This window comes from Erinaceus europaeus, chromosome 1 (genome assembly GCF_950295315.1).
Source record: "Erinaceus europaeus chromosome 1, mEriEur2.1, whole genome shotgun sequence".
Classification (NCBI taxonomy): Eukaryota; Metazoa; Chordata; class Mammalia; order Eulipotyphla; family Erinaceidae; genus Erinaceus; species Erinaceus europaeus.
The window spans coordinates 115,296,957-115,571,868 of NC_080162.1; the positions used below are offsets into that span (position 1 = coordinate 115,296,957).

At 44.0% G+C, this 274,912-nt stretch overlaps 3 protein-coding genes and 1 long non-coding RNA gene across 16 annotated transcripts; 3 read left to right on the forward strand and 1 right to left on the reverse strand.

Moving 5' to 3' along the window:
* Positions 1-14,588: 14,588 nt before the first annotated feature.
* Positions 14,589-36,446, forward strand: TMEM254 (transmembrane protein 254). 5 transcript variants are annotated; one of them, XM_060193895.1, is made up of 4 exons: positions 14,589-14,777; positions 16,221-16,324; positions 16,467-16,573; positions 35,785-35,899. In XM_060193895.1, exons 1-3 carry the CDS (start codon positions 14,688-14,690, stop codon positions 16,528-16,530), a joined length of 258 nt encoding a protein of 85 aa, XP_060049878.1. In that variant the 5' UTR covers positions 14,589-14,687; the 3' UTR covers positions 16,531-16,573; positions 35,785-35,899. The 5 variants fall into 5 exon arrangements, with proteins under 5 accessions (XP_060049878.1, XP_060049869.1, XP_007533857.1 ...); XM_007533795.3 differs by having other exon boundaries at positions 14,595-14,777; positions 16,467-16,526; positions 35,785-36,446; XM_016192819.2 differs by lacking the exon at positions 14,589-14,777 and adding an exon at positions 14,833-15,070 and having other exon boundaries at positions 16,467-16,526; positions 35,785-36,446.
* Positions 36,447-52,048: 15,602 nt separating this feature from the next.
* Positions 52,049-59,307, reverse strand: LOC132541986 (uncharacterized). The gene is made up of 3 exons (XR_009553105.1): positions 59,156-59,307; positions 53,357-53,456; positions 52,049-52,830 (listed from the first exon to the last, which is right to left on the reverse strand). It is a non-coding gene; the product is annotated as an uncharacterized LOC132541986 (long non-coding RNA).
* A 24,916-nt stretch (positions 59,308-84,223) lies between these two features.
* SPECC1L (sperm antigen with calponin homology and coiled-coil domains 1 like) lies at positions 84,224-213,469 on the forward strand. Of its 7 annotated transcripts, XM_060193939.1 has the most exons (18): positions 84,265-84,402; positions 113,272-113,495; positions 116,669-116,858; positions 132,429-132,582; positions 133,899-133,934; positions 134,016-135,532; positions 138,610-138,817; positions 153,568-153,641; positions 155,081-155,256; positions 156,305-156,468; positions 160,273-160,364; positions 161,930-162,020; positions 173,421-173,504; positions 177,785-177,944; positions 181,241-181,343; positions 208,307-208,423; positions 209,109-209,168; positions 210,824-213,469. In XM_060193939.1, exons 3-18 carry the CDS (start codon positions 116,706-116,708, stop codon positions 210,911-210,913), a joined length of 3,279 nt encoding a protein of 1,092 aa, XP_060049922.1. In that variant the 5' UTR covers positions 84,265-84,402; positions 113,272-113,495; positions 116,669-116,705; the 3' UTR covers positions 210,914-213,469. The 7 variants fall into 7 exon arrangements, with proteins under 7 accessions (XP_060049924.1, XP_060049929.1, XP_060049922.1 ...); XM_060193920.1 differs by having other exon boundaries at positions 133,899-135,532; XM_060193930.1 differs by having other exon boundaries at positions 133,899-135,532; positions 177,788-177,944.
* An 8,120-nt stretch (positions 213,470-221,589) lies between these two features.
* ADORA2A (adenosine A2a receptor) lies at positions 221,590-244,132 on the forward strand. 3 transcript variants are annotated; one of them, XM_060194027.1, is made up of 5 exons: positions 221,590-221,799; positions 228,697-228,730; positions 228,881-229,074; positions 231,227-231,808; positions 242,280-244,132. In XM_060194027.1, the coding sequence occupies exons 4-5, from the start codon at positions 231,486-231,488 to the stop codon at positions 243,196-243,198; spliced, it is 1,242 nt and encodes a 413-aa protein (XP_060050010.1). In that variant the 5' UTR covers positions 221,590-221,799; positions 228,697-228,730; positions 228,881-229,074; positions 231,227-231,485; the 3' UTR covers positions 243,199-244,132. The 3 variants fall into 3 exon arrangements, with proteins under 3 accessions (XP_060050010.1, XP_060050004.1, XP_060050016.1); XM_060194021.1 differs by lacking the exon at positions 228,697-228,730; XM_060194033.1 differs by lacking the exons at positions 228,697-228,730; positions 228,881-229,074.
* The last annotated feature ends 30,780 nt before the right edge of the window (positions 244,133-274,912 follow it).

Consider the following 274,912-nt stretch of genomic DNA (forward strand, 5'->3'; position numbering starts at 1 on the left):
AGCAGAAAGGTAACAGACCGGTTCTTTCTTGCTCACACAAGAGACAACACGAAGTAAAGACAACGGGGAGACCTGCAGCATGCTCAGATCTCAGATCTCGTTTATTAGTAGATGGACATGAGTTAAATAGAAAACCAAACAAAGGGAATTATTGAAATGTGTCAGAAATTACAGGTTTCTTAAAGGTCAGCTTGCCCTTATGGTAGGGGGCTGATATGACAGGAATTGATGAGATACAAGACAGTTATTCTCCATGACACAAGCAACTTAATTATCCAAAGGTATTTGAGAGAAGCATAGGGGTTAAACCAGTAGGGTGAGACAGAGAGAAGATGGATATCAAAAGGCCATATAATTTGGAATTTCTCTTGTCTGGGGTCTGAGGTGTATGGTGGAGTTTGTGATAAGGTGTGTTCTTCTGTGATCAGAAGGTAAGGTGACTTTGAGTAAATGAATCTTAAAGTAGGCGGCCATGTGGCCTGCAGTTAACGGGGAGAAGTATTGGGGTTTCTGTGGGCCTGAGAATCAAGAAGGAAAGAACTAAGTCTGAGCTTCTCCCCTTTTGCTCACCTCGGTTCAGAGAGACTAATCAAGAGGGTATCTTCTCAGACCTTCATCCAAGGATGGGGGTAGTTCTCCCTAAGCTCTATCAAGCTTACACATAGTCCCAACAATCACTTCCTTTTACTATAGCAACAAAAACAATAAAATATGTAGGAGTAAACCTAACCAAAGAAGTGAAAGACTTGTATACTGAAAATTATGAGTCACTCCTCAAGGAAACTGAAAAAGGCACAAAGAAGTGGGAAGATATTCCATGTTCATGGGTTGGAAGAATTAACATCATCAAAATGAATGTACTACCCAGAGCCATCTACAAATTTAATGCTACCCCCATCAAGATCCCAAGCACATTTTTTAGAAGAATAGAACAAATGCTACAAATTTTTATCTGGAACCAGAAAAGACCTAGAATTGTCAAAACAATCTTGATAAGAAAGAACAGAACTGGAGGCATCACACTCCCAGATCTCAAATTGTATTACAGGGCCATTGTCATCAAAACTGCTTAGTACTGGAACATGAATAGACACACTGACCAGTAGAATAGAATACTTACCTGGAAGTAAGCCCCCACACCTATGGACATCTAATCTTTGACAAAGGTGCCCAGAGTATTAAGTGGCAAAAGCAGAGTCTCTTCAACAAATGATGTTGGAAAAAATTGGTCAAAACATGAAGAATGAAACTGAAGCACTATATTTCACCAAACACAAAAGTAAATTCCCAGTTGATCAAAGACATGGATGTTATACCAGAAACTATCAGATACTTAGAGGAAAATATTGGAAGAACTCTTTTATACATAAATTTTAAAGACATCTTCAATGAAATGAATCCAATTACAAAGAAGAGTAAGGCAAGTATAAACTGATGGGACTACATCAAATTAAAATGCTTCTGCACAGCAAAAGAAACCACTACCCAAACCAAGAGACCCCTCACAGTATGGGAGAAGATCTTTACATGCCATACATCAGACAAGAGTTTAATAACTAAAATAGATAAAGAGCTTACTGAACTCAATCACAAGAAAACAAATGACCCCATCCAAAAATGGGGAGAAGACATGGACAGAATATTCACTACACAAGAAATCTAAAAGGCTAAGAAGCACACGAAAAAATGCTCCAAATCTTTGATTGTCAGAGAAATGCAAATAAAGACAACCATGAGATACCACTTCACTCCTGTGAGAATGTCATACATCAGAAAAGGTAACAGCAACAAATGCTGGAGAGGTTGCGGGGTCAAAGGAACCCTCCTGAACTGCTGGTGGGAATGTCAATTGGTCCAACTGCTGTGGAGAACAGTCTGGAGAACGCTCCGAAGGCTAGAAATGGACCTACCCTATGATCCTGCAACTCCTCTCCTGGGGATATATCCTAAGGAACAACCCAACACACCCATCCATCCAAAAACATCTGTGTACACATATGTTCTTGGAAGCACAATTTGTAATAGCCAAAACCTGGAAGCAACCCAGGTGTCCAACAACAGATGAGTGGCTGAGCAAGTTGTGGTATATATACACAATAGAATACTACTTAGCTGTAAAAAATGGTGACCTTACTGTTTTCAGCCGATCTTGGATGGACCTTGAAAAAATCATGTTGAGCGAAATAAGTCAGAAACAGAAGAATGAATATGGGATGATCTCACTCTCAGGCAGAAGTTGAAAAACAAGATCAGAAAAGAAAACACAAGTCGAACCTGAAATGGAATTGGCGTATTGCACCAAAGTAAAAGACTCTGGGGTGGGTGGGTGGGGAGAATACAGGTCCAGGAAGGATTCATAGGACCTAGTGGGGGTTGTATTGTTATATGGGAAACTGGGGAATGTTATGCATGTACAAACTATTGTACGTACTGTTGAATGTAAAACATTAATTCCCCAATTAAAAAAAAATAAAACAATTAAAATTTTTTTAAAGTAGCAGCAACAAATGCTGGAGAGCTTGTGGGCTCAAAGGAACCCTCCTGCACTGCTGGTTGGAATGTAAATTGGTCCAACCTCTGTGGAGAGCACTCTGGAGAACTCTCAGAAGACTAGAAATGGACCTGCCCTATGATCTTTCAATTCCTCTCCTGGGGGTATATCCTAAGGAACCCAACACACCCATCCAGAAAGATGCCTATGTATCTATGTATATCTAGATACCTATGTATACCTATGTTCCTAGTAGCACAATTTGTAATAGCCAAAACCTGGAAGCAACCCAGGTGTGCAACAACAGATGAGTGGCTGAGAAAGTTGTGTGACTTCACCGTTTTCAGCCGATCTTGGATGAAGCTTGAAAAAAATCATGTTAAGTGAAATAAGTCAGTAACAGAAGGATCAATTTGGGATGATCTCACTCTCAGGCAGAAGTTGAAAAACAAGATCAGAAGAGAAAACACAAGTAGAACCTGAACTGGAGTTGGCATATTGCACCAAAGTAAAAGACTCTTGGGTGGGGGTGGGGGGAAGAATACAGGTCCAAATAGGATGACAAAGAACCTAGTGGGTAGTTATACTGTTATATGGAGAATTGGGGAATGTTATGCATGCACAAACTATTGTATTTACTGTCGAATGTAAAACATTAATTCCCCAATAAAGAAATAAAAAAAACTAAACTAGTATAGCCATAGGCCCTTTGGAATATAACTAAAATATGCCTACTAGCTATTTTCAAAATGGAGACCCCCCCCAACTCTTCATCTGAACTACCACAGCCTTTAAGTTCATGATTAGTCAACAATTTGTTTTGGCTTTATATGTTAACTCTCTTTTCAGCTACCAGGTTCCAGATGCTAGCAAAAAAAAAAAAGGAAAGTAATCATAATACATCCAGAAAATAAGATGTGATTCAGGACAACAATGACATGAACTATCAAGCCAGGAGGAAAAATACATGGAGAAGACATAGATGCCATGAAGGAGTGAAAGAAGTCCATCAGAAGGTTATATAACATATAATTTCATCTATATGCTATTTCTGGGAAAGGCAAAACTATGGGCATAACAAAAAGATCAGTGGTTGCCAAAGGCTTAGGGGAGGAAAAGATCTACAGACAGAATGCAACAAAGTTTTAGAGTGGTTAAACTATTACATTGGATGTAAATGGTGACTGTATATCCTTATACATTTGTCCAAATGATTAACAAGGCCCTAAGAATGGAGGAAAGGGAAGGGAAACCAATAGTGTCATGGTGATGCGATCTACATCATGACATGTTGTGAGATGACACCAGCTATCTGTAGATGAGAATGAAAGAAAAAGGGAAAAGGGGGCAAAAAGTCATAGGAGACTAAAAATGATAGAGACATGATAGAGACAGGCTGGAGGTATGCATCCACCTGTCAAAGCCCATGTCCAGCAGAGAAGCAATTACAGACGCCAGAGCTTCCACCTTCTGCATCCCATAAAGATCTTTGGTCCATACTCCTAGAGAGATAAAGAAAAAGGAAGTTTCCAGCAGAGGAGATGGGACACAGAACTCTGGTGGTGGGAATTGTGTGGAATTATACCCCTGCTATCTTACAATCTTATTAATTATTATTAAATCACTAATAAAAAAATTTTTAAAGAATATAGGCAAAGGAAATTAGATATTTGTGAGACTAGGAGAAAAATCCAGAATGCCTGCGGCTAAGGATATAGAAATAAATTGACCTGAAGTGAATCAATTAATGATTACAGAAGAAGAAGGAGCAGAGGAGGAGCAGGAAGAGAAGGGACAAGAGGAGGAAAAGGAGTAGGAGAGGAATGGAATATATAAGAAGTAGAAGAAAAAAATGATATAGGATACTCCACAATTCAGTAAGCATGTATTCTGCAAAGGCTCTCTAGAGCATAATTCTAGGTTAATACACTTCTAGGTTAATACATTCCCACAGTACACACATAAGTTGCACATAATGACTACTTAAAGACAGGCAATCGTCCTGTTTGCTCTATAGATAAGATCCCTGGAAACAAAGTAACATTCTAGGAACCAGTTTCTCTGCTCTGGAGGGAAGGAACTGGTTAAAGCAATCATGCTCATCTGACCTAAGAAAGTATACTCAGAAAGTTAGTGTCATGGAGAAGAGCATGAATGTTAAACAAAGGATCCTGGGCTTTGTATACCATTTCTATCTCTAAATGAACTTGGATGTGGAATGAGTTGCTCCCCCACACCCCCACACCTTATCCTCAGCTTCTCTGCACATAAATGTGAGCACTAATGTCTGCCTGCTGTTATTGGAACAAGAATTAATAAGGTGATCTATATGAAAGGTTTACAAAACACTGTTCAAAAGTGAAATAATTAAAGCCTACTCAGCAGGAAGAGATTGTCGTACATGATTGTAGATTCTGGATAGAAAAGATTTCACCAGAAGGAGGGAGACAGGTTTTAGAGTCGTCAACAAAGTAAATTTAAATAACTGAATCAATTAGTAAAGTGTATGAAGCATTGCCAAAGGTCCACCTGTAAACATAAAATAATACTGCCAATAATAATTTTTTACCAACAGGTCAAAACAGTGCCGGAGGCGGAGCTACGAGCAGCAGATCGCTTTCTCTCCTCTCCTCTCCTCACCCGGATCAACTAGGAATACCAAAGGAGACCACCCGGACCGAAACAAGACAGGACTAGAATGACCACAGAAACCCAGTAAATCACCCGTGAGTACAAACACGTGTGGCTGGTGACAGAGAGGAGAGAGGAGCCTAAGGAGAGATTAAGTGACTGCTAACAGTTCGACAGTTTGTCAGTGGAGACACCACCTCCAGTCTGCTCCACCAACAAGGGGACAGCTGAAGGGAGGAAAGGACTCCCCAGAGACTCACCAAGTACAACTCTGAGTCTCCATTGCTACTACCCTCAGAATCTGGAGCAGCAACAGGGAAGGACACCAGGGCACAGAGATCTAACCGGGAAACTCGGGAGAAGACCTATACCTCGGTGGCATAGCTGAAGGGCTGTGAAAGTCTCTTTGCATAACCACTGGATTATCTCTGCCACACCCTGCTTTATCTCTTGGTCAGGAGTCATTGATTAAGCCAAGAAGCCTATTGATAGTTTAAAAGGCCTCAGGCTACCATAGCCTACAGGGGAAAAAAAAAAGGCTTTTACACCACTGAACTCCAACTCAGGGATTGAAAAAACTGTTAACTTATATAAAATGGTTAAAACAACAAGAAAAAATAATGGAGACTCGAACCAGGACAAGAGTCCAGCTAAAAGTCCTCCAGAGGGCGAAGCACAAAACAACGAGTTCAACATCCAAACATTAGCTAAGGAAATAATAACAGGAGTGAGTAAAGAATTTGAAAAAATTGTAATCAGAACTGCAGGAACAACAAATGAGAATATGGAAGAAAATTCTAATAATCGCATGGTTATTAGAGAGCTGAAAGCTGAAATTGCTGAGCTAAGAAGGCAACTAGCTGAACAAGCTAAAACAGTATCAGAGCAGGGCAACAAAATAGATGAACTCCAGAAAGCAGTAGAGGGCAGAGAGAATAGAATCAATGAGGCTGAAGACAGAATTAGCAAGACTGAGGATAAATTAGAGACAACTAAAAAAGAAGTAAGAGATCTCAAAAAGAGATTAAGAGATGCTGAAAACAACAACAGAGTCCTATGGGATGACTTCAAAAGAAACAATGTACGCATTATTGGCTTACCAGAGGAAGAAAGAGAAGGGGAGGAAGAAAGCGTTCTCCAGGCCATAATAGCTGAAAATTTCTCTAGTCTAGACAACACCAAAGACATAAAGATTCAAGAAGCCCAGAGGGTCCCAAACAGAATTAACCCAGACCTAAAGACACCAAGACATGTCATACTTAGATTGGAAAGGAATAAGGATAAAGAAAGGATCCTCAAGGCTGCAAGAGAAAAACAAAGAGTCACCTACAAAGGAAAACCCATAAGATTAGCAGCGGACTTCTCCATACAAACACTACAGGCCAGAAGAGAATGGCAAGATATCTATCGAGTGCTCAATGAGAAAGGCTTTCAGCCAAGAATACTATATCCTGCTAGATTGTCATTCAGACTAGATGGAAGCATCAAAACCTTCTCAGACAAGCAACAGTTGAAGGAAGCAACCATCACCAAGCCTGCCTTGAAAGAAGTTCTGAAAGGTTTCCTATAAACAACCAGACCACCACAAATAGAACATATATCAAAACACTCTAAAACTCTACAAGAATGGCGTTAAAATATCTTCAATCTTTGATATCAATAAATGTCAATGGCCTGAATTCACCTATTAAAAGACACAGAGTAGGAAGATGGATCAGAAAACACAACCCTGTTGTGTTTTCCTGTTGTCTACAGGAAACTCACCTAACGCAACAAGACAAACACAGACTTAAAGTGAAAGGATGGAAAACTATCATACAAGCCAATGGCCCACAAAAAAGGGCAGGAACAGCTATTCTCATATCTGACATGATAGACTTTAAAATAGATAAGATTAAAAAAGATAGGAATGGACACTACTTAATGCTCAGAGGATCAGTCAATCAAGAGGACTTAACAATTATTAATATCTATGCACCCAATGAGAAGCCATCTAAATACATCAAACTTCTACTGAAAGAGCTACAGCAATATATTAACAGTAACACAATCATAGTAGGGGACTTCAACACCCCACTATCTCAACTTGACAGATCATCCAGGCAGAAAATCAGTAAAGACATAAGGGAGCTAAATGAAGAGATAGATAAACTAGAACTATTGGACATTTTCAGAGTCATTCATCCCAAGAAACCGGAATACACATTTTACTCAAATCCACATGGATCATTCTCAAGGATAGACCATATGTTAGGCCACAAAGACAGCATCAGCCTATTCAAGAGCACTGAAATCATCCCAAGCATCTTCTCAGACCACAGTGGAATTAAACTAACACTTAACAATCAACAAAAGATTAGTAACAGTGCCAAAATGTGGAAGCTCAACAGTACACTTCTTAACAACTTCTGGGTCAAAGAGGAAATCAAGGAAGAAATCAAAATGTTTCGAGAGGTCAATGAAAATGAAGACACAAGCTATCAAAATATTTGGGACACAGCTAAAGCAGTCCTAAGAGGGAAGTTCATAGCTATATAAGCACACATTAGGAAACAAGAAAAGGCACAAATAAACAGCCTGATTGCACATCTTAAAGACCTAGAAGAAGAACAACAAAGGAACCCTAAAGCAACCAGAAGGACAGAAATTACTAAAGTTAGGGCAGAAATAAATAACATTGAGAATAGGAAAACCATACAAAAGATCAATGAAAGTAAATGTTGGTTCTTCGAAAGAGTAAACAAAATCGACAAACCTTTAGCCAGACTCACAAAACAAAAAAGGGAGAAGACCCAAATAAATCGGATAGTAAATGAAAGAGGAGATATCACAACAGACACTGCAGAAATTCAACATATCATGCGAGGCTTCTATGAACAACTATATGCCACCAAGTTAGAGAACCTGGAAGAAATGAATGATTTCCTAGATACCTACCAACTTCCAAAACTAAGTAAAGAGGAAGTGGATAACATGAACAGGCCCATCACAGCTAATGAAATTGAAACAGTTATCAAAAATCTTCCCAAAAATAAAAGTCCTGGACCAGATGGTTTTACAAATGAATTCTACAAAACTTTCAAAGAAGAACTAATACCTCTACTTTTAAAAGTCTTCCAGAAGATTGAAGACACTGGAATACTCCCTGCCAGCTTCTATGAAGCCAACATCACCCTGATACCAAAAGCAGACAGGGACACAACCAAAAAAGAAAACTACAGACCAATATCTCTGATGAACATAGATGCGAAAATATTGAACAAAATTCTAGCCAACCGGATACAGCAGTATATCAAAAAGATTGTTCATCATGACCAAGTGGGGTTTATCCCAGGCATGCAAGGTTGGTTTAATATACGTAAATCAATCAATGTGATCCACCACATCAACAAAAGCAAGACCAAAAACCACATGGTCATATCAATAGATGCAGAGAAAGCCTTTGACAAAATACAACATCCCTTTATGATCAAAACACTACAAAAAATAGGAATAGATGGAAAATTCCTGAAGATAGTGGAGTCTATATATAGCAAACCTACAGCCAACATCATACTCAATGGTGAAAAACTGGAAGCATTTCCCCTCAGATCAGGTACTAGACAGGGCTGCCCACTATCACCATTACTATTCAACATAGTGTTGGAAGTTCTTGCCATAGCAATCAGGCAGGAGCAAGGAATTAAAGGAATACAGATTGGAAGAGAAGAAGTCAAACTCTCCTTATTTGCAGATGACATGATAGTATACATGGAAAAACCTAAGGAATCTAGCAAGAAGCTTTTGGAAATCATCAGGCAATACAGTAATGTGTCAGGTTATAAAATTAACATTCAAAAGTCAGTGGCATTCCTCTATGCAAACACTAAGTTAGAAGAAATTGAAATCCAGAAATCAGTTCCTTTTTCTATAGCAACAAAAACAATAAAATATCTAGGAATAAACCTAACCAAAGAAGTGAAAGACTTGTATACTGAAAATTATGAGTCACTACTCAAAGAAATTGAAAAAGACACAAAGAAATGGAAAGATATTCCATGCTCATGGGTTGGAAGAATTAACATCATCAAAATGAATATATTACCCAGAGCCATCTACAAATTTAATGCTACCCCCATCAAGATCCCAAGCACATTTTTTAGGAGAATAGAACAAATGCTACAAATGTTTATCTGGAACCAGAAAAGACCTAGAATTGCCAAAACAATCTTGAGAAAAAAGAACAGAACCAGAGGCATCACACTGCCAGATCTCAAACTATATTATAGGGCCATTGTCATCAAAACTGCTTGGTACTGGAACATGAACAGACACACTGACCAGTGGAATAGAATTGAGAGCCCAGAAATGAGGCCCCACACCTATGGACATCTAATCTTTGACAAAGGGGCCCAGACTATTACATGGGGAAAGCAGAGTCTCTTCAACAAATGGTGTTGGAAACAATGGGTTGAAACATGCAGAAGAATGAAGCTGAATCACTGTATTTCACCAAATACAAAAGTAAATTCCAAGTGGATCAAGGACTTGGATGTTAGACCAGAAACTATCAGATACTTAGAGGAAAATATTGGAAGAACTTTTTTCCGCATAAATTTTAAAGACATTTTCAATGAAACGAATCCAATTACAAGGAAGACTAAGGCAAGTATAAACCTATGGGACTACATCAAATTAAAAAGCTTCTTCACAGCAAAAGAAACCACTACCCAAATGAAGAGACCCCTCACAGAATGGGAGAAGATCTTTACATGCCATACATCAGATAAGAGTTTAATAACCAACATATATAAAGAGCTTACCAGACTCAACAACAAGACAACAAATAATCCCATGCAAAAATGGGGGGAGGACTTGGACAGAATATTCACCACAGAAGAGATCCAAAAGGCCGAGAAACACATGAAAAAATGCTCCAAGTCTCTGATTGTCAGAGAAATGCAAATCAAGACAACAATGAGATATCACTTCACTCCTGTGAGAATGTCACACATCAGAAAAGGTAACAGCAGCAAATGCTGGAGAGGGTGTGGGGTCAAAGGAACCCTCCTGCACTGCTGGTGGGAATGTAAATTGGTCCAACCTCTGTGGAGAACAGTCTGGAGACCTGTCAGAAGGCTAGAAATGGACCTACCCTATGACCCTGCAATTCCCCTCCTGGGGATATATCCTAAGGAACCCAACACATCCATCCAAAAAGATCTGTGTACACATATGTTCTTGGCAGCACAATTTGTAATAGCCAAAACCTGGAAGCAACCCAGGTGTCCAACAACAGGTGAGTGGCTGAGCAAGTTGTGGTATATATACACAATGGAATACTACTCAGCTGTAAAAAATGGTGACTTCACCGTTTTCAGCCGATCTTGGATGGACCTTGAAAAAATCATGTTGAGTGAAATAAGTCAGAAACAGAAGGATGAATATGGGATGATCTCACTCTCAGGCCGAAGTTGAAAAACAAGATCAGAAAAGAAAACACAAGTCGCACCTGAAATGGAATGGAGTATTACACCAAAGTAAAAGACTCTGGGGTGGGTGGGTGGGTGGGGAGAATACAGGTCCATGAAAAATGATGAATGAAATAGTGGGGGTTGTATTGCTAAATGGGAATCTGGGGAATGTTATGCATGTAAAAAAAAAAAAAGAAGTAGAAACACAAAGCAGAAATTGACTGAGTTTGGAGTATGGCACCAAAGTAAGAAAGCAGAAGTATACTAGAGTTTGCAGTGAGTACCTCCCTAATACTTCCTCTCCACTTTTCCAAGCTTTGGGTCCATGATTGCTCAACAATTTGTTTGGCTTTGTATGTTAACTCTCTTTTTAGTCACCAGGTTCCAGGTGTCATCAGGATGCCGGCCAGACTTCCCTGGATTGAAGACACCACCAATGTGTCCTGGAGCTCAGCTTCCCCAGAGACACACCCTAATAGGGAAAGAGAGAGGCAGACTGGGAGTATGGACCGACCAGTCAACGCCCATGTTCAGCGAGGAAGCAATTACAGAAGCCAGACCTTCTACCTTCTGCAACCCTCAATGACCCTGGGTCCATGCTCCCAGAGGGATAGAGAATGGGAAAGCTATCGGGGGAGGGGGTGGGATATGGAGATTGGGTGGTGGGAATTGTGTGGAGTTGTACCCCTCCTACCCTATGGTTTTGTTAATTAATCCTTTCTTAAATAAATAAATAAATAAATAAATAAAAAATAAATAAATAAATAAATAAATAAATAAAAAAGAGGAGACACCTAGTGGCCAGAACAAGCAGTGAAGGTAGTCCCTTTCTATTTGCCTGTTCTTTCAGGAAGGTTAGGAGTTAGGAGCAGTCTGTTAATGCTAGGTGCAGCCTTAAATCTCCCCCACCTCCAGTGTTATTGCTGGGGCTCAGTGCTGGCATTATAAATCCACTGCTCATGGAGGCCATTTTCTTACTTATTTTATTTGATAGGACAGAGATAAATTGAGAGGGGTGGGAGAGGTAGAGAGGGAGAGAGAAAGGTAGATGCCTACAGACCTGCTTCACTGCTCATGAAACATCTGTCCTGCAAATGGGAAGTGGGGGCTCAAATCCAGGTTCTTGTACATAGTACTATGTGCAATTAACTGGGTGTGCCACCACCTGGCCCACAGCCTTAAAAAAAGGTGATTCTCACAGATTAACCCCAGCTAATGACTCTCCCAACAGAAGGCTGTGGTCACTCTTCCCAGTACAGCCAACAACCTGAATGGGCTTCTTTGGCATCCAGCACATCGACTTTATGCAACGGAAGGAGTTATGGGTGCTTTCAGTGTGTGTGTGTTCTGGGGGGGGGGGCTTGCAAAAACAGGAGGGAGATGTTAATTCAAAAAAGAAGGAAGCAAAGATAGCATCATCAGGCCACTCCACATAATTTAGGTGTTATTTTTATAAGTATTTCCTTGCATTTTTCAAAGACAGATAAAGTACTTCACAAAAGTAAAGCAAACACTAGACACACACACGCAAATTTCAAAAGTGTTTCACAGAGCAGAAGAGAGTGCATCTAGTTATAAGGAAATCATGAAGCAGGGTGGTTATTTCTCTCCCACACCAGGACACTTCACTGGTTTTGCTCTGTGACATTACCAACACTGTGGTGGGGCTTCCTAAGAAAAAAAAAAAAAAAAAACAGGTCAAAACATTCAAAGATCTTGTGCAAAGCACAAGGACCGGCATAAGGATCCCGGTTCAAACCCCGGCTCCCCATCTGCAGGGGAGTCGCTTCACAGGCGGGGAAGCAGGTCTGCAGGTGTCTTATCTTTCTCTCCTCCTCTCTGTCTTCCCCTCCTCTCTCCATTTCTCTCTGTCCTATCCAACAACGACAACAACAATAAAACAAGGGCAACAAAAGGGAATAAATAAAATAAATATTTTTAAAAAAAGCATTCAAAGATCAAGAGTTCTAGCATATTTCTGACAAACCCAAGAACATATACATTTATATGGCAAACTCTATATTCCCTAGAAGAACTTTAAAGAAAGTAAAGAAGATGGTTGGCCCATGTCTATAACCTTAGGGGAACTATGGTGGATTGTAGCAGAGTGAGTGAAGATTCAGAACTCTGGTTGTGTAAATGGTGTGGATTCAAACCCCTGCCGACATGTAATTCTGTAAATATAAATATTTTTAAAGAAATAAATAAATAAAAATGAATACTTTATGGCAGAATTTTGGTCCATATTCCCAGAGAAGGATAAAGAATAGGGAAGCTTCCAATGCAGGGGGTGGGACACCAATCTCTGGTGGTAGAAAATGTGTAGAATTGCACCCCTGTTATCTTACAATCTTGTTAATCATTATGAAATCACCAATAAGGTTTTTTTTTAAGTAATACTTTATGGCAATTCCACTCTTAACCATTCTACCCACTGTGCCACTTCCTGGACCACTGTGGTGTGTTTTAATACTAGGTCAATCTTATGTGAAAAAAAACAAAGTGTCTTATTTTTTGCTTTAGTTTGCTTATCTCACAATTCACTAAATTTAAAAATCTTTTTAGACTCTTGGCTATTCATATTTTGTCTTTTAGCAATACCCATATTTACTTCATATTCATTTGTCAGTTACATGTATTGAAGAATTCCTTCTTCTAGGGATTTTAGCTTTATCGTGCCTTTCATAAGAGTTTCAGTTTAAATGTAGATGTAATTAAGTACTCAATCTCCCCTCTAGTGCTTTTAATTGTGGTCTTTTGCTAAGGAGTTTCCTTTCCCTCTCTCAAAAGTTGTAGAACTTATTTCTCATGCATTCTTCATTGCTTTCAACATGTAGGTCATTAATCCCTCCTGAGGGGAAAGATCAAGTATACAGGACTGAGTGATTCCTCTGCCAACCTAGATGGCACCGCAATACAAGAGGCCTAGAGAATAAAGAATTTAGCCACCTTGTCACATGTGGAGAGGGTGATTTTAAAAAATTTTTATTATCTTTATTTATTGGATAGAGACAGCCAGAAATCAAGAGAGTAGGGGAGATAGAGGGGGAGAAAGAGACACCTGCAGACCTGCTTCACTGCTTGCTTTCCCCCTGCAGGTGGGGGACTGGGGGCTCAAACCTTGTTCCTTGAGCACTGTAACATGTGCGCTCAACCAGGCGCCCCACTACCCGACTGAGAGAGTGATTTAAAAGAGACAGATGGGGGGGGGGGGGAATGTTACAATGTGCATGGACCCGTGCTGAGAGCTCACGTTACCATGCACAAGTATCCAAGGAGCCAGGATCAGGTGGGCGGTAAGGCAGGTCTGTATCTCTTTATTTTAAAATATTATTGTATAAAGACAGGGAAATTGAGAGGGGAGGGGGAGACAGAGAGCAGGAAAGAGACAGAGAGACACCTGCAGCTCTACTCCACCACTCGTGAAGCTTTCCCCCTGCAGGTGGGGACCAGGGGCTTGAACTCGGTCCGTGCGCACTGTAATGTGTGCGCTTAACCAGGTGCGCATCTCTATCTCTCTCTCTCCTCTTTAATTTCTGTCTCCATACCTCAAAAAAATTAATATTAAAAAAAAACCAAAGGCATAAAACAGCATAAATTCCAGCTCTGCTCTAAAAAAAAAAAGAAAGAAAGAAAGAAAAAAGAAAAAATGGCGTTCAGAGAAGGGTCTTTCTCTTATTTTATTTATATTTATTCCCTTTTGTTGCTTTATAGTTGTAGTTAAAGAGAAATGGAGAGAGGAGGGGAAGACAGACGGGGAGAGAAAGATAGACACCTGCAGACCTGCTTCACCACCTGTGAAGGGATGCCCCTGCAGGTGGGGAGCCAGGGGCTCGAAACGGAATCCTTACTCCGGTCCTTGCAGTTGGTGCCACGTGCCCTTAGCCGGCTGCGCTACCGCCCAACTCCGTAGAAGGGTATTTCTTGAATGATGACCAGCCCACCAGACCCAGAACCCAACAAAGGCTTTCCAAACCCCCCCACTCCCGCCCCGCTCGAAGGAAGGCATGGGGAGGAGCTCGGGCCACAGCCCCGCCCCTGAACCTTTCCCCAGCCCCGCCTGGCCTCTCCTCCATCCTCTCTGACAAAGCTCACGGGCCAATGCTGCAGCAATGGGGACGGTGACAGGCTGCGAGACCTACTTCCAAAGAAGCAAACTCTTCTGGTGCACCGTCATCACCCTCTCCTTTGGCTATTACACGGTAAGAGTCAGCTGCGCCGTAGGTGCGGGGAGGGCGCATGCGCGCGACCGCCTCCTTGGCCCAGGCCGGTGTGTGCACGCGCGCTCTCCCGCCGGGCGGTGCCAGGCTCCAGATTCCCGAGGAAGCCGCGCTCCCTGTCTGGGGCTCCTCCGGCTTCCCAGCCCGCGACTCAGTCTCGCTTTTTCAAGATGGTGGCGGCCAAGCTGGACGTCGCTGGGGCTGCTCCCGCCTACTTCCGTAGGGCCAGACCTTTGCCTTCTCTGTTCACAGTCTTGGCACTGGGCTATTTGGCGGTGAGACACCAGGCGGGGCGGGGACCTGGGGGGGTCTGCAGCTGTTTGCGCATGCGCGGCGAGTGGTTGCCTGGATTACTGCGGCCAGCGGAGGTGGGCTCCCGGAGTGGTCCAAAGCTACCGATGCTTATCAGCATTTCTGTGATGCTCACGGAGCGGGAAGTCAAGTCAGACTGCTGGAGGGCTGCTGAGTCAGCACGGACTTCCCAAGCTGAATGTTTTAAGGCAGTTGGAATAGAAGTTATCATGACCCAGGATGTAACCCAGTGGATGGAGGGCTAGATTCAAAAGTATAAAGTCTTGAGTTTGATCTTCAGTATCAGATGTGCCAGAGTGATACTCGTGTTTTTTCTTCCTCCCCCTCCTTAATAAGTAAATAAAGGAACAGAAGTTATTCTGGGACTGCATAGTTTCCTAACCATATATCTAACTTTAGAAAAAGAAAGCCAAGGGAGCCAGGCGGTGGGTGACACACCTGGTTAATCTCATATAGTACTAAGTGCAAGGATCAGAGGGGACACTTCACAATTGGTGAAGTAGGTCTGCAGGTGTCTGTCTCTCTCCCTATCTCCCCTTCCCTCTCAGTTTCGCTCTGTCCTATCCAATAAAATGGAAAAAAAAATAGCCACCAAGAGCAGTGGATTCAGTACTAGCACTGAGCCCCAGTAATAACCCTGGAAGACAAAAAAAAAAAAAGGAAAAAAAGAAAAGGAAGGGAGTCCAGCGGTAGCACAGCGGGTTAAGAGCACGTGGTGCAAAGTGCAATGACTGGCATAAGGACCCCGGTTCAAGCCCCCGGCTCTCCACCTGCAGGGAAGTCACTTCACAGGTGGTGAAGCAGGTCTGTGGGTATCTACCTTTCTCTCTTCCTCTCTGTCTTCCCCTCCTCTCTCCATTTCTCTCTGTCCTATGCAACAACAATAATAACTACAATAACAACAACAAAAAAGGGGGGCAACAAAAGGAAATAAATAAATTTTAAAAGAAAGAAAGAAAGAAAGAAAATGAAATCCGGAAGTTTAACAAGATAACTTAGTTCAGAGTTTCTTCAGGCTGTAGCTGTTTCTTTAGTCTGTAGGATTATTTCATAACCTTACAAATGTTCACTGATGTAGTGACATGATAGGTGTTCTCTCTGTTTCTCTTGCAGTTGGCTGTCTTCTGGCCTCACAGCATCCCTTATCAGAGCCTGGGGCCACTGGGCTTCTTCACAAAATACTTGGTGGACCACCATCACACCCTTCTGCACAGAGGGTAAGGAGAGATAGAACACTGCAGTCCCCTTCTCACTATAGACCTGAAAGACACATAACTACCTCTGGTCTTTTTAAGGTTTCTGTGTCTGATTTCATCAGCAGCTAAACATCACCTTAAAACTGGCTGGTTCTTGTTTCAGGTATTGGCTTGCCTGGCTGATTCACGTGGGAGAGGCCCTGTATGCCATGGTGTTGTGCAAGTAAGTGTCTTTAATAGGTCTTCATTACTTTTCTCTTGTTACCCAATGTAAGTTGAGATTAAGCACATTTAAATAATTTAGACACTTGTAGTCTGAGAACACTCTTAGGGTAGAGTTGAATCCCCAGCCCTCATTCTGAACCTAGCCCAGGGGTAGTACTTAATAAATATTTAAAGAATGAATTCATTTCTCTGGTATTAATCAGTTCTTTAGTTACTGATAGGACTTTTCTTCATTTTTTTAATTGTCTGTATAGTCCCAATAAGAATAGATGACCAGGAGGCTGCCTTCTAGTTTAACAAGCTAAGCTATTGTCAATCCTAGTTTAACAACTGACTCAAAGAGCTTTGGGGGGGGGAGGGGAGGAGGAGGCAGTGGTGCAGTATAGTTAAGTACACATAATACAAAGAGCAAGGACCCATGAAAGGATCTGGTTTCAAGCCCCACCTATAAGGGGAGAAGCCTCGCAATCAAGGTGAAGCAGGTCTGCAGGTGTCTGTCTCTCCTTCTCTGTCTCTCCCACCCCTCTCAATTTCTCTCTGTCCTGTTAAATAAAATGGAAAAAAAATGGCTGCCAGGAGCAGTGGATTCATGGTGCCAGCATCGAGCCCCAGTGATCTCCCTGGAGGCAAAAAAAAAAAAAAAAGAGCTTGTTCAAATAGTCATCTCTGATATCTAGACCCAGAGATACCAGTCCAGTAATTCTCACTTCATACATGGGAATGTGTTGTGTTTTTAACTTCTTTTTTAAGAACTGATTTCTTTATTTCACACAAGAGTTTCCCACGAGGGAAAGAGAGAAACCAGAACATTAGTCACAAACCTGTGGTGCATGGGATCAAACTGGGAGCATCAGGCATGCTACAGCTGAGTTGTTTTTCTTTTCTTTTTTTTTTTTCTGAGTTATTTTTCTAACTGCAGGGGGATCAGTTGGTTTTTTTTTTCTTTCTTTTTTTTCAAACTACACAAATAATTTTGAGATGTAGTACAAGTTAGGAGATCCTCAACTAGACCCTAGTCAGCAGCTGCCAGTGTAGGTTCTACATGAAAGTACGAGAACAAATTTTATTTACAATTGTATTTTATTTTATTATGTATTTTATTAAAGATTTAACATTGATTTATAAAAGTGTAAGGTGGTAGGTAGGAGCATAATTCCACACAGTTCCCACCACCACAGTTCTGTGTCCCATCCCCTCCATTGCAGTTCTCCCAAGCTCACAGATATGGCTGACTCTATAAGTGTCTATCTGTATCTGTGTGTGTGTGTGTGTGTGTGTGTGTGTGTGTGTGTGTGTGTGTGTGTATTCCCCTGTTTTTTTAATGTATATTTTATTTATTTTCAATAGAGACAGTAAGAAATTGAAAAGTTAGGGGGATTAGAGAGTGAGAGAAAGATACCTGTAGCCCTGCTTCACTACTTATAAAGCTTCCTCCTTGCAGGTGGGGACTCAGGGCTTGAACCTGAGTACTTAGGCACTGTAATGTGTTCACTCAACCCAGCCCCCTTTCTTCCAGTTTTTTTATGTTTCCTGCCTTTACTTCCTTTGTAGTTCACCCCTACACCTATAACTACTTCCATGTGCCTTTTCTTTTTTTCTCTTCTCTCTCAGATAAGTAAAACTGCCTGACTTTCTCTGATGTTTTCCCAATTTGTTTCCCTTTTATTGGAGTTATAAAGATAAGATTTCTAGTGACCAACACTTCTGGTCCTGGTGGAATGGGAGTACAGAGCCCTCTGGTTTACTTCCCCTATTTTTTACCCCCTGGGAGTATGGACCAAAGATTTTTATGGGTTGCAGAAGGTGGGAGTCCTTGCTTCTAAAATTGCTTCTCCGCTGGATATGGATGTTGGCAGGTGGATCCATAACCCCAGCCTTGTTTCTTTCTTTCCCTAGTCGGGTAGGGCTCTGAGGAGAAGAGATTTGGGGACATATTGGTGAGATCGTCTGCTCAGGGAAGTCAGGATGGAATCATAGTAGCATCTGCAACTTGGTGACTGAAAGGCAGTAAGATGGAAAGCAGGACAAAATGTATAATAAACAGGAATGATAAAGTAAGCATAGAGCAGATGAGAGTAGGGTACTTAGGGTAGAAGGAAGCTTGGAAGTCTATTTTAGAAATGTTCTTAGGAGCCTATGTCTTAGTAATCTTTGCTTGAGCTTGGACTAGAAATATTATCTGGGAAGATGGTGTCAGAATTGAGAGCAGAAGTAAGAAGCAGGATTAGGGCAAAGAGTTGCTTACAAACATGAAGAAAATCTATAATGCAATTAACCTTTTACCACAAAAATCTGACCCAGGGCCCATATATATTCACATTTAGCACAGGAGCCTGTGTAACCTCTGAGTCCCTGTCATGCTGAGCTCACTCAGTCCATGGTCACAGCTGAGAACATTCCAGGACACACTCATTTCAGGACCTGTCTTTTTCAGGTAGCAGAGTAGGCTGACGCAGCTTCCCTTCAGAGAGTGGGGCAGTCTCTACCATTGCTATTTCTTTTTTTTTTTTAATTTATTCCTTTTTGTTGCCCTTGTTTTTTATTGTTGTAGTTATTGTTGTTGATGTCATCGTTGTTGGATAAGATGGAGAAAGGAGAGGAAGACAGAGAGGAGAGAGAATGATAGACACGTGCAGACCTGCTTCACCACTTGTAAAGCGACTCCCCTGCAGGTGGGGAGCTGGGGGCTCAAACCAGGATCCTTACTCCGGTCCTTGTGCTTTGCGCCACGTGCACTTAACCTGTGGAACTACCGCCAACTCCCCTATTGCTATTTCATAGCAAGAGTAAGCTCCTGAAGAAGCCCCCAGAAGAGCTTACGATGGTGTTCCCAATGAATGTGGCCAGTGATGGTAGAGAGAGGGACCTGTCAGAGGTCTAGGCCTGTTGTATACAAGCATTCCCTGTCTAGGACCCCAGGTGATGGGGTGGCCTAATATAATTGTATTTTAAATAAGCATAAACAGAAAGCATAGTATAATGAAAAGAATGGTTATATACTAATTTTCTTGCAGTTTTCTTTAATCAAGATTATCACTTCTATTACTGTTGAATTATATTTAAAAGTGGAAGATATTTATTGGTACTATGTTCTAATAATAATCCTTATTTAGGTGCACACAATGCTAGACACTAGTAAGGGCTTTACACATACCACTACCCCTGTCTTGTGGTTGACTAAGCAGACAAGGCTTTTTATTTTTTTTTAATTTATCTTTTAATTTCTTTATTGGGGAACTAATGTTTTACATTCAACAGTAAATATAATAGTTTGTACATGTATAACATTTCTCAGTTTTCCATATAACAATACAACTCCCTCTAGGTCCTCAGACAGGGCTTTTTAGAAAAGCAGAGAACAAGTTTATTCTTTCTTTTCTCTTCCTCACCCTCTTCTCCCTACTAGTTGCTATATGACATTAGACAGTCTAGGCTAGTCTACTTATTAAGACCATAAGTCTTGGGGTCCGGGTGGTGACACAATTAGTAAAATGCCCAATTTACTATGTGCCCCCCACCTGTGGCTGGGCTAGGGGGAAGCTTCACAAGTGATGGTGTAGCTTGTAGATATCTCTCTTTCTTTCCCACTCTCTCTATCCATGTGTTCCCCTGCTTCTCTCTGTCTCAATCATAATTCAAAATAATATATACATATAACAAAAAATTGCTAATTATTTATATCAAAAATTAAATAGTAAACTTTCATCCAATTTGTGGTTTCTCTTCTCATTCAGTTGGGATTTATCAGCCTGCCTAAATAGTCGTGGTTTTTCTCTCACTTTCTGTTTGCTTTCCCAACTCAACCCTGTGGGATGAGGCAAAACAGTTATGGGAAGGGGCACAGATGGCCTGCGATCAGGAAGCTGAGTGCTATAGATCTTGCATACTCACCCTTAGGTCTTTCTCTCTAGCGGGACTCTGGTGGATATGGGGCCGATGGTACCAGTTATCACTAAGTCTCTGTCTTCTGCAGTTCCCTTGGTGTCCAGCACACCACTATAGTCTAGCCTTGGGATCTAAGGATTGCCTTTAGTTTCTGTGTCTTCTACCATCCCATTGGGCTTATGAGGTGGGATCCCCTTCAAGCCCACTCATATCCAGGTCCTTTCACAAGATGTATCTATCTTTATTTTTTATTTTTTTTTTTTTTGCATGGGGGCGGGGAACGGCCTAGAGTCCCAAAGGCAGCTGGCTGCAATTTACTTACTATGAAACAAAACTTGCTATTAGCATAACTAATTTTTTTTAAATTTATTATCTTTATTTCTTTTTTTATATTTATTTATTCCCTTTTGTTGCCCTTGTTGTTTTCTTGTTGTAGTTGTTGTTATTGATGTCATTGTTGTTGGATAGGATGGAAAGAAATGGAGAGAGGAGAAGACAGAGAGAGGGAGAGATAGACACCTGCAGAACTGCTTCACCACTTGTGAAGCGACTCCCCTGCAGGTGGGGAGCCAGGGGCTCCAACCGGGATCCTTATTCCCTTCGGTCCTTGCGCTTTGCACCACATGGGCTTAACCCGCTGCGCTACCACCTCACTCCTGTATAGATCTTTCTTATTCCTCCAAGTGGAATCAATCTGCTGGTGATGCCATTCCAGGACAGCCATGCCTCTTTGCACTCCCCATGGGGCAGTGCTAGTCTCGAGACTTTGGAATCAGTCCTCCAAATCTCAGAGAACTCATATTAAGCTTTTCCAGTGATTCTTTGAAGTCATTCTTCAACCTTGACCAGTGGTAGAAAATGCCACAGCACTCTGATATCTCTTTCCAAGGGCCTTTTTATCTTTTCAGTAAAATCTCAGATCAGACATGTGTGGCCATCCCACAATTTGCAGTTTTTTAGAGTACTGGACATCTGTTTTTTGGTTGTCATTTAGAGGCTCTAGTGAAAATCAAGGATGCAAACTATTTATTCAGTTCTGTGATGGATGAGGAGGGACAGGTATAGGGCAGTTAAGTTACTATTATAACAAAATTATTTATTTGTAATCTAACATGTTCCTGTGCATTGTCGGTCACTATAAATCAAAATAAATATCCCCTTTTAATTATAAATGAATACATTTCAGTGAATTACCTGATACACGTAGTTCACTTGTAACCTTTCAAATCTCACAATCTAGCAGTAAAAAACTGGTGAATCTATTTAGCTAGAAATAAAGTAGGACTTTATATCCAACTCTGTGAAATTCAACTTTAAGAATTTTCCCAAATTGCTGTTCTTTTTTCTCATTCTGTAGGCAAGCTGGGGAGATAGTACAAAGGTTATACAAGACTGACATGCTTGAGACTCCAAGAGAGGTTCCAGATTTAAATATATATATATATATATATATATATATATATATATATATATATATATATATATATTATTGTATAGAGATAGAGAGAAATTGAGAGTAAAGGAGAAATAGAGAGGGAGAAAAAGGGGCCAGTCAGTGGTGCACATGTTACAGTGCACAAGGACCCAGGTTTGAGCCCCTGGTCCCCACCTATAGAGGGAAAAGCTTTGTGAGTGGTAAAGCAGTGTTGCAGGTGTCTGTCTTTCTCCCTGTACATCTCCTCTTTCCCTCTCAATCTCTGATTGTATCCAATGAGTAAATAAAGATAATAAAAATAAATAAATCTAGGGATTCAACTTCCAGAGGCGGAGCTACAAGCAGCAGATCACTTTCCTCTCCTCTCCTCTCCCGGGTCAACTAGGAATACCAAAGGAGACCACCCGGGACTGAAACAAGACAGGACTAGAATGACCACAGGAACCCAGTAAATCACCCGTGAGTACAAACACGTGTGGCTGGTGACAGAGAGGAGAGAGGAGCCTAAGGAGAGATTAAGTGACTGCTAACAGTTCAGCAGTTTATCAGTTGAGACACCACCTCCAGTCTGCTCCACAACAAGGGGACAGCTGAAGGGAGGAGAGAACTCCCCAGAGACTCACCAAGTGCAACTCTGAGTCTCCATTGCTACTACCCTCAGAATCTGGAGCAGCAACAGGGAGGGACACCAGGGCACAGAGGTCTAACCGGGAAACTCAGGAGAAGACCTATACCTCAGTGGCATAGCTGAGGGGCTGTGAAAGTCTCTTTGCATAACCACTGGATTATCTCTGCCACACCCTGCTTTATCTCTTGGTCAGGAGTCAGTGATTAAGCTAAGAAGCCTATTGATAGTTTAAAAGCCCTCAGGCTCCCATAGCCTACAGGGAAGAAAAAAAAAGAGGCTTTTACACCACTGAGCTCCAACTCAGGAATTGAAAAAAACTGTTAACTTCCACCACTGTAAACCCTTTAATTAAATTACTTAGACACAAGTCAATCCAGACAATAGTGATCAATAATTTGAAAAGTACTGATAAAGGGAACTCATAACATAATATATAAAATGGTTAAAACAACAAGAAAAAATATTGGAGACTCGAACCAGGACAAGAGTCCAGCTAAAAGTCCTCCAGAGGGTGAAGCACAAAACAACGAGTTCAACATCCAAACATTAGCTAAGGAAATAATAACAGGAGTGAGTAAAGAATTTGAAGAAATTGTAATCAGAAATGCAGGAACAACAAATGAGAATATGGAAGAAAATTCTAATAATCTCATGGTTATTAGAGAGCTGAAAGCTGAAATCGCTGAGCTAAGAAGGCAACTAGCTGAAAAAGCTAAAACAGTATCAGAGCAGGGCAACAAAATAGATGAACTCCAGAAAGCAGTAGAGGGCAGAGAGAATAGAATCTATGAGGCTGAAGACAGAATTAGCAAGATTGAGGATGAATTAGAGACAACTAAAAAAGAAGTAAGAGATCTCAAAAGGAGATTAAGAGATGCTGAAAACAACAACAGAGTCCTATGGGATGACTTCAAAAGAAACAATGTACGCATTATTGGCTTACCAGAGGAAGAAAGAGAAGGAGAGGAAGAAAGCATTCTCCAGGCCATAATAGCTGAAAATTTCTCTAGTCTAGACAACACCAAAGACAAAAAGATTCAAGAAGCCCAGAGGGTCCCAAACAGAATTAACCCAGACCTAAAGACACCAAGACATGTCATACTTAGAATGGAAAGGAATAAGGATAAAGAAAGGATCCTCAAGGCTGCAAGAGAAAAACAAAGAGTCACCTACAAAGGAAAACCCATAAGATTAGCAGCAGACTTCTCCATACAAACACTACAGGCCAGAAGAGAATGGCAAGATATCTATCAGGTGCTCAGTGAGAAAGGCTTTCAGCCAAGAATACTATATCCTGCTAGACTGTCATTCAGACTAGATGGAGGCATCAAAACCTTCTCAGACAAGCAAAAGTTGAAGGAAGCAACCATCACCAAGCCTGCCCTGAAAGAAGTTCTGAAAGGTCTCCTATAAACAACCAGACCACCACAAATAGGACATATATCAAAACACTCTAAAACTCTACAAGAATGGCGTTAAAATATCTTCAATCTTTGATATCAATAAATGTCAATGGCCTGAATTCACCTATTAAAAGACACAGAGTAGGAAGATGGATCAGAAAACACAACCCAACAATATGTTGTCTACAGGAAACTCACCTAACTCAACAAAACAAACACAGACTTAAAGTGAAAGGATGGAAAACTATCATACAAGCCAATGGCCCACAAAAAAGGGCAGGAACAGCTATTCTCATATCTGACATGATAGACTTTAAAATAGATAAGATTAAAAAAGATAGGAATGGACACTACTTAATGCTCAGAGGATCAATCAATCAAGAGGACTTAACAGTTATTAACATCTATGCACCCAATGAGAAGCCATCTAAATACATCAAACTTCTACTGAAAGAGCTACAGCAATATATTAGCAGCACAGTCATAATAGAGGACTTCAACACCCCACTATCTCAACTTGACAGATCATCCAGGCAGAAAATCAGTAAAGACATAAGGGAGCTAAATGAAGAGATAGATAAACTAGAACTATTGGACATTTTCAGAGTCATTCATCCCAAGAAACTGGAATACACATTTTACTCAAATCCACATGGGTCATTCTCAAGGATAGACCATATGTTAGGCCACAAAGACAGCATCAGCCAATTCAAGAGCACTGAAATCATCCCAAGCATCTTCTCAGACCACAGTGGAATTAAACTAACACTTAACAATCAACAAAAGATTAGTAATAGTCCCAAAATGTGGAAGCTCAACAGTACACTTCTTTTTTTTTTTTTAATTTTTTTTTATATTTATTTTATTTATTTATTCCCTTTTGTTCCCCTTGTTGAACAGTACACTTCTTAACAACTTCTGGGTCAAAGAGGAAATCAAGGAAGAAATCAAAATGTTTCGAGACTTCAATGAAAATGAAGACACAAGCTATCAAAATATTTGGGACACAGCTAAAGCAGTCCTAAGAGGGAAGTTCATAGCTATACAAGCACACATTAGGAAACAAGAAAAGGCACAAATAAACAGCCTGATTGCACATCTTAAAGACCTAGAAGAAGAACAACAAAGGAATCCTAAAGCAACCAGAAGGACAAAAATCACTAAAGTTAGGGCAGAAATAAATAACATTGAGAATAGGAAAACCATACAAAAGATCAATGAAAGTAAATGTTGGTTCTTCAAAAGAGTAAACAAAATCGACAAACCTTTAGCCAGACTCACAAAACAAAAAAGAGAGAAGACCCAAATAAATCGGATAGTAAATGAAAGAGGAGATATCACAACAGACACTGCAGAAATTCAACATATCATGAAGGTTTCTATGAACAACTATATGCCACCAAGCTAGAGACCTGGAAGAAATGGATGATTTCTTATATACCTACCAACTTCCAAAACTAAGTAGAGGAAGTGGATAACATGAACAGGCCCATCACAGCTAATGAAATTGAAACAGTTATCAAAAATCTTCCCAAAAATAAAAGTCCTGGACCAGATGGTTTTACAAATGAATTCTACAAAACCTTCAAAGAAGAACTAATACCTCTACTTTTAAAAGTCTTCCAGAAGATTGAAGACACTGGAATACTCCCTGCCAGCTTCTATGAAGCCAACATCACCCTGATACCAAAAGCAGACAGGGACACAACCAAAAAAGAAAACTACAGACCAATATCTCTGATGAACATAGATGCGAAAATATTGAACAAAATTCTAGCCAACCGGATACAGCAGTATATCAAAAAGATTGTTCATCATGACCAAGTGGGGTTTATCCCAGACATGCAAGGTTGGTTAAATATACGTAAATCAATCAATGTGATCCACCACATCAACAAAAGCAAGACCAAAAACCACATGGTCATATCAATAGATGCAGAGAAAGCCTTTGACAAAATACAACATCCCTTTATGATCAAAACACTACAAAAAATGGGAATAGATGGAAAATTCCTGAAGATAGTGGAGCCTATATATAGAAAACCTACAGCCAACATCATACTTAATGGTGAAAATCTGGAAGCATTTCCACTCAGATCAAGTACTAGACAGGGCTGCCCACTATCACCATTACTATTCAACATAGTGTTGGAAGTTCTTGCCATAGCAATCAGGCAGGAGCAAGGAATTAAAGGGATACAGATTGGAAGAGAAGAAGTCAAACTGTCCTTATTTGCAGATGACATGATAGTATACATGGAAAAACCTAAGGAATCCAGCAAGAAACTTTTGGAAATCATCAGGCAATACAGTAATGTGTCAGGCTATAAAATTAACATTCAAAAGTCAGTGGCATTCCTCTATGCAAACACTAAGTTAGAAGAAATTGAAATCCAGAAATCAGTTCCTTTTACTATAGCAACAAAAACAATAAAATATCTAGGAGTAAACCTAGCCAAAGAAGTGAAAGACTTGTATACTGAAAATTATGAGTCACTCCTCAAAGTAATTGAAAAAGACACAAAGAAGTGGAAAGATATTCCATGTTCATGGGTTGGAAGAATTAACATCATCAAAATTAGTATATTACCCAGAGCCATCTACAAATCTAATGCTATCCCCATCAAGATCCCAAGCACATTTTTTAGGAGAATAGAACAAATGCTACAAATGTTTATCTGGAACCAGAAAAGACCTAGAATTGCCAAAACAATCTTGAGAAAAAAGAACATAACCAGAGGCATCACACTCCCAGATCTTAAACTGTATTATAGGGCCATTGTCATCAAAACTGCTTGGTACTGGAACATGAACAGACACACTGACCAGTGGAATAGAATTGAAAGCCCAGAAATGAGGCCCCACACGTATGGACATCTAATCTTTGACAAAGGGGCCCAGACTATTACATGGGGAAAGCAGAGTCTCTTCAACAAATGGTGTTGGAAACAATGTGTTGAAACATGCAGAAGAATGAAACTGAACCACTGTATTTCACCAAATATAAAAGTAAATTCCAGGTGGATCAAGGACTTGGTGTTAGACCACAAACTATCAAATACTTAGAGGAAAATATTGGAAGAACTTTTTTCCGCATAAATTTTAAAGACATTTTCAATGAAACAAATCCAATTATAAGGAAGACTAAGGCAAGTATAAACCTATGGGACTACATCAAATTAAAAAGCTTCTGCACAGCAAAAGAAACCACTACCCAAACCAAGAGACCCCTCACAGTATGGGAGAAGATCTTTACATGCCATACATCAGATAAGAGTTTAATAACCAACATATATAAAGAGCTTGCCAGACTCAACAACAAGACAACAAATAACCCCATGCAAAAATGGGGGGAGGACTTGGACAGAATATTCACCACAGAAGAGATCCAAAAGGCCGAGAAACACATGAATAAATGCTCCAAGTCTCTGTCAGAAAAATGCAAATAAAGACAACCATGAGATACCACTTCACTCCTGTGAGAATGTCATACATCAGAAAAGGTAACAGCAGCAAATGCTGGAGAGGGTGTGGGGTCAAAGGAACCCTCCTGCACTGCTGGTGGGAAGGTCAATTGGTCCAACCTCTGTGGAGAACAGTCTGGAGAACTCTCAGAAGGCTAGAAATGGACCTACCCTATGACCCTGCAATTCCTCTCCTGGGGATATATCCTAAGGAACCCAACACATCCATCCAAAAAGATCTGTGTACACATATGTTCTTGGCAGCACAATTTGTAATAGCCAAAACCTGGAAGCAGCCCAGGTGTCTAACAACAGATGAGTGGCTGAGCAAGTTGTGGTATATATACACAATGGAATACTACTCAGCGGTAAAAAATGGTGACTTCACCGTTTTCAGCCAATCTTGGATGGACCTTGAAAAAATCATGTTGAGTGAAATAAGTCAGAAACTGAAGGATGAATATGGGATGATCTCACTCTCAGGCCGAAGTTGAAAAACAAGATTAGAAAAGAAAACACAAGTCGAACCTGAAATGGAATTGGAGTATTACACCAAAGTAAAAGACTCTGGGGTGGGTGGGTGGGGAGAATTCAGGTCCATGAAAGATGATGAATGACATAGTGGGGGTTGTATTGTTAAATGGGAATCTGGGGAATGTTATGCATGTACAAACTATTGTATTTACTGTTGAATGTAAAACATTAATTCCCCAATAAAGAAATAAATTATAAAAAATAATAATAAAATAAAAATAAATAAATAAATCTTAAAGAGAGGAGTTGAGAGAGACAGAGAGACACCTGCAGTACTGCATTACCACTCTTGAAGCTTTCCCTCAACAGGTGGGGACCGGGCACTTGATTCTTATGCAATGAAATGTTTCTCTTAATCAGATGTGCCACCACCTAGCCCTGAGGTCCAAGATTTAACACCGCTCCCATACACACACACACACACAATCAAAAGCCAGAGCTGAGCAATGATCTGGTTAAAATAAAAATAAACATATAGTAATAATATATCTTGGTAAATAATGTTTATGTTTAAATATACTACTCCTCTAATATTCTATAATTTATTCAGCTAACCCTCTAGCAATGAGTATTTAATTTTTTAACAGTTTTTTCACTATTATAAGCAGTGATATAATGAACTTGTTTTTTCTATAGAACTGAACTTCCTTTTTATATATTTATTTATTTTCCCTTTTGTTGACCTTGTTTTTTACTATTGTAGTTATTGTTGTTGTTGTTAATGTCATTGTTGGATAGGACAGAGAGAAATGGAGAGAGGAGGAGAAGACAGAGAGAGGGAGAGAAAGACAGACACCTGCAGACCTACTTCACTGCCGATAAAGGGACTCCCCTTGCAGATGGGGCGCTGGGGGCTCGAACTGCAATCCTTATGCCGGTCCTTGCACTTCACGCAACCTGCACTTAACCCGCTGCACTACCGCCGACTCCCAGAACTGAACTTCTTATTTTTTAGCTCAGACAAATTCTTGAATACAGAATTTTACGTAGGAGCTCCAGTGGCACAATCAGCGCACGGTACTTATACAGAATTTTGAGTAAGAGAGTAGTTTTCAAGCCCTTGTACTTATTGCAAAATTGATTTCTTTTTTAAGTGAGGTTTTTAGCATTTCACATTTTCATTAGAATTCTGTAAGACTTCCATTTTGGAAGAAAAAAAACTCTGCTGTTTCCATAGTTTTTTAAAAAGGGTCTGGTCATCTTGATTTGTACTGTCTTGATTATAAAGTGAGGCTGAACTATCTTTGAACTATCTTACAACAATTTTTGTTTTATGTTGATTTTGTAAGAACAAATGTTTTTCCTTAGGGATAAATGCAATAGTCACTCTTCAAAATTTTCTTTAAAATGTTTTGTATTATATTTACTTATTGGATAGAGACAGACAGAAATTGAGAGGGGAGGAAGAGATAGAGAGGGATGGAGAAAGAGAGACATCTGCAGCCCTGCTTCACCACTTGCATAGCTTTCCTCCTGTAGGTGGGGACTGGGACCAATAGTAACTCTTGAGGCCAACATTAATGTTTATTATTATGCTTTGATAATCTGGAGTTTTCCATTCAAAATATATGGCTTATTCTTTTAATTCAGAAATTAAGTTATTACCATGTATGCTTCCCAGTTTTCAAGGCAGCCTTTAAAAGAAATTTTTCAATTCTTACAAAACTTTATGGCAGAATAGACTGAGTAAAGATACAGAAATAGGGCAGGTGTTTTGGCAGGTGAAAGCACTAAGCTATAGGGCAACCTTGGGAAACTGGGACAGGTAGATTGTGGGATTTTTCAAGTATCAGGAAGGACATATTATTCTAGGGCTGGTGAAAATATACTCACAAGCCATGAGTGTGTTTTGGTGGGAGGACAGGGATCATCAAAGCTTCAGCATTCTGGGCTGAATCTTTTCAAATAGAGATAGTGACAGAAGAAGAGAAGGAAAAAAACCACAGCATCTAAGTTTCCTCCATTGTTGTGGGGGCCTGGCTCGAACCACACACTTACCCAACTTGGCTACTGATACAGCAAACAAGACTAGAAAGCCAGGTGCCTACATACACTGTCAAACTGAAATGCTGGCCTGTAACTCTTTCCCATTTGCTTAGTTTTTTGTTTTTTTTTTCCTGTTTTTTTGTTTTGTTTTGTTTTGTTTATTTTTAAATGCAAAGGGCAAGGGTGTTGTTTGAAAACTTATTAGTGATTTAATATTAAGTTACAGAATGACAGGGTAACAGGGGTTTAACTCCTCACTATTCCTACCATCAGAGTTCTGTATCCCCATTCTCTACACTAGAAGCTACAGCAGTTCTGGTTTTTTGTTTGTTTTAATCTATGTTTTAATGCTGTTTAGGAGGTGGAACAGTGAATAAAATATTGGAACCTCAAACATAATTCCCAGCATCTCATGTGCCAGAGTAATACTCTGGTTCTCTCTCTCTCTACCTTTCTCTTCCTTTCTCTCACTCATAAATAGACAAGTAAATAAAAATGATTTTTAAATATATAGCATTTTTTTAAAAAGTTCTGTTGACACGACATCTATCCCCCTCTCTGTATGGGGGCAAGGGGGTTGGGAATCAGCCCAGAAGCAATAAAATGGAACAAGTGGACCCCCCTCACCCCCCCCGGAAAAAAAAGACATTACTTAAATGCTCACTATGACTATTTAACAGAAGACAGGATGTTGCTAGGACTAGGGGAGTGGAACAAGATGGCAGACTTTGAGTAGAGTAATAAAATATCTGAGGAGGTCTCTGCAGTGCACTGAGTTATGGGTATCATGTGCAGAGATCTAGGCAAGTGCGAGTCCAGAGTAGCTCCCCAGATGACTGGCTCTACCACATGGCAGCACCATATTCTAGTCACTGTCTACATACTACTGAGTCATAAAATGACCACGTAGAAAGATGACAAAAGGAAAGGCCATTGCAAGACATCCTGCTTAGATTTTCAGTTAGAGGAAGCTAATATCCTATGTGGTCCAGGAGATGGCACAGTGGATAAAGGATTTGACTCTCAAGTAAGAGGTCCCAAGTTCAGTCCCTGGCAGCACATGTACTAGAGCAATGTTTGATTCCTCTCTCTCTCTCCTCCTATCTTTCTCATTAATAAATAAATATTTTTAAATAAGAAAAAAAGCTAATATTGCCAGTATACCTTCCCACATGTACTCGGAAGAGTTTGCTCTTAAATCCTGGCTATAAATCAGTCTCTTTCATATAATGATGGAATAATGAGACTCTGGTTGTCTTTCAACCTCTCTTGAGAAATCAACAAATCTTTAGCCAGGCTCACAAAACAAAAAAGGGAGACGACCCAAATAAATTGGATTGTAAATGAAAGAGGCGATATCACGACAGACACTACACAAACAACATATCACGTGAGGCTTCTTTTTTTTTTAATTTCTTTATACTTACTTTCCCTTTTGTTGCCCTTGTTTATTATTGTTGTTGCAGTTATTGTTATTATTGATGTCATCATTGTTAGATAGGACAGAGAGAAATGGAGAGAGGAAAGGAAGACATAGAGGGATCAAAAAAAGACACCTCAGACCTGCTTCACCACCTGTGAAGCAACTTCCCTGCAGGTGGGGAGCTGGGGGCTCGAACCAAGATCCTTACGCCAGTCCTTCGCTTTGCATCTGTGAGGCTTCTATGAACAACTATATGCCACCAAGTTAGAGAATTGGGAAGAAATCAACGATTTCCTAGATACCTAAGAACTTCCAAAATTAAATAAAGAGGAATCAGATAATATGAACAGACCCATCACAGCTAACAAAATTGAAAAAGTTACCAAAAACGTTCCCAAGAATAAAAGTCCTGGACCAGATGGTTTTATAAAATGAATTCTACAAAACCTTCAAGGAAGACTCAATACCTCTACTTTTAAAAGTCTTCCAGAAGATTGAAGACACAGGAATATTCCCTTCCAGCTTCTATGAAGCCAACATCACTTTGATACCAAAACCAGACAGGGACACAACCAAAAAAGAAAACTACAGACCAATATCTCTGATGAACATAGATGCTAAAATATTGAACAAAATTCTAGCCAACTGGACACAGCAGTATATTAAAAAGATTGTTCATCATGACCAAGTGGGGTTTATCCCAGGCATGAAGGTGGGTTTAATATACATAAATCAATGAACGTGATCCACCACATCAAAAAAAACAAGGCAAAAAACCACATGGTCATATCATTAGATGCAGAGAAAGACTTTGACAAAATACAGCATCGCTTTATGATCAGAATGCTACAAAATATGGGAATAGATGGAAAATTCCTGAAGATGGAGTCTATATATAGCAAACCTACAGCCAACATCATACTCAGTGGTGAAAAACTAGAAGCATTTCCACTCAGATCAGGTACTAGACAGGGCTGCCCACTATCACCATTATTATTCAACATAGTGTTGGAAGTTCTTGCCATAGCAATCAACAGGAGCAAAAAATTAAAAGGATACAGCCCAGACAATAACTTGTGTCCACCTGCATATCAGATTTCAGGCTTAGGGGAAAGAAAAAGAGAAAGGGGAAAAAAAAAAAAAAAAAAACTAGTGTAGCTACAGGCCCTTTGGAATATCACTAAAGTATGCCTACTAGCTATGTACAAAATGGAGGATCCCCAACTCTTCATCTACACTATACCAGCCTTTAGGTCCAAAATTGGCCAACAATTTATTTGGATTTGTATGTTAACTTTCTTTTCAACTACCATGATACTAGCATGATGCCAACCAGACTTCCCTGGACAGACAACCCCACCAATATGTTCTGGGCTCCGCTTCCCCAGAGCCCTTCCCCACTAGGGAAAGAGAGAGGCAGGCTGGGAGTATGGATTGACCTGTCAACGCCCATGTTCAGTGGGGAAGCAATTACAGAAGCCAGACCTTCACCCTTCTGCATCCCACAATGACCTTGGGTCCATAATCCCAGAGGGTTAAAGAATAGGAAAGCTATCAGGGGAGGGGATGGGATACAGAGTTCTGGTAGTGGGAATTGTGTGGAGTTGTACCCCTCTTATCCTATGGTTTAGTCAATGTTTCCTTTTTATAAATAAAAAATTTTTTAAAAAGGATACCAATTGGAAGAGAAGTAGTAGTCAAACGACATGATAGTATACATAGAAAAACCTAAAGAATCCAGTAAGAAGTTTTTAGAAATCAGCAGGCAATACCACAAGATGTCAGACTACAAAATTAACATTCAAAAGGCAGTGGCATTCCTCTATGCAAACACTAAGGTAGAAGAAGTTGAAATCCAGAAATCAATTACTTTTACTATAGCAACAAAAACAATAAAATATCTAGGAATAAACCTAACCAAAGAAGTGAAAGACTTGTATACTGAAAATTATGAGTCCCTACTAAAGGAAATTGAAAAAGACACAAAGAAGTGGAAAGATACTCCATGTTCATGGGTTGGAAGAATTAACATCATCAAAATGAATATACTACCCAGAGCCACATACAGATTTAATATTATCCCCATCAAGATCTCAACCACATTTTTTAGGAGAATAGAACAAATGCTGCAAATGTTTATCTGGAACCAGAAAAGACCTAGAATTGTCAAAACAATCTTGAGAAGAAAGAACAGAACTGGAGGCATCACACTCCCAGATCTCAAATTGTATTACAGGGCCGTTGTCATCAAAGCTGCTTGGTACTGGAACATGAATAGACACACTGACCAGTGGAATAGAATACTTACCTGGAAGTAAGCCCCCACACCTATAGACATCTAATCTTTGACAAAAGTGCCCAGAGTATTAAGTGGCAAAAATAAAGTCTCTTTAGCAAATGGTATTGGAACAAATGGGTTGAAACATGCAGAAAAATGAAACTGAACCACTGTATTTCACCAAACACAAAAGTAAATTCCAAGTGGATCAAGGACCTGGATGTTAGACCACAAACTGTCAGATACTTAGAGGAAAATATTGGCAGAACTCTTTTCTGTATAAAATTTAAAGACATCTTCAATGAAATGAATCCAATTACAAAGAAGACTAAGGCAAGTATAAACTTATGGGGCTACATCAAATTAAAAAGCTTCTGCACAGCAAAAGAAACACTACCCAAACCAAGAGACCCCTCACAGTATGGGAGAAGATCTTTACATACCATACATCAGACAAGAGTTTAATAACTAAAATAGATAAAGAGCTTACCGAACTCAACTACAAGAAAACAAATGACCCCATCCAAAAATGGGGAGAAGACATGGACAGAATATTCACCACAGAAGAGATCTAAAAGGCCGAGAAACACAGGAAAAAATGCTCCAAATGTTTGATTGTTAAAGAAATGCAAATAAAGACAACAATGAGATACCACTTCACTCCTGTGAGAATGTCATACATCAGAAAAGGTAACAGCAACAAATGCTAGAGAGGTTGTGGGGTCAATGGAACCCTCCTGCACTGCTGGTGGGAATGTAAATTGGTCCAACCTCTGTGGAGAACAGTCTGGAGAACACTCCGAAGGCTAGAAATGGACCTACCCTATGACCCTGCAATTCCCCTCCTGGGGATATATCCTAAGCAACCCAACACACCCATCCAGAAAGATATGTGTATACCTAAGTTCCTAGCAGCACAATTTGTAATAGCCAAAACCTGGAAGCAACCCAGATGTCCAACAACAAATGAGTGGCTGAGCAAGTTGTGGTATATACACAATGGAATACTACTCAGCTATTAAAAATGGTGATTTCACCGTTTTCAGCCGATCTTGGATGGAGCTTGAAGAAATCATGTTAAGTGAAATAAGTGAAAGAAGGATGAATATGGGATGATCTCACTCTCAGGCAGAAGTTGAAGAAAAAGATCAGAAGAGAAAACAAGTAGAACCTGAACTGGAGTTGGTGTATTGTACCAAAGGAAAAGACTCTGGGGTCAGTGGGGGGGTCCTGGAAAAGGATGACAGAGGACCTAGTGAGGGTGGCATTGTTATGTGAAAGACTGAGAAATGTTATGCATGTACAAATTATTGTATTTACTGTTGACTGTAAAACATTAATCCCCCCCAATAGAGAAATAATTTTTTTTAAAAAAGGGGGCAGAGGTAGATAACATAATGGTTATGCTAAGAGACTCTCGTCCCTGAGGCTCCAAAGTCCCAGGTTGAATCCTCCGCTCCATTATAAGCCAGCTCTGGTTAACTAATAATAATAATCTTTTAAAAAGGGGGGTGGATGGGTAGTGGCATACCTGGTTGAGCACACACAATTACTATTTGCAAAGACCCAGGTTCAAACCCCTAATCCCCACCTGCAGGGAGAAAGCAGGGCAGCAGTTCTCTCTCTGCCTTTCTCCCTCTCTTGTCTCCCTCTCCTCTCTCAATTTCTCTCTGTTTCTATCCAATAAGAAATTTTTTTTTTTAATGTGGGAGTTGGGTGGTAGTGCAGCGGGTTAAGCACAGGTGGCGCAAAGCACAAGGACCAGCACAAGGATCCCAGTTCGAGCCCCCGGCTCCCCACCTGCAGGGGAGTCGCTTCATAGGCAGTGAAACAGGTATGCAGGTGTCTGTCTTTCTCTCCCCCTTTCTGTCTTCCCTTCCTCTCTCCATTTCTCTCTGTCCTATCCAACAACAACGACATCAAGAACAACAATAAAACAACAAGGGCAACAAAGCAGGAATAAATAAATTTTTTTAAAAAAATATTCTAGCAGCCCAGGAAGTGGTGGACAGAATACTGAAATTGTGGGCATGAGGTCCTGAATTCAGTCCCCAGCTTTGCATGTGTCAGAATAATTTCTCTCTCTCGCTCTCTCTCTCTCTCTCTCGTGAATAAGTAAGGTAAGTCTTCAAAACAAGAAGTTGCAAGAAGAAGAGGAAGACTATAGTAACTCCCATAAAACTGTGATGCTGAAATTTGTTCTCTCACTTTTTATTTTAGGTATAAAGGCATCACGAATGTTCGGGCTCGACTGTTGTGGTTCCTGCAGACTTTTGTCTTTGGGATAGCATCTCTCTCAATCTTGATTGCTTACAGACCAAAACGCCACAAGCAGACTTGAAGCAGATACGTGACAGTTGCATCTGTCCTTGCCATTCAGCCTCACCTTTTTGGGTGCTGTTGTGTTCACTCGATCCTCTGCTTCCTAGAAATCGAAGACCCTCTTTTTAGTGATTCTTCTTTCTCATGATTTTTGTTGTTGTTCAGCCTGAATATGTAACAGGAAGAATAGAACCTTGTGTTGTTTCAGGCTTGCCTTACAGCAGAGGTTTGCTCATTACCTTCTCCAGGTCCTTGGCTATCCTGGTGTTTTCTGTCATCTGGTTTAAAACACAGACATCGTAATTGGGTGGTAGCGCAGTGGGTTAAGAGTAGGTGGCGCAAAGCACAAGGACTGGTGTAAGGATCCTGGTTTGAGCGCCTGGCTTCCCACCTGCAGGGGAGTCTCTTCACAGGCGGTGAAGCAGGTCTGCAGGTGTCTTTCTCTCCTCCTCTCTGTCTTCCCCTCCTCTCTCCATTTCTCTCTGTCCTATCCAACAACAACAACATCAATAACAACAACAATATTAACTACAACAATAAAACAACAAAAGGGAATAAATTTTTAAAAAGAAGGTTTTGCCTTTAACAAAAAAAAAAAAAAAAAAAAAAAACCGGCATCTGCTTGTGGGTCTACCTTTGGTTAAAAAAACTAACCTTTATCCACCACCATCTGAGTTCTCCTTTCCCTCACTTTTTTCCCCACCCTTTTTTCATTTTATTTCCATCATTTTTACTCAGTAAGACAGAGAAATTGAGAGAGGAGGGAGAGGGAGAAAGATAGACACCTGCAGACCTGCTTCACTGCTCATGAAGCATCCCTGTTGCAGGTGGTGAGCCGGGGCTCAAACCCTAGTCCCTGCACTATGAATCCGATGCTCCTGGAGGCCATTTTTTTTTTCTTTACTAGGGGATTAATGTTTTACATTCGACAGTAAATACAATAGTTTGTACATGCATAACATTTCTACGTTTTCCACGTAACAATACAAACCCCTCTCGGTCCTCTGTCATCCTTTTTTTTTTTTTTTTAAATTATTTTTATTTAAGAAAAGATTAATTAACAAAACCATAGGGTAGGAGGGGTACAACTCCACACAATTCCCACTGCCCAATCTCCATATCCCACCCCCTCCCCCGATAGCTTTCCCATTCTCTATCCCTCTGGGAGCATGGACCCAGGGTCATTGAGGGTTGCAGAAGGTAGAAGGTCTGGCTTCTGTAATTGCTTCCTCGCTGAACATGGGCGTTGACTGGTCGGTCCATACTCCCAGTCTGCCTCTCTCTTTCCCTAGTAGGATGGGTCTCTGGGGAAGCTGAGCTCCAGGACACATTGGTGGTGTCTTCAATCCAGGGAAGTCTGGCCGGCATCCTGATGACACCTGGAACCTGGTGACTAAAAAGAGAGTTAACATACAAAGCCAAACAAATTGTTGAGCAATCATGGACCCAAAGCTTGGAAAAGTGGAGAGGAAGTATTAGGGAGGTACTCACTGCAAACTCTAGTATACTTCTGCTTTCTTACTTTGGTGCCATACTCCAAACTCAGTCAATTTCTGCTTTGTGTTTCTACTTCTTTTTTTTTTTTTACATGCATAACATTCCCCAGATTCCCATTTAGCAATACAACCCCCACTATTTCATTCATCATTTTTCATGGACCTGTATTCTCCCCACCCACCCACCCACCCCAGAGTCTTTTACTTTGGTGTAATACTCCATTCCATTTCAGGTGCGACTTGTGTTTTCTTTTCTGATCTTGTTTTTCAACTTCGGCCTGAGAGTGAGATCATCCCATATTCATCCTTCTGTTTCTGACTTATTTCACTCAACATGATTTTTTCAAGGTCCATCCAAGATCGGCTGAAAACGGTGAAGTCACCATTTTTTACAGCTGAGTAGTATTCCATTGTGTATATATACCACAACTTGCTCAGCCACTCACCTGTTGTTGGACACCTGGGTTGCTTCCAGGTTTTGGCTATTACAAATTGTGCTGCCAAGAACATATGTGTACACAGATCTTTTTGGATGGATGTGTTGGGTTCCTTAGGATATATCCCCAGGAGGGGAATTGCAGGGTCATAGGGTAGGTCCATTTCTAGCCTTCTGAGAGTTCTCCAGACTGTTCTCCACAGAGGTTGGACCAATTGATCTGTCATCCTATTTGGACCTGTACTCTCCACCCCACCCACCCCAGTCTTTTACTTTGGTTCAATACACCAACTCCAGTTCAAGTTTTACTTGTGTTTTTTCTTCTGATCTTGTTTTTCAACTTCTGCCATATTCATCCTTCTGTTTCTGACTTATTTCACTTAACATGATATCTTCAAGCTCCATCCAAGATGGACTGAAAATGGCAAAGTCACCGTTTTTAATAGCTGAGTAGTATTCCATTGTGTATATATCACAACTTGCTTAGCCACTCATCTGTTGTTGGACACCTGGGTTGCTTCCTGGAGGCCATTTTTCCCATTTTGTTGCCCTTATTATCGTTGCCATTGTTGCTATTGTTGTTGAATAGGATAGAGAAATCAAGAGAGGAGAGGAAGACAGAGAGTGAGAGATAAAGACAGACACCTGCAGACCTGCTTCACCACTTGTGAGGCAACTCCCCAGCAGGTGGGGAGCCGGGGATTGGAACCAGGATCCTTACAATGGTCCTTGCACCACCTAGCCTGCTTCATGCACAGTTCTATGTGCACTTGACCAGGTGCACCACCACCAGCCCCCTTTTTTTTTTTACCTTTCCACAATTTTTCTGCCTAAGCAAGAACTTATCCTCTCAAAGTTCCCTTTCTTATGCTACACCAGGGGTGGGGAATGCCCAACCCATGGGCCCAAATCATTTAATCTGAGGTTGTCAGGGTAACTGAAGACAGGACTTGAAACATAGTAAATCTAGAAACTTTTTTTATTTTTCTTAATTTTTAATTAGTGATTAAATAATGGTTTACAAAATCAGAGGGGTATAGTTCTACACTGTACCTACTATCCCCCATCCTTTTTTTTTTTTTTTACCAGAGCACACTGCTCATCTCTGGCTTCTGGTGTTGCAGGGGATTAAACCTGGCACTACGGAGTCAGAGGGATGAGAGTCTCTTTGCACAAGCACTATGCTGCTCCCTCGCTAACAAAGTTCTGCAGCCCCATACCTCAGCAGTAACCGCCATAATTCTCACAAGGTTTTAGAGACAGTTTGGTATTTTATTTGTAAGTTCATGTGTTTCAGTTTCCTATTTTCCAGATATGAGTGAAGAAACTATCCAGTAGTTTTCTTTCCCCCTCCTTAGTTCACTAAGAATAATCACCTCGAGTTCCATCCATTTTATCCCAAAGGACCCAGTATCATCTTTTTTTTATTGCAGAGCAGTGTTTCATGAAGTCGATATCCCATAACTTCTTAAGCCAGTCATCTGTGGATGGGCATCTAGGCTACTTCCACTCTTTGGCTATTGTGGATAATGCAGCTGTGAACACAGGGGTACAGTATGCCCCACTGAATTAGTGTCTTTATGTCCTTTGGATATGTGCCCAAGAGTGATATTGTAGGATCATAAGGCATTTCCATTTTTAGTTGTTTGAGGACTTTCCATACTGTTTTCCAAAATGGTTGTGCTGGTTTGCATTAAGAACTTTTTTTCATAGCAACACTAAGTGCTTGTTTTGAAGTTGACAACTGTGTGTGTGTGGGGGGGGGGGGTGCTGCAGCTGATGTTATAAATATCCAAAAGGCCCTTGGTAGGAGAAAAGCTTCCCCACTCCTGCACTGTTCAGAGAGATAAGGGGGGTGGAGGTATAGCATAATGGTTATGCAAAGGCACTTTCATGCCTGAGGCTCTCGAGTCCCAGATTCAATCCCCCACACCGCCATAAACCAGAGCTGAGCAGTGCTCTGGTAAAAAAAAAAAAAAAGAGAGAGAGAAGATAAGCAAATGCCTGAAATAGACTTCAATCTTCCCCTCTGTCTCTCTTGTAAGGGATTGCTTTTTGGAAAGGAAAATGATCACTGATCATGGAGACAACCCAGATTGTTTAAAAAGCATGCCCCCCTGCACCTGGTTGAACATACATGTTACAGTGCACAAGGACCTGGGTTCAAGTCCCCAGTCCCCACCTGCAGAGGGAAATCTTCACAAGTTGTGAAGGAGGGCTGCAAGTGTCTCTTTGTCTCCTTGTCTATCTTCCCCTTCCTCTCAATTTCTCACTGTCCCTCCACACACACACCAATTAAATTAAGAGCCAAGTAGTGGTGCACCTGGATGAGCACACACAGTACAGTGCCCAAAGTTCAAGCCCCTGGCCCCCCACATGCAGAGTGGAAGCTTCATGATCAGTGAAGCAGGGCTATAGGTGTCTCTTATTTCCACCTTCTTTCTCAATTTCTCTTTGTCTAAAATAAATAAAAAGTTTTAGAAAGAAAAACAACAAATAATGGCAGTAATATTAAAGGTTCTGGGAACAGTGTGTCAGATTATTAAATGGATTAACTGGAATAAAATTCTGTGAATTATCCCTCCAATTAGATGCTTGGGTTTTCTGTTGTGTGTCTGTACTGATCAATTGTCAAACATTGGATTCTGCTTTTTCTCAGAGGGCTATTCCATAGTAGATCAGATATCAGCTTCGGTGTGTGAGGACCCGGGTTCAAGCTCCCAGTTCCCACCTGCAGGAGAAGCTTCATGAGTGGTGAAGCAGGCAACAGATGTCTCTGTTTCTCTCCTTCTCTCTTCCCCCTTTTTCTCTGTTTCTGCTATAATGAATTCTTTTTTAAATAAAGGGCCTGGTGGTGCCACATCTTGTTGAGTGCACACCTTCACAGTGTGCAAGGACTGGGGTTCAAGCCCCCGGTCCCCCACCTGTGGGAACTGGGGGGTGAAGCTTCATAAGTGATGAAGCTGTGTTACAGGTATCTCTCTCTCTCTCTCCACTTGTCTGTCTCTACTAAAGATTAATAAAATAAGTAAATTGAAAAATAAATAAAAATTTAAATACTCAAGTATCAGATTGGGACTTTTTTTCCACACTGATAAATGGGGAAGAGGACAGGATGGCAACTGGAATCACTGTATAAACTCACAGGGGGGCTTGCAGGGGGGCTTCACATCTGGGCAGAGAACAGAGAGGATACTGGCGATGACTCATCAGCTCCCGATCCCAGAACTCTACCTCACCCAGTGCTTATACTAATGGGGTCTCCTGTCTTTGATACTCGGGGGTACAGCCAGCCTCCCCCAAGGAGCTGACTGTGAAGCTCCCCAGCACTAGAGGCTGGTGCAGGGTCATCAAGATGGGTGGGGCTGTGCTCAGCTGCTAAGCCCTCAGCCCGAGGCTCTGGCCTGCCTGCCCCTTCCCTGAGCCCCTGATATGTTTGTAAAGACCCGGCCATGCAAACTCAAGTGGATCCTGCAGAGGCCACGGGAGTCACCTGATCACACTCGGGCCTGTAACTGCTGACCTGCCCTGAGCCTTGGTCACACAGAGGTTAGTGGGGAGGGGCTCAGGGTGAGGGGAATGAGGAGGGAAGTTTCTTTCCCTCTCTCTCTCTTTCTTTCCCTCTCTCTCTCTCTGCCTTCAGGGTTATCACTGGGGTTCAGTGCCTGCACTACTAATCCACTGCTCCTAGAGGCCATTTTTTTACATTTTGTTGCCCTTGTTATTGTTACTGTTGCCATTGCTGTTATTGTTGTTGAATAGGACAGAGAGAAATCGAGAGAGGGGGAAAAGACAGGGGGAGAAAAAGATAGACACCTGCAGACCTACTTCACCGATTGTGAAATGACCCCCCTGCAGGTGGCGAGCCAGGGGCTCCAACCAGGATCCTTAGACCAGCTGTGTTTTGCACCATGGGCATTTAACCAGCCCCCCTTTTTAAATCTTTTTATTTATTGGATAGAGACAGCCAAAGGGAGGGGGAAGATAGAGAGGGAGAGAGACAGAGAGACACCTACAGCTCTGCTACACCACTCACAAAGCTTTTCCCCTGCAGGTGGGGACCAGGGGCTCAAACCCAGGTCTTTGAGAATGTAACATGTGTGCTCAACCAGGTGCATCACTGCTGGGCCCTGGGGGGGGGGGGTATCTCTTTGAATAAAAGGCCTGAAAAGAGATGGCTTGGGACATGGTGACAGTTGTGAAGTACTTTTTGATAATAGAAATAACTAGGCCTTAATCTTATTTTCAAGTGACTCTTCTGTGGAATAGTAGCAGAAGCCATTACATCTATGAAAAATAAACCAAAGCCAACCTGAAATAAATAGCAGTGGGGGGAGAGTTGGGTGTTTGTGGAACTGTGGCTGCATTCACAGGCTCAGGTCTGGTGCTGAGGGAACAGCAGCAGTTAGATGGTGCTGGGTGGTCCCAGGGCAGGCACGAGGCAGGGCATCTGTGTCTCTAGATGGAGAACCAGAGCAGACTCACACTCCAAGCTTGGCTCAAGTACCTGGAGTTCAACCTGGAGTTTCATTTTATTGAATAAGACAGAGAGAAATTGAGAGGGGAGAAGGAAATGGAGAAAGACACCTTCAGACCTGCCTCACCACTCATGAAGTGCTCCCCCTGCAGGAGGGGAGCCCAGATCCTTTTGGGGGTTCTTGTGCTTAGTACTAGGTGTGCTTAGCCAGGTGTGCCACCACCCACCCCCCAGAAAAAAATTTTTTAAATAGATCAGCAAGATAGCTCACCTGGTTAGCTCTCCTGCTTGGTCATGTGCACCACCAAAGATGCAGCCTGGCCCCCAGCACATTGGAGGAAGCTTCCGTGCTGTGCTGTGGTGTCCTTCTCTCTCTCTCTCTCTCTCTCTCTCTCTCTCTCTCTTAATCTGACAAAGCTGATCCAGAGTGATGCCCCAGTTACAATAATGAAAAAGAAAAAAGGAGGAGGAAGAAAAAACACCTTAAGTTGTGACAGGGGAGATATCTCACTGTGTAGAATTCAGGTTTGATCCTAGGCATCACATTAGAGATACTATGGTACCAGAGAACACCAGTGTTGTGGTCTCTAAGATCTTATTTATGTATTTATTTATTTATTTATTTTGCCTCCAGGATTTTCCCTGAGGGTGGGTGCCTGCACTATGAATACACTGCTCCTGGAGGCCATTTTTTCTTTTTTATTAATTTCTTTATTGGGGAATTAATGGTTTACAGTCAACAGTAAAATAGTTTAGCGGCAAGAGAAAGGGATTTTAGACATATTTCACAAATTTTATGTTGTGCGCGGGCCACAGAGAAGAGAGAGGGGGTCCAGAGTGAAGAGGAAACACAAATCTTTATTTGCGCTGGCACCTCAGAGTTGGGTGCTAGAGAGGCAGGTTGGGCCACGTGGAGGTAGCGAAAATGGCTGCCTCACGCAGTAACCTTTCCTGCATCTGAACACCTGAGTGAAGCGCTGGCAAGAGAGCGAGGTGCGGAAGAAGGGCTTTTATAGGAGTAGCTTTCGCAAGAATGGGAAGGGGGAGGAGTAACCATAGCACTCCAGGATAGGATGATAACTCTCATGAGAATGGGAGGGGGGAGGAGTAACCAAAGCACTCCAAATATCGCAGGGATATAGACAATGCCCTGAGGGCACAACATGGCTGAACAGGCACTCTGAGAATGTCCCAACTCTCACAGGAACTAGCAGTAGCCTGAGGGGACAACATGGCAGGTGTGACTGCATCGGCACAATTTCCCAGCAATTTTAGGTGTAAGATTAAAATTAAGATTTTTAAAAAATAGTTTGTACATGCATAACATTTCCATATAACAATACAACCCCCACTAGGTCCTCCTCTGCACACCATGTTTCAGGACCCAAACCCTCCCTTCCCATCACAGAGTCCTTTACTTTAGTGCGATACACCAAGTCCAGTCCCAAGTTCTTCTTAGAGTTTTCCCTTCTGATCATGTTTTTCAACTTCCGCCTATGAGGGAGATCATCCCATATTCACCCTTTTGTTTCTGATTTATCTCACTTAACATGATATCTTCAACCCCCATCCAAGATGGGGTGAAGAAGGTGAATTCACCATGAACCTGAGACTTTGGAACCTCAGGAATAAGAGTCTCTTTGAAAAACCATTATGCCATCTACCCCTGTTTACATTTCTGTTTTCCACATAACAATTTAACCCTCCACTAGGTGCTCCTCTGTTGTCATGTTCCAGGACCTGAGCCCTCTCCCCTCCCCCAGCGTCCTATACTTTGGTGCAATAGACCAGACCCAGTCCAAGTTCTGCTTTGAGTTTTTTGTTCAACTTTTTATTTTTGTAACTGGATTTGTTTCATTGAAGATGCCTTTAAAATTTAGGTGGAAAAGAGTTCTGCCAATATTTCCCTCTAAGTATTTGATAATTTCTGGTCTAACATGCAAAGGGTGTTGAAATCCCCTACTATTACTGTGTTGCTGTTAATAGTTGTACCTCTTTCAGTAGATGTTTGATGTATTTAGATGGTCTTTCATTGGGTGCACAGATGTTAATAATCCTTAAGATCTCTTGATTGACTGATCCACTGAACATTAAATAATGTCCATTCCTATCTTTTCTTTAAAAAAAAATTTAAGCTCTATTGTGTCAGATTGAGAATAGCTGCCCCTGCCTTTTTTTGTGGGCCATTGGCTTGTATGGTAGTTTTCCATCTTTCACTTTACATCTGTGTTTGTCTTGTTGAGTTAGGTGGGATTTTTGCAGACAACATATGGTTGTGTTGCGTTTTCTGATCCATCTTCCTACTCTGTGCCTTTTAATAAGTAAATCCAGGCCATTAATATTTATTAATATTATAGAATGAAGATATTTTAATTCTGTTATTTACAATTTTACAGTGTTCTGATATATGACATGTTTATGATGATGTGATTGTTTATAAGAGATCTTTTAGAACTTCTTGCAGGGCAGGCTTGGTGATAGTTGATTCCTTCAACTGTTGCTTATCTGAGAAGGTTTTTATGCCTCCTTCTAGTCTGAATGACAGTCTAGCAGGATACAGTAGTCTTGGTTGAAAGCCTTTCTCAATGAGTACTCGATAGATATCTTGCCATTCTCTTCTGGCCTGTAGTGTTTGTGTAGAGAAGTCTGCTGCTAATCTTATGGGTTTTCCTCTGTAGGTGACTCTATGTTGGATAGTATGCCAGCTCCCCCTGGCTTCTGCTTAACCATATGCCTATATAGGGATAGATTTAATCCCATTCAAAGCTTTGGTCTATTTACATAAATCACTTTTACATTTACATAAAGCACCACACTCCCTCCAGGGCATTGGTGGTTTAGTGGTAGAATTCTCACCTGCTCCACCCCCTCTCCTTGTCACACCCTGATCCTCTCCTTGTCACACTCTGATTTTCACCGTCACTTTTCACTCCACCCTCTCTATATCACATCCTGTTTCCACCCTACTTGGAGAGTATAAAAACAGCTGCTCTTCTGATTAAAGACACTTGGAAATTGCTTTCCGGCTCCGAGAGTTCCAGAGTGTATCTCCTACGAAGTTAGTGCAGCACGAGTTCCTGATCCCTCTCCCACGCAGCAGCCTAGATCGGCTCCAGTTGAGTTCTCTCCAACCCAGAGAGCACTAGCTCGGGAAGAAGTACCCTCAGGCTATCCCAGCAACTCTAGGTTTTTCTCTTGCAGCCTTCAGTATCCTTTCTTTATCTTTATTCCTTTCCATTCTAAATATGATGTATCTTGGTATCTTTAAGTCTAGGTTAATTCTGTTTGGGCCCCTCTGGGATTCTTGAACCTTTATGCCTTTCATCTTGTCTAGAGTAGCGAACTTCTCAGCTATTATGTCCTGTAGAATTCTTTCTTACCCTCCTTCTCTTCCTTTCTCTGGTAAGGTAGTAATGTGTATATGACTTCTTTTGAAGTTATCCCATATGTCTCTTGTTTTCAGCATCTCTTAATCTTTTTTTGGGACCTCTTACTTCTTTCTTAGTTTTCTCTAATTTGTCCTCAGTCTTGCTAATTCTGTTTTCTGCCTCACTTATTCTAGTCTCTTTCCACTCTGTTGTTTTCTGTAGCTCATCTATTTCATTACCCTGTTCAGATACTGTATTAGCTTGTTCAGCTAGTTGTACTCTTAGCTCAGCTATTTCAGCTTTCAGCTCTCTAATCACTTTGAGATAGTTAGTGTTTTCTTTCAGAGTCTCATTTGCTGTTTCTCCATTTCTGATATTACTTTCAAACTCTTTCCTCATTCTTGTGACTAATACTTCTGTTAATATTTGGATCTTGTCCTCATTCTTATGTGCTTCTACCTTTGGGGGGGGTTTTCTTGGTTTTTGTCCTGGTTCATTTCTCCAATGTTTCTTCTTGTATATAGTGTACTATATGGGGTTCCTCTCTCAGTACTATTCAATCCAAAATCCACTAATCAAACTTGCCTGGATTGACTTGTGTCTAAGTAAGGTACTTAAGGGTTTACAGTTGTGGAAATTAACAATTGTTTCAATGCTGTCTCAATCCTTGAGGTGAAGCATGGTGACTGTTAAACCATCTTTTGTTCTTTATCTTCCCTGCAAACTACAGGAGACTTTGGGCTTTTTAACTATAAATAGATTTTTCAGCTTAATACTCACTCCTAGAGATAAAACAGGGTGGGGAAGAGATAGCACAGTGGTTATGCAAAGAGACTTCCATGCCCCAAGGGTCCAAAGCCCCAGGCCCAATTCACCTTCTCTGACAGCAGTCCAAACCAAGAAGGGAAGCAGTACTTGGCCCTATGAGTTTCTAAAGAAATCCTATTTGTACTCTATGGGTTCTGAGCAATTATCCAATGTGTCTCTGAATTTCTTAGGAGAACAAATGTGGAAAGTCTGCCCCATTTACAGACCACTGAGAGCATATGTCTTCTCCTGAGCTGCCCGATCAAGTCTCTGCCCCCAATATCAGCACAGAGCCTCCCTGCTGCTGCTCCAGCTTCCAGGGACAATAGCAATGGAGACTCACAGTTGCATTTGTTGAGCCTTAGGGGATCCTCTCTTCTCATCAGCAGTTTATTTGTTAATAAATCTCAGACCAAAGGTGGTGCTTCAACTGGCAAACTGCGGACTGTTACCAGTCGATCCTGAGTAGATACGGGCTTTTAGCCCCAGGAATCTCTCCATAGGCCCCTCTCTGTCCACGAGCCACATGTGCTTGCACTCACCTGTGACTTGGTGGGTTCCCAAAGTATTCTGAGTCTTGTCTTGTTGTGTTCTCAAGTGATCTTCTTTGTTATTCTTAGTTGACTAGGAGAGGAGAGAGATGCAGATGCTGCTCCATTTTTTTTTTAATTATCTAGGACAGAGAGAAATTCAGAGAGGAGGGGAAGACAGAGAGAGAGAAAAAAAGAGAGACACCCACAGACCTGCTTCACCACTTGTGAAGTGACCCCCATGCAGGTGGGGAACTGGGAGCTCAAACAGGGATCCTTGTCTGGGTCCTTGTGCTTTGCACTATGTGCACTTAATCTGGTGCACTACCGCCTAGCTCCCTTGATTTATTTATTTATGAGAAAGATAAGAGAAAGAACCAGACATCACTCTGGTGTATGTGCTACCAGGTATTGAACTCAGGAATTCATGCTTGAGAATCCACTACACCACCTTTGGACCACCTATCTCAATTTCTCTCTATCTCTCTCCCTCAGTATCTCCCTTTACCCTCTCAATTTATCTCTGTCTCTATCCAATAAAATAAGTTGGAAAAAAAAAGTGAGGGAATGAGAGACTAGGATACCACTTAGCTCTGGCTCCTTACAGTGCTAGGGATTGAACCTGGTACCTCAAGAATGCAAACCTTATGCTCTAGCAAACTGAGCTATCTCCTCAGCTCTCCTTTAAGAAGAGCATCACTGTGCACATGCGATGCTGAGGACTGAACTCAGGACCTCATGCTTGAGGGTCCAATGCTTCATCCACAGTACCACTTCCCGAACCACACACCCCTTTACACAAACCCTGTCTCTCCATCTGAACAAAAAAGCGGCTGGAGTGGTGAAGTTAAGCAGCATGAGATCCAGGCCCCAAGTTGGCAAGTAAATAAATATTGAATTTCCTAAGCTTCAAAGAAATTCTTATTTAAATGAATTTAAATTTTATAGTGATGTGTTTGATTTTGGTATTATTTATGTGTGCCAATGCTTCTATTTTAATAAATAAAATGTTTTAGTCAATTTGAACACATTAAAAATTTTAGAATAGGGGACCATGTGGGATGATATGAAAGCATGGTAGAGCATAGGAGAACTCTCCCATCCTTGAGATGGAGGTCTGGAAAGAAATCCCACCTGTCAGTCTCTCCCTTTCAGGGATAGAGCTTGGAGGGAAAAGCTTTCCTGACTTAGTTCCCCCTTGTCAGTCTCCCAGGCTTCACAGAGGCCTGCACCCTCTAACACTTAACTCATTCCCCTGCTACAAACCAAATGGTTGCCTGCTTGAAAGTTCACTTAAAGTTCACTATGAGTTCACCGTCTTTGATCACATACAAACTACACTCCATCACCCTGCCTTACCAATAACTCAACAGTGAGACCCCCACATGTTATTTCCCCATTCTTTGATCATCATGTCTTACATCAATACTCTGCCCTTCTCTGCTTTATCTCACTCTGCTGGATTAACCACCATGTTTTTTTAATACCTTTGGTTAATTAACATCTCTTGCCTCATGGAAACTGATCAACTAATTGATGAGATACCAAAAGGATGGGATACCAAAAGATCCCATCGTTCTTAGCCCTCCCCACTATAAGGGTACTGACCTTTTGGAAACCTATGATTACTGACATATATGAAAAATGTGCTTTGTTCCACTCTGCTATATAAGCCTTGTCTTTTTCTGAATAAATTGGATGTTCATACCTGAATTTCCCCTGGTGTTCCTTTCTGTTTTTGCGTGATCCTTTGAATCTGCAACAGGGAAGCCAGCGGCTACCTCGGTTGCAAGGCCACCCACGTGAGCACCAGCAGGGGCGGGCAGTAACGCACAGGGTTAAGCGCACATAACGCAAAGGACAAGGACCAGCATAAGGATCCCGGTTCAAGTCCCAGGCTCCCCACCTGCAGGAGAGTCACTTCACAGGCAGTGAAGTAGGTCTGCAGGTGTCTATCTTTCTCTCCCCCTTTCTGCCTCTCCCTCCTCTCTCAATTTCTCTATGTCCTACCCAACAATAACAACAACAGTGATAACAATAATAATAACTACAAGAACAATAAACAACAAGGGCAACAAAAGGGAAAAATAGCCTCCAGGAGCAGTGGATTTATATTGCAGGCACCAAGCCCCAGCAATAACCCTGAAGGAAGAAAATTAGAATAAGGGGGCCAGGTGATGGTGTACCCAGCTGAGCAGACCTTTACCATGAGCAAAGACCCAGATTTAAGTCCCTAGTCCCCATCTGCAAGGGGGAATTTTAGGGGTGGTGAAGCAAGGCTGCAGATGTCTCTCTTTCTCCCTATCTCTGCCTTCCCTTTCAATTTCTCTCTTCCTAGAAAACAAAATAGAAAAGAAGATAGGAAGAGGGAGAGAAAGAAAGAAAGAGAGGAAGAGAGAAAGAAAGAGGAAGAAGGGTAAAATTAGAGTTTTTTTCCTCAGCAACATGATGTTTCTATGTTGAATCAAGCAGTCTCAGGATAAGCTATGGTAGCAAAGGGATAATTCTCCTAGCAGAGTGCATAGTTTACCATACAGAAAACCTGAGTTCAAGCCCCCTGCCACCACATGGGAGCACCACTGCAAAATGAGAACTTTTATACATGGTGGAACACTACAGTAGTGTCTTTCCTTCACTGTCAGTCTGTTTATCTCTCACCATTTTTCTAGAAGAGTTTACTGGGAATTATGAGATCACATAGTCACAAAACCCCCAGATAATCCTTGATGAAAAAGAGGGGTAGGAGAGATATCACAGTGGCTATGCAAAAGGACTGTCATACCTGAGGCTCCCAAGTCAAGTTCAATCCCCTGCATTACCATAAACCAAAGCTGAGCAGTGTTCTGATTGTTGTATCTTTCTCTCTGTATATAACTTTCTCTCGCAAATAAAAAATATTTAGATGAAAATATTTCAAATGATTATTTTCCAGTTTTCTAATATATATATATATTTCCAGAGCCTGGCCTAGCTCTGCTTTAGTGTGGTGTAGGGATTTGAACCTGGGATTTTGGAGCCTCAGGTGTAAGTCTCTTTGCATACCATGAATACTATCTCTCTCCCACACAACTAAGTTGTTTAAATAGAAGAATTCCATAAATGGGAGTCGGGTGGTAGTGCAGCGGGTTAAGCGCGGGTGGCACAAAGTGCAAGGACCAGCGTAAGGATCCCGGTTCCCCACCTGCAGGAGAGTCGCTTCACAGGCGGTGAAGCAGGTCTGCAGGTGTCTATCTTTCTCTCCCCCTCTCTGTCTTCCCCTCCTCTCTCCATTTCTCTCTATCCTATCCAGCAATGACATCAATAGCAACAATAATAACTACAATTAAAAAAGGGTGACAAAAGGGAATAAATAAATATATAAAAAAGGAAGAATTCCATAAATATGCTTTAGTTTAAGCTCCTCTTTTACTTAACCAAATATAAATACCATTATTTCCTACACTTTTCTACCTGTCTCCCTACAGATTGGGGGTGGGGAAACAGTGCCATGTCTTTTTATTGTTATTAATTTATTTATAAAATAAAAATATCAGCAAGACCATAGGATAAGAGGGGTACTGTTTCACACAGTTTCAACCACCAGAGTTCCATAATCCTATCCCCTCCCTTGAAAGCTTTCCTATTCTTTATCCCTCTGGGAGCATGGACCCAGGATCATTATGGGGTGTAAAAGGTGGAAGGTCTGGCTTCTCTGGACATGGGAATTGGCAGGTGGCTCCATACCCCCAGCCTGTTTCTATATTTCCCTAGTGGGATAGAGCTCTGGAGAGATGGGTTCTAGGGTACATTGGTGAGGTTGTCTGCCCAGGGAAATCAGTTTGGCATCATGGTAGCATCTGCAACTTGGTGGCTGAAAAAGCATTAAGATATAAAGCAGAACAAATTGTTTAATAGTCAGGAACCTAAAGGCAAGAATATAGCAGATGAGATTTGGGGTCTCCATTTTGGAAAAAGCTAGTATGAGTATTTTAGGTATATTTCAAGGGGGTCCATGACCTTACTAATTTTTGCCTGAGCCTGACAACTAACATGCAGGTGGATCAAAGTTTTTGTCTGGGGAGATGGTGTCAGAATTGGAAACAGGATTAGAAAGCTGGATCAGGACAGAGAGTAGTTCCCAAATATGGGAAGAGTGTACAATTCTTAATGTTCTGCTATGGAACCCAGGGTCTGACTCAGCTACCCAATATACTGTGCTCTGAAATATAGCATTTGGGAGTAGGTCTTTTTCTTTCTTTCTTTCTTTCTTTCTTCCCTTCTTTCAGTTAACAATACCATAGCGGAGCTTTTATTAACCACTAAGAATTTGTTTAAGGACTAAGAATTAGCTTACAGAAGTTTCTCTAAAAGCACACATTAATTTCAATACAAAAGGATAAAAAAACTAAACAAAATAAATGGACTTTTGGAATTTTATGATCAAGAATTGGACAGCTTATTTTTATGTTAATTCATTTTCTTCCATGAACACACGGTGTATTTTTTTTGTTAAAATGCAAATTCAATATAAACCTACTTTATCTGGTCTTTTTTCACAGCATTGAGTTTAAGTTCTGCCACTGCATCAGCTAACTGTTCTTTTTCTCTCTTTAGTCAATGTGAAGTAGCAATACAATTACTTCCACTAGAGGGCACATCCAAAACATTTACTCTTTTTTTTTTTTTATTCCCTTTTGCTGCCCTTGTAGTTTTATTGTTGTAGTTATTATTGTTGTTGTCGTTGGATAGGACAGAGAGAAATGGAGAGAGGAGGGGAAGACAGAGAGGAGGAGAGAAAGATAGACACCTGCAGACCTGCTTCACCGCCTGTGAAGCGACTCCCCTGCAGGTGGGGAGCCGGGGTTCGAACCGGGATCCTTATGCCGGTCCTTGTGCTTTGCGGCACCTGCACTTAACCCGCTGCGCTACAGCCTGACTCCCCAAAACATTTACTCTTATAGAATTTTTTGTGAATTACTTGACATTTTGAGAATAAGTACAGTTTATTTACTTAGTTGGTTAGTTATTTTTACCAGAGGATTGATCGTCTCTGGATTACAGTGGAACAGAGGGTTAGAACCTGAGACTTCAGAGCCTCAGACATGAAAGTCTCTTTGCATAACCATTATCCTATCTACCGCCACCCAGTAAGTATAGTTTAAATACTTCGTGGGGACAGAACCATAGTATAGCGCTTGTGTTATTTCCCCACCTGACACCAGAGGGCAGTATTTGACTGCTTCAAAGACTTAATCCCCACCCTCTCTGTAGTTGTGAAGTATCTTGGGGATTCTGAGCTGCTCTAGGAATAGGCCTGAGGTATATTTCAGAATGATTTCAATCCAGGTAGAGACTTCTGAGAAAACTGTTTCTTTAAGACATTTGACTATTACTGTTTTTACTGTTACCAGAATGAGCTCCGGCCCAGAATCTGTTAGTGAAGAGCACACAAGTTCAGACACTTTAAATTTTGTGAAGACACAGATAGCAGAACCTCAGTCTCAGAGGTTTTCATTCATCAGCTCTAAAATGACACCTGAACAGGGGTGTTTCTAGCAAGTCTCCAGGTGGTGCTGCTGATCTAGGGGCCACACCTGGGAACACTAACCACTCCTAGACCACAGAAGTGACCAGAGTTTGAAAGTCAACACAGTTACACGTCCACAGTTTCAGTGCTTTCTTTGTGAGATATTCTTCGACTCAACTTAGAATGGACTTTCTCTGCATCCTGTTGCATTTCACATTCAGATAAAGTCCATTTCATGTTTATAATGTCCTGTTGCTCCTCACAGGGTTACATCTTTGAAACTGACCAGCAATAGTCATTGATTTCATTCAGTGTTTCTAGCACCTGAAGAAATGGAATACAATGACATTACAGCTTTGAAACAGTGAAAAGTGATGCTTTTCAAATTAAGATTATTTTAATTTAATTTCTTTTATCATCTTTACTTACTGGATAGAAACAGCCAGAAATCGAGAGGGAAGGGCATGATAGAGACAGAGAGACACCTGCAGCCCTGCTTCACCACTCGCAAAGCTTTCCCTCTGCAGGTGGGGACCGAGGGCTCAAACCCAGGTCCTTACGCACTGTAACATGTGCCCTCAACCAGGCACACCACCAGCCAGCCTCTTCAAATAAACTTTTAAATAATGGCTTCTTTTATATAAACTTCAGATGAATAATATTTCATGCTTACATTTGAAATATATTGCAAGTGAAAGCTTTAACTCTCCATCTGTCTGTCTCATAGATCTCTCCCATCTGTGTGCCTGTCTTAAGAAATGGCATAGACTGTGCCATTTCTGCAAAGTCTGTGCTTATCTCCTCTAGAAAATTAAAGCATAAGGATGGCAATGTTTGCTTTCATACTTACATGAAACACAAGAATTGACTCTGTTCAGTTGAAATAAAATGACGTATTGAGCTGATTCTGTAATGTCTGCAGATTTGTTGTGCAGTAAATTAAGAGTTGCCTTTAAAAGAAAAAAGACAATTACCCAATTGTTGTATTCATGTGCAGAATCTAAAGAACTAAAGCGCATGCACTTGAAGGGCCTCGTGCCTGAGGCTCTGAGTTTTCAGGTTCAATCCCCAGCACCATCATAAGCCAGAACTGAGGGGTGCTCTAGTCTCTCTCTCTCTCTCTCCTTCTGTCTTTCTCTACATCTTTAAATTACTTTATTAAAAAAAAAAAAAAAAAAGCAGGGAGCCGGACGGTAGCTCAGCAGATAAGCGCACTTGGCACAAAGCGCAAGGAGAAGAGTAAGGATCCCAGTTCGAGCCCCCGGCTCCCCATCTGCAGGGGAGTGGCTTCACAGGTGGTGAAGCAGGTCTGCAGGTGTCTGTCTTTCTCTCCCCCTCTCTGTCTTCCCCTCCTCTCTCCATTTCTCTCTATCCTATCTAACAACAACGACATCAATAACAACAACAATAAGAAACAAGGGCAACAAAAGGGGAAATAAAATTAATTAAATTAAATAAATCACATGTACTTGAAAAGAAAGAAGCCAAACTGTGTCTAAGATTGTGTGAGAACTGTGTGGTTTTGTTTTTGCTTGTGGTTTGTATTTGAGAGGACAAACTATTTTATTTAACAGTTTGCATTTAGGAGAAGTAGCAGCCCCTGCCTCAGAAGAAACTCTTGAATCAAAAGGCACTGGCACTCACACAGGACAAAGGTGCCTGAGGTCAGGTCTTGGTCCCAGAACCCACCCCAGCGCTAACCAAGGGGCACAGATATTGACTGCCCTTTGCAAGGCCAGCTTTTCCCAGAGAGATAAGAACAAACGTGTCCCATCATGATTGCCTATGAAACACTAGAAAATATTCTCAAAAAAAAAAAAAGATTCTCTGGGTCACTCCTAGATCAAGCAAACCAGGAAAATGCAAAGCACTTGTGCGGGTTTCCCATGTCCACAATTTCTACACTTAGATTTAAAATCCCAAGCAAACTCTGCTCCCCATCAGAACCTATAGAGATGTTCTCCTACTGATTTTTATAAACATTTAAATCTTTCTTATGCAGTCTCTTTACACTTAACAAGAATGAAGAGTTAAGAACAGTCGATAGGGCCAGGTGGTGTGGTACACCTGGTTGAGCGCACATGTTACAGTTCACAAGAACCCAGGTTTGAGCCCCCGGCCCCACTTGCAGGGGGAATGCTTCACAAGTGGTGAAGCAGGGCTGCAGGTGTCTCTCTGTCTCTCTCCCTATCTCCCCCTTTCTTTTCAATTTCTGGCTGTATCTATCCAATAAACAAATAAAGATAATAATTTTTTTTAAATAAAAAAAAAAACAGGTGGTCTGGGAGGTGGCGTAGTGGTAAAGCTTTGGACTCTCAAGCATGAGGTCCCAAGTTCGATCCCCAGCAGCACATGTGCCAGAGTGATGTGTGGTTCTTTCTGTCTCCTCCTATCTTTCTCATAAATAAATAAAATCTTAAAAAAAAAAAAAAAAAAGAAAAAGAAAGAATAGTTGATGAACGGTGGGGGAGACAGCATAATGGTGATGCAAAGAGAATCTCCTGCGTAAGGCTCCAAAGTCCCAGGTTCAATCCCTGCCCCCATCATCATAAACCAGAGCTGAGCAGTGGTGTATCCCATTGAGTGAACACATTACCAAGTGCAAGGAACCCAGGTTCAAACCCCAAGTCCCCACCTACAGAGGACACGCTTTATGAGGATTGAAGCAGGTCTGCAGGTGTTTTTCTTACTTTCTCCCGCTCTATCTTCCCATCTCCTCTCAATTTCTCTCTGTTGTATCAAATAAAAGAAAGAAAAAAAGTGGCTGCCAGGAGCAGTGGATTCAATGTGTAGGCACCAAGATCCACAAATAATCCTGGTGGCAAAAATAAATAAGTAAATAAATATAAAATTAAAGTTTAAAATGTACTCTTGTGAGCCAGCAAGATTAATCACCTAAGAGGCTGCCTATCTGGACCACACAATCCAGTTTTTAACCTGGCTCCCACCAAACTAAGGGAAGCTTCAGTGCTGTGAAATTTTGCCCTCTCTTCCCCCTCTCTCTTTTTCTTTTTTTATTTTCCAGATAGAGAATAAGAGATGGATACACCCCTTACTAGTGGTATACCTGGCTAAGTACACATGACAGTATGCAAGGACCCAGGCTCAAGTCCCTGGTCCCCACCTGCAGGGGAGAAGCTTTATGAGTGGTGAAGCAGGGCTACAGGTGTCTCTGTCTCTTTCCTCTTCCTCTCTCTCCCCCCTCTCTGTCTTTATTATTTATTAGAGACATCCAGAAATCTAGAGGAAGAGGGTAACAGAGAGAGAGAGAAACAGTGATTCAGGAGATTGCGCATTGGATAAGGCTTTGGACTCTCTAGCATGAGCTCAATCCCCAGCAGCTCATGTATCAGAGTGATGTCTGGTTCTTTCTCTCCCCTCCTATATTTCTCATTAATAAATTGAAATCTTAAAAAGAGAGAGAAAGAGAGAGAGAGGAACAGAGAGACGCCATCAGCACTGCTTCACCACTTGCAAAGCTTTCCCCCTGTAGGTGGGGACCAGGGCTCGAACCAGGGTCCTTGTACAGTGTAACATGTGTGCTCATCCAGGTGTGCCACCACCCAGCCCCTCTCTTTCCCTATCTCCTCTTCTATAAACTTCTCTCTATCTCTATCCAATAATAAATAAATAAATATTGACAACAATGAGATACCACTTCACTCCTGTGAGAATGTCATACATCAGAAAAGGTAGCAGCAGCAAATGCTGGAGAGGGTGTGGGGTCAAAGGAACCCTCCTACACTGCTGGTGGGAATGTCAGTTGGTCCAGAACAGTCTGGAGAACTCTCAGAAGGCTAGAAATGGACCTACCCTATGATCCTGCAATTCCTCTCCTGGATATATCCTAAGGAACCCAACATATCCATCCAAAAAGATCTGTGGACACATATGTTCTTAGCAGCACAATTTGTAATAGCCAAAACCTGGAAGCAACCCAGGTGTCCAACGACAGATGAGTGGCTGAGCAAGTTGTATATATTTACAATGGAATACTACTCAACTATTAAAAATGGTGACTTCACCATTTTCAGCCGATCTTGGGATGCATTGGATCGACCTTCTCGTGGTGCATCCCGTGAGTACCCATTCATTGGGGAAACTGACGATCCTTCCTAGCCGACTGAATCCACATGGATCCCAGTCACTTTCAAAGCCAGCAACAAGCAGCTCCTAACAGCTTTCAAGCTGTTGGTCCTGCTCTTCGAGTCCTCCAACTTAATGTTGAGGGGCTGTCCTTTGCCAAACGCATTCTTATTGGTCATTTCCCACGTCTACGCTCGACCGGACCTGCCAGTATACGCGGATATCTTCGCCCACCCTGTCCAACACTTGACGTCTCGTCATCCAATCTTGTCTCCTATGCCTACACTGAACTTCTCTGTTCCAGACTCTTGGAAACAGAGTTGGCAGTCAGCTGAGGTAAAGAACAAACACCTCATCACAGACCCCTGTAAACGTCAACCCGGCTTTGACCTAGCACGTTATGATTGGGCCCTCCTCAATCACTATCGAACAGGCCATGGCCGGTGCGCTGCTATGTTCCATCGCTGGGGAGCCAGAGACACCCGAACTGCCCCTGCAGCTACAGACAGACTATGACCCACATAGTCAGCGACTGCCACCTCTCCAGATTCAAAGGAGGTCTCGAAACTTTACATCAGGCTCAACCTGACGCTGTTGACTGGCTACGGAAGAAGGGCAAACGCTAGAAGAAGAAGCCGATCTTGGCTAGACCTTGAAAAATTCATGTTAAGTGAAATAAGTCAGAAATAGAAGGATGAATATGGGATGATCTCACTCTCAGGCAGAAGTTGAAAAACAAGAACAGAAAAGAAAACACAAGTAGAACCTGAACTGGAATTGGCATATTGCACCAAAGTAAAAGACTCTGGGGTGGGTGGATGGGGAGAATACAGATCCAAGAAGGGTGACAGAGGACCTAGTGGGAGTTGTATTGTTATATGGAAAACTGGGAAATGTTATGCATGTACAAACTATTGCATTTACTGTTGAATGTATAACATTAATTCCCAATAAAGAAACTAAAATAAATAAATAAATATTACTAGGCACACCCTGCCTCAACCACCTCCCCAGACTGGATCTTGTGTAGAAATCTCAGAGGAGACTTTATACCCCCCCACCCCCCCCCCACACACACACCCAAGAATGCCACAGGTGCCTTAAAAGGAAGGGTTTACATGGACTAATGACAGGCTGTCAAAAATAGTTCTGGAAAAATAAACAGAGATGGAGAGGGGGCAACAAACGCTGCACTTGAAGGGGCCCAGACAGGCAGGATGGGGGAGCTGAGGGTCAGTCCTGGGAGGAAGGAGGCACTGTCAGCCTCAGGGAGGGGAGCCTGGGGCACAGCCAACATCACTGTCACCCCAGCCCTCCCGCAGCTAGGAGGCCAGCTAGGGCTGGGACAAACAGGCATGCCTGGAAGTGGCTTCCTGGAAGCTGAGGTCCTCTTGGGAGAGTTCAGACTGGGAAAAGAAGCCAGCTGTTTGGATGGGGGGGGAGGGGTGTGTGTGTGTGGGGGGGGGAGCAGGTTACTCATTTGCAAGCTCCCAAACAGGGTCCCCAGGGTACACCAACCCAGGTGGCCCAGCCAGACACACACCCTCAGGGGCAACTATCACTCCAGAGTCCCCAGGGATTCCAGGGCCAGAGTGACCATGGGTGGGTGGTCCTCTCAGACCCACAGAACAGACCCTGCAGCTGGCATGGCCATGGAGACCCATCCAGAGTTCAGCAGGTTTACAACTGTTCTTTTATTTTTATTTACTTATTTGTTTATTTTTTTTGCCTCCAGGGTTATCACTCCTGATGGCCACTTTTTTTCCATTTTGTTGTTGTTGTCATTTTTATTGCTGTTGTTGTTGGATAGGACAGAGAAAGGGAGAGAAAGACACCTATAGACCTGCTTCACACTTGTAAAGCGACCCTCTGCAGGTGGGGAGCCGGAGCCAGGGGCTCAAACCGGGATCCTTGTGCAGATCCTTGTGCTTTATACTTAACCCGCTTAACCTGGTGAGCCGCCGCCCAGCTCCCACAACTGTTCTTTTAAATGCCACTGTGGCGGTGGGGTTAGGGGTAGCATAGCATAATGGTTATGCAAAAAGGTTTCCATGTCAAACGCACAGTTTTCTGTACCTGCAAGTCAGAAAGAGAGGGCTCAGGAAAAGCCAGCAAAAGGCATGGTGCACCTTGACCTTAGACTTCCGGACTCCAGAACTACAAGAGAATAAGCCTCTGCTGTACAATTCATCACATCTGTTTTATGGCAGCCAGCACTGACTGACTGACACAGCGGCCTTTGGCCTTTCTGATCCCTGGCCATGAAATGGAGCCTGGAATCCACGCCTTTCCCTGAGCTGCTCCTCTGTGTTTCTAGCCCTGTGAGAGGAGGCCCAGTTGTGGACTGTCCACACAGAGGGCAGGGGCTGTTGTCTGCTCATCCAGGCCAAGCTAATGAGACTCTCAGACAAATGTATGACCTCCTCCTCCACCTGCATCCCTGTAGCTTCTCCTGGACCTAGCCACAGTCACGGCCCCAACATTGTGAGCTCAGGGTCCCCACCACCCTCCAGTGATCACTAGAATAGCTGAATGACAAACAAAGGACTCACTGACAACTTACAAGTTGGGAGATCTGTAGGCAATAGAGGCAGTCAAGCAAGCTTCAGAATGAGGATGTGAAGGACAGGTGGTGGTGCTCTCAAGAGAGTGTGAGGGCCTCTGGTCCTGACTTGCAAGGGGGAAGCGTCATCTGTGGTGGAGCAATTCTGCAAGTGTCTCTCCTCTCTCCCTTTCACCCTCTATCAAAGAGAAGGGGGTAGAAGGAATGGGAACAGTGGATTTTACAGGCACTGAGCCCCAATGATAACCCTGGTGGCAAGAATCAAGGAGGGAGGATGAGGAGGAAAAAGAGACGATAATGGTGGTATAGTAGGAGGAGAAGGAAGAGAAGGAGGAGGAGGGAGAGGAGGAGGAGGAGGAAAAAGAGGAGGAGGAGGAAGCGGGGGTCTGGCTTTATAAAGAGTAGAGCTGGGGTGCCAGGCAGTAGCGCACCTGGTTGAGTGCACACATTACTGTGCACATGGATGCAGGTTTGAGCCCCTGGTCCCCACCTGCAGAGGGAAAACTTCACAAGTGGTGAAGCAGGTCTGCAGATGTCTCTCTGTCTCTCTCCCTCTCTATCCTCCCCTCCCTTCTCAATTTCTGTCTCTATCCAATAATAAATAATAAAATAAATCTAATTATTTTTAAAAGGAGAACTGACATGATAAAATAATTTGTTCAGGGACTGGGCAGTAGCGCACCTGGTTAAGCATACATAGTATAAAGCACAAGGACACATTCAAGGATTCCGGTCACTTCACAAGTGGTGAATCAGGTCTGCAGGTGTCTATCTTTCTCTCTCCTTCTCTATCTTCCCCTCTCTCTGTCCTACCAAATAAAATGAAGAGGAAAAAAAAAGGTTGCCAGGAGCAGTGGATTCATAGTGCAGGCAGAGCCCCAGCAATGGAGGTAAAAAAAAAAATAGTTTGTACAGTGACCTAGGTGGTGGCACAGTGAATACAACATTGGACTCTCAAATCCTGAAGTTGATCCCCATCATCTCATGTGCCTGAGTTCTCTCTCTTTTTTAAGATACAGTTATTGTTTTAATTATTATTTTTCTTATTAGATAGAGACAGAAACTGAAAGGGAAGGGGGAGATTAAGAGGGAGAGAGGCACCTAAAGTCCTGCTTCACCACTTGTGAAACTTCCCCCCTATAGGTGGGGACCAGGGCCTTGAACCCAGGTTCTTGCACACTGTACTGTGTGCACTTAACCAGGTGCGCCACTGCCTGGCCCCTTAGTTCATCCCCCCCTCCTTCACTCCCTCCCTCCCCCATCATTAATAAAATACTTCTAGTAGACTTTACATATTTTGGAGCTTTTTTTTAAAATCACGCATAATTAAGATGGGTATGCTCATAGAAGAACATGCAATGATCACACAGCTTGTGTACAGAAAACGGCCACACAAGCTCAGTGGGGCATGCACCTTAGATCAGGGAGGGCTCACACAGTGCTCCCTCCATTGACCACTTTCATTCAGCCCGGGCCTTTGGATTCTTATCAGTCAGGGTCTGTCTCACGCCAATCAAAGCCAAAAGGAAGTAACAGAATTACTTCACCCTAGAAGCAGTAAGCCTCAGTCCAGCCTGATTTTGCTTTTCTTTTTCTTTTTTAAATTTATTGGAGAGAGGTGATAGAGAACAGAGAGAGACAGAGAGACACCTGCAACACTGCTTCACCACTCGCAAAGCTTTCCCCCTGAAGGTGGGGACTGGGGGCTAAAACCTGGGTCCTTATGCATTGTAACATGTGCACTCAACCAGGTGCATCACCACCCGGCCCCTGGTTTTGCTTTTCTTAATACTGGAATCCCTCTAAGTTTTTAGTGAAGAGAAGGGTGCAAAGTTGCAAAACAGTTTTTGATGAACTGAGCACATCCTTCTCCTCTCAGTGTGCTTCCCCTATTTGGCTGAGAAGTTACCCAGGCAATGACATTCTTTGGGGGCCCAAGTCTCACAGCAGCCTCTCTGCGACCCCTCAACTACTTATGTCTCAAAACACTATCCTTCCCCTTTCCCCTAGTTCTGAAGTTTCAACTCAGGGCCCTTCTTGTGCTTCTCAGGCTGAGTGATGAGGAAATATAACAACTGAGAGGTTGAGCAAGGGTGACCCCCCAAATAGGGCTGGAGTGGGGGAGGTCACAGGGCACTGGAGATTTCCTAATCCACAAAGGAACAAGTTCTGAGAAAGCAGGCTGGCTGCTGGGCAGACCAAGTGTGCTGCCAGGAGGCACAGCTTTGGCCTTTGACCCTGCGATATGGGGCCTTTGTTTTCAAGAAGCCCAGAACTGAAGTCACATGCTTGCCCATGTGCCTTAGTTGGACCATATGACTTCTTAAAGTCTATTCATGGCCATCATAACTGTGACTCACCTTATAGGAGCAACTCCCTGTCCAGGCAATCTGAGCCCTTTGAAAGGAGACAGGGCAGGGGCCAGGCAGTGGTGCACCTGATTAAGCGCACACATTATAATGCGCAAGGACCCAGGCACCAGACCCCCGGCCCCCACCTGCAGGGGGATAGCTTCACAAGTGGTGAAATAGGCTGCAGGTGTTTCTCTGTTTCTCTCTCTCTCAATCTCCCTCTCTACTCTCTCTATCCAATAATAAATATATAAAAGGTTTTAAAAAGAAAGAAAAACAGAGAGAAGTGGCCAGTCCTCACCCTATGTCATGGGTGACTTATGCCTCCTTCCAAAGATCTACCCACCTAGATATGCTACCACGATCACTCAAAAGTAACCTTGCTGGAGGGCTGGAGAGACTGCATAATGGTTATGCAAGAGACTCTTTAGCCTGAGGCTCTGAGGTCCCAGGTTCAACCCCTAGCACCATTACAAGTCAGAGCTGAGCTATGCTTGTTCTCTCTCTCTCTCTCTCTCTCTCTCTCTCTCTCTCTCTCTCTAATAAGTAATAATGTTTCAATGTGCAAGTACTTGGGTTCAAGCCTCTAGCCTCCACCTATGAGGGGGGAGCTTTATGAAAGTTGAAGCAATGTTGCAGGTGTCTCTCTCCTTCTCTGTCTCCCCCTTCCCTCTTAATTTCTCTCTGTCTCAGAACTGTGAAGTTAGCATAATATTTATGCTAAATCATGCCTGAGGCTCTGAAGTTCCAGGTTCAATCTCCAATGCCACCATAAAACAGAGTTGAGCTGCACTCTGTTAAAAAAAAAAACTAATCAATTTCTCTCTGTCTCTATCCAAAATAAATAAATAAATAATATATATTGACCTTGCTTAGAAAACGGATCTTTGAAAATGGAATTGAAGGAAGGGTGTTAAAAAGAAATAAGGGCAAAAAAATAAAAAAGAAAAGAAAGAAGAAGAAGAAGGAGAAGGAGAAGGAGAAGGAGAAGAAGGAGAAGAAGGAGAAGAAGAAGGAGAAGAAGGAAGGGTGTTGAGCTGAGGTCTAAGGCTCTGTTGGGTAAAGGTCACTCCTAGAATCAATGACTCTGTTTTTAAACTTTTTTCATGAGATCAAGATAGGGAGAGAGAAGACAGTGAGATCAATGCAGCACTCTGGCATCTGTGGTGCTGAGGTTCAAAACTGGGACTTCATGCTTGGAAACCCAAAGCTCTGCCACTACACCACATCTCAGACCCCAAGCCAGGGTTTTTTCTAGCGTTAGAACAGGAGACAACACAGAAACACAAGGTAGGGTGCCAGGCAGAAATGAAGACAGAGAATGAGCTGAGAGTTCTAAAATCTATGCACCCCCAGAGGACAGGAGAGAGATACAGAGACAGCTTCTCCTGCTGAGTCTCCAAGCAGCCCAGCTGATGCCCAAGTTTTGGACTTCGGTCTGTGAGAGAATTCATTTCGATTGCCAATCAAGCTTTTGTGACAACAGCCTTGGGAACTAATACAGCCACCCAGCCAGGATGTCAAGACAGAATCTATTATTGCCTTTCCTAACAAAGCATCTGCTTTTAAAGTGTTCTTCTTCTTCTAGCGTTTGCCCTTCTTCCGTAGCCAGTCAACAGCGTCAGGTTGAGCCTGATGTAAAGTTTCGAGACCTCCTTTGAATCTGGAGAGGTGGCAGTCGTTGACTATGTGGGTCATAGTCTGTCTGTAGCCGCAGGGGCAGTTCGGGTCGTCTCTGGCTCCCCAGCGATGGAACATAGCGGCGCACCGGCCATGGCCTGTTCGATAGTGATTGAGGAGGGCCCAGTCATAACGTGCTAGGTCAAAGCCGGGTTGACGCTTGCAGGGGTCTGTGATGAGGTGTTTGTTCTTTACCTCAGCTGACTGCCAACTCTGTTTCCAAGAGTCTGGAACAGAGAAGTTCAGTGTAGGCGTAGGGGACCAGATTGGGTGACAAGACGTCAAGCGTTGGACAGGGTGGGCGAAGATATCCGCGTATATTGGCAGGTCCGGTCAAGCGTAGACGTAGGAAATGAACTTAGATGATGCCGCATCCCGACGAATATCTGGCGGGGCGATGTTGCTAAGAACTGGCAGCCATGGAACCGGGGTGGAACGGATGGTTCCAGAAATTATCCTCATGGAGGAATATAATTTGGAATCGACCAAGTGGACATGGGGGCTATGGAACCATACTGGGGCACAGTATTCTGCAGTGGAATAGCATAATGCCAGAGATGATGATCGTAGTGTGAAAGCGCTCGCACCCCATGAGGAGCTGGCCAGTCATGCAATGATGTTATTCCTTGTGCCCACCTTTGCTGCAGTTTTTATGAGATGTTCGTGAAATGACAGAGTGCGATCGAGAGTAACGCCAAGATAGACTGGCTGGGCTTCATGCCGGATTCTCGTATCACCAAGCTGCACATTAAGCTCACGCGAGGCCGAGGCATGGTGTAGATGGAAAACAGATGATACCGTTTTTGCAGTGCTAGGGATTAGTCGCCATTTTTTACAGTAATCAGATATCAGAGACATGTCTTTCGTGAGTGTTTCCTCGAGGATGTCGAACTTGGATGCCTGAGTTGCACAGCAGATGTCATCGGCGTAGATGAACTTCCTTGAAGAAGTTTCTGGGAGGTCATTGATGTAAATATTAAATAGCGTAGGAGCCAGAACAGAGCCCTGGGGGAGGCCACTTGAGACAAGTCTCCATCTGCTAGACTTGTCACCCAGATGCACCCGGAATCTTCTGTTTTGGAGAAGAAACGATATAGTGTTGGCCACCCATGGAGGCAGGCATCTTGAGATCTTGACTAGGAGACCAAGGTGCCAGACCATGTCATAGGCTGCTGTGAGATCAACAAAGACAGCACCCGTCTTTAAATTCTTCTGGAATCCATTTTCAATGTAAGTTGAGAGGGCCAGGGCTTGTTCACAGGTAGATCTTCCTGGGCGGAAACCAGCTTGGGCGGGTGATAGGAATTTCTCTGTAAGAGGAGGAATACGTGACAGAAGCAGCCTCTCAAGGAGTTTGTAACACACGGAGAGGAGAGAAATTGGTCTATAGCTGGCGGCCAGTGTTGGGTCTTTCTTTGGTTTCAAAACCGCTATTACCTTTGCTCGACGCCAAACTTTGGGCATAGACTCAGATTCCAAGATGTGGGACAGGAATGAAGTGAGCCACTTCTTTGCCGCGGGGCCCAGGTTAAGAATGAGTTCTGGGGTGATGTTATCATAGCCAGCAGCTGTTCCTGGTTTAACCCTCTTCAAAGCGTCTTCCAGTTCAGATAGTGTAAAGGGAGAGAGTTTTGGAGATGGACAAGATAAACGGAAGTGGGATGACCACTCATGGGAAATTTCTCTTTTCCAGACTGGGTCGATCTTAGCACGTCCAACTTGAGTTAGGTGACTGGCCACTGAGTTTGGAGATACGGGAGGGTGGAAGATGGGAGGGGGTTGGCTACCGGCACCCAGACTATGAAGAAGCTCCCAGGCCTTCCTACTTGAGTGGGTGAAGTTCAGACTTTCCGTGAGTTGTTGCCAGCGGGCTTGGCGTGCTGCATCCAGGGAGGCAATGAGATGGTCAGCCACATCTGGGTCGCCCGACTCATCATACTGCTTTAGTAGTTGCTCGCATTCAGCATCAAGACAAGGCGTATAGTTAGCACGTCTCCCACGAGGAATGGCTTGGGAAGCTGCTTTGAAGATGGCTTGGCGGAAGCGCCTGTAGGAATCTTCAGAGGGGATAGAGTTAATTGGAATTGCAGGAATAGATTTGTTGGTAAGATCACTGAACAGACGCCAGTTTGCTTTCCGAAAGTTCCATCTTAGTTTCTCTGAGCACAGAATCAGTGGGAGCTGGAGACCAATGTGGATGATAGTTGGGCGGTGATGACTGTGCGGGAAGATCTTGAGAACTTGTCTCGTAGTGGGAAAGGCTTGGCCGTTGACTGTGCTAATCCAGCACAGGTCGGGTGATGAGTCTTTATTCCATCTAGCACTGTGAAAAGAGCCTGGCTGTTTGGGACCGTATAATAGGGAGAGGTCATTCGCTGAAGCCCAGTCGGCTAAGATAGAGCCGTCAGCATGAGTGGAGGAATATCCCCAGTCTTGGTGATAACTATTAAAGTCTCCAACGTAAACGGCTGGGTGATTCGGGCTAGGCAGGACCTCATTATCCCATGAGGCACTGGGAGGCTTATATACGTTGACGAGCTGAATAGTTCCAATAGTAATGGAGTCATAGAAGGTCGAAGAGGCCGTATGGTAAACGTCCGCAAGACACGATTTGGCGTAGGTGGCTCGGCCGTGTTTAGGATAGAGATTATAGCATATTAAATCGAGTCCATTGATGGTGAATCGAGCAGCTTCATCGACTGCTATATGTGTTTCTTGTAGGCAGATAACATCTGCCTGATGCTGTATCGCCAATTGACCAATAAGAACGCGTTTGGCAAAGGACAGCCCCTCAACATTAAGTTGGAGGACTCAAAGAGCAGGACCAACAGCTTGAAAGCTGTCAGGAGCTGCTTGTTGCTGGCTTTGAAAGTGACTGGGATCCATGTGGATTCAGTCGGCTAGGAAGGATCGCCAGTTTCCCCAATGAATGGGTACTCACGGGATGCACCACGGGAAGGTCGATCCAATGCATCCCTGTAGCTATTACTAACATCAGACCTTGGAGAAGCAGTGGCCATGTCCCAAAATTCAGCTTAAACTATGTATCAGGAGTTGTGGTAGACACTGGGGATATAAAGATTAGTAAATTTAGAGGGGAGGAAGAGATAAGGAGAGAGACAGAGACACCTGCAGACCAGCTTCACCACTTGCAAAGCTTTCCCCCTGTAGCTGGTGACTGGGGACTCGAACCCAGATCCTTGAGTAGATAGAAATAAGAGAGTGAGAGAGAAAGATACAACTGCAACCCTCCTTCACCGCTTGGGTGACTTCCCCTCGCAGATGGGGCCTGCTTGGAATCTTAATGACCCCTGTCCCCCTAACCACTCTAAACTCACTTCCAGTTCCTGAAAGCCAGAGAGAAGGAAGGAGGAGGAAGACACAGGCCCCTCCACAGCCCTCTAAAATCCCCACCCATACACACATAAACTCACACCTCCTTCTATTTCCCCAGCACACTCCTGGGACTCTTCCCAGAAGCCTGCCCTACTCTCTTGCTCAGTCTCTGCCCACTCTCTGGATGCCGGCTCAGCCTGGCTCTAGCTGGAACCACAGGGCTCCACATGACTAGCTGTTGCAGCCAGGCCTGATCACTGCTGAGTCCTTGTCCCATTCCTGCCCTGGCTGTGGTGACAGTTGAGGCTTCCTGATCAGCTATAAGTTAATTCCCTAGAGCAGTTTCATTCCCCCCCATCATTTTTATTGGGGGGGGGTGATATGGTTTATAGTACAATTGTTGAAACATAGATATATTTTTTAAACATTTGCTTACTTTATTATTTTTTATATTTTTGTTTATTTATTATTGGATAGAGACAGAAATTGTGAAATTGTGGTCTGGGATGTGGCGAAGTGAATAAGTCATTGACCCCTCAAGCATGAGGTCCTGAGTTCAGTCCCTGGTTATGATTAATAAATAAATAAATAAAATATATTTTTTAAAAAAGAGAGATACAGAGAGAAATTGAGAGAGTAGCGGGAGATAGAGAGGGAGAGAGACAGAGAGACACTTGCAACCTCTCATGAAACTTTCTCTCTGCAGGTAGGAACCGGGGGCTTGAACCTGCATCTTTGCACACTATAATGTGTGCTTAACCAGGTATGCACTGCCTGACCCTGGGTATAATTTCTTATCTCCCCATGACAGGTGTCTGGAAAATACTCTCCTTTTCCACCCTCATCCACCAGGACACAATGCCTGCTCCACCCCTCTCTCTCTCCCCATCCTTCCCCAGAATCCTTAGCCTCTGGTTTATCTGAGGGCTTCCCTGAATGGCCTCTCATTCTCCTACAAAAGCAGCACCACTTACTGAAAGCTGTGCTCTATATTTAAAACAGGACAATAAGTGGACTGTTAGCCTCCTCTCTTCCCCTTTTGGCTAGGGGTTTTCGTTGCCATGAAATCTGCCTTTGGGTAGGAGAATTTTCAGAAAAGGTGCCAAAGCTGATTCCCAAAGAGGAGAAGCAAGAGCCTTGGGAAGGGGGCAGAATTCCTTTTTGTCAACATTGGCAACATAGACCACCTTTCCCTGGGCAGGCAGCATGGCCTCAGGTGACCTCCAGTCAAGTACTAAAGATGCCCTACCTGCCCTGCTGAGCTGGTCTCTTGGCACCAGTGAGATTGGCCAAACAACCCCTGTCAGGGCCTCCAGTCTCCCACCAATGACCAGACACTGTGCTTGGTCTCACTGTTCTATCCAAGCCACAGCTGGGAGGGAGGGCCAAACAGACAGGCTGAGAGCCAAGTTTTACTTAGAAAAGAAAATCACTGTTCTCAACAGTCAGCAAGCCATCAGCTCTGAGCGCCAGGGTGTTTGCTGCACTTAGGATTCTTGGCATGCAGGTTCTCAGAGCTGGGAGAAGCTCTGGGACCTTGTAAACACAGGCTTGGCAGCAGAGTGATGGAGTGTCTGTACACAGAGTTGGGCTGCTCATCTTTCAGTCATGCTGCTTATGTCAGAGGAGCCCACATAGTTGATGGCCAGTGCCTAAAACCTGGGGGGAGGGTGCTTCTCAGGATGCCCAGATGGCCTGCAGATGACCCAGGTGGGACACAGAAAGGGGACCATTTCTGGACAGGGTGTCTGCATTTCCCCATGGCCTGCAAAGATCATTGAATTGCCTTATGTCACCATTAGGGAAACCACCCATTATCCAAGCGTTGCTCAAGCCCTGGCTTGGACAGGCACAAGCTGTGGGACCTCAAGAATATTACCACATCTCTCTGTACCTACATCATTTTTTTTGGAAATAATAGCAATACTCCCACTGCAATTAGGTCAGTTGCTCTCTGGGGCTAAAGAATAGCCCCATATGCATTTATTAATGAGAGAAAGAGAACCATAGTGTCACTCTGGCATATGCAGTGCTAAGGATTGAACTGGGGTCTTGTGCCTATAAATCCAGTTCTCTACCCACTGCCCTACCTTCCAGGTCACCCCATCCTAATTTTTATAATTAATTAATTTTTTTTAGGAAGAGAATCAGGGGGAGTGAGGAAGTGGGGGTACATATCATAATGTTTAAGCAAACAGACTCTCATACCCGAGGCTCCAAACCTCCCGGTTCAATGCCCTGCACCATCATAAACCAGAGTTGAGTAGTGCTCTGGGAAAATAATAATAATAGTAAAATAAGGCTGGGGAGATGACATAACGGTTATGCAAAAAAACCACAAACAAACAAAAAACCTTTAGTGCCTGAGGTCCCACGTTCCATCTACAGCATCACCTTAAGCCTGAGCTGAACAGTATCCTGGTAAAAACAAATATCACTAATGTTCCCCCAAAACCTCATCTCCCCAGAGCCCTACCCACTAAAGAAAGATAGAATTTTGGTCCATCTTCCAGAGTGGGAGAAATGATAGGAGAAGATGACTAGAGAGCTCTGAACTCCAACTCTATCAGAACCTGGAGAAAGAAGAGGAAAAAAAGGAAGGACATTTGGAAGTAGTAATAGGTGTAAGTGTGACTTAGAAAAGAAAAGAAGGCAGGACTATAGAAAAATGAGCAAATGTATATAAATATAGACAGATACTTGACCCATATCTGTGACATTGGGAGAACGACTGCAGTTTCCAATAGAAGGAATGGGGACACAGAATCTGATGGTGATAATGGAGGGGAATTATACCCCTGTTATTTTATAATTTTGTATGTCAATATTAAATCACTAATAAAATTTTAAAAAAGAAAAAAGTCCTAAAATATAATAAAAATAACAATAAAGATAAAAATATTGTCAGGAAAAAACAAACAACATTACTAAATAAATGCTCCTTGCAGGCCAGACTTCTCTGAATTCTTTGCACATGGAATCCCCTTGACTAATAGACAGTGGTGACGTGCTTAGTTTGTTTATTGTCTTGTTTTTTTCCAGAGCAATGAGCAGCTCTGGTTTATGGTGGTACAGAGGATTGAACCTGAGACCTCAGAGCCTCAAGCACGGGAGTCTCTTTGCATAACCATTATGCTATCTAACCCTGCCCTAGTGATGTGTTTACTGTCTGAACCTAGAGGTTGTGGATGTCCAGAGGTCAGGGATGCTCCGGGGGTGAGGGCTCAGGCAATAGTTCCTTTGCTCTCTTCCTAGTGTCCAGGTCATAGACACAGAAGCTATTTGTCCAATTTTCTGACTGGACCCCACCCTGCACCATAAGTTCAGATCTTGCATGTGTAAGGAAGACCTAGGTTTATTTATTCATTTATATTATCTTTATTTATTGGATAGAGACAGCCAGAAATTGAATGAGGAAGGGGTGATTGAGAGAGAGACAGAAACACCGGCAGCCCTGCTTCATCACCCACAAAGCTTGCCCCCTGCAGGTGAAGACTGGGGACTCGAACCGGGGTCCTTGCTCATTGTAACATGTGCACTCAACCGGTGAGCCACTGCCTGGCTCCAAGGCCCAGATTTCTTTTCTTTTTTAAATTTTTTTATTTATAAGAAGGAAACATTGACAAAACCATAGTACAACTCCACACAATTTCTACCATCAGAACTCTGCACCTCATCCCCTCCCCTGATAGCTTTATCCCTCTGGGAGTATGGACCCAGTGTCATTATGGGGTACAGAAGGTGAAAGGGCTGTCTTCTATAATTGCTTCCCTGCTGAACATGGGCATTGACAGGTTGATCCATATTCCCACCCTGTCTCTCTCTTTCCCTAGTGAGGTGGGGTTCTGGGGAATTGGAGCTCCAGGACATATTGGTGGGCTTGTCTGTCCAGGGAAGTCTGGTTGGCATCATGGTAGCATCTGGAAGCTGGTGGCTGAAAAGAGAGTTAATATATAACGAATTATTGGTTAATCATGAACCTAAAGGCTAGAATAGTGCAGATGAAGAGTTGGGGGGTCTCCGTTTTGTAGATAGCTAGTAGGCCTATTTTGGTTCTATTCCAAAGGGCCTGTGGCTATACTAGTTTTTTGTTTGTTTTATTTTGTTTTGTTTTTTCCCTTGAGCCTGAAATCTGATATGCAGGTGGATCTAAGTTATTGTCTGGGGAGATGGTGTCATGGCTGGGAAAAGGATCAGAAAGCTGGATCAGGGAAGAGAGTAGCTCCCAAATATGGGAAAGGTATATAAATATTGTTGACTGTAAGGGCCCAGGTTTCTAACCCTGGCATCACACTTACTGGAGTGGTGCTCTGATTTCTCTCTTCTTTTTCTCATAAAAATTACAAAACCCAGAAAGGAGCAGGTGGGGTGAGGGGGGGGGGTGACCTGTTCAGCTAGTAGACTGCAGACTTGCTTGCCTGAGGCTACTGGTTTGCTTCCCAGTACTGTGTGGAGCAGAGTGAAGCTGACTTTTCTCTCTTTCATGTAAAACTATCTCTACCTCATAAGAAATAAAAAACATTAAAAAGAAAACTGGGAGCTGGGCAGTAGCACAGCGGGTTAAGTGCACATGGCACTGGCATTAAGTGCAAGCACTGACATTAAGTGCAAGGATTCCGGTTCGAGCCCCCAACTCCCCACCTGCAGGGATTTGCCTCACAAGCAGTGAAGCAGGTCTGCAGGTGTCTATCTTTCTTTCCTCCTCCTCTGTCTCCCCCTTCTCTGTTGATTTCTCTCAGTCCCATCCAACAACAACAGCTATGACAACAATAATAGCTACAACAAGCACAAGGGCAATAAAATGGAAAAAATAGCCTCCAGGAGCAGTGGATTCTTAGTGCAGGTGCTGAGCCCAGTGATAACCCTGGAGGCAAACAACAACAACAACAACATCAACAACAACAAGCTAAGGTAAGCACAGGAATAAGCTGAGATCCATGACTGATTGATTGATTTTACCAGAACATTTCTCAACTCTGGCTTTTGGTGGTGTGGGGTGTAGTAAAATATTCTGTAATATAGCTCAAAAGTAACCAAAGAATGAGACCTGAGGCCACATGGAGGGAAGGGAGTTACATTTATTTTTTTTTTTTACGTTAACCAGGTTACAGGCTGATTCCTACCAGACCAGCACATGCTTGTACTGCAGCACCCAGTTTTTTATCAGTTTCAAACTGGGCATGGCACAAGCTTTGTTAGAAACAAAGTCCATCCAGGTGCTGACAATAAAGGTGAGAGCAGGTTGGCTATGATCAGAGCCCGCCACTCAAAGCCCACCACTGTGATGCTGGAATGTAGAAGTAGGCATCCACCAAGAGCCTATAGATTTTCATTTCACCCCCTCCTCTTTTTGTACCCAGGAAATCTTTCCTGATGTATTGGATTACCTCATTTTACATTCTCTCTGTATCAACTGCAACTTAACTGTTTCTAGGCACTCAGTTATAAACTTTACCACCATGTTGACAGGCTCACATGAGCAGAGAGAGAAACCATACCTCTAACATCAGTTAATAAACTTCTTTTTTAAATTTTTAAATTTATTTTAAAAAGGAGACATTAACAAAACCATAGGATTAGAGGGGTACAACTCCACACAATTTCTACTACCAGATCTCCATATCCCATCCCCTCCCCTGATAGCTTTCCTATTATTTATCCCTCTGGGAGTATGGACCCAAGGTCATTGTATAAACTTCTAAGCCTTACCTCTGTTTCTTTTCAAAGCCACACCCACATCTGTTACTACCTCTTTTTTTTTTAATTGTTTATTTTCCCTTTTGTTGCCTTTGGTGGTTTTTGTTGTTGTCATTATTATTGTTGTTGTTGATGTCGTTGTTGTTGGATAGGACAGAGAGAAACAGAGAGAGGAGGGGAAGACAGAAAGGGGGAGAGAAAAACAGACACTTGCAGACCTGCTTTACCGCCTGTGAAGTGACTCCCCTGCAGGTGGGGAGCCAGGGCTTGAACCGGGATCCACACGCTGGTCCTTGCACTTCGTGCCACATGCACTTAACCTGCTGCACTATTACCCCGACTCCCTGTTACTACCTTTAAAAAAAATTTTTTTTAATATTTATTTATTTTCCCTTTTGTTGCCCTTGTTTTTTATTGTTGTTGTGGTTATTGTTGTTATTGATGTCATTGTTGCTGGGAAATTGTGCAGATGCAGTCACATCTGCCATGTTGTCCCCTCAGGCTATTGCTAGTTCCCCAGGAGAGTTGGGACATTCTCGGAGTGCCTGTTCAGCCATGTTGTGCCCTCAGGGCATTGTCTATTCCCCCCGCAATAGTTGCAGTGCTCTGGTTACTCCTCCCCCTTCCCATTCTCACGAGAGCTACTCCCATAAAAGCCCTTCTTCTTCTGCACCTCACTCTCTTGCCGGCTCTTCACTTTGGTGTTTAGACACAGGAAAGGTTACTGTGTGAGGCGGCCATTTTTGCTACCTCCACGTGGCCCAACCTGCTTCTCTAGCACCCAACTCTGAGGTGCCAGCGCAAATAAAGATTTGTGTTCCCTCTTTGCTCCGGATCTCCTCTCTCTCTTCTCTGCCGTGCAGCATGACACATTGTTGTTAGATAGGACAGAGAGAAATGGAGAGAGGAGGGGCAGACAAAGAGGGGGAGAGAAAGATAGGTACCTGCAGACCTGCTTCATCACCTGTGAAGTGACTCCCCTGCAGTTGAGGAGCCGAGGGCTCGAACCAGGATCCTTAACCAGTCCCTGCACTTCACGCCACATGTGCTTACCCTGCTGTGCTACCACCTAGCTCCCCTGTTACTACCTTGTATGTAAAGCTTTTTCTCTAATAATATGGGAAGCCCGTGTGTCTGGGGAAGAAGTACTCTAGCATGTCACAGTACTGTCCAAGTTCTCTAGGTTCTGCATGTTTATTCCCTAACTCCAACATTTCCTCTTCTAGGAGTATGGACTAGAATTCTTTTTTGAAGTGAAATAAGTCAGAAACAGAAGGATGAATACGGGATGATTTCACTCTCAGGCAGAAGTTGAAAAACAAGATCAGAAGAAAAAAAAAAAAAACACAAGTAGAACCTGAAATGGAATTGGCATATTGCACCAAAGTAAAAGACTCTGCGGTGGGGGTGGGTGGGTGGGGAGAATACAGGTCTAAGAAGGATGACAGAGGACCTAGTGGGGGTTGTATTGTTATATGGGAAACTGGGGAATGTTATGCATGTACAAACTATTGTATTTACTGTTAAATGTAAAACATTAATTCCCCAATAAAGAAATAAAAAAAGGGAAAAAAAAGAATTCTTTTTGGGATGTTGAAGAATGGAGTTTCACACTTCTGTAACTGCTTCCTGCTGACATGTGAGCAGTCGCCTGGTTGATCCATACTCCTAGACACACCTGTACTGTCCCTAGTATTTGCTAGTGGGGTGGGGCTTCAGAGAGATGAAGTTTCTGGACACTTCGCCATGTAGTCATCTGTCCAGGGTGGTCAGGATGGGGTCACGGCAGCATCTGGAATTTGATGTCTAGAAGGTGGCATGGCATACAAATGTTTAATAAGTGGAGGGACAAAGAATAGGATTAGGATCAGTGAGAATAAGAAACTCAGGATAAGAGGTAGCTATGATATCTCTTTAGATATGAACACTTTTAGGATACTAGGACTCTAATGATCTTTGAGCTATTGCCATAAAGATAGGATTGAGAAATATCTGGGAGGATGATATTAGAGTGTGGGACTTGAGAACTGGATTAATATAGAGAGTGGCTCCCAAAGTAAATATATATATATATATATATATATATATATATATATATATATATATATTTTAACTGTACCACATCAATCTAACCTGGGCCCAGTTTCTATTAATATTTACCAAGGAGCCTGTATGACCTTTGGGTCCCTGTCAGTTTGGGCTCACTCTGTGGTTACAGCTGGGGTCATGTCCATTGGTTGTACGACTGTTTTTTCCTCAAGTGATAGAGTGACCCAGACTCTCTCCAGGGAGTGGGGAAATCACAGTCAGCATTACTTACAGTGAGGACAGAGTTCTGAGAGGCCCACAATAGGGCAGAGAAAAAGACATCCCCAAGGAAAGTGACCAGTGATTTCAGACAAGGCGACTCCATGTAGGTCTGACCCATTACCTATGACTAAGACTAGGACTCCAGGTGAAATGGCCCATCACTGACCAAAACAGCCAAACTAAGGAAGCCTGTCTCTTGCCACAATCCAGTTTCTAGGTACACTCTTTATCTAATAATTTCTTCTCCCAGCTGTTGAGGCCTTGAAGGCCAGATATAAAGTAGCTGAATAACCATTACATAATCTGCTGGATTTAAGTCTAGTTGGCATATCTACAGTGACCAGCCTTGAGTTCAGAAATATTTAAGTTGTAGAGGAGCCTAAGTTAAGCTCCAGGGTATTTTCAGTGTTAGCTTAATAGTTACAATAAGGTGTCTTAGGTGTTAAAATACTGAACAAAATTCTCGGCAATGGATACAATAGCCTATCAAAAGATTGTTCATCATGTCCAAGTGGGGGTTATCTCAGGGATGTCAGGTTGGCTTAACATACGTAAATCAATCTATGTGACCCACCACATCAATAAAAGCAAGACCAAAACTACAAGATCACATGAATAGATGCAGAGAAACCCATTGACAAAACCAACATTTCTTCATGATCAAAAAGATATAAAAATGGGAACACAGTACATGGAAAACTCCTTAAGACAGTGAAGTCTACATATAGCAAACCCATATATAACCAATATCAGATTCACTGGTGAAAACCTGGAAGCATTCCCCTTAGATCAGGTGCCAGACAGGGCTGCCCACTATCACCATTACTGTTCAACATAGTGTTGGGAGTTCTTGCCGTAGCAATTAGGCAGGAGCAAGGAATTAAAGGAACATAGATTGGAAAAGAAGTCAAACTTTCACATTAAGTTAGAAGACATCCAGAAATCAGTCCTTTTACTATATAGCAACAAAAGCACCTAGGAATAAACCTAACAAAAGAAATGACTTATATGCTGAAAATTATGAGCCACTATTCAGTGGAAAAATAGCCCATGTTTATGGGTTGGACAAATTAACATCAAAATGAATACACCATCTGGAACCATATATAAATCTAATCTGATCTCAGTCAAGGCCCTATCTAATTTTAGGAGGATGAAAGAAGAGCTACAAATGCTAACCAGGTCAATCTGTATTATAAGACCATTATAATCAAAACTGTTTGACACTGGCGTATACAGACAGACACATTGACCAGTGGAATAGAATTAAGATTCTAGAAATAAACTCTCATACCTATGGGCTTCTAATCTTTTACGAATGTGTCCAGACCAATAAATGGGGAAGAGACTCAAAAAATGGTGTTGGAAAGTAAGATTGAAATGAGTGGAAGAATTAAACTGAACCACTATATCCTGCCAAACACAAAATGGGTCCAGAATTGAATGTGAGGTCAGAAACTAATCAAACTTTAGAGGAAAGTATTGGTCCCTTCTATATAAGCTTTAAGGGGCATCTTCGTGGCCCGGGAGGTGGCGCAGTGGATAAAGCATCAGACTCTCAAGCATGAGGTTCTGAGTTCAATCCCTGGCAGCACACATTGCAGAGTGATGTCTGGCTCTTTCTTTCTCCTCCTATGTTTCTCATTAATAAAATATATATATATATATATATATATATATATATATATATATATATAGCATCTTCAATGATTCAAATCTAGTTACAAAGACTAAAAATAAACCAATGGGACTACATCAAATCAAAACATTTTGAAATTTTAGAAATTACACATACAGAGAGACCTCTTACAGAATGGGAGATCTTTACATGTCATGTAAACAAGAAACTAATAACCAAAATAGAGTTCACTGAACTCAGCAAGAAAGCACAACAAACATATAAGGAATGTTCCATATTAAATATGCTGAAGTTAACAGGTGACAACCATATTAAGATTGTGCCAGAGATTAAATTTAAATAGTAAACTTTATTCATGTTTGGTATTTATTTAGTTAGTTAAGTAAATACAGAGCAGGATGAAAGGAGAATCTTATGAAGGACCACTAAGCACTCAGGTGGCTATAACTTATAAAAGGAAGGATAGTACTCGCCCATGAACAAAATATAAGCTCATTGCTATAAAGCATCTAAGCCAAAATTGGGGATCAGTGTCCCTTATATTAAGATCTCACCATGTGGAAGGTGGAAAATTGGCTCCTCAGGAGACTGTCTCAGCTGTAGTCATTCACTTGCGACCAGCAAGAAATTACACGTCTTGGAGAATATAAAAACTTGTACCAAGTTAGGAGTTTACTTGTATTATCTTTATTTGAACTAAGTTAGGCATTTGTTTGATAACAATGACTAGAATTGACTTAAACATATTTTGATTATAATATTTTTAATACAATTTTAGAATATATTAATAAGTAGGTATGTCTATATAGTACCTTCAGATCAATATTCAAGACTCTGACAAGATAAAATCATTACCATCTCAAATATTATAATTTAAAAAATGTTTAAACACAATATTAGAACTCATTCAGTATATTTAATATTTCTAAATATTTAGACCAAATAATTTATACTTGTTTCTATTTAGCTATATTCTCTCTCTTATCTACCTTTTACTCTTAGTCAGAAAACACTTATATATAATTTATTTTCCCTTTTGTTGCCCTTGTTTTTTTTATTGTTGTTGTAGTTATTGTTGTTATATTGTTGTCCTATTGTTACATAGAACAGAGAGAAATGAAGAGAGGAAGGAAAGACAGAGAGGAAGAGAGAAAGAGAGACACTTGCAGACCTGCTTCACCATCTGTGAAGCGACTCCCCTGCAGATGGGGAGCCGGGAGCTTGAACCGAGATCCTCACTCCAGTCCTTGCACTTTGTGTCATGTGCACTTAACCTGCTGTGCTACCGCCGACTCCCCATTTAATATTTTCTTCATAGTCACACCCATGCAGTGACTATGACTAAGTCAGGGAAGATCTCTTAGCAAACCCTATTAAAACATACATTAAAAAAACTCTGGTGGTCCTGGAGGTGGCACAGTGATAGAGCTTTGGACTCTCAAGCATGAGATCCTGAGTTCAATCCCCGGCAGCACATGTGCCAGAGTGATATCTGGTTCTCTTCCTTCCTATCTTTCTCATAAATAAATAAAATATTTTTTTAAAAAAATCAAAACTCTGATCTGGTAACTTAAAAAGCTAGAGTAAATCTCATAGCTAATATGTTGAAAACAACCCTTTAATTTTGTATCACTTTAAAATACCATTTTTAGAATAAATAATTAATTTTGTTCAATGCAAATGTGTGAAGCATTAAATCTTCTATCAGATCAGAAACACAAGTACCAACCTAACTTACAAAGAATAAATCTTTGACAGTGTCTTGAAACAAATCAGAATATATATATATATATATATATATATATATATATATATATATATATATATATTCAACCTGTAGACATGAACAGTAATGTTATAGCATAAGAATTTAGCTAAATTGATTTTTAAATGCAGAAAGATGTAAAGAGGGAAACCAGTGCACTGTTCAGACCATTGGGCATGAAATTTATTAGCATAGCCACTGTGCTATCTCTCCCCCACCCATCCAGGTCTGCTCCACCTGTTTAATTGAAAAAGTATTTGAAAACTTTACATATCAATATTCTTTCTGCCTTTTGTCACACTCAGTTTAGTAAGATTGAGACACACCCTACGTGGGAGCTACCTGTTTTAAATTTAAAAGGCTCTGCTTGATTTTTAAAAAATTTCCCCATATTTTAGTAGGCACATGCTAGATGGAAGGCTTCAGATTAAAGAAAAATAAATCTTTAAAGAATAGTTTATTTAATCTTGTGTAGCAACCCCTGTATGCCAGGGACCTCAAACCAAATTCAGTTAAAGTATACTGATTTTTAACTAATTTTATTTTAAAACTTTTAACAAACTCAAGTTACTTAGAGAGTTAACACACACATTAGTGACAATGCTTCTTAGAAGAGTGACAGTGACAAATTTTCTGTGGATTAATTTTCCACAAAGACAGTTCACAGGACATCTTGGGGGCCCTCCATAATGTTTTGGAACCTCTCTTATCTAAATACATACAAATAATTTTTATTTCAATTTGGAGATGAAGAATTGCCGTGTTAAACACTTTTAAGAAGTTAATCAATTTAAACATTTATGAAATAAAATGTTCCCCAGTTCTCTGGAGCACAGGCAGACAGGTCCACTGTTCCTGCATTTCAACAAACCTAGAAGACTAGAAATGTAACTAATCGAGTTGAATTCTTTTTGTTTCACAGAATGTAGATGTTTCATTTTGTATTCACTTGTATCTTGGTAGTCCTGATTAGGTGTGGAATGTGGCCAGTCCACCTTATCCTTTGTCTTACATGAACCTTGATAATTTATAATATGATCACTCATTTGCATATTACCCTTGTACCTGATTGGTGTACCTTGTAACCAATCAAAATGTATCTTTTCCAAAACCACCACCTTCTTCTTCTAGCATTTGCTCTTCTTCCGTAGCCAGTCAACAGAGTCAGGTTGAGCCTGATGTAAAGTTTCGAGACCTCCTTTGAATCTGGAGAGGTGGCAGTCGTTGACTATGTGGGTCATAGTCTGTCTGTAGCCGCAGGGGCAGTTCGGGTGTCTCTGGCTCCCCAGCGATGGAACATAGCGGCGCACTGGCCATGGCCTGTTCGATAGCGATTAAGGAGGGCCCAATCATAACGTGCTAGGTCAAAGCCGGGTTGACGCTTGCAGGGGTCTGTGATGAGGTGTTTGTTCTTTACCTCAGCTGACTGCCAACTCTGTTTCCAAGAGTCTGGAACAGAGAAGTTCAGTGTAGGCGTAGGGGACCAGATTGGGTGACAAGACGTCAAGCGTTGGACAGGGTGGGCGAAGATATCTGCGTATATTGGCAGGTCCGGTCGAGCATAGACGTGGGAAATGAACTTAGATGATGCCGCATCCCAACGAATATCTGGCGGGGCGATGTTGCTAAGAACTGGCAGCCATGGAACCGGGGTGGAACGGATGGTTCCAGAAATTATCCTCATGGAGGAATATAATTTGGAATCGACCAAGTGGACATGGGGGCTATGGAACCATACTGGGGCACAGTATTCTGCAGTGGAATAGCATAATGCCAGAGATGATGATCGTAGTGTGAAAGCGCTCGCACCCCATGAGGAGCTGGCCAGTCATGCAATGATGTTATTCCTTGTGCCCACCTTTGCTGCAGTTTTTATGAGATGTTCGTGAAATGACAGAGTGCGATCGAGAGTAACGCCAAGATAGACTGGCTGGGCTTCATGCCGGATTCTCGTATCACCAAGCTGCACATTAAGCTCACGCAAGGCCGAGGCATGGTGTAGATGGAAAACAGATGATACCGTTTTTGCAGTGCTAGGGATTAGTCGCCATTTTTTACAGTAATCAGATATCAGAGACATGTCTTTCGTGAGTGTTTCCTCGAGGATGTCGAACTTGGATGCCTGAGTTGCACAGCAGATGTCATCGGCGTAGATGAACTTCCTTGAAGAAGTTTCTGGGAGGTCATTGATGTAAATATTAAATAGCGTAGGAGCCAGAACAGAGCCCTGGGGGAGGCCACTTGAGACAAGTCTCCATCTGCTAGACTTGTCACCCAGATGCACCCGGAATCTTCTGTTTTGGAGAAGAAACGATATAGTGTTGGCCACCCATGGAGGCAGGCATCTTGAGATCTTGACTAGGAGACCAAGGTGCCAGACCATGTCATAGGCTGCTGTGAGATCAACAAAGACAGCACCCGTCTTTAAATTCTTCTGGAATCCATTTTCAATGTAAGTTGAGAGGGCCAGGGCTTGTTCACAGGTAGATCTTCCTGGGCGGAAACCAGCTTGGGCGGGTGATAGGAATTTCTCTGTAAGGTGAGAAATACGTGACAGAAGCAGCCTCTCAAGGAGTTTGTAACACACGGAGAGGAGAGAAATTGGTCTATAGCTGGCGGCCAGTGTTGGGTCTTTCTTTGGTTTCAAAACCGCTATTACCTTTGCTCGACGCCAAACTTTGGGCATAGACTCGGATTCCAAGATGTGGGACAGGAATGAAGCGAGCCACTTCTTTGCCTTCATCAAGAGACTAATTATCTTGACCTTTATGTATCTGCAGCCCCCTACTACAGGGGCAAGCTGACCTTTAAGAAACCTGTAATTTCTGACATATTTGAAAAATGTTCTTTGTTTAACTTTCTATATAAACCTAAGCCCACCCCTGAATAAATCGAGTTTTCATACCAGAATTCTCTCCGAGCCTCTTTCTTTATCACGCAGTCTCTTGAGCTGGTGATAGAGCCTCAGTAAGCTTACCTTCCTGGCTGGAGCCACCTCACATGAACCCCAGCAGGGAAGGTGGAAGCTTCCTTAGCAACTGTTGCGATGGTTTTATCTGGTGGGATTAATGTTATCCTGCAGGCAGGGCGGGTCTTGAGGTAGAAAGAAGATACATCAGGCAAAACAATGATTATGTAAATAAGCCATACTATCAGCAATTCTTTTTTCCTTTTTCTTTTTTTTCTTTTTTTTTTTTTTTTTTACCAGAGCACTGCTGTGGCTCTGGCTTTTGCTTATGGTGGTGTGGGGTATTGAACCTAGGACTTTAGACTTTGGAGCCTCAAGGTAAGAGAGTCTCTTTACATAACCATTATTCTATCTACTCTACCGCATAATCATTCTTTTTTTTTTTTTGTGCCTCCAGGGTTACTGCTGGGGTATGGTGCCAGTGCTCCAAGAGGCTATTTTTCACATTTTGTTGCCCTTTGTGTTGCCCTTGTTGTGGTTGTTATTGTTATAGCTATTGTTGTTGTTGTATGGGACAGAGAGAAAGTAAGAGAGGAGGGGAAGACAGAGGGGAAGAGAAAGATAGACACCTGCAGACCTGCTTCACTGCTTGCAAAGCGACCCCCCCTACAGGTGGGGAGCTGAGGGCTCGAACCCGGATCTTCGTGCTGGTCCTTGCGCTTTGCACCACGTGCGCTTGATCCGCTGCACTACCGCCCAGCACCATCATTCTTTAGAAAAGACTTCATCTTGCTAATTTCTAACTTTCAAGTAATTGAAAGAGGTCAGCTTCTAACAGACTTAATTCACTGCAAAAGGTGATAAAGCACTCTTAGAGCTGTGTTTGGGAAAATATAAAGACCAGGGGTTCCTTGATTCTTTCTCTGCAATTACTATATAGACTTGAAAACTTCCTTCTTGTAGCAACTCCTAAATATCACAGGACTGGGATGTGGACTGTTTAGATATTTCCTTTACTTTTTCTCTTTTTTTTAAATTTATTTTATTTATTTATTCCCTTTTGTTGCCCTTGTTGTTTTTTTTTATTGTTGTAGTTATTATTGTTGCTGTCGTTGTTGGATAGGACAGAGAGAAATGGAGAGAGGAGGGGAAGACAGAGAGGAGGAGAGAAAGATAGACACCTGCAGACCTGCTTCACCGCCTGTGAAGCGACTCCCCTGCAGGTGGGGAGCTGGGGTTCAAACCGGGAACCGCCTGTGAAGTGACTCCCCTGCAGGTGGGGAGCTGGGGTTCGAACCGGGATCCTTATGCTGGTCCTTGTGCTTTGCGCCATGTGCGCTTAACCCACTGCGCTACAGCCCGGCTCCCTACTTTTTCTTTTTTTAAAAGAATTTATTTATTCATGAGAAAGGGTAGAAAGAACCAGACATCACTCTGGTACATGTGCTGTGGGGGATTGAACTTAGGACCTCATGGTTGAGAATCCAATGCTTTATCCACTGTGCCACACATTTCCCTTACTTTTCTCCCCGGGGTTTATTATTTTTTATATCAATGATGTGTTTTTATTATCATTTGTTTATTTATTTTTTAAATTAAATTAAATTTATTTACTGGATAGTGACAGAGAAATTGAGAGCGGAGGGGGACACAGAAAGGGAGACAGAGAGAGAGACAGAGAGATACCTGCAGCCCTGCCTCACCACTGGTGAAGCTTTCCCCCTGCAGGTGGGGACCAAGGGCTTGAACCCAGGTCCTTGTGCACTGTAACGTGTGCGCCTTACCAGGTGTGCCACTGCCTGGCCCCTTATTTGTTTATTTTTACCAGAACACTGACCAGCTCTGGTTAATGGTGGTGCAGGAGATTGAACCTGGGACTTTGGAGCCTCAGGCTAGAGAGTCTCTTTGCCTATCTATTATGTATCTAACCTGCCTTTTTTTTTTTCTTCCTGCAAGATTTTTTTTTTCTGCTACAAGATAAAAGCCACAGTCTTGGTAACTTCAATAACCCTGAGGCTACCTGGTGGAGGTAGCTCTTTTATAATAAAGGAAAATGTGGGATCTTCTTTTTGGTCCATAAGATACAAGTCTCCTTTTCTTAGGAAATTTAAGATGATGTTACAGTCATGTAATAGTTCTCAGGGCAGTTGTACAGTGGTTGAGCACAGGACTTGAATTTGAGTCTCCAGATTCCATCCTCGGAACTTCATATACTGCAGTGATTAAAATCCTGGCTTCTCCCTTTTTTTTTTTTTTTAATTGCCTCCAGGGTTATTGCTGGGGCTGGGTGCCTGCACTACGAATCCACTGCTCCTGGAGGCTGTTTCCCCCCCTTTTGTTGCCCTTTTTGTTTATCACTGTTGTTATTATTATTATTGCTGTCGTTGTTTTGGATAGGACAGGAAAATCGAGGGAGGAGGGGAAGATGGGGAGAGAAAGATAGACACCTGCAGACCTGCTTCGCTGCTTGTGAGGTGACCCCTCCTGCAGGTGGAGGGGGGGTTGGGGAGGCTCGACCCGATCCCTACACTAGTGCTTGCGCTTGGCGCCATGTGCGCTTAATCAGTTGCGCTACCACCCTGCCCCCGGTTTCTCTTTCTTTCACAAAATTAAAAAAAAAAATTCTTTCAAGGTTTCACAACTGTTTCGTTCCACTACTCTTAGCAGACTTTTCTCCCCCTCAGAAAGTGGGTGAGTGCGAGGGAATCATGGCTAAGGGTGTGTTTTATTCACCTAACCCTCCAAATAAACACACCTTTAAACATTTATTAATACAGTTCAAACTATCAGAAATAAATCGCTTTATAGTTTGACCAAAAATAAGTTCCTTAATTTGTTAAAGAATATTTCGGTTTTTGCACCTAGTAAAAGACTGGGGGCGGGGTTAGGGTTCAGGTCCTGGAACATGATGGCAGAGGAAGACCCTAGTGGGGGTTGTATAGTTATATGGAAAGCTGGGAAATGTTATGCATGTACAAACGATTGCATTTTACTGTCTACTGCACACCAAGAATATTTAGCTTTCCTTTGGCGGGGGGTTGCATTTCTGTGCCCTGTTGCACTGGAAAGTCCTGGAGGTCACGGCTTCTGAGGTTCTCCCACAACCCTAGCTCCAGCTCAGCTGTATCCTTGGGTCTCTGACATAAGGTAATTGAGCTTCTTGAGCTGGACTTTAGGGCTGCGGAAGGTGCATACATAGCCGACTTACTCGGAATCAACCAATCAAATTAGTGCGCCAGGGACCCAGCGCAGGCGCACTGACTGAGCAAGCCCTTTGTGTGCCTTTTGACTGGCAGGCGCCTGCGCGACCCCGAGAGAAGTGGGCGTGGCATGTGGGCGGGACTCATCGTGCGCATGCGCAGGCAGGGCGGCCGTGCGGGGCCTGAGTGGGGCGGGACGAGGGCGAGGGCCGCAAGGGAGGCAGGGCGGGCCAGGCGAACAGCGCCGCGGGGTTGGCTGCTGCCCTGAGGCTGGACTCAACGGATTCGGTCTGCGCCACCGGGCGACTTCGCCGCCCGGCCCCAGTCCAGAGCGAGCAAGCGAGCGAGGCGGCGCAGCGCGGTAAGAACAAGAGACGGGCCCCCGCGACCGTGCGTCCCGGAGGGCTGGTCCGTCTTTTCGCCGTCCGCGCGGCTGGGCCCAGGCGGCCCTGCAGACCCCGTCGGGCCCGCGCCTGCGCGCTCCCGCTCCTGGGCCTTCGGCCCTCTTGCGCCTGCGCGCACTCGCGCCTGAGTCCTCGGCCCTCTTAACGCTTGCGTCCTCCGACTCTTGAGCCTCGGGCCCTCCTGCGCCTGCGCCCTGCGCCTCCAGAGCCCCTTGCCTTGGCGCCTGCGGTCAGCCACCGCGCTCCTGGGCCGAGCCAGAGGACCCCGGGCCTGCGGCCGGCTCCTGTCCGGGTGGGGACTCCCGCTGACTCCAGGGGCCTGAGTTATAGGAGAGGCCGCCACCCTTGCCGTTGCCTTGTCTATTGTCATCTGTCCCCTAGCGCCCTCTCCCTGCGGGGACAGCGCTGCGGGAGGGAGGCTCCTGGGTGTCAGGGGCTGTGCTGGGGGGTGGGGGGAAACCCTGGGTGCCAGGCGCTGTGGGGGCTTGTGTGGGAAGTGGGGCCACAGCAGGCTGAATGCCCCGTCCCAGACACGGCTGGTCGTCACTTTGGGTTCTGCGGATTTTTTGGTGGTTAGACTGAAAAGCTAATGACATAGTTGGTCCTGGGTGGCCCACTGGAGACTGAGTGTCTCCCTGTCGTCTCAGGAGGCACCGCCTGGGCGCCGGGGACCTTGGTGTGTCTAGTTCACAGCAGATCCAAGAGACATAGCCTGTCGCAGGACCCAGCTGTGCTGCCTGCCTGCCCTCTGTGTGTCACTTAGCAGGACGCGGGCTACGAAGACGCCAAGGAGTAAAGGCAGATTATTAAGTGATCAAACCAAGTAGGATGCTGATCTGGGTAGACTTCTGTCTATAAAGAGATAACTAACCTAGTATTTTTTTTTTAATCTCTAGTTCTTATTATTAGGTAGAGACAGAAATTGAGAGGGAGAGGAGGATAAGAGAGGCACCTGCAGCCCTGCTTCACCACTCGTGAAGCTTCCTCCTGCCTGTAGGGACTGGGGCTTGAACCTGGGTCCTTGTGCACTGCAATGTGTGCACGTAACCAGGTGCACCACCGCCTGGCCCCATTCCTGTCCCTCTTTTGAGTGCACATCAGAGTCTTTAAAGAAGTAGCAGCCCAGCTGCCTCTTGCCTCTGACTTACCTGTGCGCTCTAGGGAGAAGGGATTTTCTTCATATTAGTTTGCAGTACTTGAGTGAGGGCTGTGCCATGTGATTGTTCTGTTATTTGGTGCTTTGGTTACAGTACAGATCTGAATGTCAAGTCCAGTGTCCCAGAGCATGAGGAGGACTTACAGCCTTGGTGGTTAGGGTGAAACGTAAATCAGAATTTCTGTTTTAAACTGAAGCCTTTAAGGCGAGTATGTACACACTTTTTATTCATTTGTTGGATAGAGAGACACTAAGAGGGAAGGGGGAGAGAGATGGAGAAAGACAGCACTGTGTCACTTGTGAAGGTTCCCCCATTGCAGGTAAGGGCTGGGGCTTGAGCCTCCATGGTAACATGGGCCTAACCCCAACTCCGACCCAGACCCCATGAAGAAGAAAGGGATTTCTCCTAGAAGAGATTTTATTTTTTTAATCATTAATCTGACATACTGCATCTTACATCTATTTCAGATGACTCAGGTGAGAGTATTGCTTCAGTTCAAAACTGCTATGGGGGTGAGGTTTTTAGAGTATGCAGAGTATGCCTGTGTCCATAGACCAGTGACTAGTTGGTGGCTAGTGCTAGGTCCATAGTAGAGGAGTGGCAGCCTGCTTGCCTGTCTCTAGGCTGGATGCCGCCTCCTAGCTCTATATGGCTTCAGGCGAGTTGACTTTCCTTTCTGCCTTCGCTTCCTTCTGTTCTGTGCAGGGGTGGGGAGGAAGTAGAGAGGAGCTTCTGTTGCCCTTTTGTTTTTGTTCTTTATGGTCATGGCTGTGGCATCACTTCTCCTGGCTACCTTTTTCAGATGGGGATGGGGGAGATAGCACAGCACTAGTTGGGGCTGGGCTGGAATTTGCATCCTGGCCGTAATGAGCTGCCCTGGCTTGAAGTGGGCCTGTCAGTCAGCTTGGTCACATTGTCAAGTGAGGAGAATTGAATCAAGTCTTGGAAACTTGGGGTCAGGCCCCTGAAATGGAGTGTTGGTGAGTCTGAACAGATTGAGAAAAACAAGGAAAATGTAGGGACTTTTTTTTTTTCCCCATAAAGCTAAGTTTGTTTAAGACCTACCTCTTCAGTAAAAAATCATTTTCTTGTGAAAAAGCCAGCATCCTTATAAAATCACAGTGATAGTAAATGGTGGTAAGTAGCAAGTAGAAAGCTCTTTTGTTGTTTGTAGGTATGAAGAGAGCACAGAATCTTGTTTTGGTGGTGGTAGGGGGATAGGAAAAGGTTCCTGGGACTTTGCTGCTAAGAAGATCGAAAGATATATATATATGTATATATATATATATATATATATATATATATATATATATATATTTTTTTTTTTTTTTTTGAGTAAATGATTTTTTCTCCACTGTTTGTCATAATCTTCAGGCAGCAGAGAAAGCTCTTGAGTTTTTCTTGGTATTGAAGTTCCTATGGTCTGGGAGGTGACACAGTGATAGGGCTTTGGTCTCTCAAGCATGAGGTTCCCAGTTAGATTCTGAGTTCGATCCCCATCAGCACATGTGCCAGAGTGATGTCTGCTTCTTTCTTCTCCTTTCTCATAAATAAATAAAACCTTTTTCTTTTTTTTTTTAAAGAGAAGTTCCTATTCTGATAGTTGTTTCCTACTGGATATAAAATGTCAGGATTTTTGGTGTGTGCTGATGCCAACAGAGCCAGACTAGGCAGGGAAACTCCTGTGGTGGTTGGGATTGTTAGTACCAGATAGTGTGGCTGCTGGCGTCACAACCCACGGAGGCTTTCTGTTGGCTCAAGTCTCTTCTCACTGTGAATCCCGGCTTTAGTGTGAAGCAGTAAGGGCTATCAGACAGTTCACTGGGTAGGGTGCCTGTTGTGCCATGCAAGGGGCCCAGGTTCGAGCCCAGGCACCACCTGGGAGATGCCATCACAACAGAGGAAGCAACAGTGGTGTATCTCCCTTCCTGTTTCTGTCTTTTGGAATAAAGAAAATAAAATGTATGCACAAGGCTCCAGCTCCACATAAAACAAAGAAACAGCAATGACCCAGCGGGTCGTGCAGTAGGCTTTCAGGCCTGAACTTCCAGACTCAGTCCCTGACATTGCAAATGGTGCTGTGGTTCCCTGCTCCTGCCAGTTAATAAGCCTAAAAAATAGAAGAAAGGCTAGTTTTATTTATTGTATTTCAGATATGCTGGCTAAGCATGTGTGGTTTGTTGCAGAGTATATACAAGATTATCTTGATGTCTGAAATTTTTAAAAGTTATGGCGGTTGTGGCTGAGGAAATGGCTCAGTGGCTAGAATACAAGACTTGGATACCCCTGACAGTCCATATGCACATCAGTGCTTTGGCTTCTTTCTCTCTCTTGAAATCAGTAGATCTTTAAAAAGTTAGCAGGGCAGCTGAGAGGTAGAGCAGTGGATTCTTAAACATGAAGTCCTCAGTTCAGTCCCCTGACACTGCATGTGCCAGAGTGATGTGCTGGTGTTTGCTCTTTCTCTCTTATTAAGAACTAAAATAAAAAAAATTAAAAGCAACAAACATAGAAGCTGAAAGAATAGCTTGTCAAGTGTGCAGCACAGGTTAAAGTCCTGGTACCATGAGAGCCACAGCACTGGGAGCAGCTAGGTAGGGGTGTGTGTGTGTGTGTGTGTGTGTGTGTGTGTGTGTGTCTGTCCATCCTCTTGGTGGTCTGCTATTAATAGCAGTTAAGACTTTATTCATCTGCTGAATCACCATTGTGCCCCACACCCCATTAACATTTTTTCAGTTGCTCCCACCATCTTTGTGATAAACCCACCCCTTTGCATGGCATCCAGGATACTTCCATGACTAAATCCTGACTCTGCTCTCGTTCTGTGTGCTTAGTAACTCCTGGTCCCTTAAGCCCTTCAGTTTTCTCTTTGGATGCTTTCATTTTGTCCCATTATAGCCTTCAAAATTCAGTTTGGTTGTTGCCTTGCCTTTTCAGGTTTTTAAAAAATTATTTGTTAAGGGTCAGGCATACACCAGAAAGAATGCTGTTGTGTGTGGTGCTGGACATCAAGCCTGGTCCCTTCCTCAGGCAGTCCTGTGTTCTCCACGGGGAGCCAGCTTCAGCTTTTCAAAGGCTCCTCTGACTGGGTCTCTTGCATCCTGGCAGGTGGGGACTGGGCACCTTGTTTTTTTTCTCTACTAGTGGGTGATTGCAATGCATAGCAGAGTGTGCCTTGGGAGAGGTGTCAAGTCTGCAGGTGAAATGTGCCACTTGGTCCTTGCCCTTAAGAAACCTTTTGCTCCAGCTGCACTTGGCCTTGCCAGCCAGGGGTGCCCATTGCAGAGTCCATTTAACTGTGTCATAGTGTGCAATTCAGAGCTGATTTCACGAGGAAGGTGCCTCAGTGTCTATTTGAGCACCTAGTAGGGATGCAGCTGCTTTGCATAATGCTCCCCCTCCAGGATGCCTTTCACCGTGGGTTTATATAGTTAGGCTTTGGTGTCATAATAAAGGTTAAAGAGAGCAAGGTACATTTCAGGGAAGGGGAGATAGTTCAGTGCAAGCACACAGTAAAAGCACACTGAGGTCCCAGAGTTCACCTGCTGCCCACCCCGTGCCAGATCTGTGTGCTGCTCTAGTGTCCCTCTATAAAAATGAATTGGGGCTACAGCTAACCTCCAGGTAGGACATATGCCTTGTTGGGAACCTGGCTCAGATTTGAGTCCTGGCACCACATAGGACTCAAATTTATTAGCATAGCACCAGAGGAAGCTCTGGTGCTGTGGGCTGTGGTCTCTCTCTGAAAAAGTTGGTCCTGTAGCAGTGAAACTGACCATGTGCAAGGCCTTGACAGTGCCAAGAAAAAAAATTAAAAGATTAAATTTTAAGTTTAAGAAAGACCCATGCTAAGTTGGCAGCACTTTTCTTTCTTCCCTCCTTCCACTGATTTATTTAAAAATTTTTTAAATTATCTTTATTTATTGGATAGAGACAGCCAGAAATCAAGATGGAAGGAGGTGCTAGAGAGGGAGAGAGAAACAGATACCTGCAGCACTGCTTCACCACTCGCAAAGCTTTCCCCCTGCAGGTGGGCCACTGATTTATCTATTAATGTATTGAAAGGGAGAGAAAGGGCAGAACACTGCCCACCTGGCCTAAGGTGGGGCTGTGATTGAACTGGGGCCTCTGGGTCCTGGGGACAAAAGCTGCTGTTCTCACTGGCCCCACTGCCTGCCCCTCCTGGCAGCAGTGCTAACATTAGTCCAGAAATGCCTGTGAGAAATGAAGCTTGTTCCTTTCTCTATGTTCTCTCTTCATCGCCCCCTCTCCTTTCATTGTTTTTCCCCCTTTACTTGCTAACCGAGCCATTTTTCAAGTGACAACTCTTCTGTCCAGAATTTCTGAGACCACGCAACGGGGCTGTTGCTTCCCAAAGCAATGAAAGGCTGCTTTCTCCCAAGAGATGAAAGACGAGAGGAGACAGAGACGCCTCTGCCCTACTCAACAGTCACTAGTGTCCTGAATCTGTCCCCCTCTTTTTCTTGAAGCGCCTGTTTTTCATGGCCTGGTTCTTTCTTTTCTTTCCTTTTTTTAAAAAAAAAACAAAAAAACATTTATTTTCCTTTTTGTTGCCCTTGTTTTTATTTTGTAGTTGTTGTTGTTATTGATGTTATCATTGTTAGATAGGACAGACAGAAATGGAGAGAGGAGGGGAAAACAGAGAGGGGGAGAGAAAGATAGACACCTGCAGACCTGCTTTACCACTTGTGAAGCGACTCCCCTGCAGGTGGGGAGCCGGGGGCTCGAACCAGGATCCTTATGCTGGTCCTTGCACTTTGCACCACCTGCGCTTAACCCACTGCGCTACAGCTCGACTCTTTGTACCCTGACAGGCCTAAGGATTTTGAGCAGCAGCAGTTGCATTTCCTTCTTGCATATTCTTCTGTATTTCTGAACTGTGATGAGTTGGCCTGTCTTACACCTTCTTGTTCAGTGTTGTTCTTCTCTGTGGGGGACTGCTCAGCCCTCCTTCCCTTTTCTTGGTACTCCCTGCTTATGGAGCCTGGTCCACCCTCCCACTCAGTGCCTCCAGCCTTGACATTTTTTCCTTTTTATAGTTTTATTTTTGCTTAATGTTTATGTCAGCATTTTTTCCCATCACGGTTTTATCAAGCATTCAGTCCATTCTTTGCCATTCATATGTTGATTTACAAACATTTATGGTTTTGGAAAAGCAATCACTTTATTGAGGATATAATTAAAGTTCATGCTTTTTGAAAAGTACCTGATGGCTTTTAGTACATTTACAGAGCTGTTTATTCATTTCTGTGCTGTAATTCAAGAACATTAGTCACCCCAGTAAGAAACCCAGTTCTCATTAACTCTTTTCTCTGCTGCTCCCAGCTCCTGGCAATCAGTGACCTTTTTCTTTTCTAAGATTTATTTTAATGATCATATATAAGAGAATTTCACATGAGGCCAAAGTTACACAAGCAAGATCACCACTGTGGTTGGTACATGTTAGGGCAGGGGATTGAACAGGGAACCTCAGGCCTGCAGGCCCAATGCTTGACCATCAGAGCTGTGTCCTGATCTGTGATCTACTTTCCATCCCTGTGAATTTACCTTTTCTTTTTTTTTTTTTTAACCAGAGCACTGTTCAGCTCTGGCTTCTGGTGGTACGGGGGATTGAACCTGGGACTTTGGAGCCTCAGGCATGAGAGTCTGTTTGCATAACCATTATGCTATCTACTCTCCACCCAGAATTTACCTTTTCTTGACATGTCCTGAAAGAGTAATCACAGCCAGATTCTGCAAACAGCTCAGTGGTAAAGTATAGGACTCATGCACCTGAGGGCCGGGCTCTGGCACTGACCATTGTGTTTGCCAGAGCTGAGTGGTGCTCTGGCTTTTTTCTTTCCCCCTCCACTCCCCCCCTCCTTTTTTTTTTTTTTTTTTTTTGATAGAGGTAATGAGAGAGAGAGTGAAAAAGACAAAGCACCTTCCTTGGATTTGGTGAGGGCTGGCCTTGAACCTGGGCCGCACACACATCGCAAAGCATCCCACTACTGAAGGGAGCTATTTTGTCAGACCAGTATTTCACTTTATTAAAAATAACTTTTTAAAAGAAAGATTTGAGAGACCAGGAGCTTTCTCAGCTGGTAGCTGGCATGCTCACCTGGAAGGTGGAGCAGAGTATCAGCACTCCCTCTCCTCCCTCCCCTCCTGCTCCCCCCTCTCTGAGAATACAACATTTTACAGTTCTTCAGCTGTTTCAAACATGCTCAAGGTCTTTAGTTCTTTCCTCAGTGCCACATTGAGAAAAGACTTTACAAAGTGAAATTACAGTTTATGACCTTTGCCTGACTTTTATAATCAGCCTGGTGTTTTCAAGGTTTATCCCTGTTGTAGCATATGTTCACCTTTCACTCCTTTTGCGGCTAAATAATAACCTGGACTCTGTCTGTTCATCAGTTGGGTTTTTCCACTTCAGGCTCTTAAGAATAATGCTGCTGAGAGCGTTTGTGTTTGACTTTCTATGCGGACGTAGGTTTCTAGTTCTCTCAGGTGTATCCCTGGGAGTGGAATCCTTCATCTATAAGGTAGCTGTGTCGAACTTTCTAAAGATACGTGAAACTCCTGCAGAGCAGTGCTGGTTTATACCTCTCCTTAGTAGTGCCACTGTTTTATATCCCAGCACTGTTGCAGAGTCCCAAGGCCTCTGCTTCCTCACTCACATGTGAGTGTTTTAGTGTATACTTTTTATTTTAAGTGCACATAGTACGAAGCACAAGGACCTGTACAAGGATCCCGGTTCAAGCTTCTGGCTTGTCACCTGTTAAGTTTTGCTTCACAAGTGGTCACTCTCTCTATCCCTTTCTATCTCCCTCCCCTCTCAATTTCTCTCTGTCCTATCAAAAAAAAAGAAAGAAAGAAAGAAAGAAAGAAAGGAAGAAAGAAAGGAAAAAGAACAAATGGCCATAGGAGCAGTGGATTTGTAGTGCAGGCACCAAGCCCCAATAGTAACCCTGGAGGCAAAAATATCTTGGTGGGGGTGGGGTGGGGTGTGGGTGGGGCTAGGATGAGAACCACCTATCCCTGGCATATACTGTGCTGACATCAAGCATCAGAACCCTTTCTTTCTTTCCTTCTTTCTTTCTTTTTTAATGTTTCTTTATTGGGAGATTAATGGTTTACAGTGACAGTAAATACAGTAGTTTGTACATGCATAACATTTCTCAGCTTTCCACGTAACAGTTCAACCTCTACTAGGTCCTCCTCTGCCATCATGTTCCAGGACCTGAACCCTCCCCTCACCCCAGTGTCTTTTACTTTGATGAAATACACCAACTCCAGTCCAAGTTCAGCTTAGTGTTTTCTCTTCTGATCTTGTTTTTCAACTTCTGCCTATGAGTGAGATCATCCTATATTCGTCCTTCTCTTTCTGACTTGTCTCACTTTACATGATTCCTTCAAGCTTCATCCAAGATGGGGTAAAGAAGGTGAAATCACCATTTTTAATAGCTGAGTAGTATTCCATTGTGTATATAGAACACAACTTGCTCAGCTACTCATCTGTTGTTGGACACCTAGGTTGCTTCCAGGTTTTGGCTATTATAAATTGTGTTCCTATGAACATAGGTATACACAAATCTTTTTGGATGGGTGTATTTGGTTCCTTAGGCTATATGCCCAGGAGAGGAATTGTAGGGCCACAGGGTAGGTCCACTTCTAGCCTTCTGAGAGTTCGCCAGACTGCTCTCTACAGGGGTTGGACCCATTGGCATTCCCACCAGCAGTGCAGGAGGGGAACGCATGCTTTCATGTGAGTCCAGTGCTCTAGCTGCCAGGCTGACCCCCAAGCCCTTAATGAAAACAACTGCAGAGTCTTTCATGTGTGCAGTGCCCCCTCAACAACCTCCTTGACCCAGTTTTCAGTTTTTATTGCAAGATGGGGAGAAGGACAGAGCAGAGGGAAGTTGCCAGTTGCCAGCCTTCAAGCTGCTTCAGTGACATCCATGGTACTCTGTATGGTCCCTGCACCGAGCATCATGCAAGGCAAGACCTCTCTCTTCTGGGCGAACTATTTCCAGCCCCCACTCACCACTTCCATAATACTGCACTGAAACACACTGTGACTAGTGTTTCATAGCATCATTCCATAGTATGAGTACACTTAGTTGCTTAACCCAGTAGACGTTCTTTTCCTTTTTTAAAAAATTAATCTTTCTTTATTGCATAGACACAGCTAGAAATCAAGAGTGGAAGATGGGAGATAGAGGGAAGTGGGAGATAGAGAGGGAGCAAGGTAGAGAGACATTCACAGTACTGCTTCACCACTTTCAAAGCTTTCCCTCTAAAGGTGGAGACCGGGGGCTCGAACTAGGTCTGTGAGCATTATAACATGTGCTGTCAACCAGATGTGCCACCACCCAGCCCCAGCAGACATTTTTTAATGTCTATTAATGAGAGAAAGAGGCAGAACATTATTGTGACACATTGTGTGGACTCAAGACCTCATGTTTGACAGTTCAGCACTCTATTTTCCAGTACCCTGACCCCGGGCTACTGGCAAGTATTTATAAGTGATTGAAACCACAGAAGAACTCCCTGCTGTGTCTTTTGGTACCAGATTAAACACAAAGCTAATTTGTGTGTGGAGTCAGAGTAATAATTGTACTTTTCTGAAATGGATAAAAGCCTTTTTGAGAAATGTGTTCTGAAATTTTAATTACAGTCTTTGCTTTTTTTTTTTTTTAAAGATTTTATTTATTTATGAGAAAGGAGAAGAGAGAAAGAACCAGTCATCACTCTGGCACATGTGCTGCCAGGGATTGAACTCAGGACCTCATGCTTGAGAGTCCAAAGCTTTACCACTGTGCCACCTCCCGGACCACCAGTCTTTGCTTTTAAATTAAAAAAAAAAATGCAGGGGCCGGGTGATGGTGCTCCTGGTTGAGCGTACATGTTCCAATGCTCAAGGACCTGGGGTTGAGCCCCTGGGTCCCCACCTGCAGGGGGAAAGCTTTGCAAGTGGTGAAGCAGGACTGCAGCTGTCTTTCTGTCTCTTTCCCTGTCTCCCCCTTCCTCTCGACTTTCTGACTGTCTGTAAATAAATAAAGATAATAAAAAGAATTCAGCCTTTAACCGTGTTAAATTAGTATTCAGAAGGTCTGGGATAGAATACAAATACTAGCAGGGATGTTCTCTGGCTGTGCTGGGAGTCCTACTGTCCTTGTCTCCTGCCTTTGTTTCTAACTGCCTCTCTTACTACACAGACGTTTAAGGAGGTTGGGGTTCAAAATATATATACGTGTGTGTGTGTCTGTGTGTGTGTGTGTGTCTGTGTTCACTTCACTGCTCTGGGTGTTGGGGAGCTGACTTTTCAGAGAGAGAGAGAGACTGAAAGAGAAAGCAAGCTTCCTCCAGTGTGGTGGGGACCAGATGTAAATCTGGGTCACATGCATGACAAAACAGAAGCACTACTTAGGTGAGCTACCTTGCTGGCCCTAAAACTTTTATTTTTTTTACAGTTTTTTTTAAATACATTTTCCCCTTTTTGTTGCCTTTTTTTAAATTGTTATAGTTACTGTTGTTGTTATTGATGTTGTCATTGTTGGATAAGACAGAGAGAAATGGAGAGAGGAGGGGAAGACAGAGAGGGGGAGAGAAAGATAGACACCTGCAGACCTGCTTCACTGCCTGCCTGTGAAGTGACTTCCCTGCAGGTGGGGAGCCAGGGGCTGGAACCAGGATCCTTAAGCCGATCCTTGCGCTTTGCACCACCTGCGCTTAACCCGTTTGCACTACCTACTGCCCAACTCTCTAAAACTTTTATTTATAAATCTAATTGAATTCATAAAACTTAAACTTATGTTAATACTCTGGAGTCTTTGAAGCTCCTTTTCCTTTGCACCTTTTATTGAATGCAGGACTCTTGAAAGGTCCCTTGAGTTTTTGTCCTTAATTTTATAAATGAAGTTAAGAATACAGAGCTGATTACTAATACAATTTGGGGAAAATTAACACAAAGCTAATTAAATGTCCAAGTTTTTGTTTGAGTTCGCATCTCTGACTAAAAGTCCTATGTTTTTATTACTGAGATATGCTGCTTTCATCATATAATTGAAAGAACAACACTTCTTTGTAACCTGGAGAATAGGAAATCTCAGTAGAACTTTTTTTTTTTTTTTTTTTGGGTAATTGAACTATTTGGAAAACTTTCACAGAGAGAGATGGATTAATTTTGTGATTCCTTGGCAGGTTGTCTGGTAAGTAATAGTCACAGCTGTGCTGACATTTGGTTTCACATGGGAAAAACTGCCTGGGAATTGAAGGGGCTGCTTCCTAGTTACAAAGGCTCTTTGGTTGTGAGGATATATGTGTGTGTGTGTGTGTGTGTGTGTGTGTGTGTGTGTGTGTGTGTGTGTGTGTGTGTGTATTTGGGGGCCAAGGGGAGTAAAAGTCTAAACACTCTGTCTTGCCAAAGTGCATTCCCTTCTTTGGCTGTCCTCTGTCTATTCCTCTACTTTTTTTTGCCTTATATTTTCTTTTTTCATTTATTTTAATTTATTTATAAAAAGGAAACATTGACAAAACCATAGGATAAGAGGGGTACAACTCCACACAATTCCCACCACCAGAACTCTGTATCCCCTCCCCTCCCCTGATAGCTTTCCTATTCTTTATCCCTCTGGGAATATGGACCCAAGGTCATTGTGGGATGCAGAAGGTAGAAGGTCTGGCTTCTGTAATTGCTTCCCCACTGAACATGGGCGTTGATAGGTCGATTCATATTCCCAGCCTGTCTCTCTCCCTAGTTGGGTGGGGCTCTGCGGAATTGGAGCCCCAGGACATATTGGTAGGGTTGTCTGATAACATTAAAAATAATTTTGGGGGCAGAAGGTAGATAGCATAATGGTTATGCAAACAGACTCTTATGCCTGAGGTTCCGAAGTCCCAGGTTCGATCCCTCGCACTACCATAAGCCAAAGCTGGTAAGATAAATAAATAATAATGATGACAAATAATAACAACAAATTTTGTTTCCAGAGCACTGCTCAGCTCTGGTTTATGGTGGTGTGGGGGATTGAACCTGGGACTATGGAGCCTCAGGTAGAGTATATTGTATAACCATTATGCTATCTACCCCCACCCAGGTGGTATCTTGATAACATTAAAAATAATTTTTCCCCCCCAGAACACTGCTGAGTACTGGCTTCTGGTGGTGTGAAGATTAAACCTGGGACGTCAGAGCCTCTTACACAAAGGTGTTATGCTTTCTCCTCTTAGTAGATAAGATACTTCCATTGGATTGTTTCATTTTCTCCCTTCATATTTGAAATCTGTTCTCATTCCTTTCATAGCTGGGTGTGCTAGTGCCCAGCCCCCTTGCTCTTCTCTATCTTCCATTCCCCTCTCACTTTCTCTGTGTCCTATCAGATTAAAATAAATCAATATTAAAAACACAGATGTCTGATATTTAAAAAGCAACAATTCAGAAGGTAGGATAACTTGAAAGAGTGCAGAAAGGATCAGAGAGAGGTCTATGTCAGCCAGTTCAGGAAACCTGATGAAAGGCCAACCAAGCAATGTGCATCTGGTAGAGCACATACATTACTGTGTGCAGGGATATGGGTTCAAACCCTGGGGCCCCACCTGCAGGAGGCAGCTCTACAAGCAGTGAAGTAGTGCTATAGGTGCCTCCCCCTCCCCCCCCCAGCTCCCCTATGTATATCAAAAACAAAAAAGAAGCAAGGAAAGGGGAAAAATGGCCACCAGGGGAATAGATTCATTCTGCAGACACTTGAGCCCCATTGATAACTCTGGAAGACTGGTGGGTGACTGAAGCAGGTGTAGGGTACAGGTGTGCAGGCAAAGGGGATAGGGGCCAAAAGACAAAGAGCTTCATTGAGTTAGACCCTGTGGTGGAGGGTGGAGGACACTTGCAGTGAACGAACCAGCCAGAAGCTTCTGCTCAAGTCTGGGAGTAGAAGCTGGCTGAGTGATTATAACGGGAAGAAAAGTGTTACAGTTCTGCCAGTTCCTTGGGACTTAGAAACGAGGCTTTCAAGTTAAAAGGAGATTTGCCTATGTGGTGTCAGGAGAGTGAAGGAGCCCCATACTGTCCTTATTAGCTTACACACATGTGGCTCTTAGAGCAGCCCCATGTGGAGTTCTTAGTTTCCACTTATGGGTGGAAAAACACGAGTCTGGAGATGAGTGATATGCCTGTAGCCACCTAAGTAGTAATTGGTAAGTCTGACATTATATGACTATAGTCTGTTTTCTTTCCACCAGGTATGTAAATTCATGAGCACAAGCCAGAAACTGTACCGAGCTGCTGTCTTTTGTATCATGGGCTGTATGTTCAGTATTGTCATCACACAGATCAATCCTGTTCTCCTTTTACTCAGTTGACTTGTGCTTTGAAGTTCTTAGAAAAGGTCACTATTTTTAAAGCTATAGTATTTAAATTTACTTACATATGACATCAGATCAGACTATTTTTGAGGTGGGTATTACTTTCCTGATGAAACATTCTGGAACCTCTCCCCACAATTGTTCTGCAATTACTTGAGAGAGTCAGGAAAAGGGACATTTTGGGGGGGTTAATGATAACTGGAGAGAGCTGGGTCAAGGTTTCTGCATGCCAGCTGGAGTTCTCTGGATTAAATTTCCTGCCAGAGCAAGGGAAACATCTAAACTTTCTTATTAGTTTTTCTTCTCTATAGGGCAGATTAGATTATTCTTTTTTTCTTCTTTCTTTCTTTTTTTAAATTTTATTTTATCCAGAGCACTGCTCAGGTCTGGCTTTTAGTGGAATCTGGGGTTTTTGGAGCTTCAAGCATGAGAATCTCTTTGCATAATCATTATGCTGTCTACCCCTACCCTAGATTATTCTTTTATTTTTGTTTTGTTTTTTGTTACCAGAGCACTGCTCAGCTCTGGTTTATGGTGGTGCAGGGGATTGAACCTGGGACTTGGAACCTCAGACATGAGAGTTTCTTTGCATAACCATTATGCTATCTACCCCTACCCACCCTAGATTATTCTTAAAGGTATGTGTGTGTATAGGTAATGTTGTTTGTATGTATGTATGCATGTGTTTGGTAGTTGTGAACCTAGAAAATAATGTTGTTACTATTTTTAACTTTTTTTTTGTTATTTAGTACTGGCTTACAAAATTATGAAGTAAGAAGGGTATAACTCCATACTGTTCCCACCACCACCAGAGTTCTGTATCACCATTGGAAACTGCAGTAGTTCTCCCAAGGTTACAGATATGGGATGACTATTATTTCTGTAACTATGTGTCTCTCTATCTCTGTCTCTATTTTTTTTTTTCTTTGCCCATTTTTTTCTATGGTTTTGCCTTCCCTTTCTAAGTCACACCTATACCTGTTTACTACTTCTGAGTTTTTTTTTCCTTTTCTCTTCTTCTCTCTCTGGGTTCTGATGGAATTGGAGTTCCGAGCCCTCTGGTTATCTTCCCCTAATACTTCTCCCTCTATAGGGGTATGGGAAAAAAAAGAAAAAGAAAAAATTCTTTTGGGGTGCAGAAGGTTGGAGTTGTGGCTTCTATAATTGCTTCTCTTCTGGACATGGATGTTGGCAGGAAGATCCATACCCCTACCCTGTTTCTATCTTTCCCTAGTGGGGCAGGGCTCTGGAGAGGTGAGGTTCCAGGACACATTGGTAAAGTTGTCTGCCCAGGGAAGTCAGGATGGAATCATAGTAGCATCTGCAACTTGATGTCTGAAAGGCAGTAAGATATAAAGCAGGACAAATTGTTTAATAAACAGGAACCACAAAATAGGAACAGATCAGGTGAGAATAGGGATTTTAGGATAGAAAGAAGCTAACAAGTCTATTTTAGGTATGTTCCAGGACCTGAAAACCCCAGAGTCCTTTACTTCAGTGCAACACACACAGAAAATAGTTTTGAGACTGAACTTACTACTTGCTAAGTTGGGGATAGCTGTTGTGTGACATTTGTGTGAGAGTGTGTTCCTGTTCTCTGCTGTTAGTAGCCTTTTGCTGAAATTCAAAGTTTGCTGACATCATGTGATACTGTTCTAGAAATTTTACTTAAAATTATAATGAAACATTTAAAAGAAATACTTTTTAAAGGTTCTATGTTCTTTTTAAAAAAATATTTTATGGGGAGTCTGGCAGTAGTGCAGTGGGTTAAGTGCACGTGGCGCAAAGCGCAAGGGCCGGTATAAGATTCCCGGTTCAAGCCCCTGGCTCCCCACCTGCAGGGGAGTTGCTTAACAAGCAATGAAGCAGGTCTGCAGGTGTCTGTCTTTCTCTCCCCTCTCTGTCTTTCCTTCCTCTCTCCATTTCTCTCTGTCCTATCCAACAGTGACATCAATGACAACAATAACTACAACAATAAAACAACAAGGGCAACAAAAGGGAATAAATAAATATAAAAAATATTTTATTTATTTATTTATTAATGAGAGGGGTGGGAGGATAGAGAGAGAAGCAGACATCACTCTCTCTGGTACATGTGCTGCTGGGGATCAGACTCAGGGTTTCATGCTTGAGAGGCCAGTGCTTTATCCACTGTGCCACTTCCCAGACCAAGGTTCTATCTTCTTTTTTTTTTTTTTTTTCCAGAGCCTAGGGGACAGTGTACATGTACACATGTATCCATAAATTAGGGGCAACTATATACTTCAAAGTAAAAGTATTTACTAGTTCACTGTGAGTAGATTTAGACTTAATAAGCTCAGCAAGCAAGTAGACAGACTTAAATAAGAAAACTTAAGTGACTTTTTTTTTTTTTAGCTAGAACACTGCTCAGCTCTGGTTTATAGGGGTACTAAGGATTGAACACCTGGGGGCTGGGTGGTGCACACCTGGTTGAGTGCACATGTTACAATGTGGAAGGACCCAGGTTCAAGCTCCCAGCCCCCACCTGCAGGGGGAATCTTTGCGGGTGGTGAAGCAGAGCTGCATGGTGTCTCTCTGTCTCTCCCTCTCTCTCTTTTTTTTTTTTCCTCCAGGGTTATGGTGCCTATTCCTAGAGGCCATTTTTTCCATTTTGTTGCCCTTGATATTATTGCTGTCACTGTTGTTGGGTAGGACAGAGAGAAAGCAAGAGAGGAGGGAAAGACAGAGGGTGGAGGGAGAAAAAGATAGACATTTGCAGACCTGCTTCACTGCTTGTGAAGAGACCCTCCCTGCAGGTGAGGAGCCAGGGCTCGAACTAGCATCCTTATGCCCACCTTTATGTGAACCGCCATCCTTGCGCTTTTTATCATGTACATTTAACCCATTGTGCTACCACCCGGCCCCCTCTCTCTCCCTCTCTATTACCCCCTTCCTCTAGATTTCCGGCTGTCTCTAGCCAATAAATATATAAAAACAATAAAAATTAAAAAAATAAAAAAGGATTGAACCAGGGACTTCAATGCCTCGGGCATAAAAGCCTATTTGCATAACCATTTTGCTATCTTCCTTGCCAGGATAAAGTTTCTTTTAAAAATTTTTTTTAATACTTATTTATTTATCCCCTTTTGTTGCCCTTGTTGTTTTATTGTTGTAGTTATTATTATTGCTGTTGTTATTGCTATCGTTGTTGTTGGATAAGACAGAGAGAAATGGAGAGAGGAGGGGAAGATGGGGGGGGAGAAAGATAGACACCTGCAGACCTGCTTCACCGCTTGGGAAGCGACTCCCCTGCAGGTAGGAGCCTGGGGCTCAAACCGCAGGATAAGGTTTTTTTTTTTTTTAAATTCATATTTTTTTATATTTTTTTATTTAAGAAAGGATTAATTAACAAAACCATAGGGTAGGAGGGGTACAACTCCACACAATTCCCACCACCTAATCTCCATATCCCACCCCCTCCCCTGATAGCTTTCCCATTCTCTATCCCTCTGGGAGCATGAACCCAGGGTCACTGAGGGTTGCAGAAGGTAGAAGGTCTGGCTTCTGTAATTGCTTCCCCGCTGAACATGGGCGTTGACTGGTCGGTCCATACTCCCAGTCTGCCTCTCTCTTTCCCTAGTAGGGTGGGGCTCTGGGGAAGCAGAGCTGCAGGACATATTGGTGGGGTCTTCAGTCTAGGGAAGCCTGGCCAGCATCCTGATGGCATCTGGAACCTGGTGGCTGAAAAGAGAGTTAACATACAAAGCCAAACAAATTGTTGAGCAATCATGGACCCAAAGCTTGGAAAAGTGGAGAGGAAGTATTAGGGAGGTACTCACTGCAAACTCTAGTATACTTCTGCTTTCTTACTTTGGTGCCATACTCCAAACTCAGTCAATTTCTGCTTTGCGTTTCTACTTCTTCTTCCTTTTTTTTTTTTTTTTACATGCATAACATTCCCCAGATTCCCATTTAGCAATACAACCCCCACTATTTCATTCGTCATTTTTCATGGACCTGTATTCTCCCCACCCACCCACCCACCCCAGAGTCTTTTACTTTGGTATAATACTCCAATTCCATTTCAGGTTCGACTTGTGTTTTCTTTTCTAATCTTGTTTTTCAACTTCGGCCTTAGAGTGAGATCATCCCATATTCATCCTTCTGTTCCTGACTTATTTCACTCAACATGATTTTTTCAAGGTCTATCCAAGATCGGCTGAAAACGGTGAAGTCACCATTTTTTACAGCTGAGTAGTATTCCATTGTGTATATATACCACAACTTGCTCAGCCACTCATCTGTTGTTGGACACCTGGGTTGCTTCCAGGTTTTGGCTATTACAAATTGTGCTGCCAAGAACATATGTGTACACAGATCTTTTTGGATGGATGTGTTGGGTTCCTTAGGATATATCCCCAGGAGGGGAATTGCAGGGTCATAGGGTAGGTCCATTTCTAGCCTTCTGAGAGTTCTCCAGACTGTTCTCCACAGAGGTTGGACCAATTGACCTTCCCACCAGCAGTGCAGGAGGGTTCCTTTGACCCCACACCCTCTCCAGCATTTGCTGCTGTTACCTTTTCTGATGTGTGACATTCTCACAGGAGTGAAGTGATATCTCATTGTTGTCTTGATTTGCATTTCTCTGACAATCAGAGACTTGGAGCATTTTTTCATGTGTTTCTCGGCCTTTTGGATCTCTTCTGTGGTGAATATTCTGTCCAAGTCCTCCCCCCATTTTTGGATGGGGTTATTTGTTGTCTTGTTGTTGAGTCTGGCAAGCTCTTTATATATGTTGGTTATTAAACTCCTATCTGATGTATGGCATGTAAAGATCTTCTCCCATTCTGTGAGGGGTCTCTTGATTTGGGTAGTGGTTTCTTTTGCTGTGAAGAAGCTTTTTAATTTGATGTAGTCCCATAGGTTTATACTTGCCTTAGTCTTCCTTGTAATTGGATTCGTTTCATTGAAAATGTCTTTAAAATTTATGCGGAAAAAAGTTCTTCCAATATTTTCCTCTAAGTATCTGATAGTTTCTGGTCTAACATCCAAGTCCTTGATCCACTTGGAATTTACTTTTGTATTTGGTGAAATACAGTGATTCAGTTTCATTCTTCTGCATGTTTCAACCCATTGTTTCCAACACCATTTGTTGAAGAGACTCTGCTTTCCCCATGTAATAGTCTGGGCCCCTTTGTCAAAGATTAGATGTCCATACGTGTGGGGCCTCATTTCTGGGCTCTCAATTCTATTCCACTGGTCAATGTGTCTGTTCATATTCCAGTACCAAGCAGTTTTGATGACAATGGCCCTATAATACAGTTTGAGATCTGGCAGTGTGATGCCTCTGGTTCTGTTCTTTTTTCTCAAGATTGTTTTGGCAATTCTAGGTCTTTTCTGGTTCCAGATAAACATTTGTAGCATTTGTTCTATTCTCCTAAAAAATGTGCTTGGGATCTTGATGGGGATAGCATTAAATTTGTAGATGGCTCTGGGTAATATATTCATTTTGATGATGTTAATTCTTCCAACCCATGAACATGGAATATCTTTCCACTTCTTTGTGTCTTTTTCAATTTCTTTGAGTAGTGACTCATAATTTTCAGTATACAAGTCTTTCACTTCTTTGGTTAGGTTCATTCCTAGATATTTTATTGTTTTTGTTGCTATAGAAAAAGGAACTGATTTCTGGATTTCAATTTCTTCTAACTTAGTGTTTGCATAGAGGAATGCCACTGACTTTTGAATGTTAATTTTATAGCCTGACACATTACTGTATTGCCTGATGATTTCCAAAAGCTTCTTGCTGGATCCCTTAGGTTTTTCCATGTATACTATCATGTCATCTGCAAATAAGGACAGTTTGACTTCTTCTCTTCCAATCTGTATGCCTTTAATTCCTTGCTCCTGCCTGATTGCTATGGCAAGAACTTCCAACACTATGTTGAATAGTAATGGTGATAGTGGGCAGCCCTGTCTAGTACCTGATCTGAGGGGAAATGCTTCCAGTTTTTCACCATTGAGTATGATGTTGGCTGTAGGTTTGCTATATATAGACTCCACTATCTTCAGGAATTTTCCATCTATTCCTATTTTTTGTAGTGTTTTGATCATAAAGGGATGTTGTATTTTGTCAAAGGCTTTCTCTGCATCTATTGATATGACCATGTGGTTTTTGGTCTTGCTTTTGTTGATGTGGTGGATCACATTGATTGATTTACGTATATTAAACCAACCTTGCATGCCTGGGATAAACCCCACTTGGTCATGATGAACAATTTTTTTGATATACTGTTGTATCCGGTTGGCTAGAATTTTGTTCAATATTTTCGCATCTATGTTCATCAGAGATATTGGTCTGTAGTTTTCTTTTTTGGTTGTGTCCCTGTCTGCTTTTGGTATCAGAGTGATGTTGGCTTCATAGAAGCTGGCAGGGAGTATTCCAGTGTCTTCAATCTTCTGGAAGACTTTTAAAAGTAGAGGTATTAGCTCTTCTTTGAAAGTTTTGTAGAATTCATTTGTAAAACCATCTGGTCCAGGACTTTTATTTTTGGGAAGATTTTTGATAACTGTTTCAATTTCATTAGCTGTGATGGGCCTGTTCATGTTATCCACTTCCTCTTTACTTAGTTTTGGAAGTTGGTAGGTATCTAGGAAATCATTCATTTCTTCCAGGTTCTCTAGCTTGGTGGCATATAGTTGTTCATAGAAGCCTCGCATGATATGTTGAATTTCTGCAGTGTCTGTTGTGATTTCTCCTCTTTCATTTACTATCCGATTTATTTGGGTCTTCTCCCTTTTTTGTTTTGTGAGTCTGGCTAAAGGTTTGTCGATTTTGTTTACTCTTTCGAAGAAGCAACATTTACTTTCATTGATCTTTTGTATGGTTTTCCTATTCTCAATGTTATTTATTTCTGCCCTAACTTTAGTAATTTCTGTCCTTCTGGTTGCTTTAGGATTCCTTTGTTGTTCTTCTTCTAGGTCTTTAAGATGTGCAATCAGGCTGTTTATTTGTGCCTTTTCTTGTTTCCTAATGTGTGCTTGTATAGCTATGAACTTCCCTCTTAGGACTGCTTTAGCTGTGTCCCAAATATTTTGATAGCTTGTGTCTTCATTTTCATTGAACTCTCGAAACATTTTGATTTCTTCCTTGATTTCCTCTTTGACCCAGAAGTTGTTAAGAAGTGTACTGTTGAGCTTCCACATTTTGGCACTGTTACTAATCTTTTGTTGATTGTTAAGTGTTAGTTTAATTCCACTGTGGTCTGAGAAGATGCTTGGGATGATTTCAATTCTCTTGAATTTGCTGATGCTGTCTTTGTGGCCTAACATATGGTCTATCCTTGAGAATGATCCATGGGGATTAGAGTAAAATGTGTATTGTAGTTTCTTGGGATGAATGACTCTGAAAATGTCCAATAGTTCTAGTTTATCTATCTCTTCATTTAGCTCCCTTATGTCTTTACTGATTTTCTTCCTGGATGATCTGTCAAGTTGAGATAGTGGGGTGTTGAAGTCCCCTACTATGATTGTGTTACTGTTAATATATTGCTGTAGCTCTTTCAGTAGAAGTTTGATGTATTTAGATGGCTTCTCATTGGGTGCATAGATATTAATAATTGTTAAGTCCTCTTGATTGACTGATCCTCTGAGCATTAAGTAGTGTCCATTCCTATCTTTTTTAATCTTATCTATTTTAAAGTCTATCATGTCAGAAATGAGAATAGCTATTCCTGCCCTTTTTTGTGGGCCATTGGCTTGAATGATAGTTTTCCATCCTTTCACTTTAAGTCTGTGTTTGTCTTGTTGAGTTAGGTGAGTTTCCTGTAGACAACATATTGTTGGGTTGTGTTTTCTGATCCATCTTCCTACTGTGTGTCTTTTAATAGGTGAATTCAGGCCATTGACATTTATTGATATCAAAGATTGAAGATATTTTAACGCCATTCTTGTAGAGTTTTAGAGTGTTTTGATATATGTCCTATTTGTGGTGGTCTGGTTGTTTATAGGAGACCTTTCAGAACTTCTTTCAGGGCAGGCTTGGTGATGGTTGCTTCCTTCAACTGTTGCTTGTCTGAGAAGGTTTTGATGCTTCCATCTAGTCTGAATGACAATCTAGCAGGATATACTATTCTTGGCTGAAAGCCTTTCTCATTGAGCACTCGATAGATATCTTGCCATTCTCTTCTGGCCTGTAGTGTTTGTATGGAGAAGTCTGCTGCTAATCTTATGGGTTTTCCTTTGTAGGTGACTCTTTGTTTTTCTCTTGCGGCCTTCAGGATCCTTTCTTTATCCTTATTCCTTTCCAATCTAAGTATGACATGTCTTGGTGTCTTTAGGTCTGGGTTAATTCTGTTTGGGACCCTCTGGGCTTCTTGAATCTTTTTGTCTTTGGTGTTGTCTAGACTAGAGAAATTTTCAGCTATTATGGCCTGGAGAATGCTTTCTTCCTCTCCTTCTCTTTCTTCCTCTGGTAAGCCAATAATGCGTACATTGTTTCTTTTGAAGTCATCCCATAGGACTCTGTTGTTGTTTTCAGAATCTCTTAATCTCTTTTTGAGATCTCTTACTTCTTTTTTAGTTGTCTCTAATTCATCCTCAATCTTGCTAATTCTGTCTTCAGCCTCATAGATTCTATTCTCTCTGCCCTCTACTGCTTTCTGGAGTTCATCTATTTTGTTGCCCTACTCTGATACTGTTTTAGCTTGTTCAGCTAGTTGCCTTCTTAGCTCAGCGATTTCAGCTTTCAGCTCTCTAATAACCATGAGATAATTAGAATTTTCTTCCATATTCTCATTTGTTGTTCCTGCATTTCTGATTACAATTTTTTCAAATTCTTTACTCACTCCTGTTATTATTTCCTTAGCTAATGTTTGGATGTTGAACTCGTTGTTTTGTGCTTCACCCTCTGGAGGACTTTTAGCTGGACTCTTGTCCTGGTTTGAGTCTCCAATATTTTTTCTTGTTGTTTTCACCATTTTATATAAGTTAACAGTTTTTTCAATCCCTGAGTTGGAGTTCAGTGGTGTAAAAGCCTTTTTTTTTTTTCCCCTGTAGGTTATGGGAGCCTGAGGGCTTTTAAACTATCAATAGGCTTCTTAGCTTAATCACTGACTCCTGACCAAGAGATAAAGCAGGGTGTGGCAGAGATAATCCAGTGGTTATGCAAAGAGACTTTCACAGCCCCTCAGCTATGCCACCGAGGTATAGGTCTTCTCCTGAGTTTCCCGGTTAGATCTCTGTACCCTGGTGTACCCTGGTGTCCCTCCCTGTTGCTGCTCCAGATTCTGAGGGTAGTAGCAATGGAGACTCAGAGTTGCACTTGGTGAGTCTCTGGGGAGTCCTTTCCTCCCTTCAGCTGTCCCCTTGTTGGTGGAGCAGACTGGAGGTTGTGTCTCCACTGACAAACTGTTGAACTGTTAGCAGTCACTTAGTCTCTCCTTAGGCCCCTCTCTCCTCTCTGTCACCAGCCACGCGTGTTTGTACTCACGGGTGATTTACTGGATTTCTGTGGTCATTCTAGTCCTGTCTTGTTTCGGTCCGGGTGGTCTCCTTTGGTATTCCTAGTTGATCCGGGAGAGGAGAGGAGAGAAAGCGATCTGCTGCTCGTAGCTCCGCCTCCGGAAGTCGAATCGGTTCTATCTTCTTAACACCATGTTGATTATATTATATTGAAATGCTTACATGCAATTGAGCTTTAATGCTTGGAATATTTTACTCACACAGTAAAGACAAGCAAATCAGAAACAGTAAAACTAATGTAGTTAGCTTTATGGTGTATCTCACCATTTTAATTTCCTTTTTTTTTTTTTTTGCCAGAGCATTGCTCAGCTCTGGCTTATGATGGTACAGGAGATTGAACCTGGTGGGACTTTGGAGCCTCAAGCATGAGAGTCTTTTTGCATAACCATTATGCTGTCTGCCCCTACTCCCCCTCCCCCCCAGGGTCATGATCTTCAAAACCTCATCCTTAAAAAGGGTGCCTCTTGGCTGGGGCGCAGCAATGACAGATTTCTTGATGGTCAAGGGAAGAACTTGATCTTCGTGTCTTTGACTAACCTGCCAAGCTTGATGGCTACCAGTTTGGTGACCTTGACCTCAGACCCTGCTGACTGGTTCCCAAACCGTAGGTGCCACTGCAGGAGCCTCCATGGAAGCCTCCCATTGGGGGATGCTCCTGCAGTACCAGCACCATTTGAAAAGAAGACACAAACCCAATGAGTTAGTGTTTTTGTTTCCTTTAGCTAGAGAGTTCCAAGTGGAATTTCTGGATCGTATAGTAGTTCCTTGTAGCCACTATTTCTCAGTGTCTCCCCCTAACCCTCCGTAGTCTGTACTGACCAGTCTCTAAACTGAGGAAAGACAGCCTAGGTGGTTACCAAGCTGTGGTGGAGTTATGTGGGGTTTGGAGTTAGATCTGTTTAGATTTCTAGTCTAGTACTTGTCAGTTGTGGGTGGCTCAGGTTACCTTTTTTTTTTTTTTTTAAGATTTATTTATTTATGAGAAAGATAGGAGGAGAGAGAAAGAATCAGACATCACTCTGGCACATGTGCTTCCAGGGATCAAACTCAGGACTTCATGCTTGAGAGTCCAAAGCTTTATCACTGCACCATCTCCTGGACCACGGTTACCTTTTTTTTTTTTTTTTTTTAAGAGATCTGTTTTAAAATAATAATCCCACTACTAAGGTGAAGAAGCACTGAGTGGACTGACTTGAAATCCCCAGCACAGCTCTTGACATATAACAGGTCCCCCTGGGTTTTGCTTCTCTTCCTCTCGCCATGGAGGTTTCAGAGGCTCTGCAGCCCAGGGGGTCAGTCCAGCATCCATTTAGGGTTGTCATACTGTGCAGGTAGCTAGGTATGCAGGGAGTCCCTGTAACCCTTCCTTATGGTTCATTCTGGGAGAGCAAAGACTTCTGAACTGTGTTCTTCAAGGCAATGTGGATGGAAATTTGGAGTCACAGATATTGTGGGACTGACATTTCCTTCTCTTTCAGTCAGTTCTGTGAGGTTGGCTTTTTCATGAACAGGATGTCTGTGCAGAGCCTCTGAAACCTCCATGGTGAGAGGAAGGGAAGCAAAACACAGGGGTCCTGTTTGTGGTACAGAGGATGAACACCCTTCCCCCAGGTTTAGATTAACCCTTTGACACCAGAGCGGGGGGTAGGGGGGTAGAGTGCTTTTTTCTGCCAAAGGCCCTGTGGATATTTATGACATGATTCGTGGGCCATATAAAATTAGCAGCTTAAAAATGAGCACTTAAGGGAGTTGGGCGCTGGCACAGTGGGTTAAGCACACGTGGTGCAAAGGACCAGGGGAAGGATCCCAGTTCAAGCCCCCGGCTCCCCACCTGCAGGGGAGTCTCTTCACAGGCGGTGAAGCAGGTCTGCAGGTGTCTTTCTCTCCCCCTCTTTGTCTTCCCCTGTTCTCTCCATTTCTTTCTGTCCTGTCCAACAACAACGACATCAATAATCACAACAATGTTAAACAACAAGGGCAACAAAAGGGAAAAATAAATAAATAAATGTTTAAAAAATGAGCTCTTAATGTTGCTGTGGAAACATTCAGATTTCTTGAATCTCGAGTCCTGTGTGTGTTGGCCTTGGCAGGGCCAGACCAAAAGATGTTCCCACCCTGCTTTACACTGAGGCTGTTCAGCCCCAGCCTCATTGTAGGGGGAGATTTCTTCCTAGTGGGGTTGAGCAGCTCTCCGAGTCTTCCCCTGGCGGCCATGCTTGGCACTGCCTCCCTCATGTACCAAGTGGTAGCAGATGCCCTCTGTTGAGACCACTATTTCATGCTTGGTACACACCAGAGCAGATACTCCTTAATACTTTAAAATCAGGATTTTTTTTTTTTTTTTTTCACCAGAGCACTGCTCAGCTCTGGCTTATGGTAGTGTGGGGGATTGAACCTGGGACTTTGGAGCCTCAGGCATGAGAGTCTGTTTGTATAACCACTATGCTATCTACCCTCTGCCCTAAAATCAGGATTTTTTTTAACCTAAATAATGAAGTGCCTTTTTTCTTCTTATTTTTATTAAACTGAAGTTGAAATCTACTTCTACTTGTTTTGTGTAGTCTAGTTTTGTTTAGAATAATGACTTCCTTTGTGCTACTGGCAAAAAAGATTCTCAGATCTAAAATGTCAGCATATTTTAAGAGACTTATTACATTATGATGTGAAGGGACAAGGGAGGTATTCTGAACTTCTCCAAGCTCTTGAGAGGCTGGACAGATGATCAAGCAGCCATGCAGACTGGCAAGAGAAAAAGTGGGGAGAGATCTGCTAGTGCCACATATACCTGCTATCCACATTCAAGGGACCTGGAAGAACTAAGTGTCCCAGACACCAGCTTAAGATGCTCAGCCAGCTGGTCCAGGAGGACTTTGGGAGGAAGAACAGAACTGTTGGGAAGGATTTGGGGAAAGCATCGTGAAAGGAGAACAGTTTGAAGGTTCCTTTTCCTCACTGATTAGATAGTCCTTGGAACTATTTACAACAAATATCTTTTGAAGGCATTTTGAAGTTAATCCATGGTTAAAGATGTATCTTGGTGTGACAGGTTTTTACTTCCCTATTGAATAATGAGTGAAATGCAAAAGTTATATTTCTGTCCAGTTAAAATGTACACATCTATCAAACTGGCATTTTTAGTTAAAAATATCAGTGGTGGTTAGCTTTGTGAATGTAGTCCTGTGTATTTTTATAGCTGCCAGCCAGAAATCAGAGCGAAAGGCCATGGTTTGAAAGGGTCCTACACAAACATTCTGTCTCTGTAAATATTCAGACATCTTGATGAGGAGGGTCAGGCAAACACTCAAATTTCCTTGAACTCTGGTAGTTTAAAACTTTGGGAACCAGTTGATTCTGGAGTAAATCTAGAGAAATCAGTTGTGTATTGTAGCCAGAAATTCTTTCAGGCTATCCTTCTCCAGCCTTGTCACTTGTCTGGAATGTGAAGTATTGTCAGGAGTTTAACGGTTTTTCAGCAGCTCACATTAAAAGGAGAGACTATCTCCAGAAATGGATCTGTGGAGGTCTTGGTGCAAGGTTAGGTTTTCTGTGTTTATTCTTTGGAAAGCAATGAGTTTTAAGTTAGAAAAATCCAAGGAACTTCTGATTATTTCCTTTTGTTAAACCTTGCACACTAAGAAATGGAAATTGTAAATAAGTATGAGGGACTTTCCCATGGCCCAAACAAGTGAAACAGAAGTGCTTTTTCATTTAAACATTTTTCTTTCTTAGAGCTATTTATTTTCATGGCAGGGAGGGAGGTGGCGGGGGTGAGGAGAGGGAGAGAGAGCGAGAACAGCCCAGAGAGCACTGCACAGCTGTGCCATATGTTGGTGCTGGGGGTAGGACTCTGGCCTCAGGCATGCAGGTTTTGCACACTTACTTCTGTGCTGTCTCCCCCTCCAGCTGCCTTTGCGTTTTTGTTGCTGATAATTAGCTTTTTTTTTCTTTAAATTTTTGTTTATAAAATGGAAATACTGACAAGACTATAGGATAGGAGGGGTACATTGCCACACAGTTCCCACCCCCAGAACTCCATATCCAATCTCCTCCCTTTGATAGTTTCTCTATTCTTTTTCTTTTTAATTTTTATTTATAAAATGGAAACACTGACAAGACCCTAGGATAAGAGGATACAACTCTACACAGTTCCCATTAACAGAACTCTGTATCCCATCCCCTCCCCTGGTAGCTTTCCCATTCTTTAACCTTCTGGGAGTATGGACCCAGGGTCATTATGGGGTACAGAAGGTGGAAGGTCTGTTTTCTGTAATTGCTTCCCTACTGAACATGGGTGCTAACAGGTTGATTCATACTCCCAGCCTGTCTCTCTCTTTCCCTAGTGGGACAGAGTTCTGGGGAAGCAGGGCTCCACTATACATTGGTGGGGTTGTCTGCAGGTTGGCATCATGATAGCGTCTGGGACCTGGTGGCTGAAAAAGAGTTAAGATAGAAAGCAGAAAAAATTGTTGACTAATCATGAACCTAGAGGCAAGAATATTGCAGGTGAAGATTTGGGGTCTCCATTTTGGAAAAAGCTAGTAGGTCTATTTTAGGGATATCCCAAGGGGCCCATGACTTTACTAGTTTTTGCCTGAGCCTGACATCTAATATGCAAGTGGACCCAGGTTATTGTCTGAGGAGATGGTGTCATAGCTGGAAGAGAATTAGCTTTTATCTGGCATCTTATCCGTATGTTTAATGTAAAGAATTTGGATTTGGGGCAAGCTGCATACCTTTCTCATCTCAGTCTTTGTCTTTCAGCCAGGTAGAGAATTGAGTACAGGTGGTGTAGATAGCACAATGCATATGCAAAGAGAATCTCATGCCTGACGCTCCAGGTCCCAGGTTCAATCCCCTGCACCACCATAAGCTAGAGCTGAGCAGTGCTCTGGAAAAAAAGAAAAAAGAGTACCAGTGGTAATTGAGACTTGAGTACCAGTGCTAGTTGAGACTTGAGGGCCAGTGCTATACTTGTGTATACTTTTAATATAGTTCTTACATTTTGGATATGAAGTTTGAGAAGTAAGAGATAAGTGTGCTTACATAGCTTGGATTGGTGGTGGAGGGATGGATAATAATGGCTATGCAAAGGGCTCTCTGGTGCCCAGGCTCCAAAGCCCCAGGCTGAGTGTCATGTGTCCTTGCCCCCGCCCCCCCCCCCCCCCCCCCCATAAACCAGAGCTGAGCAGTGAGTGCTCTGTGAATGGCAACCAAAGATAGTAGATTGTTGGATTCCAATCCTTTCGAAGGCTGGGGAGGTAGCACAGTGGTAGCACACAGGACTTGCATGGAGAAGGTGCCAGGTTCTATCCCTGGCAACAGCAAAGCTGGGCAGTGCTGTAATAAGATTAAGAATCATGTTCTGTGAGTGTTGAGTACAGATGGCTGGCTTTATTTTTGAGGGGCTTGTTTTGGTTGCCATGGGGGCTTCATTACTCCTGGCTGGTTTTTTTTTTGTTTTTTTTTTGGTAGACAGAGGCAGAGATAGACAGCCATCACAATGCCGAAGCTTCCTGCAGTAATGGTTGCTCCCCGGCTCTAACCTTAACCCCATGGAAGATGAACCGAGCACAGTCCGAGCGAGCTCTCTTGCTGGCCGGCCCGGCTCACAGATTTTTCAGTAGAGGGGCTCCTCCAACAGTGCATGTCTGGAACTGGAGAGTTCTGTTTCTTTTTTGTCATTTACGCTGTATGTGGGATCTACTATAAATATCCTCCCCAGATGTTTTCCATTTCTAAGAGTCTGGTTTGACTTGTAAGTTGTATTTTACCAACTGTCTGTGGAAGGTAAGAAATGACCTTTCTTTGTTTCCCCCGTAGATTGTAATTATGTGATCTCCTCGTGGATGTAAGGAAGCCTAGGCTTCCTGTGTGGCTGTGGCTGTGTAATTAGCCTCAGACAGGCCTAGAGTTGTAAATCCTGTCCTAAGGAGCCAGAAGTACCGGGACATTCTGCTGAGACTCCTGGCCACCCAAGGTGACAGCCTTCTAAATGTAGGGTGGTGTGCATGAGTGACAGTCTTATTTCTGCCCACACCCAACAGGTAATTATTTTAAATAAAGTAGCAGGTATCTAAGTTAATGACTCTAGCTCTAACTTAATATGTACTAATCTAGACCTAGTAATCCATTTTCTTCTTTTTCTTAATAAATACAACTATTCTTTAGGCATGAACCAGGGCCTGTGCATGCATTATTTCAGCATTATTCCAGACTGCTTTTTCATTCGAACAGAGAAATGGGGAGGCACCATAGACCATGGTACCTTCCTCAGCTCATTGTGGACTGTGTTTGCCAAATCTTGTGTCTAATTAGCCTAGCTATCTCTCCAACTCACCCCCCCCCTTTTTTGCCTATTTTTTCTTTTTTTTAAATTTTTTTTATTTATTCCCTTTTGTTGCCCTTGTTTATTACTATTGTCACTGATATTGTCGTTGGATAGGACAGAGAAAAATGGAGAGAGGAGGGGAAGACAGAGGGGGTAGAGAAAGATAAATACCTGCTGACCTGCTTCACCGCTTGTGAAGTGACTCCTCTACAGTTGGGGAGCTGGGGGCTCAAACTGGGATCCTTAACGCTGGTCCTTGCACTTTGCGCCACCTGTACTTAACCTGCTGCACTACTGCCTGACTTCTACATTTTTTTTTTCTTTTATTTGATAGGACAGAGAAAAATTGATAGGGGAGGGGGAGAGAGAGGGAGAGAGACAAAGAAACATCTGCAGCAACACATCACTTCTTGTGAAGCTTCCCCCTACAAGTGGGGACCAAAGGCTTGAACCTTGCTAAGAGTGTATTCAACTAGGCAGTTCACTGCTCAGCCCCTCCAACCCTCCCTTTTTTTCTGTTAAAAAGAAAGATGAAATATTAAATGATTATTATTTTTCTCCCCACCAGGGTTATTACTTGGGGCTCAGTGTTGGCACTACAAATCCATTGCTCCTAGGGGCCATTTATCCTTTTTTCCCCTATTATTTTTCTTTAATTAGATAGAACAGAGAGAAATTGAGAAAGGAGGAGGAGATAAAGAGGGAGAGAGCAATACACCTATAGACCTGCTTCACTACTCATGAAGCTTTCCCTATGTAGGTGGGGACAGGGAATTTGAACCCAGATCATTATGCATGGTAACGTGTGCACCTAACCAGATGCACCACTGACCAGCCTCAAAATATTAAGTGATTTAGTAATCTGTGTCTTCCAGATTAAAAAAAATTATGCCATCGCTGACCCATAGGACAAATAAATGAAGTGGTGATTGAGTAGTACAGTTTTAGTGTTGCTGCATTTTGTTTGTTTTGAGAGATATTTGTTAAGAACAAAACTTCACAATCATAAGGAAGCTTGCACATAGATATATCTGCATTAGGTTAATTTGGAGTGACACCTGTTATGGGTTTGCATAATAAGTGTGTGTGGGGTGTGGAACTATACCCTGTAATCTTATGATCTTTTAACCTTCTATTAATCATAAATTTTAAGTGAGGGGTGGTGGTGGTGGCCTGATGGTGACCTGCCTGGCAAGATGCACACATCACCATACTTGAGGATCTGGGTTCAAGCCCCTAGTCCCCCCCTGCAGGGTATGAGAGCTTCACAAGTGCAGTAGTATTGCAGGTGCCTTTCCTTTCTCTGACTTGGGCTTTTGTTCTGTATTGGTTTTTAGTTAATGAGACAAGACACATTCGGATTAGGGAGGACAGCCTGCTTTACTGAAATCTCGTGGGTATAAATGTTAATGCTATTCAGAAACATTATTCTGACCTGAGTGTTAATTCTCACACCCAGAGTAATATTTGACCAAATATTCAGTTACTTAAGAGTAGTTGACTTTTTTTATAAATCATTGTTGATAGGACACATGATAGATAATGTAGCATATGATTTGTCACATCCACATACCCAAGTCAAGACTGTCTGTGACTGTTAGCTTCATAGGCTTGGGTTTCTTATAGTCCTGGTCAGGCTTTCCTGATGCTGACATACTGAAATTCATATTTGTTTTATTAGGAACTTGTTTTCAGTTATAGTCACCATACTATGTAGATATGTTTAAAGTCTGTATGTAATAAATAATCTTTTGACTTTTAGTTCAAAAATATTAATGTATGCTTACAAATTTGTTAGAATTGTGGAGTTCGGAGTCCAGTGTGGGTGAAAACCACTGATTTCAAGATCTCAAACTTCCATTCTCTTAGGCCATTTACATCTTAGCATTAAAGCTTTTGGCTTTGCTCCTTTTTTCTTTCTTGGATCTTTGCATGAGTGGCTGTGTGCTCTCATGCACACACACGCACACACACACACACACACACACACACAACACACACACACACATCTTTTATCATTGCAGTGAGTTCTGGATAGAGGACCCGGATGATGATGTGGAAAAGCGTGCATGTGTAGAGTTGGGAGAAAAGAAGGGAACTTTGGGGGATGACAAGATGTGAGACTTAAAAAAAGTGCCTCAGTGGAAAGGTAGTGAGAAATTGAAAGAAAAGTTCTTGGGAATTCGACTTTTCTACATTCAACTCAATCCCTTCATGCTATAGGGAGAAATGAATAGACTTGATGGTTGGCAGGGAGCAGTGTGACTGTATTGTGTCTGTTGTGGGAAACTGAGTTGTCTGTGAGGAATGCAGGGACTAGAGCTGCACTAGAGAAAGCATCTCCTCTGGGCTAGTGTAGGAGATAGAGAGAATGCGTTAGAGAAGCCTGCAGTGATCAGTTCTTGGGTGTCACGAGGACTTTGGTTTCATTGAATGTAAGGATAATAAACACTGTGCTTTATTTGACCAGCTCATAGGTCTAGGATATTCTGTTTCTGATAGAAATAATACTGTAGAATGCACAAAATGATTTTAAATTACAAATATTCAGGAAGGAAGTATTGAATCCAATGTGTTCTACTTAACAATACTAATAATACTTCTTTTAAAAATATTTTTTTAAATTTTATGTATTTATTTTTACCAGATCATTGCTCAGCTCTGGCTTATGGTAGTGCGGGGGATTGAACCTGGGACTATGGAGCCTCAGGCATGAGAATTTTTTTGCATAACCATTATGCTTTCTACCCCTGCCCCATCAAATAATTTTTCAGCATGTTCTGTAGCAACATTTAAATTTCAAACACTTATGGTAACATTCTTCAAAACTTTATTTCTAACAAACATTCTTTCAGTTTTGTTCTCAGTAAAATGTCATTTCTTCTGCAGATTTTATTGTAAATGCATCACAAAGAGAAAGCCCAGAATGAAGAAAGCAAGCAGGAGTGTTGGCTCAGTGCCTAAAGTGTCTGGGATAAGCAAAACACAACCAGTAGACAAAACGAAACCTGAGAACAGTTCTTCATCATCTCTAGGAAGCAGACTTGCAAAGCCTGGAGCAGCAGTATCATTGTCAAAGGTACGAACATGGTCCTGTGTTGGGCTTTGGGAGGACTTTAGGAAGAGGGTATCTTAGTGTGAGATCTATTAAATCAACACGTAGGGTTTGCCCTCTGTACTCCTGGAATATGTAACCTTGGGTGAGTTCACAGTGAAGGGTTTGCTTAGCATCTGGTCTGTTTGTACATCACATCAAATAGTGGGCTTCTTTATGAATCAAGCCACTAAGCATCTGCTTTCTGCTGTGCTTGTGTGAGCTGGAGGTAGGAGGTTGCCACACTCATGAATAAGTAAGATATGTATGGAAAGTCAGATGTTCTGTGAAACATAAGGAAAGCTCAGCTCTTTTTTTATATATATAAATTTTTAAAAAAAAAATCGATTTATTATTGGATAGATAGAAAGAAATTGAGAGGGAACTGGGGAGATAGAGAGGGAGAGACAGAGAGACACCTGCAGCCCTGCTTCACCGCTCATGAAGCTTTCCTCTTGCAGGTGAGGACCAGGGGCTTGAACTTGAATCCTTGCGCACTGTAGAGAGTGCATTTAACCAGATGCACTACCACCTGGCCCTACTAGCTCAGCTCTTAAGAATATATAGTTTTTAACCTAGGTAAGGTTTATGAAAAGAGCATGTGAGCTAGATCTTAAAGGACAACCAGCAGTAACAGTCCTGAAACTCTTACATAGTGAGTTTCATGCATCCTCCATTGCCAATATACTATAAACTATTATTTACCTGACATTTGATCCAATCTTAATTCTAATTAAAGTGGGGGTGCCAGTAATTTAGGAAAAGCACAGCCTTTTAAGCACAGCCTTTAAACTCCTAGAGACTGACTTAGTTCCACGTTATAAGGCTGTGTGGTAGGGATGAGATCAAGTATGAATGAGTAGTGCACAGGGCCAGGAACACAGCAGGTGCTTAGGGAATAAACAGGTGGTAGCAGTTTTATTGATTTGCTTAGAAACTTCTCCAGCCTAAGGTTGTATCCTAAAAGCAAAATTCCTATGGGTCTTTTTTTGTGTTATGTGTTGATTGAGACCATCCAAGGGGCAGCAGGGTGGCTCTGGGCCACTTTTCTCTCAGTCTGATGTTAGAATAATTATTCGGAGACCCACACAGTCTTCTTCCAACCTTTCTCAGTTCAGAATCCATTAATTTGTTGTTCAGGCATGTGGTTTTTATTGTAGTTGTTGGTTTGGATTTGTGTGTGTGTGTGTGTGTGTGTGTGTCTTGTCACTGGGGCTTCATCACTCCACGCTACTTTTTTCAGATAAAACAACAGAGACACTCAGAGAAACAGACACCACAGCACTGATGCTTCCTTGAGTGCAGTGGAGGCCAGATTCAAACATGGCTCATGTCCATAACAAGGCAAGTGCACTGTCCAAGTGAGCTGTCTTGCAGGCCATTAAAAACCAATTTTTATCAGTGCTTGAATAGTGGTGTATAAGATTAGAGGAATGTAGTTTCATACCACACCCACCACCAAAGTTCTGTCACTCCCCCTGTCCACCTCAACCAGCATAGGTTTCACAAAGTCTGACAGTTTGGTTAGTTTTTTCTTCTCCCCAAGATTGTGTTTATTGTCTGTATTCTGTAGAAAAGCAAAATCATCCAGTTGTTTTTCACCACGTCACTTATTTTCCTAGGCTTGATCACCCTTAGTCCCACCCATTTGTCCTGAAGCACACAACTTCAACCTTTTCAGTTGCAGAGATATTGAATATGGATCTCATAGCATTTTTGCCCAGTTGTCTATGAGTGGGCATTTAGGTTGCTTCCACTCCTTAGCTATTGTTAGTAATGCAGTATGAACATGGTGGTGCATATATATCCCTTCAGATTAGTGTTTTCATGTCCTTTGCCTAGATGCTGCTGGATCATAAGGCATCTCCTTTTTAAAAATTTTAATTAATTAATTAATTTATTTATTTTTACCAGAGCACTGCTCAGCTCTGGCTTATGGTGGTACAGGGAATTGAACCTGGGACTTTGGAGCCTAAGATATGAGAGTCTCTTTGCATAACCATTATGCTATTTACCCCTGCCCGGCATTTCCTTTTTTTAAGGACTGTCCATACTGTTTTCCATAGGGACTGCACCAGTTGACATTTCCACCAGCAGCACATTAGGGCTGGGATATGACATTTTTAAGTAGTAACTTTATGATGAAAACTTGGAGAAGTTTTGTGCTAGTCTGATAGGGAGAAACCAAACCCTTCTCAAAACAATATTATTTAAAAGTCTTCTCCCCTCCACCCCATGTAAAACCTTGATCAATCATAACTTAACTATTATTTATTAGCTTTATCAGACAACTGCTCAGCTCTGGCTCCTGGTAGTGCTGGGGGATTGAACTTAGGACCTCTGGTGCTTCAGGCTTAATTATTTTATGAAACATCTCACTGAAACAAGTGGTGAGGGACTTCCGTATATGTCTTAAAAGAATCAGAAGGAAATCCTGTTTTTTTGTTGTTGTTTATTTCAGGATTGTTAAAACTGAACCAAACTTATTCCATGGACTTGGAGATGCCTCCAGTTTTTTCTTCTTGTTACAGTCTTCATGAACTGCTGGTTATCCTACTACAGCTGGGGATGGTATCAGGGGCAGGGGTAGCCCTTTAGCCTACTCCCATTAGTCTGACCAACACCCAGCATTGTTGCTTTAGTGGCCGTGTCGCCACTGTTCATGTAAGATAGCTGGCATTTTGTGATCCAACTGGTTACTCAGTATTGGACTGTCTTTGAAGTGGAGTGCCCGTGTGATCAGGTGACCTGTTATTTACGTGCCTGGAAGAACAGGTTGAGGCATCAGCACTGAATGTGTACGTTGCTTTCCTTCCTTTGCCCCCTGAGTAGCAGGTAGTGCTTGTGGAATAAGCACGTAACAGGCATGCCATATCTACTGAGTCTTACACCTAGAGTTCCTGGTAATCTGGCCTTGAGTGAATACTTTATCACTGTAAGGTTGAAGTATGCACCTGTTGTATACCTCCATGTGTCCATTCCAACTAGCTATAGCCTTGACTGCTGTGCCATTTAAGGTGTGTGAGTACAAGCGTTTGTGCACTCATGCTCCTGTATGCATAGAGAGAATTACAGTAGAGATGAAACTATTTTTGAGCAGTTTGCTTCAGAGTTATTGGGTATAAATTGAAATAAGAAGACAGAGAAGGAGAGAAGAAAATATTAAAATTTTAAAAAGAAAAAGACTTGAAGATCTGAGAAACTTATGGGTTATTTTCTTTTTCTTTTCTTCTTTTTAAATGTATATTTTTCTTTTTAAATATATATATTTTTTACCAGAGTACTGCTCAGCTCAGGCATATGGTGGTGTCGGGGATTGGACCTGAGATTCCTGCAACTTTGGGCATGAAAAGAAAGTCTGGCATGCTGTCTCTATGCTAGCTCCCAACCCCCTCAAATTTGCTTAGATTTAACTCAGTGTTGTTAATTACTTTTGATTCTTTTTCATTTACTTGTTTGTTTATTCGTTGCCAGAGCCTTGTACAACTCTGGCTAATGGTGGTGCAAGAGATTGAACCTTTCAGAAATTCTTTTTAAATTGTGAGCTATTTCCTTAGTTGATCTTTTATGTCCTTGACATCACTAGATCTTGAAGGGCAGTTAATTGGCAGTCTGTAGGCTGTCTTCCAAATCTGGACTTGTCATTATTTTCTTGGGATGAGGTTTGGGTTTTGTTTTTGGCAAAAATCCCACTCATAGAAGCCATGTGTCCTTGGCAAATGTTTCCTCAGACATGTGCTGTCAGTCTTTCCCATTCCTGGTAATGCTGACTTAATTAGTTAAGATGGGATCAGATAGATTCCTCTCTTATTATATTGCTATATTTCCCTTTGTAACTATGGAATATCTTGTTCAAGATTTCAAGATTCTGTAAGTATCCTCTGATCAAAACTTTCACCCTAATTCTAGAATTTTCCTTATTTTTTTTTAAATAATTTTTTAAATATTTATTTTATTTATTTATTCCCTTTTGTTGCCCTTGTTGTTTTATTGTTGTAGTTATTATTGTTGTTGTCGTTGTTGGATAGGACAGAGAGAAATGGAGAGAGGAGGGGAAGACAGAGAGGAGGAGAGAAAGACACCTGCAGACCTGCTTCACCACCTGTGAAGCAACTCCCCTGCAGGTGGGGAGTCGGGGTTCGAACCGGGATCCTTATGCCGGTCCTTGTGCTTTGCGCCACCTGCGCTTAACCCGCTGCGCTACAGCCCGACTCCCTGATTTTTTTTTTTTAACTAGAGTACTACCTAGCTCTGGCTTATGGTGGTGCGGGGGATTGAACCATAGCCCCAGGTTCAGAACCATAGTCCCAGCCTCAGGTATGAGAGTCTGTTTGCATAACCATTATGCTATCTACCACTGCCTGAATTTTTCTGATTCTTTACCCTTGTGCTTTTTGCCCAACTTTGTAGCTGTATTATTTCTATATTTATTACCTGACATTCTACTATAGCAAGAAGTTTCTGCTTTTCCACCATTTCCATGTTAATGTATATTAGTGTAGATGCATAAATTCTTTTTTTAACTTTATTAATGATTTATTATTGATATACAAAATTATGAGAAAGCATGGGTATAATTCCACACCATTCCCTACATCAAAATTTTGTGTTACCATTCCCTCCATTGGAAACTACAGCAGTTCTCCCAAGATTACAGATATAGGTTGACTATTATTTCTATAGCTATCTCTTGTTATATATATTTGACAATTTTTTCTATGGTCCTGCCTCTATTCTTTTTTTTTTTTTAATTTAATTTGTTTGTAAAATAAAAAATATTGACAAAACCATAGAATAAGAGGTGAAATTCCACACATTTCTCACTACCAGAGTTCCATATCCCATTCTCTTTGTTGGAAGCTTCCCTATTCTTTATCTCTCTGGGAGCATGGACCCAGGGTCATTATGGGGTACAGAAGGTGGGAGGTCTGGCTTCTGTAATTGCTTCTCCAATGTATATGGGAATTGACAGGGTGATCCATACTCCCAGCCTGTCCCTGTCTTTCCCTACTGGGGCAGGGCTCTGGAGAGGTGGGGTTCCAGGGTACATTGGTGAGGTTGTCTTGTCTGGGGGAGTCAGGTTGGCGACATGGTAGCATCTGCAACTTGGTGTTTGGAACGTGTATTACTTTGCTTCCTCCTTTCTTGTGGGACTTGGTTCAGTAGTTCTTGTAAGGTGGGGTTGATTGTGACAAATTTCTTAAGTCCTTGAATATTTGAGAAAACCTTTATTTCTCCCTCATATTTGAAGGATAATTTTGCAGGATACAGTATTCATGGCTGGAATTCCCTTTCCTTTTGTGCCTTGAATATGTCATTCCACTCCTTGCCTCTAGAGTTTGTGAAGAGAAATCTGATGAAAGTCTTATAGCTCTGCCTTTGTATGTAACTTCTTTCCTTTCCCTAGCAGCCAGCAAATTTTTTTTCCTTGTTGTTGACTTTTGATACTTTTACAATAATGTGCCTTGGCGTTGGTCTTTTTGTATTTATAAATCTGGGTGATCGTTCTGCCTCTTGAATGAGAATGTGCTGGTGGTTTCCTAAGTGAGGGAAGTTCTCAGCTAAAATTGCTCTGAAAATGGACTCTGGGTCTTTGGCCTTGTCCTCCTCTTCAGATATACCTGTCACTCTTATATTCGATCTTTTGATGGAGTCTGCAGTTTCACAGAGAGTTGCTTCAGTCTTTCTGAACCATTCCTCTCCCTCATCTTTGAATTGAAAGAGTGGGCTGGCCATATCTTCTAGATTGGAGATTATTTCTTCTGAATATGTGGATCTACTTCCTAAGCCTTCTACCTGGGCATGGATTGCAGTTAGAGTGTATTTTACTCCCTGGAGTTCTGACTGAAGTTCTTCTTTCAAGGTTTGAAGATTCTTAATGAACTCTGTTATAAGTTCCTCTTATGTGTTTTAATTCCATAGTAACATGCTCTTTTAATTCTTGCTTAAATTCTTGGAGAGTCCTCATAATGAGCTCTGTGTAGTCTGTCTCTGAGACTCTAAATCTGTAATTCCTTGGATATCCTGTTTCATTTCTGTCTGGCTGATACGGCATAGTTGGCTGTTTAGTTCTGTTTCTCTGCCTGTGCATTTTTTTTTGTACTGGTTATTGATGGCCAGCAGGTAGTGCTATTGTGATCTCTAGGTTTCTCTTGTTTGTATGATCTGCGGCGGGTGGGATGGTGGGGTGGTTGCTTTGGGGTGTCTTGTGGTCCTAAATGCCTTTGTTTATATTGTGTCCTTGCCTTAAATTCAGAACGCTAAAACCCCACTGAGTCAAAGATTGAGAGATTTTTAAGCTGCTGTCTCTTTCCTAGCACTAGGAACAATGTTACTTGCTTGTTGTGCTTAAAGTGAAACCACCAAAATGGCATAGCTCAGGACCTGCACCACCCAGAGCTCTGATTTAACTTTGCTGTTCTCAACCCACACCTGCACCCATTTCTCTCCATTAGCACATGAGCACCCACCTGAGGCTGCAGAAATTTCCATTGTAGATTATGACTTCAGTTGTGTCTTTTGTTGTATTTATTTGTTGTTTTGGGAGGAGAGGCAGTTTGGTCCCAGTTTCCATGGCCACACCTCCTGGAAGTCCATAAGTTCTTTTTTTAATATTTTATTTACTGTATTTTAATGAGAGGATATATAGAGAGAAATTGCCAGGCTAGCGTTGCAGTTGTTTCTTCCTGGGCACGTGCTCTCTGAGTTGGAGAGAACTTGACCAGAGCCAACGTGGGCTGCTGCTTACTCAGCAACGCGGGAGAGAACCAGGGACTCGTGGTGGAGCAGGAACGCAATGCATCTTTATTGATCAGAGACAACGTCTTTATATCTTTTGAAACGGAAGTGGCAAGTCGGAAAAGGAAATGGCTAGGAAAGGGGGTGGAGAAAAGGAAAGAGCTCGAAGGTAGAAAGCTTCCATAGCAACTGTTGGGAATTTTTAACTGGTGGGATTAATTAATACCCTGCAGGCAGGGCGGGTCTCAGGCAAAACAGTGATTATGTAAATAGACCATAGTATCAGCTATGGAGCAGAACAGGGGGGCTGCCTGACATCTGCCCCTTTCTTTTTATCTAATGGCCATAGTATCAGGAATGTGGGTTGCTTTGTGAGGCAGGGAGTCTGATAGGACGAGGCACACCTTTAGGGTTACTGCTGTCCCTCCTAGCTCAACCTCTCAGTAGAGAGAGAGAGAGACTAATAGGATTGACACACTCCTCACGTTCAAGCCCTGCCAAGCTCAACTACATCCTTATAATTTCCTGACATCTCCCTCTTTCTAAATGGCCATATGTAAATGGGTCAAGGTCTGTAAAAGACTCCATTCTGTCAGAAGAATAGCAGTGGAGGGGTGAACAGAAACCTATATCGTGCGGGCATTTTAAAAAGAACTAGAATAAGACTGGGAGTGATAAGTAAGAGTAGCAAGGGACAATGTGAAACTGAAGAGAGGCCTGGTAGGCACAGAGGGGCTGCCTGATGGGTGGAAGTAGGTGCTGCCTGATAGGTGGAGGAGTGGGGGCCTGATAGCTGAGGGGCGAGATGGGTGATCTGGCATTTCAGAGACCCGAGACAGCTGGCTGCAAAGTCCATGGACTGCTACAGTTAGTCCTGGAGAAGTCCAGCAGTGTAAAGGGAGTGTCCAAAGGTGTACCAGCAAGTCCAATAGAAGCATTAGTCCAGTGCCAATGACGAGGGGAAGAAATGCCGCACGTCTTATCTTGATGGAGGAGGACAGCCACTGGAAATTTGCTTCTCAGTAGAGAGTGAGCTGGAACCGCCAAAACGTGACGGGTGAAGCAGAAGCAAGGGCAGACAGCAGTGGGCGAGAGAAAGGCAGTAAGAGAGTTCTGTCGTTGGGAGTCTGTGAATCAGGTTCTTCAGATCGTGTCAGGTCACATCATGGGTTTCGGGGAGGGCCCTGTAGTCATGCCATCTTGTGGGTGATATTAGAGGACCAGATTCCAAATGGATTTCCAGGGATTCCATATGAGCAGATGATTTTTCATGTGAAGACTTGACAGCTGTAATTCACTTACTTGTGAAACAAAACTTGTAACAAGTTAGAAGTTTATTATAATTGATAACTCAATTATTATAATTGGTTTAAGTATCTCTATAGTTTTGGAAGGCCTTTATAGTATGATTTTTAAGGCTGTTTAAACAATTTAAGCACAATAAAATGTAGAAAGGTAAAGAGAAGAACCATTGTTAGAAGCCTCAGACATGAGAATCATTAGCATTACCATTGTGTGATCTATCATTCACCAGGGCTGGTTCTACCTCTTTAATTGAGAAGGTATATGAGAGCTTTACATATCAATAGCATCTTTTCTACCTTTTGTTACACCCATTTAAGATGGAGACACACCCTAGGTGTGCGCAGGATCTTCAGGCCAGATTTAGTTAAAATATATTGATTTTTACCTTAGACTTTGAACAAACTCAGGTTACTTAGAGAGTTAACACATGTTAGTGTCAATTTTTTTTAGAACATTTACAATGTCAGATTGATGCTAGATTTTATTGTGGATTAATTTACACAAGATTAGTTTACAGGGACTTTTTGGGGCCCTCCAAAAATGTCCTGTATAGAGAATTTGTGTTTTAATTTTGGAGATGATGAATTGTCACATTGAATATTTAGAATTTTACCTTAAATACTTAGTTACTTTAGCAAATTAATTTTACCTTTATGAGAATTGTGTTGAAAACTCCTTCATTTAACTCTGCCTGGTAAGACTAGCTTCAAAGTTACACTCTTAACCTTAAAGTTAATGTTTACCAAACTTGAAACACATAAACATGTAGTCTATAACCACAGGAAGAGAAAAACTTTTGTTACAAAGACATATCATTTCAAACACGAATTTAGATCTGTACTATCTTAGTTGAACCATCTTTACTCACACAGTTTAAGACTAAACGTTTCACATTTAATCCAAGACTAAAAAAGTCAAAAGAGGAAAAAACAGATTTTTTGGACTGTTTCTGGACGTCTCCAGAAACCATGGCTGCGTCCAGCATTTTTATATAAAGTCATTTAAGTTTCAGAGTACTCTGAGCAAAATGGGTTGTACAAAAATTCGGCCATTCAACTCACTCACAAAACACAACTGGCCAGTCATAGCATAAGATATTCAGAGAAGGGGGGAGGGCTCTGTGAACCAGATTTTTCAGATCTCACCTGTCGTATTATGGGTCCTGGGGTGCATCCTGCAACCAGTCCTCTTGCAGTGCTTCTTGTTTCTCAGAGATAGCAGCACCATCATGCGGGTATTGCTGGACATGGCAGGCAGGAAGCCAGACAGGTTTTGAGTAATCCTGCGGAAACACGCATGCAAAACCCCTCCATAGTCTATAGGAGGTCAGGCCCTTTCCAGATTTTATCGAGTGGGTCTTTCCATTTGACCATAATAGCTAGGAGGGTGGATGGTGTTTGCCAATGAAGAATAATAGGAGGTTGGTTCAAGTTTTTGTAAATATTAAAGAGACTTAATGTAGTTAAGGCTTTTGCCAACTGGATATTGGGGAGGTATATTCCCCCTTTTTCTTTATTTCATTGAGCCTTAAGGGTTTGATGGACCCTCTCAACAATGCCTTGCCTCTGTGGAATGCCTGTGAGTAATGTTCCAGAGGGAACAAAAGTCTTTAAATTGTTTGCTGGTAAAAGCAGGTCCGTTGTCCATTTTAGGCTGAAGAGGTATGCCCATTACAGCAAAACAGGAGAGCTTATGGCTTATAAGATTTTTTGAGCTTTCTCTAGTCTGAGCTGTCACCCACATAAATTTAGAAAAGGTATCAGTTGAGACAAACACATATTTTTGTTTGCCAAAGTTGGGTAAGTGGGTGGCATCAATTTGCCAAAAAGCGTTGGCTTTTAAGCTTTTAAGCCCCAAGAGTTTGAACAGCAGGTGTCTTGATTTGACCTGCACAGGAGGAGCATGTAGCAAGAATACGTTTCAACTATGCCAGAGGAATATCAGGAAATCGAGTTTGAAGGCCTTTAAGATTAACATGGGTTAAGGAATGAAAGTCAGCAGGATTAGAGACAGAGGCTAGCAGAATTCCTGTGGAGGAAATGCGGTCAGCTGCAGCATTCCTTTCGGACGGGACCAGGAAGAGAGCTGTGGGAACGTAGGTGTTGAACATACAGTGGTTGAGTTCGAGAACAGAGCATAGACAGGAGAAAATGGGTTGTCATTAATTCTTACATAAGAACGAGCAAGCCATGGAACTAAGTTAACAGTATACACACTGTCAGAAAAAAGGTTGAAGGTTTCTTGTACAGCTTTTAAGGCTAGGAGAACAGCATAGAGTTCTTTGTACTGACGGGAGTTATCAGGAAGCTCAGTAAAGAGAGACGTGAGACATTGTTTATCTGGATAATATATAAGGGCAGCAGCTCCCTTCTTGCCACCATCAGTAAAAGTTGTAGGAGCAGAGGGGATAGGATCTCGAGAGAAAAGTTTAGGTACTAGTAGAGGCAAAAGAGGTAAAGAAGCTATCCATTTATTAGAAGGAAAATGATCATCTAATTGTCCTGATAAAACCACTAAGCTTATAGCAAAATGGGAATGGTGGCGTATGAGCCACTCTGTATCTGTGAGAGAAAAAGGAAGAATAATTGACTCTGGTTCTCTCCCTAAGACCTGAATTGATCTGTTTCTTCCGTGGCAAATCATAGATGCTAAGGCATCAGTCTCAGCAAGAAGTCTTGGAGTTCCCCCTACTCCAAGTAGCCAATCGAGAACACCATGACTCTGGTATATAGCCCCCACCACGGTAGGGGAGGAGTTAAAGATCAAAAGATTTACGGGAGAGGAGGGGGAGAACCTCACGAGGTGCATGTCCTGGAGAGACTGATTAACCCTTTCTAGCGCTATGGAGGCTTCGGCGGTTAAAGTATGCTTTGAGGGCTGTTTGTCTCGTTTTAACAGAACAGTGGTTAGAGGCAGCTAATGGGGAGATAAAGATATTGCCTAAGCCAATTTAAATTTCCAAGAAAACTTTTGTAAGGAAGCAAGAGTAAGATTAGAAGGAAAAGTAACAGAAGGTCTTAAGGGGCGAATCTGTGTTAGAGAAATTTCTGAGCCTAAGAAGGATATTGGAGGAATTAGCTGTACCTTCTCAGGAGCTACATTAAGGCCGTTTTTCTTTAAGGCGGGGATAAGAATATCACGTTGGGCAGAGAGAATCTGTATATAATTTTCCCCATGTTAAGACGTCATCCATATAATGAAAAACCTTAAGGCCCTTATGAATATATGGAAAAAGGGCAGGTTTAACAGCCTCTTGACAAATAGTAGGACTATTGGCCATACCCTGGGGCAGTATCACCCACTCAAATCTATCGGCAGGGCTGGTGTTATTAATAGAAGGAACAGAGAAGGCAAAATGTTTATAATCTTGTGGGTGCAAGAGAATAGAGAAATAACAATCCTGTATATTGATAGCTATGATAGGAATTCCTGTGGGAATTGCAGAAGCAAGAGGCAAACCCCTTTGGGGGGAGCCCCAAACCTGCATGGTTTATTAACCGCCCAGAGATCTTGGAGGAGGCGCCATTTTCCCAAACACTTTTTAATCACAAAGACAGGAATATTCCATGGGTTCTGGGAATGGCAAATATGTCCCAAGGACAACTGCTCTTGGATGAACTTTTTAAAAATTTCTAGCTTCTCCCTAGGCAAAGGCTACTACTCCACCCAGACAGGCTCATTAGAAAGCCAATCTAAGCAGGAAGTTCTATTACAAATAGTGGCAGTTAGTATTGGGGGTACTGGTCGGATCTAGAAGCCTGACAGGAGTGAGTAGTGTGATGCCCTGCAGAGGCGTCTGAGGATATTACCACATTAAGAGATTCCAGCAAGTCTCTGCCCAATAAATTGGTGTTAATATCAGCTATCAAAGGACAAAATCATTTGGTAGTCCCGGCCGGGTCTTCCTACACAAGCGAATCTCGTGTGAGGAAATCTTGTGTCAATCCTCCAACACCATGTAGACGTTGTCCTGGAAGGAGTTCCGAACTCTGCTTGCCTTAAAATTGTCTTGTCTTGTCTGCTCCAGTATCAGTCAAACACGTAAAAGGAATTTTACCAATCCTTACTGTCATAGTAGGGTGACCCCTTTCTAAAACAGGGGTGGTCCACAAAATCTCTGGCTCTGAATCCGTGCCGTTTGCTTGCTCCAGCTGGCTATTTTTATGCTGGGAGTTCCCACACACCGCGCACTCCTTCTCCCGCTCACCCTCTCCTATTGTTACATGGCATGATGGGCAGAGTAACGGGTTGGGTCCCAGGCTGGAATTTTTTTTTTTTTTTACGGAAGAAAGGTGCGTCACCGAGAGGGTGACCCGCTTGACTTCCTCTTGAAGGCAGGGCTGAGGGATGCCCTGCTCCTAGTTTAAATCCCTGTTTAAATCTAGATTCGGCAGGGGCATCCCATTTTTATGAAATTTACACCAACAATCTTTCCTCCAATGAAAACCTTTCTGGCATCTAGGACAAGGTGTTCAGGGTCTCTGGTTCCCTAACTGGAAGCAGGGTTGCAGTTTATTTTCTGAACATTGGTTACGCCAATGCCCTTGGTGACCGCACTGGAGGCAAGCTCCCTTTTTCTTATCTAGGGCGGCTGCAAAGGCCTGCATCATAATGGTTGCCTGGTAAGAGCTTGATCCAATTTCCTGTGTTGTGAAAATCCAGGTGCCGGGGTGTTCATTTTTAAGACTGAGGCATGCCTGACAGAAGTCAGGAAACATGCCATCCCAGACAGTAGATTTTAATAAAAGTTGGCAGGTGTCTGGATCAGAAATATTTCTCTCCAAACCTTATTGGACTCTGGTAATGAATTTAGCTAGGGATTCATCAGGTTCTTGGCGAAGGGAGAGAATGGGGGGTGAGGCCGCTCCCATGAGTGGTGTTAATCACTCCCATGCTTGTAACTCACAGAGGCATACCTGATCAAAATAGCCTGGGTGGGGGGTGGGGAATTTCCTTCTGCTTGCTGAAGTCCTGTCTCCCAGTGCTGCACCCCAAATAGGGCCTCAAATTCCCAGTTAGGCTGGTTCTGACTGTTCCTGCGAGATTGCTGCAGGCATTTGTCTCTGAAAAATGCTTTCCATTGAAGAAAGAGCGGGCCTGAGAGCGTAGCACGAACTACGTCCCTCCAGTCTTGGGGGTATTAAGTTTCTGGAGAAGGCCTTGTAAAATGGTTCTGGTCCAGGGAGCATGAACGCTGTCCTTCTTAATTGCCTGACGAAGTTTTTTAAGATCTGTGGAGCAATATGGGTACCACGCCTTAGGTCTCTGTCTATTGGGGTTAACATTTACCGGGAATGTGTGGACTTGCTCCAGAGGAAAAGCTCTGTCACAAAGCTGGCAAAGATATTCTGTGTCCGATAGCTGCGTAGCTATGGGGGGGTGGAGCTACAGAAATGGCGGCAGCCGCAGACGTGTCTGCCAAAATGGGAGCCTCTGGGCGAAATGAAGAGGGCTTAGGGTGGGTCAGGATCGGGGCAGGCTTTGCTTTCTGTAGAAAGCATGTATGGTGTTGGGTAAGCAGAATGACCATCTCCTTTAACTCTAGGATCTCAGCCTCAAAGTCCCTTAGACTAGGGCCGTTTCCCGAATTAGAGTTGTCCTCGGTCCTTTTGGGCGGGGGCCCTACATATCTCCTAAAAGCTGCGACCATGGTCAAGAGGAACCAAGTTGTGGCCCAGAGCAAAATGTCCCAGAGATAGAAAACCTGTCTCATGAAAAAAGAGTAGAGGGTTTGGGAAACCTCTTCATAAGGAGGAAGGTCGCTCATGGTGGAGGGGTCTCAGAAATAAGAGAGGGAAAAAAAGAATCACACTGCCTTCGTAAAACACGAGGCTGCAGATAGCCAAGGCCGTATTCTTATCTGGGGCACCTTTATACGTCTGCCGCTTGTGTGTGAAGCTGGAGGGTAGGTTCCTGTTTGGGGCACCAGATGCCGGGCTAGCGTTGCAGTTGTTTCTTCCTGGGCACGTGCTCTCTGAGTTGGAGAGAACTCGACCGGAGCCAACCTGGGCTGCTGCGACATGGGAGAGAACCAGGAACTCTTGGTGGAGCGGGAACACAATGCGTCTTTATTGATCAGAGACAACGCCTTTATATCTTTTGAAACGGAAGTGGCAAGTCGGAAAAGGAAATGGCTAGGAAAGGGGGTGGAGAAAAGGAAAGAGCTCGAAGGTGGAAAGCTTCCATAGCAACTGTTGGGAATTTTTAACCGGTGGGATTAATTAATACCCTGCAGGCAGGGCGGGTCTCAGGCAAAGCAGTGATTATGTAAATAGACCATAGTATCAGCGATGGAGCAGAACAACACGGGGGCTGCCCGACAAGAACTCAGACCACTGCTCAACTCTGGCTTATAATAGGGTTGGGGACTGAAACTTGGAACTCAGAGCCTCAGTCCTTAGAATCTTTTGCAGAGCTGTTATGCTGTCCACCCTGACCCTGGGGCTATCAGTTGTTAGTGTCATTTATTTGATGCTTGCTTTACCCCTAGTTTGGTCAGTAGGAACCCTTTAATGCAACCTCATACCATTTTAGCAATTTCCTGTTACTCTTTGAGCAATTATGAATCCTTGTACAGTACATTTACTACTTTAGCCCTAGCTTGAGAATCAGAATTTTCTTCACATAGTGGAACTTACAACATCTGAAAGAAATGTATGTGCATTGCTTTTGAGTATACTGTTTCTAGGCGCTCTCAGTGGGTAGATAGAAACACATATCTGCATCCGTATTGGTATCTGTTTCTCTCTGTTTCTGTGAGATCACACTGACTTCTGATTCTCGTTAGCATACTTGGTTCATATTATCCTTTCTGTCTTTCATAGCTGTGATTCCTTTCTCAAGAATGAGGAATTCGACTTTACTGTCTGCAGTATTCTTAATTCTTTTCTTAATCCTGGAAAACAGAAAAGTAGAGAATTGCTTAGTTATACCACTAACAAAAAGAAGACCTATCAGCTAGAGTTAACTGTATATTACTATGACCTGTATATACTGTTTTGTTTTTACATGAAATCTTTAAGACTTATAGTGAAAATACTGTGTTAAAAGAATTAGGGAACAGGAAGTGACAAAATTAATAATTCATGCTCCGTAAGTCACCACACAGAGGAAAGGTAGCTGGGGACTCCTCATTTTCTCCAATTCCTCACTGAATGCAATTAATGCAATTGTGGGTGTGCTTAAAAAAATGCTTTTCATATGCTTCAGTGAGTGTGTTCTCTGGTATATGTGGTGCCTGAGATTGAACCTCAAGTTTCACAATTCAGGTTCTGCCCTCTCCCCCGAGCCACCTCCTGCAACTGTGATTTTCATATTCTGAAAAGCAGTGTGTTAGTGTCTATAAGCCAGGAAGGAGGTTTGCATAACATGACATTCTTACTGGTGGCTGTCAGAAAGTCTTTGTAGAGCTCTTGAACTTAGTGCAAAAGTTAAGAGCTTTGTTTAGTCTCAAAATATTATTCAATGTTGCTTCGTCTAGTTCATTTTGTCTTTTTCTCTGGCTACTTCTAGACCAAGAGCAGTGATGACCTTCTAGCTGGGATGGCTGGAGGGGTGACGGTGACTAATGGTGTCAAAGGAAAAAAAAGCACCTGCTCTTCCACAGCATCGTCAGCTTCTGCCCCAGCCATGACCACTGTGGAGGGCAAATCCAAGACTGGCACAGGTACAGCCAGCAGTCAGCTCAAGGTTTTAAATCTTCTTGTCTGAATAGAAGCACTCAGTGACACTTAGGAGATGCCATCTAATTACAGACAGTTCCAGTCAGACATGTAGACAGATGGGTATTTCAGCCCAGGTCCATGGCCCTTATTTATCTGTTGCCTCTCTTTATCTTCTTGCTTCTTTGACCCCTACCTCACCTCCCACCACCCCGTATTAGTTTAACAAAATTCTGGTCACAGCATAATGAAATGTTTATGGATAAAATCACATAATATCTAGAATTTGCTCTCCATTTATTTTGATCATTTTGTTTATGTATGTATGGTAGGTAACCTAGACTTTTTTGTTTGAACACCACCTTTCACTCCTTGCTCATCTGTGATTTTCCTTTATCTTCTATTTCTACAGTTATTTTGCCACTTGACTAGTTAGTCCTAACTTACTTTAAAATATTGCTTTCTTGGCTGCTACTTAAGGACATGCTTTAGAATTCAAGTTAGGGCCAGATGGTGGTGCACCTGGTTAAGCGCACATGTTACAGTGTGCAAGGACCTAAGTTCAAGCCCCCAGGCCCCACCTGCAGGGGAAAGCTTTGCGAGTGGTGAAGCAAGGCTGCAGGTGTCTTTCTTTTTCTCTTCCCCTCTCTATAACTATCCCTATCTCCCTCTTCCCACTCGATTTCTGGCTGTCTCTATCCAATAACTAAATAAAGATAATTAAAAAAAAATTCAAGATAATGTGTAACTTAAAAATACATAATAGGGACCGGGTGGTAGTACAGCGGGTTAAGCACAAGGACTGGTGTAAGGATCCCAGATTGAGCCCCCAGCTCCCCACATGCAGAGGGAGATAGCTTCACAAGTGGTGAAGCAGGTCTGATGTGTCTATCTTTCTTTTCTCCTCTCTGCCTTCCCTTCCTCTCGTTTTCTCTCTGTCCTATCCAACAACAATAGCAGTAATAACGAGGGAAACAAAATGGAAAAAATTTCCTCCAGGAGCAGTGGATTTGTAGTACAGGCACCGAGTCCCAGTGATAATCCTGAAGGCATAAAAAGAAAAAAAATATATATATATATGCTCTATTAAAATAACCTTCACATTTTCTAAAAGAGTACACATACAAGTCAGCATGTGTGTGTGCATGCTTTTAATTGATAATAAAAGATGAATTTTGAAGAAACTGAATTCACCACAATTGGTCTCTGAGGTCTAAATGATTTGTAGAACTCTAGATTTCATCTCACTAGGCCTGAGACACAAACTGTTGCTTTGCATTGCTAATATTTTTGCCTTCAATTCTTTGTTTTAAACATTTAGGCACAAGTTCTTCAACCAAGAGGAGCACTTCCACAGGTAATAAAGAATCCAGTTCTACTAGAGAAAGATTGCGTGAACGTACCCGACTAAACCAGAGCAAAAAACTGCCTTCTGCAGGTCAGGGAGCTAGTGACGTGGCACTGGCTAAGCGTTCCCGCAGTCGGACTGCTACAGAATGTGACGTTCGTATGAGCAAGTCTAAATCAGACAATCAGATCAGTGACAAAGCTGCTTTGGAAGCCAAAGTGAAAGATCTCCTCACGCTGGCCAAAACCAAAGATGTGGAGATTTTACATTTGAGAAAGGAGCTCAGAGACATGCGTGCCCAGCTGGGCCTTGGTGAGGATCATTCTGAGAGCCATGAGAAATCTGAGGAGAAGGAAGCCAGTATTGCTCACCAGCCCACCGACGTGGAGTCTACACTACTACAGCTGCAGGAGCAGAATACTGCCATTCGTGAGGAACTCAACCAGCTGAAAAATGAAAACAGAATGTTAAAGGATAGGTTGAATGCCCTGGGTTTTTCTCTAGAGCAGAGGTTAGATAATTCTGAGAAACTGTTTGGCTATCAGTCCCTGAGCCCAGAAATCACCCCTGGTAGCCAGAGTGATGGTGGAGGGACTCTGACGTCTTCTGTTGAGGGCTCAGCTCCTGGGTCAGTGGAGGATCTCCTGAGTCAGGATGAAAACACCCTCATGGACCATCAGCACAGTAACTCTATGGACAATCTAGACAGCGAGTGCAGTGAGGTATACCAGCCCCTCACGTCCAGCGACGATGCCCTTGATGCACCCTCCTCCTCAGAGTCGGAAGGCATTCCGAGCATTGAGCGATCCCGGAAGGGGAGCAGTGGTAACGCCAGCGAAGTATCTGTGGCTTGCTTGACAGAACGGATACACCAGATGGAAGAAAATCAGCACAGTACGAGCGAGGAACTTCAGGCAACCTTGCAAGAGCTCGCTGATTTACAGCAGATTACCCAGGAACTGAACAGTGAAAATGAAAGGCTCGGCGAGGAGAAGGTTATTCTGATGGAGTCTTTGTGTCAACAGAGTGACAAGTTGGAGCACTTTAGCCGACAGATTGAGTATTTCCGCTCCCTTCTGGATGAGCATCACATTTCTTACGTCATAGATGAAGATGTAAAAAGTGGACGTTATATGGAACTGGAACAACGTTACATGGACCTAGCTGAGAACGCTCGCTTTGAACGAGAGCAGCTCCTTGGCGTCCAGCAGCACTTAAGCAATACTTTGAAGATGGCAGAACAAGACAATAAGGAAGCTCAAGAAATGATAGGGGCCCTCAAAGAACGCAATCATCACATGGAGCGCATCATAGAGTCTGAGCAGAAGGGCAAAGCAGCCTTGGCAGGAACATTAGAGGAATACAAAGCCACCATCGCCAGCGACCAGATCGAGATGAACCGTCTCAAGGCCCAGCTGGAGAATGAGAAGCAGAAGGTGGCAGAGCTGTATTCCATCCATAACTCTGGGGACAAATCCGATATTCAGGATCTCCTCGAGAGTGTCAGGCTGGACAAAGAAAAAGCTGAATCTCTGGCTAGTAGCCTGCAGGAGGATCTGGCTCACACCCGAAATGATGCAAACCGATTGCAGGACGCCATTGCTAAGGTACTGTTTAAGGAGAGGCAGTGTTGAAGGGTGCAGCACCCCACAGCAGACTACATGACACTGACAGCCAGGCACATCTCTGTGGCATGCTAGTTGCTTGTCCTTAAGCTGATGATTTTTTTCTTTTGCCTCCAGGGTTTTTGCTGGGGCTCGGTGCCTGAACCACGAATCCACTGCTCCTGGAGGCCATTTTTTCCCATTCTGTTGCTCTTATTGTCATTATTATTGTTGCCATTGATTGATGTTGTTATTGGATAGGACAGAGAGAAATTGAGAGAGGACGGGAGACAAAGGGCGAGAGAAAGACACCTGCAGATCTGCTTCACCGCTTGTGAATCTATCCCCCTGCAGGTGGGGAGCCCGGGCTCGAACCAGGATCCTTACTCTGGTTCGGATCCACGTCATCAGCTTCGCGCCATGTGCACTTAACATGCTGCGCTACTGCCCAACTCCCATGATGATGATGATTTTTTTTTACCAGAGCACTGCTCAGCTCTGGATTATCGTGGTACTAGGGATTAAACCTGGGACCTCAGAGCCTCAGGCTTGAAAGTCTTTTGCAGAACCATTATTCTAGCCCCCTGACTTTTTTTTTAAAGGTTATGAATGGTTTACTTTTCTTTTTTTGCAGGGGGGGGTGTTGGTGGACATGAGAGTCAAGTAGAAGTGTTCTTACATCACTCTCACTTGAATTTTGTTACTCTTGATGTTTTCCTACTGCCTGTGAGAGGATGAGGTTAACGTTAAAACTGACAGCAGAGTGCTCCAGGAGATGGTGCAGTGATAAAACTTTGGACTCTCAAGTACAAGGTCCTGAGTTCAGTCCCTGGCAGCACATGTACCAGAATGATGTCTGGTTCTTTCTCTCCCTATCATTGTTCATGAATTAAAAAATCTTTAAAAAAAAAAACAAAAAAAACCTAACAGCAGTTGGTAGCGCAACGGGTTAAGCACATGTGATGCAAAACACAAAGGCCTGCTTAAGGATCCCGGTTTGAGCACCCGGCTCCCCACCTGCAGGGGAGTTGCTTCACAAGTGGTGAAGCAGGTCTGCAAGTATCTTTCTCTCCCCCTCTCTGTCTTCCCTGCCTCTCTCTATTCCTGTCTGTCCTATCTAACAATGACGACATCAGCAACTACAACAATAAAAAAAATAAATAACAACAACAAGGGCAACAAAAGGGAAAATAAATAGATTTAAAAAAGAAAAACTAACAGCAGAATTTGACCCTTGTTCTGGGTATGCTCAGGGAAGCATGTCATGTAATTTTTCTTCCCTTTTGTTTCTTTCTTCCCTTCTCCTTCCCCATTTTCTTTCCCTTTCTTATCATCATTTTTTATTTTGTTATCAGAGCACTGGTCAGCTTTGGTTTATGGTGGTGTTGGGGATTGAAACTAAGACATCGAAGCCTGGCATGGAAGCCTTTTTGTGTAATCATTATGCTACCTCCCTAACCATGTTGTGCAATTTCTCAGTCTTCATCTCTAATATATTTAATATGACAAGAGAAAGATGAAGAAGCAGTATTCTAGTCTGTGGCATCAGCAGTGTCTGCCACCTCTTATCCTGCTGTAGTTGTTTTTCAAATAGAATTCTGTGATGAGTTAAAAGCGATATATCCTGTTATCTTACACTCTTGTTAATCATTATTAAGCCAGTTTTAAATAAGAAAGTGACATATATAGATAACAGTTGGCATTCTGGCTAGGGCTTTGTGCCCCCCACATTATTTCTACAAGAGTGTTTATTTGCATAAGTCACCTAATTATTCTGTTTCATTTTTTTTTCTCAGTTTAGTTTTTGTTATTTTATTTTTTTATCTTTATTGGATAGAGACAGCCAGAAATCAAGAGGGAAGGGGGTGATAGAGAGGGAGAGAGACACCTGCAGCTCTGCTTCACCACTTGTAAAGCTTTCTCCCTGCAGGTGGGGACGGGGGCTCGAATCTGGGTCCTTGAGCATTATAATACTTGCGCTCAACCCGGTGTGCCACCACCCAGCCCCTATTTTTTCTCAGTTTAGTACATGACACCCTCCCCCCCCCCATACCACAGTTGTGCATACACAGTCTGTTCTAATGCTCTTTGGCCAACCTTGGCATTCTTTTTATTTAAGACATGTACATTTGCATATATATGAACATACACATATGCATAGGGGCCTGAAGACAGATACACAGAGAGGCAGACATACCATAGCACTGTTTCACTGTCTGTGGAGTGTCCCCTGGTGCTGTGTTGTTTCCATAATGTCCTGGGCTTGAGCTTGGGGTCGTGTATATGGTAAGGTATCCACTTGACCTGGTGAGCTATCTCCCAGCCTCACAATGACATCAGTATATATCTTTGTTCAAACCTTTATCTTAAACACTTACAAAGCATTGTTTTTTCTCCCCTCCCCTCTCTTTTTCTTTCTTTTCTTTTCTTTGTTTTTTTTTCTTTTCTTTCCTCTTTAGATTTATTTGTAGGGCTAGGGTAGAAAGAGAGAACCAGAGCATCACTCTGGCATATGTGATGCCTTGGATCTAACTCAGACTTAGAGTCTGAATGCTTTATCCACTGCACCACCTCCCAGGCCACTGACCAAACTTTAACTTCTTTAGTGATAACTGTTAGGGATAAGGTTAGGAAATGTGGTACTTGTTAGAGCATAGATATACATAGGAGGGGAGCCCTGTGAATATATTTTTAGTCCCAATATCTGAGAATTGTTTTGTTTCTATTTTTAATTTGATATTGAAACTGACAAATCAGTTTCCATTATTGTGGAATAGCATATTAGTCATTAATGAAATATATGCATTTAATCCAAATGGTGGAGAAGGAAAATTTTTTTCAAGAGCCTAGTTGACTTTAATGATTGCTCAGATTAATTTCAGTCTAAATGTTGTCATAATGAGTTGTATTGATATAAATTACATGAAAGCCCTATAACACTTAGAAAAAACATCTAGAAATAACACAGATTGTCTTAGTTTATGTGTAGTGAGTAGTGTGTGCGTTTTAATCAGACCTAATTGTCAGGTTTATCTTAGAATGGCTCTTGCTTTTCTAAATGTATCACCAATTTTCTACAGGTGGAAGATGAATACCGAGCCTTTCAAGAAGAAGCAAAGAAACAGATAGAAGATTTAAATATGACATTAGAAAAATTAAGAGCAGAACTGGAAGAAAAAGAGACAGAAAGGAGTGACATGAAAGAAACCATCTTTGAACTTGAAGATGAAGTAGAACAACATCGAGCTGTGAAACTTCATGACAATCTTATCATTTCTGATTTAGAGAGTAAGTAATGTGAAAGCTTTTTGTCCTTTTTTTTGCTTGAACCTTTTTAACATGCAGGAATAATTTGATTTTCATTTTGTACTAAGTTTAAATTGGTAGTTGTGGTGGTCAGTATTGTAGTTCATGCAACAGAAATATGCATGTGATGAATTCTGATCCATGCTTCAGTTAATATTTTTTGGATTGCTCTCTTTTGTCCCAAAAGAACTGTTTAAAGAGAAGCATTTTTGTGCTGGAAAAAGGAGAAACATTTAAATGAAAGTTATAGAGGTGGGCCAGGCAGTGGCGCACCTGGTTGAGTGCACACATCACAGTGCACAAGGACCCAGGTTCAAGCCCCTGGTCCCCACCTGCAAGGGGAAAGTTTCACGAATGGTACAGAGGGGCTGCAGGTGTCTCTCTGTCTCTCTCCCTCTCTATCTCCCCACCTTCTATCACCATCTAATAATAAACATTTAAAAAAAGAAAAAAGCTATAGAGCTTTCTTACTCTTTTATAAGTTTGAAATTATTTGCAAGTAATACTTTAAAAAAGAAAACAAAAAACATCCCATATACTCTTTATTCTAATTCCTCAAAGGTTGACACATTTTAAATTGAGAAACACATTGCTAGTTCCCAAGTGTGATTCATGAAACTGTCCTTTGAGTGCAGATTATTACTCCTCAGTAAAGAACAGATAAGGCAGAGAGAGTACTAAGCCAGGTCCTCTGTGCTATGGGGACTATTTCTTTGTTTATTTTTTTTGTTTATAAAAAGGAAACACTGACAAAAAACATAGGATAAGAGGGGTACAAGCTCCACACAGTTCCCACCACCAGAACTGTGTATCCCATCCCCTCCCCTGATAACTTTCCTATTCTTTATCCCTCTGAGAGTATTGACCCAGAGTCTTTATAGGGTGCAGAAGGTGGAAGGTCTGGCTTCTATAATTGGTTCCCCACTGAACATGGGCGTTGGCAGGTCAATCCATACTCCCAGCCTGTCTCTCTCTTTCCCTAGTGAGGTGGGGCTCTGGGGAGGTGGGGCTCCAAGACACATGGTGAGGTCCTCTGCCCAAGGAAGTTGGGTTGCCATCATGGTAGCGTCTGGATCTTGGTGGCTGAAAAAAGAGTTAACATATAAAGCCAAACAAATTATTGACTAATCGTGAACCTAAAGACTTGACTAATTCAGATGAAGGGTTGGGGGGAGGGGTCTCCATTTTGTAGATAGTTACTAGGCCTATTTTTCTGAGAGAATAAGCCATTTGCAGGAGTCCTGCACAGGTTGCTTGGCAGTGTGGAGCACTGGCAGCTTGATCTAGTCTCAGTAGATTGGCTCTTGAGTTACTTGGAACATTCTAAGATGTCTGAATACTATATTAATAGAGGAGGTGACTAATTGAAGTAGACCTATATCTGTTCAATAAATCTAATAATAATCTTATAATTAACACATCTACTTTGTTGTATGTCGAGATTTGTAAATAACTAAAATAAATTTATTATTACCATTCTCAAAAATAAAGTAGCTGACTGAGACTATATCTCTTGGAGATGGTGATAATTATAGAGATGAACTTCTCATTCAGTGTTTTAAAAAACATAGCATGTTTCTATCTAGCTTGTGTTGGGCTGTCAGAAGTCATAACATATTTCTTGCATCAAAGAACAGAAAATTATGCAACCCAATATTGTCTCTGAACTGAGAGCATTTATTCATTTTTGCTTTCTTAAATAGAAGAGATTGTAAAATTTTTCAGATTAACCTGGACATTTAATTGCTTTCCCATTTAGTGTTTCTTCCTTTAAAAACTTTTCATCTTAGTGTGTGGTAAGAGTGACACCTTGTGGCAATGGTGGCAAAAACAAAAAGTGTTAGATTAAAAAATCTTGGAATAGGGGGGCTGGGCGGTAGTGCAGCAGGATAAGCACACATGGCGTGAAGCGCAAGGACGGGATAACAATCCTGATTCGAGCCTCCGGCTCCCCACTCGCAGGGGGGTCACTTCACAAGTGGTGAAGCAGGTCTGCAGGTGTCTTTCTTTCCCCCTCCCTGTCTTCCCCTCCTCTCTCAACTTCTCTCTGTCCAATGACGGCAATAACAATAAAGGGCAACAAGAAGAAAAAAAGGAGGGAGGAATGGCCTCCAGGAGCAGTGGATTTGTAGTTCTGGCACTGAGCCCCAGCAATAACCATGGAGGCAAAAAAAAATTTTGGGATGAAAGTTTACAACTCATTGCCATATATTAACATTATATGATTTTTAAATAGAAAATAACTGCAATTATGAATAAATTATTTTTGGGTCCATGCAGTGGTGCACCTGGTTAAACGCCCACATTACAGTGCACAAGAACCCAGGTTCAAGCCCCTGGTCCCTGCCTGCAGGGGAAAGTCTTCACGAGTGGTGAAGTAGGGCTGCAGGTGTCTCTCTGTCTCTCTATCTCCCCCTTCCTCTCAATTTCTCTCTCTATATCTAATTAATAAATTTTAAAAAATGAATAAATTCTTTTAGTCATCCCGTCTCTCTCGCTTTTTCTGAAATACAGAGTTCAAATATATGGAAACCTTAAAGAATAATAGTTAGCACTAGCTTTGACAATTGTCAAGCTTGAGAGTATCCACCCTCCATGTGTATGTTTATCTGAGCAAGTTGGCAGTAGTTATAAATCCTCTGATTTATAAAAGACTTAACTCCTAAGTCTTTTTTTTTCATACAATGTCAACTTTTTTTTATGTAAGTTGTTTATTTATAAAAATGAAACATTGACAAAACCATAGGATAAGATGACAAAACCATAGGATGAGAGGGGTACAACTCCACACAATTCCCACCATCAGAACTCCATATCCCATCCCCTCCCCTGATAGCTTTCCTAGTCTTTTTTTTATATTTATTTTATTTATTCATTCCCTTTTGTTGCCCTTGCTGTTTTATTGTTGTAATCGTTGGATAGGACAGAGAGAAATGGAGAGGGGAGGGGAAAGACAGGGGGAGAGACCTGCTTCAACGCTTGTGAAGCGACTCCCCTGCAGGTGGGGAATCAGGGCTTGAACCAGGATCCTTACACTGGTCCTTGTGCTTTGCGCCACCTGTGCTTAATCCACTGCACTACAGCCCTACTTTTCCTATTCTTTAATCCTCCTATTTTTTAATCTTGGATCCAAGGTCATTGTGGGATGCAGAAGGTAGAAGGTCTGGCTTCTGAAATTGCTTCCCCGCTGAACATGGACGTTGACAGGTCAATCCATACTCCCAGCCTGCCTCTCTCTTTCCCTAGTAGGGTGGGGCTCTGGGGAGTCAGAACTCCAGGAAACATTGGTGGGGTTGTCTGTCCAGGGAAGTCTGGTCAGCATCCTGCTAGCATCTGTAACCTAGTGGCTGAAAAGAGAGTTAATATACAAAGCCAAACTAATTGTTGATCAATCATGAACTTAAAGGCTGGAATAGTGCAGATGAAGAGTTGGTGCGTACTTCATTTTGTAGGCATATTTTAGTTATAATACAAAGGGCCTGTGGCTATACTAGTTTTTTTTTTTTTTTTATTCCCCTGAGCCTAAAATCTGATGTACAGGTAGAGCCAAGTTATTGTCTGGGGAGATGATGTCGTGGCTGGGAAAGGAACAGAAAGCTGCATCAGAGAAGAGAGTAGCTCTAGCTCCCAAATATGGGAAAGGGGTATAAATATTGTTGACTGTAAACCCCATCTATTTGATTTGGTCTGGGGCCCATATTCAGCTTAGGAGCCTATGTGACCTCTGCATCCCTGTAGATCTGAGCTCATATTCTGTGGTCATGAGTAGGAATATTCCAAGCTGCCCCAGTATCTACCCATCTTCCTCAGGTGTAGCATAAGAGTATGTTGTCCAGCCTCCCTTCAGAGGATGGAACATTCTCTACTATCATTGATCCACGTTGAAGGCAAGGTCCTATGGGGGGCCCTTAAAGGGGTCTGTTTTGTTGTTTCTGATAGAGATGACCAGTAACAAGGCAAGAGGGGTTTATTTGAGGTCTAGGCCCATCATGTCTGTTCAGGAATCTCAGGACTCTCTGAATAGGGCTCCAGCTGATGGGGTGGCCTGTTAGTGACTAAAGAGTCATTAAACTATGTCAGTCTCTTGCCCTTATTCAACTTTTGCAGTCCTTGCTTTGATAAGGTTAGCTTTGGAGTGAGTGAGATAACTGTAATAGAAAGTAGATGAGGAAGGTATCTAAGTCTAATTAGATACTGTTTTTCATTAGAAACTTTATACTGACTCACTGCAGACTATTGTGTACTTTTGCCTTCAGGTATATATTTTACCCTAATTTATGGATACATGTGAACATATGCTCTATCTCATGGGACCTGGTCTATATCTAGGTTTTAGGACTTTGTTAGGAGGTGAACCTCCTGAAATGGAATTAGGGAATACCATGAAAGGAAGGAAAGGTTTCACCCAAGTAATGAGGGTGAAGGGTTGACATTCCATACCTGCCTTCTCAGGACACAGTCTGAAGTGAAGCATGCTGAGGTGGTACTCATTGCGTTGATTAGGTTTGGATCGGCTGATGCAATATCATTTGGTCTGAGTTGAGAGAAGCTTGCAGGAAAGTGAGCCCCACCCTAGAGGCTCCAGGACTGGGGGAAATATAGGCTTTATTGAGGAAGCAAGAGATTCCTGTTGTCTTAGGGTTAAGAAGACAATAGATAGTTATTGCTATAATCATATTATTTGGCAATTGGGTTAACTTTGAAAAATCCCTTTGTTAGGATTTTCTATATCATACACATCATCACCATAATTTATGTCCTTTGACATTATGTGTATATAGCTGTGCCACCAGTTGTTTCTGTTCTCCCTGGTCTAGGCTTTTGAGAGAGTCAACATATCAAAGATTCAACCTATGTATTAAAAAGACTCAGTATGTGCTTTAAAAAGTTTGAGACATACAATCAATTTTCCCCTCTCATATTAATTAAATAGTAATTTATATGACTACAAATTAATAGGAGTGTACATAAACACCATTCTTCCCACCACCAAAAGGCTGTGTCTCATTCCTCCCCCCCCCCCCCGAAAGCCAAACATCCACCCTCACCCTAGGTTTTTTACTTTGGTGCCCTACTCCAAATGCAGTCAAATCCTGCTTTGAGTTTCCCTTTCTGTTCTTCTTTCTCAACTTCTGTTTATAACTTCTGTTTATATATCCCATATTCATCATTATATTTCTGACTTAGTTCACTTAACATAATTCCTAGCTCCATCTAAGATGGGTCAGAGAAGGTGGGTTCATTGTTCTTCATAGCTGCATAGCATTCCATTGTATATATATACCACAGCTTTCTCAGCCACCTGGGTTCTCACCACCTGGGTTGCTTCCAGGTTTTAGCTATTATGAATTGTGCTGCTATGACCATAGGTGTACACATATCATTTTGATTAGGTGTTATGGAGTCCTTGGGGTATATCCCCAGGAGAGGAATTACTGGATCATATGGAAGGTCCATGTCTAGCCTTGTGAGAGTTCTCCAGACTACTCTCCACAGACATTGGGCCAATTTACATTCCCACCAGCAGTGCAGAAGGGTTCCTTTGTCCCCACAGCATCTCCAGCATTTGTTGCTGCTGTCATTTTTCATATATGCCATTCTCACAGGGGTGAGGTGGTATCTCAGTGTTGTCTTTATTTGCATTTCCCTGTCAATCAGCGACCTGGAGCAATTTTTCATGTGTTTGTTAGCCTTTTGGATCTCTTTTCTAGTGAATGTTTTGTTCATATCCTCTGCCCATTTTTGGATGGGGTCATTTGCTTTTTTGTTGCTAAGTTTGCTGAGATCTTTGTATATTTTGGTGATTATTCTCTTGTCTGATGTATGGCATGTGAAGTTCTCCAATTCTGTGAGGATTCTCCTTGCTTGTTTGATAGTTTCTTTGGCCGTGCAGAAGCTTTTCAATTTGATGTAGTCCCATTGGTTTGCTTCTGCTTTAGTCTTCCTTGAAATTGGGTTTGTTTCATCAAAGATGTCCTTGAGGATTAGGTGGGAAAGTGTTTCACCAGTGTTTTCCTCTAAGTATTTGATAGTTTCCGGTCTGACATCCAGGTCTTTGATCCATTTGGAGTTGATTTTTGTTTCTGGTGAGATAAAATGGTTCAGTTTCATTCTTCTGCATGTTACAACCCAGTTCCCAGCACCATTTATTGAAGAGAGCCTCCTTCTTCCATTTAATACTTTGGGCCCCCTTATCAAAGATTAGATGTCCATAGGTGTAGGGGTTTAGGTCTGGGCTTTCAATTCTTTTCCACTGGTCTGTGTGCCTATTTTTGTTCCAGTACCAGGCTGTTTTAATGATGATGGACTTATAATAAAGTTTGAGGTCTGAAGGTGTGATGCCTCCATTTCTGTTTCTTTTCCTCAAGATGGTTTTGGCAATTCTAGGTGATTTCTGGTTCCATATAAATGATTGTAGTTTTTGTTCTGTCTTCTTAAAGAAACTGGTGGAACTTTGATGGGTATCGCATTAAATTTGTATATTTGAATATTCTCTGGGGAAGATATTCATTTTGATGATATTAATTCTTCTAGTCCATGAGCATGGGATGTCTTTCCATTTCTTGGTATCATTTTCTATTTCCTTGAATAATGAATCATAGTTTTCACTATACAAGTCTTTCACTTCTGGTCAGGGTTATTCCTAGGTATTTTATTGATTTTGCTGCAGCAGTGAATGGGAATGATTTCTGGATATCCTCTTCAGATTTAGTGTTTGCATAAAGAAATGCCACTGATTTTTGTACATTGATTTTGTAGCCTGACACCTTGCTATATTACCTAATGATTTCTAGTAGTTTTCTGCTGGATTCTTTAGATTTTTTATATATACTATCAATGTCCAGGAGGTCTAGTCTGTCTGTCTCTTCATTTAATTCTCTTGTTTCTTTGTTGATTCTCTGCTTCATTGATCTAAGTGTGAGAGTGAGGTGTTTAAGTCCACTATTGTATTACTATTGATGTGCTTTTGTAGTTCTTTCAGTAGGTGTTTGATGTATTTAGATGGTCCCTTATTGGGTGCATAGATGTTAGTACTTGTTAAATCTTCTTGGTTGATTGAGCCTGTAATCATTATGTAATGGCCTTGCCTATCTTTTATTACTTTATTTAATTTAAAGTCTGTTGTTTCAGAGATGAGAATGGCTGTTCCTAGCTTTTTCTGTGGTCCATTAACCTGTATGATAGTTTTCTATCCTTTCACTTTAAGTCTATGTTTGTCTTGTTGGGTCAGGTGGGATTCTTGCAAGCAGCATATGGTTGGGTTGTGTTTTCTGATCCATCCTCCCACTCTGTGCCTTTTAATGGGTAAGTTTAAGCCATTGACATTTATTGATATTATGAATTTAATGTATTGTAGTGTCATTATTAACAATTTTTTATTTGCTCTGATATATGGTAAGTATTATAGTGATGCTCTTGTTTATAAGAGGTCTTTTAGTACATCTTTCAGGGCAGGCTTGGTGATGGTTGCCTCTTTTAAGTGTTGTCTGTCTGAGAAGGTTTTGATCGCTCCATCTAGTTTGAATGAAAGTCTAGCAGGATATATTTCCCTTGGTTGAAACCCTTTTTCATTCAGGGCTCGATACATATGTTTCCATTCTCTTCTGGCATTTAGAGTTTGAGTGGAGAAGTCTGCTGATAGTCTTATGGGTTTTCCCCTGTATGTGACTTTTTGTTTTTCTCTTGTAGCCTTTAGGATCCTTTCTTTTTTTTTTTTAAATTTTTTATTTATAAAAAGGAAACATTGACAAAACCATAGGATAATAGGGGTGCAACTTCGCACAGTTCCCACCACCATACCTCCATATACCAACCCTTCCCCTGATAAGCTTTCCTATTCTTTAGCCTTCTGGGAGTATGGACCCAAGATCATTGTGGGATGCAGAAGGTGAAAGGCCTGGCTTCTGTAGTTGATTCTCCGCTGAACATGGGAGTTGACAAGTTGATCCGTACTCCCAGCCTGTGTCTCTCTTTCCCTAGTGGGGAAGGGCTCTGGGGAAGCGGAGCTCCAAGGCACATTGGTGGGGTTGTCTGTCCAGGGAAGTCTGTAAGCACCCTGCTAGCATCTGTAACCTAGTGGTTGAAAAGAGTTAACATACAAAGCCAAACAAATTGTTGAACAATCATGGACCTAAAAGCTAGAATAGTATAGATGAAATTTTGGGGGGTCCTCCATTTTGTAGGTAGCTAGTAGGCATATTTTAGTTATATTTCAAAGGGCCTGTGGCTATACTAGTGTTTTTTTGTTTGTTTGTTTTTGTTTCTTTTGCCTGAGCCTGAAATCTGATATGCAGGTGGATCCAAATTATTGTCTGGGGAGTTGATGTCCTGGGTGGGAAAAGGACCAGGAAACTGGATCAGGGAAGAGAGTAGCTCCCTAATATGGGACAGTGTTATAAATATTGTTGACTGTAAACCCCATCAATTTGATGTTATCTGGGGCCCATAATTAGTTTAGGAGCCTGTGTGACTTCTGCATCCCTGTAGATCTGAGCTCACATTCTGTGGTCAAGAGTAGGATCATTCCATGCTGCCCCAGTATCGACCCATCTTCCTCAGGTGTAGCATAGAGTATGTTAGGGAGGATGGAACATTCTGTACCATTGTTGATCCAAGTTGAGGATAAGGTCCTATGAGGACAAGGCCACAAAGGGGTCTGTTTTGTTGTTGCTGATAGAAATGACCAGTAACAATGTAGAGAGGGATTTATTTGAGTTCTAGGCCCATCAAGTCTGTTTGGGAATCTCAGGACTCCCCAGTTAGGGCCCCAGCTCGTGGAATGGCCTGATAGTGACTAAAGAGTTAGCGTTAAAGTATGCCAGTTTCTTGCCCTTATTCAGCTTTTGCAGTCCTTGTTTTGATAAGGTTAGCTTTGGAGTGAGTGAGATAACTGTAATAGGAAGTAGATGAGGAAGGTATCTATGTCTAAGTGCTATTTCATTATGAACTTGATACTGACTCACTGCAGACTATTGTGTATTTTTGCTTTCAGGTATATATTTTGCCCTAATGTATGGATACATGTGAACATATGCTCTAACGGGGCCTGGCCTATATCTAGGTTTTGAGACTGATAGGAACTGAACCTCCTGGAATGGAATTAGAGAATACCATGAAAGGAAAGGTCTCAACTGAGTGATGAGGGTGAAGGTTGGACATTCCATACCTGACATCTCTGTACACAGCCTGAGGTGAAGCATGCTGAGATGGTACTCGTTGCATTGATTAGGTTGGGATTGGTGGATGCAATGTCATTTGGTATGTCTTGAGAGAAGCAGGTCTCGAAACTTTACATCAGGCTCAACCTGACGCTGTTGACTGGCTATGGAAGAAGGGCAAATGCTAGAAGAAGAAGAAGAGAGAAGCATGCAAGGAAGTGAGCCCCACCCCAGAGTTTCCAGGATTGGGAGAAACATAGGCTCTATAGAGGAAGTGGGAGATTCCTGTTGTCTTTGGGTTTAAGAAGACAATAGTTAGTTACTTCAATAATCACATTATTTGGCAATTTGGGTTAACTTTGAAAATCCCTTTGTTAGGATTTGCTGTGTCATACATACACACCTCACCATATTTTATGACCCTTTGACATGATTTGCATATAGCTATGCCACTGGTTGCTTTTGTTCTCCCTGGACTAAGTTTTTTTTTTCTTTTGCCTCCAGGGTTATTGCTGGGGTTTGGTGCCTGCACCATGAATCCACTGCTCCTGGAGACCATTTTTTTCCCCCTTTGTTGCCCTTTTTGTTATAGCCTTGTTGTGGTTATTATTGTTATTGTTGATGTCGTTTGTTGTTGGATAGGACAGAGAAATGGAGAGAGGAGGGGAAGACAGAGAGGGGGAGAGAAAGATAGACACCTGCAGACCTGCTTCACCACCTGTGAAGCGACTCCCCTGCAGGTGGGGAGCCGGGGGCTTGAACCGGGAATCTTATGCTGGTCCTTGAGCTACGTGCGCTTAACCAGCTGCACTACCGCCCGACCCCCCTGGATTAAGTTTTTAAGAGAGTCAACATATCAAAGACTCAGCCTATGTATTAAGTATAAAAAGACTCAGTCTGTGCTTTAAAACGTTTGAGACATTCAATCAGTTTTTCCCCCTCTCATATTACTTCCCTCAGCTTCTTTCTTCAGTTTAGTTAGAGTATTAGCTTGTTTTGCTAATTGGCCTTTTAGCTCAGTTATTTCAGCTTTCATTTCTCTAATTATGTCTAGGTAGCTTGTATTTTCTTTGAGGGTCTCATCTGTTGTTTCCCTAATTCTGATAGTCCTTTCCTCCATAGTTGTCTTCATTTCTGTCATTATTAGGTTTAATATTATTTGCATACTTATCTATGGTTACTTATGACTGGTTTGGAGTTTCTTCTGGGCTCCTATCCTGATTCATTGTGGTAGCAGTTTTATTTGCTCTGGATTTAACCTTTTTTTTTTTTAATTGATGTGTTTTTATTTTTCTGTTCTGTCGTTCTTCTGTTGTTGTGTTTTTGGTACAAGCCATTCTATACTAAAGACCTTTATGACAAATGCAGTCACCAACCTCAGAAATTACAACAGTAGTAACTGAAGCAAGGATTGATGCAGTTCAACCAATACCAGTTAGCCAAACAACACGTCCAGTCCAAGAAAAAATACCAACCAAGTCTAAAAGGAAAAGAAAGAGAATGGAAAAAAGGGAATGCAAGAATAGGCAATTATGCAAAGCTACTGTCCACTATAGATTCTAGGGATATAAAGAGGAGAAAGGGAAGTAGAGAAGACACACACACACACACACACACACACACACACACTCCAAAAAAAAAAAAAAAAGAAGAGCAGTGAAATAGTTTTGTTTTGTTTTAATTAGGAGGAGGAAAAAAGGAGAGTGGAGAGAAGAGGGAGAGAGAAACAAGTTTCTCTCACACTGGATAGGTCACCAAACAATGGTAAAACAACAGCAGTTAATTTTAGTCAACCTGAAGAAGGAGGAGGGAAAAAGGACATGTGTATATAATGATAATAAAAATAAAATAAAATAGAGTAAAAAACCCTGACAGTCAAGTCTGCAGCATGGACCACTCTGGATTATCTGCACCAGCCTGAGCAAAGACAGCCAATTTTAAGTATTAAAAAAAAAAAAAAAGAAAGAAAAGAAAGAAACCTCCAGGTAGTCTTTCCCAGGCAGAGATGAGGCTTTGATTGGTCAGGTATTTTATCACTCAAATAGAGCTCCAGCCACTTAAGGAAAAAAGAGAAGTTAAACAAAAAGGAAAAGAGTTGAATGACACCGCTGGTGAGCCAGAAATCTTGGTAAAGAAAATAGCTCAACAGGAAGCCTGCTAGAAGGGGCTCTACAGCCCCTGGGGGCTGGTTCTGGGGTGGGGGGAGGGGTGAGCTCAGAAGTAATCAAAAGATATTCCTTTCTTTGTCCATTTGTCAACCCAAGAGTGAGTTATGGGATTCTATTATGGTGCCACCCTGGCCAGCCCATGTTCACCCTCCTACAGACAGCCTAGTATTCTATCCTATCCAGGGAATCCCAGGTAGCCAGCTGCTGCTCTCAAGTCGCCATATTGGCTCTGCCTCCCCAACTCCTAAGACTTTTGGCTTGTAACTCCTAAAAATTCTCCTCAGCACCATATACTCTTGATAAATCATATAGACCTACAACACTGTTTCACTTCCCTTAAAGATAATCAAGGGGCCCAGATGATGGCTCACTAAGGAGAGCATATATGTACCATGCACAAGAATGTTTATTTGAGCCCTTGGCCACCACATGAGAGCAATATCACAGGGGCGGTGTGTGCTATGGTGTCATAGCCGCTCTCAGCTTGCATGGTAATGTTCTGTGATGCTTAACTTGATCAACTAGACATGCTAGCTACAGCATCTTTTCTGTTCTCTATTGTCTCTGGAACTGGATCTAGGGCCTGATATCTCACACTGATAACCTCACCAGCAATAGCAGAATGAACCAGAGGAGGGTTGTGGTGGGAAGAGTTGTAGAGAATACAAGTAGGAGACCCCTGTCGTCACATGTGGCAGAGTGATGCTGTGGTTCTTCCCAGATAAGTAAATAAATACTTAAATTGAAAAGATAGAGAGAGAGAGAAAAAAACTGGTTACCAGGCATTGGTGCACCAAGTTGAGCACACACATTACAGTGTGCAAGGACTCAGGTTCAAGCCTCCTGGTCCCCATCTGCAGAGGGAAAGCTTCACGAGTGTTAAAGCAGGGATGCAGGTGTCTTATCTGTTTTTCTCCCTCTCTATCTCCCTCTCCCCCTCGAAATTTCTCTCTGTCACTATCCAGTAAATAAATAAAAAGAAAAAAAATTAAGAAAAAGGAAAAAAGAGAACTGAAAAGCAATAAAGTCTAATATCTGACTATAATTGAAACTTTAAGCAGAAAGTTCCGCAAATAGATGACAGTGGGAGAAGTATTTGTAGCACACATCAAGTTATGGATTCTCAGCAGCCAGGTAACTGGTCAGTGGGCAGAGCACATGCTCACAGGATGCCCTGGCTTCCATCTCTGTCCCTGCATAACCGAGAAGTGCTCTCGTATTGCTCTCTCTCTCTCATAAATAAATTTTTACAGAAGAATAAAGATTCTTTGCATCAGTCAGTAAGACTAGGATAATCCATTATCAAATAAAGTGAATGAACAGTTTAGTCAGAAAGAGACACAGGATATTTAACCACTAAAAAGCAAAGAATTTTAAAGTAAGATAAGATGCCAGTTTTCACTCAGAAGTGGAAAATTGCCAGTTAGGAATAGCTCAGCTGGAGGGATGCAGACTGCATACCCGCGCTTCCTGGCTTAATCCCCGGCACTGCATTCACTACAGTGGTGCTGTGCCTTCTATGGCTTCTCTTTCTTACATGCAAACCTATCATGGTTTAAATCATTAAGTAAATATATTTTTAAAAGAAGCACAGGGGGTGAAATGGCCTTATGAAAATGTGCGTGACAAGTGCTCAAACCCTGGCATACCACACGGAGGGCTATGGTGGCATAGGATGGACGCTTCCAAGCTGTGATATCTCCCTGTTCCACCTGCCTTTCTATTTCTTTGCATCCTGTGTATATGCATGAAAAGGTTAGTCCAGAACAGTGAGATCATAGTAGTTCTGTTCTTTAGTAGAATTAAATGTTATTTTTGAGTTGAAGTCAGCAGGTGTCAGTGTCCTTCACACCAGAAACCTTGAAAGAAACTGAAAGCTAATTTCTGCCTTTTTGTAGACCATGGCTTGGTCCAGGCAGCAGTTTTTCTAAGCCACTCTTCAAAATCAGAACCTGAGCACAGACTCCTTTACTTCCAAGTAAGAAAACTTTGTTTTAATTCTTTGTTACAGATGAAAGTGCAGACCTTATTTCTGAAGCTCAAGTTGAATTTCCTAGAGACCATTTGAGTGCGCTTTATACCACCTAAAGATGTATACTGACAGGGTAGGGGAAGTGATACACAGCATACTGTAATGAACAAAAGTTAAAGCCTGGCACCCCATGGGATTGCCACTGTACCAGGGAAAGCTCCAGTGATGCAAGTTCTCTCTTTGAAATCAAAGAAGGAAAGGTTCGCCTGGTAAAGGCAGAACATGAGGTTCTGGCTCCCACCTCCCCCAAAGGAACACACAGCCCAGAATTCCACTGATGGGCAGCTGTTCTTCTGTTTAAATAGAGTAATGATTAGACCTGGCAGTCGTAGTACATAGGTCTGGATATAGAAGAAAGCCAGTACCGTTGAGCATCAGCTGCAAGGTTGTACAAGGCATCTACTGGGTATGTCGAGGGGTGGGAGGGAAAGTGAGAGTATCTGTCACCAGGTAGAAGCACTTTTTGATACTTAACCAGAGAAGGTGATAGGTGCCTGTGCCGTCAGAGTAACCAGCTGTGTTAGTTTTACTGAACAACAGTCATCAGCTCAGTACCCATGTCAGACATTTATTTAGCCATAAACTTGAATTTAAGAGCAGAACTTCGAGGTGGAATAAGATGTCTCCTGAGATTTCTGATTACAGGAGACCTGGCTTTGGCTATGCTTCATCTTTGTGTCTCTGCACTATCTGGAGTGGTAGTTAGCATCTCAGCCGTGCTTCTTACTTGTTCACAGTGAATGAAATGGAAGACAAGTCATACAATGCAAGAGACAGTTGCAGAGTCCTTGCTTAACTTTACATACAGATGTATACACTGACTTTGTAAAAAGATTTACTATGTAAATAACGCAAATAGCTCCCCATGGCGTCATTACATAACTAAGTTGGTAAAAAATGCTACTCTTTGATCATTTCATCACTTCCTTGAAATGTGCTCTTGTGTTTAAGTCATGCTTGCATAACTCCGTTAGATTATTAACCCTAAAAATTAAAAGTTCACATCTAGCAATAGTTAATGTTTGGTTACTCAACAATGTGTGCTTCTAATAGCTGATTTTACTTGGCGTTTTGTCTCACAAGTAAGGCACTGAGGTTGGAAATAATCCAGAAACTGGGGTTTGAACTTAAGTTTTCCATAGAAAGTATATTAGTTAATAGTTTGCTTGAATATTCCTTTTTCTCTTTTAAAGTTTTATATTAAAAAGTCTTTGGAAACAACAAGGGCAACAAAAGGGAAAATAAATAAATTTTTTTAAAAAGTCTTTGGGCAGGATGACTTTTAAGAAAATTTACATTTAAGATCTAGCTTCCTTTTATCCCTTTTGAACATAGCTTTAAGAATAAATACTTCAATGTTTGTGGTCTTTTCAGATACAGTTAAAAAACTCCAGGACCAAAAACATGACATGGAAAGAGAAATCAAGACCCTCCACAGGAGACTTCGGGTAGGCTATATCTCTGTGTAACCTCTATAGAAAGCACAGTTCTGTGAGGATAGGGTACAGTGTAACAGTGTAGTCACCAGGCATTGTTATTTTATTGTTATTTTGCTGTTGTCATTGTCACCAGTGCTTCACTGCTCCAGGCTGGCATACACACACACACACACACACACACACACACACACACACACACACACACACACACACACACACACTCACACTCACACAGACACCACTACACAGAAGCTTCTTCCAGGTTCCAGCCTGGGCCCTGTAATTTTTATCTTAAGTTTCTGAGGCAGTTGTAGTATTAACTTCACTGAGCTTTGGCTAGAGAAGCAAGAGCCATCAGCTCAAGTGGCTAGTGGTACAGTGGATAAAGCATTAGATTCTCAAGCGTGAGGTCCTGAGTTTGATCCCCAGTAGCACATGTACCAGAGTGATATCTGGTTTTTTCTCTATCTCCTCCTATTTTTCTCATTAATAAATAAAATATTAGAGAGAGAATATGGGAGTGGTAATTTTAGAAAGATGGATTTAGGAAGTAGGTGTTATATTTTGAAAAGCAAGTTTATTAGCTCTTAATTGTCAAGTTCCCCCACACCAATTTGTTCATCAGTTTCCTGACTTCTGTGGGTTTGATCAGTTTGCTAAATCTCTTTAGGTCCTGTGATTGGGGAGCAGGGGGGACTTAATCTTAAACAGTTTGAGTTCCATCTCGGTTGCTTGGGCTACCTTCAAGGGGTCAGGAAACTGTTATGGGCTGACTCAGCTGTGACCAGAGGTAGCAACTTCAGAAAACTCTTCTATCCAATCACTGTCATTTCCCCTGTGTCTGTAAGCAGCAATGAACCTCTTGCAGTTAGTTCTTAGCCTCTCTCTGTCATTTCATCTGTCCCAGTTGAGTTCAGTGTCTTCTGGCTTCCTCTTCCGTTTCCTTTACTTTTGATTTTTCTCCTCTTAGCTTTTGATGTCAAGATATTTATCATTTTTCACTGTAAAGTCTTTCAGGATGATTCATACATCATTTGTTCACCTTCCTAAATTTTCCAAAGCAGAACACTGGATTTTTGCTTTGTTAAGACTTACTTTGGAACCTCAGCCATGAGTTTCTTTGCATAACCATTATGCTGTCTACCCCTGCCCTATTTACTTTGAAACTTGAGTATGGAAAGGAGACCTGACACTCATTGTTAGATTTTGCACTCTTGAGTGCTTCATGCTTCAGACAAGCTAGATAATGTTGTCTTCACTAAAAGCAAGATCACTAATAACTGCATTATCTGTCAGATAAAGGTAACAGCAATTCCTTGGAATGAAAAATCATTAATCCTTATTCAAGAGCACAGTGTAATACATCAGTGTAGTTACAAGGAGCTTATTGTTTTTACATAAGTATTTTTGCTTTTTTATTTTGGAAATAAGTGTATCTCTTACTGCAGGAGGAATCTGCAGAGTGGCGGCAGTTCCAGGCTGATCTTCAGACTGCCGTGGTCATTGCGAATGACATTAAGTCTGAAGCTCAAGAGGAGATTGGTGATCTGAAGCGGAGGTTGCATGAGGCCCAGGAAAAAAATGAGAAGCTCACAAAAGAATTGGAGGAAATAAAATCACGCAAGTATGTCTCCAGAAACCAGTTGTATATTTTATTTCAACAGAGAATATCTTCCACTTAGTTTTGTGACATGGAAATGACTAAATTAGCATCTAATGAAGGCTACTCTCTTTTTTCTGGTCTCTTTCCCCACCCCCCTTCATTTTAAAAAAAGATTTGTTTACTGACTTGGGAGGAGAGAGCTCACCAGATTACCACTCTGACACATCTGATACTGGGTATCAGACTCGGAACCTCAAGTTTCTAAGCTCAGTGCTATAGAACACCATCCCATGTCCTGGAACATTTTTTTTTCATCTTTTTTTTGTGTGTGTGTGTGGTTACATATACATATACCCCATAATAATTTTTCCCCTCCATTCCTTGCTTGTTTCCTTGCATAACCATTATGCTATCTCCCCTACCTACTTACCTACCTTCCTACCTATCACTCCCCATCTTTCTCTCTTTCCCTATCCCCCTTCCTCTCCTTTCCCTCTTTCCAAATTCAGTTAAGTTCCTAATATGGGCTGAGACCTCTTTTTTTTAATTTGTAAAATTTTACTGGTGACTAAAGTAGATATTAAGTTTTCCTAACGTATGGGCTTTGGCTTATTTCTTTGAATTTCCATGTCTCTGCATGGCATAGCAGATAGAGCCATTTAGAATCTCATTATGTACTTACAAATTCCCAGACTCTACTGAGAAGGGCTGAATAATTTTAGCAGCATAGAACCTTGAAAATTTTAATTCTAATTCATTGGTCAGTCTGCTTCCCATTTTACTGTTAGATGATTACTGATGTTCTTACCTTACACTCAGATGAAAATGGAATCTGATGGTTACTTAACCTACTTAAGATAACCAGATAAAAAATTTTAATATCATTTCCTGGAATTTACCAAGCAAATGAGAGTATTAGATCAGGTAATTTACTCAACTGATAACGATTTTCAGGAAATCTGTTACTTCTTCATGTTTTCCAGTTGGCAAGGGAATAGTGTTTTTTTATTTTATTTTATTTTTTTAAGCATATTTATAAAAAATCATCTAATTTCAACCTTGTTTTCAGGCAAGAGGAGGAACGAGGCCGTGTGTATAACTACATGAATGCTGTTGAGAGAGATTTGGCAGCCTTAAGGCAAGGGATGGGTCTGAGTAGACGGTCTTCCACGTCCTCTGAGCCAACCCCTACAGTAAAAACCCTCATCAAATCCTTTGACAGTGCATCTCAAGGTAATCTTTTATACAGTGTGCCAAGAGCACAGTGAATTGTTTGGCTTGGTTTAATATTCCTCACCATCTTACTCTTGAGAGTCATCAAACTTCACCTACTGTTTATGAGTTAGTTTTACTATAAGGTGAATTTTAATAGATGAGAGACATAGTCAGCTTTAGAAGTCTTGGTCTCAGGCTTATGCCTGATGTTTTTGCAGATATGTGCCATAACATTTTCCCATAGTTTTCAGTATATTCTTTATGCCTCAAGTTGTCCCTGTATGTGACTTCAGCGTTTTCCTTCCTCCTCAACTCCTTGGGGCCCTTCCTACCTGTATGTCCAGAGGAAGTACCACCCCATCATCCATGGAGTTCCACTTGTTCCTCTCATGTATTGCCAAGGAAGTCTACACTAAATTAAAATCATACAACTATTCACAATATTAATGAAGTGGACATCAGTGCAAAAAATATGATGTTTCTATGCTTATCTCAAAAACAAACAAACACAAAAACAATGCATTACTTTATATATTTTTTGATTTTTTAATATTTATTCCCTTTTGTTGCCCTTGTTGTTTTATTGTTTTGTTATTGATGTCACTGCTGTTGGATAGGACAGAGAGAAATGGAGAAAGTAGGGGAAGACAGAGGGGGGGAAAGAAAGATAGACACCTGCAGACCTGCTTCACCACCTGTGAAGCAACTCCCCTGCAAGTGGGGAGCTGGGGGCTTGAACCGGGATTATTATCCCGTCCTTGTGCTTGGCGCCACCTGCGCTTAACCCGCTGCACTACAGCCCGACTCCCGCATTACTTTATATTAATGCATCTAAATTACTTAGCAGTTTCACTCCCAGGTACTGAAAGGAAGTAAACACAGGCTGGGGGAGATAGCATAGTGGTTATACAAAGAGACTCTCATGTCTGAGGTTCTGAAGTTCCAGGTTCAAGTCCCTGTACCACCATAAGCCACAACTGATCAGTGCTCTGATTAAAAAAAAAGAATAAGTCAACACAAGTATTCAGACTAGTGCTTATATATGAATGTTCATAGCAGCATATTCATAGTAGCCAAGTTCAATAATAATAATAACTAAAATAAATATACAACAGGAAACAACCCAAATAGCCCTCAACTCAAGGATGGATAAACAAAATATGACATTGTCATAATAGAATGTAACTCAGACATAACAAAGAGGCACTTGCATGAGCTACCATGGATATGACCTTGGAAACATTGTATCAAATGAAGAAATATGGACACAGAAGTCCATCAATACATTGTAAAATTACTTTTCCATGGGATATGTAGAATAGGTAAATTCACAGAACAGAAATCAGATTGGAACTTGTCAGGGATTGGAGTGTAGGAGTATGAGAATGATAGCTTAAGAAGTAACTGGGGGGTGAAGGTGGGGGGAGTTGGGCAGTAGCGCAATGGGTTAAGCACAGGTGGCGCAAAGCGCAAGGACTAGCATAAGGATCCTGGTTCGAGCCCCTGGCTCCCCACCTGCAGGGGAGTCACTTCACAGGCGGTGAAGCAGGTCTGCAGGTGTCTATCTTTCGCTACCCCCTCTGTCTTCCTCTCCTCTCTCCATTTCTCTCTGTCCTGTCCAACAATGACGACATCAGTAACTACAACAATAAAACAATAAGGGCAACAAAAGAGAATGAATAAATAAATATTTTTTTAAAAGAAGTAACTGAGGAGTACTACAAGAAAAGAGGCAAAGGAACTCTAAACTCCAAATGAGGTAGTCTGTAGTAGAATATAAATGGAAACTCAGAAACAACAAGCAAAAACAGAAGGACCGACTATATAGGAAAAGGGAGGGCAGAAAGGACAGAGTGATGTGACCAATGTGAGTAAACCAAGGCCAACCATCAAAGGCCTAGACAGCAGAACAGAAACTCTCCAGTCTCAATCTTGGCTTCACCTTTGCTGGTAACAGAAGAAGATTTGTTGGGTGGGATAGGACAATAAAAGGATGAATACTTCTGTATTACTCCACGTAAGTGGAACTTGGGAAACAGGAAGGGGGGAACACGGGATGAAACTTGGACCAGGGGAGGGGTACTGCAAAAAAGCAAGGGACTCTGGGAAGGGAAAGGAACGGGGTCTGTGGGAAGAGGGGGCTTGAAGCCTTTGCTGGGGGAGGGGGGGATAAAAGTGTGCAGCAGACACCTGTTACACAGAAGGGAGAACCATATGCATGTGTAAACAGATGTACTGTCATTTGTCACCCAATAAAATTAAAACAAAAATAGTAACTGGAATTTTGGGACGATGAAAATGTTTCTGGAATTTAGCAGAGCTGAGTATAGTTATAGAATACTCTTAGACTGACCAGGTTCCAGGTGTCATCAGGATGTCGGCCAGACTTCCCTGGATTGAAGACCCCACCAATGTGTCCTGGAGCTCAGCTTCCCCAGAGACCCACCCTACTAGGGAGAGAGAGAGACAGGCTGGGAGTATGGACCGACCAGTCAATGCCCATGTTCAGCGGGGAAGCAATTACAGAAGCCAGACCTTCTACCTTCTGCAACCCTCAATGACCCTGGGTCCATGCTCCCAGAGGGATAGAGAGTGGGAAAGCTATCGGGGGAGGGGGTGGGATATGGAGATTGGGTGGTGGGAATTGTGTGGAGTTGTACCCCTCCTACCCTATGGTTTTGTTAATTAATCCTTTCTTAAATAAAAAAATAATAATAATAATAAAAGAATACTCTTAGACTGAATGTTACTGAACTATATATTCAGAACTAACTTATGTGGATTTTTGTTTCAGAAACACAGTTCTAAATATTAGTACCTCTTAAAAATTGAATAAGTTACCTACTGAATAAAAAGATCCATAGTAATTTATTACATCTTACCTTACTGTGTTGCATGTCTGATTTCATTTCTGTGTCCTAGTTTTTATTTTAATTCAATTAAAGATGTATGTTTATATACCTACCACCAAAATCAGTTCTAAGTCCACACATCTGGAAATGGATAAATTATGGATCCTGCTTTTAAACAGTTTGGTCTAGAGAGGAGGGCTGTTGTGTGAGCAATAATTACACATTCCTGTGTAGACTGCAACCACAAATTGTGTGTATAAAATGAAGTGACGAATTCCACAAGGAAGTGATGAGATGTCAGCCAGAACCAGCATTCCTTCACTTAAACAGTTAATGAGCATCTGCTTCTTTGATTTAGTTAGAAGTGGAGTTGCAAAGTCCTTTATATTCCGTTTACTATGAAATCATATATTGTTATTTAACCATATTTAATTTAGTAGCAAACATGAGGTGACTGGTATAGATGGGACTAGAAATAGGTATTCTAGAGAAACACATAGCTCCCAGTGGCAGAAAAGCGCCACCTGCTGGGCATAGCTGTGATTCCACTTAGATGAAGCATGGGTCAGTGTTGTCTGAGTGATGGTGCAGTAGATAAAGCAATGGACTCTCAAGCATGAGGTCCTGAGTTCAGTCCCCGGTGCACATGTACCAGAGTGATGTCTGGTTCTTTCTCTCTCTCCTAATATTCCTCATTAATAAATAAATAAATAGGGTTCAAGCCCCTCGTTCCCACCTGCAGGGGAAAAGCTTTGCAAGTGGTGAGGCAGGGCTGCAGCTCTCTCTCTCTGCCTCTCTCTCTCTCTCCCCCCCTCCCTCTCTCCCTCCCCCTCTCTATTTCCCCCAACCCTCTGGATTTCTGGCTATCTCTAGCCAATGAATAAAGAGAATAAAAATTATGGACTCCAGTCAGGAGAGCTCACTCTGTACCATCATGCATTCATTATTTATTCCTTTGTTACTGTTCTAGTACCAAACCCTACTACAGCTGCAATTCCACGAACACCTCTGAGTCCAAGTCCCATGAAAACTCCCCCTGCGGCAGCAGTTTCTCCAATGCAGGTATGTGCCAGTCACCATGGAGGCTCTGGGATCTTCAGTATCTGATAGTGAACCTCCTCACAGTTCCTTACACTTGTGTCATGTGAGGCAGATGTTTCCCTTGTGGAGGAGAGATTCCTGTCCAAGGCCCTGTGATCATTCCTTAGAATGGTTTTATAAAAAATATTTTTATTGACTTCTGTCTTGAATATTCCTCTTACTTTCTATTAATTCTATTCAGTGCATTGAAAAATTAAAATGCTTAGTTACAAATATAATAGAATGCTTAACAAAGACCCAGGCAATGAAAAATAAGGAGCAGTGCTCAGAAAAATTAAAGAATGAATGGACATGGGAATGGAAAATTCAAAGATATTTTATATTCATGGAAGGGAAAACTTTAAAAAGTATTTTATTTATTCATTTTAATATGAGAGAAAGGGAGAAAGAATACAAGATCTGAGCACTTCTCAGCTCTGGCTAATGGTGGTGCCGGGGACCTCAGAGGCTTCAAAGACATGAAAATATATTTGCTTAACTATTATGCTGTCTCCCTAGCCCAGAAGATTCTGTTGTCAATAGCTTACAGGTCGCGGCTTGGGAGGTGATGCACCTGGTTAAGTGCACATAGTACTAAGTGCAAGGGATTATGCAAGGACCTGGGTTTGAGCCCTGGCTCCCCACCTGCAGAGGGGATGCTTCACAAGCAGTGAAGCAGATCTGCAGGTGTCTCTCTGTCTCTCTCCCTCTCTATCTCCCCCCCCTTAATTTCTCTCTGTCTTGTCCAATAACATGGAAAAAAAAATGGCTGCCAGGAGCAATGGATTCATAGTGTCGGCTTCCAGCCCCAGTGATAACCCTGAAGGCAAATAATAATAATAATAATAATAATAATAATAAGTAAATAAAATAACTTAAAGATCTTTCTCAGTTTGACCTATAGATTCATTGCACTTCCACAGCCATTATTCATCAATTGGTATATGATGTGAGTCACTGATTAGTAAATGATAGTGAAAAATTATCTGTAAACACACCGGTGACCTTGGTAGTGGAAGTTCTTCTGTTTCTTATCTGTGTCAATGCCAATATTTTCTTGTGATGCTGTATAGTAAATTTTAACATTTGGAAAACTGGCTTGAGAGCACATTGAACCTTTCTGTGTGAATTTTTTTAATTTCTTTATTGGGGGATTAATGTTTTACATTTGACAGTAGATACAGTAGTAAATACAACAGTAAATACAACAGTGAATACAATAGTACATGCATGACATTTTCCAGTTTTCCACATAACAATACAATCCCCATTAGGTCCTCTGTCATCATTTTTGGTCCTGTACCCTCCCCCCCCCCCCCACCCCAGAGTCTTTTACTTTGGTGTAATACTCCAATTTCTGTGTGAATATTTTAAGGTATGTTGATCACATTGTGTGCTTGTAGAGGGGCGTTTTCAGCCTGACTGTAGAACAGTATGGAAGTGATTGTGCATATATGTGACTTAAGACTTACTCTTTACAGCATTGAATTTTTGAGTCCTGTTCTAAGTGTAATGAAACTTTGACTTTGTTTATCTTTTGGTTTCAGAGACATTCCATAAGTGGACCAATCTCTACATCCAAACAGCTGACAACCCTGTCAGATAAGAGACCAAACTATGGGGAAATCCCTGTCCAAGGTAAAGCTTATGTTAGAGCCTGTCATATATATATGTTATTCTTCTGACTTTTTTGGCTAAATAGTTTTGTTATTCTTGACATTATTTCAACTGGTCTGGTATGTACTTTTATTTTTTTTTTTTAAGTTTTTATTTATAAAATGAAAACAATGGAAAGACTGTAGGATAAGAGGGGTACAATTCCTGCCACCGGAACTTCATATCCCATCCCCGCCCCTGATAGCTTTCCTATTCTTTAACCCTCTGGGAGCATGGACCCAGGTCATTATGGGATGCAGAAGGTGGAAGGTCTGGCTTCTGTAATTGCTTCCCCGCTAAACGTGGGCGTTGGCAGGTCGATCCATAATCCCAGCCTGTCTCTCTCTTTTCCTAGTGGAGCAGGGATCTGGGGAAATGGTGCTCCAGGACACATCGGTGGGGTCATGTACCCTAGGAAGTCCAGTTGACATCTTGGTAGCATCTGAAATCTGGTGGCTGAAAAAGAGTTAAGACAGAAAGCAGAGCAAATTGTTGACTAATCATGAACCTAAAGGCAAGAATATTGCAGGTAGAGATTTGAGGTCTCCATTTTGGAAAAAGCTAGTAGGTCTATTTTAGGTATATTCCAAGGGGCTTATGACCCAACTAGTTTTTGTCTGCGCCTGACGTCCACTATGCAGGTGACCTAAGCTGTTGTCTGGCGGTATGGTGTCAAAGTTGGAAAAAGGACCAGAAAGCTGGATCAGGCAAGAGAGTAGCTCCCAAATATGGGAAAAGTATATAAATATTGTTAACTATAAACCCCATCGATCTGATCTGGGGCCCATAGTCAGCACAGGAGCCTATGTAACCTCTGCATCCCTGTAGGTCTGAGTTCACATTCCATAGTCATGACTAGAAACATTCCAGGCTGTGCCAATTTTAGGACTCATCGTCTTTGGGTGATAGGCAGAGTATGCTATCCAACCTCCCTTTAGAGAATAGAACATTCCCTACCATTGTTGATTCACATTGAGGGCCAGATACCACAGAGGGGTCCATTATGTTGTTCCTGATGGAGATGACCAGTGACAGTGGTGAGAGGGATCTGTTAGAGGTCTAGGCCCATCATGTCTTTGTGGGTATCCTATGGCATGTACTTTTATTAGCAGTTTACTAATAATGTATCTTAATTATAAATGAAAAATTAGTTATTGAGAGGCCAGGTGGTGGTGCATCTGGTTGAGTACACATGTTACAACGTGCAAGGACTCAGGTTCAGGCCCCCAGTCCCCACCTGCAGGGGAAAAGCTGTGTGAGTGGTGCTGGTATCTTTTAAGTCTATCTCCCTCTCTGTCTCTTCTCCCCCAATTCCTGGATGTCTCTATCCAATAAATAAATAAACATTAAAAAATAAAGTTAGTTATTGATAAAAGTATCTTGAAAGACCACTTGCATAACTTTACAATAAGTAATAGTACACACCATTGCATTAAGGGTTTAAATTCTCTCACAGTGAGAATACTTCATGAAATGACTGCAGACTATTCTGTGCCTTTAGAAAGTTGCCACAAATTATTTTTAAAAGAATAATCTTTGAAACTTTTAGTACCACTTTGCTTATTTTCAGAAAGTAGGTGTTGGTCTGTGGTAAGTAATGTTTGCCAAATTAAGACTTATGTTATAGACATGGCTGAATTAAGACATGTTCTCAGGCATTCAGTAAGAAATAAATTGGGGGCTGGGTGGTAGAGCAACGGGTTAAGTGCACGTGGCCCAAAGCGCAAGGACTGGTAGAGGGATCCTGGTTCGAGCCCCTGTCTCCCCACCTGCAGGGGGGTTACTTCACAAGCAGTGAAGCAGGTCTACATGCCAGTCCCTGTTCAGGCCACCATTTGCCGGTCCCAGTTCGGGGCACCAGTTGGTGGTCTAGCTTCGTGGGCGGGAGACAGACGACCAGGGACTCATGGCTGAGCTGGGAAGCAGTATCTCATTTATTAATCAGATACATCGCCTTTTATGCATCTCTTCACTGGAAGTGGCAAGGGAAAGGAAAATGACTAGGAGAGGGGGCGGAGCAAAAAAAAAAAAAGAGCACGAACAGAACATAGAAAGCTTCCATCTAACCAGTGGGGATTAAAGCAATACCCTGCAGGCAGGGCAGGACCCAGGTAAACCAGTGATTATGTAAATAGACTGCAACATCAAGCAGTGCAACAGAAGGGATCTTAGAAGCAGAATTTAGAAGCATACCAACATCTACAGGTATCTTTCTCTCCCCTTCTCTGTCTTCCCCTCCTTTCTCAATTTTTCTCTGTTCTATCCAACTACAACAGCAATGGCAACAATAACAACAAGGACAACAAAATGGGGAAAATAGCCTCCAGGAGCAATGGATTAGTAGTGCAGATGCCAAGCCCCAGTGATAACCCTGGAGGCAAAGAAGAAAGAAATTTAGGAAGTGTTGGGAGTTATTAGCAGTAAATTTCACCACCCCACCCCCCAGTTGTTTGCCCCTTGTGTTCACTGTAAAAGAGAGCATTAAAATAAGACAACCTAGACACTCCTCCTGTGGCTGCATAATGGCTCTACAGAAGACTCTCATGGCTTAGGCTCAGAGGCCCCGGATTTAGTCCACACCACCACCATACGCCATGAGCAAAATGCTCTGGTGAAAATATAATAATAAAATTAATTTTTTTAAAAAAGGGAAAAAAGAGGACTTCTAAGGCAGAGCTACTATGGCAGCCTAGTTACAAAAAGTTGGCTTTCCCCCAGAAAATAAATATTAAAATAAAGTAATTAGTTTCACTAGAGAACAGCTGGGATTTCTGGTAAAGAAAGGAGCATTACTATGTGAAGGTTGGTGGTTGTGTGTGGATTTACAGTAGGAGCAAGAGGGAAGGGAGAGAAGGACTCAAATAAAAACTCGACACCACATTGCCAGGGAGCCAGGGAGCGCCCTGTTTGCACTCACTTCAGATCCACATGGCAGATTTAAAAGACCCCTGCAGCTTTTAAAAAGGAGCTTGGGACCATTAAGAGCTGTAGAAGCCACAGATAATGAGCAAACTCCAAGGAATGAATGGTTCAGAGGAACCTGGAAATGGAATGCAGTGCTCTTGAGGCATCAGGGAAGCCTGTTAAACTCAGTTGTCCCAGCTGCCATGGAAAACCTGGTGGTGGGGCCAGACTGCTCTGCAGGCAAAAAAAGGTGACTGACCTTACAGCAGAGTTCCTGCTATTAGGAATCAGTCTGGGAAGAGAAGCCAGTCTGGGAACATACTCCTCTCCCCTTCCCCCTACCCCCACCCCCAGGTCTCTGTTTAAGGGCCATAAGGTGCCATACTGTGCCACTTCGAAGCAGAACCATACCACCTGTGGGAAACAACAGAAAGCAAAACAGATGGATAAAACTAGGAAAACACTGGTTCTGCAAAGGCAGGCAGTATGAAGGCCAAAAATTTGATGTGAATCATGAATTATCAGAGAAAGAGTTCAGGTGATACATTGTAAGAAATACAAAGAAAGAAAAACTTAAAAATCATAAAGCTTTCAGTGTTTTCCTAACTTAATTTATAACACGAGTTTAGTGAAATATATATATATATATATATATATATATATATATATATATATATATATATGAAATAAAAGAAAAAGAAAACTTCTATTTAGGGACTGCCAATGAATGACTTAGGCTTTACTTCCAACTCCTTGTTACAATCCATTTGTCTTTATAACCCTTTTGTTTTCACATTCTTCATTTGTCATCTTCTGTAGAAGACTAAAATTTTAGAGAAACCACCATAGTTTCACAATTGAAGAATGGAAATTTTGATCATATTAAAATTGCTGATTTCTGTTTCTTCATGTCTTCATGTTCTGCTAACTTTGTTTTGCCCTTCAGACTTTGTGATATGCTTTCCTGTGAGCATGTGTGACAACTACCACAGGCTTGAGAATTCTGACTGATGCTTATTTTGTAGGCCGTTTGTACACAGGTGATAATTTGTTCTCAGCAAGACAGTGTGATGATTCTACACTGTCTAAGCCTTATCTTCACTAAGAAAGTCCAACAGCCCCTGTGGGGCTTAGCGAACGAGTAGAGCACAGGGCTTACATGCATGAGATCCTGGGTTCAGTAAGTAATACTGAAAAGAAAGTAAGTTCATTCTCCCAGTTCTCTCCCCTCCAATATAATATGTGGTTATAACCGAATTTTCTTCATAAATTTTGGATGAAGGATGTGTCATCTTTGAGAGTGATACCACAAGACATCATTTCTGATGTTGTGATATTTTGAGAGGTAATATTTAAAGTTATCAATTCATTTTATTTTTTGTTTTTGTTGAGAGATTAGAACCTCTCTTCACCATTTTATGCAGTTCCAGGGATTAAACCCAGGACCTCATGCATGAAAAATAAACACTGTATGGTTGGATTACCTCCCCAGCCCTAAGCAGTTAGTACTATAAAGGAAGTGGTGGGACCAGAGAGATAGCTCAGCCTGTTAGAGCACCCGAGTGCATGCCTGAGGCCCCAGAGGCTACCACTTTAATCCCCACCATCGCTTTATGCCAGAAGTAAGCAGTGTTCTCCTTGTCTCTCTTCTAGCCCCCAATAAATCTTTTAAAAAAAGGAAGTGGGAAAGTGGTGAATGACCCATTTTACTAGAGTTCCTTGAATTTTGTTTTCCTCCTTGTTAAAATATGTTTACTGTAGGAACAGCAAGACTAATGGTCTTCATGAAATATCAGAGGTGGTGTTTTCTTTACCTTAATCACACATCTTTACCACATGACAGGCAGATAGATCTAGTTTGACCTTGTGCTCATGGGCTCGGTAGTCTAGCATTTGTGAATGTTCTAGAAGAGAGAGAGAGTCTTCTTCCCTACCACCCTCTCTGTTCCCTGCATACGCCATTGTCTCAGCAATATTGGGATCTTGTTATTTTCTAGCTTGAGTATGTTTTTCAACTTTGTTCTCATATTGTCCAGTTGAAATGATGTTCCTTTTCCTGCTGGCAAAGCCCTGTTCAGTGTCTTATTGTTGAAGCCTTCTGCTGCATGGAAGCAGAATAAATGACTTTTCTCAGCTGTTGTGATAACGTCGTACCATTCCACTGCTGTCAGCACCCCATCCTGAGTTCTCTGTGATGGTACACATGTATGCCTTTCCCACTAACTGTAGGTTCCTAAGGTTTTTGTTTAGTTTGAGACCTGCATGCAGTAGGGTAGCTACTTGCCCAAGAGGTGTCAGTAATTGAAAATACTCATTTGTGCTGACTGTTTCAGTCCTAGGACAAAAGAGGTTAAGTGGAGTATTCCTCTGAGTTCATTGTCTGTGTGAGCTCTTTTATTTTTATTTATTTATTTATTTTTAAATAATTTATTTCTTTATTGGGGAATTAATGTTTTACATTCAACAGTAAATACAATAGTTTGTACATGCATAACATTCCCCAGATTCCCATTTAACAATACAACCCCCACTATGTCATTCATCATCTTTCATGGACCTATATTCTCCCCACCCACCCACCCCAGAGTCTTTTACTTTGGTGTAATACTCCAATTCCATTTCAGGTTCGACCTGTGTTTTCTTTTCTAATCTTGTTTTTCAACTTCAGCCTGAGAGTGAGATCATCCCATATTCATCCTTCTGTTTCTGACTTATTTCACTCAACATGATTTTTTCAAGGTCCATCCAAGATGGGCTGAAAATGGTGAAGTCACCATTTTTTACAGCTGAGTAGTATTCCATTGTGTATATATACCACAACTTGCTCAGCCACTCATCTGTTGTTGGACACCTGGGTTGCTTCCAGGTTTTGGCTATTACAAATTGTGCTGCCAAGAACATATGTGTACACAGATCTTTTTGGATGGATGTGTTGGGTTCCTTAGGATATATCCCCAGGAGGGGAATTACAGGGTCATAGGGTAGGTCCATTTCTAGCCTTCTGAGAGTTCTCCAGACTGTTCTCCACAGAGGTTGGACCAATTTACATTCCCAGCAGCAGTGCAGGAGGGTTCCTTTGACCCCACACCCTCTCCAGCATTTGCTGCTATTACCTTTTCTGATGTATGACATTCTCACAGGAGTGAAGTGATATCTCATTGTTGTCTTGATTTGCATTTCTCTGACAATCAGAGACTTGGAGCATTTTTTCATGTGTTTCTCGGCCTTTTGGATCTCTTCTGTGGTGAATATTCTGTCCAAGTCCTCCCCCCATTTTTGCATGGGGTTATTTGTTGTCTTGTTGAGTCTGGCAAGCTCTTTATATATGTTGGTTATTAAACTCTTATCTGATGTATGGCATGTAAAGATCTTCTCCCATTCTGTGAGGGGTCTCTTGATTTGGGTAGTGGTTTCTTTTGCTGTGAAGAAGCTTTTTAATTTGATGTAGTCCCATAGGTTTATACTTGCCTTAGTCTTCCTTGTAATTGGATTCGTTTCATTGAAAATGTTTTGAAAATTTATGCAGAAAACAGTTCTGCCAATATTTTCCTCTAAGTATTTGATAGTTTGTGGTCTAACATCCAAGTCCTTGATCCACTTGGAATTTACTTTTGTATTTGGTGAAATACAGTGATTCAGTTTCATTCTTCTGCATGTTTCAACCCATTGTTTCCAACACCATTTGTTGAAGAGACTCTGCTTTCCCCATGTAATAGTCTGGGCCCCTTTGTCAAAGATTAGATGTCCATACGTGTGGGGCCTCATTTCTGGGCTCTCAATTCTATTCCACTGGTCAGTGTGTCTGTTCATGTTCCAGTACCAAGCAGTTTTGATGACAATGGCCCTATAATACAGTTTGAGATCTGGGAGTGTGATGCCTCCGGTTCTGTTCTTTTTTCTCAAGATTGTTTTGGCAATTCTAGGTCTTTTCTGGTTCCAGATAAACATTTGTAGCATTTGTTCTATTCTCCTAAAAAATGTGCTTGGGATCTTGATGGGGATAGCATTAAATTTGTAGATGGCTCTGGGTAATATATTCATTTTGATGATGTTAATTCTTCCAACCCATGAACATGGAATATCTTTCCACTTCTTTGTGTCTTTTTCAATTTCTTTGAGCAGTGACTCATAATTTTCAGTATACAAGTCTTTCACTTCTTTGGTTAGGTTTACTCCGAGATATTTTATTGTTTTTGTTGCTATAGAAAAAGCAACTGATTTCTGGATTTCAATTTCTTTTAACTTAGTGTTTGCATAGAGGAATGCCACTGACTTTTGAATGTTAATTTTATAGCCTGACACATTACTGTATTGCCTGATGATTTCCAAAAGCTTCTTGCTGGATTCCTTAGGTTTTTCCATATATACTATCATGTCATCTGCAAATAAGGACAGTTTGACTTCTTCTCTTCCAATCTGTATCCCTTTAATTCCTTGCTCCTGCCTGATTGCTATGGCAAGAACTTCCAACACTATGTTGAATAGTAATGGTGATAGTGGGCATCCCTGTCTAGTACCTGATCTGGGGGGAAATGCTTCCAGTTTTTCACCATTGAGTATGATGTTGACTGTAGGTTTGCTATATATGGACTCCACTATCTTCAGGAATTTTCCATCTATTCCCATTTTTTGTAGTGTTTTGATCATAAAGGGATGCTGTATTTTGTCAAAGGCTTTCTCTGCATCTATTGATATGACCATGTGGTTTTTGGTCTTGCTTTTGTTGATGTGGTGGATCACATTGATTGATTTACGTATATTAAACCAACCTTGCATGTCTGGGATAAACCCCACTTGGTCATGATGAACAGTCTTTTTGATATACTGCTGTATCCAGTTGGCTAGAATTTTGTTCAATATTTTCGCATCTATGTTCATCAGAGATAATGGTCTGGCTTCATAGAAGCTGGCAGGGAGTATTCCAGTGTCTTCAATCTTCTGGAAGACTTTTAAAAGTAGAGGTATTAGTTCTTCTTTGAAAGTTTTGTAGAATTCATTTGTAAAACCATCTGGTCCAGGACTTTTATTTTTGGGAAGATTTTTGATAACTGTTTCAATTTCATTAGCTGTGATGGGCCTGTTCATGTTATCCACTTCCTCTTTACTTAGTTTTGGAAGTTGGTAGGTATCTAGGAAATCATTCATTTCTTCCAGGTTCTCTAGCTTGGTGGCATATAGTTGTTCATAGAAGCCTCGCATGATATGTTGAATTTCTGCAGTGTCTGTTGTGATTTCTCCTCTTTCATTTACTATCCGATTTATTTGGGTCTTCTCCCTTTTTTGTTTTGTGAGTCTGGCTAAAGGCTTGTCGATTTTGCTTACTCTTTCGAAGAAGCAACATTTACTTTCATTGATCTTTTGTATGGTTTTCCTATTCTCAATGTTATTTATTTCTGCCCTAACTTTAGTAATTTCTGTCCTTCTGGTTGCTTTAGGATTCCTTTGTTGTTCTTCTTCTAGGTCTTTAAGATGTGCAATCAGGCTGTTTATTTGTGCCTTTTCTTGTTTCCTAATGTGTGCTTGTATAGCTATGAACTTCCCTCTTAGGACTGCTTTAGCTGTGTCCCAAATATTTTGATAGCTTGTGTCTTCATTTTCATTGAACTCTCGAAACATTTTGATTTCTTCCTTGATTTCCTCTTTGACCCAGAAGTTGTTAAGAAGTGTACTGTTGAGCTTCCACATTTTGGCACTGTTTCTAATCTTTTGTTGATTGTTAAGTGTTAGTTTAATTCCACTGTGGTCTGAGAAGATGCTTGGGATGATTTCAGTGCTCTTGAATTGGCTGATGCTGTCTTTGTGGTCTAACATATGGTCTATCCTTGAGAATGACCCATGTGGATTTGAGTAAAATGCGTATTCCAGTTTCTTGGGATGAATGACTCTGAAAATGTCCAATAGTTCTAGTTTATCTATCTCTTCATTTAGCTCCCTTATGTCTTTACTGATTTTCTTCCTGGATGATCTGTCAAGTTGAGAGAGTGGGGTGTTGAAGTCCCCTACTATGATTGTGTTACTGTTAATATATTGCTGTAACTCTTTCAGTAGGTTTGATGTATTTAGATGGCTTCTCATTGGGTGCATAGATATTAATAATTGTTAAGTCCTCTTGATTGACTGATCCTCTGAGCATTAAGCAGTGTCCATTCCTATCTTTTTTAATCTTATCTATTTTAAAGTCTATCATGTCAGATATGAGAATAGCTGTTCCTGCCCTTTTTTGTGGGCCATTGGCTTGTATGATAGTTTTCCATCCTTTCACTTTAAGTCTGTGTTTGTCTTGTTGAGTTAGGTGAGTTTCCTGTAGACAACATATTGTTGGGTTGTGTTTTCTGATCCATCTTCCTACTCTGTGTCTTTTAATAGGTGAATTCAGTCCATTGACATGTATTGATATCAAAGATTGAAGATATTTTAACGCCATTCTTGTAGAGTTTTAGAGTGTTTTGATATATGTCCTATTTGTGGTGGTCTGGTTGTTTATAGGAGACCTTTCAGAACTTCTTTCAGGGCAGGCTTGGTGATGGTTGCTTCCTTCAACTGTTGCTTGTCTGAGAAGGTTTTGATGCTTCCATCTAGTCTGAATGACAGTCTAGCAGGATATAGTATTCTTGGCTGAAAGCCTTTCTCACTGAGCACTAGATAGATATCTTGCCATTCTCTTCTGGCCTGTAGTGTTTGTATGGAGAAGTCTGCTGCTAATCTTATGGGTTTTCCTTTGTAGGTGACTATTTTTCTCTTGCAGCCTTGAGGATCCTTTCTTTATCCTTATTCCTTTCCATTCTAAGTATGACATGTCTTGGTGTCTTTAGGTCTGGGTTAATTCTGTTTGGGACCCTCTGGGCTTCTTGAATCTTTTTGTCTTTGGTGTTGTCTAGACTAGAGAAATTTTCAGCTATTATGGCCTGGAGAATGCTTTCTTCCTCTCCTTCTCTTTCTTCCTCTGGTAAGCCAATAATGCGCATATTGTTTCTTTTGAAGTCATCCCATAGGACTCTGTTGTTGTTTTCAGCATCTCTTAATCTCTTTTTGAGATCTCTTACTTCTTTTTTAGTTGTCTCTAATTCATCCTCAATCTTGCTAATTCTGTCTTCAGCCTCATAGATTCTATTCTCTCTGCCCTCTACTGCTTTCTGGAGTTCATCTATTTTGTTGCCCTGCTCTGATACTGTTTTAGCTTGTTCAGCTAGTTGTTTTCTTAGCTCAGTGATTTCAGCTTTCAGCTCTCTAATAACCATGAGATTATTAGAATTTTCTTCCATATTCTCATTTGTTGTTCCTGCATTTCTGATTACAATTTCTTCAAATTCTTTACTCACTCCTGTTATTATTTCCTTAGCTAATGTTTGGATGTTGAACTCGTTGTTTTGTGCTTCACCCTCTGGAGGACTTTTAGCTGGACTCTTGTCCTGGTTTGAGTCTCCAATATTTTTTCTTGTTGTTTTAACCATTTTATATATTATGTTATGAGTTCCCTTTATCAGTACTTTTCAAATTATTGATCACTATTGCCTGGATTGACTTGTGTCTAAGTAATTTAATTAAAGGGTTTACAGTGGTAGTAGTTAACAGTTTTTTCAATCCCTGAGTTGGAGCTCAGTGGTGTAAAAGCCTCTTTTTTTTTCTTCCCTGTAGGTTATGGGAGCCTGAGGGCTTTTAAACTATCAATAGGCTTCTTAGCTTAATCACTGACTCCTGACCAAGAGATAAAGCAGGGTGTGGCAGAGATAATCCAGTGGTTATGCAAAGAGACTTTCACAGCCCCTCAGCTATGCCACCGAGGTATAGGTCTTCTCCTGAGTTTCCCGGTTAGATCTCTGTACCCTGGTGTCCCTCCCTGTTGCTGCTCCAGATTCTGAGGGTAGTAGCAATGGAGACTCAGTTGCACTTGGTGAGTCTCTGGGGAGTCCTTTCCTCCCTTCAGCTGTCCCCTTGTTGTGGAGCAGACTGGAGGTGGTATCTCCACTGATAAACTGTTGAACTGTTAGCAGTCACTTAATCTCTCCTTAGGCCCCTCTCTCCTCTCTGTCACCAGCCACCCGTGTTTGTACTCACGGGTGATTTACTGGGTTCCTGTGGTCATTCTAGTCCTGTCTTGTTTCGGTCCGGGTGGTCTCCTTTGGTATTCCTAGTTGATCCGGGAGAGGAGAGGAGAGGGGAGGGGAGGGGAGGGGAGGGGAGGGGAGGGGAGGGGAGGGGAGAGGAGAGGAGAGGAGAGGAGAGGAGAGGAGAGGAGAGGAGAGGAGAGGAGAGGAGAGGAGAGGAGAGGAGAGGAGAGAAAGCGATCTGCTGCTCGTAGCTCCGCCTCTGGAAGTCGAATCCTGTGTGTGCTGTTTTATTCAGTGATGTCTACAGGGGATTGTGAAGCATTTTGTATTGCGAAAGAGGGTGAGCAGAGTAGAGTTCACCTTCCTGCTACCTTTGCTACTTCAAACTCAGTGTCACATGTTCACCTGAGGGTTTTTTCATTTTGTGCAGAGCATCTGCTCAGGACATCTTCAACCAGTCGACCTGCTTCTCTGCCAAGAGTACCTGCCATGGAAAGTGCCAAGACCATTTCAGGTAAGGATGTGCTTCTGAAGAAAAACTCTGTTAAAGACTTCCAGATGTTCTTAGTGGAGATCACCACTACTTTCTCTGGAGGCTTACTTAGCCTCACTTGCTTCTTTAGCTCAAGAGTTGGTTGTTTTTCACTCTGAATTTCTCCCAGTCTATCTTCTCAATTCTACAGACTTCAGTTTCATGGCCTTCATTACAAAAATGAAAAGAAGAATCCAGATATTCTGTTCATTTAACTAGTATCTATGTGATACACTGGATTAGACATGTGGAAAATAGAGCTCTGTGCAAAATTGATGCACCTGTGGCAAGTTAGAATATTTATTCCTTTTAATTTTGTATTTATTTATTTTAGATAGAGAGAGAGAAATTGAGAGGGAAAGGGGAGACAGAGAGGGGAGAGGCCTGCAGCACTACTTCACCACTTGTGAAGCTTTTCCCCTACAGGTGGAGAATGGTGGGTTGAACCCAGGTCCTTGCACACATAATGTGTGTGCTCAACCAGTTGCTTCACCACTCATGGTCCCTAGAATATTCTAAGGTGTGTTGTGACTAGGGTTTTTTTTTATTATTATTTTTATTTATAAAAAGGAAACATTGACAAAAACCATAGTATAAGAAGGGTACAACTCCACATAATTCCCACCACCTGAACTCCATATCCCCTCCCTCCCCTGATAGCTTTCCTATTCTTTAACCCTCTGGGAACATGGACCCAGGGTCATTATGGGGTGCAGAAGGTGGAAGTAATTGCTTCCCCATTGAACATGGGCATTGGCAGATCAATCCATACTCCCGGCCTCTCTCTCTCTTTCCCTAGTGAGGCATGGCTCCAGGGCTCCAGGACACATTGGTGGGGTCATCTGTCCAGGGAAGTCCGGTTGGCATCATGGTAGCATTTGGAACCTGGTGGCTGAAAAAAGAGTTAACATATAGAGCCAAACAAATTATTGACTAATCATAAACCTAAAGGCTGGAATAGTTTAAATAAAGAGTTGGGGAGGGGGTCTCGGTTTTGTAGATAGTTAGTAGTCCTATTTTAGTTATATTCCAAAAAGCCCATGGCTATACTAGTTTGTTTTTTTTTTCCTTCCCCTGAGCCTGACATCTGATATGCAGGTGAGTCCAAGTTACTACCTGAGGAGATGATGTCATGACTGCAAAAAGGACCAGAAAGCTGGATCAGGGAAGAGAGTAGCTCCCAAATATGGGAAAGGTGTATAAATATTGTTGACTGTAAACCCCACCGATTTGATCTGATCTGGGGCCCCTAGGGATTCAGCTTAGGAGCCTATGTGACCTCTGCATCCCTGTAGATCTGAGCTCACATTCTGTGGTCATGAGTAGGAACATTCCATGCTGCCCCAGTATCTACCCATCTCCCTCAGGTTTAGCACAGAGTATGTTGTCCATCCTCCCTTTGGAGGATGGAGCATTCTCTACTATTGTTGATACAAGTTGAGGGAAAGGTCCTATGGGGGCCCACAAAGGGTTCTATTGTGTTGTTCCTGATGGAGATGACCAGTAACAATGGAGAGAGGGATCTATTTGAGGTCTAGTCCCTTCTTCTCTTTGGGAATCTTTGGGAATCTCAGGACTCCCCGACTAGGTCCCCAGCTGATGGGGTGGCCTGTTAGTGACTAAAGAGTCATCATTAAAATATGCCAGTCTCTTGCCCTTATTCAGCTTTTGCATTGTGACTAGTTTTGAGTTTATTTCAGATCACATTGAAAATTCTCCGGGGCCCGCAAAATAGCTCACTTGGTTAGTGCACTGCTTTGCTATGTGTGTGATCCAGATCCAAGTCCATCCCTCACCACATAGAAGGAAACCTCAGTGCTGTGGTCTGTTTCTGTCTCCCTCCTTCCCTCCCTTTCTTTTTTGCTTTTTTAAAATATTTATTCATTCCCTTTTGTTGCCCTTGTTGTTTTATTGTTATAGTTATTGATGTTGTCGTCATTGGATAGAACAGAGAGAAATGGATAGAGGAGGGGAAGACAGAGAGGGGGAGAGGAAGATAAACACCTGCAGACCTGCTTCACCACTTGTGAAGCAACTCCCCTGCAGGTGGGGAGCCAGGGGCTTGAACCGGGATCCTTATGCCAGTCCTTGTGCTTTCCGCCATGTGAGCTTAACCTGCTGCTCAACCACCCGACTCCCTTTCCTTCCCTCCCTTTCTATCTTAAAAGAAAGAAAGAAAAAAAAAAAAGAATTCTCTGGAAGCCAGTGTTCTCTGTTATGATAAAGTCATTCCGTAGTGATGAATTGTACAGGCTTACTTCGCCTCCTCAAGCTAGCTAACTCTATAGTTTATTGTTCACAATTTCTCGTGTCTCTTTCCCCCCTTCTCTCTGTCTCTGTCTCTGTCTCTCTCCTTAGCAGATAAGGTAGAAATCAAGCCAAGGAGTAGAAAGTCCTATAGTCTGTCTCATAGGTGATGTGCATGTACTTGTACAAGGATGGAAGTGAATACAGTTCTCATAAGCCATAGCTAGGGCTGGAGTCTGTGCAGGAGTCTAGCCAGAGTCAGCATCCCATTGCCTTTTCTACAGTCCTTCTGGCTCTTCCTCAGCCTCTTTTTTCGATTATACATAGAGATTCTGAGATTTAAACTTACCCAGTTTCATAGCACCTTATGTAAAAGAAACTGCTGACTGAAGGCTCATAGATTCCTGATACTGAAAGAAAGCAAGAATAAGCACAAAATTGTGCCAAAAGTGTGTGAGCATAAATAGGAGGAATCACCTCTCTTAAATTGTGTTGGTATTTCTCCTTGTTTTCATGTCAGATCTAAAAATTCATATAATTATAATTATTTTAAGTATTAATTCCTTGTGGAATTATTTTTTTACTAAAAATAATTAATTAAGTTACTTTTGGCTTATTATTTGTTTGTTTGCTTATTTATTTTTTCACTTCCAGGACCTTGTAGCTATGCTACACAATTTCACTGCTCCCAATGGACCTTTTTTTTTTTTAATTCGATTTAGAAAGGCAAAGAGAGAAGGAGAGACACCACAGAAGGACTCCATCCTTCCTGGAGATTCCCCTTGGTGCTCCCCTGTGGTCCCAGACACCCAGTTTCTAAAGCAATTATTTATTTATTTATTTAACAAGCAGAAGAAACCAGAGTACTACTCTACTCCAGCATTTTTAATGCCAGGATCAAATCTGTAATCCTTGGTATGCGAACCTTGCGCGCTACCCCCTGAGCCACCTCCCCAGCTGCTCAGGACCCTTACAGACATCATTTACCAGTGAAGGGGGAGGAAGCTTAAGGATTCAGGGGAGAAAATTGTTGACTTAAACATTGATGACATTGCCATGAGCCTGGCGGTGACTTGCCAGTCCTCACTGTGTCCAACCCAGCACCCTGAGTGCTGGTCACACTCAGCCCATCCTTGCTAGAAAGCTACTTTTGTTGTGGCTTTCTGCATGTGCTAGGATTGCAAAATAAGACTTTGCTGATTGGTATCTTCCTTTTGGTTTTATGTCACCCTTGATTTGTAATTTATTTATTTATTTTAGATGTAGCCTAACTTAGAATTAAGTGTAGCCCTGTAAGGAACCATCTCTCTCTTTCCTTCCTAAATTTCTCTCCCTCCCTCTCTGTCTCTCTGTCTCTCTCTCTCTCTCTCTCTTTCTTTTCTTTCTTTCCCTTTAGCAGCATTTTTGGCAAAATTCAGTAGGGTTATATTGATTATATTTATGAATGAGTTAATGTCAAATACTGCTTTTAGTAATCAGCCTTTAGTTTTTAGTTGACCCTTATATCCTGCCTTATACTTGAACAACAGAGGTATGATCCATCCATATATGGATTTGGGGGGGTGGTGGTAAAGTTTCACTGTTGATATCTCTATGATTTTATTTCTAGTTTATTATTATAAGATTACAGTGTATAGTATATGACATACAAAATATGTCTTAATTGACTATAGAATCAGTAGGTAAGGCATCGTGTCAACATCATGCTATCTGTAAAGTTTGTGAGGAGTCAAAAGCTCTACTCTGGGAGTTTTCATTGCACCAGGTAAGGGGCTTGGCACTTGTAAGCCCCATGTTGTTAAGGAGTCAGTGGTCTTGATAATTAAGTGGTTGTGTGCCAAGCATGAATTGATTGTAGAGTTGGATAAGACTAACTCCTTGCTTTCAGGATTTGTCAACTACCTTACCTGTTATACAATTTTATGAAAAAAAGTTCTTCCAAGTTATCACTAAACTGAGGAAAATGCCTCAACAGTGTTTTTGCTATAAAGTGTATAATAGCTATTTATCACAAGCAGTGTCTCGACGAAGTAGTGAAGAGCTGAAACGAGACATCTCTGCACCAGAAGGAGCACCATCAGCCTCTCTTATGGCCATGGGGACCACATCACCACAGCTTTCCCTGTCCTCTTCTCCTACAGCATCTGTGACACCTACCACCCGAAGCCGCATAAGGTAGAGAACACTTCCATGATGCACTTCATACCCACCATTGGCCTTCTGAGAGCAAATGATGAGGTTGTAAAATCATGCTAGTCTGGCACTGAATCTTTGTGATACTGTTTCTGATCACCTTTTCTGAGAGATAGTTCTACTGCTGAACTCTCTCTCCAAACCTAATCAACTTTCCTATGCCTAGATTTGAGTAAGATGGCATAGAAGCCAATAAATCAAGAAATAAATAAGAGTTTCTTTTCCAAAACAGCCATTATTATTTTATTTATTTATTTTTTGCTTGGTTTTCGGTTTGGAGCTTTTAAATTGGAAGACAGTTGAGTGCAAACATTGGAGTTACAGTTAAGATGTTAGGGAAGCTTCCTAGAAGAGAGGAGTTTGAGTTGATTCTTGATGAAAATTGAGTGACTTGAGTAAATACAAAGAAAAGAATGGAAAGCTTAGAAGTTGGGGAAGCTACCAACCAAGGAGGTGTGGTACTAAACTTGCACAGAGGATAGAAACAGACCACCAGAGGAGGATATGCACTTCCCATACTGATGGGTCGTGAAAGGAAAGATAAGCTAGTTCTAGGCTGGCAAAACAACAGAACCTCTCTAAAGTCTTTGAGTCATTTGGTGTGGTAGTAGCTATCAAGTGGGGTAAACAAATCAGTATGGAGAGTTGATCCAGGGTTTTTTTTTTTTTATTCTAAGCAGAAGTCAGGAGAAGCAGTTAAAAAGATACTATCATGGAGGGGGATGGGATACGGAACTCTGGTGGTGGGAACTATATGGAATTGTACCCCTCTTATCCCACAATCTTGTCAATCATTATTAAATCATCAATAATAATTAAAAAAGGATCTGTCAAGTCTGGACCAGGATGATAGCATCAGAATGGTGACGGAAGGATTGGACTGAGGAACGCTTTTTAAAGACAAGGTACTTTTGACAACAGAGCTTTAGAAAAGGAATTAAGGAATGAGAGATACCAACGACAGCTCTGGTTGTTGAGAGTGGGCACTGGAAATGTGCTTCTATACTAATATGAGTAAGTAGCTCATGAAAAGACACTGTTGCTTTTTTGTATTGTATGTGAAAAACCACTTTGGACTAAGAAATATTTATAACTTAGAAAAATAAACTAAATGTTAAAAATTTGGAATATATAGTTTTTAGAGATAAAGAAAACTGCTGAGACATACTAAGAAGTGAAGGAGTAAGAATGGGTTTCAGAACTTTAACCACCTATTGACTTACAAATTTACAAATAGAGTATCTGGCCTCAAACTCAAAGTGTATACTCAGTTTTAAAACCTTGCCTCTGGGGGCCCAGCCTCTTAGACGTATGCCACTGAGCAGGTAGTGATTGATTGAGCAACGTGGAGACAAGGTGGCCACGTTCAGTCCTGGCTGATGCAGGGGAGATAGCTCTCCACCTTCTCTGCCTGAGTGTATTTATGCAAAGAGCACCTGCTTTTCCTGACGCCCCTGTTTGGAGATTATGATAGCAACAAGACCCTTCCTGGTTTCCTCATCACACAGTGATGAGGAATTTCAGGAAATTCTTTTCTGCGGCTTCTTATTGTGTCCACAGAGTTGACTCTTCTTTGATGCTTTCAAAGCTGTTTCTATGTCAAAGCAAACCTGGTATGAACCAGAGTACATCTTTCACATTGATTGTAATAGTTGTTCTTATATTAATTATGATAGAGCTCAGGGCATAGAGGCCACTTGCTTTTACATACACATTCAGAAATCTCTTTTTTTCTTTCTTTCTTATTTTCAGTGGTTATAACAAATTTCTTTGAGCCCCTTTTAACTGAAGCTGGAATCTGATAGGCTATCACACAGACCTAAAAGTACACTTCTTCAAGGCAGCATCAAAATATATGGTGAAATGGTTTTGTATTTTATTTTGGTTCAAAGATAAATAAAACTCAATGTTTATTTCAATGATCCTCTGTTGGGAAAGCTTCAGTCCTAAATATGTACTCTTTGATTTCCTGACATACTTGATTGTTCTTAAATCTGTGGAGCATATGACTAGAGTTGAGTTCCTCCTTTGCTTGCAAAGTGCTCACTAAAAATCAGGCCAAGGGAGTCGGGTGGTAGGTAGCACAGCGGTTAAGCACTCGTGTCGTGAAGTGCAAGGACCAGCATAAGTATCCCGGTTCAAGCCCCCGGCTCCCTGCCTCCAGGGGGGTTGCTTCACAGGCAGTGAAGCAGGTCTGCAGGTGTCTCTCCCCCTCTCTGTCTTCCTCTCCTCTCTTCATTTCTCTCTGTCCTATCCAACAACGATGACATCAACAGCAATAATAACCACAATGACAATAAAACAACAAGGGCAACAGAAGGAAAATTAAATTTAAAAAAAAATCAAGCCAAGCACACAACTGTTGTGCTTACTAAGAAGCAGGTTATCTTACAAAGCACTCTTCATCCCCAGGTAGTCCTTCATGTTCTATTGTAAGAAAGTAACTAGCACAAGGAGGACTTTGGCGTAGGATGGTACAGCTTTTACCTGCCCTCCATCATAGCGTAACCATGAAACCTTTTTTGAGTCAGTGTCTGGTCTGGGGCAGGATATTTGTTCTGCCAATGATACAATTGACAGTACCCAAAAACACATACAGTTGTTTTTTCTTTTCTATACAACCACTGATTCCCATCCCAGGCATGTCCATATGCCCATCCTATGATAGACTCTGATTCCACCATCCTTGCAAAACCCTTGCATGTTGCCTGGCATTGCCTAACACAGTGGTCTCCATCAGTAGCTGTTGAGGGAACTTACACGGAATTTACTTTCCTCATTTGATAAGATCCTACTTACAGTCAGTAGATTCACACTTGACAGTAAACACACCTCAGATGTTTTGTGCATACCTTTAATTTTTTTTCTTTTTTAAAAATATTTATTCCCTTTTGTTGCCCTTTTTTTTTATTGTTGTAGTTGTTGTTGTTGGATAGGACAGAGAGGAATGGAGAGAGGAGGGGAGTACAGAGAGGGGGAGAAAAAGACACCTGCAAACCTTCTTCACCGCTTGTGAAGTGACTCCCCTGCAGGTGAGGAGCTGGGGGCTCGAACCAGGATCTTTATGCTGGTCCTTGCGCTTTGCGCCACTTGAGCTTAAACCTTTAAATTTTTTTGTCCCATTTGTCCCAGACAGTTGTATACACCTTAAGGACAGGAACCTTGCATAAGCTTGTCCTCTTCATAATAAATGAACTTACAAAGTATGAAATTATTAAATTCACGGGGGTCAAAGAAAAATACATTTTAACACTGAGTTTCTTATTTTCACTTGTCAGGGAAGAAAGGAAGGATCCTCTCTCAGCATTAGCAAGGGAATATGGAGGATCAAAGAGGAACGCCTTGCTGAAGTGGTGTCAGAAAAAAACTGAAGGGTATCAGGTAACCATCAGATCTTTTGTCCTTTATCTGTAATTGCCAAACCAAGTATCAGACAGTCACAGCTCACTGTAGTTCTCACAGTAGAAGTCAGGAGTCCCACCAAATCTCAGAAACATGTGGACACTCTCCCTGCAGATTGGCTGGCACTCAGATGAAATTTAAGTTTCTTACCTCCTAAAGTAGTTTATCTTGCTGATGCTTATTTAACTGCTGGTTAAATTCTTTTATTGAGGTCTTGTCTGGATTAAAAGTAAGAACATATTTATTCTACTTTAATTTAGTTATTTTTAAAGTTCTCTTTTGACTGAGTTTGTTTTTCATAGAATCCTCCACTTCCTGTTGTGTTGCTGTGTCCTCATGATTTATATCTGGACTGTTTTAATACTCTGCCCTTTCACTCTTCTCACCTTTCAGCATTTTATTCAGTTTATATTTTGAGTCATGCTAAAGCATTAAGGTATTTGGAGAGGCAGTTCTGTTTCTATGCAGAATGTATCCATTATACTGCTAGAAAAATAATACTGTAAGAGCATAGGACTTGTATGCTTGAGGTCCCGAGTTCAGGTCCCAGCACCGCATATGCCAGAGCAGCATTCTGGTTCTCTCTCTCTCATCACATAAAGTCTTCCAAAAAATATATTTGCTGCTACAAAGAATGGCTTACTTCCATTGTTCTCACATGTGATTTTCGTTAGAGACTAATCCCTGCCTATGGCCAGAACTCTTCATTGCACTTTCATATTTTGGTATAGCATGAAGCTTTCAGAATTCTTGTTATCTTTATTCTCACTATCAGTCCTCATGTTACTAGAATTACAGAAAGAAATTAACTGCAGTTTTTAAAAGGTTTGTGTGAGAGAGGGGGAGAGGAAGAGAATATGAATGTGTGTTTTGAGAGTACCAGAGCATCATCACCCTGGGGTATATGATTCCTGAAATCAGAGTTGGAGCTTCATTTCTATAAGTCCACCTCTCAGACTGCTTAATATTTTTTATATAGATGAGAAGAGATAAAATAATGTAGAGGGACCAGGCGGTGGGCAATAAAACCAGTAAAGTATACCAGTCACCATGCACAAGGACCCACTAAGTCCCCAGTCTCCACCTGCAGGGGGGAGGCCTCATGAGTGGCGGAGCAGACTGCAGGCATCTGCATTTCTCTCTGCCTATATAAAATGAAATACGTAGGTGTGGTCCGGTAGGTGGCACAGTGATAAAGCTTTGGACTCTCAAGCATGAGGTCCTGAGTTCGATCCCCGGCAGCACATGTGCCAGAGTGATGTCTGGTTCTTTCTCTCTCTTCCTATCTTTCTCATAAATAAATAAAATCTTTTAAAAAAATAATAAATAAATAAAATGAAATACGTAGGAAAAATAATGGCCACTTAAAGCAGTGGATCCATCATGTAGGCACCAAGTATGAAGGCTCTCTTATTGCCAGGTCTGTTAGTTACAATAGATGACCTGAAATGCATAGTCTTTTTAAGATATATCTGACAGAACTTTCAATTTGTCAAGATCCATGAAAGAAGTGCCAGAGCCCTTTCCTTTTTATTTTTTTATATTTTATTTATTTATTTTCCCTTTGGTTACCCTTGTTTTGTTTTTTAATATTTACTTATTCCCTTTCATTGACCTTGTTGTTGTTTTTTTTATTGTTGTTACTGATGTCGTCATTGTTGGATAGGGCAGAGAGAAATGGAGAGAGGAGGAGAAGACAGACAGGGGGAGAGAAATATAGACACCTGCAGATCTGTTTCACCGCCTATGAAGCAGAGCCCTTTCCTTATCTGGCCGTAAATATGGATGAGCACACCCATCCTTCAGATCCAGCAGTTGGTTTGGAGCCAGTCCTTTGGTCGCTGACTACTTACAGTCTGCAGGTGGTGATACTTGACCAGCTCAACAGAGCAAGACTGTCAAGTGACTCTTAGCACGTACTGATCTCTCAGGCCCCAGATGCATCATTAGTGCTGAGACTGTGCATGTTTTTTGTCTTAGGAGCTGTCTAATCAGCAGAGATAAATTCCCTAATACCCGTATCATCTTCCTTTAACTCTCTTAAGAGTCACCCTAAAATAATTGTACTAATCACTGTAATTTCATTAACTGTCCATTACAAAACAAGCCCTGTGAGTTTGCCTTTTATCTAACAAATACATTTTTCTTTCTCAAATTGTGCCCTGCCACTTACTGTTCACTAAAATTTTAGAATACTAGAATATTACTGTTGAAAGGACCATTACATTCTGATTACAGTCAGCTTTACAAAAGATAAATGACTGCCTTGAGGCCATCTTGTGAACCCATGGCATTACATAAACAACTTTCAGAAATATTGCTTAAGAGTGAGTCCTTTTTGATTTTTAATTAAATTTCATTTAAATATGCCATTAACTCCAGTAATTCTTAATTGCTTATAGAAAAAAGTGGTAATCCATTGTCTTACTACCTAAACTCTGTTTTTTAGAGATTACTTTCAATTTTTTATTGGTTCTTTCTTCCTCTTTTTTTTTTTCTCTCTCTCTTTTAGTTTCTTTATTAAGAGAGGACTAGAAAGAGGAAGAATATCAAACCATTAGTCTGGCACATTTGCCATTCGAGGACAGCATATGGCAGGTCCTCATGCGTGGTCAGGCTCTCTATCCACTGTAACACCCTGCCAGCTAGCTATTCCTGTGGGGGTTGGTGATATAAGATGTGACCATACTAGAGTAGACATGTAATAGAGAAAATAACTTATACTCGCAATATTTTTTCCTTGGTTCTAAATTGTATTTTTCACAGTTTCTCCCATACTATTGTTTTCTGGTTCTAGAAAGGAAAGAAACCTAACTAAATGCAATCAGGGATCATAGTTAATTTAGGAGAGTTTTATTTTGGATGAAAAATGTCATTGTTTCCTGATAAAATGCCCAGTCTAGAAGTGAATTAGTTAAATCAAAGGATAATAAAATCACTTACTCTAGTACAAAATAATGTTAATGAGCAAAAGCTTTTAGTCCTGTCTGAGGTAATTTAATCTCAAATAAACATTAAATGTATAATTTTATTGAGGGATTTCTTATTAATACTTGGGCTGAGGAAGAAAAGGTTAGATGTTTCCTAGTGAATATTAGTGAAGTCTGAACAGTCAATGGACTTGAATGATTTAGAAATGATGTTCTGGGCAAGGGAGACAGCATAATGGTTCTGCAAAAGATTGTCATGCTTGAGACTTTAAGGTCCCAAGTTCAATCCCCAGTACTACTTTAAGCCAGAACTGATCAGTGCTCTGGTCTCTCTCTGTGTATATCTTTCTCTCTATAACTCTCTTTCATTAAAAGAATAAATTAATAAAATATTTCAGAGAAGTAAAAAAAAAAAAAGATGAAATGATGTTTTCATGTATTGGGCTTACCTGAATTCAGACAAGTTTTCCTAATAAACAAAGTAGCTTATCAAATCTATTCTAAGTGCTGTACCAGATAGAGTAATAGATATTGAAGCGGACATCAGAAAAAGAAAATGGTCTAGCCCAGGGAAATAGCACAGCAGTTTATGCAACAGATTCTGAGGCTTCACGTACCAGAAGTTCCAGGTTCAACCCCCAGCACCACCATAAGCCAGAGCTGAGCAGTGCTCTAATAAGAAAAAATTCCTATTTAGCAAGCTTGTAAAATACTCAGTAAAATACACATCAATAATTAAAATTCCATATGGGTTTCTGTATATGGTTACAAAGGACTGTCATACCACAAACAATATTGAGAACTACTTTAACAGTTGTTTAGAATGCCAAAATAAATAAATACTTTGAAGGCGTTGGGGGCTAAGCAAAGCATCTAGGGCAAATTTGGCCAAAAAATTGCAAAGAAAGAATTGAGTTGAGTCACTGCTTTTTCATACCCTTCAGGCAGTTGTCAACTGTGCAGGGAACATAGGCCAAAGACACAGAAAGCAGTGGAGCAAAGTGTATTTCTCATTCAGTAAGTAGGAAGACCAACTCTGGGGTTAGGGCCACATAACAGTGCCACAGCAACAGGGGAAGGTTCTGGTGCTGTAGACCTCATCCCTATCATTCTGACTATGTCTGTCCGAAATACAAACAGTGGAAAAAGTCAGTGTTGGAGTAGTGAAATCAAGCATGGGCAGGGCTAGCCATTTTGCTGAATATATATACAAATTAAAATTATATCTTAATACACTAAGTAAAATAAGATACAGGAAATGTATGCACTTTACTTTTTTTTATCCTGTTTTTTGTTTGCTTGCTTGCTTTTTAAAGAATTTTATTTATTCATAGAAAGAAAGGAGAAAAAGGGAAAGCCAGACATCACTCACATCATTCACACATGTGTTGCCGGGGATTGAACACAGTACCTCATAGTTGAGAGTCCAATGCTTTATCCACTATGCCACCTCCCAGACCATGTGTATTTGTATTAAGATATAGTTCTTTTTCTGTGGGTTCAGTAAAGAGAAAGAAATTTTAAAAATAGAAAGAGATAGATTACGCAAACACTGACCAGCATCGGGGAAAGCTGTGTTATGTCAGTCAAAGAACACTGCATAAAAAGAAATACTGCTATGGTCCGGGAGGTTGGCACAGTAATAAAAAGCTTTGGACTCTCAAGCATGAGGTCATGAGTTCGATCCCCGGCAGTACATGTGCCAGAGTCATGTCTGATTCTTTCTCTGCCCTCCTGTCTTTCTCATTAATAATAATAAAATCTTTGGAAAAAAAATCTGCTAAGATAAATAAGGTGAACTATCTTCTGGCCCTAATATTTTATTTATATTTATTTTTTAATTTTAAAAAATTGTCATTGGGACCTCAGTCCTCTAGGCAGACTCCTCCTCTTCTTCTTCTTTTTCTTCAGAGAAACAGGATGGGGTTCAGGTATGTGGGGGAGGGGACACTGAAGCTTCCTCCATTGTGGTAGGGTTGGGCTTGAACCTGGGTCCTGTTCATGACAGAGTGGGCTTGTTATGCAAGTGACCTATTTTACCAACCCTGTTTTCTTATTTTTTTATTTTTATTTTTTAATATTTATTTAATTTATTTATTCCCTTTTGTTGCCCTTGTTGTTTTATTGTTGCAGTTATTATTGTTGTTGTCGTTGTTGGATAGGACAGAGAGAAATGGAGAGAGGAGGGGAAGACAGAGAGGAGGAGAGAAAGATAGACACCTGCAGACTTGCTTCACTGCCTGTGAAGGTGGGGAGCCGGGGTTCGAACGGGGATCCTTATGCCGGTCCTTGTGCTTTGCGCCACCTGCGCTTAACCCGCTGCGCTACAGCCCGACTCCCCTGTTTTCTTATTTTTAAATGTGTAAGATTTTATAGCCATGAATTTCTTTTTTATTTTTTTTTGCATGTAAACAGAATTTATTCTTTTTTCTTAAATTAGATATTTTGTACCTAATTAGCCATGAATTTCGACCCCTTTACCATTTCCTCTGTGTCCCATAGTTTCGATGTTATATTTCAGTTCATTTCAAATTTTCCGATTTCTTTTGTGATAGCTCCTTTGATCCATTATTGTCTAAGGTGATTAACTTCATTACTCAGTGCTGGAGGACCTCAGCTCCACTACAAGTTTCCAGTATGTTTCCTTTCAGGGTCTTCTCCAACCCCTTCACTAAGCCATAGCAAGGAAACATTTATCCTTTGTTCTTCAAGAATTTGTCTCCATGGATTGATGAGAGTAGAGATGAAAATAAGTGGGTCCTTCACAGCTTCCTTTGTAATATGAGATTGTAGACAAATACGAGAAAAATGAAGTGTTCATATGATATGCGCCCACATCTGTGTGGATGGCCGTCCCAGCATGAGACTGCCCCATGGTATCAGCCACGCTCTTTTAGGTCACTCCTCATTCCCAGCATCTTACAGTCTGCAAGGTAGGTAAATTCTGTGTGCAAAGGCAGCTCTCCTCACCACAAGAGATTGACCTCAAAAGCTCTGGTTTCTCATGATTCTTGGCCTGTGCATGCTGGGCCAGCTCAAAGACCAGAGGAGCATCCTGTCACCACTTTCTTTTTTGCCCAGCACTGAGAGTAGAATAGTATTTATATTGCAGGTCCCCCTCATCTCTCCCCCCACCTTTCTCTCCCCCTCCATCTCTCTCCTTACCTCCCTCTCTCCCTCTAATAAGACAAAAAAATATTAAAAAGTAAGAAAGAAAACCACATTACAGGTGCCACTTGTCTCCCTGATTTAATTTTTTTTCACCTTCCTTGCACTTTCAGGATTCCAGGACTAGGGCAGGGGAAGTAGTAGAAAACTGGGTGTTCTGCAGGTAGATAGACGCTCTTAAAATAATGCATTGGGTGATCTGGGAGGTGGTGCAGTGGGTAAAGCACTGAACTCTCAAGCATGAAGTCTTTAGTTCAGTCCCCGGCAACACATTTCCAGAGTGATGTCTGGTTCTTTCTCTCTCTCTTCCTAGCTTTCTCATTAATAAATAAATAAATAAAATATTAAATAATAATAATAGTAATGCATTGGGAATTCCTGCTAGTCAAAGCAGAGTTCAGATTAGTTTAACTTCCTATTCTATAACTGGAAACTTAGGTCATAGGAATGACTTCTCAGAGGTTTTTTTTTTTTTAAGTATAGGAGGAAATAAGGGTTTAGATCTAAATCAAAACTAGGTTAGAAGGCATGTTGTTGTTGTTTGTTTTGTTTGTCACTTTACATGGAAACTAAATTTTCACCTATTATTTGTAAATATTCCAGGGGTTAAAAATATGTCCATAGGGACGGGGGGAAGAACGATCTTATTTGCAGTCCCACTCACACTTTATATAAACTCACATATACTCAACAAATTTTCCTCAATGGGAAGATCAAAACTGCTGTGACCTAGTCTCTGTGCTGATGACAAGATGGCTTTGTCTAGAAAGCTACCAGCTCTCAGGCTAGAAGTTCACGTCTACACGGGCCACCAGGGATTAGGCAAGGTTCATGTCGCAGGGCTCCTCCCGGTCCTCTGCCATCTGTCTCCATGGGAAGAGGCTAGTGAAGATGATGCTCACAGTCAGCAATGAAGGGAAAGGGCTCTTTCCTGTTTGCAGGGGATTCCTTTTGAATGCCAAACATAGTATCTGGGAAACAACTTTCCCAGAGTCACAAAGTGCTTAATTTGTTCTCTTTAAACATTACTTGACAGTAACTGTTAACATCTATTTCCAGAAATATCATGGCCATAATTTTTTTTTTATCTCAGTTGCCTATTACCAATACCACCAATTAGCTTGATCATTATTCCAGTGTATGTAGTTAAGTTTCTCTTTTTCCTTGCCTGATGCACATTGGATTTTCCTGTGAAGGTGAAGGAGTAGAGGAATTATGTATAGTACTAGCCTTTTTTTTCATTTTAGTTTTTGGCCATCACTGGGACTCCACTTCTCCAGCCTGACTTTTTCAGAGAGGGAGGGAGGGAGGGAGGGAGAGCACCCCCACAGCACTGAAGTTTCCTTCATTGTGGTGAGGGTTAGGCTCTGACCTGGGTTGTGCCCATAACAAAGCAAGTACATTATTCAAATGAGCTATCTTGCCAGCCCCTTCCTCCTCCTCCCCATCCCCCCTCCTCCTGCTCTTTCTTCTTCTACTTCTTCTCTCTCTCTCCCTTCCCCCCTCTCCCTCCCTTTCTCCCTCTCTCTCCCCCTCCTAAAGAGATAGAGACACCAGAGCACTACTTGGTGTGGGATTAAATTTAAGACTTCTTGTATGCAACTCCTGTGTGCTTCTGTTCTACAGCACCAGTTTGTAAATGCCGAATCTCAATGTTCTCATTATGAGTATCTCTCAAAACCTCACTTGGCACCAAGCTGCTTAGAAGAGGTATGCATGTCACATAGCAATGCAGTCCCCTTGTGATGTCACCCATAAAGTAGGTTACGGAAGTGCTAGCAGTGTGAGACACGTAGAACTTTGCTAGTTCCTTGGAGGCTGGTTGTTACTCTCAGCTAAAGGTTCTGGTCCTCTGTCCTGCATTGCCTTCCCACATGGCTTCAACTAGTAGAAAAGGAAGCCCTCAGAATTTGGTAAAGGTGTCCTGATTGAGTGCCCTTGGTCAATAAGACAGTTGTCTCAGGAGTGCTTTTCCTTAGATAAAATTTGAAACACTTCATCTGAATCAGCACCCAAAGTTCCATTCTCAGAAGTGGGGGGGGGGGGTCAGACTTGATGACCCATGGAGACCATGAAGACGGGTTTTCTTTCACAATGAAGAGACCTCAGATCAGAGAGGTGTTGTGTTTGCCTGCAACCACACAACCACATAACTGAATGCCCAGATCCAGGCTTTCTCTGTCCTGAGCTACTGTGCCTCCCCAGCAGTCCTCCAGACTCTTTAGTAAGTTTCCAGTAAACAGTAGATATTTTTATTATGAGTCATGTTGAGAAGTAGAAATCAGATAAATGGCATTTTCAAGAGCTGCTTATTTTTGCTGAGAGCAGAATCATTAAATTGTCTGGGTCATCTCATCTTTGTAGATCATCTCAAATAGCATTCACAGGCCTTCACCTTCTGCACGCATGTGAGATCACTTTTAAACCCACCCACCACCACCATCCCTGTGCCTCATCCAGCTTTGGTGGGATGCCAGCATAAGGATGTGGGGGCCAAGAAGAGTTGAGACTTGACAGGTTAATGTCATTATACACACGAGTGCTCTGGCTTTTCACAAATGAATTTAGTCTGAGGTCATTCAGGATATCTAGGGTGACCTCTTCCTTTGCAGAAGCAGGTGATTTGTAAAGATGCCTTGTTGTTGCCTTGCCGACCATAATTAAAGAAGGGAGAATTAACCCTTGGATACTGTAGGGGAGGAAAGAGAGACTAGTTTCCTTTCAGAATAGGTTGAGGAGAAAGGAGACTGGCCTGGTTGTCTTTTGTTACATAACAAACAAGAACTCCCAACAGTTAATATCTTAAAATAATGATGACTTTTATTTAACTCTTGTATCTGTGATTTGGACAGGATTTAGGACAGCTCTTCCCTTTTCCACACAGCTCATTTGAAGCCCTAGGATGAAGCCGCCTGAGGTTCCTGTCTTTGCATACTGCGTAGATAGTGACTGGGGACTGAGACTCATGAGGGCTGTTGAACAGAAACTTACATGTAGTGTCTCTGTATGGCCTGGGCTTCTTCTCCGTGTGCAGAGAGAAAAACACAAAAGCCCCCTTTGGCTTTTATTACAGTCATCTTGGAGTCATTTGACATCTCTTCTGTCATCTTCAGTTTGTCAAAGTATTCACCAAGTCTTGCCCAATCCACAGGGAAGGGAAATAGTCCCTCGTGATGGGGGTACAACAGAGTTCTGAAGATGATATAGTGCTAGAAGTACTACTGTGGCCCTATCCAAACTGTCACAGGGACTGTTGTTTCTTATGTAAGTAAATAGAGAAGTTTAGAACATGACATTAACCTGGCAGAACTTATAATGACTTGTTTTAGATATTACCTCACAGATAAGAGAGAATCTAGATATAATAGTGACAGTCTTATGAAGAAATCCATGCTATTTCGGTTGAATTGTTTGCCTCGGCAGGGCTGTGAACAAGTTGTCTAGATTTAGATTGTGTCCTGAAACATTCAAGGCTTTCAGAGCTCAACAGGATGTCTTCCTTCCATCAGTCATGCAGACTGTATCTGTTTTTACCAAGGTTCAACTATGAAGCTGAGATATGATAGGGAAATAAATAAAAAGCTTGAATACTGAGAGCTTGTGTTGGACCTAAATATACTTGTGACTGTTGGATTCTTTTTTAAAGAGCATTCCTATAAGCTGTTGTTTATATTTTTTAATTGAGAGAGAGAAGCCAGAGCATCATGCCACCACTTTTTTTCCCTGCCCCAATCATGCCACCACTTAACAGTGATGTTTGGTTTGCATTTGTCTGACCTGTTAAGTGATATGCATCAGAATGTACCTATGTAAAGTTCATAGTTTGATGATTTTTGACAGCTGCGTCTGTGAAACTGTCCCCACTGTTTGAAACCCTCGTGACCACAGAGGTTATCTCGTGACCCATCCTGCTGCTTCCCCACCATCCCCATCTCTCACTCCCAGGTAGCCACTGGTCAGCTGCCACTGTGTCGTATTTGCGTTTGCATGTATCTTTGGAATAATTTTTGTATAAATGCAATCAGTTTGTGCAATTTGGAGAATATTCTGCCTTTCACTTAGTATAATTATCTTGTGATTGATTTAGTTATCTATAGTTCATTTCCTCTTTTTCTGAGTAACCCAGTTTATACATACAATACAACCGGGTTAGCTATCAATGCTTGTGGACATTGGCTTGTTTCCAGTTCTTGCTTATTAGAAGGAAAAGCCTCTGAGAATTGATTCGCAGGTGTTTGAATTGACTAGGTCATAGAGTTAATACATGTGTAAGGTTTATGTATTTATAGAACCAGAGCCCTATTTGTACATGATTTTTCTGCTCCTAGCTTTCTTTTCTATTCTAATAGACAGTGAGAATTGTCACAGCCAGAGCTTTTTCCCCAGATGCCATGGCACTGCCATGTGGTTTCAGTCTTCCATCCTGGGCTGTGTGCATGGTAATCCACGCTCACAACCCAGCGAGCTCTCTCTGGCCCAGGTTTAAGTTGTTTTGTTTTTTGTCTGTTTGTTTTTCACCTCCAGGGTTATCACTGGGGCTGCGTGCCAGCCCTATGAATACACCTCTCCCAGCAGCCATTTTTGACCCCCCCCCCATTTAATTCAGTTGGACAGAAAAATTGAAAGGGATGGGGGAGGTAGAGAGGGAGAGAGAAAAAAATAGACCCTGCAGCCCTGCTTCACTGCATGTGAAGCTTGCTCCCTGCAGGTGGGGAGAGGGGCCTTGAACCTGGGTCCTTGTGCAGGGTAACGTGCACTTAACCAAGTGTGCCACCACCCTTGCTCCCAGGACATTGATTTTTAATCTACCATTTGCCATCCATATGTACATATCTGCCTTGGTGAAGTATTTGTTTAGTTATTTTGCTCATTTTCTAAGTATGGATTTCTTATTTGTGAAGATGCCTAATTTATATTTACTTTCTATGTGAGAAGTGTTTGCCTGTCCCAAAGATTACCTGCAATTTTCCAGAAATGTTATAATCTTAGATCTCATACTTAGGCCCGCGATCCATAGTTGAGCTTATTTTTATGTGTAGTGGGAGGTATGTGAAGTTACTTTTTCAGTATGTAGACTCACTAGCTGGGAAAGAATGGCTTGCAGCAGAATGAAGGAATTGAAGCTATACAATGCTAGGAATAGGTGATGTGACAGGAAGACCTGAATGCCCCTCACAGGAAGGGACATTTCAATGGAGAAAGAAGAGAGAACAAGAGATCCACTGAAGAGACATACTGACAGACTGCAGAGGAATGAATCTTAGCTCTCTCCTCATGCTTCTCATCTCAGTACCCTGCAAAGAACTTTTGTTACGGAAAAACAAAGCATGCAGCCTACACATGAGACTCTAAGTCACTAAGTGGCCAGGTTTCTGCTCTTGGCACCCTGTCAAGTGATAGGAGGACTCAGCTTTGTACCTCTGAGGGGAGGCTGTCTGGGTGCATGCATCTCTGTGTGCCAGCTCTTTGCCTTGCTGTAAGTTCACATGAAGTCCATGGTTAACTCTAAGAGGGACACTGTACTAGCTCTAGAGTATGACCTTTGCCTTTATGGAACTTCCAAGGTTAATTCTGAAACAGTATTTCCAAGCTTTGAAAAAGAGGGTGGGGGAAACTTTTTTTTTCCTTTTAATTTTTTTTTTTTTAATTTAAGAAAGGAGACATTAACAAAACCATAGAATAAGAGGGGTTCAGTTCCACAATTCCCATAACCCAATCTCCATATCCCCTTCCCTCCCCTAATAGCCTTCCCATTCTCTATCTCTCTGGGAGTATGGATCCAGGGTCGTTGTGGGTTGCAGAGGGTGGAAGGTCTGGCTTCTGTAATTGCTTCCCCACAGAACATGGGCGTTGACTGGTCGATCCATACTCCCAGTCTGCCTCTCTCTTTCCCTTGTAGGGTGGGGCTCTGGGGAAGCAGAGCTCCAGTACACATTGATGGGGTCGTCTGTCCAGGGAAGTCTGGTCAGCATCTTGTTGGCATCCGGAACCTGGTGGCTGAAAAGAGAGTTAACATACAAAGCCAAATAAACTGTTGAACAATCATGGACCTAAAGACTGGAATAGTGCAAATGAGGTGTTGGGGGGTATTCCCTGCATGCTCTTGTGTACTTTTGCTTTCAGGTATATATTTTTCCCCTAGTTTATGGGCATGTGAACCTATGCTCTATCTCAGGGGACCTGGTCTATATCTAGGTTTGGGGACTTTATTGGGGAGTGGACCACCTGGAATGGAATTAGAGAATACTATGAAAGGAAAGTCTCACCCGAGTGATAAAGCTGAAGGGTTGTCATTCCACACCTGAAGTCTCTGGACACAGTCTGAAGTGAAGCATGTTGTGGTGGCACTCGTGTTGATTAGGTTGCGATCCGCGGATGCAATATTATTTTATTTGAATTGAGAGCAGCATGTAGGAAAGTGGGCCCCACCCTAAGGTTCCAGGTCTGGGGGAAATATAGGCTCTATAGTGGAAATGTGAGGTTCCTGCTATACTTAGGGTTCAAGAAGACAATGGATAGTTATTGTTATCATCACATTATTTGGTGATTGGGTTAACTTTGGAAAGTCCCTTTGTAAGGGTTTGGGGTATAATACCCATCATCTTGTATATAGCTGTGCTACCGGTTGCTTCTGTTCTCCCTGGTCTAGGCTTTTGAGAGAGTCCACATATCAAAGACTCAGCCTATGTATTAAAAAGACTCAGTCTGTGTTTTAAGAAGTTCTAGACATATGATCAATTTTTCCCCTCTCATATTAATTAAATAGTGGTTTATATGTTTGCACTTTAATAGGAATGTACACAAACACCATTCCCACCACCAAAAGACTGTGTCCCATCCCCACCTCCCCACCCCAACCCCCGTCGCACTAGGAAGCCCAATGGCCACCCTCCCTTTCACCACAGGGTTTTTACATTGATGCCCTGCTCTCAATTTAATCAGATCCTGCTTTTAGTTTCCCTTTCTGTTCTTCTTTCACAACTTCTGTTGATGAGTGGGGACATCCCATACTCATCTTTATCTTTCTGACTTAGCTGACTTAACATAATTCCTTCTAGCTCTGTCCAAGATGAGTCAGATAAGGTGGGCTCATTGTTCTTAATAGCTGCATTCTTTTTAGTTTCTTTATTGGGGGATAAATGTAATAGTTTGTACATGCATAACATTTATCATTTTTCCACACAACAATACAACCCCCACTAGGTCCTTTGCCATGCTGTTCCAGGACCTGAACTTTTTGATCAGAGTTTTTTACTTTGGTGCAATACACTAACTCCAGTCCAAGTTCTACTTTGTGTTTTCTCTTCTGGTCTTGTTTTTCAACTTCTGCCTGTGAATGAGATCATCCCATATTCATCCTTATGTTTCTGACTTATTTCACTTAACATGATTTCTTCAAGCTCTATCCAAGATGGGCTGAAAACGATGAAATCACCATTTTTACTCAATGTCCAATAGTTCTAGTCTATTGATCTCTTCACTTAGCTCCTTCGTTTCTTTCTTGATTTTCTGCCTGGATGATCTGTCAAGCTGAGAGAGTGGGGTGTTGAAGTCCCCTCCTATGACTGTGTTGCTGTTAGTATATTGCTGTAGCTCTTTCAGCAGATGTTTGATGTATTTAGATGGCCTCTCCTTGGGTACATAGATGCTGATAATCATTAAGTCCTCTTGATTGATTGATCCTTTGAGCACTAAGTAATGTCCATTCCTATCTTTTAAAATTTTATTTATTTTAAGGCCTATCATGTCAGATATTAGCATAGCTGTTCCTGTGGGGGCAACTTTTCATGGGCATAATCTAGCTGTTTTTGTGATTCCAGTTTGTCATCATAAGCATTTTTGTCAGGGGCCTTTCCACACTGCTGCCATTGTGTCCTTCCTTTATGGTCCTCAGACCTCTCTGGCTGCATCCTAATGTGTTTTACATCTAAAAACAAACCAAAAGAGCTTATGATCAACTTGCTTGTAAAATAAAGCCAGAAAAGAAAGTATGGTGTCAGGGGTAATAGATGCTGTATGCAAGACACCCAGGGGAATGCAAGCTTAAGGCAACACAGCTATGATATTTCCCCTGCTTGTGTTTGGTCCAGAGTCGCGTGTCTGATCATTTCCCTTTATTTATCCTACTTACAGGAACTGTAGGTAAAGCACTGAATGTGGGACTCTGGGTGGAAGGAAGGGTGGTACCACAGGTGGTATGCTTTTTTTTTAAAGATATGGTGCCTTGTAGGAGTAGAAACTAATACACTGCCAGATTTAAAAGAACACTCGAGTTCCTGCTGAAAGCAATAAAGTAAGTTCATCTTAAGGTGAGCACGCTATATTGAGTGTCTCTTTCCTGAGGTCATTTCCTTCCCAAGCTACTGTAAGACCTCAGGCGCTTCATGTTTCCAGGCTGCTTATACTTGGAGAGCCTGGATCAGACCAAATATGTCACCTACAGTTTCAAAAGTAGCAAGTGCCTTGCTCTATTTTGCACACATCAGAATGTATTCTCTGGGGACACACAAGAAGGCCGAAGGCCATTTTCCAAAGGACTAATGATGCAGCCAGATGGATTGATCCCGTCAGCATCCGTGTGGTGATCTAAATCTTTTTGGTCCTTGTTTAATAGTAATACACTATAGTTTTTATCACAGTAAATTATACTTTTCAAACTAGGTATTTGAAATAATCCAGATACTCTGTATCCATCTTTTATGGTTTATAAAGTGTTGTGTTATCTTACACAAGCCCTCCAAGTTCCGAACTTGCAGCATTCTTCCCCGCACTGACCTCCCTTCCCATACCCATTCTCAATACTGTAATACTGTGAAGCTGGCAGATCCTCTAGGCCTTTCCCCCTCTACTTTCCTTAGACTTTTCTTAACCTGGCACATTTCCTGCAAATGCCTGCTGAGTGTGTGAAGATACAGTATGTCAGGTTTTCTGGACAGCTCTTGGTAAAGAACAAGACAACCTGAGGAGTGTGAATGAAGGAAGTGCTGTTCATTGTGATAGACTCAAGTTTACAAGTCTGACCGGTGACCAGGCAGTGGTGCAGTTGGTTTTTTTGAGTTACCATAGGTTCAAGCCCCCAAGCTCCACCTGCAGGGGGAGGTAGTGAAGCAGTGCTGCAGACATCTTTCTATCTCCTCCATCCCTCTCAATTTCTCCCTGCCCTGTCAATTAATTATAAGGCAAAAAGAAAAAAAAATGAAGACAATAAGTTTCTGCCCTCCCACAGAACCATCCAGTCTTCTTTGGCCTCAGGTGGCAAGTGTCCTGAGTTGTGCAGCGTTAACCGGAAGAAAGGGGCTTGGGAGCTAGCATGCCTTTCTTCTGCTCTTCCAAGACCTTTCCTGGCGCAGAGGAAACAGCCTTGTTTGGGGCACTTGTGGAAGTGTAGGTGGAAGCAGCACTGTAATAGGGGAGGCAAAATAGAGGCAGGGCATGCTGAGCTTACAGACACTGCCTTCCTTAAACCTCATAATGGATATTTTGTCCATTCCACATATGAGGAATTTGAGACTCCTACAATTTAAACCAGGTGCCTATAGTCCCTTAGCAAATAAATGTGTCCCAAATAGTCACGCCCCAGGTCCATGGGAGTATAGAGCTCATGATGCCTCTCCATGCCACTCTGCTTTTCAAACAAGTGTCTACAGGGCCTGGGAGGTAGCCCAGCCTGTTAGAGCATCACACTGCTTGCTTGAGCCCCAAGAAGTTGCAGGTCCAGTCCCCAGCACCACCTACACTGGCTTTGGAAAGTGCTCTGGTCTCTCTCCTTCCTGTGCCATTCCCTGATGACGAAAGGGTCTTTTAGTGAGGGGGGTGGCTACAGAGAGTGGCTTTCAAATTAATATAAAGAGTTTCTTAGAATAGAGGAGCACTCAGCCTAGTGACCAGACTGTTCTAGGACAGACTGAAGAACCTTATCTCAGAAAAGGCATCTGAATAGAGTTTTCCTTCGAGTCATAGCATTTAACACCTGCACCACCCAGGCTGCACTGCACCTATCTATTGAATATTTGAAACCTTGTGTCTAAGAGTGTTGACCTTTATGCTAAGGATAAATTAAAGAAGGCCATCCCAAGGATGTTTAGGGATGCTCAAGCACGCCTATTCTCAGAGAAACTTTGGGGTTAAGGACAAAGCCCTTCCCCAAAGGACACGGCAGGGTAAATGTTAAGATTACTATATGTGTCTGTTTTCATTGTTAAGATTACTACATGTGTCTGCTTTCATTGGAAGCACATCTCAGTATTTACCTTGCCAAAGCTAAATCATACCTAGCAGAGACAAAAACTAATTCTTAAGCTGCTGATAAAACTGCTCACAACATGCCCTGGGCTCATGAATCAGCCTTCACCAGCCAGTGGTCTCACCTACTGTGTCTTCCTGGTGACAATTATTGAAACTTCAGAAAGTAGACATCGTGGCTCCTGTGTGCTCTTTGATGAAGAGAAGCTCCCCTGGGAGGAGTAAACACAGCCTCTTATGCTTGAGAGCACACCTTCTCCACTGCTCCAGCTCCTAGGCCACCTGTTATTTCCTATTAAGAAACCATTTCAAAAAGGGCGGTAGTAAATTACTATCAGATCTACTCAGGAAATCATTACATTTAAACTCTTGTGACAACTTCTCCTCCTCCTTCTTCTTTTACATTTTTATATGTATTTATTTATTTTCCCTTTTGTTGCCCTTATTGTGTTTTTATTGTTGCTGTTGTCATTGTTGGACAGGACAGAGAGAAATGGAGAGAGGAGGGGAAGACAGAGGGGGGAGAGAAAGATAGACACCTGCAGACCTGCTTCACCACCTGTGAAGCGACTCCCCTACAGGTGGGGATCCGGGGGCTCAAACCGGGATCTTTACGCCAGTCCTTGCACTTTGTGCCACGTGCACTTAACCGCTGCGCTACCGCCCGACTCCCTGTAGTTATTATTGTTGTAAGTGGTGTATTCATTGTTAGATAGGATGGAGAGAGGAGGGAGAGAGAAAGATAGACACCTGCAGACCTTCTTCACCGCCTGTGAAGCGACTCCCCTGCAGGTGGGGAGCCAGGGGCTCGAACCAGGATCCTTACAGTGGTCCTTGCACTTTGTGCCATGTGCACTTAACCCGCTGCACTACTGCCCAACTCCCTAAACTCTTGTAACTTCTAACTAAATACTTTAGGGTAAGTTAATTGCTTGTAAGATCTACCTTGTATAAATAGTTATTGAGCGCACACAACTTCAGAATGTACCTTCTCTTAAAATTGTTTTTGTTTCATAGAACAGAGAAATTGAAGGGAGAAGGTAGAGGAAAAGAGAGGGAGAGGGAGAGAGAGCTGCAGTATTGCTTCACTACTCACATAGCTTCCCCCATCTTTTCCATTGAAGCTGATCATTATTCGATACTCCCACCCACACTGTATGAGATTGTAATTTCTCTATATTCTCACCAGCACTTTTCATTTTTTAATCTTTATTTGCTTATTGGATAGAGACAGCCAGAAATTGAGAGGAGGAGGAGGAGATAGAGAGGGAGGGAGACAGAGACATAATGCAGCCCTGCTTCACTACTTGTGAAGCTTTCCCCCCTGCAGGGCGGGGGCTGAGGGCTTGAACCCAGGTTCTTGTGCACTGTAACGTGTGCTCAATCTAGGTGTGCCACCTTGCAGCCCTGCACTTTCATTTTTTAAAATAATAGGTCACCCATGGGCATATGAACAGTTACTACTGTCTGATTTCCACAGCCCTAGTGGATTTTTGTGTGCTTTAGGACATTTGTCTTTCTCTGGAGAATTATCTATTCAAATCTTACCCATTTTTTATATAGATATATATTTGAACAGTTGGATTGTTTGTTGAGTTGTAGATTAATTTATTTTAAATGTGTACAAAAGTAATGAGAATGGTGACGTAAAACCATCCTCACGTGTGTATCCCTCACCTATAAGTTCATCGCACAAGGTCCTCTCACTCTCCCACACCTCCCAGGTCATTCTGAAACAGATTCCAGCCATGAATGCCATCCCATATTAAGAGTTCAAACTTCTCACTTGAATCAGTTTTGCAGCTGGTTTTCTTGAGTTAAAATCCAAATAATGTTCACACATCACATTTGGGAAAAAAACTTCACTTATGAACGAGCAAATGAAGGAGAAACAGAGAACCCGAACCTCACTCTGGCACATGCAACACTGAGGATCACATTCCGACCTCATGGTTTTATGTCCAGTGCTTAACCTCCTTCCAGGCCACTGGTTTATGTCTCCCGCTCCCTCTCTCTGTGTTTAATATCTTATTTATTTTTAATGAAAAGAAAGTGATTTGCAGCGAGAAAGACCAGAGAACACTGCACAGCTCTGGTTCATTCATTCTTTCATTCATTCATTCACTTAGTCATTCATTTACCAGAGCACTGCTCAGCTCTGGTTTATGGTGATGCTGGGGATTGAACCTGAGACCCTACTGCCTCAGGCGTGAAAAAAAAATATTTTTGCAGAACCATTATGCCATTTCCCCAGTCCTTAATGTGTCTTTTAAAGACTATTTTAATCTTAAAATTCCATTCACTCCCTCTTTGTGTTGTTTCCTTTCTGTCTTTGCTACATATATTGTGGAGCTTCTGCATTTTAACTTTTGCTGATGACATCCCTGCAGTGTTGTCTCTAGACACTGAGAGATGAGACTGGCAGTTAGATTGGACGCCAGTCCAAGTTTTGGTCAGAAGTACTTCAGCGGTGGAGTATGCCATCTTTCCAGGGAGAGTAGAGACCTCTCTGGTATTGATTGTCCCTGATAATCTTTATTGCCAGTTAGTGCTGCTCTAATCTCTGAGTCATTTCTCTTTCATTTATTAGAATACCTAAGTTTCGTCGAGTGCTTAAACCTCTCCCTCAACTTCCCAGCATTCAGGAGCATGAGTCTCCAAGCTGGTCTTAGTGTGCTTCTTTGAGCACTCAAAGATTGAACCTTTGAGAGCTACCTTTAGGTCTACCTTTCTAACTAGGTCTTCCCTCTTGGCTATATTTTCAGGCCACCTATAGAAGGTGGTGCCCTGACCTGTTGGTCAGCCTGTGTCTGGGTAGAGCTGAGCATATCTCAACTTGAAGAGGCTTTGCAGGTGGTTCTGATGCACAGTGAAGATTGCAGGCCCTTACTGGAAACCCCTGCCCCTGTAAGAGTCACAGAACAGAGTCTGTGCTCACGGCTACTGGCTTCCCCTGGGCTGTCTGCCTGCTTTCCTCCTCTGACCACAGAAGCCCCAGTACCAGAACTTGGTGATGAGTGAGCTGTACACTCTCCCCACTCCTAATCTGAGCAGAACTTGGCTAAACTTCAAAAAGGTATCACTAGAATCCCCAAGGCAACACTAAGAACTGCAGCCAGGTTGGCCCTACTGGCGGGACCATGGCAACCCCAGGCACCCGGCAGGCTTCTCAAGTACTCCCTGGTCCTCCCTGTGTGAAACAGTCACTAGTGGAACGGCTCTCGTGGTTTATTTCCTCTCTCAAACAATTTGGTCTCACCACCACCACCATCCCTGTGGGAGAACCACACAGAAGGAAGCACCTACCCACTTCACTCACCTGCCCCTCCCGCTGGGGCTGAGGCAATGTGGGCAGGGGTTTTGTTTGTCATTCTGCCCTGCCTCCTGAAGGCTCCCTGATCCACAAAACCTGGGCCCCCAGCTTGTGTCACTGCCAGCGCATGGGGAAGAAGAGCCCTGCCTCTGCCTGTCTTAAGACCTGTGGATTCTCTGCATCTGAGATGGGCATAAGGAAACGGTTGCATGTGTGAACAGAGATGAATCATGGTTCTTGGCTTCTTGCCCTAGACCCATAAAAGTGACATTTCCTTAAATAGACCAGAACTTTAATAACTATTTAAAGAGTATCTTCTTGTATTTTTATATGACCCCTAATTAAACCTCAAATTACAACTTTTTTTTATGCATCATGACACTTTTTAAAATCATTTTTGTGTAAATCTATGTAATTTCTTGCTTACTGCTCCCCTCAATTCTCAGTGCACATAAAGGCCCTCTGACCTGAAGGTAGCAGACACTGTCATATCGAAAGTCCCAGGACCACCAGAGGGCTCCCACCCCTGATCTGAAGCAGCACATGTAAAGTGCCACTTTGGCCCCTCCCAGGGGTTTGAGTGTCAGGTGACTTTACAAGTACAAATTAGTGTGAAACAGTCCGTGTCTGTCTGCCCGTTGACTCACTTGGGTTGACATTTCTGGGCCTGAGACTGTGCACATGGAAAAGAAAGGGGCAAAGCACCGCACTGGAGTACGTTGTCAAGGTTTTTAGCACTTATTTGGGCACATAGAACTTTTTCTTTTTCCATATACTCCAAGCAAACACTTGTGTTGCAGTGTAGCAATGTTGTGAAATGTCTGAAGTTACTAAGCTCCTGCCTTACGCTTGCTTTTGTGTTTTCTTTGTCTTTGTTTTGTAAAGAGCACTGTTTCCTTCTTGGAGAGCTTGGTGCCATTGCCTGTGAAGTAGCAGTGTGTGTGATCTCACATCGAGTGTGTTGGGTTTGAGGAGTTTGTTGTAAAGGAACTGGCTGAGCTGCTCCAGGAGCTGCTGTTGCAGGAGGGAAAGCCCTGGACCTGCAGCCTTTCCTTAACCTAGAAAACCTGCAGGTTCTGCGGCCAGCTGGGCTGAGCTGCACTGGCAGATGGGCTTTATACATGCACTGAAAATGCCTCTTTAAAAATAGAATGTGGGGAGTCGGGCAGTAGCACAGCAGGTAAAGCGCTGGTGGCACAAAGCCCAGGGGCTCTAACCGGCATAAGGATCCCGGTTAGAGCCCCTGGCTCCCCACCTGCAGGGGAGTCGCTTCACAGGCGGTGAAGCAGGTCTGCAAGTGTTTATCTTTCTCTCCCCTCTCTGTCTTCCCCTCCTCTCTCCATTTCTCTCTGTCCTATCCAACAACAATGACATCAATATCTACAACAATAAAAAATAGCAAGGGGAAAAAAAAAATAGAATGTGGGCCCAGGAAGTGGTGCACCAGGTTAAGCACAAATAGTATGAAGTGCAGGGACCCAGGCAAAGATCCCAGTTCAAGACCCCAACTCCCCACCTGCAGGGGAATCACTTTGCAAGTGGTGAGGCAGGTGTCTATCTTTCTCTCTCCCTCTCTGTCTTCCCCTTCACTCTCAATTTCTTTCTGTCCTATCCAATACAAGTGAAAAGTTGTCTTCAGAAGCAGTGGATTTGTAGTTCTGGCACCAAGCCCCCCACAATAACCCTGGAAGCAAAAAATAGAGTGTCCATTTCTAGATGACCTTTGTATAGTGAGCATGTTGTCAGGAAATGAGAGTTATAAGACTGTTACAGATCACAGTATTTTAACTTCATGAAGCCATGAGTGGTCCTCTCTTCTCTTCCCATCCTCTGACTTCTGAGTTTTGGCTTTGGTTCTCTCATCTGTCTGGCCTTTCCCTGTGTCCTGATGAAGGCTGTTCTCTGTACACGTGGAGTGCCAAGGACTGTGATGGTGTCCTCCTCCTCTCTCTTCATTCAAGGGTGATCCTACCCCGATACTACTTCCATCCCTGAACTTGTGCATGCATGGCCCCCTTCACCATCCCCAGGCACTTCCCTCTGGTGTTTGTCCCAAGGCTCCTTGCACACAGTGTATCAGAAATGCAGCTCCACTTCCTTTGAGTTTTCCCCAGCTCTTGCTAACAGATACCCAGGTCGCCCTTGGCCCCACATGTGCTCCCCCATTCCCCCCATATCCAATTTGTCACCAAGTTTGTGTTAGCTTCAAAATACCTCTGTACCCATCCCCTCTCCTTCTCCTGCCTGACACTTCTCCCAGGGACCTCTAGGGTTCCTGTCCAACAGCCCCCATTGTCTCCTGCTTCAAGTTCAGCTGCACCTCCCTTGAAGCCTGGCCAAGCCCAGGCCTGTCTGTGGATACAGGATATTCACATGCCAGACAACCTGCTCCAGGAGAGCTGAGGCTAGACCTGGATCAGAACTCTCTGAAGGAGAAGTAAGCTTGGAGGCCGTGGTCCCTTTCTGAGCGCCCTGCCCCTCAGGCTCAGCTGCAGGCCTGAGGTGTTGCTCTTAGATCCCCAGTACCCCAGCCCCTCTCCAGGGTGAAGGCCCATCTTAACACTAGTTAAGATGAGACCCTGCCTGAAAGTTGTGTGCTCGCGGTTGCTGCATTTTAGTGACACCGCTCAGTGATAGGCCTTGCACTCTGTTCTCTTCACAGCTCTGGGGGAAGGGTCACAGTGGAACGACCTCCCTGTGCTCTACCCACACACACACCACTCCTGCCAGCCAGGCAAAATTGCCCTCCTATACCCAGTTTGGTTTCGGATAGAGAGAAAAATTGAAAGGTAAGAGGATGATAGAGTAGGAGAGAGAGAGAGAGACACCAGCAGCCCTGCTTCATGACTCATGAAGCTTCTCCCCCTGCCTGTGGATACTTGGGAGCTTGAACCTGGGTCCTTGTGCACTGTAATGTGTGTGCTCTACCAAGGGTGCCACTGCCTGGCCCCCTTCCTGTATTCATTTTCAAAGTGGATGTGTAGAACGTTCTTCAAACCAACAAGCAGTTTTCTATTTATTTTACTTATTTATTTTGTCAGAGCACTGCTCAGCTCTGGCTTATGGTGGTGCACAAGACTGAGCCTGGGACCTCAGACATCCCCAGAGTTCATTGTAGGGGGAAGGAGATCCCCACAAGTACAAACAAGCAGTATTTAAACACCAGCTGAGTAGGAAATCAGCTCAATTCTGAAACTAACTACTCTGAGACACTGTCATATCCTCCACAGGTTAAGACTGTCTCCTAAATCTGCCCTCTGCCTCAGATACCAGTTGGAAGCCCAGGCTGTTGGAAGCTCACCCGTACTTTTAACTAACTGGCTATAAGCCATATTAACATGCCCCCCTTCCTTCCATTTGATTAATTTGCTAGAGAAACTCACAGAACTGAGAAACATTATTTTCTAGAACACTGGCTTATTTTTAGAGACTATATAACTCAGGACTGGTCAAATAGAAGAATTGTTTGGGACAAGATGTAAGGCGAGACCAAGGAGTCCTCAAAGCATTTCTCCCCAAATCCAGAAGCTCCTGAGCCCCTCTTCTTGGCTTCTGTGGAGGCTTCATTAATCAGTTGTAACTGATTAAATCAGTGGCCAGTGGTGACTGACCTCACGCTCTAGCCTCTCCCCTCCTTGGGGGTCTAGATGCTCATAGTTGGGTCTTCTGAAATTCAGGAGTTACCTCAAAGTTACCTCAGTAAAATAACTATAGCTCTGCTCATAGGAAATTCTAAGACTCCAGGGCAGCTATGCGCCAGGAACTGTTAGTGTCAGATAAGCATATGAAAGATGTTTCGGCCATTTGAACTGCCAAATATATATTTCTTATTAATCACAGTACCACATTCTGCCTAGTGACTTGAGCAAGTGTGAATATGAAGTGAGGAGCAGGACCCTCAGGCAGGCAAGTCGAGTGCTCTGCCTGTCAAGCTGTTACCTCAGCCACACTTCTTGTCTGTGTGAGGGGCTCTCTGGGTAGCAAGTAGAGGTGTACAAGTAACATAAGTACAGTGATAGTGCGACAGTTGCAGCCATGTGTCAGGAGTTCTCTCGGGGCTTTTTCTGGCTCTGGTGCTTCATGGGACAGGTGCCCTGGACAGGACAGACGCCAGCTTCTGCAGACCATCTTCTGCCTTCCCACCAGTGGATAAACCAAACCACTAGAATTTCTTTTGTCAGTAGAGTGCCTAACAGTGTGCAAGATGTGTGAATGGTCGAGCCAGGAGGTCACTTCCCAGGAGAGAAGCTGCTCCCCAGGGACCAGCTCCCAGGGTGTGACAGAACTTGCTGAAACCCTGTCTGCAAGCTGTGTGCTCGTGGTTGCTGCATTTTTATTCAAGGCATAACAGCCTCAGATTTTTTTCCCCCCTTCAACTACAAAGGAAATCCAGGGCCAGCACCGCTGCCTTGGCCGTATGGATGGGCGAAGCAGCCAGAATGCTAAGGGGGTCCAGAAGCAGCAGTCACATCACTCCCCTGGGCCTGTTGACAGAAAGTGTCCACCCACACCTCTTGCAGACCACTGTGAGGGGTCCAGCACTGAACAGGAAAGATGGTGAGGCAGAGGGTGGTGGCATGCCAAGAACATCTGCCCTGTGACCTCCACTACTGAGCACAGCCGTTGGGGGCTGGGGACTGCCACCTGTCACTGTTCTTCCCTGGAGCCCGTAGAGGTCCCTGACTTGAGCATAGCTGGCAGACTGGCCACCACCGTGCTGGGATGCAGGGGGTGTGGGGTAAGGTCTGAGCAGCAGTGGTTGCAGTCTGGTCTCAGTCATTTTCCTTACTTTCTTTGAAGCACCCTTGTTTCATAGCCTGTGTCTGTTCCCCTCACCCAAGGAGCTCTTTGGACAGAGTCAGAGGGGTGGTGGGAGTCACTTAGAAACTCCATTTTGAGTTTGTTGCTTCTTGGCCTTGGTATATCCTCTTGTCAGCTGAGGGGCTAGAGAGAGGTAGTAGCCCCAGGCAACCTGGAGAGTTTGACTGTCAAGTGCTAAAGTCAGCTCCCCCTAGCCTGGTCCTCGAGTAGCTGAATTTTCCTCTTTATGTAAATCACTTTGGCATGTTTTGTAAATGAAGTCGTTGCTGGGACTGGAGGTTCCAGGTTTGAGGTCGGGTTTGTCTTGAGGAAGCTGGGGAAGACTGAGGTTCCCACAGCTGAGACGCTGGGTGCAGCCATTTCCTCCAGGACAGGAGCCTCTGCTGCGAGGTGTGGTGGAGCCAGGCACGTAGGCTCCCCTGCCAGAGACGCCCGCCTGTGAGAGAACTGCAGAAGGGCCAGCAGTGGCAGGAAGTAGGAATTTGTTTTCCACCAGAAGTGAGTGTGACCTTTGAGGGCGAGGCTGGGCACCTTCAGAAGCACAAGCTGCCACAGGCCTCACACAGAGCTTAGGCACTTCTTTAAGAAGATGTTTACCTTCCAGCACTTGTGTCGCCTTCAAAGAGGTGGTGACTGCTGTCACCGCCAGGGAGAACAGTCCAGGTCTGCAAGGAGACCACAGAAGGTTTGTTGGGCTCTGTCTTCATGACCTGGAAGCTCAGTTAATACTGAGGTGGGTACAGCCTGCCTAGACCTGGTCTAGGAGGGCTGTTCTCATCAGGTGACTGGGCCACTCAGTAGGGCAGAGTCAGAAGGCTGCACTCCCTGTGACCCTCCTCTGGCCTTGGGCAGATCGCTCCCATTCATGCCTGACATCGGTGACTCTCCTGCCAGTAGCTAATACACATGACTCTTGGCCAGCTCGGGGACTTTTATGGCAGCAGATCTCTGGGGGACAGGACCTCTGGACTAACTGTCCACGATGTCATCCTCTGATCATTTGTTCCTGGGAGAATACAAACTACGCCCAGGAGCTGGGTGATTGGCTTTCAGTAATGAAATACTGGCTTTCTCAGACTGAGGGCTTGGCGAAAGCAGCTTGCTGGGATAGTACGCTGCCTTGCCAGGTGTGACCCAGGTTCAAGTCTGGCCCCACTGAATTCAAGGGGACTTCAGTGCTGTGGTCTCTTCATACACACCACCACATCTTACCTAGAGGGGAAAAAAAAGCAGCAGAAGCTGACTTGATATGATTGAGGCCTGCATGGAGTCAGCAGTCAAACAAAATGAGGTGTTTAGGGAGTGCTCTTTCACAGTTTTAGTATGTCCGTAACATGCATGAATTGGCAGCATGTGAATGTGCAGTTCCCTTCTCAAAATGATTTCTACATACCTTCTGAATGCACTACCATATTATAAAGCCTTCTGAATACTATGTTACTTTTTTTTTTTCTTTACCAGAGCACTGCTCAGCTCTGGTTTATGGTGGTGCAGGGCATTGAACCTGGGACTTTGGAGCCTTGTTGGATAGTATGCCAGCTCCCCCTGGCTTCTGCTTAACCATATGCCTATATAAGGATAGATTTAATCCCATTCAAAGCTTTGGTCTATTTACATAAATCACTTTTACATTTACATAAAGCACTCCAGGGCATTGGTGGTTCAGTGATAGGATTCTCGCCTGCTCTGCCCCCTCCTTGTCACACTCTGATTTTCACCAGTCACTTTTCTCTCCACCCTCTCTATGTCACATCCTGTTTCCACCCTACTTGGCAAGTATATATAAAGACAGCATTGTGAGTTTTAAAGTACCTTGAGTTTAGCTTAGCTCGGCTTAGATTGTGCTGCGTCCTGCATGAATAAAGAGATACTGCCTACAGCTCAACCATGAGTCCCTGGTCATCTGTCTCCCGTCAGTGAAGCTCTGCCCGACAGAGCCTCAGGCTTGCAATTCTTTTTGCATAACCATTATACTATCTCCCCTGCCCTAGTATGTTACTTTTTTAAGTTGCAAATACACTTAGTTTGCAAATGGAGTGAGGTCCCACGTAAGAGAAAGTGAAGTCTAAAGTGCTGTGGGGCAGCACATAACCCATGATTGGTGGGTCCCTCCCACCTCCCAGGGAAGTCTTTGCTCAGAGACCCTTTCAGGGACAGTCAGGCTGATGGTTACAGCTCATTCTAACAGAACTGCTGCTCACTGGTGACCTCTGTACCTTTTAGCTGAGAAGAGCATAGCCCAGATTTTTGCCACAGCAGCAGCAGCTATCTTCAGGTGGTGGCTGGGGTGGGAGACACTGAGGAGACAGCCAGTCCCAGGTGCCACCTGGATATTGACACCCAGCCCCCAGAATGCTATGGTTTCACAGAGGACCATCCTGCCTGGGCATAGAAGCTAGGTGACGTTTGGGGCCTCCACCACTGCCCAGAGTGTGTTACTTTAACGTGTTTTTCATCTTTTCCTGTAGAATATTGACATTACAAACTTCAGCAGCAGCTGGAATGATGGACTGGCCTTCTGTGCTCTCCTGCACACATACCTTCCAGCACACATCCCCTTCCAAGAGCTGAGCAGTCAGGATAAGGTGAGGCGGCCGAGGCAGCAGCCTGGCTTCTGGTCCTACCCTGAAAAGGGCAGCACCTTTCAGCAGTGGGGACCATGCTGTTGGCGTTTCACACAGCGCAGGCCCACAGTGGCCCTGTGCCAGCTTGGTCTTATCTGGGGTTCCTTGTGCAGACCAACCAGTCTCTGGCCAGTTGAGAATCCCCCAGATGACAGTGCTTCCAGTGGGCACTGTCACTCCTTCTGGGTGAGAAGTCAGAGTGACCATGAACTGGCTGGGTGGGCTGTCCAAGGCCTGAGTGGGGAATCTAGGTGACAGCAGCCACTTTAAGTGAGCCTCCAGACCAGACTGGCTTAGACATCACAGTTCTGTCTTCAGGCTAGGGTCAGAGGTATCCAGAGGCAGCGGGCCAGGCCCAAGGCCCCTTCTGGACCCTTGCCGCTCGCATCATTCAGACAGCCCTTAAAGGTGCCTATAGGGAGGAAACTCAACGAACAGGTATTTCTGCTGGATTTGGGGTGTGTGTCCAATCGATGAAGAAAGAGCCAAGTATCAGGGGATGACTCGAAGGGCAGCATTTGGTGTGCCTAGAAATCCAGAGGCTTCTAGTGTACAGGCTTTGGGTACCCAGTAAAACGCCTTGCCAGGAAGTGTGTGTCATCCCTGTGCCCATGTCCTGCCTCCAGTCACATGGTTTCTTTTGCAGCGAAGGAACTTTACCCTGGCCTTCCAGGCAGCTGAGAGCGTCGGCATCAAGTCCACACTGGTGAGTTCACTGGTCAGACCCCTTCTTTTTGTTGAGAAGAGCTTCCTCCTTGTAACAGGACTGGGCTGCTCCTTGCTTGTGTGTGGACCTGATAATGAGTCTCCTGTGGTTAAGCACATGGGTAGCACCTGCCATGCTGGCACCTCATCAGGTTTGTGTGCTGACAGGGTCTCAGTCCTGCCCTATGGGTGCTTTATGCCCCATGGAAGCCTGCTGAGGAGGCCAGATGAGGTGGCTTTGACCACAGCCCTGGCAACCTGGAACTACTCTTAAGTCCTGTTACCTTTCCTAACTGAAATTGCTGGGCTCAAAGAAAACTGCTAATGAGTCTGTAAATATCATTGTCAAAGGCACCACTGGGAAGTCTTATCTGCTTCTTATCAAAACCAGAGGAAGGTGGGGGAGTAAGATGAGTCTAGAAAGATTACCTTAGGGACTAGATGGATGGTTCCATCCTTCTATATAGTTATCTTTATTTATTTGATAGAGACAATCAGACATCTAAAGGGGGAGGTAGGGAGAGACTACTTCAGCCCTGCTTTACCACTTATAAAGCTCTCCACCCCCCCCCCCCGAACCCCTGCAGGTGACGACTGGACACTTGAACCCATGTCCTTGTGCATTGTAACATGTTCGCTTCACCAGGTGCACCACCAACTGGCCCTGTTTCTACACTTAACTGGGACTTCTGCATTCAAAATTCTTTTTTTTTAAATATTTATTTATTTATTCCTTTTTGTTGCCCTTGCTGTTTTATTGTTGTAGTTATTATTGTTGTCATCATTGTTGGATAGGACAGAGAGAAATGGAGAGAGGAGGGGAAGACAGAGGGGGAGAGAAAAATAGACACCTGCAGACTTGCTTCACCGCCTGTGAAGTGACTCCCCTGCAGGTGGGGAGCTGGGGACTCGAACCAGGATCCTTCCACTGGTCCTTGTGCTTAACCCACTGCGCTACTGCCTGACTCCCTCAAAATTCTTATATTAAACAGACATGTTTTCTTTTCTTCGATATCCAGTCACCAGTAGATGACCCTTGTCACCCAGCTGCCTCTAGCACCACGTCCCATGCTCCTCACCCACAGGGAGGTTCCCCTCAAGTCGCCTCCTCAGAAAGAGATGGTTTTCAGCAACAGTGGGTCCCCTTTGGAGATGTCCTGGCTGTAAATCAAAGTGCAAGGTCTCCCGAGATAGTTTCCCTGTGCTGGCAGTCAGACCACACAGATCACAGGTGTTCTGCAGGATACTGTTAGACAAGAGCATCTACCACCACCTCAGACAGCTTCCCATGAGTTCCTGGCTCTTCCAGGATGCTGACTGGAGCTGAGAAGGGCTCTGAGAAAGGGCTGGAGGAAGATGTTTAAGAAAGGGAGTAGGTCCTTTGTAAAGATGAAACTCTTGGAGTCTTAAAGAAGGGGTTTAGGGGAGAGGCAGAGGGTGGGGTGCCAGGGCAGAGCTCCAGCATGTACAGGGGCTCAGGGAGAAGGGGGTGCATTGAAGCAGACATCTTGGCTAGGACTTTGATGTGTGATCAGGCCAAAAGGACTTTTAGAACAAAAGTCCCGTAAGGGTGCATGTTGCTGTGTCTGGGAGTTTGTTGGTATGACTCATAAGATGACTTGGAATCCTAACCCAAGTCTCCTCATTCTTGGTCAGGACATTAATGAAATGGTGCGGACTGAACGACCAGACTGGCAGAACGTGATGCTGTACGTGACAGCCATCTACAAGTACTTTGAAACTTGAGCACCCTAGAAGGACCTCCACAACTACCAAGAGACACCATTGCCATTAGCTGCGTGCCTGTAAAGCTTTCCACTACTCTGGGCTGTCCTCAGTGTGGGAGCCTTCAGCTGGGGCCTCCGGGTCAGGACAGCCCCCTGGGAACCTGTGTGACCCACAGCTCAGACAGGCTCCTTCCCCATGGCCTGTCCAGCAAGTGGTCGACACACACTGATCTTCTGCCAGAGTCTTACTTCTGAAAAGAATATTAAACTACATTAGTTTTTACAGGATGTAAAAAACAGGAGGGAGAGGGAGAGGGAGAGAGAGAGAGAGACACACTCATGCAGAGCCAAGCCTGGAAAAGGGAATTAAATTATGTGGGCCCCTTACAGGGGCCAGTGGAAGCTTTAGCCACTGCACTTCCAGGCTGCTTGTCAGGAGTGGTTCCATCTCTTTGAGAGCCTGAGGGAGATGGGGACCTGGCAGGTGCCTCCTCACACTGGACAGAGGGGCCCTGGCCTTTTTGTGGGCTTGGTTTCAAGGAAGGCATCCCCACAGCTGTGCCACAGTCACGCCTTCCATGTGGAACCTGACTTAGCCAGCCAGTCACGATTCCCGTTCTCAGCTCTCCTAGTCCACACTGCTGGGCCTCTGCCAGCAGGAAACAAGGATGAGGCACCCCTCACTCAGTGGTCACCTGACTCATCCATCCTACAGCCTGGAAGGGGCGTGAACATCCCAGCTTTGAATGTAAATTTTAGGACAAGCTGATCACAAGAATTCCTCGTTTAAAAGGGTTTTCTTTGTTTGTTTTTCTTAAGAGCAATACTGGTGAAAATAATTCCTTTTGTGTTCATGTACCAAGGGCTGAGGAGACAGTGCTGTCTGTAATAAGAGACTCTCCTGCCTGAAGCACAGAGGACCCAGCTTCAATCTCTGCATCACCATCAGCCAGAGCTAAGTGGTGCTCTGGCTTAAGGGGAGAAACTTAACAAATATTAGTACCAAAGTTAAATTGTTTTAGTAGCTGTAGAGATAAAACACAAAATCTGGGCATTCGCTTGATGAGAGAAATGGGGAACTTGGCATTTAGGAGCCTAGAGAATGTGGTGCAAGACCACTGAGACATAGCCCTCTAGGCTGGAACTTAACAAGAAAGTGCCTTAACTCTCCGGCAATGCATGTGTCACAGAGAGGGGCTCAGAGGCCACAGCAGGGTGTCATCTGGGCTAGACCACAGCCAGCTGCCCCTGCCACACTACCCTCCCCCAGGCTCCTAGCAACAGGCACTCAACAGCTGCCCCCTTTGCATGGTTTGAGCCAAAGTCTTCTGTCCAGATGTTTCTGCTGAGTCTGCTAGTCAGTGGGACTCGCCCTTTCCCGGGAGCAGAGAGTACGTGTCTCTCTCTGCCTGCCCGCCCGACCGCCACAGGCCACAGCAGCCACTGGTTTCAACAGCATCAAGACCTGCTACTTCCAACATATCCACAAAGGAAGATCTGCCACTTCTGCAAGCAGCATCTCCACCACAGCCACAGGAAGGATGGGACTGCAGCAGGCTACCCAGTGGGGCAGTGGGCTGAGGGCTCTGCCTTCAGGGTGGTGGTCCAGACTAGAGGCTGAATGAGCCCACAGCTAGGAAGGAGTGTGGCTGTGGTCAAGTGAGCAGTGCCTGTGTGTGGCCCGCTGGCCAAATACCCACCTACCTTCCCAGAGGTCAGCCTAGCAGTTCTAGCTGCTGCCCCAACTGGAGGCTTTTTGTGAAATGTTCATGTCAGTCGAGGAAGGAGAGCTGAGTGAACAGAACCCAGCCCCAGAGCACACCAGGAGGCCCTAAGGAACACTGGCCCCACACTCCATGATTCTTCTATACTTGAGTTACTGTTACCCTTTGCTGTCAGTTGAATGGCCATCAGGGAGAGAATCGTCGTCTAATGTCTTTCCCCTTTTTTTCAGTCTCACTGTTTACTCTGAGTCTCCTTTGCCTTCACAGAGGCCTGTGTGTCAGTCTGTGTCCAGTTTTGTTTATTTATTGGGGGTGGGGGACTGTTGTGCCCAATGAAGGAGAAGATTTCTGGCTCTGTAGTCCACACCTTAAGTAGTGGAGCTGGCTCGGGGGACAGCAGGCTGTGGCGGTGTCCCCAGTGTCCTTAGAAGGAAGCTGCCACTGGCTGATGCTACCTGGCTCAGGGCTCTCTGGTCAGTGGTGAGGCACAAGGTGGTGGCGAGAAAGGGCCACCTCCGCTTCCCTTGGGCTGCCCACATCTGCACGTGGGTCCACAAATGAGAACCCCCAAAGCATGAATTTGCTTTTTTGCAATAGAATCCTAACACTACCTGCTCCGTGGGATGATTACAGATGGCTATACACACACAGCCCAAAAGTATGAGTCCATGGTGCTGTGACTCCGGTGGGACTGGATATGAAGCCTCCAGGATAGCATGTGCCTCTTCTCCCTTCAAGCACAAGCAAACTGCAGAGGGCCAGTTGTGTTTCTATCATGGGCTTCTGCTGACTGATACTTTTAATTCTGTCATATTAAATATTCTTGAATGTATTAAAATTTCTAAAATTTACCAGGCTTGGACTTCTCTGGCTCACTCACCTGGTTACCCCTCTGAGGTAAGATTTTGGTGGACCAAAATCTTCATTCCCTCCCAAGACCTAGCTGGAAGTCTGCAGAGTCACAAGGCCAAACTCCTGGGACTTGTGACCGGATACAGGATGGCCCAGGCCAGCCCAGAAGGTCTCAGTGGTCACGGATTCTGACAGGCACCAAGACCTCAAACACCCGGAGATGCTCTGCGTCTTTCATGCCAAAGTCCTAGCACTTTCCAGCCACAGCCAGCCGTGCTGGGGATGTGTCTTAGAAGACAGGAGAGACTAACTGCCTTAACAATTCATCTTGGAGGTGGTTTTCAGAATCTGTAAAATGATGGGTGGGGAGTGATAACATGCCACCCACACACCACACATCATACTCAGGCAAAGGAGGTGTCTGCTGTACAGTGACCTGGGACATACTCCCCAAGCTGGGACTGCTTCCAGCGACCACTGAGCTCCCAGGAAGGCCTGGCATCTGCAGCTGAGTTGAGGTGTGTCCTTTGAGTGCTGCTGATGGCTGTGGCTCTCCAGCAGAACCCACGCTGACAGTATAGGGCTAGAGCACCTTGAGTTCCTGGCTAGAGGGTGAGGATGGAGCAAGGACAAGGTGTGGTCCCGGTCCTTCCCCACCCGCCAGTTGTGGGACCTATGGCCACTGACTCGGGACACTTAGCACTTAGTCCCTTCTGCAGTTCTGGAAGCCTTTCTGCTATGGTGGGTGAAAGACAGCTGAGCTGGACGTGTTGGGCACCATTCACCATGACCTCTACATGGCAGAAGGGTGAACCTGACAGGACCTCTGGCAAGTGGAGGCAGCATACAGGCTTTTTGAGCTGCTGAGCCTCAGATGCAAACCTGCTTATGATAATGCGCCACAGCCTTGAGAGCAAACAGACTGCTTACTGGCTCTTCTGTAGCCTGACTTCTCCCCACATGCAAACACACACCCCATCAACCTGCAGGTCTATACAGTCCCTCCAGTCACCTGGGCCTTGGATGACTGGAGGCCTGGCTCCCAGTGGAGCCAGTCCCTCAACCTCAGTGCTGGTTCCACTTTCCCAGAGTAGCACCTCTGGGAAGAGAATCATTTCGACCTTGAGAACGGTCTGAAACTTCTGGGCAGGGCATTGCTTTGCTGAGTAGGAGCCAGATAACAAGTTCTTTGAGGGGAGAGGTCCAGAAAGGACACCCTTAAGCACTGGCAATTCTCTGGTCCTGTCCTCACAAAGCATGTTCCCTGCAGTCTTGGGCCGGCCTGAGTTATGTTTCAAGTTGTCCCTTAAGTGGAGGCCAGATTGCTGGGAAAGAACCAGCTAGAGCTTGGGCATAGCAGGTCAGGACTTTGCTGGATAGCAAGTGACTGATAACGTCTTTGCAGGAGGACTGGCTTGGGCTGGGGGGAGGACCAGAGGAGAAAACAACTTCCATTGCCAGGCCAGGAAGGGAAGTCCCCGGAAGTCCTGGGGTTGGGGGGGGGGGGTAGGTGGGAGGAGGCTCTGAAAGCAGAGGTGAGGTAGTCTGCCATTCCTGGGAAGAACAGATCTGCCACTGTGTGTTGGACAGGGGTACTTCCTACTTCTTCAAAATGGTAAAACCCAAGGAGCCTCTCCTAGATCCAAATCTCTGAGGTGGGGGACATTTGGTGGGGCATGAGGAGGACAAACGGGACAGTCAGCTTGATGCAGTGCCTGGGGCCATCACCAGCATGGCAAATAGCAGTTCCTGGAGTGCAGAGTGATCCCTGTCCCCCACAGACCACAGCACAGGCACGCTTCATCCACTGCTACACCCAGGCCGTTCCAGAGGCACGGTATGTCATAGCAGTTGCTGTCTGTCAGGTGCCCAGAAGCCATGTGAGCTGAAGCATCTTCCCTGGAGGTAGCTCAGGGAGCTTCCCCCAACACCTCAAGTGAGAATCCTGTGAGGCCCACCTACTTCCTCAGACACCCTGCCCTGCCCCAGAGCGTGGTGCCCCTCCCCTTGGGAGGGTTGGGGTGCACCACAGGGTGGCCTGATCCTCAGGGCCACCCTTATCCTGGGCCTGGTGTTCCTTTTATCCCAGATGTGGCCCAGTGCAGAGGGGAGGGGAGGGAGCAAACAATGGGGCCATAGGCCACAGGTGCATCCTGCATAGGAACAAAGAGGGCTGGTGGCCGAGACAGGAATCTGTAGCAGAAGAGAGAGCCCAGCTGGCCGGCTGTCTGCCTTTCTGCCTGCGAGCAGGGCCTGCGCGGAAGGAAGGGTGGGTGCCCACAGTCTTCAAAGCCTGTCTGGGGTAGAACAGGGAAACCCTTGCCCAGAGGCAGGAGACAGGCCTTCCAGAGGCATCCCTGTGCCCCACACCCTGCCCTCAGGCCTGGCACCTGGTACCAGCAGTGCCTCAAGGCCAGCAGGGCACGTGCAAGTGAGAGGTTGGCAAGAGAAATCACGGCTGAGAAGGTGGCTCTCAGGTCACGAAGCCAGGAGCTGTGGTCTCCCCTGTGGGCCTGGCAACTGGGGGTCCCTCAGGATCTGCAGGAATGTAAGAAGCCTACACACACACACACACACACACACCTGTTTTTAGCCATAGTTGAATGTCTGATACATCTATCTAGGTGACTTCACTGGGCACCTGGACGGAGACACGACACAGAGCCCCTGGAGAGGTTCCTCTGCTTTTAACAGGCTTGAGAGGGCTGGAGACCTGATCACCTTGGGGTGCTTTCCAGGAGCCTGGGGGGCTAGTTAGTGGAGGGGAGTGGCGGGAGGGTGACTGGAGCTGAGTCAGCTCCTGCCAGGTAACATCCAGCCTGGTGCATCTACACTGATGAGCTGTGGGGTGGACTTGGGTAGTGACACTGGCCCAGACGGCCAGCTGCAGAAATGAAGGCTCAGTTCCTGGGTACTACACATGGTAGTTGAGTTGCAGAGGTACTAATGACAAGCTCATACTTGGGGAGGTGCCTCAGGGGTCCAGATGGCAGGGGAAGAAACACCCGGGCCCACACTGGGTGCTCAGGGACAAGGACTGACTGAGTGCCAGTGTCTCCTTGCCCCCAATCAACTTCATAAGTCCCAACACAATTTTTGTTTTGTTTTGCCTCCAGGGTTTTCACTGGAGCTTGGCGCTGACACTATAAATCCTGGCGACCTTTTTTTTTTTTTCCCCATTTTATTGGTTAGGACAGAGAAATCGAGAGAGGAGGGGGAGATAGGGAGAGAGAGAAGAGGGGGCTGAGTAGTGGCACACCTGGTTGAGCGCATATGTTACTGCACAAGGACCTGAGTTCAAGCCCCCGGTCCCCACCTACAGGGGGAAAGCTTTGCGAGTGGTGAAGCAGGTCTGCAGGTGTCTCTCTGTCTCTTCCTCTCTGTTTCCCCTCCTCTCAATTTCTGGCTGTCGCTATCCCATAAATAAATAAAGATAATTAAAAAGATTAAAGTGATCCAGGAGATTGCACAGTGGATAAAGTGTTGGACTCAGAAGCGTGAGGTCCAGAGTTCAATCCCTGGCAGCACATGTACGTACCAAAGTGATATCTGGTTCTTTCTATCATTCTTCATGAATAAACAAAATATTTTTTTTAAAAATTTATAAAAAAGGGGGCTGGGGGAGTTGGGCTGTAGCGCAGCGGGTTAAGCGCAGGTGGCGCAAAGCACAAGGACCGGCATAAGGATCCCGGTTCGAACCCCGGCTCCCCACCTGCAGGGGAGTCGCTTCACAGGCGGTGAAGCAGGTCTGCAGGTGTCTGTCTTTCTCTCCTCCTCTCTGTCTTCCCCTCCTCTCTCCATTTCTCTCTGTCCTATCTAACAACGACAACAACAATAATAACTACAACAATAAAACAACAAGGGCAACAAAAGGGAATAAATAAATAAAATATTTTTTTAAAAGATTTAAAAAAAAGAAAAAAGAAAAAAAAATTTAAAAAAAGAGGGGGCTGGGCAGTGGCACACCTGGTTGAGCACACAGGTTACAATGTGCAAGAACCAGGGTTCAAGCCCCCAGTCCCCACCTGCTGGGGGAAAGCTTTGCAAGTGGCGAAGCAGTGTTGTAGGTGTCTCTCTGTCTCTCTCCCACTCCCCTCTCAATTTCTGGCTATCTCTATCCAATAAAGAAAGATAATTTTTTTAATTTAAAAGAAGAGAGGGAGGGAAAGAGAAAGACAGACGTGCAGACCTGCTTCACCACTTATGAAGTTTCCCTCTTGCAGGTAGGGAGCTGGGTCTTGAACCTGGATCTTTGCGCAGGCCCTTGCGCTTAGTTCTATATATACCTAACTTGGCACACCGCTGCCTGACCCTCTCCCCCCTACCCCAGGACAAGAAGTTAACTGCATATTTGTTGACAGGAGTCTTGAATGAAAATGGGGGGTGGGATAGGGAGCAGAGGGTGTCTGTCCTCTTGTAGGAGTTTATCCCTGTGGCCTAGAAGCAAGAGTGGCTAGCAGTGCCCTCAGCTCATGATCTAATTTGTTCAGTTCATGGCTGGTAGGAAGAAAGAAAATGGTCCCCAGGGCTAGGCAGTGGGGCACCTGGTAGAACGCACATGTTACCATGTGCGAGGACCTGGGTTTGAGGCCCCACTCTCCCACCTGGGGGCGCTTCACAAGCAGTAAAGTAGTCCTGCAGGTTTCTTTCTCTCCTTCTTTAGCTTCTCCCCCTCTCCCGCCACACACACACACACATTTTCTCTCTGTCTTATCAAATAAAAAGAATGGAGTAAAAAAAAAAAATAGCCCACCAGAAGCAGTAAATTCATCCTACAGGGTAAAAGTAAGCCTGGTGGCAATGAGAGAGAGAAAGAAAGAAAAAAGGATTCCAAACAGTTTTTTTTTTAGTCCACCTGCATGTTAGCTATCAGGCTCTGGCAAAAATTACTAAAGTTGCCTGAGGCTCCAAAGTCTCAGGTTCAATCCCCTGCACCACCATAAACTAGAGCTGAGCCGTGCTCTGGTAAAAAAAAAAAAAAAATTGAAAAACATTACTAAAGTCATGGGCCCCTTGGGACATACCTCAAATAGACTTCCTAGCTTCTTCCCACATGAAGACCACTAATTTCATCTACTCTATTCCTACCTTTGGGTTCCTGTTTATTAAACAATTTGTCCTGCTTTATATTTTACCATTACCACTTTTCAGAGTTGAAGACGATACTAAGACACCATCTTGACTTCCCTGGACAGATGTGTCCTGAAGTCCCACCTTTCCAGAGACCTTTACCTAGGGAAAGATAGAAATGGGCTGGGGTGGTGTATTGCACCAAAGTAAAAGACTCTGAGGTGATGGGGGAGGGGGGGTGTTCAGGTCCTGGAAGATGATGGCAGAGGAGGACCTAGAGAGGATTGAATTGTTATGTGGAAAGCTGAGAAATGTTACACATATACAAAGTACCGTCTTTTACTGTTAACTATAAACTATTAATCCCACCAATAAAGAAAAAAAAAAAGCTAGCGATATGGATCCACCTGTCAATGCCCCTGCTCAGTGGAGAAGCAATTACAGAAGCCAGACATTCCACCTTCTACTCCCCATAAAGAATTTTGCTTCATACTCCCAGAGGGATAAAGAATAGGGTAGCTTCCGGGAGTCGGGCTGTAGCGCAGCGGGTTAAGCGCACGTGGCACAAAGCACAAGGACCGGCATAAGGATCCCGGTTCGAACCCCAGCTCCCCAACTGCAGGGGAGTCGCTTCACAAGCGGTGAAGCAGGTCTGCAGGTGTCTATCTTTCTCTCCTCCTCTCTGTCTTCCCCTCCTCTCTCCATTTCTCTCTGTCCTATCCAACAATAACAACAATAATAACTACAACAATAAAACAAGGGCAACAAAAGGGAATAAATAAATAGTGGTCCGGGAGGTGCGCAATGATAAAGCTTTGGTCTCTCAAGCATGAGGTCCCAACTTCAATCCCCGGCAGCACATGTGCCAGAGTGATGTCTGGTTCTTTCTCTCTCCTCCTATCTTTCTCATAAATAAATAAAATCTTTTTTAAAATTAAATAAAATAAATATTAAAAAAAAAAAGAATAGGGTAGCTTCCAATGGAGGGGATGGGACATAGAACTCTGGTGATGGGAACGGTGAGGAATTGTACCCTTGTTATCTTACAATCTTGTGAATCATTAAATCATTCAAAATATTTTTTTAATATTTATTTTATTTATTCCCTTTTGTTGCCCTTGTTGTTTTTTTGTTGTAGTTATTATTGATGCCGTTGTTGGATAGGACAGAGAGAAATGGAGAGAGGAAGGGAAGACAGAGAGGAGGAGAGAAAGATAGACACCTGCAGACCTGCTTCACCGCTTGTGAAGAGACTCCCCTGCAGGTGGGGAGCTGGGGTTCGAACCAGGATCCTTATGCCGGTCCTTGTGCTTTGTGCCACGTGCGCTTAACCCGCTGCGCTACAGCTCGACTCCCTTAAAATATTTTTTTAAGAAAGAAAGACAAACTCCTGTTTTACAGATTAGTGGGTCCCTTGGGCACAGGCGACAGCCACAATACCTGGGCAGTAAGTGGTGCAGGGTAGTGTCTCCCCACTGACAGATAGGCAGCTTTTTCACTACAGAAACCAAGGGAAATGGGTGCCAGTGGAGCCCAAGCTTGGAATCCAGGATTAACCAAGTGAAAGTGCTGCCCAGGCTCCACCCCACTTGCCTGTATGAGGGCGTCCCAGCTGTGCACAGGGCTGTTGTTGGCAGCTCAGCTCAGGATGGGAGTTTGTGCCTAATCTGAAATCTCTGGACCCTGGACCCTCAGGGAAAGTGAAGGAGGCTCCCAGTCCAAGTGTCTCAGATTCCAGGAGCATCTGTGGGTACAAAGAAGAGGGGGACCCCTCTCCTGTTGCTCAGAGAATTGGGAGGTGGGGTGAGGGTCTGGTAGGGCACTAGTAGCTGTAAAGACATAAGGGACCCTGGTCCAGAGTGGGAGCTGGCAAGCCTCCAGAGGAGTGATGGGAAATTAAGTGGCTTCTAGGCATCCTTTGAGCTGAGGTCCCTCTGTCTACCCCTCCACCAGCAACAAGGCTCAGGAAGGGAGGGCCCGGCTGGGGACAGACCCAGTCCCCAGGGGCGTGTAGACCCTTGAAGGAGGCTGGGCTTAATGCTTCGGGACAAGCTGGAAGGCACAGCGCACTTCTCTGGTCTATCACAGCTGGACAGACACCACCCAACCCATTTCCAGAGGATGCGCTCACTAGGGGCATCCCGGGGCTTCCTGAAGAGAGACCGGAGCAGGGGTGGCAGGAGGTGAGAGGTCGTGAAGGTAGGGAGGGACGGAGGTTTGAGGGTGGGGGCGTAGGGTGAGCAGAGGGTTGGAGTCTGGGCATGGGCAGGGGGTGGAGACGGGGGGGGGGGGACGAGGGTAGGGGCAGGAGTGGGCAGGGCTGCGGACGGGATATGAGGTGGGCAGTGGGGCAGAATGGTGGGGGCAGGCGGTGGGAGCAAGGGGTGGGTAGGGGGGCCAGGGTAGGGTTGAGGATGAGAGTAGGGCCAGAGGTGGGGATGGAAGTGCAAGGTAGGGACAGGGGTAGGGGCTAAGGGTGGTCGTGCAGGGGGTGGGGACAGGAGGTACCAGGTGTGGGGAGAAACTGAGGTCTGGGGTGGAGGTAGAGGGGTAGGGGCTGGGGTAGAGGCAGGAAGTGGGAGTAGGGAGGTGGCGTCAGGGGTGCAGGGAGTGGCTGCACGAGTGGACAGGAGGATGGGGGCGAAAGGTCGTGGGGACAAGGGGTACGGGGGGGGTGCAGCAGGTGGGCAGGGGGCCGGCGGGCAGGAGTGCAGGGGTGGGGGCGGGGGTGATGGTAGGGACAGGGGTAGGGATAGGGGGTGCAGGGCGGAACAGAGGGTGGGGATGGGGGCAGTGTAGGGGGTCCCGGGGTGCAGGGGATGGCGACAGGGGACCAGGCAGGGAGCACAGGGTGTGGGGACAGGGAGGGTGAGGGTAGGGGTAGGGATATGGGGTGCACGGCCGGACAGGGTGTGTGCAGGGCGGAACAGGGTGTGGGCAGGGGGCACAGGGCGGGGCAGTGGTGGGTGCAGAGCTAGAGGAGGCGGCCGGAGCCAGCGGGAGCGGGGTGCGTCGCAGTGGGGTTCGGGGGCCGGGCAGCAGCGCGGGCTTGGTTGCAGGCTCTCGGCACCGCGGCCCGGGTCTGCTCGCAGCCCCGCCCGCCCCTCGAGCCTCGGTTTCCCCCCACCGCGGCGGCGCAGGGGCGCGGAGGGCGGGGCGGGGCCGCCGCGGGCGGAGCCGCCTGCAGGGGGCGCCCGTGAGCGGCGGCCGGAGCCAGAGCCCGAGTGGCGGAGACAGCGGGAGCCCGCGCCGGCCGCAGGTCAGCCCGGGTCCTGGGCGGGGGTCGCGGGCCGGGGTCCGAGGGCCCGGGGCGGGCGCCGAGTGGATGTGGGCCCGTCGGGGGCTGTCGGGCCGGCCGTCGGGGGTCCCCGCGCTGCGCCCTGGCTTCCGGCTGGCGGCGCGCGCTTGCCGGACTTGGCGGGTTCAGGAGCGCTCGGACCCGTGGCCGCCCCAACTCGCCGGGACGGCGCGGAGCCTGCAGGGGCGGGGGTCCGTCGGGGATCCGTCGGATGAGCCTCTGGGCGCCTGCACCCGGGATCCGCGGGAGGCATCGCCGTCACCGCAGGGTTGGGTGGCGGGAACCAGTGGAGGCCCGGGGGAGTAGGTGCTGGGGCGCCCCTCCCCCCGGCCAGGAACCTGGTGGACAGCCTCACGGAAGGTGTGGGGTGAGACGGACCCGCCTTAGTCTGCAGTGGGTGGGGGGTGTCCCTGCCCCCCCCCCACCTCCGTCTTAGCAGGAACCTGGCAGCACCTCCTCCCTGAGTCGGGGTGCCCCTAGCCCTCTTGATGTCCTCCTGGGCCGGTCCCAGCCACTGCCCCTCTCCTGCGTCCCCTAGGTGCCACCTGGTCCCTGGGATGGTTTCAGTTCTCTGCCCAGAGTGGCCGAGGGCTGGCTGGCCCTGTCTGCCTTAGCTGCTGGCTCGTGGTCAGTGAGGTCCGAGGCCCAGCCACACCCTGAGTCCTGCCCCTTAGTCCTCCATGGTCTTAAGTGGAACAACAGCTGGCTTCAAAGAGGCACCCAAATGGACTAGAGATTTGCCTGCTCAAACCTTGATTTTTGGTCCTGCCTCCTGGAATCAGCTTGGAGAGTAAGAGCTGAGGGCTGGCTTCAGGGCAGGAATCAGGGTGGACCATAGGGAAGTATTCCCTCTTACAGGGTGGGAAGCCCTGCTGACAGAGGAACAGGTGGACTGGAGTTGGGCAGAGGGTAAGGGCATCACCCCTACCGAGTCCAGGGTCTGTGGGTGACCCCAGGCCACGTAGGACCACAGTGCCTGGTGACTTGCAGTGGTGCCCTGAGGCCTCGGAGGAGCTCTTGCTGCCTCACTTCTCAGCCCCCAGATGCTGGTGAGCTGGGACCGATGCGATGCCCCTCCTGTCGTGGGGTCTGATTTATCTGCCCAAATGAGGCTTTGAAAGAGGAGCCAAGTAAGAGCAGAAGGAAGACCAGCCAGATGACAAAGGCACTCAGGATGGACTGAGAAGGAAGCTGGTGTGTGTGTGGGGTGGGGGGTGGGGGGGACTGTCGCCATCAGGTGCTGGGTGCAGAAGGGACTCCAGTCCCCAGGGAAGTTTGGGTGACCGTGAAGGGAAGAAGCCGCCCTCAGGTTCGAAGGTCAGAAGGCTGGGCGTTGGTGAGCAGGGCACACTGTCTGTGTGGCTCCCATTCCTGCCGTCTCTGCTGCCCCAGCCAGCCCAGCTGTCACCTGGAGCACAGGCTGCCTCCAAGTGTTGGGTCTGGGAGCAGCACCGCTGCTGGTGTCTGAGCTGTGGGTCTGGCTTCTCTCTGCCCAGCCATCCCTGGTAAACTCACCTCTGGTGCTCAGGCTCACTGATAGCTAGCAGGCAGGCCAAGGAGCAGTGGCAGGATTCAAGGAAGGTCTGACTAGCCTTCTTGCTGTCCCTCCTCAGCCCAGCAGCTCTGGAAGTAGGTCCACTTCCCATCTGTCCTCAGTAGAGCTGACCTCTGGGAACCCTTAGCACTGTTCCCTCATTGGGCCAGTTTATGTAAAGTTTCTGCCTGATCCCTCTCCCCCCAACTAGCCCAGTCTGATAGGCTCTCAGGACCTGAGGGGAGCCTCTTCCCTCCATGGTCACCCACACTTCCCTGGTATAGAGAAGGCATCACGGGGCCTGTCATTTTGCAGAAGTTTGTTTGACAGAGACATGGGTGTCCGACACTCCAAGGCTACCATTTTAGTGGGCCCTGCTCTACAGGGGGAGCCTCAGGGCTTCAGGAAGTGTGGGCTGGAGTGGGAGAGCGGCCCACAGGGTGAGCACCCTGTGCCTTCCTGTGAGGAAGCAGCCCCTCGTCAGAGTGTCAGATAAGGTGATCGGTGAGGGTGTGAGGAGAACAAGGGTCTTTGGCCTTTCTGGCTTCTGGCCTGCACCCGTGGAACCCAGGGGGGTGGTTCTGGGCCCCAATGGGGAGAAGAGGCATTCTGGTAGGCCCTACAGGCTTGTGGGCTGGTGTTGTAGAGGCTGCTCTGTTCCAAGAGCCTAGTTGGGTGCAGGGAGCTGAGTCTCTGCCTTATTGTTGCCCACATCCTGCCCCTAGGAGCTGAGAGCAGCACCTATACCCCTGAGGGCCATGGGGGAGGGGTGACCCACCTGCCTGCTTGGGCACCTCACAGGCTCTGCTGAGTTGCTGAGGGTGAGTGGGAAGGGTGAGGGTGGGTGGGCAGGGAGATCCTGTTCCCTTCCCATCATTGGGCTTGGTTGCTGGGTCCTGGGATGCTGGTTGTCACAGTGGAGCCAGCAGAGGGCCTGTGCTTGGGAGCAGGGCCCTGGCTGCCTGTCCATTGTCCCACTGGACTTGGACAAGATGGCTGGAGGTGGTGTTGCTCAGACCCTGTCCACATCCCTCAGCTTGCTGTCTCCTCTTGGGCCCCATGTCCTTGTGTGGTTTGTGCTAGAATTCCTGGGTGCTGGTGGCTTCCAATTCCTCCTTGTTTCTCAAGTGGGGTGCTCACTGGAAGCCACTATGTTCTTTGTCTCAAGTTCTGAATTTTTTTCAAAGCTGGGGATTTTTTAATTATTATTTTATTTTATTTGCCTCCAGGGTTATTGCTGGGGCTCAGTGCTGGCACTATGAATCCACTGCTCCTGGCAGACATTTTTTCCATTTTATTGGATAGGACAGAGAGAAATTGAGAGGAGGTGAGGGGGGAGACACAGAGACAACTGCACTTGTGAAGCTTCCCTTTTGCAGGTGGGGAGCTGGAGGCTCAAACCCAGAACCTTGCATGGGTCCTTATGCTTAGTACTATGTGCACTAAACCTGGTGCACCCCCCCCCTTAGCTTTTTATTCTCATTCACTTATTCTTGTTTCATTTCTGCCAATTGGCTCATACCCCCTTGTTTATGGCTTCAATTTGTTGCCGATCCTTCATATCCTTGAAAACCATCGTTGGTTCTCACTGTTCCCTCTGTCTTTTCTGATTTTGGATACCACAGCCCTCCTAGGCTCTTGTGCTTTGAAACCGTGGAGTGCAGGCTCATTATTAGTGGGAGCTCAAGTCCTGGGGCCAGGCAGGGACAGTCTTGTGGGATCAGTCCCCCTCTGGGAAGCTCTGGAGCCACCCAGGACCAGGCTCAGCTGCTCAGGGGTGGTTTGGAGTAGCCTAGGGTCCTGCTGTTGGGTTGCTACCTGGTGCCAAATAGGCATTTGGGAATGTTCCATACAAGAAAGCAGTTATGGGTTCTCAGGCTGGGGTTCTGGAGCCCAAGTGCCCCCCACAGTAGACTGTGTCCTGCCTAGGAGCTGGCGTGCACCTCTCTCCCACAATCTCTGGGTGGTATGTGTAGGGGGGGAGACAACATCTGGGCATGTGTACAGAAAGCCTTGTAGTTTGACATACAGGGAGCCAGATGAAGTGGCCAGGAAACATGTGGGCTTTGATTAAATGGAGGTTTAATTAAAGTAGCCAGGCCAGGGGACAGAGGACAAGGGTGGGGTGTGGGGCGTGGGGCGGGGACAAGGGGCAGTTTGGAGCCAGACTGCTGGGAAGCACGTAGGGGTAGGGCCGTGAGATCTTCATACACGTTTCCCCAGCACGTGTTCCCCAGCCTGTGGGGGGACATCTGCCCTCTGCCCTGTCCTGGTGTGGGACAATCATAGGGAAATATTAACGTTATGAACATTTAATCCCCCCCCCCCCGCCGCCGCCGGCTAGCAACAGTTGACTAGAAGATTAATTAGACAGAACCAACAGAGAGGAATAGGAAATGGCCTGGATCCTGGCCCCACCCGAGACCCCCTCCCCTGGCCCCAGACCTTCCTGTCGGCTCTTGGAGGCCTTGGGAAGCAGGGATCAGAGCCTAGCCAAGAGGCCCCCGGAAACCTTAATGCCTGCTGCTACTTCCACGGCCTTTCCCTCAGCTCCTTCCCACCCCTCTCCTCTCACAGGCCATTAAGGTCTCATTAAATTTAATCTGTAATCAGGGTTCACAGGGTCAGTGAGAAATCAGGTGGTGGGGCCAGGCGGTGGCGCACCTGGTGCACATAGTATGAAGCACAAGGACCCAAGCAAGGATCCAGGTTCAAGCTGAGGTGGGGGGATGACATGCTTCACACATGGCAAAGCAGGTCTGCAGGTGTTCATCTTTCTCTCTCCCTCTCTATCTCCCCCTCCTCTCTCAATTTCTCTCTGTCCTATCCAATAAAATGGAAACAATGGCTGACAGGAGCAGTGGATTTATAGTGCAGGCACCGAGCCCCAGTGACAACCCTGCAGGCAAAAGAGAGAGAGAGAGAAATCAGGTGGCCACAAGTGGCCATATATGCCCTCATTCCCCAACCTCCCAAGCAGCTACCAATTTTTTTTATTTTTTTTTTAAATTTTTTATTTAAGAAAGGATTAATGAACAAAAACATAAGGTAGGAGGGGTACAACTCCACACAATTCCCACCACCCAATCTCCATAACCCACCCCCTCCTCTGATAGCTTTCCCATTCTCTATCCCTCTGGGAGCATGGACCCAGGGTCATTGTGGGTTGCAGAAGGTAGAAGGTCTGGCTTCTGTAATTGCTTCCCTGCTGAACATGGGCGTTGACTGGTCGGTCCATACTCCCAGTCTGCCTCTCTCTTTCCCTAGTAGGGTGTGTCTCTGGGGAAGCTGAGCTCCAGGACACATTGGTGGGGTCTTCAATCCAGGGAAGCCTGGCCAGCATCCTGGTGGCATCTGGAACCTGGTGATTGAAAAGAGAGTTAATATACGAAGCCAAACAATTTGTTGACCAATCATGGATCCCAAGCTTGGAAAGCAGCTACCAATTTAAGAGGACATGGAGGGATCTGGCAGGTGGCCCACCTGATAGAGTGCACATGGTAGCATGTGTAAACGATTCAGGTTCAAGCCCCTGGGAGTGGCTAAGGTGGAAAGAAACTTCAAGAGCTGTGAAATTGTACTATGGAGTCTCTTTCTCCCTCTCTTTCTCTTTTACTTATCCTCTCTATCACTCTGTCTTTCATGTTCTCTATCTCTCTGTCTCTCACTCAATATCTTGAGGAGAGCAGTGGAATCGTGCAGGTACTAGACCCTGGCAATAACCCTGTTGACAATCAGTAGTTAGATAATTTCATGGGAGAGCCTGGAGTCCTGGCACCCAGGCATGTGTCCTGTGGCTTCTTCTTCTAGTGTTTGCCCTTCTTCCGTAGCCAGTCAACAGCGTCAGGTTGCACCTGATATAAAGTTTCGAGACCTCCTTTGAATCTGGAGAGGTGGCAGTCATTGACTATGTGGGTCATAGTCTGTCTGTAGCCGCAGGGGCAGTTCGGGTCATCTCTGGCTCCCCAGCCATGGAACATAGCGGTGCACCGGCCATGGCCTATTCCATAGCGACTGAGGAGGGCCCGATCATAACGTGCTAGGTCAAAGCCGGGTTGATGCTTGCAGGGGTCTGTGATGAGGTGTTTGTTCTTTACTTCAGCTGACTGCCAACTCTGTTTCCAAGAGTCTGGAACAGAGAAGTTCAGTGTAGGCGTAGGGGACCAGATTGGGTGACGAGACGTCAAGCGTTGGACAGGGTGGGCGAAGATATCCGCGTATATTGGCAGGTCCAGTCAAGCGTAGACGTGGGAAATGAACTTAGATGATGCCGCATCCCAACGAACATCTGTCCCATGGCTGATGCTTGGTGACACCAGCTCCCAGCTGACTGCAGCCCACAGGACAAGTCACTCACACAATGTGTGAAATCACCAAGCTGGGAGTAGTTACACTGCAAAACCGGGCAAAGGCTCCAAGCCAGGTCGCTCTCTGCATCCCCACCCCACCCCTGGATCTGCTGGCTGGAGCTGGGGTGCTCTCAAGTAGCCCGCAGAGCAGCTGCAGTAGGGATGAGGCAGCCCAGCCTCCTCAGCGCGAGATTCCTGAGCTTTGCTCTAGATGGGCAGCTACCAGTGTGGCAGGTTGTCTGTGGGAGCTGGGATGGGTTAGCAAAGGCACAGGTGAAGACAGCCTTTGAGGACAGTGTGGCAGGAGGCAGGTGCAGGTGTAGTTCTTGAGTCTGCAGGGGCGGACTGGGCAGGAGGGGCTGCTGCACTAATGGGGTCTGCAAGGACAATCCAGGTGGCCAGCAGGGAGGCAGCTCCCATTAGGTCAGGAAAGGTATTGGTGCCAAGCGCAGTTGAGCTTGGGGCCCACAGCACAGAAGGTGGCAGTGCTGTTGGGGTGGTGGGGGTGTAAATACCCTGAAAACACAGGGTACTTGGGCTGCCAGGCGAGACCCCTGCCAACCAGAAGGCTGGGTTGAGCCCCCTTCCATGTCAAAATCCTGGCTCACGTGAACTCTGCCCAGCACCCAAAGGCTGGTGTAGGTGGTATGACCCAGTTGACTCTGTGCTGTGCATCTGTGAGCCTAGCCTGAGCTCTGCAGAACATGGGGCTTATTTAAGCCCCCTAACTGCCCCAGGGTGGATCCCTCTCAATCTGGATGGTGGTCTGGGTTGGTGAGCCTGGCGTAGGCTGTGTCACCTTTAAGTACAGACATCCCTGGAAAGGCACAAGCCTCAAGCACAGCAGGTGGCTATTACAGCCTTTCTGGGGCACATGGGCCTGCCTGGACCTGGCTGGACATCAGCCTTTTACTGCTGCTGCTGCTGCTGGTGGGTCCAGGAGGCAGGGCTCGTCTTCATACTTCCCTTCTGCAGCTCAGGGAGAAGATTCTGGACACACACGACGGAGGTAGGGAGTGTGTGTGTGGGGGTGCGCTCTGGGTTGACACCAGGAGACCTGGTCTGATCTGACACTGCCAGTGCCTTGCTTTGTGGGCAGTGGGCTGGCTGATGCCTTGTGTGTCCGTAGCCTCATGTGTGGCCTGTGCACCTCCTACAGGAGCCACCTGGGCTCTCAGCTGGGAGCTTGGCCTTTTCTCTACTGCCACCCCTGTGCCCTGGCGGTGGGCTCTCCCTCCCCAGCCATCGGGCAGCCAAAGGGAGCAGCTCTCTCCAGGTGGCTGCAGCCCCGGCCCACCCAGCTGAGGTTGCTGGAGCTAGGAGTCATGGCCTTCATTCCTGTGCACTAGGAAGGTAGGTACAGTGTTTAGAGGGGCTTAACACAGGGGCAGGTCAAAGTTTTAGCTGTTGCAACAACAACAAAATTAAAAAAGGAAACCTGTGGTTCATCTGTTGCCCCTACTGACACCTCCTGGGGTGGAGCTAGGGAAGGTGTCTGCATCTTTAAACATGGCCAGGGACCATGTGTAGCCTTCTCTCTCTCTCTTTTTAAGTTTCATTATCTTTACTTATTGCATAGAGACAACCAGAAATCAGCCATGCTTCACCACTTGCAAAGCATTTCCCCTGCAGGTGAGAACCAGGGGCTTGAAATGGGGTCCTTATGTATTGTAACAAGTGCGCTCAACCAGGCATGATATCACCGGGCCTATGCAGCCTTCTCTTAAGGCTGCTAGTCCCCCACAACCCTTCATGTCCGCAGGGTGGGACGGGCAGGAGGGATGCAGCCCTCTAAGCCCACATGCCAGTGACTGCAAGGCAGCTCAGCCTCTTGTGCCCAAGCAGGTGGCAGGCACTGCCCATGAACACCCACAGCCCCATGAAGATGCAGGACAAGAGGAGGGGTGGATCTGGATGTGTGTAATGGGCAGAGGGGCGGCAGCAGTGATCAGAGCACCCAGTAGAGCAGAGGGAGCAGAGGCTGCTTTATGAACCCAAGGAGAAGCCCTGGGGACTGGGACTGGGCCTGGGCCCACTGGGAAGACCAGGACCTCTATTGCCATTCAGACCTGCACCCTTCCCACTGAATCCTTTACTGAATATTGGAGTGACCCCTCACCATAGTGACAGGAAAAGACATTCTTGCCCATGGTCCCTCAGTGGTTCCTGCTCCTTGCCTGGTGTCACCCTCCTAGCGCCTGCCCAGTGAAGGAGCAGATGGGGAGGAGGGTGTGGGAGGGAGATGAGGGGAGCAAATGGCAGCCGCCCCACCCAGATGTGCACTCAGCTGGCGTGGGCTGCCAGGAGCGGAGTGGGCTCCCTCTGTGCCTGAGGCACTGCTAACGGGTAGAAGCAGGCTCACCTGCTGGCAGCTGGAGGCAGGACCAGGTGACTCCCAGGCCAGTGTTCTCTGGCAGGGGTCTGAGGGAGACATGAGGGGGCTCCTCCAAACCTCTCCAGACCCAGCAGCGTAGGTGCGTTGCAGGCCATGCCAGGGAAGCTCTTGGGAGTGGAGCAGACCAAGGCTGGCTGAGAAAGAAGGTGGGTAGGCCTGGAAGACCTCTGGGGGGCAAAGGGATCTTTCCAGAAGCTTCCTTGGGGGGGTGGCAGTGGATGAGCTCCTGGACCCAGGGGATTCTCCTGGCTGCCACAGGAGACTTGAGAAGCTGAGCATGTGGGGGCTGGGGGTGGTGCTGACTTGAGAAACTCAAAGAGCCTAAGCTCTCTTGAATAAAAAGAAGATATCGGAGCCAGGCTATGGCACACCTGGTTAAGTGCATGCATTACAGTCCACAAGGACCCAGGTTCAAGCCGCTGGTCCCCACCTGCAGGGGGAAGCTTCACCAGTGGTGAAACAGGGCTGCAGGTATCTCTGTCTTTTCCCTTCTCTACGTCCCCTACCTTGTCAATTTCTGTCTCTTTTAAAAAATATTTTTATTTATTTATTATTGGATAGAGACATAGAGAAAATTAAAAGGGAGAAGAAGATAGGGAAGGAGAGAGGCAGAGAGACACCTGCAGCCCTGCTTTACCACTCATGAAGCTTTCCCCCTGCAAGTGGAGACCAGGGACCTGAACCTGGGTCCTTGCGCACTGTAATGTGTGTGCTTAACCAGGTGCACCACCACTTGGCCCCTATTTCTTTCTGTCTCTATCCAATAATAAACAAATAAAATTATTATTTTTAATAGAAAATATGGTCAGAGGGTAGATAGCATAATGGTTATGCAAACAGACTCTCTTGACTGCGGATCCAGAGCCCCACATTCAATCCCCACCACCACCATAAGGCAGAGCTGAACAGTGCTCTGGTAAAATAATAAATAAATAAATAAATAAATAAATAAATAAATAAATAAATGGGGCTGGTCCCTGATTTTCTGTGCAGGTTGGGAGCAGGACCACCAGGGTGGGTGTTGGTGAGCAAGGGCTGAGGGTATCTGAGCCCTCACCTCCCCCACGTCTGACTACTACCCAGCTCCTCACAAGACCTCTCCTTTGGCAGGTGTCTCTGGACTCTGAAGCTGAGAGGATCCAAGATAATGTCCCCAGGGGCATCCCCAGAGTGTGCCTGGTCCCCAGACGCTCAGAGCCAGCTGTGAGGATGCCCACAGGGTGCTCCCCTCATACTCCAGGGCTCTCTCGGCTCCTGTGAGGCAGGGACTCACAGGGTCTGGGCAGGGCCAGCCGCACTGCAGCTATGGACCGTGAGCTGGCCTGGCCCGCGTCCTCGCCGACCCTGCCCAACTGCGCCCACACCCACCATGAGCCTCTCGGTGTACATCACGGTGGAGCTGGCCATCGCTGTGCTGGCCATCCTGGGCAATGTGTTGGTGTGCTGGGCTGTGTGGATCAACAGCAACCTGCAGAACGTCACCAACTACTTCGTGGCATCCCTGGCAGCGGCTGACATCGCAGTGGGGGTCCTGGCCATCCCCTTCGCCATCACCATCAGCACAGGGTTCTGCGCGGCCTGCCATGGCTGCCTCTTCATCGCCTGCTTCGTCCTGGTCCTCACGCAGAGCTCCATCTTCAGCCTCCTGGCCATCGCCATCGACCGCTACATTGCCATCCGCATCCCGCTGCGGTGAGCCCAGGGTGGGAGCTGGGGTGTGCATGTGGTGGTGGTAGTGGTGGGGTGGTGGCCCTTGCGTTTCTTTCCTTCCTGCTGGGTTCCCATGGGTGAAAAAGACCGCTTCTGCCCCAGGGTGAGGGCAAACCCGGGGTCAGGGTTTGCTCTGTGGTGCCAACCTGTTGATTTGGAGACAGAACCTTGGGGCTCACTCTGGGGCTGCATCCGGGGCGTGGCATCTAGTCTATTCCCTCTGGCACCAGAGACACCTGAATGCTTGTGTGGTTGGGGCTGCATGTCCGCCTCTGTCTCCCCCCACCCCCATCCCCACCCCCTGCCAGCCTAGGCAGCTGAATGGGAGCAGGCTCTGAGCTCAGCACGAGGCCCGGTACAGCTGGAAACCACAGGCCCTCAGAGCTAGAAGCCAGCCCACTGGCCCAGCTCCCAGGGGCGGCCCTGCTGTTCGCACATTAGGCAAATGACCCAGAGAGGGGGAAGTGACTTGGCTGGATGCCACAGTGAGTCACTTAGACCTCTATGTAAATTCGGCAGTCCACAGGTCACTGGGTGCTCTTGGTTTTGGAAAGAGCACCACACGTAATGGAGCAGGGTGTTGGTGGTGGTTGTTGGGGGGGGGGGGTGCTGCAGAGGGGATTTTTTTTTTCTGGTAAGTCTTTTGTAAAGTCATGTATTGTGTAAATGAAAACTTTCCCCAAGGTCTCCCACCTCCCACAGACCTTAGAGGAGGCTTTGTGTCTGGGAAGTCCATGACATGGGTCCCACCTCCTTGCTCCTTCAAGTTCCCCAGCTGGGATCCCCAACCTGGGTGGCTGTGGACCCCAAGGAGGTTGGAGGGTCTCTCAGAGGCTGGAGGTGCCCCATCCCTGTGGTGAATTCTTCAAGCCAGGTGGGACACTGCTTCAGAGATGGGCTCCGGCAGCCCTCTCTGTAGGAGAAGTAGAAGTGGAAATTTAGCCGGTCGAACCCAAAAGAGCCCTCAGAGGTCACTTCCTCTCATATCCTGGGTGGAAAAAATGAGGCTTAGAGAAGGGAGTCAGCCCCCAGGGCCTGGTAGACAGTTGGGAGCAGAGCTGGGCCTGGGAACAGGAATTGCCTTGCACCCCACTGCAGTATCTGTTTTTTGGAGGGAAGCTGGGTCCCAGGGCAGTCCCAGTCTCCCAGAATTTGCACCAGGCTCTTCCTGCTCACATGAAGGAGAGGAGCCCAGGCCCCCTGTGGCCTAAGACAATGTGCTGTGAATGTCCTGTGTCAGGGAAAAAGGGGTTCTGGGGGGGCCTGAGGAGGAGGGTTGAGCCTGACTGGGCAGTGCAGAGTCTAGAGTCCAGATTCATAGAGTGACATCTCAGCACAGGAGACCCAGAAGATGGCCTGCCCATAGGTCTCCAGGTTAAACAGAGAGCTGGCATCCTCATTAGGGACCTGGCTGACACAGGCCAACCCTGGAAGCACCATGTGGTGAGAAAGCACAGGGCTCACTTTCACTTTCTCCCTTGATTCACAAAGCAGTAACATCTGGGGAGCTATCGTGACTAGCGATCTCCAATAACAGAACCATAGTTTCTTTTAACTTTTCTGTTTTCTTTCTTACTTGATTTTGTTTTATTTTACTGCCACCAGGGTTATCACAGGCTCAGTGCCTGCATGATGAATTCACCACTCCTGGTGGCCTTATTTTTTTTTTAATTTTTATTTGATAAGACAGAATTTGAGAAAGAAGGAGGACATAGAGAGGAAGAAAGACACCTGCAGTCCTGCTCCACTGCTTGTGAAGCTTCTCCTCTGCAAGTGGGGACACTGTGCCCTTGTGCCAGGGTAATGTGTGTTACCTGGTATGTCAACCGGGTGCATCACCGCCTGGCCTCCCACCTTTTCTGTTGTTTAAGGGGAAAAAGAATGACTCCCCAGTACAGAGAAAGCCAACAGCCTATGTGACCACAGCAAGACAGTTGCCCCTCTCTATTTCCTCTCTCCTCCTGAGCTCCCAAGGGCATTAGGGGTATCCTGTGATCAGCAGAGTAACAAGCTCGGTAGAACAGAGAACTGCACCCCTCACACACACCCTTGTGTTAACAGGGAGGCCAGAGGCAGAAATAAAGAAGGGGTGTGTGGGCGTGCTTCCTGCTGTAGGTGAATCCTAGGGCCTGCCACCCACTGTTCCAGTCTCCTCTGGGTCCCTCCACTTTCTCATTCAGCAGGGCCTGAGGCTCAGACATGTGCACAAGTCCAAGTGGGGTCTCCTGAGCACAAGCTGGGTGTGGGGGTGGGCTGGGGAACCCGACCAACACACAGTGAACCCAGAGCCCCTGGCACCTCTGGAGCTGGGCTCAGGCTGCCTGTCCCCTTTGCTTCTGGGAATCGAGCCCTGAGCCCAGTAGGTTTGTTGAAATACTCTGAGCTCCAGCCTCTGACCCGTGCTGTCATGTCTTGCCCTGAGCCTGCACCACAAACTTCTTTTTTAAATTTTTAAATTAAAAATATATATACATTTCTTTATTTCATCTGAAATGGAGAGAGACTTTTACATGAGAAAGAAAGAGAGGCCAGGGCATCACTCTGACATGTGCAGTACCAAGGATGAAACCAGGAGCTTCAGGCATGTAAGCCCTGTGCTTAGCCTCCTGAGTTATTTCCCTGGTTATTCTTTTTTTTTTTTTTTTTTAATTCAGTTTCATGTCATGTGTGTCACCCAGGTTTGAGTCCTGCCCCCACCATACTGGAGGAAGTTTTAGTGCTCTGGGTCTTTCTCTGTTTCTTTTTCTATATTACTGGGACTTGGTGCTGGCACTACAGATCTACTGCTTCTGACAACCTTTTTTTTCTTCTTCATTTTATTTGACAGGACAGAGAGAAATTGAGAGAGGAAGGGGAGAGATAGAGAGGGAGAGAGAAAAAGAGACACTTGCAGACCTGCTTCACTGCTCATGAAGCAGCTTCCCTGTAGATGGGAGCATGGGCTAGAACCCAGGTCTTTGTACTTGATAATATGTGTGCTTAGCCAGGTGCACCACCACCCCCTTTCTCTCTCTCTCTCTCTTTCTCTCTCTATCTGAAAAAATAGGCCTAGAGTGGTGAAATGCCACAAAAGTCCAGTTTCAGAAAGATCTGTGTTCTTTGCCATGTGATGGACTCTGTGGGGCCAAAACAAGGTGTAGTCAGGAAGAGGATGAGAAAGAAACACAGCCAAAACAAAGATGGGAGACCCCATTACCCCCACCCCCAGAGCGAGAGTCCCCCCACCCTCCATCTCCTGCCATTCACATCAATACCTTGTGGTACTCTCTCTCTTGAGAAGCGGTACAATTACAACACCAGCGTGCCCTGGCTTCTGGGGGGAGGGCAGGACCAGCAGCGAGGACTCCCTGGAGGAGGTGACACTGGTGGGTCTGCAGGGTGGGTGGTCTATCAAGAGAGGACCAAGCCTGAGCAATGACCCTAAGGAAGGAGTGAGCGTATGGGCTCTGGGACCAGGAGAGTTGACGGTGCAGACAGGTGGGCACAGAGGCCTGCTCATGTCTAGAAGAGGGTTTCTGTCTTCCCATTTTGGAATTGCTGGCTCCTTTGGTTTTTGTTTTGTTTCAGTTTTCAAATCTATATTTATTTGATAGAGATAGCCAGAAATCAAGAGGGAACGTGTTGTTAAAGTTCGGAGGCTCCAGCAGGCCGGGCTAGCATTGCAGCGGTAGACAGAGACAGAGACTCGGGGACACACGGCTGGGCTGAGAAGCTGCAGTTTTATCTTTAGTCACGAACGGGCAAATCACCACACCATGTGCTTCCCCATCATTCTCCCTCCGCGGCTGCTGCTGGAACTCTGGACGTCCTTAGCATAGGGGGCCGGGAGAAAGAGGGGCACAAAACTAGCAAGGGCCAAACCAATTCTCTCAGAGGTTGGGGGGAAGGGGAGCAAACCAATATGAAACATACCAACAGGAAAGGGTTAATAGAGAGGGAGGGAGGGAGAAAGAGAGAGAGAAACCTGTGACGCTGCTTCACCACTCGCAAAGCTTTCCCTGCTATGGGTGGGGACTGGGGGCTCAAACCCAGGTCCTTGTGCACTGTAACATGTTTGTTCAACCAGGTGCGCCAGCACTCGGCCATCGCTGAGTCCTTTGACAACTCCAGGCAGCACCACCCTCCACTTAGTGCAAAGACAGAGACCCCACCTGGACCTGAGGGTGAGCTCCCAGGGGAGCTCAGAGGAAGAGACAGCCCAAGTGCTGGAGAATGCAGAGTGTGGGGACTTTACTAGTGCAGTGGGCAGCAGCTGTGGCTCCTCCAGGTTCCAGAACAGTCTTCCACTGGACGGTCTACCTCTGGCCCAGGAGGCCAAGCTGTGACGGCCAGCCCAGCCCAGGGAGCACCACTGGGCCAGCCTGTGGCTTGGCTATGGTTCCATTTGGACACTGATGCTGTTCCAGGCCCCCAGGGGCTGGGCCCAGGGCTCTCAGCCTAAGAAACTTCCTTCCTCTTGAATAACAAAAGCTGTCTCTTGAGGTTATTATTATTATTATTTTTTAAAAGAAGCAGTTAATGCCCATACACACACAGACATCAAAAATAAAAAGGATAAAAGGCCATGTGGTGATGAGCTTCCCTGTTTGCCCCCAGCCCCACCTCCTGTTTCTGTCCTGGAGGACGTCAGGAATCCTTCCAGAGACATTCTTTGCCCATATAGGCCAGAGCTATTAATGTGTGTTGTTTCTGTCCCCACTTGGGGCTTTCTTTTTAGAAGGCAGTGGCAGCATTTCTCGCACAGACATGTCCATAGAAAGTGGACAAGAGTGGGGCTAGGGGGAGGGGAGGCTTATACTGTGTCCCTAGCCCCCAGTGGTGCCACCAGCTCTTGTCTCCAGTAAACCCGTGTTAAGCCCCTCTCTTTTCCAACACCACTTCCAAAGGTGCCTGGAAATATGGGTGAGGAGATCTGCTGGGGGTGGGTGGTGGTGCACCCAGTTAAGTGCACATAGTACTAAATGTAAGGACCCGTGTAAGGATCCAGGTTGGAGCTCTCGGCTCCCCACCTGCAGGGGGAAAGCTTCACAAATGATGAAGCAGGTCTGCAGGTGTCTCTCTTTCTCTCTCTCTCTCTCTCTGTGTCTCCTCCTCCCCTCTCAATTTCTCTCTGTCCTATCTAATAAAATGGGAGGAAAATGGCCACCAGAAACAATGGATTTGTAGTGCAGGCACCAAGCCCCAGTTATAAGCCTAGAGGAAAAAAGAAGAAGAAGGGGAAGGGAAAGGAGGAGGAGGTGGAGGAGGAGGAGGAAGAAGAAGAGGAAGAAAGTTCTCTGGGAGGCTGGATGGTGGCTCATCCTATAGCACACACGTGACCATATATAAGGACCCAGGTTCAAGCCCCTGGTCCCCATCTGCAGGAGCAAAGTTTCACAAGCCGTGAAGCAGTGCTATAGGCACCTCCTTTTCTCTATTTCTCTCTGTTTCTATCATTAAAAAAAGGATTGACCACTCACTGGAAACAGTGGTAGCACTGTGCAGGCACCAAGTGCCAGTGACGACCCTGATGGTAAAAAAAAAAAAATTCTGCTGGACCCCCAAAAGGTGGTGTCCAGACCTTCTCTACCAGCCTTGTAACTGCTGACTTCTGCTTGTCTGTAATGACAAGAAGCTCACTGTTGTCCAGCACAGCCCCTCTCTCTTGTGAGTAGCTCTCACCTGAGCCATGACGCACCTGCTTCCAACTGCTACACATTTCCTGCATTCTGACTTCGTGGGGTCACAGTCTCAGCGCCACTGTACAATCGGGGGGATATGGGCTCTGAGCGTAGTGACTGAACAGGACTAGCAAGGGATGCACTTCCTGTTCTATCAAATAAAAAAAGGGGGTGGGAGAGGGAATGACCACCAGGAGCAGTGGATTTGTCATGCAGGCACCGAACACCAAACTCTGGTGGCAATTTAAAAAAAGTCTCTACTAGGGTTGGTAAAACATGCTTAGTTGGATGGCACACTGCTTTGCCATGTGAGAGACCCAGTGTGGATGGCTCTTGGGCTGCTGTTAGTTTTCTGGTTAAAATCTCATTGTTTAAATTATTGCAATGAGGGCTGGGGAAGTAGCATAATGGTTATGCAAACAGACCTTCATGGATCTGAGGGTGATCTGGCAGGCACAAACCCTAGAGGGCGAAAACCCACAGAGGGCCATACTTTTCTCCAGAGAAGTATTAAAATGAAAACAGCCTCCAATTCCATGAGATTATAAATAACTACCTGTAGAGTATTAAACACACACACACACTCTCTCTCTCTCTCTCTCTCTCTCACACACACACACACACACACACACACACTCACACACACACAGTGCCTGGCAGAGAGCAAGTGCAGTCTGTGAGTTCACATTTGAGCTTCCAGAATTGGAAACAGGACACTTGTTTTACAGATGGCTTGGTAGATGGCAGGAGTAGATAGCATAATGGTTTTGCAAAAGACTTTCATGCCTGAGGCCCCAAAGTTCCAGGTTTAATGCCTGGCACCACCATAAGCTAGAGCTGAGTGGGCTCTGGTAAAAAGAAAAAAAGAATGGCTTGGTAGAAATGGGCCAAGTCTGCGAGCCTCCCACTCTTTCTCTTCCCACTATGGTCCTATTGCAGGTGTCTGAGCCCCTCGCTGACTGAGGCCAAAGAGCTCCTGGGAGTGGCACTGCCTTTGCATCCTCTCCTCAGACCTTAACCTGCCCTGGATTCTGTCTGGGCTCAGGACTGACCAGTCCACCCTGACCCAGGTTGCCACTAGGCTCCTGGAATGTCCACAGCAAATCTGTTGCATTTCTTGGGCCTCCGTGTCCCCACCTATAAAATGAGGGTTAGGACTAGACAGGTGAGCAGAGAACAGCTGGCATATTGGGAGCTTCCTCCCTTAGTTTGAATTAATTGAAACAATTTTTAAATACATATTTTAAATTTTAATTATCTTTATTTATTGGGTAGAGACAGAAATCTGTAGATTGGGTAGAGGAGAGAAATAAAGAGACACCTGCAGCCCTGCTTCACCACTTACAAAGCTTTCCCCCTTCTGGTGGGAACCAGAGGCTCAAACCTGGGTTTTTGTGCATTGTAACATATATGCTCAGCCAGATGTGCCTAAAATATTTTATTTATTTGTTTATTTTAATGAGAGAAAGACAGAGAGAGAGAGGCTGACCAGAGTACTGCTCAGCTCTGGCTGATAGTGGTGCTGGGGATTGAACCTGGGACCTCAGAGCCTCAAGCATGAAGGTCTCTTTGAGAACTTGTTTGGAGGTTCTAGCAGGGGAGTGCAGGTCCTCGGATACCCTCAACCAAAGACCAAAGGTCATCCTCTTTGGCTGAGCATGCAGCTTCAGGAGGGACACACATGGAGAAGTGAGGGAGGTAGGGGACACCCACCTAGCCAGCCAGATCAGCCAAATTAACCCTGGTGTTCAACGGGGTGACAGATGTCGCATCCAGATCACCCTCAGATCCATGAAGGTCTGTTTGCATAACCATTATGCTACTTCCCCAGCCCTCATTTGGAACTATTTAAACCATGAGATTTTAACCAGAAAATTAACAGAGCAGCCCCTCAAGAGCCATCCACACAGGGTCTCCAGCGTGGCAAGCAGTGTGCCATCCAACTAAGCATGCACTATCAAGTGCGCCACCAACCATTTCCCCAGTAGACGACTTATTGTTGCTCCTTTTGATAAAAATCTGTGCCCCTGTCTGTGAGCCTGGGATCCAGTACCTGGCTGACATCTCTGGCTGTTGACTTGGCTTGGCTCACTCAAGTGCTGAGTGATTTCCCATAGTCCTTTCCCCTCTCTGGACCTTGTACCTCACACAGTGTTTCTTGAATGCTAAGACTGCTGCAAACATGTAAAAGATACACTGATCTCATTTCTCACCAGAGGACTGTGCCCAGATTTGGAGAGGACTTGCAACTTCCATCCCTCTTGGCTCTCTCATAACTTCTCTCCAAGGGAACTTGTGGGGAGGGTGGAGAACAAAAAAAGCTTAGAGAAGAAGACGTGGGGGGCTGGGTGGTGGCACGCCCAGTTAAACGCCCATAGTACTATGTGAAAGGACCCAAGCAAGGATCCGGGTTCAAGCCTCTGCTCCTCACATGCAGGGGGTCACTTCACAAGTGGTGAAGCAGGTCTGCAGGTGTCTCTTTTTCTCTCTCCCTCTCTATCTCCCCCTCCTCTCTCAGTTTCTCTCTGTCCTATCCAATAAAATGGAAAAAATGGCTGCCAGGAGCAGTAGATTCAAAGTGCTGGCACCAGCCCATTATAACCCTAGAGGGAGAGCGAGAGCGAGAGCGAGAGCGAGAGAGAGAGAGAGAGAGAGAGAGAGAGAGACTTGCATCCCCAATAAGTCTGAGCTGGCTACTTCAGGTCTAGTCAGTGTGTCATTCCCACTCAAAGCAGGATATTTCCTGGCTTCAACCAACATCAGTATGCAGGCAGTATCTCTCCCTTCCCTCTTAACTCAGAATCACTTTTTTTTTTTCTTTACTGGGAGTATTAATGGTTTACAGTTGACAATAAAATACAGTAGTTGGTTCATATGTCACATTTCTCAGTTTTCCAAGTAACACTCTAACCCCCCCACCTAGGTTCTCCTCCACCATCATATTTCAGGACCTGAACACTCCCCCACCCCACCCCAGAGTCCTTGACTTTGGTGCAGTACACCTCAGAATCACAGTTTCACTCTCTCCAATTAATTGTCAGGACTCCTCACCAAACTGTTCAGTAACCATCTGCACAGGGATATCCCCTGCATCAGTGCCTGGTCCCCCATAACCTCCTGTGATGAAAAGCTGGAGCCTCCAGTCAACAAAAGAGGCTGTGAGGCTCAGACACAGAAAATGACTAGTCAAGACCTCAAAGACAGTAAAGGCTGGCAGGCCAGTGTACAGCTTTCTTCTTCTTTTCTTTTTTTCTTTTTCTTCTCTTCCCCCTTTTTAAAAAGTGCTTATTTTTGTTTATTTTATTATTTAATTTAATTTATTTATTTAACACTGCTCAGCTCTGGCTTATGGTGGTACAAGGAATTGAACCTGTGGCTTTAGAACTTCAGGCAGGAGAGTCTTTTGCAGAACCATTATGGTGTCTCCCCCACCTCCATTTTGTTTTTTCTACCATTATTGTTGCTAGAGCTCAGTCCCTTTACGACTTCAGCAGTTATTATTTTTAGATGAGTTCATTCTTTTAGATAGAAGGTAAGAGACAGATACACAGAAAGGATGGGGGGAGACACTACAGTACTGCTCCACCACTCAGGAAGCCTCCCCCTGCAGGGAGGGACCAGAGGCTCAGACCTGGGTCCTTGCCCATGGTAATGTGTTCTCTAATAGGTATGCCACTTGTCAGCCCTCAGCTCTGTGTTTCTTGGCTCTTTCTTTCTCCTTTCTTTTTATTATTATTATTTTTTTATTTAAGAAAGGATAAATTAACAAAACCATAGGGTAGGAGGGGTACAACTCCACACAGTTCCCACCACCCAATCTCCATATCCCACCCCCTCCCCTGATAGCTTTCCCATTCTCTATCCCTCTGGGAGCATGGACCCAGGGTCATTGAGGGTTGCAGAAGGTGGAAGGTCTGGCTTCTGTAATTGCTTCCCCGCTGAACATGGGCGTTGACTGGTCGGTCCATACTCCCAGTCTGCCTCTCTCTTTCCCTAGTAGGGTGGGGCTCTGGTGCCACTTGTCAGCCCTCAGCTCTGTGTTTCTTGGCTCGCTCTTTCTTCTTTCTTTCTTTCTTTCTTTCTTTCTTTCTCTCTTTCTTTCTGCCTCCAGGGTTATCACTGGGGCTTGGTGCTGGCACTACAAATCCACTGCTCCTGGCAGCCATTTTTTCTTTCTTTTTTCAAAATTTAATTATTCTATTTATTTGTTTTCATTTTATTTTATTTTATTTTATTTTATTTTATTTTATTTTATTTTATTACCAGAGCACTGTTCAGCTCTGACTTATGGTGGTACGGGTGATTGAACCTGGGATGTTGGAGCCTCAGGTATGAGAGTCTGTTTGTATAACCATTATGCTATCTATCCTCTGCCCCTTTTTCTCCATTTTATTGGATAGGACAGAACTTGAGTGGGGAAGGGGAGATAGAGAGGGAGAAAGACATCTGCAGACCTGCTTCACCACTCGTGAGGAGCAGGGGCTCAAACCCAGATTCTTGCCTATGTCCTTGCCACTTAGTACTATGTTCACTTAACCAGTGTGCCACCCCTTGACCCCTGACTATTTATTTATTCATCTATCTATTTAGGATAGAGACAGAAATTGAGAGGAGGGGGAGATAGAAACACCTGCAGCCCTGCTTCACCATCCTTCACCAGTGCCGGGGTCTCGAACCTGGGTCTTTGTGTACCATAAGGGGTGCCCTCCACTGGCGGTACCACAGCCTGGCCCCTGTTTCTTGGCTCTTGTCACCAAGTCTTCTGCTCACTGATGCCGATCCCCTTTCCCCAGGTACAATGGTCTGGTGACGGGCCAGAGGGCCAAGGGTATCATTGCAGTCTGCTGGGTGCTGTCCTTCATCATTGGCCTGACGCCCATGCTGGGCTGGAACAACTGCAGTCTGCTTAACGATGCCGTCAACAAGTCCAAGCCTTGTGACACGGGCCAAGTGGCCTGCCTCTTTGAGTTGGTGGTCCCCATGAACTATATGGTCTACTACAACTTCTTTGCTTGTGTCCTGGTGCCCCTGCTGCTCATGCTGGCCATCTACCTGAGGATCTTCCTGGCTGCCCGACGGCAGCTGAAACAGATGGAGAGCCAGCCACTGCCAGGCGAGAGGGCTCGGTCCACGCTGCAGAAGGAGGTCCATGCCGCCAAGTCTCTGGCCATCATCGTGGGGCTGTTCGCCCTCTGCTGGCTGCCCCTGCACATCATCAACTGCTTCACCCTCTTCTGCCCCATGTGCGACCACGCCCCACCCTGGCTCATGTACCTGGCCATCGTCCTCTCCCACACCAATTCTGTGGTCAACCCCTTCATCTACGCCTACCGCATCCGGGAATTCCGCCAGACCTTCCGCAAGATCATCCGGAGTCACGTCCTGAGGCAACAGGAACCCCTCAAGGCGGGTGGTCTCAGCGCTCGGGCTTTGGCTGCTCAGGGTGGCTGCAGCAGCAGTGATGGCGACCATATCAGCCTCCGTCTCAATGGCCACCCTCCGGGGATGTGGACCAATGGCAGCGCCCCCCACCCTGAGCGCCGGCCCAATGGCTACACCCTGGGGTTGGTGAGTGGAGGGAGTGCCAGTGAGCCCCACGGGGACATGGGTCCACCAGATGTGCAGCCCCTTTGCCACGAGCCCAAGGGACTGTGCCCAGACTCTCCTGGCCTGGAAGGCCCCCTGGGCCGGGATGGGGCCGGGGTGTCCTGATGACCTGCTGAGGCTGCACCTTTCCTGAGGGGAGGGGTCCTCTCTCTTTCCAGTTGACAGAAGCAGTCTTGTTGGAAGAAGAGCAAGTCTACCAGGAGAGACCTTTCTGGGAGCCCGCTTCTCACTTGAGACTGAGAGGAGGAAGCCCCGGCTGGTGCAGCATGAGGCCCAGCAAGAAGGGTTTCGGGGGTGCTGAGAAAGTGGACGTTTCACACTGGGAAATGCTGTGTCAGCACTGACCCCAGCTCTGGCAGCTCTGGTAGCGTCCCGGCTGGTGCAGCATGAGGCCCAGCTAGAAGGGTTTCAGGGGGGCTGAGAAAGTGGACATTTCACACTGGGAAATGCTTAGCCAGCACCTCCCCCCATCCCGAAGCTTCTAGAAGTGTCACCTTGATCCACAGAGGGATCTGTGACTGAGCAGGCTGGCCTGTCCCTGAGGCTGAGGGGTGGCTCCCATAGCCTCCTGCCAAACACCCAGCACCCTCCCCTGACTTCTTGAGGCACTAGCACTGCTGTGTCCAGAGGTGGAGTTGGACTTTTTGTTTTTTATTTTTTTTTCCCCAACAAAAAATGTGAGTGTGAAGAAATCCTTTTCGTTATATTACCTTCTCTCCCTGGCTGCTGGGTCTGTTACCAGTCCTGCTGCTACCTGGCACCAGGCACTGAGCCGTGAGTTCTGGGCTGCCCTGCCCCATGGCTGTGAGCTGACGCGTAGTGCTTACCCTGTCAGACCTGGGACCATCTCTTGAAGCCACAAAACTGGGCTGGAGGAGAGGGGTTGGTAATGGGGCAGTGCCCACACTGGGAGTGCTGGCTCGGGTCCTGGGTAGCTCAGAGCTGCCCAGGCAGACCCCTTGACTCACTGCCTTTCCTTCTGTGGGGACTGGTTTTTGTTTTCTGAGACAAAATAAAAATGAGCCACATTGTGTTTTAAGCATGTTCACATAGAATGGTATCTGATTCCCCACTCCACCCCCACCCCTGCCCAGCCAGACCTATGTTGGATAAGTGCAAACAGACAGACAGATACCATGCCTGCCCAGAGAGCCATCAGGCTCCCGTTCTCCAAAGGGGGCAGGCTGCCTGTTTGCCCCGGGAAACTCTTTTGCCCACGTACACCCTCAGACCTGCCTCCCTGAGAGAGGTACTGAAGGGGGGCTCTTTCCCAGACTGGCTTCGCTGGGTTAGGCATCCCTGCAAGATGTCACCATCCTCTGCGTGACATCCTTAGAGTGAGGGTTCATCCCATGGTACTTTCCCAGAGCTATGTCTGTCCCCTCCCACTGGTCTGTTCTGCACCCTGGAAAGAGATCTGGGTGCAGGCAGAACTACCTTCCCCTGGGTCACCCACTTCACCCTCAAGCTGTGCATTTTTTTTTCTTGTCACCAGGGTTATTGCTGGGGCTCAGTGCCAGTACTATGAATCCACCACTCCCAGCAGCCATATTTTCCTTTTTTTCCCCCCTACTGTTATTTGACAGGACAGAGAGAAAATTGAGAGGAAAAGGGAGGTGGGGGGGGGGGAGAAAGACACCTGCTGACCTGCTCATAAAGTGTTCTCCCCTGCAGGTAGGGAGCTGGGGGCTGGAATTTGGTTCCTTGCACGTGGTGATATGTGTGTTTAAGCGGGTGCACCACCACCCAACCCCCAAGCTGTGCATCTTGCTCTGCCACCTGCCTCTGGGGTTGGCCTTAAGATGTGGTGCTAGCCTTCTACACAAAGAAAGTTGAGCTGCCCACCCTGGTCTGCAGGCCAGCTGGTCTCTGGTCTCATAGGCTCACTCAAGCAGGGATGGGAGGGAGTGGGAAACATTTATAGTCAACCCCCAAGATCCCCATCTTACAGGGAGACTGGACGACCTGGCTTAAACAGATGTGAACTCACTCCTTACAGCCAGCTCACAGAGCAAAACTCAACTTCTCTCCCTCCCCCTCCACCACTCCCTTTCCTCCTCCTCCTTCCCACCAGGGTTATCACTGGGGCTATGTGCCTGTATGACTCCACCATTCTCAGCAGCCATTAAAAAATTGTCCCTTTCTTTTTATAATACAGAGGGGGGGAGAAAATGAGAGAGAACGGGCAGGGGTAGATAGCATAATGGCTATGTAAAGAGACTGTCATGCCTGAGGCTCCAAAGTCTCAGGTTCAATCCCCTACACCACCATAAGCCAGAGCTCACCAGTGCTCAGTTAAAAAAAAAAAAAAAAGAAAGAAAGAAAATGAGAGAGAAAGAGGCCTGCTCCACCACTTGTAAAGCTTTCTCCTCCTACAGATGGGGACCAGGGACTTGAACCCAGGTCCTGATGCATGGTGATGGGTGTGGTCTACTTGTGTTCTACCTGACTATCTGAAAAATCCACAGGTTCCCTTCATCCTCATTAGTTTATGATGAACGAGTTTCAACCAAACAGAAAAGCACAAATACCTTATCCCCACCTCTCAGCTCAAGAGAGAAATCATCCTAGGAAGAGCAGAGGACTGGCATCCTCCCCAGTACCAACACCCTCATCCCTGCATCTGGGAACTGCTGTGTTCTGGATGCCGTGCCACCAAGTGTCTATACAGCCTCTGTGCAGTTGCAGATGTCAGTATCCCCAAGCTAACACGGTTGTGTTTTAGCAGTACTTTGTTGACGTCATCAAACAGAGAAATGGGAGATACGTTTAGAATGTTTTTGAAAAACCCTGATGCTTTCACAGAAGCCTAATTCCGTTGCCCCAGAGACTGAGAAACTGAGTGAAACTTGGTGGAACTGAAACAGTGATTCCCCAGGGCTTCTCATGGCGAGCGAAGGCTAAGAACCACAAAGCAGGGGCACAAGTCCTCCCCTACCCGCACCAGCTCCTCCTCCACTCAACACACTGTGGTCTGAAGGCAGAGCAGTAGCCTGGGGGGCAGGGCAGAGGAGGCCATGTCCTCATGACCAGTTGGTGGGGAGGCCAGAGAGAGAGAAAGAAGCACAGTGAGCAAAGGAAGAAACAGCCCTCTCTGTCTGTCTGTCTGTCTGTCTGTCTGTCTGTCTCTCTCCTCCAAGGTTATCTCTGGGGCTCCATGCCGGCAATACAAATCCACTGCTCTCGATGGCCATTTTTTCCATTTTACTGGACAGGACAGAGAAAATTTGAGAGAGAAGAGGCAGATGGGGGTGGGGGGGAGAGAAAGATAGACAACTACAGACCTGCTTCACTACTTATGAAGCTTCTCCCCTGCAGGTGGGGAGCCAGCAGCTCGAACCCAGATCCTTTCACAGACCCTTGCACTTATGTGCTTAACTGGGTGCATCACTGCCTGGTTTGAAGAAATAGCTTTTCTTCAGCATTTTCTGGTGCCTCTTGAGAACTGCTCAGCCGCAGGGGTGCAGGCTTAGGGACTGGAAGGGACAGGAACTCAGGAAAAGTTTCTGTGTATAACTGAGCCCCAAACCACCTTAGGGCCAGCCAGTGGAGCCCAAGGTGATGTGACTGTGCCTCCTCAGCCCCCACACCTCACAGAGTGTCCTGTCTCCACATCCAGCCCAGGCAGTCCCACCCCATGGGGCACTTCCTGGTCCAGAAAGAACACACGTGTGTACATGGAAACACACATATGAAGAGAAGAAAAGGGAGCCGTGAAGATCATCTCAGGCTGGGAAGCAGATGAAGGCACCACCTCGCAAATAAGTCCTTCAGCTCTTGTTCTTCCCAAAGGGCCTGGGGGTCGACTGGATGCTTCATTCAGGCCTGGATGCTGGGGTGCTGGACAGGACATGTCTAAGAGGTGGCCCCAGTCCCCTTCCATAGCAGATGAGTGTCCCTGGGTAGGTCTAAGGACAGAGGGCTGGTTCAGGTTGGGTCCTGGATCGTTCCTGGACCTCATGAGAGACAGACTTTCTGGAAAGCTTCCTTTTCCCTCCCCCATCCCCTTAAGATAGAGACAGAGAGAGTGAAAGAGACCACAGCACTGAAGCTTCTTTCAATGCAGAAGGGGCTGGGTTCAAACCTGGGTCATACACATGACAAACACTATCCAAGTGAGCCATTTTGCTCTCTTTTTCTTCTGCTCTGCTAATTACACCTCTTAAAACCTTTGCCTAAGTGAGGCCTAGGAGATGATGCAGCGGAAAAAGCACTGGACACTCAAGCAGAAGGTCCTGACTTCAATCCCCAGCATTGTATGACACAATACTGCTCTGCGTCTCTTCTCGCCTTCTTTCTCATAAATAAATAAATAAATCTCTTTTTAAAAAAAACTGAGGGTAGGTGGCATTGGACCCAGTAGAGCACACACATTAACATATGAAAAGACCCAGGTTCAAAACCCCCAGTTCTGGGGCTGGGTGGTGGCACACCTGGTTAAGTGCCCATATTACAGTGCACAAAAACCCAGGTTCAAGTCCCCAGTCCCCACCTACAAGGGGAAAGCTTCATGAGTAGTGAAGCAGGGTGGTAGGTGTCTATCTTTTTCTCTCCCTCCCTATCTTCCCCTCCCCTCTCAATTTCTCTCTGTCTTATCCCATAAAATGGGGAAAAAATGGCCACCAGGATTTGTAGTGCTGGCACCAAGCCCCAGCGATAACCCTGGAAGCAATAATAAATGAATGAATGTATTTATTTTATTTTAATGAGAGATACAGAGAGACAGACAACAACAATGCTCACTTCTGGTTTATGGTGGTGCTGGTGATTGAACCTAGGAGCTCAGGGCCTCAGGTCTAAGTCTCTTTGCATCACCATTATGCTATCTCCCTGGTTCTCAACATTTCTCTCTTTTTTTAGTTTTTTTAAACTAATTAATTAATTAATTAATTTTCCCTTTTGTTGTCCTTGTTTTTTTTCTGTTGTTGTAGTTATTGTTGTTGTTGATGTTGTCATTGTTATATAGGACAGAGAGAAATGGAGAGAGGAGGGGAAGACAGAGAGGAGAAGAGAAAGATAGACACCTGCAGACCTGCTTCACTGCCTGTGAAGCCACTCCCCTGCAGGTGGGGAGCCAGGCGCTCCAACTGGGATCCTTACGCCTCCGGTCCTTGCACTTTGCTCCATGTCCAGCATTTCTTTTACCAGAGGACAAAGAACAGCTCCTAGCAAGCCCCTGGCCTGGCTGTAGAGGGGGGCAAGTCACACTTGGAGAGCAACTGGGGCTGGAGGGAGAGCAACCTAGCAGACCCTGAGGCTGGACAGATCACGAGTGTGAATGACTGACCCAATATCCTCCACGGAGTGATTTGTTCCTTCCAGAGGGAAAGATTTTCCACAGAATCATCCACATTTCTTTGCTTTGTCCAGGGAACATGTGTGTGCGCACACATGGGGGAAAGAAAAGTGGGAGAGAGATATTTTTGTTTGTTTGGTTGGTTACTGCTGGGGCTTGGTGCCAGCACTACGAATCCACTGCTTCTGGTGGCCATTTTTTCCATTTTATTGAATAGGACAGAGAGAAATTGAGAGAGGAGGAGGGGAGATGGGAGCAAGAAAGTAGACACCTGCAGACCTGCTTCACCACTTGTGAAGCAGATCCCCTGCAGGAGGGGAGCAGGAGCTCAGATCCTTGCATGGGTGGGTCCTTGTGTTTAGTACTATGTCTTTATACTTAGTACTATGTGCACTTACTACATGAACTACTGCCTGGCTCCCAGGAGAGAGAGGTTTTGCAGACTCAGTCATCTGGTTTGGCACCTCATGACCAGTTAAAGTAAACTCTCAGAGAGAGCTGGGTTAGTAACTTGTAAAGTAGAGCCCCATCTATGGGATCTGTTCCGTCCTCTCTCACTCCATGCATACCTGTTGGTGGTTGAGTTTCTGGGCCCATGGAAGTTCCTGGGAGCCAGCATGAAACTAAGGAGCCTGAGCCAGATGGCACTTGTTGGGGTGGCAGGAGGTGAAGACCACAAGTGCCAGACAGGTTCTGGGAGAAACAGGGCTGCCCTAGGTGGGGAGTCAGGAGGGCTGACCTCTAGCTAGTCTTTTGAAGGGCGTCATCGAGACTTATCTCCTCAAGGTGTTTATTTAAGTAAAAGAATGAGAAGGATGGAGGATGTGTGCACCTGATTTACATCTGCCTACACAGAATTATGCCATTCATTTGCAGGCAATTTTCAAGTTAGAATGTTGTCAGAGGGCTGTCACAGTTTTGATCTTTCTTTTCTGTTCTTGCTCAATCCACCCACAATTTCTAGTTGGGTTGGAGAGGGGAGGAGGAAGGTAGAGCCTGGTTTGGAGTCACAGAGATTTTTGGAATTGTTCAAAGTTACTTGGGACTTTTAAAAAAAAGGAAGGAAGGAAGGAAGGTAGAAAAAAGTGGGAGGGGCTAGGTGGTGCATCTGGTTGAACACACATGTTAAGTGCCCAAGGACCCAGGTTCGAGTCCCCAGTCCTGCAGAGGGAAAGCTTCACGAGTGGTAAAGCAGTGCTGCAGGTGTCTTTCTGTCTCTCTCCCTCTCTATCACCCCTTCCCTCTCAATTTCTGGCTATGTCTATCAAATAAAGATTTAAAAATTTAAAAAGGAAGAAAGAAAGAGAGAGAAAGAAAAAGACAGACACAGAAAGAAAGAAAGAAAGAAAGAAAGAAAGAAAGAAAGAAAGAAAGAAAGAAAAAGGAAGAAAGAAGGAAAGGAAGGAAGGAAGGAAGAAAGAAAGAAAGAAAGAAAGAAAGAAAGAAAGAAAGAAAGATAGTTTTCTCTTAGAAAATCTCAGGCCCAGAGCTCAATGCCACAGCTGTTCTGTCCATTGCAAGATGTTTAGGGAGATTTGAAAGACACATTAGGCTTTCTGCTCCTCCCAAGCTTGACTATCTTCTACTGAGTTCAGAGGTACTAAGAAATTTCTCTGCTCAGTCCATTCAGCCAGCACTGTGCTCCACTGAGTTCTGAATGGGACTAAGCACCAGGCTCTAACTCTGGCTGAGCCACCGGTTTCTGTCATCATGCCTAGTTGGCCTCTGAGTCACCATGCCTTCTTAAAGTCAAAACACGATGATACCTGTGAAAGTCCTCTGGAAGGTGTGGTCCTATGAATGCCCAGGATCATTATTTCAATAACAAAACCAATATTGGTCCTGAAAACAGGGCTGGGGATTAGCGCACTTGGTTAAACACACATAGTATTATGCTATGTGCAAGCCCTCACTCCCCACCTGCAGGGAGGATGCTTCACAAGTGGTGAAGCAGGTCTGCAGATCTTTCTCTCTCCTCCTCCTCTCTCAATTTCTCTCTGTCCTATCCAATAAAATGGGGGAAATGGCCTCCAGGAACAATGAATTTGTTGTGCTGGCACCGAGCTACAGTAATAAGCCTGGAGGCAAAAAAAAAAAAACAACATATGTACATATATGTATGTCCTGAATACCCAAGAGGACCAGCATTCATAGCTCTCGTTAATGTTCTTGTTGTCACAGAGCAGAAAGGAGGGTGAAGGGGAGAGGAGACATGAAAGAGGGCCCAGGCGGCTGGTCACATTGTTTCTAGGTCACTCATCACCAACCATAGGAACTCAGGGAGTGTGAATTTAACCAAATTCCTGGGGATGGGGTGGGGGATGCTGGGAGGTAGGTGTGGAAACTGGTAGGAGACAGTAGAAACCATGGGTCCGGCCTTACATATCAACATCCCCATCCTTTCTTGGTAAAGTCTCAACTCTAGGGGAGTGGGGACTTAGCAAAGAAATGGACAGAGAAGAGAAAGAGGTGCTGTCTGAGATTCAAGAGTCAGTACTCAAAATGACCTTGAGCTACACAACAGATACGACTGACGCACGGCCAGGGGGCTAGCTCAGTTGACAGAGCACTGGACTTACACACCCAAGGCACTCACATCCATTCTTAGTGCCACAATTACTGGAGTGCTCCTCTGGTGCTCTCTTTCTCTTTATTATTTTTTAATTTTTTACTTATAAAAAGGAAACATTGACTAAACCATAGGATAAGAGGGGTATAACTCCACACAATTCCTACCACCAGAACTCTGTATCCCATCCCCTCCCATCATAGTTTTCCTATTCTTTTTTTTTTTTTTTTTTTGCCTTCAGGGTTATTGCTGGGGCTTGGTGCCTGCACCATGAATCCACTGCTCTTGGAGGCCATTTATTTTTTCCCCTTTTGTTGCCCTTGTTGTAGTAGCCTTGTTGTGGTTATTATTGTTGTTGATGTCATTCATTGTTGAATAGGACAGAGAGAAATGGAGAGAGGAGAGGAAGACAGAGAGGGGAAGAGAAAGATAGACACCTGCAGACCTGCTTCACTGCCTGTGAAGTGACTCCCCTGCAGGTGGAGAGCTGGGGGCTCGAACCAGGATCCTTACGCTGGTCTTTGTGCTTTGTGCCATGTGCACTTAACCCACTGCACTACTGCCCAACCCTCAGCTTTCCTATTCTTTAGCTCTCTGGAAGTATGGACCCCAGGTCATTGTGGGATGCAGAAGGTGGAAGGTCTGTCTTCCGTAATTGCTTCCCCGCTGAACATGGGCATTCTCAGGTCCATCCATATTCCCAGTCTCTCTCTCTCTTTCCCTAGTGGGGAAGGGCTCTGGGGAAACGGAGCTCTAGGACATATTGGTGGGGTTGTCTGTCCAGGGAAGTCTGGTCGGCATCATGGTAGCATCTGGAACCTGGTGGTTGAAAAGAGAGTTAACATACAAAGCCTAACAAATTGTTGACCAATCATGAATTTAAAGGCTGGGATCTTCTTCTAGCGTTTGCCCTTCTTCCGTAGCCAGTCAACAGCATCAGGTTGAGCCTGATGTAAAGTTTCGAGACCTCCTTTGAATCTGGAGAAGTGGCAGTCGTTGACTATGTGAGTCATAGTCTGTCTGTAGCCGCAGGGGCAGTTCGGGTCGTCTCTGGCTCCCCAGCGATGGAACATAGCGGCGCACCGGCCATGGCCTGTTCGATAGCGATTGAGGAGGGCCCAATTATAACGTGCTAGGTCAAAGCCGGGTTGACGCTTGCAGGGGTCTGTGATGAGGTGTTTGTTCTTTACCTCAGCTGACTGCCAACTCTGTTTCCAAGAGTCTGGAACAGAGAAGTTCAGTGTAGGCGTAGGGGACCAGATTGGGTGACGAGACGTCAAGCGTTGGACAGGGTGGGTGAAGGCTGGGATAGTGCAGATGAAGAGTTGGGGGGGGGGGGGATTCCTCCATTTTGTAGATAGCTAGTAGGCATATTTTAGTTATATTCCAAAGGGCCTATGGTTATACTAGTTTTTGTGTTTTTTGTTTTTGTTTTTCTTTTTTCCCCTGAGCCTGAAATTTGATATGCTGGTGAATCCAAGTTATTGTCTGGGGAGATGATGTCATGGTTGGAAATTATTTATTTATTTATTTATTTATTTATTTATTTATTGTGACCACCGCAGGAATTTGGGACAATTAGCATACAGGTCAGCCTGACTACAGAGCACACTCACAAGGGAATGTGGGTGAAGGGATTATATAAGCAAGGACCTGGAGCAGCTTGCTCCTTGACTGGAATACCTTCATCACAGCACTCTGCTGTTGGCATAGCTCAGGATGGATCCTGATCTCTCCACAAGGTGGTCTTGGGTATCTTAGTTATGGACTTCTGACTCCTGCCAGTTCTCTTAGCTAGACTTTTCCCCTCACTTACACGTTCACTGTGATTTTTATGAATAAACCTTTCACTTGTCTAACCCTAAACAGAGACACGTGGTGACTTAGAATATTTACTTATGTATTTATTTATTTAAATGTATTTAAATGTATTTATTTAAATGTATTTATTTAAATGTATTTAAATGTATTTATTTAAATGTATTTATTTATTTATTTAAATACATAAGATAGCCCCAGGGTTATCACAGGGGCTCAGTGGTAGAACTATGAATCCACTGCTTCTGGTAGCCATTTTTTCCATTTTTGTGAATAGAACAGAGAGAACTTGAGAGAGGAGGGGGAAAAAGAGAGAGAGAACGATACACACCTGCAGACCTGTTTTGCTGCTTGCGGAGAGTGGGGGCTTGTACAGGTCTTTGTGCTTAGTACTAAGTGTGCTTAATTTGGCATACCACTACCTGCCCCTCTAATATGAAATGATACATCTTTTGGGGGGACAGATAGAACACCTGTACTACTCCACTGCTTCCAGTCGACTCTCTCTTTTTTTTCTTTTTAGGTAAAGAGTAAGAGATAGAGGGAGTCACAGAGAGAATGAGAGATAGCACAGTACACTCCATCCCTTGTGAAGCTCCCTCTCCTTTGCTAGTGTTCCCACGTATTGGCTGGGCATTCAAACCCAGGTTTTTAGGCATGATAAAGCAAGTATTCTACTGGACAAGCCATCCAAAATAAATCTTCAGGGGGGGCAAAAACACTTCATCAGTGTAAATCTAGCACTAAGTTGAAAGTACAGGGGTAAGTGGAAAGAGTGAGACCAGGAGACAGTACCTGTCAGATCAGTGAACCTGGCTCAGCTGCTAAGCTAGACACGGGTTACCTCTGCAGAAACACCAGAGAAGTGTCTGCAGCACCACGGCACCATTAGTGGACCCCCCAACCTCTCCCCAACCCCACTGAAGGTGGTCAAGGGCTCCTGACTCACAACAGGAAACTCATGCTTAATTTTCATTTCTTTTTTTAATGTTTATTTCTTTTTGTTACCCTTGTTGTTTTATTGTTGTAGTTATTATTGCTGTCGTCATTGATGTCGTCGTTGTTGGATAGGACAGAGAGAAATGGAGAGAGGAGGGAAAGACAGAGGGGGAGAGAAAGACAGACACCTCAGACCTGCTTCATCACTTGTGAAGCGACCCCCCTTCATGTGGGGAGTGGGGGGCTCGAACCTGGATCTTTACTCCAGTCCTTGCGCTTTGCACCACCTGGGCTACTGCCCGACTCCCTACTCATGCTCAGTTTTAAGCACCACTTCACACCTGCAGCAAACACCACATAACAGCCAAAGGGGCGAGGATAGTTAGCATAATGATTATGCAAAGAGACTCTTGCCTGAGCCTCCAAAGTCCCAGGTTCAATCCACCATAAGCCAGAGCTGAGCAGAACTCCAATAAATAAATAAGAGAAGGTTTGCTGACTTAATGGTAGACTTTTTGGTCACTCCCAGGCTACCCTATCACCTGGGGTTCTATCCTAGGGATTCCTAGGATTCCCCCATAGATAAGTGGACCTAGACCGCTGACAGATCCCTCTCTCTACCTTCACTGGTCACTTCTATCAGGAAGAGCATCATAAGACCTCTTGTGGGCCCCTCCAGGACCTTGTCCTCACGGTAGAGCAGCAATGGTAGAAACTGTCCCACTCTCTAAAGGGAGGCTGGGTCAACGTACTCTGTCACCCGAGGAGGACTGGTCCCGAGATGAGTGCAGCTACAATGTTCCCAGCTGTGACCATGGATTGTGAGCTCAGACTGATAGAGACTCAGAGGTTATACAGGCTCCTGTCCTAAATACAAATATGTATGGGCCCTGGGTCAGATTGATGGTACAAACAATTAATTGTACTTATATATTCTCTTCAAGTTTGGTAGCTACTCTTTGCCCTAATCCAGATTTCTAACCCTATTCTCAATTCTGATTACATCTTCCCAGACCACCTCATACCACAGTATCCTCAGTCCACCTCCATGTCAGCTATCAGGCTTAAGAAAAAATTTCTAAAGTCATGGGCCCCTAGGAACATACCTAAAATAGACTTCCTAGCTTTTTACCACCCTAGAATCCCTATTCTCACCTGCTCCATTCTAATTTCTAGATCTTGTTTATTAAACATTTTGTCCTACTTCATATTTTAACTCTCTTTTAGCCACCACGTTGCAGATGCTACTAGGATTCCATCCTGAACTCCCTATGTGTCCTGGAGCCTCACCTCTCTAGAGCCCTATCCAGTAGGGAAAGATAGAAAAAGGCCGGGGATATGGATTGACTTGCCAACACCCATGTCCAGTGGAGAAGCAATTATAGAAGCCACAACCCCCACCTTCTGCACCCCATAAAGAATTTTAGTCCATAGTCCTAGAGGGGGAGAAATGACAGGGGAAGATGACCAGAGGCTCTGAACTCCAGTTCCATCAGGACCTGGAGAGAGGAGAAGAGGAAGGACATTTGGAAGTAGTAATTTGTGTAGGTGTGACTAAGAAAGGAAAAGAAAGGCAGGACCATAGAAAAAAATGGGCAAAAATATAGATAGATTTATAGTATAGAAATAATAGTTAACCCATATCTGTGACCTTGGGAGAACTACTGCACTTTCCAATGGAGGGAATAGGGCATAGAACTCTGGTGGTAGAAACAGTATGCAATTGTTTCCCCGTTATCTTGTAATTTTGTAAACCAATATGAAATCACTAATGAAAACAACATAAAAAGGAGGAGGAGCTGGAGGAGGAGGGGGAGGAGCTTAGATGTGACAAAAAAGAGCATGGCTAGGAAATTGAAAATTCAAAAAAAAAAATTCATGCAATACCAGCAATAGAATCCAGTGCTTTGTATTTTTGTGATGTCACCTCCCAATCATTTTTTATTCTTTATTTCATAGTGAGAGGGGAGGAGAGACAAGGAAGAGATCCTTCCAGTTCTCCCAGGGCTGCCCACACTACTTCCACATGGGTGCTGGGGCTCAAATCCAGGGCCTAGATATGGAAGGCTTGTGCTCTGCTGGTGAATCTCTCTCTCTCAGTCCTGAGGGCTGGCTTTTTAAGTTTTGTGTTGAAAGAGAAAAAGAGAGAATATGTCTTTGGGTATGGAGACCAAGATTCTTCCCTGAAAAAAGGGTGAAACAGAAAGTTGGACTCTGAAGTCTCCCCTGAGTTTACAGGACAGCACTGACTCAGGCCTGTCTGGGGAAGAAGCAAGGGAGGTTATGGACCAGAGAAAAGGAGAGGAAGAAAGGAAGCTAATAGCTCTGGAGGAAGGAAGGCCATGCTGGGCTAATGGGATAATTGGATAATCCTCAGAGCTAGGAGCTGCCAGGCTGGGGCCAGCTGTTGGAAGCAGACACAAATAGCACAAGCAAACAAAGGGGCTGGTGCAGGAAGTAACTAACTGAGAGACGGGGTGGGGCGGGGCAGTGGAAGAGAAAGGGATGGGAGGGAAACTGGAGGACCCCATTCCTATCGTGCTCAGTGTTGGCATTGACAACAGAGGTCTTTGGGGATCTTGGACTCTGATCCTATCAACAAGCATTTCACTTAGGGACCATGGGCCCTTTTCTATATTAGGGAACATGTTTAAAAACCATGGATGTATCCTGGCCTCAAGAGTGTCCCTCAATTACACAGTCTATATATTGAAAAGATTCAGTTTGTGTCTTGAAAAACTTTGAGACATACAATCAATTTTCCCCCTCTCGTATTAATTAACTAGTGATTTATATGACTACATTTTACTAGGAGTGCACATAAACACCATTCCCACCACCAAAAGACTGTGACCCATTCCTCCCACCCACTCCCACCCCCCACTGGCCCAGGAAGCTGCATGTCCACCCCTCACCACAGGGTTTTTACTTTGGTGCCCTACTTACAATTTGGTCAGGTCCTGCTTTTAGTTTCACTTTCAGATCTTTTTACTCAACTTCTGTTGATGAGTGGGATCATCCCATACTCATCTTTATCTTTCTGACTTAGCTCACTTAACATAATTCCTTCTAGCTCTGTCCAAGATGGGTCAGAGAAGGTGGGTTCATTGTTCTTGATAGCTGCATAGTATTCCATTGTGTATATATACCACAGCTTTCTCAGCCACTCATCTGTTGTTGGGCACCTGGGTTGCTTCCAGGTTTGGGTCCATGATTGCTCAACAACTTGTTTGGCTTCGTATGTTAACTCTCTTTTCAGTCACCATGTTCCAGATGTCATCAGGATACCGGCCAGGCTTCCCTGGACTGAAGACCCCACTAATGTGTCCTGGAGCTCCACTTCCCCAGAGACCCACCCTACTAGGGAAAGAGAGAGGCAGACTGGGAGTATGGACCGACCAGTCAATGCCCATGTTCAGCGGGGAAGCAATTACAGAAGCCAGACCTTCTACCTTCTGCAACCCACAATGACCCTCGGTCCATGCTCCCAGAGGGATAGAGAATGGGAAAGCTATCAGGGGAGGGGGTGGGATATGGAGAATGGGTGGTGGGAATTGTGTGGAATTGAACCCCTCCTACCCTATGGTTTTGTTAATTAATACTTTCTTAAATAATAATAAAAAAAGAATAGTTGCTAAAAAAAAAAAAAAAGAGTGTCCCTCAACCAAAATGACCCTCAGGGACCATGACACCTTCATCTCTGGTCACTGGGGCTTATCAGCAGATAAGTCATCTGCTTGATACAGGCTTGAAATTGGTGCTAGACTCCCGCAAAATATTAATTTTTGGATGTAGGTCTCCAGGTTTCATTCATTTTAGGATCTGTCCCTGGGACTGGACACACAACAAAAGAAACTGATGGCAGGGCTGGGGGGCTGGGGAGTATCGAGTCTGAGTCAGCAACTGGCTTATTTTTGTTGGTTTGTTTTTCTTTGTTGGGGGATTAATGGTTTACAGTCGACAGTAAAATACAGTAGTTGGTACATGTGTAACATTTCTCAGTTTTCCACATGACACTCTAATCCTCCCACCCAGGTCCTTCTCTGCCATCATGTTCCAGGACCTGAATATTCCCCCCATCCCCACCCCAGTGTCCTTGACTTTGGTGTAATACACCAAACCCAGTCCAAGTTCTGTTTTGTGTTTTCCCTTTCTGTTCTTATTTCTCAACTTCTGTCCATGAGTGAGATCATCCCATATTCATCCTTCTCTTTCTGGCTGATCTCACATAACATGAGTCCTTCAACTCTATCCAAGATGAGGCAAAGAAGGTGAATTCACCATTTTTAATCGCTGAGTAGAATTCCATTGTGTATATAGACCACAGCTTACTTAGCCACTCATCTGTTGTTGGATACCTGGGTTGCTTCCAGATTTTGGCTATTACAAATTGTGCTGCTATTAACATTGGTATACACAAATCTTTTTGGATGGGTGTGTTTGGTTCCTTAGGATATATCCCCAGGAGAGGAATTGAGGGGTCCTAGGTTAGGTCCACTTCTAGTCTTCTGAGAATTTTTCAGACTGCTCTCCACAGGGGTTGGACCAATTTATAGTCCCACCCGCACCAACTGACTTCTACGCACACCTCTGCTGGGTAATTCAAGTAACAGTAATTCAAGAAGGGGTCTCTCTGGACCTCAGTTAGCCCATCCATAAAAAAGAGGGCAGTAAACACTCTCTTCCCTGCAGTGCTGTTGTGAGATTACTGACATCATGAGTGGGAAGGTAATTTGGAATGTATATGTACTCTGCAAGGGACTTTAGTCCTGACTTTTGAGCTCTCTGATTTGTTTTCCATAGCAAGATGATGAGATCAGTGGCACACTTGGTTAAGCACACATAGTATGAAGAACAAGGACCAGCACAAGGATCTATGTTCAAGCCCCTGCGCCCCATGCTCAAGGGGGAAGTTTCATGAGTGGTGAAGCAAGGCTGCAGGTATCTATCTTTCTCTCTCCTCTATTTCCCTCTCCTCTCTCAATTTCTCTCTGTCATATACAATAAAATTGAAAAATGGCCACCAGGAGCAGCGGATTCGTAGTGCGAGCACTGAGCCTTAGCAATAACACTGGAGGCAAAAAAAAAAAAAATGACAAGACTGGATATTTATTAAATTACCTTCTAATTACTCCTATCCTCAGAAGAGTGTATATTTACATTTTATACACCACAAGAAAAACATCAGAAAGGAAAATTCAAGGACAATATTATTCATGAATTCAGATCTACAATACTCAGTAGTAGCAAAACCAGACCTAGCAGTAAGTGCAAAATAGTAGACTCTTACCAAATTCCACCTCAGCCAAGGAATGCAAGAATGGTTTAACACTAGGTAATCCATCAATGCTATTCATATAAATAAATGAGAAAACATTTTAAAATATCTCAATAGACACAAACAATTATCTTGTTTTTGTTTTTTTAAACTCCACCTCTGGACTGGAAGAAAGCTCAGTGACAGACCTCACGTTTTATATGTGAGAGCCCCTGGGTCTGATCCACATGAGAATATTTAAGATAAAACTAGTAGAAACACATGGGTGGTAGAGAGATACTTTGGTGTCTCTCTCTTATAAAACAATAAATTCCTTTAATTCTGCATCCACCTATAGTAAAAACTCTTAATAAACTAGAGACACAGGGTTTTTGTTTGTTTGTTTTTTAACATTTTAATTTTTTTTTTTGCCTCCAAGGTTATTACTGGGGCTCAGTGCCTGGACTATGAATCCACTGTTCCTGGTGGCCATTTTTCCCATTTTGTTGTTGTTGTTGCTATTGTTGCTGTTGTTGTTGTTGGATAGGACAGAGAGAACTTGAGAGAAGAGGGGTTGACAGAGAAGGGGAGAGAAAGAGAGACACCTGCAGACTTGTTTCACAGCTTCTGAAGTGTCACCCTGCAGGTGGGGAGCCTGGGGCTCAAACTGGGATCCTTGCATCTGTCCTTGCACTTTGTGCTATGTTTGCTTAACCTGGTGTGTGACTGCCCGATCCCCTCTTTCTTTTCTTTCTTTCTTTTTTTTTTTTTTAATTTTTTAATGGTGGTGCTGGGGATTGATCCTGGGACCTTTAATACCTTAGGCTTTAGAGTCTACTTGCATAACCATTGTGCTGTCTCCCCAGTTCTCAGATTTTTTAACCTAATAAAATAGGTCTTAGATAGGTCTCTATCTAAGAAATAAAATAATAAATAAATTTTTTAAAGAATTAAAAATAAACTTAAAATATGTAATTTAAAATAATAACAGTAAAAGCTGCTTAAGAGTAAATCCAACACACATGTACAAAAAAGAAGACTCAAGTCTAAGAAGAGATATTCATGGAATAGGAAGGAATATTCAAGGATAGGAAGCCACATTCATGGATTAAAGGAGTAAGTCTCAAAAAAAAAAAAAAAGGCACTAGTCCTCAAGTCATCTGGAAAGCAAGTGCACGTTCTTTACAGATCCCAGAAGGTGGGTAGGGCGATAGTTCAACCTGCCAGAGCACTCACCTTACTTGCCAGAGCTCCCAGAGGCCTCAGGTTCCACCACTGGCACCACATTCAACCAGAGCTGAGTAGTGCTCTGGGCCTCTCTCTCTCTCTCTCTCTCTCTCTCTCTCTCTCTCTCTCTGTCCCTCTCAGTGTCTCAATAAATAGACAAATCCTTCTATGGAAAAAAAAAATCTCAATACAAAAAAAAATTCAGTAGTGTTCTACATGAAAGCTGGCCATTTGGAATCTAAAAATCATGTGTAAAGAAAAAGTTTTGGAGAAGTCAGACAGTAGCACAGTGGGTTGGGGCAGTAGTGCAGTGGGTGAAGCGCAGGTGGCACTAAGCGCAAGGACCAGCATAAGAATCCAGGTTCAAGCCTCCAGCTCCCCACCTGCCGGGGAGTCGCTTCACAAACGGTGAAGCAGGTCTGCAGGTGTCTATATTTCTCTCCCTCTCTCTGTCTTTCCCTCCTCTCTCCATTTCTCTCTGTCCTATGCAACAACCACGACATCAATAACAACAATAATAACTACAACCATAAAACAACAAGGGCAACAAAAGGGAATAAATAAATATTTTTTAAAAAAGAAAAAAAAAGTTTTGGGCTGGAGAGACAGCATAATGGTTATGCAAAAAAAGACTTTCACACCTGAGGCTCCTATGTTTGGGAGCCTCAGGTTTAACCCCATGTGCCGACATAAAACAACACTGAACAGTGTACTGTTTAGAGTTGAAGGAAGGAAGGAAGCAAGGGTAGGAGGAAGGGTGGGAGGGAGGGGGAGAAAGAAAGAGAAAAGAAAACTTCAGGGGCTGGGTGGTGGTGCATCTGGTTGAGTGCACATGTTACAATGCACACGGGCCTGGGTTCAAGCCCCCAGTGCCCACCTGCAGGGGGAAAATTTTGTGAGTGGTTAAGCAGGGCTACAGGTGTCTCTCTGTCTCTCTCCTTCTCTATAGTAATAATAAAAATATATCTCTGGATCCTTCTAACTATGAAGTTATAGATGAGAAAACCAAGATCTGAGTCATGGTAAGTTCACTGGACAGATGACCAGAAGAAATAGAATTAGAACCCTGGTCTTTAACTCCTTCTACTATGTGTGTCTACAGATCATCTCAGAAAGGTCAATAGAGGATTGATTCTCAGTCCAGAAAACATCTGTGGATGGTTTCAGATTCTACAACCCGTTCAAGTTGTTGGTCCAAATTTCAAATCTGCTTCCTCACTGAATCTCTCTGTGACTCAGTGTCAAAGTTTCTGTGACTCATCTGTTAGATGAGTTTCTTTTTTCACTACTCCTGTGTGTCCCCCTGCCCATAGATAACCACTATAGTTCTCCCAAAGTCTTGAAAATAGGTTGACTTTTCCCCCCCACATTTGTATATTCAACTGTCTATATTCCACATATGAGTGAAGCCAGTCTGTAGTTGTCCTTCACCTCCTTGCTTGCCTCACTGAGCATCATCTTTTTGAATTCCATCTGCTTTATCCCCAAGGACACAATGTCATCCATTTTTATTGCTTCATAATACTCTGTTGAGTGTATGTCCTATAACTTTTTTATCCAGTCTTCTGTTGAAGGGCAATTTGGTTGTTTTTAGATGAGTTTCTTCATGTGTTAGATACCAATAATCCCAGCCCTGCAACAGTATGAACTCATGAATAGAATTAAATGAAATGAGGGATTTGGGAGGTGACTCAGTGATATGGTTCATACCTTCCATGCCTGAAGTCCTGGCTTCAATCCCAAACACCACATGGGAGCTCTGTGGACAGTACCAAAGATAAATAAACAAACAAACAACAAGAGGAGTTCCATGGATAGTGAGGCCATGCTTTGGTGCTTCTCTCTCTCTCTCTCTCTCTCTCTCTCAAAAATACAGAATGAAAATATGACTGAGGGTCAGAGAGAGAGATCACCAGTATTACCAGGCTCACAACCAAGGTTTGAGCCCCAGGACCACACAGGAGGTGCTATGCCAATGGAGGAAAATTTTAGTGTGTGGTGGTGTCTCTCTCTGTTGCTGTCTCTTTATCTAAAAAAAAAAAAAAAAAAAAGTAGTGGTGAAATTGTACAGGGGTGAGGCCACAGTTCCAAAGGGAAAATATAAGTTTCACAGAGAATTTTTTTCAACAAATCATAAATTCACAAGGCCCTGGGTTTATTTCCTGGAGCTGCATAGGCCCTGGGAGGTGGCACAGTAGATAAAACATTGATTTCTCAAGCATGAGGTCCTGAGTTTGATACCTGGCTTCCCATGTGCCAGAGTGGTCGCTTGGTGTGTCCTTCTCTCTCTCTTAAAATGTTTTAATTTAATTTAATTTATTGTTAGAGACAGAGAAATTGGGAGGGGAAGGGAGACAGAGAGACACCTGCAACTCTACTTCACTACTCGTGAAGCTCTCTCCCTGCAGGTGGGGACCAGGGGCTTGAACCTTGTGTACTATTATATGTGTACTTAACCAGGTGCACCACCGCCTGGCCCCCCTATTTCTCATTTATAAATAAATGAACCTCTTTCAAAATTTTAACATGGCGAATGTGCTAGATACATGAGAAAGTATGCTATTGGGATGCAGAAATGCCTTTCCAGTTGCTAAACAGACACAAAGACTTCTGGTTTGTAAAGATACTTGAGGTGAAGAGTTTTGCCATTGAAGTCAGTAAAAAGCCTGGTGGTATCCGAGGCTGCTAACCTCATACCAGAAGCAAGGTTTTGGAAGCATGGCTTCTCTTCCTTCAGTAGTTCTATGGAATTCTCCAGCATACTGTGACCGGCAGGTAGCTTGAGACTCTGCAGGCAAGACCACCAGCCCTGACAAAATATTAAGTGAGTCAGGTTGGTTTTCAAAGTCTCTTTCTTGGGGGCTGGGAGATAGCTCACCCAGTAGAGCATATGTTTCTCTCTCTCTCTCTTTTAGAATATTAGTTTTCTTTTTAACAATATTTATTTATTATTGAATAGAGACAGAGAAAACTTGAGAGGTGAGGAGGACAGAGGGAAAGAGATAGATACCGGCAGCCCTGCTTCACCACTCATGAAGCTTTTTCCCTGCAGGTGGGGACTGGGGCTTGAACCTGAGTCCCTTGCACACTGTGATTGTGTGTGCTTAACCAGGTGCACCACAACCTGGCCCTGAACACATGCTTCTGCATGTGCAAAGTCAGGATTTGGGCCCCAGTACCACATGGACCCCCAGACTGCAGGGGAGGCTCCACAGATAGTGAATCAGTGCTGTGATGCCTCTCTCTTTCTCAGTGTGTGTTTATCTCCCTCTCCCTATTTGAAATGAAAATGATGAAAAAACATTGGCCTTTGAGTGGTGACTCATTGAATTCTTCCTTACTGAACTCAGTGTATTGAAATTCAATGTGAGCGGCAGTGGGGAGGACAGCTCAAGTTATTAGAACTTAGGACCTATATGCCAGAGGTTCTTGGTTCAAGGCCCAGCACTGCATGTTCTGGAGTGACACTCTGGTTCATATCTCTCTCTCTTCTCCTCCTTCTCTTCTTCTTCCTCCTCCTCCTCCTTCTTCTGTCACATGTGAAACTCCCTCAAATGAAATACAAACATTAAAAAAGAAATTTCAATAAGGAAGAATTAAGATGAGATCTTGGTGGGGGTAGGGTTGGTATCAGTTCACCCTGTCCAGTGCATATGTTCTCAAAGTCCTGGGCAACTACTGGGTTGGGGGGGGTTGGGGTTATGAGTAGTGGATGTTATTGCTTAATCTCTCCTCTCTGTCTTATGTTAAAAAAAGAAGAAGAAGAAGAAGAAGAAGCACATAAAAAACCTAAGACAGGAGAGATACAGAAATACCTTAGGTTAAAAAAAAAATTCTGCCAGAAACAGAGAAATCATGTAAGCACATTGCTCCAGCATTAAGACTGGAAGGAGGGAGGGAGGAAGGGGAGAGAGAGAGAGAGAGAGAGAGAGAGGCAGGCATCTGGCTGAGTGCACATGTTACAGTGCACAAGGACCCAGTTTCAAGCCCCCAGTCCCCACCTGCAGGGGGAAAATTTTGCGAGTGGTAAAGCAGGGCTACAGGTGTCTGTCTTTCAATCTCCCCCTTCCCTCTCGATTTCTGGCTGTCTCTATCCTATAAATAAAGATAATTTTAAAATGTTTTTAAAAAATTAAAAGAAGGGAAGGGAAGGAAAAGGAGGAGTAAAAGAAGAGGAAATAGGAAGGAAAGAATTAAATCTAGAGGGAGAAGTGAGCCAGCCAAGGCACCCCCAGAGTAAGGCCCATCTGTCCATCCGCCCAGCTGTCTGCCAGCAGCTCTTGGGGCCCCGCCAGCCGGTCTGCAGTCTGGCCGCTCAACACCACCTCCAGTGGCCCTCCTTTCACCCGGGCCAGGGGCCTAAGGAAAAAAAACATGGGAGGCCCTGGCCTCCCGGGTGACCTTTTATCTACACAGGATTGTTTTCTCTGCCAAACAGACCAAAAGGAAGGAAGGTCAGCAAGACGTGAGTTCTTTTCTTAGCTCCTAAATGGCTGATGTTTCAGGAAACTCAAGTTCTGAATGGGACCAGAGGGTATGGCAGTTGCTCCTCCTGCCTGCAGTGCACGGGGGGCCATACCGGGACTTCCTGACACAGGGTGTTCTCACAGATGTTCAGGCAGGGCCCTTGTCCCCTGAGCTCTCCTTACTTCTCTGCTCCTGCTTGAAAATCTACCCATTAGAGCTTGGTGCCTTCACCATGAGTATGAGTCCTTGTCTTCTGTACAATGGTACAAGTCACATTTATGGAGTCATATTTGTTGCCTGATGTGAGTGCGTCAGCACGTGCTTCATAGGGGTGGGCTCAGAAGAAGAGGAGAAGCCTAGGATACTGAGGGTGGCAGCCCCTGGAAATAGGGAAGGGGAGAAGGAATGGTAAGGGAGGTTGGAGGAGGCAGAGCTGAGAAAGCCATCCAGCTAGATGATCAGTCGTGGCCCTCAAAGCATAGGGAAAGACACAAGTCAAACAGGCCAAGAGAAAGGCAGGCAGGTGTCAGGCTACAATTCCACTTACATCTGGCAAATGGCCATGACTCTAGTGGCAGGGAGTCCATCAGAGGTTGCCCAGGCAGGACTGGGAGGCATCAGAAGACAGAATAACAAAGGCACATATGGAAACTTTGGTGGGAGGGATCTCTATCTTGATTATCTTGATGGTTTCAGTGTCATATTTATGTCAAAATTTACTTAACCCTACACTTTAAATTGTATAATTTACTGTAACTCAGAACACACATTTTGGACACAAGTTTTTTTTTAATGTTTCCTAAAATATCTTTATTTATTTATTGGATAGAGAGCCAGAAATGAAGAAGGAAGAGGATGGTAGAGAGGGAGAGAGACAGAGAGACACCTGCAGCACTGCTACAGCACTGCTTCACCACCCGCAAAACTTTTTCCCCTGCAGGAGGGGACCGGGAGCTTGAACCTGGGTCCTTGCACATTGTAACATGTGTACTCAACCAGGTTCGTCACCAACCGGCCCCAATAAGACCTTTTTTAAAAAAATTATTTATTTTACTTGATAGAACAGAGAGAAATTGAGAGAGGAGGCGGGGGGGGGGAGCAGAGGCTTGTAGACCTGTTTTACCACTTGTGAAGCTTCCCCCTAGCAGGTGGGGACCAGGGGTTCTTGTGCATGGTAATACGTGCACTTAACTAAGCACACCCCCCCTTTTTTGTAATGACCTCTGTGAGTATAACATAACAACCAAATAATCTGGATCACATGCCTCTGGTAAGTTCTGGCAGAAACAGGCTTTTTCAAAATTTTTATTTATTTTTTATTGGGGGATTAATGTTTTATAGTCAACAGTAAATACAATAGTTTGTACATGTATAACATTTCCACATAACAATACAAACCCCACTAGGTCCTCTGCCATCGTGTTCAGGATTGAGTCCTCCCCCTCCACCACCACCAAGAGTCTTTTTACTTTGGTAAAAGGTAATACAGCAACTCCAGTCCAAGTTCTGCTTTTTGTTTTCCCTTCTGATCTTGTTTTTCAACTTCTGCCTATGAGTGAGATCATCCCATATTCATCCTTCTGAGAAACAGACTTTTCCAAGTGGACACCTCCCTACTTACCCAGATATTACAGCCTAATGAGGGTCAGGTATGTGAATAGACAGGGAGCCCTTATGAAAATGGAAAGGCTTTGTTACAAATACATGCCAGGGATTACTCAGTAACCAGTGCAGAAGGAAGGACTGGGGTAAAACAATGAATGAAACACATGTGTCTAATTTTACTGTATCTAAAACTCCAGTAATAGGGATTCCCACCCAGTCTAACTACCCCAAGGGAAAAGTCTATTGTGGGAGTTCTTGGAAATTCAAAAAGGACAGGGGGCAGGTAGTGGTGCACCTGGTCAGGCATCCACATTACAGTGTCCAAGGACCCGGATTTGAGTCCTGGATTCCCACCTACAGGGGAGAAGCTTCACAAATGGGAAAGCAGGGCTGCAGTTGTCTCTCTGTCTCTTTCCCTCTCTATCTCCCCCTTGTCTCTCAATTTCTCTTTGTCTCTACCCAATAGTAAATAAATAAATTTTTTATTTTTTTCCCCTAGGGTTATCACTGGGGCTTGGTGCCTACACTATGAATCCACTACTCCTAGAGGCTATTTTTTCCCTTTGTGTTGCCCTTGTTTATCTCTGTTGTTATTGTTATTGCTATCATTGTCGTTGGATAGGACAGAGAGAACTCGAGAGAGGAAGGGAAGACAGAGAGGGGGACAAAAAGATAGACACCTGCAGACCTGCTTCACCACTTGTGAAGTGACCCCCGTTCAAGTGGGGAGCTGGGGGCTCCTTGCACTGGTACTTGAGCTTTGCGCCATGTGTGCTTAACCAACCGCGCCACCACTCAGCCCCCATAAATAAATATTTTTTAAAAAGAAATTAAAAGAGGATTGGGAGGATAGAAGATAAACTAAAAACATTTTCAAGAAGATAGAATAGAAAGAAAAATGAAAAGAGGCTTATCCCAATAGCTGAATAGCTGGAGTTTTAGGAACACAACCACAGATATAAAATAATTAAAAAAAAAAAAAAAAAACCTTCAGAATCAAAGGCCATACGTTTTCAGAGGAAAAGGGTTACCCAATGGCTAGCACAGAGGGCATGTCACTGTGAAATGTCTTAACACTGAGGACAAAGAAACTCTCCAAGGTCACAAACAAAGTCAGCTTTGGCTTTAGTGCAGTTCTGGAAGCCAAAAGACAATGGAGTCACGTTATCAAGGTTCCAAGACAAAATCGACTTCTTATCTAGAATTCCACACTTAATCCATCAAGGGTGAAACATGGTTAGACATGCAAGGCATAAAAAAAAAAAGCCACCTCACTCTTGTAGATTCTAGAGGATATGCATCATCAAAAAGAGGAAAGAAAGCAAGAATTGAGAAGGAGTCCCCCCCCCACCCACCCTTGGTGGTGAAGGAACATTCCAGGTTGATAGTCCTTAGAGCAGAGACAATTCCAAGAACTTCCCCTGGAACATATGAAGAGGAGAACCGGATAGCCAGCAGAGTTGAGAGTTAATTAGGGATAAGATCTTAGATGTAGGGTCCAGGCAGTGGCACACTTGGTTAAGTGCACACATTACAGTGCACAAGGACCCAGGTTCAAGGCCCTGGTCCCCACCTGCAGGGGGAAAGCTTCACGAGTGGTGAAGCAGTGTTACAGGTGTCTCTCTGTCTCTCTTCCTCTCTATCTCCCCCTTCCCTCTCAATTTCTGGCTGTCTCTATCCAATAAATAAGTAAAGATAATTTTTAAAAATTTTTTTAAAAGTATCTTAGATGTGTATTTAAAGAAATCAAGATAGTCAAAATTAAAAAGGGCTGGTAAAACCCAGAAGCAACCCAGTTTCCTACAGTAGATGAGTTGCTGAGTAAGTTATGGTATATATACATAATGGAATACTATTTAGCTATTAAAAATGGTGATTTCACCTTCTTCACCCCATCTTGGATGGAGCTTGAAGGAATCATGTGAAGTGAAATTAGTCAGAAACAAAAGGTTGAATATGGGATGATCTCACTCCCAGAAAAAAGTTGAAGAACAAGATCAGAAGGGAAAACCCTAAGCAGAACTTGGACTGGAGTTGGTATACTGCACCAAAGTAAAAGGCTCTGGGGTGGGGAGATGGACAGGTCCTGGAAGATGATGGAAGAGGAGGACTTAGTGGGGGTTATATTGTTATATGGAAAACTGAGAATTGTTACATATGTACAAACTATTGTATTTTACTGTCGGTTGGAAACCATTAATCTCCCAGTAAAAAAATTTAAAAAATAATAATTTTTTTAAAAAGGGCTAGGTCCACTGAGTGCCAAAGTTCAATCCTTCCCATGGTCATATGCCCAAACTAAGCCATGCTCTGGTTTTCTTCCTTTGCATAAACACAAATAGTATTTTTTTGAAGTATTAAAAATAAGTATGCCTGAGGCACCAAAGGTCCCAGGTTCAATCCCCAGCACCACCATAAACCAGAGCAGAGCAGTGCTCTAGTCAATCTCTCTCTTCTTCTCCCTCTCCCTCTCTCTCTTTCTCTCTGTAACTCTCTCATTGAAATAAAATAAATAAAATGTCAAAAATTAGTACTATGGGGGAACTCAGGGGGTCGGGAGGGGGAGAGTTCTTTTGGTTGTGATGGAACAAGAAATTTGGTGATGGTTGCAATGAGTTGTATGCGCAGTTATAAACATACTGTGAAACTATACTCCTAAAAGTTTAAAGAACTGTAAACCAAAGCTAAATCAATTTAAAAGACTTAAGGGAAAAAGAAAAATAGGAAAAGAAATGCATCCATGCTTGGTTTTATGGCTTAGCTGTGAGGGACTGTATATGCACTGACAGAATAAAAAGCAGAATGAATGATTTATCAAAACCACATGATGGAGCCAGGTGGTGGCACACCTGGTTGAGTGCACATGTTACAATGCACAAGGACCCAGGTTCGAGCAGAGGGAAAGCTTCACGAGTGGTAAAGCAGGGCTGCAAGTGTCTCTTTGTCTCTCTCCCTCTCTATCAACTCCTTTCCCTCTCAATTTCTGGCTGTGTCTATCCAATAAACAAATAAATATAATAAATTTTTTTTTTAAAAAAACCACACATGATGACTGTACTGAAACGGGGAAGGGGGGAGGGGACATGAGCAGGGCTGGGGCAGAGGAAGTGGGGGGAGTGGAGGTGAGTAGAGAAAAGGGAGCTGACTCTTCATCTCCCATAGTGGGAAGTCAACAGACACTGCCCCAACCAAAAACCAGGAAGTAGCAATCCAAACAGGTTATATATAGTTGGGCAGAAGAATTAGTTAAACAAGTTGAAAATGGTCTCTCTTGAGAAGGGGAAATGGGGGTGGAGTGGGTGGAGGGAGGCTGAGGCTTTGTCTTAAGAAACTTTGACTTTGTCTTTTGTAACTGTGACCACATTTAAAATAGTAATCTTAAAACCGAGTGAGTTGAGGCTGGGAGATAGCTCACCAGGTAGAACACACATTTTGCCATAGGTGACAACCTGGGTTCGAGCCCTTAGAACCTACCCCATGGGAGCATCATGCATAGCACCAAGAGGGGATCTCCATGGAGTTGGAGTGTGTGTTGTGGTGTCTCCTCTTTTTTTCTCCCTCTATTTTTTTCTAACTGAAATTGAAAGAGAAAATAATATCTAGAAGCAGCAGAATCAAGCAGACAGTAGACCCCAGCAAGGGAAAAATTATATATATAAAATTAAAGGAGTCAGGATGATAACAAAATGGTCATGCAAAAGACTCTTATGCCTGTGGCTTCAAGGTCCCAGGTTCGATCCCTAGCACCACCATAAGTCAGAGCAGAGCAGAGCTCTTGTTAAAAATAATAGTAGGGGGCTTGGCCACATCCAGTTAAGCTCACATAGTACTAAGCACAAGGACCTGGGTTTGAGCCCCTGGCTTCCTACCTGCAGTTCTGCAATTGTCTCTCTTTTTCTCTCCTTCTCTGTCTCCCCCTCCTCTCTCAATTTCTCTCTGCCCTGTCTAATAAAATGAAAAAATGGCCACTAGGAGCAGTGGATTCATAGTGCTGGCACCAAGCCCTAGTGATAACCCTGGAGGAAAATAAATAAATAAATAAATAAATGATAATGACAATAATTAAATGCATTAAAAGTGGGTGAAGTAAAGGGGGTGAAATGAGGGTGTCTCACATATAGGTGCCAGCCTTCTGGTGCCAGGTTTATGAGCTGCTGTACATCATGAGAAACACGTGTAAGCAGGTACTTCCATCCAGGACTATGCTCATTTGACCTGAATCTCAGCATGTTAGACTAGAGAAACCAGACTCTAGGAGTGATGAAGATTTCATGGACAGCCTATGAAGGGTGTATGTGGGGTGGATAGCATAATGGTTCTACACAGAGACTCATGTCTCAGGCTCCAAAGTCCCAGGTTCAGTCCCTCACAGTCATAAACCAGAACTGAACAGTGCTCTGGTAAAATAAATATAAAAATAAATAAAATAAACTAATAAAAAATCTATAGAATACCCTGTAGGCAAAGCTGGATCTACAGTCAGTTGCTTCCCATCCTAACAGAGGCCAGGAGCCAGGACTTATTAAATGGAGCAGAAAAGCATGTCTCCTGCTAGTGACAATAGCCTCTGGCCCCAGGCAGAGTGAGGAACAGAGGCAGCTTTTGCTTCTGGGGTGGCTCATACCCTGTATGCCAGACTTTTGACTTTGACACTCTTGAAGTGACAGCTGAAACTGGTGAGTTCTCGTTCAGGACTCTTAAGATGGGGAGGCCTATGCGATTGTTTCTGAGGGCGAGACCTGTTGTCAGCACAGCAGTGGCAACAGAGCATAGTGGCAGCTGTGGACACAAACTCCTGCAGGAAAGACCACAGTCAATTGAGCAAGCTGGGATGAGCCATGCTTCAGAACTGCCCCAAGCAGGGCAGAAAAACACCCCCAAACTCAGGAGAGTCTTAGCCCCAGCCCCACCTCTCCCACTTCTTATCTCATGACCCTGTGTTAGTCCTATGCCCTAAGGACTTACTTTTCTCTCCTATAAAAGGGTTTGACTGGATACATCCTTTGGGGGGAGTGGCACAACTGGTTAAGTGCAAAGATCTGTGTTCTAGTCCTTGGCTCCCCACCTACATGGGGGACACTTTATAAGCAGTGAAGCAGGTGTGCAGGTGTCTCTCTTTCTTTCGCCCTTTTTCTCCCCTCCTCTCTTAATTTCTCTCTGTCCTATCCAATAAAATGGAAAAAATGGCCTTCAGGAGCAGAGGACTTGTAGTGCCAGCACCAAGACCCAGCAATAATCCTGGAGGGAAAAAAAAATCCTTTTTTCCCTTTATTTCAAGACTTTTTAATATAATTTCATTTATTTAGTAGTTAATGGATAAAAACAGAGAAATCAAGAGGAAAAGAATAGATAGGTAGATAGATAGATGGATGGATGGATGTATACAGAGGCATCTGCAGCACTGCTCCACCACCTGTGAAGCTTCCACCTTGCAGGTGGGGAGCAAAGACTTGAACCTGGGTCCTTGCACATAATACACTCAACCAGATGTGCTGGCCCCTTAATGCTTTGAAGTGTCCTTGTGTGACATGTAAAAAAGCAAACTTCCTGAGAGCAGGGACTGTATTTGTCTTCCTCGTGGCCCTATTTCAAGTATCTGCCACTAAGCGTAGCACATCACAAGTGTTCAGTAAATATTTGATGAGAGAATGAAATGGAAGATGAAGACAAGTCATATGTGTAAAGTAAGCAGATGAGGGGATGGGGAATTAGTACACAACAATCAGTCACACCTGAGGCTCTGAGGTCTCAGGTTCAATCTCAGGCATCACTCTAGGTCAGAGATAAGCAGTGCTCTGGGAAAAACAAATTAAACATCAAGTCAAAGAAATTAACCACAGATGAAGAAGGAAAAGCCTAGTGAAGAAAGACAAAGTAACTGTCAGTGGTCGCCATAGCTAAACTACAACAGAGCACATCCTACTTCCAAGAGTTCAGCGGAGGGGAGACTACAGTAGATCAGACAACAAAGGGGAGGAACCACATCTGGGATGTGTAGAGGAGAACTTGAGGTCCCAAAGTAGTGTTCTGAGCTAACTGTAAAGATGGGCAGTGACACAAGATGTAGCAGAAAGTATGCAGTGTATAGTATAGATCCCAGGCCCGTCTTTTCCTTATGATATTTGAGTAGCTATCTAATCACTGAGCCTATATACTTTTCTCTTTTTTACTTTGTCTTTTTATTTATTTATTACCTTTTGTTGCCCTTGTTGTTCTTATTGTTGTAGTTACTAGTGTTGTTGTTATTGATATCGTTGTTGTTGGATAGGACAGAGAGAAATGGAGAGAGAAGGGGAAGACAGAGAGGGAGAAAGATAAACACCTGCAGACCTGCTTCACCACATGTGAAGTGACTCCCCTGCAGGTGGGGAGCCAGGGGCTCGAACTGGGATCCTTACGCCAGTCCTGGCACTTTGTGCCACCTGCGTTTAACCCACTGTGCTACCGCCCAACTCCCTTATTTTATCTTTTTTTTAATATTTACTTTATTTCTTTATTCCCTTTTGTTGCCCTTGTTGTTTTATTGTTGTAGTTATTATTGTTGTTGTCGTTGCTGGATAGGACAGAGAGAAATGGAGAGAGGAGGGGAAGACAGAGAAGAGGAGAGAAAGATAGACACCTGCAGACCTGCTTCACCGCCTGTGAAGCAACTCTCCTGCAGGTGGGGAGCCGGGGTTCGAACCGGGATCCTTATGCCGGTCCTTGTGCTTTGCGCCACCTGCACTTAACCCGCTGCACTACAGCCCCCGACTCCCTTATATTATCTTTTTAAAAGAACATTTTTTGTTTATTTATTATTGGATATACAGAGAAAAATTGCGGGGTGGGGGAGATGGAGAGGAAGAGAGAGAGAGTGACACCTGAAGCCCTGCTCCATTGCTCATGAAGATTTCCTCCTGCAGGTGGGGATCAAGGGCTTGAACCTGGGTCCTTGTGCACTGTAATGTGATCGGTTAACCAGGTGTGCCACTGCCTGCCCACCCTCCCCCCATATACTTTTCTCAAGAGTGAGACAGTTGAGGAAATGGGCAGTAGAGCATAGGATTTGTATATGCCTGTGACTTCTGGTTCAATCCCTGGTGCTGCATGGACTAGAGCGGACTGCTCTCTATTTCATACGAAGTAAACAAAAATCTCTTTGCAAGGGGAGACAGCATAATGGTTATACAAAGAGACTCTCATGACTGAGGCTCCAAAGTTCCAGGTTCAATCTTTTACACTACCATAAAGCAGAGCTGAGTAGAGCTCTAGTGAAAAAAAAAGGAAGAAAGGAAGGAAGGAAGGAAGGAAGGAAGGAAGGAAGGAAGGAAGGAAGGAAGACAAGAGAAAAAAGAAATTTTTTCATGGGGTCAAGGAGATAGCTCAGCATGTTATCGCACTGGATTTACAAGCCTAAGGGCCCAAGTTTAATCTCCAGTATCATTGCATGCCAGACTCAAGTGGTGCTCTAGTCTCTCTCCTTCTTTCCTGAAAATAAAGAAATATAGGGGCTGGTTGAGTGCACACACTACAGTTTCAAGGACATGGGTTCAAGCCCCTGGTCCCCACCTGCAGGAGGAGGCTTCACAAGTGGTGAAACAGTGCTACAGGTGTCTCTCTGTCTCTCTCTTCTGCTTCCTCTTCATCTCCTTTCCCTTGTAATTTCTTTCTGTCTTATAAAATAAAATAAAATCTAAAAAATATTTTTAAAAATAGTGACACAATATGTGAAAAAAATATTTTGCAAGCTGTCAACATTGCAGATTATTCATCTTTCACCAGGACCCCTCCTGAGTTCCCTCTCAGACAACAGCAAGTCAGTATGGGAGGACAATGACAGTGGGTCCAGCCAGCTGGCTATCACTTTGAATAGCAGATGGAGGGACCTTAAAGGACAGGTCAATTTTTTTGTAGAATAGAGCAGGAGGAAGAAGAATTGTGGGTTGGGGGGGGGGGTCCTCAGGGACTGTTTCTGTCTGGTCAAGTGCCAGAAACATGGAGAAGTAGATAAATTTAATGCTGAAGCCAGGGCCAAGTCCAGGAGATGGGAACCAGGTTCTTGACTCCAGGACTGGGAGGACCTAGCAACAAATCTTCTTGGCTGCTGTCTTCATGGGCAGGGCAGTTAAAACTACACCCACCGCTTCTGCCAGCTCAGTGGCTGCTGTCACATCCCATGAAAGGGTGGGTGTGAAGACTTGTATGAAATTACCAGTGGGAATTTGTCATTCCCTCAGAAAAGTGTCTATGAAGGGATCAAAGGCAGGTGTTTAATAAGCCAGGCCGGCTGGTATGGACAGAACTGTATCCTCTTCCCCGCCCGAACTCTTATGATGAAGCCTTGACCCCCAATATCACCATCTGAAGGCAGGACCTTTAAAAAGATGAAGAAGGGGCCAGGCAGTGGCACACTCAGTAAAGCATTTATGCCGCAGTGCACAAGGACGCGGTTCAAGCCCATAGTCTCTACCTGCAGAGGGGAAGTCTCACAAGTGGTGAAGCAGGTCTGTAGGTGTCTGTCTTTTCTCCATCTCTATCTCTTCTGCCCTCTCAATTTCTCTCTGTCCCAATCCAATAAGTAAATGAAGAAAAAAATTTAATTTAAAAAGATGACAAAAACAGTGGTCCGGGAGGTAGCATGGTGGATAAGGCTTTAGACTCT

Coding starts and splice junctions, on each gene's coding strand:
- TMEM254 (XM_016192819.2), top strand. CDS start 14,966: ATGGTGGCGGCCAAGCTGGACGTCGCTGGGGCTGCTCCCGCCTACTTC. Junction 16,325..16,466: donor CACACCCTTCTGCACAGAGG/GTAAGGAGAGAT, acceptor TTCTTGTTTCAG/GTATTGGCTTGCCTGGCTGA. Junction 16,527..35,784: donor TATGCCATGGTGTTGTGCAA/GTAAGTGTCTTT, acceptor TTTTTATTTTAG/GTATAAAGGCATCACGAATG.
- ADORA2A (XM_060194027.1), top strand. CDS start 231,486: ATGAGCCTCTCGGTGTACATCACGGTGGAGCTGGCCATCGCTGTGCTG. Junction 231,809..242,279: donor GCCATCCGCATCCCGCTGCG/GTGAGCCCAGGG, acceptor CCCTTTCCCCAG/GTACAATGGTCTGGTGACGG.
- SPECC1L (XM_060193941.1), top strand. CDS start 116,706: ATGAAGAAAGCAAGCAGGAGTGTTGGCTCAGTGCCTAAAGTGTCTGGG. Junction 132,583..133,898: donor CAAATCCAAGACTGGCACAG/GTACAGCCAGCA, acceptor TTAAACATTTAG/GCACAAGTTCTTCAACCAAG. Junction 160,365..161,929: donor CAGCAGTTTCTCCAATGCAG/GTATGTGCCAGT, acceptor TTTTGGTTTCAG/AGACATTCCATAAGTGGACC.